Source organism: Panthera tigris, chromosome D3, assembly GCF_018350195.1.
Source record: "Panthera tigris isolate Pti1 chromosome D3, P.tigris_Pti1_mat1.1, whole genome shotgun sequence".
In the NCBI taxonomy this organism is placed as follows: domain Eukaryota; kingdom Metazoa; phylum Chordata; class Mammalia; order Carnivora; family Felidae; genus Panthera; species Panthera tigris.
In genome coordinates this window covers 44,416,330-44,666,102 of record NC_056671.1, presented here as the reverse complement: position 1 = coordinate 44,666,102, position 249,773 = coordinate 44,416,330, and the positions used below count along the sequence as shown (strand labels likewise).

Here is a 249,773-nt window from a genome sequence, read left to right as displayed (position 1 = left end):
TTGCTGAGATTATTCCCCCATTTCTGTTCATATACTCTCCTTTGTCTTTGTTTTGTTTTGTTTTGTTTTGTTTTGTTTTGTTTTGTTTTGTTTTAAGTAGGCTCCATGCCCAACATGGGGCTTGAACTCACAACCTCAGGATCAACAGTTGCATGCTCTACTGACTGAGCCAACCAGATGCCCCCATACGCACCCCTTTGCCAATCCTCCCACTGAGAGGTGAAGTGTATTTCCCTACTCCTTGAATCTGGACCAGCTTTGCAACCACTTACTTTTACCAATAGAATGTAGCAGAAATGACATAAACCTCTGGGCCTAAGCCAGGAGACATCCTACAGCTCCCACTCTTGCCCTCTTTGAATGCCACTCCTGTGAAGAAGCCCAGGCTAGCCTCTTCGAGGGTGAGAGACAATGTGGGGAGAGAGGCCCAGGAGCTAGCCAACACCAATATCAGGCATGTGAATGGGGCCATAAGACAGTCTAGTCCCAGCCTATCTACCAGCTGATATAGTCATGCCAGTGACCCCAGATGAGGCTGGCAGAAAACTGCCTAGCTGAGCCCAGCCCAAACTGCCGACCCACAGAATTGTGAGCAAAGGGATGGTTAGCACTTAAAGCCATTATATTTTGAGGTTTGTTAAGCTGCCATAAACAACTGATCTAGAAGTTGATACTAGAAGTAAGGTCTGCCATAAATAACCCCAAACTCCTAGACACATAGTGAGGAAGCTGCCAGAAGAGACTGTAGTCTCAGGAGCAAAAGGTTGCCTGCAATAACTCAGAAAGTAGAAAATGTATCCAACAAGCTGAGTAAGGAAATTCTCTCCTAGAGAAAGAAATAAGCTCAAGGAGAAACTATTCAGTGTGCAAGCAGAATTAGAGGGAATATAGGGGCACCTGGGTGGCCCAGTCGGTTAAACATCCGACTTCAGCTCAGGTCAGATCTCATGGCTCGTTGAGTTCAAGCGCCACGTAGGGCTCTATGCTGACAGCTCAGAGCCTGGAACCTGCTTCAGAATCTGTGTCTCCCTCTCTCTCTGTCCTTTCCCCACTTGCCCTCTGTCTCTTTCTCTCTCTCAAATATAAATAAACGTTTAAAAAAAAAAAAAAGAGGGAATGTAGAAGGCCTGCTACGTGCTTGGTTGAAAAACAAAATCATTTTTCACCAAGTGTCTCCATTTGGCAAAAGAGTCTCAGAGTGATAAATGCCTTCATGAAACCAAAGATGTCGCTTGAATACCTTCTATGAATACCTCAGAAAACTCAGTAGACCATCTCAACTGGACAAAAGAAATCTCCAAATATTTTTTTTTTAAGTTTATAATTTTTGAGAGAGAAAGAAAGAGAGAGTGCAGGGGGAGGGGCAGAGAGAGAAGGGGAGAGAGAGAATCCCAAGCAGGCTCCACACTGTCAGTGCACAGAGCCTGATGTGGGGCTTGAACCCATGATCTGTGAGATCATGGACTGAGCCCAAGTGGGATGCTCCACTGACTGAGCCACCCAGGTGCCCCAGGAACTCTCCAAATCTTAAAAGCATTTTTCTGCAGCTGCTTGACTCATGGCCCAAAGTGAAGAGAGGTCTATCTACTGGAGTGGACTGCAGGCTGCCGTACCAGAAATCCACACCGTTGTTAAGGGGGGCATACCGTATCACACTAAAAAGGAGAGAGTACATTCAAAACAGAAAGAGTCTTCTGGGTCCCCAACTTTCTAGGGCAGGAAGCAAGCTGAGAATGCTATTCAGCAATTCTTAGAGGAGAGGAAATAACATCTGAGAAAGTACAGCCAAGAGCCCAGAGGGGAGAACCAAGAGTCAAGAGGAACGGTGAACTAAGATACTACTCCCAGAGAGCAAAACTGGGTCCTAATGAGGAAAATTCCTGCCCTTACGGTAGAGGAGCCTGAGAATATGTGTCCAGCTGGGTCTCAGAATTGTCAAGGACTCACAACTGTCACGTGCCTCTAGTTTTCCCTTTCTGGGTGGGGGTCCACAGCATTGTCTGCATCTCTCACCATAGTATATTTAGGGGCAGAATGGTGCAGAGTCATAACTAAAAATACACATTCTCTGCACCATTCTGGCCCTCAGTGCACTGTGGTGCTTTGTGTGATGTACCAGAGGGGCCTCATCCAGATCTGGCCCTGTTTTGAAAGACTCTCAGACTTCAAGCCAATGGGATGAGCCTTTCAGGGTTTTTATGGAGAAGGGATGTGATTGATTATGGCCGGAGGTGGACTTTGGTAGATTATTTGCAAAAAAATGGACACAACAACCTCTCCCATATCTGGATGCACATCCCTTTGCAGCAGGACGTGGCTGTGGTTCCCATCAAGAGGTAGAGCCTATTTCCACGTTCTCAATCTGCAAAGGCAATTTGTGGCTCACATGCAACATTCAAGTCTAGGCTTTCAAGAGGCTTTGCAGCTTCTTGGACTGCTGCCACCTTGTGAGGAGGCCAGGCTAGCCTCCTGGAGGATGAGAGGGCACGCGAAGAGCCGCACCAATGCCATACATGTGAGTGAAGACATTTGAGACCCCCTCATCCTAGCTGACCCACCAGCGGGCCCAGGCATGACCAGCAGAACTGCCCTGCTGAGCCCAACCCAAATTGCTGACCCCCAGAGTCACGAGTAAATAAGAATGGTTGTTTGAGGCCATTTGGGTTGATCTGCTACACGGTAGTGGATAGCTGATATGAGGGTAAATGTCTATCACAACGCTGAAAGGCTTTCTCACCTTCCTTGTAGTTCCTGGCTCACTAGGAAGTGAGCAAAATCAGGAGGGGCTCTGCCCCGGGTGTGGTTTCAGTTTCTCTGACTCTCCCCCGGGGAGGGAGGAGCATGTGCCCAGGTAGCTCTCCATTAACTCCTTTTGAGACTCAAGACTTCCTCGATAGTGGGTAATAATAACAGGCTGAGCACTTATTAGTGTCAGACATGGATGCCAAACGTTTTCCTTGAATCATCTCGTTTAACAACAGGTCCTATTGTACCTATTTTTGAGGTGGCTGGTGCCGAGAGAGGTTATTTGCTGCAAGTCAAAGCTAGCCTCACCCCAGAACCTTAACTACTGTGCCAGAGCCCCTGAGTCACTGAACACGGACACCAGTGTAGAGGCAGAGAGGAAAAGGTGAGCGGTGCAGGGCTCAGAGGTGCTCCCGGTTGCATATGGAAAAAATGTTCAGATGGTCCCTAACTTCAAACAGTCTTCTCTTTCCTACAGACCCCGATACCCCCACCCTGGTTAATTTATCAGTTTTCTGCAGCTGTAATATCTTTTACAAATGACTTCTATTTTTTTACTTTTTTTAATGTTTATTTATTTTTGAGGGAGAAAGAGAGAGAACAAGCGGGGGAGGAGCAGAGAGAGAGAGAGAGAGAGAGAGGGAGCCTGAGGATCTGAAGCAGGTGCGCTGTCTGCGCAGAGCCCAATGTGGGGCTGGAACTCACAAACCGTGAGATCATGACTTGCGCCAAAGTCAGATGGTTAACTGAGGTTTGTAAATGACTTCTAAAGCTTTATTTTAAGTTCAGAAACTCTGGGGATCCCTTTTGTAACCACCAGGTAAACCGAACGCAGGTCAGCACAGACTGTGGAAGAAAGACAACAAGCAGCTCATTTATTTCTCCAGCTCAAACTCCTCACCAACTCCTTGTCACACTTTTGTTCTTTTGCTCCTAGCAACCCACCATCAACTAGAAAGACAGCCACCTCCATTTGATGCAGCAATTAAAGTCACAATGTGGATTCAGAATTCAGAACAAAGGCAGAGGCTTGTGTACATGCGCCATAGCAAACTCCATAAGGCTCTCGTGCTGGCAGGCTTTATTTTAAAGAAACTTGATATAGAGTATAACCGATGCTTCTGGCTGTGCTGTGGGTCAAGTTCAAGTTCTCTGACATACAGCTCCCAGGGAGAGGAGCAAGAGAGAAATAGGAGGAGGGAGGAAGTTTAGTAGACTTAGGAGAAATAGGGAAAAATCAAAATTAGGAAACAGAGAACAAGGGGATAGTGGGAGAAAAATTAAAGGAGGTGGGAGCAGAAAGGATTTATTTAAAGAAAACAGTGAAATAAAGAAACAAGAGAAAATATACAACAATGGAAGCTACGGGAATGGAGCAGAATGAAAAATTGGGCTTTAGTAATGTGGCAGTTAAAAATAATATTAAAAAATCAGTCACGAGAATGTAATGTCCAGCACTATGACTCTAGGTACCAACACTGTATTCTATATTTGAAAGTTGCTGAAAGAGTAGATCTGTAAATTCTCATCACAAGAAAAAAGAAATTTTTGTCATTGTGGGATGATGGATATTAGCTAGACTTACTGTGATGATCATTTTGCAATATGTACAAATATCAAATCATCATGTGGTACACATGAAACTAATATGTATCAATCATATAGCTCAATTAAAAAAATTTTTGAGCTCTGTTCTCTAAATTTCTCCCTCCCACCACAAGGCACAAATCTAACACAAAATACAGATCTCTGCAGAACCGGCATCCTCCACTCCCAACACACGCACACACGCACACACACACTCGCACACACACACACCACATACCATACGCACAAGACACATACCACATACACAGCACACATAACCATATACACAACACAACACACATACACAACACACATGCCATGCACACAACACAGACACACACCAAACACACAACACATACCACCTACGACACAAACAATACACACACATACAGCGATAGGAATGGGTCAAGGAGCCTAGATTCTGTGCAGGCACGTCTTGTGGTCAGTTCCCTGACACCCCCGTCATCTCCAAGAGACCCACAGCCTTCCAGGTCTCCTTAGCAAAGGACAGACATGCTAGTCTCTGCCGAGCCCTGTGATGTTGTCATCTCCCAAACATTTTCGTGAGATAGCAAGTTAGGGACCAGTGTGTTCAAAGGGAGGATTTAGTCTATTTACAGATTCATATCAGTGGGTGGCCAACTTAGTTTGAATCTTGATAGAGGACAGGAAAACAAGAAGGCTGGCTTGCCCCAGCAGAGGTTTTCAAGTATCCATTTGGAAAATACGTGAAGTATTTCCAGAGGAGTCTGCCTGTCCGTTCCAAGTCCTATAGGACCCATGGTTAACACGGGGTACACTTCAGATTTTACTTTTCTGAGCCTTCGAACAAATAAGAGAAGATCCTACAAAGAACCTGTTAATAAATACTTTTTGGTAGTTTAAGGAGCTATTTTTGTCTTTTCTCCTTTAAAAAATGTGTTTTCCCAGAATGAATGAAAAAGAAACACAAAGTGTTATATACCAAAGGAGGGAACTAAATACAGCGTCTTTGCCCTCCCAACGTTTAATGTCGGCAAAGTTTATACACTTTCCATATTAGATTGTGAGATACCCGATTTACCTAAATTGTTTACACTCTCCAAATGTCCAGGAAGCACAGCAAACCAAATAAGAAATGCTAACAAAAAGCAAGAAACGGTCCTGGTGCCTTTATTTCATCTGTCATACCACCATCTTCCACCCATGTCCATCCCCAACCCTGGCTTCACTGGAATAGACAAAGAGGGGTCTGGGCGTCGGATGAGATTCTGCCTTTATAACAGAGCAAATAGAGAAACACCTCCACCATCTGGGTTCTACCCAGAGACGTAATTGAGGTGCTTGTGTGATGCCCAGGTTCCCATTGGCCTCAGCAAACACTGCCTTATTCATCACCATGCTCGTGTGAGCAAAGGGAACAGAACCACTAGGATCCTCTGTTCCACGGGTGGAAAAACAAACAGAGTGGCAAGGAGCTGTGGCAAAGGTCACACCCACAGTTGGAAGCCCAAACTAGTGCCAGAGGGGCAGACTGCTATGGGCCCCAGGCGCATCCAGTATTTTCACTGTGAACATCTTTGCCACAAGCATTTTCACACCAAACATTTTTGCCACCTAACTAATTGGCTATGAGGCAGTTTTGCCGTAAAAGATAAAATCACGAAAAATAAAAGAGGGATATTCATCAAAATGGGCATAATGGAACATGAAAAATGAATAACAAAAGCAAAAAGTCTTTATTGCAAAATACAAAATATTTTAATGCACTTAAAATGTGTGTAAATTCATGGTAATACTTCTCAAATAACCGATTTTATTTTGTGGATTGTACCTAAGCACTGTCTTCAACGTCTTTCATTCATTCATAGTGTTACACATTTTTTGCTTGCTGATTTCTCTCTTAATTGGGCATCTTTCTCTCTCTCTCTTTTTTTTTTCACTAAAATTTCTTCCCTCATGGAGCATCTGGGTGGCTCAGTTGGTTGAGCATTGGACTCTTGATTTCAGCTTGTGTCGTGATCTCACAGTCGTGGAATGGAGCCCCACATCAGGCTCAGCACTGAATGTGGAGCCTGCATAACATTCTCAATTTCTCTCTCTCTCTCTCTCTCACTCTCTCTCTCTCTCTCTCCCCCTCTGCCCCTCTCCCTGGCTCGCATGTGCTCTCTCTCTCTCTCAAAATAAAAAATAAAATAAAAATAAATAAATAAATAAATAAATTTCTTCCCTCATCAAGGGAAGTATCAGTTTCCAATATGAGGATGCTTATTTGTAACTGAGCGTTGTATGGCGTTGTGAAAGCTTTCTACACTATCGTTTGTTCTTGGCATATTGTCACATGTTCATTAATGATTGCAACGTTTGATGGGAAATGTGCATTCAAAACTCTCTGCCATGGTATAGATCATGACAGTGGCTAAGATTTATATAAAAGTGGGAGTGTTGTGTCAATGGAGAGATGACACCAAACCGTCAGCCAGTTGATGAAACCAACAAACTGTCAAACCAAACGGTTAACCAGTTTTTTTTCTATCTTTTATGGCAAAGTAGCATTACAGCCAATTCGTTATATGGCGAAAACGTTTGTGGCAGAGATGCTTACGGCAAAACTCCCTAGAACCAGGTCCGGAACCCCAGGGAAGCTGGAACTGAAATGAGCGGTTGCTAGCAGCATGAACTCCTGTTACCTTACAAGTCCACACCTTGGGATTCATTGCTTGCTCCATTTCCTCAGTGATAAGGCAGCCCAGTTTCAGAGTGCCCATTAACCCAAAAGTACAGAAGGAAGAGAGGGAGGGAGAGAGGAACACTGGCATTTTTCTGCAAGCCTTTTAAATTTTCTCATGCCACAGGAAGCAAACATTTTGTGTAATTTTCCAGTGGCCTTGATTAAACACGTTTGTAATTCAATACAACTGTAGCTTGAAGAAATTAAAGGCCATGCCAGTCTTATCAAATGTTTGGTCCCAGCTAGAGATCCAGAAAGATTAAGCACTCAAGACGTGCCCAGCTTACTTCTGTGGAGTCTATTCTTTCAGAGTGTCCCCTCCTTTGTTTAGTACGCAAGACCATTTATAATCTGTCCCTGATCTACCTTTCTCACTGTCCCTGTCACTTCCTGCTTTCACATATCACTCATGCCAGCCATCCTCTGGTACAAGCCACGGACCTTCTGTGCAGCCTTCTGACCATTTCCAGCTCTCTCTCACATTCTCTGCTTATCTATATCTGGCTCCTTCTTCAGAATCTAACAGACACACTCCATCTTGAAGAAAACTTCCTTCACCATCTAGTCCTCTGAACTCCAAACATTTGTCCCAGTCCAGGTCAGGTCATTCGTGTAGGAATACGTTTGGGCAGCACCCCTTGCCAGCCAGTGACTTGGGTGTGTCCTCGGCCTCTCTGAGCCGCTTCTTCCTTAACATGAAATCACATACCCTTCTCAATGGAGTTTTGTGAAGATGAAGCAAGGCGGTCTATGAAGGTGCCCGGTGCAGTGTCTGGAACACTGGTGGGCCCCTCGTGAACGCATTTTCCCACTGCCTGCGCCAGGCACAGCACTAGGCACAGGGAGAATGTGTGCCTGACGTTGGATATGGGCAATGAGTGGACTTGTGTAAATTTGAGCACATTTTTAAATTTCTCTGTGTCTCACTGTCCTCATCTTGAAAATGGGGTGGTTGATAACATTTCCACGACAGCCTGTATTATAACCTTAAAGGAGTTAGTACCCAGAAAGGGCTTAGAATGTTGCCTGGGGAGTAGTGAATGTTCAGTAAGTCTTAGCCATAATGCAGATGCGGGCAGAGGGAGTAGCATGGTGAGCAAGACAGATGTGGATTCTGTCTTCATAGAGCAAGTAGAAGATAAGACACAAATACATTTGTGCTACAATGCAACCCATTTGGTATTTGACATATGTTATCTTGAGTTGTTAGTTATCTATTTACATGTATGTCTTGTCCCCTATCAAGATGGCAAATTTATTGAGGGAGGAGGGCCTGGATCCAATTCTGCCACATCCCCTATGCTGTCCAGAGTGTCATGTATATGGCAGGCATTCGATAATATTTATTGCTAATTACCTAAAAGATTGATCTTTCCTCTGCAATAAAAAGTTTATTATGAAGATCCTATTCATCAGTGAGGATCTATGGCTTTCTCTCTTAGTGTGTTCAAAGCAACGTGTGAAAAATTAACACATAATTACTCTCCTGTGGACCCCAGGACCTCCGAGTCTCTCCCACCTATAAATTCATCATCATGGGGTTGACACACCTAGAGCTCAGACACCATCAACCTGCAGTTAAAGCTGGTCACTGGTCCTCCAAACGGCATTTTTCCAATGAAGCAACAACAATAACAACACATTATCCCACTTAACCCTGACAATACCCTATGAGGCAGGGACTGTTACCATCCACATTTTATAGGCGGGGAAATTGAAGCTTATAGAGCCAAGGTTATTTGCTCACAGCCACGCGTGAGTGGTGGAGCTGAGATCTGAACCCAGGCAGTCTGGGGAGCATGCACCCCTATGCCAGACTGCCTGGGCTGGTGACAAAAAGACAGCTTGGCCTCTTCTAACAAGAAGGCAGCAACAGATAAGAACCAACGGCAAGCCCCCAAGGGAAGATCTTTATGGTGGAGACTTCTTTTCTCACAGCCATGGTCACAGGTGGCCATTTTCCCATGGGGCTTATGGCAGCTGGGCTGTTCCTACTGGTCTGGGAATCCTGTCCAAGTCTCTTGCTTGGGGCCCCCACACAAAGCCCTCACCAAGAGTCCCCACCCAGGGCCCTCACCAAGGTCCCCCACCCAGAGTTCCCCACCCAAGGCCTCCTATCCAGGACCCCCTTCCAAGGCCTCCCACCCACAGCCCCTCACCCAGGGCCCCCCACTCAGGGCTCTCTGGAACAGAAACAGTGATCTACCTCTTCCTTCCTTCCCTTTGTACTGTCTCTTCTTGGTATTTTTTTTTTTAATTTATGATTTTCAGCCCAGCCGGTTGTTAGCCTGCTGTGTTTGGAAATGGTAGATGATTAAACCTCCCGACCAGGTGTAAATGCAACCTTTGTCATCCTGGAGGCTGGGAGAATTACCTTGTTGGGCTGCAACCTACCTCTGGCTCCAAACTTTCTGCCCTAGCAAGACCCTCTTACAGGCCAAGGTCTATGAGGCTTAGGTCTCCCAACTGATTTCCCTGCTCTGAGCCCAGTTCAGAAGCTAGACATTTCAGATGTACCACATAGCCACAAAAACACTGAAGAGAGCCAAAATTCAGGGGAAACATCAAGCCTTCTCTCTCTCTCTCTCTCTTTCTCTCTCTCTCTTTAGGGAATTTTTGCCAGGTAAATAATAAAAATATGTAATCATTGACTAGGTCTTTATACCTGACCGAAGATACGTTTGTATTTCTGTTGCCGGTAAATATTCCCACCAGTCCCTTAGCCTCGGTAGCCACCCTGTGGCCCTCAGAGTCCTCTTGTCCACTCGTCCACTCAGATGTGGCTTCTGGCTTGAGTCCTAGGGAGCTACGGCCAGATAGAAAGGCCAGAACAAGCCCCAAAGCAGCAGCTGAGGAGGCCACTCCTAGAAATGGGCTTATGAGCTCCCCTGCTCAAGGAAGCCCCTACAGTTAGCCGCAGGCCTTGGTTGTGGCCCTTGACGGGGAAAGACCAAGCCAGGATTCCCCTGCCATGCCATTGCTAAACCCACAACAGGAGTTCCGGACCTGCGTGCGTTAAGGGCATCAGTGGCCCCGTGCTCCTGCAGAATCAGCCAGAAGCTTTGTGTTGACTTTTTCAGGCCGAGTTCTCACCAACAGACATGGGCTTCAGGAAGGTTACTGCTGAACAAATAGCATGTAGTGAGTGCGTTTTCCATGCACGTTCCCAACGTGCTGAGCTTGGCTACTGCTCAAGGTGAGCCAAAGACAGCCAAACCTGTTCCCAGGCTGCTTTACTTTGTCAAAGTCCTCTTTCAGGAGCCTGGGGGCTGTCACTGGATTTCAGTATCATTTGGGCAGAGAAGTAAAATTCTACTTGGGAGTTCTCTAAGGGCAGTAAATAAATGTTTGTCAAAGACAGAATGAATAAATCAATAAATCAATTAACATGTGTTTAGTGAGCCGTCACCTTGAGCCTGGCCCCGAGGAACTCCCTGTGGAAGATTTGCCCACCCTCCAGTGGCAGCAGACAGATTGCAGGACAAAACCAACATCCACGAGATCACTCAAAGCCGCCCTACGACACATGACTATTCCTGCACTTAGAAATTTGCTTTCACTTTATTCTAGTTCGGTCTTTGCAATTTACATTACAGGTCATGAAAGTCTTTGAATTTTGCAATGGCTTTTGGTTGAAACCAATAGCATGTTAACCAGCAGCAGGGTGGTGATGTTCTGTAGCAACGGCAGGCATGTTCAGTGTGCAAGCAAAGCAGGAGATAAGAGAATGGGTTGGAGTGGCCTGTCAGTGAGCCTGGGTCACAGATGCAGGAACAGGAGACAGGATGGTCTCAGGCAGCGCGGGGAGCAGCGAGAGGGAGGCTATCTGAGACTGCAGACAGCCCCCAACACTGCGGTGAAGGGTTTTTCTCAGGGGGGGAGAAGGAGTCAATCTTAGAGATATCTTGAAGAAGCAAAGCCAGAACAGAGACAGAATGGCGATGGGCAGGACTTCCAAGACAGCGGGCAGGGGAAGGAGGTTGGCACACTGACTCTGTCCTGAGAGATGGGGTGGGGGTATGAACACAGTCAGGAGACATGGGAAGGGGTGACGACAAGCAGGAATGGGACCTGCACCGGAGGTCTACTGAAATCTCGGCCCCTGCTGTCCTCTGAGAGGCAGAAGACTGCCACACTCCACTGCTTTTGGCCTCAGGATTTCCTTTTCTCTTTGTTCTCAAATTAGCCTCATTTTACCCCAGATTTATCTCCTACTCAGCCTTTCCTCCTCTTCTAATGACTGATTATTCATGTTTGAGGAAGAGATGATGTCGCTGAAAAAAAAGATACGCTGATGAGATTTGTTCTCAACATGGAAAAGGCAGCCTCAGACACCGTGGGGGGAGGTTGGTCTCTGAAAGTTTCAAGAATCCGTCTCCAAAAGGCCACTCCTCAGAGCACACCAGGTTTTTATACAGGTGATGTTTGAATGAAAAGATAGATAAGGGTATTCTAAAGAAGGAAAGAAGGGGAAAAGAAATCACCTGAGGTGGTATTAGGAAGGAATGTGGGGCATCCATGGCAAGTAAGGGAGTGGCCATGATATAGGGTTGGCACAGTCCCCAAGAATGACTTCTGCCTGTAAAGTCCTTGTACTGGGTAGGAAGTAGATTAGGAACAACAGATACCAGCCTTGTAGTGGCTGACTGGATGGATGGATGGATGGATGATTGATGGATGGAGTGATTTTAATATTCATATATTGATTCAGGCATATTTGTGCCAAGTACTGTGCTAGGATAGGGGCACCCTTCAAGAAAAAGAAAACACAGTCACTGTGCTTTGGGGACCCAAAGTTTATGTGAAGAAACACAAGGACAAATAATCCCAACAATGTTAACTGTCCTGTAAAAAATGGTATGGTAACAAGGGACTGATTCTTCCTGGAGAAGGTGGGAAAATTCTGTGGATGAGGAGACATTTGAACAGAATCAAGGAGAGTAATAGTATGCTTGTCTGTGTGCATACATGCACACACCCACAAACGCACACATAAACACACATATGCACATGCATAAGCATGCATACACACACAACACACACATATATACACATATAAACATACAACAAAGATTCACGCACATAAACACATGCATATGCACATAAACCCACACATGCATAAACACACATACACACACAAATGCACACACACATATACACACACACACACAGCAAAGATACATGTAGAACCCACCAAGTCAAGGGATTTTGGAAGCACAATGCAGGCCATAGTCTCGGTATGCACAAAAACAGGAGGGTATGACAGAGTCTGTGATGTTCTCAGAGAAATCAGAAAAGTTGTCAGAGGCTGGAACACGGTGTGTGAGGGGAGAGAGTCAGGGAGGAGACAGGTGGTCCTGTGATGCCATTAACTGACATCAGGTACACAGAGGAAGAAACTTGTTGGCAAAATAATGAATCCTGTTTGGGACAGGCTTTTCCGTCACCACCTGTCTCCTCATCCTCCTCCCAAAGCAGCTGGAAAGACCCTTCCAAAGCCTTATCATTTGATCTACCACATTTTCCAGAGAGCAAAATGGACAATTGAGCATGAAACAGGATTGATCTCACCAGAGAGTTTCAGATGCCAGCATTTTAATTTACAGCCATCCTTCACTTTGGGAAAGGACTGCAAAGTGGTCAGTAGTCAGTCCTGTCCTAAAAGGTAGCACTCCTAAGTCTTTTGTTTAAAATTATTAAGACACTCTGGCAAAGGGACAAGCTGACATTCTAATACATGCTATACATTTGACACGTGATGGTGGACATTAAACAAATGTTTATCAGATGAATGACTGTAATGACTTTGTGCCAGGCCCCGTGCAATATGCTACAAGGGAAGTACAGTCCCTGCCATCAAGCACTTCGCAGTCTAGTGAGGAGGACAGGTGTGTAAACAAATTGTTACAGTGAGATTGCTGTCATCTAGGAGAAAAAACAGACACAAAATAAGAGCTCTTTATTGCTGAGGTACAAGGGGCAAGAGGACGTGTGTCCCAAGCCTTCGGGCAGGGCCCAGGGTGCCAAGCTGAAGAGTCTGATCTTTATCAGGGAGGCAACACGGAGCCACAAAAGAGTTTTAAGCAGAGGAGTGACATTATCAAGACTGCATTCTGGAACGGTCACTTTGGTGGCTGTGCAGGCTATAGCTTAGCTAAAGAAGACTGGGGAGAAGATAGGCCAACAGGGAGGAGGTTATTTCATATGTACAGATGATAGACATTGACTTTCTGAACTAAGGGGACACCAGGAGGGGACAAAAAGGAAGGCACACATTTGGGAGGTGTTTGGAAGGTAGGCACAATGGAGATTTGTGATGGATCTGATACAGGAGGTAAAGGAGAGGGTGTATCAAGGGCCCCCCTGGTTTCCTGTTTGGGTAACCAGGTAGTTGGTAAAATACTACCAAGAGAGGAGATCAAGACAAAAGGCAATTTGAAGTGGGAAGGTGAGGATAGGAGGGAGAAGAAAGAATTCCAAATTGGACACGATGAGTTTGAGGAGCTGAGGGACATGTCCATGTACATGGAGGGCCAGGGAAGTACCTGGGTATTCAAGACATCAGAAACAAAACAGGGCCAGCGGGACCCACTCACTGCATGACCTTGAGCCTCAGAGTCTTCATCTGAACAATGAAAGAGCACACTTGTATGTGGCTCCAGGGAGCATGAAAAGTGCATCCCTGGGGTGCCAGCGGATGGCTACAAATGAGTGTTCTTTCACATCAGAGGGAGTGTTCCAGACCCATCAAAACTTTCTTGCACTGTGCCACATAGAAGAGTGTTTTCAACCATAACTTTCATGAGAAAGAGCCTCAAATGCCTGTTCCCAGGCCCCCAGAGTAGGCCTGAAGATAACACATCACTCAGGATGGCTCTGATGCCATCACTGGATCCCAATCTGTCCCCCAGAACCCCAAACATTGCTCACTCTCAGGTGCCATTTTTAATGAGCCCCTGAAAGGTGCCCTGTGTGGGAGTCCTCCCTCTCAGCATTCTCCAGGTAATAGCCTTCAGCAAGAGGAACGGTGGTGGGTGGGCTCAGGCTGACTTCTGTGGAGCCATAGCTTTCAGCAGCCACCTCCAGGCCTCATGCCCTCTGGACTCAGGCAGAAATAATTCACATTCTTTACTGAATTATTAAGTATCAGACATCATAAGATATCTTCATGTTTCAACAAATAAAGCTGACACAATGGAATATCCATAAACAAAACAAAAACAAACAGACAAAAACTCAACCCATATCCATCCATCCCTTGCATCATATACAAAAGTTAACTTGATGTTTTTTAAATTATTTTATTTTATTTTATTATTTTGAGAGAGATAGAGAGCACAAGTGGGGGAGAAGGGCAAAGAGGAGAGAGAGAGAGAGAGAGAGAGAGAGAGAGAGAGAGAGAACTTCAAACAGGTTTTATGCTCAGCTCGGAGCCTGATAAGGGGCTTGATCCTACAACCACAGGATTATGAGCTCAGCTGAAACCAAGAGCCATATGCTCAAACTATTGAGCCACCCAGATCCTCCCAAAAATTATTTTGAAAAGGATCATAAACCTAACTATAAAACCTTAAACTATAAAATTTCTAAAAGAAAACATAGATAAAAATCCTGATGACTTGGGGTTAGGCAAAAATTTCTTAGGCAGGACACTAAAAACACTAACGATTTTCTTTTTTTTTAGGTCATCAGTTGAAACTTATCAAAATTTAAAATGCCTTTTCTCCCAAAGATGTGACTAAGAAAATTAAAAGACAAGTCATGGACTGGGAGAAAATATTTGGAAAAGACATAGCTGATAATAAGAAAAAAAGCAACTTGATTTAAAAATGGGCAAAATATGTGAACAGTTTACCAAAGAAGATAGGTAAATAAACACATTAAAAGATGTTTAACATCAATAGTCATTAGGGAAATGCAAGTTAAAACCACAATGAGATAGCACCGCACACCTATTCAAATCGCTATACCAAAAAAAAAAAAAAAAGAGAGAGAGAGAGAAAGAAAGAAAGAGAGAAAGGAAGAAACAAGGAAAGGAGGAAGTGGGGGAGGGAGGGAGAAAGGAAGGAAGTGAAGGAAGGAAGGAAGGAAGGAAGGAAGGAAGGAAGGAAGGAAGGAAGTAACGGAGGGAGGAAGGGAAGGAGGATACACAAAATTAATGTAAAAACATGTACAGGTATTCACAACAGTAAAAAGCTAGAAATAATTTATTCAACTAGCGAATGGGTAAAAAACCTATGGCACATGAATGCTTACTTCCAGACCCCTTCCATCCCTACTGCTTAGCAGTAAAGAGGAACAAAATATGGATGCATGCAGCAAAATGATGAGTCTCAGATACATTATGCTAAGTGAAAGAAATTGGACTCAGAAGACCACACACCACAAGATTCCATCTATGAAACATCTGGAAAAGACAAAACTACAGGACAGAACACAGATCAATAGTTGACTGGGGCTGGGGGTGGGGGTTTGATGACAAAAGGGCACAAAGGAACATTTAAGACTGATAGCGATGTCCTATATCCTTGGCTGTGGCAGTGGTTACACAGCTGTGTGTATGTATCAGACTTCATGGAACCACCTCTAAAATGGATGGATTTTATTGTAATGTAAAATAGATCTCAATAAACCTGACTTAAAGGGGTTGGATATGACAAAAAGTACATTTCTGGGATTTCCTCTTTCACGTCCAAGATAATGTGTTTATGTACATTCCTCACCAAACTCCCCAACATGATGTGGAACAGAGTTTGTTGTTGTTGTTGTTGTTTTTATTATTTTTAAGTTTATTTATTTTGAGAGAGCATGAGAGCATGAGTAGGGGAGGGGTAGAGAGAGGGAGAGAGAATTCCAAGCAGGCTCCCTGCTGACACAGCACAGATCCTGACATGGGTCTGGAACCCACAAACTGTGAGATCATGACCTAAGCTGAAATCAAGAGCCAGACACTCAATCGACTAAGCCACCCAGGCGCCCCGATTTGGAACAGAGTTTTATGCTTCTCTTTCCACAACAGGATGGACAAACTGAGAATGGAAGTGTAATAGCTGAACTCCAGTAGCTTGTTTCTCCTCGGTTTGTGCTGCACTTCAGCCAAAAATTTTATGAAACTTCACATTTGTGTGTGTACGTACACACTTCCAACCACAAGGATTTGGACCCAACATCCTAGAAGGGGTCTTCCTAGCTCCACTTGTGCAGTGCTGTTGGAAATGTAAATGGATACAGGCTTTGTGGATGGCAATCTGTATTAAAAGTGCTAAAAATGCTCACTTTTTTTTCACCCTGAAGTTCCACTTTATCCTAGGGAATTAATCAGACAAGTAAGTATATAGGAAATAATAGTAATAGCTGTAAACAGTGGCAACTTACAAGGGTGATAGTTCATAATAGTTCATAGTTCATATCAAAATGCCCAGAAACACAGACTCAAGCTAAACTGGCTGGTTTGAATGCAACTTTGCCACTGTGTGACTTTGAGATAAGTTACTAAACTTCTCTGTGCCACAGTTTCATCATCTGTGAAATGAGGTTAATAATATTAGGGTTGTTAAATGAGATAACATATGTTAAGGCCCATAATAAGCTTTCTAAAATATTAGCTGCTATTATGAGCTGAATTGTGTTCCTCAAAATTCATATATTGAAATCCTAACTCCGAGAACCTCAGAATGTGAGTATATTTGTGGATAGGGTCTTTAAAGAAGTAGTTAAGTGAGGGGCACCTAGGTGGCTCAGTCAGTTAAGTGTCCGACTTTGGTTCAGGTCATGATCTCACGGTTTTTGAGTTCAAGCCCCGCATCGGGCTCTGTGCTAACAGCTTAGAGCCTGGAACCTGCTTTGGATTCTGTGTCTCCCTCTTTCTGCCTCTCCCCTGCTCACTCTCTGTCTTGCTCCAAAATAAATAAATATTTAAAAAATTTAAAAAAAAAAGAAGTAGTTAAGTGAAAATGAGGATATTAGGGTGGACCCTAATCCCATATGACTGGTGTCCTTACAAGAAGAGGAAATGTGAACACACACAGGAACAGAAGGAAGGCCACATGAAGACAGAGGAGAAGGCAGCCACTTATAAGCCAAAAAGAGAGGCCTCTGGAGAAATCAGCCTTGCAGACACCTTCATCTCAGATATCCAGCCTCCAGAACTTTCCAGAAGAAAGAAATCCCTGCTGTTTACACCACCCAGTCTGTGGCACTTTGCTACAGCAACCCTAGCAAGCAAATGCAGCTTTTAAATCACCAAATAGGGGAACTGGTTAAGTACATTTACAACATCATATGATGATCTGCTATGCAGCCACTACCCACAATGCTCTTGGTTTATATTTACTGATCTATAAAATATTATTCATGTGAGGGAAAACTGGCTATACAATAGTATGTATAGAACAACACTTTTTTTTGTTTATATATGTGTGTGAATGTATAAATAAATATGGAAAGCCTCATTATCTTTGAGAGGGAAAATCTCATGGGATTTCTTTTCTTTTTGCTTATTTGCAGTTGCTAATTTTCTATCATGAGCAAAGATTGTTTATACATTACAAGGAAAAATATAGGTACTTTTGGAGCCAATCATGCTGGAGCTGGCCCCAGCTGACATCATTCAACAGGGACCCCAGACAGGATGGAGGAATGTAGGAGTCAATGGGTCCGTGTCCAACTTCAGGTTGGAAGGGTGTGGGCAGGTCACCCCCACTGGAAAAACCCAAATCAATTCTGGAGAATTCGAGGTGCCTGGGTGGCTCAGTTGATTGAGCGTCTGACTTCGGCTCCTGGTTTGCCAGTTCTAGCCCCGTGTCGGGCTCTGTGCTGACAGCTCAGAGCCTGGAGCCTGCTTCGGATTCTGTGTCTTTCTCTCTCTCTACCCCTCCCCTGCTCATTCTCTCTCTCTCTCTCTCTCTCTCTCTCTCTCTCTCTCAAAAATAAGCATTAACATTTTTTTTTAATTCTGGAGAATTCATTTCTGACCAAAGATTCCAGCACAGATTCAAAATAGAGCTCCCCACCATTCGTTCACTGCCCAGCTCCTCCCTCCCCCATTCCTGTCTTTCTGGAAAGCCCATGAGTTATAAACACAGTGTGCCAGGCTCCAGGGGCCAGGATCAGCCTGTAAGACATTTAGATTTGCCCCTGGGATTAATGACTTCAAGAAGCCTTTGCCAGGAACTCTTCAAAGCTGAAAACAGAAGCCCTGGAGCATTAAATATAAATAAATACTTAGTCGATTGGTTTCTTCCTTGCTTTTCAAAGGGCAATTTACTTCCTGGATTATCATTACAGTAGTCTGCTCTCTCCGGAAACCAAGATTATTCAAGGGCCACAGCTCAGGGTTGGGGCAAAAGAAAAAAAAAATCTAAAGATCACCTTGTTATATAGTTCTGTTGTGTGCTGTATTTCCTTGTAGTTAGTTGGTCTGCATCTGGAAAGGCAGAAGAAAAAGCATTATTGTGGTGTGTGCCCCACCTCAGGCATATTGTTTCTGACTACAGACGTGTATTTGTCTCCCTTCAAGGTATATTAACTCCATTTGAGGGAGGTTAAAAAAAACTGCCCAGTTTCTCTATGTTAACAAGAAAGCAGGTGTCTGTCCCTGCAGCTCAGGTGGAGATTCAATTCAACAAACATTCAATGAGCTTCTAGAATGTGCCAGAAACTGTGTGGAGGCCACAGAGAGTGCTATGATTGAAGACCTGGTGCCCATTGTCAGAAAATCTGCCAACCATCAAGAAAACTTGAATGACAGTACAAGGCCAAGGAGATAGTTATCACAACAGCATGGGTTTTTAACTGAGGCCAACAGACGGCCCCCTGATCTGTGACCTGCAGACGCAGCTGGCAAAGCGTGCTTGTGTGTGCCTAGAGACCTGCCCCCAGGAAGAGGGCCAGACAGTTCTTGCTTCTCACAGGGCTGTGGGACCCACAAGATAAGAGACTTCAGGAAAAAAGGGGAGATGTACTCTGACACCTCCCCTTGCACCCTGCATCATTTTGTAGTGAGGTGGTGACCCTGAGACAGGATCGAGGGAGTGTGACTGTTCAATTCCGTTTCGGGAAGGGTTCTTCCATATTCTGAGAGACCCCCCTCACATTATCACCTCCCCACAGGCAATCTTGGAGCTGACAACATTAGGTCTTGTCCTCCTGGAAAAGCACCCATATTCATGTTGACAGACTTTGGGGTGTCTTCAAAAGTGTTCCAGACTTTGCATCACTGCTGCTGCTGTGAAAAGCCTCATTGCCTACCTAGCATCTGGTATTTCTCATGGAATTCTGACCCACGTGAAAAACCTGTTCCCAAAATCACAGAAGGATAATTCACATAATCACATAATTCTAAGGTGGTTTTTCTTACCCCAAAGAACGTTCCTGAAAACTCTAAGTAAACTTTGCAGAGTGATACCAGAATTACCCTAACCATCTCACAGCTGCACTTTCCCAGCCCTAAAGGGAGGTGCTGGTGACAGATTGGTTCTGTGATCTCATCGGCTAGAACGGGAGACAAACCACCCCAATGTTCATTTGGGGGCTTTGTACAAAGGAGAATTCTTGACCTTGAAAGTGTTGAAAAAAATGGCCTTCCCATCTCATCAATTCTGTTTTTCATTCTCCTTCCAGCAAACAAATACCTTTTATTTGGAGATTTCCCATATGCTATTTAATTTACTTAGAATGCCTTTTCTCTTTTTGATGACTATCAGCCACGTTTCCTTCAAAATCTGGTTCAGAATGTTCCCTCTTCACAAACACTCCAGTCAAACCCAGCCACCTCTGATCACTCCACTGCTTACATTCCTTGAAGGCTCGCTAGCACCAAATCCACTGTAGACAGCGATTGGCAGGCCGTTCATGGGACGCACACGTTATGTGCCACACACTGAAATGAGGAATTCCATTTAAATTCTACATCGATCCTGCAAAGTACAGTTATTTTTTTTAAGCTTATTTATTTTGAGAGGCAGGGAGGGGCAGAGAGAGAGGGAGAGACAGAGAACCCCAAGCAGAGATCAAGCCTTCTCAGAGCTTGGGCTCACCTAGCCCACTCTCAACCCCACGAGTTAGGGGATCAGCTTTTGGTGAACCATCCAGATGGAACTCATAATTTTTTTCTTTCTAGTTCATGTTAGCATATAGTAGCATTCCCTTTTTTTTTTGAGTATTGTTGACACACAGTGTTCTGTTAGTTTCAGGTGATATCCCTCTTCTGTGCATGTAACTTGCCTGCTTCCCTTGGTAAGTGATAACATCCACTTCCAAATACCCAGGCTAGACCCATCTCTAGGGCCCAGGGGTCAGTCTCATGGGGATCTGGTCCAGACTCCTCACCGTCATCACACCCAATGTCAGGTTCAGCAAGCTTGTCCTAAAATGTGCTTCCCCACCCCCAGTAATCTTTATTTTGGTAAAAGGCTTCACCCAGTCACCCCCTAGTGTTGGGGGGAGCAGCCTCCACAGCTCTACACCCCCTCCCTTCTATTCCCCACATGCCCTCTGCCCACCCCTTCCCTGCACTGTCACCTCTGCCACCTTGGCTGAGGCTCTCAGCCCCTCTCCCCTCTCAACAGTGAGCCTGCCTTCCTCCCTGGTATTGGCTCTCAGAAGTAAGTCCAGACTCCTTAGTTTGGCAAAATTTTTTAAATAAAATAAAATTAAAAAGTCTCCAGGGCACACCTGGATAGCTTAGTTGGCTAAGCAGCTGACTTCAGCTCAGATCGTGATCTCAGGATTTGTGAGTTCGAGCCCCACAGTGGGCTGTCTGCTGTCAGTGCAGAGCCCACTTTGGATCTTCTGTCTCCTTCTCTCTCTGCCCCTTCCCCACTCATGTGTATGCTCTCTCTTTCTCTCTCTCAAAAATAAACATTAAAAAAAGTTTTTTAAGTCTCCATGACCCAACAACCCTGCTCAGACTTGAGATGCAGCATTTCAACAGAGTAGAAACAGGGAATTAAACTAAACTAGGAGGCTATCAGGGAAAAAGACTCACAAGTGTGCTGTGTTAAGGATGAAAAAATATAAGCTTATGCAGAACAAAATAAGAATAACTTGACTTAATGGCTATTCCCAAAAAACAACCACCCTAGGGTTTCTGACAACTGTAAATCCAATATGTGACGACAAGATGCTGTCACCATCCACAAAAATGCCGCTCCCTGGTCCTGCTCTCTGGGTGATACATTTTTAAGTGGAATGTTGGCATCCTGGAGTTTTCCCAGAGGAGGATGGCTAAAGGCAGTGAGATTTGCAGACCTAGCCAGGTACAGAAGTGTTCATTTGTTTGACTTTCATTCAATGAAATTGAGATGTGTCCTTGACCATCATAGGCCATGCTTTAAATCACAAAAGTAAGTTATGAAACCTAATAGAGCTTCAAGATCACTCTCTTCCCCCAAGACTCTAGATCCCCCTTACCCTGTTCCACATTTCCCCATTTTCAACAGCACTTATCTCTTTCTGACATACTATGTAATTTCCTTGTTTATTATGGTTTTTTATTGTCTGTCTTCCCCTGCTAGTTCATCACCTCCAAAAAGGCAGAGATCTTGGTTGGCTTTATTCAGGGATGGCTCCCACATGCCTGCAATAGTACCTGGCACATAGCAGGCACTCAATGTGTGTGTATATATATATATATATATATGTATGTATACATATATATACATATATGTATATATGTATATATAGTATAGTATATATAGTATATATATGTGTATATATACATATATATGTGTGTGTATATATATACACTACATAAATGATAGTTTAGTGGAGGCTTACATGGAATTCTGCCCATCAATTTTGTTTCTCTCCCTTTCAGCAAAATTGGAAAGTGTGCCTTCTATGTTTTCACCCAAACTGCTAATTTAATGTGCCTTCTATATTTTCACCCAAGTTGTTGGAAAGTGTGGGACTATAGGTATGCTGATGCATATGCCCCAAGACTGTGTACAAGGATATTCATGGTCACAGGGTCAGACAGAACAAAAGATTACCTGCCCCTGTCAATCGATAGAGCTCTGATATGCTCATGTAATAGACTATCATGCAGGTTTGTTTTTTTTCCCCAAGTGATATGAAGGTACTTATTTATCAGATCTATGGGTACTGGTTTAACCTGATCTCCAAGATATATTATTAGATAAACAAAATGGATTTCTTTTTTTTTTTATGGCTGATTAAATCCTGCCTTTTGCAACAATATGGATGGATCTTGAGGGCGTTATGCTAAGTGAAAAAAGTCAGGTGGAGAAAGACAAATACCATATGATATCACTTATGTGTAGAATCTAAAAAAGTAGGGCTCCTAGAAACAGAGAATAAAATGATGGTACCAGGAGTTGGGGGATGAAGGAAACAAGAAGATGGTGGTCAAAAGTTACAAACCCAGTTACAAAGTGAATACATTCTGGAGGTCTAATGCACAGCATGCTGACTATAGTTAACAATACTTTAATACTTTAATGTTGTATTATATACTTTAAAGTTGCTAAGAGAGTAGATCTTTTTTTTTTTATGCTAAGAGAGTAGATCTTAAATACTTTCACCACACACATGTGAGCTCACACACACACAAAAAGGTAATTACGTGAGGTGATAGAGAAGTTAATTATCCTCACTGAGATAATCATTTCACAATTTATATGTGTATCAAATCATCATGTTGTACCCCATAAACCTACATGACATTATATGTCAGTTATATCTCAAGAAAGCTGGGGGAGGGTGCAAAGTGCATAACAGCATTTATTATCCTTCTGTGCCTTTTGTAATCTGAAAAAATTATTATATCAGCCTTGCCCCTGCTTTTGCTTTTTGCTTTGGTTTCTTTGCTTGGATTTTGGTGGTTGCATTAGTATTTATTTTATGGGTTTGTTTAGGAATAATTGAAGAACCAAATATTAATCAAGCCCCACAGTATGTCAAGCAGATGCTAGAACATTTAAATATGCTATTTCCTTTAATCCTAGGACATAGTGATCACTATTTCTATTTCGCAGTTGAAGAAATTGAGACTCAGTGGCTTGCCCAGGATCACATAGCTCCTGGATTCTACTGGACCTCACCCCTCCATCCCCACATCTCTGTCAGGGCACAGTCTGCCCGTGCATTTCTCTGCATCTCATCCCAGTACACAGACTATGCCACGGGCCACTCCACTGGAGCATCATGGTCTTCAAGGCACTCTGTCTTCCTGGCTTGTAGGAGCCTGGTGCAGCCTGGCAGCCTCCTCCTCCCCACTCCTAACCCTACCCCCCTTACCCACCCCCCCCCACCCCCCACCCCCCCACCCCCGCAGAGATGTGGAATGAGGAGGCATTGCCACAGCCCAGTCCAACAGCAGGAGTCTGGCGGGTTTGTCTCTCACCTGCCCAGGAAACAGAACCTTGCAGACATGCAAGTCTGCCCAACTGGGAGAACGGCCACCAGCCCTGCTATGACATGCAGGAGACCTGGTGCCTGCTCGTCCCACCAGCCTCCCTACCAGCAGTTGGGTTGCCTCGCCTACTTCAGGGCTACAGGGAGGAGAGAAGCCTCATGCCATCAGGGCAGCCTCAATATCAAGACGAGCTCTGTTATGTCTAAGGCAGAAGGCTGGAATTTAGTTAATTTTATCATTTTTAGGTAATACAACTGTTTTAATGAAAAGAGGTGACCTTGGGGTTGGTGGCGTCACAGATAAGGAGTGTGGACAGCAGCAGATGGGTGACCTTGTTCTGCTTATTAATGGCTTTCCTTCCCCTTTGCTCTTCCTTACCCCCTCCCTTGATTTCATTTTCTCGTCCAAGGTTTTAACACCAGGAGAGGAAGGAATAATTAGCACAGCCAAGCCTTGGGAAAATGCTGCTTCAGGGCAATCCACATGTGCTCCGCCAGATCCACGGCCTTCAAGCAGGGCCAGGCTCCCACAGGAGGAACGAGGCAGCCGGCCTGGCTCCCCCAGGGGCGGAGGATAAGGCCGTCTGCTGGGCCAGGCCGGCTGTCTGGGCTGAGGCACTCCGGGAAGTGTTAACCCAGGTGGCTCAGGAAGTGAGGGAGCACTGCTAATTCTCAGCTGTGCTAATTCAGTCTCATTCGACAAACATTTATTGAGCGCCTGTTAGGCTAGGATTCGTAGTTAGGAGCAGGGGATTCAGAGAGAAGCGGCATCTGTCCCACCAGCCACCAAAGAGCCAACCTGTGATTGTTTGGGTTGGTGGAGCCCAACGGGTGACCTGCCTAGGGATTGAAAGGAAATTACTGGAATAGACTAAAGCGAGAAATGATCCCAAGAACTGAAACCAGAGCTGTCACTTGGCCCCGGGAAGCCCGCTCAGAAAATGGGAAGGAGCCACACCCGGCGAGGACAAGGAGAGGCTTGGAGGGTCCAAGGAAGTTCTACGTTGTAAATATTCCATCCCATTACCCCCTTAAGGACGTCTGTACTTCTCATCTTGTAGGTGCTAATTTGTGGCTTGAAAATATGTTTTCCTGAGATAAATGTCATGTGATAGGGTGTGCGTGAGTGTGTATGTGTGTGTGCTGTTAATGTGCTTGAACAGCTACTGCCTCTAACCAGTTCTGTCTCTGACTTACACCCTGAGATGTTCATTCACCACACACTTCCATGAATTCTACACATCTAATTGGAAAACCACTGTGTAAAGTTTTGACATATTTAAAACATGAGACAACTTCACTGGCTTATGCATAAGGAGATGATATGATGTACTCTAAATATCGTTCTCCAAAAACAATCTATCCCATGTGTAAATAACTTTTCAAGTCAATGTTGGGGTAAATCCCTGGAAATTTTCAAATAGGGGAGTTTTATTTGTTTGGCATTATTAGTTTACATTCTGTTCCACATGAGCGCCTGCACAAAAACTGTTTTAGCTGAAATATGCCTTCTCGGAGCATGCTGTCTCTTCTCTGCCTTCTAAAATAGAGTGTGCTGAACATTTTCTCCATGACTCAGGGTATTATTAGTTATATAATGATAGCACTTGAACATTGTACAATACAATGCCTCCACGTGCTATTGAAGTGCATTGAGCGGTTTCCCTTTACACTGACACTGTTATTTATTATTTTTTAAACATAAGCTTGTGTTCTTAATACTTTTTTTCCTCTTTCCCTCGATGTTAGGCTGTAACTGTTAAAAATTGCTTTTAGCATTCCAAATGTATATAGCACCCACTTTGTTGCCGATACTGATACCGATGACAGCAATGCTAACGTAAATAGCTATTTACGTTACCATGTTACCATGTACCTGGCACTGTGCTAAGCACTTCGGGAATATTTCTTCATTTAATCCTTGCAAGACTCGTATGAAGTATACTATTATTATCCACCATTTACAGATGAGGACACAGGCTTAGAGAGAGAAATTAACTTACCCTTCTTCACACAGCTAGAGGCAATAGGGGAAGTTACACTGTCCAAATTCAGAGCTCATGCTGTTTACCACATTGCTATACTGACTCCTGCTGTGGCTTGGTCTATAAGCCAATTAAAATCAGTTACAAATATTTCTGGGGCGCCTGAGTGGCTCAGTCATTGGAGCATCTGACTTCAGCTTGAGTCATGATCTTGGGGTTCGTGGGTTTGAGCCCTGTCTCTGGCTCTGTGCTGACAGCTCAGAGCCTGGAGCCTGCTTTCAATTCTGTGTGTATCTCTCTCTCTGCCCCTTCCCTGCTCACACTGTCTCTGTCTCTGTCTCTGTCTCTCTCTTAAAAATAAATAGGGGCTCCTGGGTGGCTCAGTTGGTTAAGCGTCTGACTTCAGCTCAGGTCATGATCTCACAGTTCATAGGTTCAAGCCCCACATCGGGCTCTGTGCTGACAGCTCAGAGTCTGGAGCCTCCTTCAGATTCTGTGTCTTCCTCTCTGCTCCTCCTGTGCTCACACTCTGTCTCTCTCTCTCTCTTTCTCAAAAATAAACATTTTTTAAAAATTTTTTAATAAAAATAAAAACAAATAAACATTAAAACAATTTTTAATTAAAAAAAATCATTTATAAATATTTCTAAACTAAGAGTTCCTAGGCTCTAAGTGAGAATCTATGATATTCTCCAATTTGTAAAATCCCTGAGACTTCGTAGATGTCCTTTCTTTTCTGATGTCTTTGTCCTTAAGCATAGTTCAAACAGCTAAAATTGCTGACAAATTGAAGCTGGCTAACTGAGGTGTTTTGTTTTGTTTTTCTGGAATAACACCTTGTTTCTCTATTGCACAAATCCTAGAATTTGTTCAGAAACAGACATATTGAACACCTTATTTATCTTTACAACTTCTCTGAGATATATTCTTGTTAGTTGGCATTGTTATGGCAGCTTTACAACTTTCAAAATGAAGTTAGGAACACCAAACACCAAAATGAGAATCCACAAGAATAGTGAATGTACACGCTCACCCCAACATTTCCTTGACCCATTGTCCCAAACCGTAGGACCACTTGGTCCCCAGAAGCCCCAGATCTGCTCAGATACCATTAGGCAAATATTTGCTCTCCTTTTCTGTTCTTTTCCACGTTTTTCCATTGCTTCCACGTTGCTTGCTGACGTGGGAGGCCCCACTCCAGGTGCCGAAGACAGCTTTCTTCCCTTCCGTTCCTTCATGCGTGTAGCTACTATAGAATCAGAGCGGGTGCAGACTTGGTGTCTGCGATGACTTTATCTCTTCACCTTCTCAGCAAATGGCTATTCATTCTATTCTTCCAGTTTCTCAGGCCACCAGCCCTTAAAGCATTCCTGACTCCTCTCTTCCTCATATGTCACATCCAGTCCATCAGAAAATCCTGTCAACCCTACCCCTCAAAATACATCCAGAATCTGATTCCTTCTCACCCACCCCTGCTCACCACCTAGTCCCAGGCCATCCTCACCCTTCTACATTGTGGCAGTGCCCTCCCAGGTAGCTCCCTGCTCCCAGCTGTGCCCCCTGGTAGCCAGTTACGTCAGACTGTGTCACTTTTGTGCTCAAAACCTGCCAATGGCCCCAGCTAACGCAGAACAACACCCAAAGGCCCTTTGAAGGCCTGCCCCTGCCTCACCCTCGTCTCCCCCACCCACTCTGTCACCCTCCCCTCTCCTGTCACAGTGGCCTCCTTTAGGTAACAGTTGTATATGTGTCCTTCCGGAGTTCAGGTTTTTGTTTTTGTTTTTCTAATCTCAAGCTTTCGACCTGAAAATGAACGCTGTAATACTGGAAAGAGGTGCCCACTGGTCCTCAGAAGCCTTGGCGCCTGCTTGACTTTCCTCACGTGCCCAGCAAGGGGGCCTGAGCAGCCCCACCCCGGGGAACTGGACGGTGCCCCCCCCACACCCCAAGCAAGCAGGTGTGCTCCACCCGCCAGCGCCCACCCCTCCCCTGCAGGCCACAGCAAACACTGGTGGCGACAGTCAGGGCACACTTTCTTTTTCTGTTTGCTGTAGGTGGCAGACTGCCCAGGGCCGGCCCAGCACTGGCATTTCAGGGAGAAATTCCTGACTGAAGAGACACCTAGAGAACACGAGAGACGTGGAAATCCCTACAGGTTGCAACAGTTGTCCTTCAAAGCAGGCTGGAAACAGGGGAGGTTAACAGGAAGGCTTGAGGGCTAGTTCAGGCCCAAGCAAAGCCAAACCAGAGAGCTGGGCATCTGGAGGCAGGACTCCTTCATAGGCCAGCCCCTCCTAAGGGTCAACTTCTGGGTGCCCACGCAGCCAAGGCCAAGTTCTTTCTCCTGCTTCACCACTGCTCGGCGTCCAGGGTCAGGAAGGGGTCAGCCAGCCGGCAGACAGGTTCTCCTCCAGTTTTCTCTCAGCGGCATCACACGGCACCTGCACACAGTAGATGTCCCGTGCGTGCCCGGCTGGGAAAGCAGTGAGTCAAAGCCACTTCCTGCCCCCCTGTTCTGACCCCCTTTTCTTTTGATTAGGAACCCAGAGGTCCCGCCCCTGTTGTTCTTAAGACCCATTCCTCAGGCTATACAAACGACTGTAATACTTCCCCTTCTGCCTTCCCGTCCTTTTGGAGGGACAAAGGGGCCCTGCTCCCAGAAACACTGTCTCCTGGAGTCGGGAGAATTCCTGGAATGGGCAGGGACCTCGCCTGAAAAAGAGAAAGGAGAACTGTAGGTAAAGGCAGAGGGGAACAAGGGGGCAGATCAAAGAGAGCCTGGCCAGGGTCAGGAGAAGGGAGTGCTGGCAGGGAGACAAATGGGGCTCCCCGAGGGGTCAGCGGAGGGACAGGCGTGCCTACACTCAAATGCACAGTGACAGCGCAAGAGCTCTTCAGGGAAAGACAGTCATTGCAGAGACAATAGATGGAAAAGATAAGAGAAGGTGTAAATTAATGGAGAAAAGGGCCAGCCAGAGATAAGGGGATCTCCCTCTAATTAAAAACGTACAGCCTCCCCATCTCCAGGGTTGGTGGTGTCCCAGACTGTCCTGTGTCTGAGCTGGGGTGGGAGCTGAGGTAAAGGAGGGCAGAAATCGGGCCAGTTAATGATTAGCTCCTCGCTGAGGGCTTAGAAGCTGACTCAGCCTCATCCACAGACAGGAGGAGTGAACCATCCAAAATTACCAGAGATGAAGTGAGCGACTCACCCAACTCTGGAAGAGCCCAGGGGAACCTCAGACCCCGCACAGGATCTTCACTTCTGAGGCTGGCCAAGACAAGTCTTTCTCTGATACTTCAGGCTTTTGTCGTTGTTGGTTGGTTGGTTTCAATTCTGGTTCTAAGATTCTAAGCTCTGCCTCAAATACTGATTGAATTTGAACTTGATCTTGCCGGTTCCACACCCAAAAGGGGGTGCTCAGTGGCAATTTCCGGCAAGGTTCATCTGCTTATGGTCAGAGCTAATTAACTAGCAGAATGGGAGAGACGGTAGATTCTAGGGCCAGGCTGCCTGAGGTCACGTCCTGCCTTGTCCACTCACTAGCTGGATGACTTAGTACAAGATCCCTGACCTCTCAGAGGGTCCAGTGTGTGCTGGGCACCGAGTAAGTACTCAACAAACACTAGCTGCCATCATCAGCATCATTTTGATCAGTACCATCTTTCTCCCCCAATCTGGAAGCAACGCCCTGATATAACTGCAAACCCCACTTCCTGTCTGAGCAGGCCATGGCCCTCCCGCTCCCTCAGCATGGGTGCCTGTGGACATATCCTAGCATGGACAGTTCAGAGGATGAGACAAAGAAACCAGGAACTCAGATGTAAGTTGTGGGGGCAGGAGGAGGTGACTACGACACCCAGGAATACTGTCTGTAAATTCCTGCATCTTCCCTCTCTCCTCACATCCAGTCCTTCACCAATCCAGTCTAGTGTACCTGCACAATCAACCCTGACTCCATCCACTTCTCTCCACCTGCACGGCTCCCCGCTCCAGTCTAGGCCACCATCATCCTCCACCTAGACTGCTGCACTAGCCCTCTGACTGTCCCCCCGACTCTGACTCCTACCTGCACCCCCTAACCTGTTTTACACACAGCATGTACAGCGATGTTTTAAAAGCTATGACTACAGAAACCACATCACTCTCCTGCGAGAGCCCCTAGCCCATCCCCGCCCACCCTCAATGGCTTCCCACTGCACTCCAGATAAAATCTCAAATTCTTACTGGCCTAAAAGACCCTGTATGACTGGCCTCTGCCCACCTGTACAATCTCATTCAGCGCCACGCTCCTCCTTGTCTACCAGGCTCCAACTTCACTGGCTTCCTTTCAGCTCTTCAAACACCCTCTCCTCCTCTTCAAAGGCCCAACTCTTTTTCAAGTCTTAGGGTCAATGGCATTTCTTGAGAAAAGCCTTCCCTGGCTACCCTCTCTAAATACCTCCCCAACTCCTCCCTCTGACTCTCTTTCACAGCATCTTGCTCATTTTGTTCACTGTGTTTGATTCTGTAATTAGATATTTGGTTTTTCCTTTTTGTTTTGGTCATGGTGCTGTACCTATGTGAAAAAAGAGGCCTTGTGTGAACAATGAAGAAAGGAGGAACGGGAATAATTACATCTCCGGTATTAGAGATCCTGGCAGGAAGAAAGAGAAAGGAAGGAGACAGGGAAATAAAGCCATCAGTTTTCAAAACTTTTATTCCAAGATGGCAGCATAAAGACATTTCCATTTTCTTCTCTTTTCAAAATATATATTTTTTAATCCTAAAACATTGAAAACAAGAAACAAACACAAAATTAGAAATCCAATGCAAGTAAAAGATGTTTAACTTCAAACAAAAATATAAGAAGAACAAAACTGATGGACAAATGGTGAGTGACTCAGCACAAAGGAAGAAGTTCAAACACAAGTATTTTTTAGAGTGTGGTGTATGGGGTAGGCATCAGCAATCCCATTAATTTTGCAAAACCCCAGAAATGTTCAGATATTAGAGGCAGCAGTTGATATAGAGGATAAGGATAAGAGAGTATACTGAAAACAGAGGGATTGCTTGAAAGTCTGTGTCAGAAGCAGTCACTTCCTCACCTCTATACTGCGGTCAGGCAACTACTTCTGACCATCACCATTCCTTGACCCTGCATGTCCCCATAGTGAAACTAGAGAGTCAATCTCTAGAGAAGTCAAACAGAGGAGCTTCTATCTAGAAAGTTCTACTTCCAAATACAAGAAATTCCAGAAATATATTAAAAAAGAAATCAGGTGTGTTATGGGCTGACTTGTGTCCCTTCGGAATCAATATGTTGAAATCTCAACTCCCCAGTATTTCAAAATGATACCATTAGGGTGGGGCTCTAATCCAATATGACTGGTGTTCTTATAAGAAAAAGAGGAGACAGCAAGGACATACATGCACAGAGGAAAGACCATGTGAGGACACTGGGAGAAGGTAGCCATCTGCAAGTCAAAGAGAGAGGCCTCAGAAGAAACCAAATCTAACAATGCCTTGATCTCGAACTTCTAGCCCCCAGAACTATGAGAAATACATTTTTATTGTTTAAGCCATCCAGCCTGTGGTATTTTCTTATGGCAGCCCTAACACACTAATACAGGGAGGGAGGTAATTATCCAAAAGAAAAGAACATAAGAAAACTTGAGGGCACCTAGCTGGCTCAGTTGGTAGAGCATACAAATCTTGATCTTGGGGTCATGAGTTCAAGCCCACATTGGGTGTAGAGGAAGGAAAGGGTGTATTAGGTGTATTAGAAGGAAATAAGAGGAGCAGAGGGAAGGGAAGGGGAGGGAAGGGGAGGGTAGAGGTAAGGGGGAGGGGAGGGGAGTGGAAAGGAGGGGAGGGGAAACTTGAAGGACAAACTAAGTCTCTGGATCCAAGCACAAAGAATGAAGACAAAGACACAGAGTCACCAAATATCACAAATGAATAGAATATTCTAAAAGCTTCCAGAAAGGAACTATATGTCATATTTAAGGGGTCATATGTGAGAATGGAATCAATTTTTTCAACACCATCATTGGATGCTAGAAGATAATGAGATAATATCCTCAAAATTCTGAGTACAAATTATTTTCTACTTGGAATTTTATACCCAAACAGAAATCAAGTATGAAAGTAGAATAAAGACATATCTTTAGATGTTTAAAGAAATTGAAAAAAACTGTACTCCCTAAACACTTTTTCAGGGAGGTACTAGAGAATATGTTCCACAAAAATGAAGTAAGTCAAAAGAGAATAAAACCTGGATCCAGCAAGCAGGGAATCCAGCAGAAAAGAGAAGAAATGAAATTCCTAAGATGACAGCAAAGAGGAGTTACATGACATCAGCTGTATAACCACAGGCCAACCAAGCAACCATTTCAGAGAGGTTGCCCAGCGACCTGTCATTGGCACAAATGTAAGTGCCAATGAGAGGCACTTAAGTTTAAAAGTAAAGGAGCTACTGATGGGTGAAGGAAACTTCTCCATTAAAGAAAACTAAGTAGATAAAATAAATCGACCATTATTATCTCCAGGAAAAACAAAATTTAAACAGGAAAGGAAATGTGATCAGAGTACAGAATTTGGTTTGGCCATAAATAAGATTCATAAATCTGTAATAATTAAAATTTGATTATGAGTGTAATCAGTATTGGGATATAATTATATTCTCAGAATAATAGAGGGAGAGAGGAATTTAAATGAGCAATTATTCCATAAGAGAAAGCCAGTGGTTTATGTCTAGAATTGATTGGTCAAATATACCCATATTATTTTGAAATATGAATATAGGAGGCATCCTTCCATCTGACCACAATTGAATAATAAGTTTTGGACTTACTCTATAAATTTAAGCAGATATGAAACTAAACAAAATATGTGAAGCAACTCTTTTTAAGCATCATACAAGAGCACAAGGTTGTGGTCATTGAGAGACGGGAAAGCACAAAGAGAGCTCCACATCCATCCCAGTTTTCTGCTGGGAGTACCTCCCAAACCAAGGCAAAGGGAGGTAGAGCCAAATAGAAAGGAATAGTGTTCCTGAGTGAAAGAAAAAAAGTTGATTTCAGGCCTACAAAGCCAACTCAAATTTGCATGGAAGGGTAATAGAGAGGAGGCAACTATGAAAAGAAGTTTCATAAATCTGCATGGGGGTCTCCCCGAGTCTTCAGCTAAATATTGTCATACATGCAGAGGAGATTCTGTGAAGTATAGCAGACAACATTTCTGGGAATATGTGAGGTGAACAGAGAGATTCTGGAGATTGGACAATGTTGGGAGAATTGGAGTTCTAACAAGCTGGACTGGAGCAGTCTTACTGAATATCCCAAGCATTCAAGCTGAGACTCCAGAAAGACCACTCTTGGAAAAAATGCGTGCTCTAGCTTAAGGCTTGGTTAGACCTACCCTAACAGAAACTTAAAATAAGCTTTCGTATAATCCAACTGATTCCCCAGGAAAGTAACTACGTTCTAGAACAAAATTCAATGCATTTAAAAAGAAAACAACAAATCTAGACTATCATAGAGTTCACCATGTCCAGTAAACCATCATGAAACATTAGACATGTGAAGAAGCAGAAGCAGGAAAGCATGACACCTAATCTGGGAGAGTCTATAGAAACAAACTCAGAGGTGACACAGATGTTGTAATTGGCAGGCAAATGCCTTAAAACAGTTATTATAAGTATGTTTAAACATTATAAACACAAAGATGGACACAATGAGTGAACAGATCAGGGAAATCACTGCAGAAAAATTAAAAGTATGAAAAATAACCAATCAAAAATTCTAGAACTGAAATTAGTATCAATTTCAAAATGGAAACTTCACTGGAATACAGTGACAGAACAAATACAGAACAGAGAGGAGAAAAAAAGACTAAAAAAACTGAACAAATCCTCAGTGACCTGTAGGACAATATCAAGTGATCTTACGTATAGGTAATTGGAGTCTCAGCTGTAAAAGAGAGATCAAGACAGAAAAAATTTTGAATATGGAATGGCCAAAAACTTCCTAACTTTGATGAAAATATCAACCTACATATTCAAGAATCTTTACAAACCCCAACTGGGATAAAAAAAAGAAAATCACATGTAAGCACATCATGATCAACATGCTGTAAACTGAAGATAAAGAGAAAATCTTAAAGGCAGATGGGGGGTAGGATAGAATGATACATGATAAACAAGGGACCAACAATTTATCATAAGAAATAAGGTGGGGAAAAAAAGAAAAAGAAATAAGGTGAGCCAGGAGACAATGAAATGGGATAAACTGCTCTTTATGGCAAAACCTAACAACTCAGAATTTTATATCCAGTGAAAATATCCTTGGGGCACTTGGGTAGCTCATTCAGTTAAGTATCCGACTCTTAATTTCAGCCAAGTCATGAAATCACTATTTGTGAGTTCAAGCCCTGCATTGGGCCCTTCGCTGATGGTGCAGAGCCTGCTTTTTCAATTCTGTCTCTCTTTCTCTCTGCCCCTTGTGCTCTCTCTCTAAAAAAATAAATAAATAAACTTAAAAAAAAAGAAAATATCCTTTTAAAGGATTGGTAAAATGAAGATATTTTCAGACAAACAAAAGCTGAGAAAATTCATGACTAGCAGATTTATACTACAAGAAATATAAAAAGTTCTTCAGGTTGAAGGGAAATGATATCAGATGAAAACAATCTAGACTGAGGGATGAAGAGCTCTGAAAGTAGTAAATATAAAAGATTTTTATGTATATAAATATAAAATACTTTTTTATTCATTTTTAAATTTCTTTAAAAGATAATTGGCCATTTAGTGCAAAAATAATGACAATGTCATGTGAATTTACAGCATATATAGAAGTAAAATATATGCCATTATATGCAACAAATGTATGGTAAATAGCAACTGTATTATGTGGGTGTACCATGATCTATTTAACCAGATCCTTATCAATGGACATCCAGTTTTTTTGAAATTTTGCCATTTTAAATAATCCTACAAAGAATAGCCTCACACATGTGAATGTCCTTATAATTAATAGTCTACAATTCTTACATTATACATTAGGTGGTACAATATTAATTAAAGGTACACATAAGTTAATGTTGCATAACAACCCCACTTTAAAAAAATAAACAAAGATATAGCTAAAAAAATCCAATGGAGGAGACAAAATGGGATTTTAGAATATATTTTAGTATTCCAGAAGAAGTAAGGAAAGAAGGATAAGAATAACAAAGAGGGGTGCCTCAGTAGTTCAGTTGGTTAAGCATCTGACTCTTGGTTTCATCTCAAGTCATGATCCTGTAGTTTGTGGCATTGAGCCCCACATCAGGCTCTGCACTGACAGCACAGAGCCTGCTTAGGATTCTCTCCTTCCCTCTCTCTCCGTCCCTCTTCCGCCTCAAAATAAATAGATAAACTTCAAAAAAAGGAAAAGAAGAATAAAGAATAAATGGGACAATTGGAAACAACAGCAAAATGTTAGGCTTAAACCCAGCCAAATCAATAATTACATTAAATGTAAATAGGCTTAACACTCCAGTTAAAAGGCAGATATTAACAAACTGGATAGAAAAAGCAAGACTAACTGCATGCTGTTTACAAAATAGATGTAAAATATAGAAACACAATGCAATTACCAGAAGAAAGAGAATAAAAAGTATAAAGTAGTTGCCTCTGAGAAGGGAGCAAGGAAAAGAAAAACCTACTGGCTTTTAGCATAAACTCTTTTAACACTATTTGTGCACTTAAACGATTTGCTTGTAATGCCTTGAAAAATAGTTTTAGAAACTGAAGGAATTGTTCTGAAATCACTTTACAAGTTGGATCTTATCCTTTATGATTTTGGAGTGCATTTTGAAATTGCAGTGAGGTACAAAAACAGAGGAATAAAACCATTCTACCCAGAAAGGCAGATGAATCATGATTATGATGTTATTTGTTCATAATTTCTAGGCAGAGAGGTGGAAGTACACCTGAACATAATGAGTTCACCAGAAGCACATAACCCCCAAAACAGAAACCAGGAGTGTTCTTCTCCAGTTCCTCATGCCAGCTGGAATCCAATGGGGTCCAGACTGTAATCATAGGTGTTCATACTTAAGCTTAACTACTCTAGTGGTGGTCAAGTCTTACAGACATTAGAGTATAGTTTTTGAATATCCATTACATGCAAGATCCTGGTCTAGGCATTACATAAGGGACACAAAATATGAGACATAGTCCTACTCTTTTCTCTTAGTGATGGAGCACAAAAATTCCTTTGCCAGTCATTAGATGATGCAGTAGATTGTTATATTAATGGCCCCCAAAGAATCATGCATCCCTGTGTCTGTATCTTTGTATGAGCTCCTTCTACATTGACTCTATGCTTGGATATGTGGTTTGCTTTGGCCAGTGGGACATTGGCAAACATAATATAAACAGAGGACTGAAAGGTACTCGTGCATTGAGACTTACACTCTCTTTCTTGCTGCTTTTGGAACACAGTAACTTATGAAGAAGCTCAAGATAGCCTGCCGGGGATACACAATCCAATCATCAACGAGCACTAACCATCAGACATAAGACTGAGGTTATTTTAACAACCTAGCTCCAGCCAAGCTGGTGAGTCAGCCTAGGTGAGACCAGCCACCGAACTGTCCCACTGGACCTAGCAAAACTTGCTGATGCACAGAATCATGAGTAAATAAAATGGTGCCTGTGTTATATGAATAAATTTGGCAGGTTGGTGATGCCACAACAGTTAACTGATACAAGTGTGATTGATGATCTTACTGTCACAGGAACATAACAGCAAGCCTTGAAGCCCCATCTTTTCTCTTAAAAGATTCTAATTCCATATAAACTGAGCCATATGTGATTTCCGAAGGAGTTTGAAATCCAGGCTATTTTTCTTCAACACCTAACATGACCTGAATAGTAGGATTCAGTCCCAGACTTTTAAATCTCTATTTTAAAATTTAATTTAATTTTTGAATGGTAATGCATGAACATGTTGATAAATCTAGCAATTCTACTTTGAAGTTCAATCAGAGAAACAGAATCATTAGGATACACACACACACACACACACACACACACACACACACAGATTTGTTACATCTAATTGCAGGAGCTAGTTAAGTAATCTCTGTAGGCTATTGTCTTCACATCAGTTGCTACAGTTTGAAGTCCACAGGAAGATGGAGGTGAAGTGGGGAGAGCGAGGACAAGCATGAACCCACAAGGCTGTGCCAAAATCCATGAGGAGTAAGGGGTACCAGGGGTGGCTCAGGTGGTTAAGTGTCCAACTCTTGGTTTCAACTCAGGGCATGATCTCACCGTTTGTGGGTTTAAGCCCCACGTCAGGCTCTGTGCTGTCAGTGAAGAGCCTGCTTGGCATTCTCTCTCTCCCTCTCTCTCTGTCCGTTCCCTGCTCTGTGTCTCAAAATAAATAAAGATTTACAAAATAAAAAGTACTTTAAAAAATTAAAAAATAAATTAAGGAAAAAAAACAACCCATGAGGATGTACTGAAATATGTATCAATTCTCACTGCCTCTGATGTTGATGTCCTGCAGGAGAGGCCAGTGCCCTCATCATACAACTAAACACAGAATTCAGAATTGGCCCAGAAGTCAGAAATGCTGAAAAAGGATCCACAGGAAGGGGAGCCATTGTGGACCTCACTGCGGCTTCACTCTAACAAGGGCGGCCACAGAGAAGCAACAACATACTGAGATACAAAATAGCTTCTACTTCACTTCCACCTTCCAAAGTTCACACAGTAATCTCTTTCAGGGCCTCCTCATACTGGAACATACAAGAAAGAAAATTCTGGCAGATACAGTTCAGCCTAGCGGTGCTGACACATAACAAAGCCGCCACCCATACAAAAAATTCACACTGAAAAATGTCCCCCTACTCCCCTTCTCTCTCAGTTCCCCTCCCCACCAAACAACCAGTTATCAGTCTCAGTTTCTTGTGTTTCCTTCCTGAAATATTCTATGCACATGTAAATATACACATATATCTAGTACTTGGTGCATTTTACACAAAAGATCATATACTATACATATTGATCAACACCTTCCTTTTTTTTTTTTTAAACTAAATGAGATACCTTGGAAATTTTTCCATAGCAACATAGGAATATTTGCCCTTTTTTCCTTTAGCAACTGCATACTGTACTGTGAGGGTATAGCATGATCTGTTTAACTAGACCCTTATCAATGAACATCCAGATTTTGTTGAAATTTGCTATTTTAAATAATCCTACAAAGAATAACCTCACAGATGTATAAGTGTCCTTGTAATTAATGTTCCTTGTCAACCTGGTATGGTACCAACCCAAGCAGGCCAGAATGAGAGACTAATGGGGCCAAACAGCACATATGGGCTGCAGCTACAATGAAGTGCCTTTCCCATACTCAGCCCACTTTAAGGTCCATCATTTGTAAATTCACTTTACACCTTCTGTGCATTTCTGACTTTTTCTGTCTCTGTCCTTGCAAGATCCTCTGCACCTTGGGCTACTGCTGAGATCGTTGTGTGAAGATCCTATAATCTAACCAGCAACTTAATATTGATGGGGTCACCCTGTAAAATGCTCATCAGTGGGGTACCGGGGTATCTCAGTCACTTAAGTGTCTGACTCTTGATTTCTGCTTTGTCATGGTCTCACAGTTCTCGTGTTTAAGCCCCAAGTCAGGCTTGCATGAGTCTGCTTAGGATTCTCTCTCCGCCTCCTCCTTCCCTCCTCTGCTCACTCGCACTCTCTCGTGCGTGCACGCTCTCTCTGTCTCAAAAATTAAAAAATGAAGTAAAAACTTAAAAAATAAAATAAGATGCTCATCAGTGAAAATGCTCTTAATGATATAGATAAAATTATCAAAAACAAAGTAACATGGAAATCTACTGACAGATAAAACAAGTGGTTGACAAAGCTGAAAAATCATTTATTGTTCCACCATCTTAATGTTCCATTTTCCAATGGCAGAAATTGCAAGCGTCAGGTGGAAGACAAGCTGTTTGAGCAAAGAAATGTGAGACCCACAAAGAAAGAAATTGCCCAGTTTCTTTTCCTAAGAACACTTTCATTGATTTTTTTCCATTATTGAGTGTTTGCTTAAAGGCCCTTTCACCCTTCATCCCCAAGGGTTTTATAAATATCACATTTGCTTCATTCATACTTTAAAGATCTGGCTTCTCTAGAGAGGAAATATTTTTCTTTTAGGAGTCATTGTTTTAAAACATAAGCATAGACTGTCTTGACTCATAGCATAATGGAGGGGAGGGGATAAGACATGTACACAAAAGAAGAAAACTGGGCCGCTTGTAATAGTACATCTCAAAGCAGTCTGTTATGTTGTCCTAACAAAATCCCTCAAAGAGGGCACCTGGTTGGCTCAGTCAGTTACACATCTAACTTCCGCTCAAGTCATGATCTCACGGTTGGTGAGTTTGTGTCCTACATTGGGTGAGCACGAGACCCACTTTGGGTGAGCACAAGCCCCGCTTCAGGTGAGCCCTGCTTCTCTCTCTCTCTCTCTCTCTCTCTCTCTCTCCCTCTTCTCTCTCCGCCCCTCACTCACTTGTGTCCTCTCTCCCTCTCTCCTTCAAAAAAAAAAAAAAATCCCTCAAAGAGCAGTGAGAAATTGATGAGGGCAACCTATCTGTCCTGGAGCTTCCACCTGACCTCTTCCAGCCTTTTCTGATCCTCCAGATTCCTTCCATCCCCAACAGGCTGTGGCTTTAGGAGGCATTTACTGGACAGCATGGTAGAAGGTCCAGATTGTAGAGTCAAGATTTTTAGCCAGAAAGGAGAGCAGTCTCAAGAAATAGTGTGAAGTCCTTTCAGCCAGAACAAAATATAGTTGCATGAAAATAGGGAGAACTGGGTTGAAGTTGGATTGGAGAATCCCTGAAATGCCAGGTTTGCAAAAAGAATGTAGTTATCTGTGCAAACAGATAGGCCCCAAAAGTGGCTCAATGGGAAAATGCCTGATTAGGAAATATTAAGAACCATTTTATAAATGGATACACTCAAATCTGGATGAGGAATATTAGAACTGGTTCTTGAGAGTGGCGGGTTTCCAGGTCTGTGCTGAAGTGATCTAGTGAGCAGAGCTACTTAACAGAGCTCAAAAGATTTACAAACACATTTGGGGCTCAGCAGAGCCAAAAACCAGCGGTGCTCCCCAGTCCCAGGCTTGGGCTCCTTCATGGAAAGACTGCAACAAAACTGAACCCTTGGCTCCTGGCCATGTAATGAATCAACTAGAGTGAGAAAGCCTCATGAGCTGATTCCAAACAAGCTCCCCCTGGGGCCTCTAGACTGGCTCCTAATTAATAGGCTCTTGGCCCACAAGCAAGAGTAAAAATGTTTGCAACAATAAAAGGAAGACAGCACTCACAATGGGGGAGGGGCTAACAAAGAAAGCAGAGGGGAAAATTACGATGGGAAGATGGATCCAGGTCTAAAGTTAGCTGGCTGAGCGATAACTCAAACCTTTATTTATTTGTTCAAGTCAGATGTGAATAACTACATAAATTTGATTCCTAGTTTGGAAATTCAGTCTACACAGCAGAATATGAGAAAACAACAATGTTGATAGGATTCAAAAATACAGACAAATCTCCATCAATTAATATTTTGGGAGTCTCATCTTAATGCATTCCTGGTGTAGGGACTGGGAGAGTCCACACAGAGGAAGGGGACACATGGTTGAGATTGAGAAGTGAGAAGTCCTGCCCTGGAAAGATGGCTTCTGAGCCCTAGAACTCTAAGATTCCAAAGTACAGAAGTCTTCTCTTTGCTTTTAGAGATGCAAGACAACAGACCAAAGAAGGCTTGGAGCTGTTGTCCAAAGTGCTGGCAGATTAGAAGTGAGGAAGCCAAGAGCAAGGAAGACAAGAGACTAATTTAGAATAATCAGGAATAAGACTTCAGAAAGTTTAGACTCTTCCATTTGTTTTTCCATTTGATGTGTTTTCCTGTTGCCCATCTTTTAGCATAAATTTTAGCTTCTCCAGCCTGATAATGCCCCTCATGTTCCAGAAAAAGTTGTAATAAGGAACGTTAGTCTTCAGAGACAGCAGTACAGTCAGTACAGACAGCAGCTCAGACTTCTGTCAACAATTGGCTGGTGTTCTTAAAATGTTTAAGTTGGGTTTTTGGAATCTATAACACTTCTTGTAATAGAAAAAGTGTTACAAATGGAAATTAGGTCCTTGCACTAGATCATAAAGCTTATTTAATAAAGTTCCTAAATATCATGTGCTCATTTGCAGTGAAAAATATATAATATTGGAAATGACTTTTTGGCAAATGATGATGTTTTAACTATAGGTTACACTTGAAGTAAAATTACAAAGGCTACCCTGGGAAATTAACTTGTAAAAGTGTTTTTGAGGCAAAAGGTGTTCTGAATTCCATCTTACAACTTGGAACTTGGGAGAAAGTTACACACACACACACACACACACACACACATACACACACCATGTATGGCAGCAGAACATACCCACTCAGAGAATACTTCCTGTTCTGGGTGATTCCAGTAAGAAAAAAAAAAGCTGGTGGTTCTCATTTGTAGGATATTTCCATGTCAGGGTTTTTTTAAAAAAAAGCCTATTTAATTTTTTAATTGGTAACATTCATATCTTTTTTACATTTCCTCCTAAATTCTATACCATTGGCATGTCAGCTAGGCTGACCCTTCTATCAGGAAGGACGCTGGGAACCGTGCCTCTCAAGAGCTAGGTCCTGTTCCCCATTGAGTTCCTTACCAGCTGTGTGACTTTGAACGGGCACCCTCACTTCCCTGGGCCTTAATTCACTTAAATTAAAAATGAAGAGAGCAACATCTGGTATCTCGTGCCTGTAGAGCTGCAGTGAGCACCAAATGAAATAACAATACTAACTTCTTTTTGTGTAATACTTTGACTTTTTTAACATGTTCACATGTTTTATTCTCGGGCTAACTCTGGAGAAAAAATAACTCTTTAGATTTTAACATCCTCCATGAGGCCAAAATAGGAAAAAAATATGGAATAGTCCCAGGGCACTTGGTAACTCACACAGCCAACCACCACACCTCTGCCTTTTCCCACCGTTTATGCCCTAATATAAGCTGGTATCAAGAAAAACACTATTTTTTGTTTCTTCTTCACTCTTAGTGAACGTTATAAAGGTTCTCCGATTTTTTATTGTGGAGAGCATTATGTAGCATATTATTCTCATTCAAGCACCTTTACAAATAAGTTTCCCTACATCTCCAGCAACACTCACAGGTTCTAACCCAGTTATACCCATCCAGGTATTATATGTGTTTAATGCATTCCTGTCGAAGAGCCCCTCTCCCTTTTGCCTGGTGACAACATACAGGGCTGCCCTAATATCCATGATGCATTAATTTCTTGCCTGAGTTTCTTTGTGGCCACTCTCAACTCACACTTCGATGGAGACGCACCAACTGCACAAAGAAGCCATGACTCAAACAGCGGTCAGTGAGACTAAACTCAACAGTGTAGCCACTTAGTTAATCATAAATCATCTTTATTTTCTCCTACTTCTTAGAACCAGAGTTCACCCTTCCAAAGAAAGTCCACGTCCTTCCTTTGAGTAATGGGTTTGACAACCTCAACTCAAACACAAGCCTGCCCGGTGCACAGACTTATCAGAGCTGCTTGGAATGGACAAGGGAAGGTGCAGAGGGAGAGAACAATGGTGCCCTGACTGGAGAGGCAGGCGTTATCAGCCTGCCATCGGAACAGAGCCCGCACTTGTTTTTCTTTCTGTTGAGTGTGCGAGCTGGTTCCAGTGTACAGTACCAGGCAGTGTAAAAGGCTGCTGCTGGGCCTCTCTGTTTGTGAGAGCTGTTGACATAAGGTGGGGTCCAAGTGATATAGGTTAATTCCTGCCCTATTTTTCTGATAGCCATAAATGAAAGAAACCCTCTTGGGCAGGCCCCTGTGCCCAGAGCTTGGGAGTTCCGTCTCTTTGGAGATGTTGTACATCCTAAGAAGAACGGTGGAATAATGTGCAAGGCCACCGGAGAGAGCACATTACAAAGAAAAGTTGCTTTAGTGAAGCATCACATACAACTGGTATCAAGGAGAAAAGGAAATAAGAACTTAAGAATGACTACAGAACTTGAACCTATGGCTCTCTAGCCAAACCATCTTCCAGTCATGAGCCCTACCAGACAGACTAAGGAAGGGCCTGACACCCACTCTTGACCTTAGCTTTAAGGCCAGAATATGGCTTAAAATAGTCCCCATTCCCCATAGTAATTCACATGACTGGTGGATTTGTGATGGATCCTCCTAGAAGTTATTTGGATTTTTCTGCGTTTAGGAGTAATAAATAATCCAGCTCAATTAAAGATGCTTTACAGCCCACTTCACCCAATTCAGGGCCCTTTGGCATATATCTTAGTAACTAACCTTATTCCTAGCCTAAACTTCTTTTTCCTACCTCAACAATCTATTCTCTTACAGTTCAGTTGTGTATTTGTCAGCTACCTGAAATTCTGATTGGAAAGTGGTGAACCATAAGTCAAAAATATAATACTTCTAGAAAGGAGCTCTAGTGCCCTTCCAGGATGGGATTTCAGACCTTTTTTTTTTTTTTTTACCAAGTTCTTTTTTTAATGTTTACTTATTTTTGAGAGAGACAGAGCACGCGTGGGGGAGGGGCAGGGAGGGAGGGAGACACAGAATCCAAAGTAGGCTCCAGGCTCTGAGCTGTCAGCACAGAGCCCTATGTGGAGTTTGAACCCATGAACCTCCAGATCATGAACTTAGCCGAAGTAGGACTTAACCAACTGAGCCACCCAGGCACCCCCCGGATTTCAGGCAACCTTAGGGAACTTTTTTTCCAAACTGAAGACATGATGGAGGGGCTTGGAAGTGGAACTAGGTTTTAGTGACTTTGGGAGCTTGGGAGGGGTCTAATTTCCTTGAGGTACAAATACACATCCTAATTCCAGCTCTTTTCTGAGCTAGCTTGGGCTTTGGTCTCAGGCTGAAATCCCAGCTCCTTCACTTACAAACTTGTTGGACAAGCACTGAAGCTCTCTGAGCCTTAGTTGTGCCCTTGTGCACATGCAGTTCACATACACAAAGATCCATGCACATTAATGAGTTCATGCATGTGACTGCCCTGGCCCAGCACACAGTGCGTCAGCGGGTGTTCCTCTCCTGCTTCCTTTCTTCTGTCTTCAAACTACTCTCTTCCTCATCCCACAGCAATGCTTTCTTTAGATGCTTTCTTTAAAATTTGGGTATCCCCCGCTTTTGGAAAGTTCATGTTATGTCACTTTGCTTTTATGAAAGACCTACATTAGTATTGCTTCTGCTAACCAAAAGAAATGCAGAGGATTTTCACTTTTACAAAAAAAGGCAAAAGCAAAAATAGCGTTCAGAGTTTATTTTGCAGGAAGCCGTTATAAGGCAGCGTGCACCCCAAACCTTGAGCGGCAGCGAGAGCAGCCCCGCCAGGCTCCTCCCAAACCACACTCAGCATCTCAGCATCAGGCTGCCGTGGCTTTGAACTGTCTGTGACCACCCGTGTTTCATCTTTTATTTACTGCCTCCATTAGCAAGATGTGTCGTAAGGTATCAGGAAAGCCTAAGAGAGGTTATTTTTTGGTTATGGGAACACCCTCAGTTTTTCCCATGTAAATTAATGGCAATTGCTCCTTCACTTTATGCCATTTCAGCTGACAAAAGCTTTCATAGGAACATTCTACCTTCGGGGATCGGGGGAAACCAGTATATCAGAGAATCAGGCCAGAAAACAAACCTCACATATGTTGCCACCAAATGGAAAGAATAGTTCGTGCTTTGGTTTTTCAGCATGGTGGCTAATGCAGTGGTTAAGGGAACAATTTGTGAAGCCAGTAGTTTTGTGTTCAGATTTCAGCTCCATTTATAAGCTCTGGGCCTTGTGCCAATTCCTAATCTCCCTAGGCCTCAGTTTCTTTTTTTTTTTTTTTTTAATTTTTGTTATACATTTGTTTACTTTTGATAGACAGAGAGAGACAGAGCACAAGTGGGGGAAGGGTCAGAGAGAGAAGGAGACACAGAATCCAAAACAGGCTCCAGGCTCCGAGCTGGCAGCACAGAGCCCGACGCAGAGCTCGAACCCACAAACCGCGAGATCATGACCTGAGCCGAAGTCAGACGCTTAACTGACTGAGCCACCCAGGCGCCCCAGGCCTCAGTTTCTTCATCTACAAACTGGGGGTAGTGCTGTGCTCATCATATGTGTTTTAAAAAATCAATGAGATAATCCAAATGAAATAATGATTTAACATGCTTGATACATAACAAGCACCCAGTTAATGGTAGCTATGGCCATCATCATTATTGTGGTGATGATTATTGTTGATTTTATTGTCGTTATTGTTACCATTATCCAGATTGGTATCAACAAGACATTAATCAAACTTCTTGAATCTCAAACTTACAGTTTTAATATTTATTGATAGCAGCAGTATTAATAATGACCTCCCCCCTCTACCTCCTGTGGGTCATCAGCTGTGATGAAAGTATGGATTATTATTGAATTAGGATGAGGCCTGCTCTAGGCACTTTCCATGCATGAACTCACTGAATCCTCATAACAGCCTATGAACTCAAGTACTTTTATTTTCCCATTTCACAGCCAAGAAGAAAAGGTGTACTGAGATGACTTCACCTAGATCACCCTGAAGTGGCACACGTGAGAAGTCCTGAAACTAGCTGGGCTTCAGGAACAAAAAAGGCCAGAACAACGATGGCCCCTAAAATGATCCCTGCCAGCTCCAGCATCTATTTTCTAAACTGATCATAATTTTGCTTTATTACCATCTGCTGTATATGTGAATATATCCTACTGGACCAAGTCTAACTCATAAAGTTGTTGTGACTTTTATAAAAGTTTTTGCTCTAGCAAATTCTATGTACGTGGATTCATTGTCGCTTGTGTCTCTCCTCCCTTTGCTCCCAAAGCCTGCAGGAAACTGCTCCTCCACCTCAAGATCCTCACCTCTTTTCCAACAGTCCAGGACCAGCCACCCCCCACCCCCTCCCCACTCCCAGAACTGCCACATTCCACCTGCCACCAAATCCTAAAGGCTATTTCTCTGAATGTTATCAGGACCCAATTCCAACCAGCAATACCGCTCTGAGACAAAGTCATTTCAAAAAGGCTGCAAAGAACACTACAAATCAAGAACTCATGCAAATGCGGCTTTTATCCTCTCCAAATAGATCCATACACTGATTCTTCCTTGAGAACACAGACTCCTGAAAGTTAACATGCCTATGAATTATCAGGAAATCTTGTCAAATGCAGATCTGATTCGTGGCTCTGGGTTGGGGCCTGAGATTCTGCACTTCTACAAGCTCCGGGGGATGCTGCAGGTCCAAGCTGGTCCCTGACCACACACCTTATCTTGACTATGCCTCTCAACATCCCTTCAAGGAAGTCATGTGACTCACATCTTACAGATGAGAAATGGGCTGAGAGGTTAAAAGACAGACCCAAGGTCCCAGAGCAAGTGAGTAGTGAGGGAGGGATCTGAAACTAGCCAGATCTCTCTGACTCCATACAACAAAAAAGAAAAAGGAAAAATCACACACACGCACATACACACACACACACGGAACTGTGTATATATGTGTGTGTGTGTGTGTATAATGATATTGAAGATATTTAATTGTCCATCTCATTTCAATAACATGAACACTCATAAATGACAGAAGAAAACTTTCAGTCAGGCACATTGTCAGAGCTTAGTAAAAATTAAATCTGTAGGTGTGAGTAGGAATGTATGGAGACCTGTTATATGGGAAGCCTATTCCTTTCATTATGAGCAGGTCTCATGGAGGCCTTTCCAGAAGTTTTTCCTTGAGAATCCATACTTTGCTTATGTTACTGATTAAACTTATTGGCTCTAACACCTTTTTTTCCTCTAGCAATGCAATCCCATAGAGAACCTCGCAAATTAATTAATTAAGGCATTTCCTAATTAATTTGAATTATGAGAATGAGTGTGAATAATAGTGATCATTCACAGTGAGTCATTGCCATCTCATAAAGTAGGAGGAGGATGTTGTTAAGTCAGCAAAAAAGGGGATGGAGCCTTTGCTTCCCCAAGGGGGAAAACCCTGTGCAACAGCCACAAACTCATCCAAAATGGATGCCTTCAGGGGCCCTGTAATTTAGTTGGAATATGTATATAGGGTGGGAGGGAAGAATAGAGAGCTACAAATTAAACGGAAAATGCAGAGGACAAAGCAGCAAATACACAAAAGGTTAGCAGAGACCAGATGCCACAGGAGCCCAGAGGGTCAGCCCCTAGGAAGCGGACAGCAAGGCATGGTGGACAGGCCACACGTTGCCAGCCATGAAGGAAGGATGGGATTTGGGGGGGATGGCATTTCAGACAGAGGCCCAGGGAACAGGGGAGGGGATCCAGGGTATTCTCAGGAAGGAGAGGAGTTGGGGAGTGGGACCCCTGCCCAGGAGACAGAGTGGATAAATCTGAGTGGGCTCCCTACCAAGGGATGCGCTGATTACCTTGGGGTTTTTGCAAGCCAGGCCAGAGTGTGGTTGCCACAGAGGAGGGACATGACTTCGGAGAGGCAGCAGGCAGGGAAATAAGTAGTAAACAAGGCTTCTGCAGTCAGGAAAAGTGGCTATGGACCCCAGGCTTCACCATTTAACAGGTAAAAAAAAAAAAAATGGGAAGAATCACACCTATTTGAGCTTTAAGTACTTTCATCTGTAACTTGGGCATAATACTTGTTTTTTCATAGTATTCTTTCTGCAAGCTCTGGTTTAAAATAATAATAATAATAATAAATAAATAAAAGAACTAGGTGAAGGGGATGCTAATGGCACAAAGCAGTGGGTGATGGGCAGCTGGGCACCTGTCAGGCTCTGAAACACTGGTCATTTTCAACTTGGTGATTCACATCCTGGTCCCAAGGTTAGTCAAGGGCACACTAGGTCAATGGCCCATGTCCAGGATATCCCCAAGGGGTAGGGTGGGAAGAGGAGATAGAATAGTCTAGGACTTTTGTAGGGGGTCACAAGCTCTCCAGTGACAAGTTTGTCCCAGGGTGTTCCTTGGACCCTGCCCGGAATAGGAGGGGAAGGAACCAAGTGCAAACAGGCCTGAAGAGGCAGAGATGCCAGCACCTCTCCCCAGGCACCCAGCCATTGTTCTCTGTCCAGGGCCTTCCAGAAGGGGCCCGGAGAAAAACGACAGGCAGAGGGACCAGCTCCTATGGGCTGGACATTTCTTTGTGAAACATGAGTCAGGGGTCCAAGTGAAGGAAATTCAGTGTGTCTTTTTTGCTAACAGATTAGATGAACAAATAGCACAAGGTCTCCCAGAACAATGAGCCTGAAACATGGCCAGGCTAAAAAGGACGTGAGTGAGCCTGGGGCTCCTGCTCCTTTAGTACAAGGACCAAAGGCCACTTGGGTGGAAGTTCTGTGGCCTAGCTGGGAGTGACCTGAAGGGGCTCAGTCCTACTCCTTCTGGGTGGATTTCAAAAGCTGCTCCAGGTTTCCAGGCTCAGAGGACTGTGAGCCTTCAATGAGTCATTATTCAGTAAGTCAGATGCTGTTTAGAAAACAAACATTTCCTGCATATCTGTCCAAGTGGGACACGTTTGCATAATTACCCTACTTATCATCACAACAGCCCTGTCATGTAGGTATTTTTAATCCCCATTTTACAAATGAAGATATTAAGGCTCTCCATTCCAGGGTTCCATCCCCACTTTCCCTCATGCCCAGCCCACCATTTTTCCCAAGATGCTGCAATCAAAGCTTTCTTGCTTCCTTTTTTTTCATAGCCACAGGCAACATTTAGGAACTTGTACTGACGTGTCCATTCCTGCTGTGTTAGCCCATCAGGACACACCTACCATTACCTCTTTGAACTGTCGCCTGTACTATTCCCAAGGAGAAATATTACTGCTAATAGAAATACTGGCACATGACCACTACGCTAATAAAAATGGCTTTCATTTATTGAGTATCTACTGTGCTCAGCACATGAGTTTAGATATATGATCTCACTGAATTCTATAATTCTGATTATAGATACTGAAACATAGAAAGATAAGCCCACTTGCCCAATGTCACGCAGGTAGTAGTAAGTGGTGAAAGTGGGAGTGCAACCCAGGAAACTTGAATCCAGAGCATGCACTTCTTTTTATGTTTGTTTATTTTTAAGAGAGAGAGAAAAAGCACATTTGCGAGCGGGGGAGGGGCAGAGAGAGACAGAGAATCCTAACCGGCTCTGCACCCAGAGCCGAGCCCAATGTTGGGCTCAGAGTCTTGAACCATGAGATCACGACCTGAGCAGAAGTCAGAAGCTTAACCGACTGAGCCCCCCAGGTGCCCCAGAGCATGCACTTTTAAGCACACCCCAACCTGTCCTCCCCATTTCCTGTCTTGATCATTTTGGAAATGCTCATAAATGACAGAATGACATTTTGGAAATGATCAAAACAGGGAATAAACATGTGACAGATTAACTTGTCCCAGGGCCTTTCCTGGGAATGGGTTTCATCGTCTGCCCAGTTGCTCTGGACCAGGTATCCGAGTCATCTTGATTCAGTATGTTTTTACATATCAGCATTATTTTCTGATAACCATGAAACAGGCAGTGTCTCACTTACAGTAACCAGTGATTATTCCATGCAACAGAATTTGAATCTATTAAAATGGTGATTATTCTTCCTGAGCTGTAGCCATTAGTCTCCATTCAGGCTTTAGCCTTGAAACACATCATGCTAAATCTAATTCTCTGCTGACAAGCACCCGTTCTGTGAACAAGTGAACTATCCAGCCTAAATAAATAGAAACTTTTATGACTAGCCACATTGTTTTCACTTCTAAACAAACCTACAGGAAAGAATGCCCATTACCAACATATTTGTCAATTGTAAATTGCCATCATTAAAACCAACAAAGTTGAAACCTTTCAAATGTTTGGAATTTAGAATTTGGGGAGTCAAGATGGGGGTTGCGAGAGGAGGTAGCAATTTTTAAGAGTACAGAAGGAACCTCCATCTAAACTAAGAAAAAAAATTCTAACCTTTAAGGATCCATGTATACTTTAGTGAGAACAGCAGGATGCAAAATAAAATTATTCTAGGGGTGTCTGGGAGGCTCAGTCGGTTAAGCGGCCGACTTCAGCTCAGGTCACAATTTCACGGTTCGTGGGTTCCAGTCCCGCATCAGGCTCTGTGCTGACAGCTCAGAGCCTGGACCCTGCTTTGGATTCTGTGTCTCCCTCTCTCTTTGCTCTTCTCCCATTCATGCTCTGTCTCTATCTCTCAAAAAAAAATAAACATTAAAAATTTTTTATTAAATAAATAATAACATTATTATTCTAAAATTTATTGGCATGACATTTTTCACAGAAGGTGGGAGGAAAGAAATGGAAACTGACAGGCTTACTAATCACCAGCTCAGATCCCTATATGGACAGTGGGGAGCTCATTCCCACTGTCGGTGTGACTTCGGAGGCACATGGCTCAAAGCCAACAATGGTCCTCTACAGCAGCTCTCAGGGTCAGCCCCTCCTATGTCCCCAAGACTCACCCTCCACATCCTCTACAAAATGCACAGATTGATAAAAAGACACTGTCTGACCCTCCAGCACTCTCCTGCCAGCCTCACCATGTTTACTTTTATTCATATTGTAAATATTCCCTTTACTTAGCTGAGACCTTTCATTTTAAAGTGTTTGAAGCCAGGCAGCCTTCCGGTGTCAAAGACCCGAAGTGCCAGAAGAAGCTACCAGCTTCCCCTGAAACAAGCGTGGTCATGGTTTGACTTTGCAAAGTTCTTTGACTCATAGTTTAAGAAGCCCTCCAAGCCTAGGAGAATGGAGTTGCCAAATAGAATAAAAACAGTGACTGTTCTGTGCTGTGACACTGCTGTTTGCTCTGTGGTTCGTTGTGCCCATGAAATGGTTGATACCCTCCACCTACAGCAACAAAAGTCGCCGACCTTAAAGTCTGCACAAAACCAAGCTGCTCAGGACATACATAGAGCTCTTTTCTCTGAAAGCAATGTTTTAACGTATTCATCAACACACTGTCATGAATTTTTTTTAGCTTTGCAAAGCTTTTTTCATTTTATAGAGATGTCACATTAACAGTGAAAGGGCTTCGCACTCTGTAAGGTGTTGCTTCACTAAACCTCTTACAAAATAATTATAACTCCATTTTAAGGAGGTATAAGGGGCAAGCTCGAAAACCAACAGCCATCTTTAAAAAAAAAAAAAGATGACGAGGCTTTGGTCCACAAACAATCAGAAGATCAGCACATTTTACAGATATTAACATTTCCATCCTTTCCTTAATGCTTGTTTATTTAGCTGAAGGCCTATACGTGTGATGTTCGTTAGCATATCAAATGAGGGTTGTTTGTTTTTTAACTTGCATGGTGATGAATTCTATATTTTCATTCTTTGGGTGGAGGAATGGTGTTGTTTGAGGATGGTGTGGTGGAAAGAGGAAGGGTTTTGAAAACAGAAGGACTTGTCAACTTAATTCAAATTGTGGTTTGACCATTTCAGTCTTCATGGTCTGGGCAAGTTAATTTCACCCCTCTGAGCCACAGTCCATTTTTCTGCAAATTGATGCCACAGGGTTATAGTGGTGATGAAATAACATATGTTGGGGCCCACAATGCTTCTTGTGGTAAGCATCCCTAATAAGTGGTCACACCTGGTTTTGGAGTCTCCCCATCACCCGCAAGAATCTGGTTCACGTGAGAGGCCTGATCACTCAGGGTGGTGCGGCCAGGCCCAGCATTGCAGACATTCCTTCTATTATTCCCAAATTCTTCTCATTTTTTAACACTCTCTGTCCTTTTCCCCAGGTCAAAAGAAGGGGTATGATCTCTACAATAAAAAAAAGGCTTATTTTTTTCCATCAGCCTGTTGAATACTCCCTACTTGCCCCTCTGTGTCCCCCAAAAATTATGCAATAAACACCCCCAAGGAACTCCTCACCAACATTCTTATCTTTCTTGGATGAAACTGGGTTGGTCATTACAACAATTTTTGCAGGATTAAAAAAAATAGTAAGATCTGAAAACAAACAAATACCTATGTATTTGTGCTGTCCTTGGATTGTTATGGTTAAAAAGAGATTGGTAGTTTTAAGTTACATATTCCTTGTATTCTATCCACCTATCAAATGCTAGCTTTGATATTTTATAGACAATGTGGTCTGACCTATTGACCTGGGTCCTGATGTGCCCATGGTCAAGCCGGAAGGGCCACCCTTCCCACTGGCTTTGCAATCAGGAGGCTGACAACCACCCAGCCGGCCACCCGTCAAAGTCCCTGCTGGTGACTCTCTCCCCCAGCAAGCTGCCTCCCTTCCCCCACTTTCCCAAATATCTTGGGCATCTCAAACAAACCAATTACACTCAGGTTGTTTAAACAAACAGCAGCACAATTCCCTGGCCCAGAGCCCCAGCTGAGGGATTCTCTCAGGTCCACTCTCACCACCTCTACCCCCCACCCCAAACCTCTTTCAGGCAAGAGTAGCCCGAGCAGAGACAATGACTCTGCGTTAACAGTGGGCACTTTTGCGCGTCTAAATGTTTACAGACACTTGGTAAAGTGTCCCAGGCCAAGTTTCCAAAGGACAATACCTCCACACCGCGTTTGTTTAAGCAGGCAATCCCAGATAAGAGGGGGGTTGTCTCCCCTCTTCAAAAGCTAAGAATGCAAGACAGAGACTGGAGGCCATGCTGTGGGAGGTTGGGGCAAATTCCACTGGAACAGGGAATACCTGAGTCTCTCTCTCTATTTCTACTCTCCCTTCAAAAGATAGACTTACCCTACAGAGAATGGAAATCAGGGCATTGGGAGGATTTTTTAAAAGTATTTCCTAAATAAGACAACTAGGACAGGAAAGGTACAGTTTTCAATTCTGCAGCTGGGCTGACCTACAAGGTACATGGGTCCCTGCGGGACTGACTAGACCTCCCCCACTGGGCAGCCCATAACATGTGAAATCCCAGTCAATGCCCCATACCGCACACTTCCTGTTGGCCGGTAGAATAGCAAAAGAACCCATCATTCCTGTGTCCCAGGCTCTCCCGGCCATTTCTGCAAGGGCTGCCCCCAAACCTATAGGAACCAGCTTGCAGTTGGATGAGTACTGTCTACAATTCATTCCCTCACCCAACAAATATTTCTAGATTACCTACTGAGACCAAATGCATAACAGTACAGAGGTGGGGAACAAAGGTGAAGTCTAGACTCTCACGTATGATAGAAAGTGAAACCCACCTTCAGAGAGGAGCAAACAAAGCTGCTGGGAGTTCAGAGAAGAGACAACTTCTGGTTGAGAAACAATAAGCTGAGTGGAGAAAGCTTCACAAGGGAGAGGCTGCAGGAGTCCATTAGGAGCAGCTGCTGTCAGTGCAGATGGGAGTCAGCTCAGCAGTCTGGCTGTGGACAGGCTCTTCCCCACACAGTTGTACTTCTTGCTCCTTCATCCATTAAAAGAGAAGTTCTTATATTTTCTGAGTCACAGAGAATCTTAACTCCCTCCAGAAAAATGAACATGTGCCAAAATACAGCACACAATCTCCAAGGATGCCCAGATTTCTCCAGGAACCTCAGATTAAGAATCCTTACAATCGAGGGGTGCCTGGGTGGCTCAGTCGGTTAAGCGTCTGACTCTTGGTTTCAGCTCAGGTTCGTGATCTCATGGTTTGTGAATTCAAGCCCCGCTTCGGGCTCTGTGCTGACAGTGCAGAGCCTGCTTGGGATTCTCTCTGTCTCCCTCTCTCTCTCTCTACCTCCCCCATGCACGAGCACTCTCTCTCACTGAAAAAAAATAAATAAACTTTAAAAAAAAAAAGAACCCTTATAATTGAATGTTGGTATTGACAGATTCATTTTTGATAGGAGTATTGAAAGGAAAACAAAATCTCCATTTATCTATCCTTTACATTTTCGTTCTTTTTTTTTTTTTTTTCAGTTAAATAATAGATGTGGTCTATAAAACCCTAAACAAGAAAAGAAAGGGCCTCTTCCCTTTCCATATCATTTGAAAAGCCCATTGATCTGAAGACGACACCTTGGGAGAAACCAGAGAGGCACCCCAACTTGAGGCTGTCATATTTCTCATACAAAAGCCTCTCTGACCTTTCATACCTTCTTTGGGTTGCGAATCCTGAAGCAAGCTTTTCCAAAGCCCAAAAAACTGATGCTCTGAAAGTGAGTTTCACAAAGGAATCTAAATCAACCTTTAGCGTTTCTCTGCTGCAAAATCTGAGAGCCATGAATCCAGGTGAAGAGATGGTGGCTGACTTCCATTCCATCAAAATGGGGGAGCATGTGGCTCCTAGCCTTGCTCAGATCGGCACACGAAACATACTGTGTGCATGAAAAAAGTCAATAATTGGAGGAGTGAATGAGAGGTTTTATGACAGAACAAATGGGATACTTTATACTACATTTCCTTCCAGAACACACTGCATGTAACTAAAAGAGACGTTTTAAAGATTAATTTGATTTACTACTTAAAATATACATGAAAGGCAAGCCCATAATTTAAAGATATTAGATTCCAAATCCTGATAACACTGAAAAATACCTTTAACATTTTTTTATTTTTTTAAGTTTATTTATTTTGAGAGAGAGAGAGAGACAGTATGAGTGGGGGAGGGGAGAGAGACTCCCAAGCAGGCTCCACACCCTCAACACAGGTCCCAACGCGATACATGGCTCGAACTCACAAACCGTGAGAACTATGAGATCATGACCTGAGCTGAAATCAAGAGTCAGATGCTTAACCAACTGAGCCACCCAAGCACCCTTAATTTAACTTTTAAGATAATTGTACATTCACATGCAGTTGTAAGAAATTGTAGAGAGATCTTGTGGACCCTCTACCCAATTTCCCTGACTGATAACATCTTACGAAACCATGGCGCAATCTCACAACCTGAATATTGACATTACTACAGTGAAGAAACTGAACAGATCTATCACCAGGATCACTCCTGTTGTTCGTTTAACCACATGTGCTTGTCTTCTATCCCACCACCTCCTAAATGCCTGGTAATTACTAACCTGTTCTCCATGTCTATAATTTTGTCATTTCAAGCATGTTATTTAAATGGAATCATACAGTATATAACCTTTTGACTTTTTGGCTCTTTTTCAGCATAATGTCCTCCAGACCAATCCAAGTTGTTAGGTGTATCAGTCATCTGTTTCTTTTTATTATATTCCATGGTATGGATGTACCACAGTTTGTTCAATCATTCACATGTTGAAGGACATCGGGGTTGTTTCCAGGTTTGTGCTATTAGGAGTAAAGCCACTATTAGGGCATCTGGTTGGCTCAGTTGGTTAAACAACTGACTCTTGATTTCAGCTGAGGCTCAGGTCATGATCTCATGGTGGTTGATGAGTTTGAGCCCCTGTCAGGCTCCATGCTGCTCGGAGCCTGCTTGGGGTTCTCTCCTCTCTCTCTACCTCTCCCCTGCTTGTGCACCTGCTCTCTCTCCCAAAATAAATAAACATTTGTTTAAAAATAAACATTTTTGGAGGCTCCTGGGTGGCTCAGTCAGGTAAGTGTCCAACTTTGCCTCAGGTCATGATCTTGCCTTTCCTGAGTTCGAGTTCGAACGTCTCATCAGACTCTGTGCTGACAGCTCAGAGCCTGGAGCCTGCTTCAGATTCTTTTTCTCCCTCTTTCTGCCCTCCTCTACTCACACTCTGTCTCTCTCAAGAATAAATAAACATTAAAAAAATCTTTTAAAAATAAACATTTTTGTAAAAAAGGAATAAAGCCACTATAATCATCCACATATAGAGTTTTGTGTGAACATCAGGGTTGTTGTTGTTGTTGTTAACGTTTATTTATTTATTTTGAGAGAGAGAGAACATGCACACATTCATTCATGCACATGAACGAGGAGGGGGATGGGATGGGGCAGGGGGAAGGGCAGAGAGAGAGGGAGAAATAAACCCAGGCAGGGGGATTCTCCTCCCTGACAGCACAGAGCCTGACCAACCATGAGATTATGACCTGAGCTGAAATCAAGAGTCTGATGCTTAAATGGGTGAGCCACCCATTTAAACTGAATATCAGTTTTCATTTCTCTGGGATGAATGCCCGGGAATGTAATTGTCAGGTCACATCATAGTTGCATATTTAGTTCTTTAAGAAACTTACAAACTGTGGGGCACCTGGGTGGCTTACTTGGTTGACTGTCTGACTTCAGTTCAGGTCATGATTTCACGGTTCTTGAGTTTGAGTCCCACTTGGGGCTCACTGTTGTCAGCACCACAGCCCTTTTTGGAACCTATCTCCCTCTCTCTGTCCCTCCCCTGCTTGCACACACACTCTCTCTCTCAAAAATAAATAAACCTTTAAAAATGGGGGGAGGGGCACCTGGGTGGCTCAATCGTTAAGCATCTGACTTTGGCACAGGTCATGATCTCATGGTTCATGAGCTCAAGCCCCACATTGGGTGAGCACAGTCCTGCTTTGGGTGAACTTGAACCCCACTTTGGGTGAGCCCTGTCTCTCTCTCTCTCTCTCTCTCTCTCTCTCTCTCTCTCCCCTCGCTCATTTATGCCTTCTCTTTCAAAAAAAATTATTTTTAATAAATAAATAAATACAAACTGTTTCTGATTTCCAGAGCAGCTGTACCATATTACATTCCCACCACTACATTTGCTGGTCTGCATGTCTTCACCAGCAGAAATAGTGTGGACACTACTTTGCATTTATCCATTCCAATAAGTATCTAGTGACATCTTATCGAGTTTTTAATTTGCATTTCCTCAATGGCTAATGAGTGATATTAACCTCTTTGCATGTGCTTATTTGCCATCTATGTGTCCTCTTCACTGAAATGCCCATTTTCTAATTGGATTGTTTGGTGTACTTACTGTTGAGTTTTGAGGGTTCTTTATATATTCTAGATACTAGTCCTTTGTCAGATATGTGCTTTGCAAATATTTTGTCCCAAACCCTAATTTATTTCTTCATCCTCTTCATATGCTCTTTCACAGAGTGAAAGTTTTCAATTTTAATGGAGTACATCTTATCATTTTTTTAACAGATCATGTTTTTGGTGTCAAGTCTAAGAACTCTTTGCCTAGCACTAGATCTTGAAGATTTTCTTCTGTGCTTTTGCCTAAAATTTTTATTTTGTGAAATCTATGATCAATTTTGACGTAATTTTTGTATAATGTGTGAGATTTAGGTTGAGGTTCATTTTTTTGCCTATGCAGTAGGCAAACCTTCAGACTTTTTATTGGATAAGGCTATTTTCCAAAGTAAGCACCTGAATCCTGGATTTGAAAGTCTTTTTCATCTGCAGTCTTAAAAACAAACAAAAAAAAAGGCCATCAGCTCTAAACGCATTGTTTGATGTTACCTCTTCCTGTACCAGTGAGACTGTCCTCCACATGAGAGAATTGGTGGATAAAATAGCATGACCCATGGAAAGGCAGGGGTCTTTACTTCACTAAATATCAACTAAGGAGGGTTATAATGCATATCCCCATTTTCACCTATCAATCTTAAAGAGCCAAGCCCAGGAAAAAAGAAAGTTTAGGATCTTCTCTAAAATAGTTCCCAGTTGGTAAGGGTTGTAAAGCTGAGGAAATATTTTCCAGGAAACCTGGTAAGATCAAGAAGAGGGACAGGGACAGAAAGAGTTCTCCATTCCTTCAGTGGCGTTTCTAATTTTGATGACCACAATTTTGTAACAGTGATCTATTAATTCACAGTGAGCTTTGAAAATTCCTCGATTGATTCTGCAGCCCAGGTGAGCCAGCTCCACAGTGCATCCTGTGATCAGTATTTCCAAAAGAACTTGTTTGTTAACTCCAATAAAAAACAGAAGCCTGTGTCCATACCCTTTACTGGATTATTCAGAGTGGGATGGGTGCTGATTCATTTCCAAAGGCTCTGATGAGCAGGCCAGGGATGTTTTCCCAGTGGAGACCCACCCCTCAGCCCCCAGCCCCTCCTGCTCCTCCCCTCCCAGGATAAACACAAAGCAGAGACCAAGCTCCCAGCGGGATGACCTATAAGTGACCCTTGGACTGACCTAACACTCTGGTCACTCTCACCGACAGATTTGTTTATCTTGGAACCTCGGAGCCTCTGCACCCAAAAGCTTCAACTCTAGACTCCAAGTCCTCCCAAGTGAGCTGTCAGTCACAGCTTAAGTGCGTGTGGGACAGTTCACATGATAGCCTGAGTTTATTTACCAAAATCTGATGTTTATGCTGTCCAGCAACGAGTAGGGGCCATGGGCTGCTGCATTTAGTAATTGGGGAGCCAGCTAAATGTCTCCATCAGGCATTAGCTCTTACACTAAAGAATTATCAGTGGACTCTGACAGGGCATCTCCCCTTCAGAGATTAAACGTCCCAGGGTGATCCAAATTTGGCATCTCCAAGGGAGGGGTCTGTGGTTAGGCCATTCCCCTAGAGCTTATTTTGCTGAAACATGAAGGGCAGAGCCACAACTGGGATGAGGGAGGAGTTTGGGCCACTCACCCTGGTTCATCACATTGGGTTTGTCTGATGGGACGACAAGGAAAGTTTACACGTGCTAGTGATACCTTGATATTTACCTAAAAAAGATACAGATGCTGTCTCTCATTTGGGCACTGGATGGAGTGATCAACAAATTCAAAGTCAAAGACAGGTGGAAAAATTTTACTAAATTACTTTTTAATAGATCTTATTTTCGCAGATACGATCACTTAAGGAACACCAACTGACACATAGAATCTGCACTGCTGGTCATATTTCAGTGGTAATCAATCCCAAAGGGATTGAGTCTATTCAGAGGATTGCATTCACTCTTACTCAAGCCCGCCCATACACAGTTTCTCTCCGGGTGCTATTTTCCAATGGTTAATAAGGCAAACGTGGAGAAATGAGGCCTCCTCTTTTGGAGAAATGAGGCCAAACCAAGAAAGATGACAAGGGTGATTACAGAAATGGGCTTTTTCCCCTCCTAGCAGAAAATTTCATTTAGATCTGAATTGTCAAGGAATGCTTTTATTTGGAAGACCAGATGAGGAGAGGGAGAACAGTCCCTTCAGAGGGCAGTGTAGAAAGAGGGCTCTCCTCCCCTTTTATCCCATTAAGCCCTGCTGGTCAGTGACTGAGAAGGCCCCTCTATTATCAGCCTTGGCTTAAATAAACCTTCTGCCTCTGCACCCAGCCGCCCCCCTCCAAGCTGCAGGCCCATCCATCACTGTCACCTTTGCAGAGCGGCTGCCATGACAGTTCACGATCATTAACCAGCTCTGGTGTGCTTTGTGTTAAAGTTAAGACACATCAAACACAGAAACTCCGCAGTTCCTTAAAGTTACAGGAGACATAGATGCGCTAGGGCAGACATCAGCCAAACTTGACACACAGCTTTGACAAAAGGTGAAAACGAGGCCTGGGTAAAAGTGCCTCAGTATCCCTTCTCATTTCCCACCCCCCACACACTCTGGCGTGTGGGAAACTGTGAGCAAAAGACACAGCGACTTTTGAAACCATCGTTCCTGGTTGCCTTGTGAAGTGCCCCTTCTGTCAGGGTGCCTCCCCAATCCCCACAGCAGAAAGCCTGCTCCCAGAGAGAACACGCACAGGAAATTATCTCCCTGTTGTCCTTGGCACACTTATCTTCTGAGCCATTTCATAAACTTCTCACCCATGGGCTCGAATCCCTGAAGGCAATGTCGGGTAAATGGTGTCTCTCTATTTCTTAAAAGGTTGTAATATATAAGGAACAGGGTGCACGAAAGACATCTGTGTGTTTGGGTGATCCTGCTTACATTTCATGATTTCTCTCTGGGCCCACTATTTAATTAAGACATTTGCTTTTCTTATCATGACTTTTCTGCAACAAGGCCCAGCTTAGGGAAATGACCTTGAGAGGAAGTTTGAGAAGGCAAGGGAGCTGGCTCTGCCAGCCGGTATTTAAAAATTAAATAACAAAGAGAAATAAACAAGCAGCCCACAACCACCCAGCCATCAATGTGAAGGAATATGCATGTAATTCCTCTATGCCTTTCTTCATTCAAATGACATTTCTTCGGTGTCTCCTATGTGCCCCAGGGTTACAAGGAGCAAAAAAAGAGGGTTATAACTCTTAAGGAGCTTCGAGTCTATGAAGACAGACAAATATAATATCTACAGTGGAGATAGGCACTGGGGGAACTGAGAATGAAGAGGGTATCAGGACAGGATGCATCAAGAAGGACTTCCAGAGGGTGTGGCCAGCTGGCTGGGTCTTGAGGTATGAATAGAACAACAGAGAAGGGGGGTATAAAAAAAGGTACAAAATTAATGATTGGTAGCATTTATTAAGCCTGTACTAAAACCCAGGCAGTACGCCCAGCATGCTATAGATCTGCACAGCAGCCATTGGCCACAGGCGGCTATTGAGCTCTAGAAATTAGACTGGCGAACTGAGATGTGTCATAAGACTAAAATACACAGAGGATTTCCATAACAAAGTATGAGGAAAAGAATGTAGCATATCTCAGTAATAATTTCATATTGATTACATGTTGAAATGATAGTATGTTGGATAAAGTGGGTTAAATAAGATATATCATTAAAATTAACTTCACCTGTTCTTGTTTTTTTAAAGAGGCTACTGGAAAAAACAATTACGTACATGACTCACATTTGTGGTTCATCTTCTCTTTCTGTTGTTGTAGATGGACTGTCTTTAATCTTCCCAACAACCGTGTGAGTTCTGTGCCCTGATGAAGTTCACTAATGTGCCCGCAGCACACAGCTGGTGAGTAGCAGGAAAGAGGTTTTCAAGGGTTCAGCACACGGGCAGTGCTGGGGGCTGGAGCATACCATGTGGGCCTAGAAGGGGAAGCGGAGGGAGTAAGAACCAACACAGCAAAGCAATTTCATTTGATACATTTGTGTGTGTTGTTGTTTAAAAATTCAAAAATATAAAGGAACAAAGTGACATGCAAGGATCCCTCAGCCCCAACCCGTTTGCCACCATTTTCTTCGTTTCCCTGAGTGGTACTCAAGGCATAACATTGATATATATTTGTATTATAGGGGCACCCGTGTGGCTTAGTCAGTTAAGCGTCTGACTTCGGCTCATGATTCATGAGTTCGAGCCCCACATTGGGCCCTGCTCTCAGCACAGAGCCCACCTCAGATCTTCTCTCTCCCTCTCTCTCTGCCCCTCCCCTACTCATGTTCTTTCTCTCTCTCTCTCTCTCTCTCAAAAGTAAATAAGCATTAAAAAATATAAACACATAACAAGCATATTTATACATACATATTTTGTATATGCACATATATAAAATCTTCTGTCTTGTACAAATGGTATGGCTCCTCTTTTAGCTGTTTTGTGTACAGGGCTAATAAGATTTTGCTAAGGAAATTTCTTAGCTTTAAAAACACTTTCTTGGGGCGCCTGGGTGGCTCAGTCGGTTAGACATCCAACTTCGACTCAGGTCATGATCTCCATGGCTCATAGGTTCAAGCCCTGCGTTGGGCTCTCTGCTGACAGCTTGTTCAGAGCCTGGAGCCTGCTTCGGTTTCTGTGTCTCTTTCTCTCTCTGCCCTTCCCCCACTTGCACTCTGTCTCTCAAAAATAATAAATAAATGTAAAAAAAATTTTTTTAATAAGAAAAATAAAAGCTTTTTTTTTTGAATGTTTATTTATTGTTGAAGGAGAGAGAAAGCATGAGCAGGGGAGGTGCAGAGAGAAAGGGAGACACAGAATCCAAGGTGGGCTCCAGGCTCTGAGCTGTCAGCACAGAGCCTGACGCCGGGCTCGAACTCATAAAATGCGAGATCATGACCTGAGCCAACGTCAGATATTTAACCGACTGAGCCACCCAGCTGCCCCAAAATAAAAACACTTTTGAAGCGACTTATTATATAGTGTCTGAGACCCCTCTGAGCTCAAAAATCCTTTGACTCTGGAGTATAATTTTATCATTTGGTCCTGCTCTTCCACCATATTATTGGTCACCAGTCTGATTTATTTGATGTGAAATTCTCCGCCAAGAACAAGGCCCTTCATTGCAGCATTGCTCCTATGGGAAAATAGGATTTTGCTTACAATAAGTCACTCTCAAATATGGAACAGTTCCCTTGAACATAAAATGTTCAGTTGCATAGCATTTTTGCCAAGTGTATTAATGAATACAAGGGAAATTGGACATTTAAACAAAATTATTTTTTCACTTAAAGAGAAGAATTAGTCTTCCATTTTACCCTGTGTATTGGTACGTTCAAATCCCAGCCCGAGTTTTTTAAGGGTTCAGTGGCCTTAGGTGAACTGTTTAACCTCTACACTTCATTTTCTCATTGAAAACATAGACATAATAGTATATACCTCATAGGATTAGGAAGAATAAGTGAAATAGTGTGTCTAAAGGTGCTTAGTTTTGCTCCCTGAATATAATAAACACTAAATAAATCTGATTTACTATAATTATTATTACTGCATAACTTGCATCTTTTGAACTATAACCTTTAAATTACTTTTTTAATGTTTTATTTATTTTTAAGAGAGAGCGAGAGTGCAAGCGGGGAAGGGGCAGAGAGGGAGACAGAGGATCCGAAACAGGCTTTGCACTGACAGTAGTTACCGAGCTCGATGCAGGGCTCAAACCCATGAACCGTGAGGTCATGACCTGAGCCAAAGTCAGACGCTCAACCAACTGAGCCAGTCAGGTGCCCCTAACCTTTAAATTATAATAGTATGATGTTATAGTTATATACTTATAGTAATATAGTACCGTAAAATATAGTAATGTAAAAATTAATTGTATTATCAAGCTTAAATTCTTAATGTTATTCTAAATGGTCGCTACTCTATGGGAGTATTCTAGCATCATGTTTGGCTTTTATGCTCATACAGGTGATATTTAACGTTTTTTTTTTTTTTTTTTTTTTTTTTTTTTTATTTTTGGGACAGAGAGAGGCAGAGCATGAACGGGGGAGGGGCAGAGAGAGAGGGAGACACAGAATCAGAAACAGGCTCCAGGCTCCGAGCCATCAGCCCAGAGCCTGACGCGGGGCTCGAACTCACGGACCGCGAGATCGTGACCTGGCTGAAGTCGGACGCTTAACCGACTGCGCCACCCAAGCGCCCCTGGGTGATATTTAATATATCAGATCAATGCTTAATAAATATACTAAAGGGTATACACAGCTTTTCCATGCCATTCAAAGTCCTCACGCACAGCATCTCCTTAATGAAAACATCATACCTAAGACCAGATCAATTCTGGACACTGTTTTACAACTAGAGAAACCACAGCTACAGATGTATGGACATAATTTAAATCTTCAACAAGCTCCTCACCTAGACTTAGGAAAGTAGTCCTCGGATCCTGGTTCTAGTTTGTAAGTACCTCTAAAACAGCCTGCATGTGGCTCGCGGTGCTCCAGGGCAGAGACTGGAGTAATTCAGGAAGTGAGCTGTGAGCCACAGCAGGCCAATGGTCCAAGCACGCCCTGAGAAGCCACCGCACAACTCAGTGGCCTGTATGTCAACCTTGCCAAGAGTTATGTGGTGCAAAGTGGCTTACATAACTACTTCCTGACTTTGGGTATTATTATGTTTTTATTTACCAGCAGGGAAAACATTACTATATTTTCTATTCACTGTATTTCTAAAGGACAAAACTAGAGCAAAGAACCAACTGCCCCAGGTTGGAGACTCCCAAGATATAGGGGTGGGGGGTCAATGTCACCCCTGCTTTCACACCCACAAGGCTGTGCTAGGAGACTGGGTCTGGGAGGGGCTAAGACCTTGCTAAGGTCCAGGTGGGGGCTACTGGACAGCAGTTAGACGGCACTAAGGATGTTTGCCCCAAAGTATTAATAAACTACTCCCCTAAGAGAGGCGTCACTCTGTGGTAAGCAAGACAGAACAACCTTGATAAAACTGTAAAAAGTGGGGCAAGGGGAAAGATCCTTTTCTTTTCTGCCGTCACACTGCAAACACAGCCAAACAAATAAATATGAGTTTCAGGTGGAACATTGCAGGTGGCTTGAAACCAAACCCTGAGAAGTCTGTATCCGAAAGGAGAGACATCAAGTTTCTGAGTGAGTGACAAGGCTTTTATTGACACTGTGATGTTCTATTTTGAGGTCTCCCCCAGGGCCATTGTTTATGGAGTTGTACCTTCCGTGGACTTGTGTGAGTTTGCACCTTTCCTCCCAATGGGATTTTCACAAGTCCTAACAGCATCCCCCTGAGGCAGGTGAAGAGAAGTGCTCACACTGCTTCCCAGCACGAAGGCTCTGCTGGCGACCACAGGGACAGTGGGAAGGCAAAGGGGAGACACTGCTCCTAGGGTTGCCAGAGGGAATCACAAGCCTCCACCCGTTACCAGTTGGGACATGGAAGGGAAAGGTTAAAGGTCAGGATGTGAGCGTTACCTCCTCAGCGTCCCCCCACACCCAGAACCATTCCTCCCACTGGACCAGCTCAGGGAAAACAAAGGAAGCCATAAAAAACTTGGCTTTGTAACATAGCCAATCACACACACTATAACACACTTTTGGTGGACCCGGAAAATAAATATAACCATTTTGGAGGCAATTTGGCAGGGGCTACCAAAATGTGAATAGGTGTTTCTTTTGAGTCAGCAGTTCTAGAAACTCACTCTACCAGCATACTTACCAGAGTATATGAAAATATTCCCCATGGCATTTATATTTACTGTAGCTTCTTTTTGTAAAAGTAAAAACTGAAAACAATCTAAATACTTATCAATAAAAGGATATACTTAAATAAATTATGGTGCCTATAAATCTATGCAGTTGTTACATGGATTGAAATTAACCTATACAGAAAGACATGGAAAGATAGTTGAGATTGTTCTAAAAACACATTCAAGACTAATAAATCATACTCTGCCACTCCTGCGGTTATGCTATTTGCATGATAATAGAAGGCAAGGATGCCTGAAGCAAAAAGAAATGAGTCTTCTTGAGTGGAATGTGTGGATATCCCGGGGCTACAAGAGAAGCCTTAGTGGAGACAGATATTCCCATGGGAGGCAGAAGTCACCCAGTGGAGGGAGCCCATGTTCTGCTGACCCCTAAGGGAGGCTTCTTTGGTCCTTGTGGGGTAAGGGAGCAAGGGTAGCTCAGGAGAATAGTATCAGATTATGAATGAAGCCTAATCCTGTTTCATAACACTCTCTTCATTGCCTCATGCACCTGCTATTATTTGGTTAGTTTTTTTTTTTTTTTTACATGTTTCTTTATTTTTGAGAGAGAGAACCCGATGTGGGGCTCGAACTCATGAACCACGAGATCACGACCTGAACCAAAGTCGGATGCTCAACCGAGTGAGCCACCCAGGTGCCCCAGGTTAGTTATTTTTAATTTTTTTTATAAGCACCCTCCAAACCATAACCCAAAATAAATCAAGCAACTGGATGATAACTCTCATTTAACCAGATGACACGATTCTAGCCCTTTTACCTGCCCACCTGCACTCCTATCCACCATGCCCTCACTCTCCTGAAGAGTTGTATTGACTATGTATATTTTAAAGTATATACATTTATTTTAGTTTTTAATTATAAAAAAAGGAGTATTATGCTGTTTGTAATCTTTTGGAACTTATTGCTTCACTTACTATATGCTAAGATTCATTCACATTGGTATATATGGTTCATACATTTGACTGCTGTACAATATTTGTCTACTCTCCTGGTGTTTCTAGGTTTTTGCTGTTGTAAACAGTACTATTTGAGCATTCTTGTGCATTGCTGTTATTGTTATTGTTGTTTTATGTAAGAATCGCTCTTTGGTATATACCATGGAGTGGAACTGCCTAGTCATAAAGTTTGTAAATGTCCCACGTTAGGAAATAATGCCAATCAAATTTTCAAAGTGGTTGTACCAATTTACAATCCCACTGGCCATGTATTAGAGATCCTTTCTTGAGATCTGCATCTTCCCAACATTTGGTTTTGTGAGATTTTTTATTTTTGCCAATTGAAAGGATGTAAAATGTCCCATTTTACAGGTGTCACAGTGGACTTGATTTGCATTTTGCTGATTGCTGGGAATACTGGATCTCTCTCTCTCTCTCTCTTTTTATTGAGAGAGAGAGGGCACAAGTGAACAAAGGCAGAGAGAAAGAGAGAGACAAAGAATCCCACAAGGGGCAGAGAGAGAGGGGGAGAGAGTAGAGAAGTGGGGCTCGATCTCATGAACCTTGAGATGATGGTCTGAGCCGAAGTCAGATGCCTAGCTGATTGAGCCACCCAGGCGCCTTGGATGTCACTTTCATATGTACGCCGACCACATGTATTTTCATTTCTGTGAACTGCCCAGTTGTGTCTTTTGCATTCAAAGACACCAAGCGTCTTTGATTGGATTGTTTGTGGTCTAAGTAAATCTTGTTGGTGCCTGAAATGGAAATTCCAGGGGCAACATTTTTGAATGAAACTCGTTTTCCCCTTCCAAGAGACAGGGCCAGAGGGACACTCAGAATCGTAAGAAGCTGGTTTTGACAGAGTTCAGCTGAAGTCTGAGCATGAAATCCTAAACAGCCAGAGACAAAGGAGCTGAGTGGGGCTGGGAGGCTAGGCCAGCTACGTCAAATTCTTCCCCTTTCCTGCCTCACTACCTACAGCCGCTGCAACCCCCGGCACCCTGTGCCAGGGGCTTCCCTGCACTTTCCACAGCACCCTGCCAGGAGCCCTCAGCACCTACATGTCTGGTGTCGCTGCCGGTGGGAGCAGAACAGCAAGTTCAGATTTCTACCCAAGTCATTTGGCAACCAAAGCAATAGCTTCAGCGCGGCTCTCCAGCCATTAGGAAATGGATTTCCAGAGGTTTCTGAGTTGTGAGGGGAAGCACAACATACACAGACACAAATTTTCCAATCCATACACAGGAAACGGCAGATCCAGTTCTGTTAAGAAAAATAGATTGAAATTTAAGAGGAGATAAGAAAATAGGAAGCACAAAGCTCATTCCAGCTCTGCTCCAGACCAAGTCATTTTAAGCATCACAAATCACCCGTTCCTCCTATCCTGCGGCTGCAGCTTGTCCACACTGCCAGGAGCCCCGCAAAGCCGCCTGCGCAGCGGCTCTCGTTCGGATCATAAGGGGTCGACCAGCTGGCATCTTTGTTTAGTTATCAATTAATTTCCTCCTTATGACCGCCCAGGTCTGCCTCCTCATCCCAGTCCTGCAGACTCCCGTTCTCATTCCTCCCTGTTTTGCCAACACCTGACATCAGCCTGTCTTCTCTGGCCACAGGCGAGGTGAGGTCAGGGTGACCTGCCCTTGACTTAGTTCCTGTGCACTGTGTCAAAGAATTCAAATGTTTCCTCTCACACACACACACACAGTTACTATATGAGATAATGGTGGGAGTCCTTGCACAATGTGTACTTCTACGAAATCATTGTGTTGTATACTTTATTTATTTATTTCCTTTTAAAGATTTTATTTTTAAGTAATCTCTACACCCAACACGGGGCCGGAACCCACAACCCCGAGATCAAGGGTCACACTGCTCCACCGACGGAGCCAGGCAGGCGCCCAGTGTTGTATACCTTAAAAATATTACAGTTTCATTTGTTAACCATACCTCAATAAAGCTGAAAAGAAAACAAAAACCGAACAAAACAATGACAGCCTGGGAAGGACATGAGCCACCGAGAGGCAAAGGGAAGGTGAGGCTCAATCTGACGATGAAGGCTTTGGTTTCCCTGATTTTAAATAGAAATCATAAAAGAAAATGCTGTGAGGAGTAGGGGAGGGGAGAGTGTGTATGTGTGTGTGCATGCATGTTGTTTTTGTGGTAAAATATACATGACATGGAATTTACCCTATTAACAATTTTAAGGGTACAGTTCAGTGGCATTAAGTACATTCGCAGTGTTGTGCAGCCATTACCGCCATCCATCTCCAGAACTTTCTCATCATCCCAAACCTAAATTCTGTACCCATTAAACACTAACTCTCCACTCTCCCCTCCCCACAGCCCTGGGGAACCACCATTGCACTTTCTGTCTCTAGGAATCGGACTAATCTAGGTACTTCATGTCAGTGCAATCAGACAATATCTGTCATTTTGTGCCTGGCTTCTTTCACTTAGCAGAACATTTCCCAGATTCATCTATGTTGTAGCATGCACCAGAATTTCATTCCTTTTTAAGGCTGGATGATATTTCTTTGTACCTATATACCGTATCTTGTTTATCCACTCATCTGTTGATGGACCTTTGGTTTGTTTCCACCTTTGGCTAATTGTGAACAACACTGTTATGAACATGGTGTACAAGTATCTGTTTGATAAGCAGTTTTGAAACATTTAAAATCGTGTTTTCCTCCAACGCACAAACTACTGAGTACCTATCTAAGTAAAAACTGACCACCAGACTAAGTTGCCCCACTGCAATGAGATCAGTTTTAAGATAGGAACCAAAGGACTGTGCACTGCCTGGGTTCTGCACAGTTCCCATAACGCTCAGCACCAGGGGATACATCCAATCAATATGGACCACTGGGGACACAGGGTGTCACATGGGTGCCTGCTGAGTACTAGACCTCACAAGGGTCAGTGAGCCCCAGGTTATCAGTTCTTGCCACGGCCCTGCCTTATCAAAGGGTTATTTAGCCCTCATTTTGATTAGTCAAGTACTTTATAATCATTTACTGATAGATCTTTTCCATCATCAACAGCCATCACCCAATATGTGGACATAGAGTATGTAGGGAAGGAGCCAATTTCATGTGGGGTTTATATGGAAATATGGATGAAATCACAGAGACCAAACCTGCTTTGCCCTTGGGAAATAGTGTTTCCATTTAGCCAAGCATAAATATTAAATTTGCTCTTTGGTTAGCGAAGGTATAGTCTTGAGGCTGGCATGTGGTCATTGTACCTGATCATGGTATTAAGAACCCTCTATCCAAAAGGATGGCATTAAGAGCCATGAGCCTGCACTGACTTTTCCCTATGCCCTCCCCCAAACTTCTTAGTTTAGAGCTTCTATTGGTAAGAAGGCAGTAGAGTGAGGAGAACAACCCCATAAGAGCAGCTCCTCACTTGCTGAGTAACCTGCCCCAATGACATCGTACTATCATCTTCTCACTCACTAATGCCAGTTATGGGGCTTTCAAATCGCCTTCAAAACTGCAATCTTCCCAGTGTTTTACTGCTCATTGGCATATGCAATTATACAGAGTTCTGACTATTTTCTAAAATGAGCACATGTTATATTTAAAATGAAATGAATGTAATACATTTTATTTGAATCATTATGAACATATAAAAATGACTTGCATTGGTAATCATAGTAATTTTTATGCCACATATATTACATTATGCATTTTATATGTATAAGATATTTCACAAACTTAAGAATTACTTTGCAGGTACTAGCTCTACTTATATTGTTATTTTTCCATTTTTTGGCTACAATGTTCCCAATACACATTTCCATATCATACATGGAACTAGTGAATTTTCTTATGAATTCTATTTATACATTTCTGGCCTAAGGATTAGGATACCAGAAGGTAGCCAGCAGGTGCCAGAAAGTTCACTTATACAAAAATTATGACATATTTTTCCACTATCTGAAATGGAAACTGAAAAGACAATAAAAGATAGTTACTTTGTAACCAAGAATCTGCATTTTGCAGATTATGATTAGCTAAACCTTAATGACTTTATTCAATACATTCATTTGTTCATTAAGCAACTATTCAATGCCTTTTATGCATGAGGCAAGTTACCAAGATGAGTAAGAGCCCTGCCCCAAGGAAGCTCACTGTCAAGTGATTCTATACACGAGCAGTTGGCAAACTTGGGCCCATGGTTCCAAATCCACCTCACATCTTGCTTTTGTAAATAAAGTTTTATTGGAACACAGGCACACCCATTGGTTTATGTATTATCTGTGATTGCTTTCATGCTACGATGCAAGGTCAAGTAGCTGCAAAAAAGACCATATGACCCATAAACATAAAATAATTACCATTTAGCCTTTTACAGAAAAAGTTTGCTAACCCCCGCTCTTGAATGGACCAAAGTAACCTTAAATTTTGGAAAGTTCTGAGAAGACTTGGCCCCATTCCCAAATGCTCTGAAAACTCCAAGAAAATGCTCTTGCTACTCAAAGTGCTATCCACAGACCCACAGCATCAGCATCATCTAGGTACTTAGAAATGCAGAATCCCAGGTCCCACCCTGGAGCTACAGAATCAGAATCTGCTATTGAACAACATTTCCAGGGGATTCATATATACATTAGAGTTTGAGAAGCACAGTTCATGTTAGACAGGGTTCTCCAGAGAAACAGAACCAATAGGATGTGTGTGTGTATAGAGAGAGAGAGATTTATTGTAAGAAATTGGATCAAGTGATAGTGGGGGCTGGCAAGTCTAAAATCTGCAGAGCAGGAGGGCGGGCCAGAAATTCCTGCAGGAGTTGATGTTACAGTCTTGAGTGGAAGGCAGTCTGGAAACAAGATTCTTCTTTTTCTGGGGACATCAATCTTTTCTCTTTAGGGCTTCAACTGATTGGATGAGGCCCACCCCCATTATGGAGGGAAATCTACTTTACTCTAAGTCTACTGATTCAAACATTAGTCGCCCCTAAAGAATATCTTCGCAGCAATATCTGGACTGGTGTTTGACCAAATAATTCGACTCCATAGTCTAGCCAAGTTGATACATAAAATTAACCATCATGCGTTTCTAGGTAGAAAACAGAGAATTTGAACCTCACCGTGTTATAGGTGGGAAACTTAGATGTCAGGGAAGAATAGGGGTAGATCTGTGACCCATATGTAGAATTGGTGAAAGTAGGTCTTTTGTAACCATCAAATACCCTCTCTTAGAATCTACCTCAGGCATACATGTCTCCCTCTAGGCCCCTACCAGGTCCCTCATGTGTTAGAAAGAGATTAACACTGGATATACACACGCAGGGACTTAAAGAAGTAATTAGAGTTATATGAGATCATACAGATGGGACCCTGATTTGATAGGACTAGTGTCCTTATAAGAGGAAGAGACACCGGGATGTTGGCACACAGAGAAAACCCCATGTGAGGACACAGAAAGAAGACAGCTGTCTACAAGCTAAAGAGCAAGTTCTTACCAGAAACCAAACCCTGCCAACATCTTGATCTTGGACTTCCGGTCTCCAAAAACTGAGAGAAAATAAATTACTGTTATTTAAACTACCCAATCCAGGGCATGTTGTTATAGAAGCCCTAGTAGTCTAATATTCTACTTAAAGTGTGGTCCATGGACCAGCAGCATCAGGATCACCTGATAGCTTATTAGAAATACGGAATCTCAGACTCCATCCCAGACCGTTGGAACCAGACTCTGCATTTTCACAAGATCCGCAGGTGCTCTGAGGACCCCTGTTCTGGAGCACAGGATCCTTTCAGGAGGATGGGGACATTTGTAAGGGATTTCTAAGAGAAGGGAGAAGGGATATAGGAGAGGTGTGTGGTGGGGTGGAGAAGTTAGGAGGCTTTGTCTGGGGGCCTCTGTCTCCTCTGGGAGATCAAACATCAGTAGATGATGCTGGAGAGAACCCTAGAATCAAAATACCCAGCCCAGAGGGCTTGTCTCTTTCTGACCCTAATGATTAGAATCAGCTTTTCAGAGCTGGAGGTGATCCTTCAGAAACTATGCAGTTCATATCCTTGAGGGGACACTATTCTTGAAGTCCGCTTCATGGAGATAAGAATGTGGCCTCCTCACTCCTAATCGAAAGCATGTTGCTACTGTTAAATCAGCATGAAAATTCTAGCAAATAATTACAATTCTAATAGCCCATGGGCAGAGTTGGTTTTTGTTGTTGTTGTTGTTGTTGTTGTTGTTGTGTGTGTGTGTGTGTGTGGTTTTGTTGTGGTGGTGGTGGTGGTGGTTTCTAAGTGCAGAGAAGCCAGTCCTGAGTTGGTCTTAGGGAAGCAGAGAAATCAGTCTGAGTCTCACGGACCTGAGGGGTGAACACACACTCTAATATCAACCACATGTTCTTTGCATGTCTGATAGGGATCCTGCACTTCTCACTGCAAGTTTTCTACTAAAGGTTACCATATGCCATAGGAATGTATCACCACCACGAATTGGCCATATAAGCGTAGAGCTTTAAATTACTGCACAGTCAGAGTGAGTTAATCTATGCCTTGATTATCTGTGTGTCTGGCTATCTAAAGACGTCCCTGGCATGGAGCTGTAACTCATGACTGACTTGCTAATTTGAAATATAGATGCATGCCTCCCTTCCTATCCCCCTCCTTGCGTGGCGTGCACACACACACACACACACATTCACACACTTCGATGTACATTACAACGGAATTTGCAAATGGATTGAATGTATTCTCAGATCTGTCCTCCATTAATTCCTACAGATATATTGTTGCCTGGGAATTACCATGCAGCTGAAAGTCACAGAGGGGAAGCTTGTAGAAGGGAAAAGGGGGTGGAGAAGATGGTGGAGAAAGACAGATGAGAAGTAGGTGAAAATTAAGTAGCTGTTGCTTCAGTTGAAAACTTCAGCTGGACTGAAAGAAAGTTCTAGAGTGAGCGGCTCTACAGTCAAGTCTCAGCTTTACCTCTCTGTGAGTGAGAGAACCTAGGCAAGCCATTTAACCCCTGGGTCTCAGTTCACTCACCTGCGAAAATGGGAATAAGACTTTTCTTGTAGAATTCTTTCGAAAATTAAATGAGAAGATACAGAAAATGCACGTGGTAAGTTTTCAGTGTTGATTTTTTCTTTCTTTCTACCCTTCTACTGAAACTGAGATGTTTTCCACACATGATGCTGGCAAGGTGAGATTCTTTACACCTGCCCAGTGAAAGGAGCAAGTATGGACAGACACAATAAGATGTCTCAGGGACTTTGATTGCTTTGCCCTGATTGCTCTATTTAGCTGCTCAGTATTTTTCACGTTATCAGGAAACATAATTACCACAAGTAAACAAAGGAGATTTGTTAATAAAAAATAAAAGTGAAACAACAATAATATAATTGTTCCTTGTATACTGAAAATGTGCGTGATCTTTGTAGCTGAATGTTTCATATACTTTGAATTTTTTTTTAATGTTTATCCAGAATGTTTCATGTACTTTGAATGGACATCTCAAGGTCTAGCTATTTCTGTTGACATAAATTTAGAAGGTAGGGGTGCGTGGGTGGCTCAGTCGGTTGAGCATCCGACTTCAGCTCAGGTCATGATCTCACCGTCCGTGAGTTCGAGCCCCGCATTGGGCTCTGTGCTGATAGCTCAGAGCCTGGAGCCTGCTTCAGATTCTGTGTCTCCCTCTCTCTCTGCCCCTCCGCTGCTCACACTCTCTCTCTGTCTCAAAAGTAAATAGACATTAAAAAAAAATAAAAAAAAATTTAGAAGGTAGCACCTGCAGGTACCTTTAGAGTCAGTAGGAGATATTTTTTCTTAAACCCCAACAGTATATTTTTAGAATGTCCTTGGCAAATAGGGCCTCTCCAAGTAGAGCAGGTTAAAATTTCCTCCATTATTTCAAGTGTCAAAGACACTTAGATGAGAAATAAAGTCCCTCCCTGCGTGAGGGGATCATGCTGGCTCTTGGTCAGCTTTGTGGCTCTCTGAGTGGAGGATGAGTAGTCTAACTGGACCAAGAATGATGGCCAAAGCTGTCTGATTTGTCAGCTCATCCCCGGACTTCAGGACTTCAGAATCCCAGAGCCTTTCTCTCTCTGAGGAGCTGGAGTCAATAAAGACCCCAATTGAAATATACACATGCCTCTTTCCATCTACTTCTGCCAACTTGTTCCCTAAATCACCAGAAAATAGAAATAATACTATTTATTGGACCCTTAACTACATGCTGGAAATATGTGTTAACTCATTCAACCCTCAACCTTATGAGGTAGAAAATACTGTGTTTGTTACACAGGTTAAAAATTGAGACTCAGAGGGGTGCGTGGGCATGTGCGCGTTCTCTCTCTCTCTCTCTCTCTCTCTAAAAAAAAAAAAAAAAAAAAAAAAAAAAGTAAACTCAGAGAAGTTAATTAACTTGCCCAAGTGCAGCCTGCTCCCCAGATCAGAACCATTTCCTCGGCTCCTTAGAGTTTTAATTTATACCTGTTTTACAAATTCATTATATTTCCTTGGTGTCTCCTTTTCCTTCAGATAAGAAGACATCCAGGATGCTTTTCAAAATAATATCCACATCTTCACCTAAATCAGAAATGACTACCCTCTTTAAGCTAAGGAACTTTAGTGATCTGTTTTATTTTGTAAACATTCTCGGATTTTTTTGATACCTACATTTCGTCTTCTTTCTTTCACTTCCCCAATCTCACAAAGCTGCCTCTGAGGCCACCATCTGCTATGAATTCACTCATTTGTTTGAATGTCCGCTGAGGGTCTACTCCGAGTCAGGCACTGTGTTCTTCCCTGGAAAGACAAATATTAATCAGTTCCCACTCTCAAGGTGCTCCCAATCTAGTGGGGACAGCAGTCATGCAAACAGACAATTTCAATGGAGTTTTATACGCTTGCAGCCACTATCATATGCTTTTATACACTCTTACACAGTTATGGTCCAAACTGGAGAAACACAGATGATCCAGAAATGACATCAACTTGGAAGCATTAGCAAGTGGTTAACATTTCAGTTGGTTCATAATGGTTGAAAAGATGATGGCCAGCTATCAAGGTAGGGAGCAAGCATTTTAGTAGGAGGCATGATGAGAAGGCATGATAGGATCTGGAGTATGTCAGGGATCACCTGTGTGACTTTGGGACATGGAGAGGAGAAATGCATAGGTGATGGGGGAAGTGTTGTCCAGGCTGGGTATGGCAACCCTTGTGTCCCTTGCTCAGCTCTATACTGTGGGCAAGGAGGTGCCACAGAGGTTTTACAAGGGGAGTAACATGATGAGATTCTTCTCTCTTTTTTAAATTTTTTTAAATGTTTATTTCTGAGATAGAGAGATAGAGCACAGGCAGGGGAGGGGCAGAGAGAGGGAGACAAGAATTCCAAGCAGGCTCCACGCTCGCTGTCAGCACAGAGCCCCATGCAGGACTTGAACACACAAACTGTGAGATCACAACCTGAGCCAAAAATCAAGAGTCAGAGGCTTAACCAACTGAGCTACCCAGGCACCTTGAGATTCTTCTTTTAGGAAGATCCCCTGGTAGCCCTGAGAGCTATTGCCAAGAAGAGAGAAAGTGGTGAGAGGGAAATTGAAGGCATGGTGATACAGTCATCCAGATGCAGGATGGGCTTGCTGAAAGGGGATGGAGGCAGGGGACATGTTTGAAGACATTTCTGAGTTAGCATCGGCAAGATGGAGTGTAGCCTGAATATGAAGGATTCAGGAGCCAAATTCAGGCCAACTCTGACATGTCTTACTTAGGAGTCTAGTGGATGGTGACAATATTGAATGAAATAAGGCATCTATTATAGGAAGAGTAGGTTTGGAGGGTTAGGGAATGGGGTATGGAGTGTGAAATAGAAGAGAAAAAAAATAGGTACTGATGCCTGGGTCCTCCTCCCAGAGATTCTGGTGTAATTTGTCTGGGGGATAGCCTACATATTAGGATATTTTATTTCATCTTTCTAGGTGATTCTAACAAGAAACCAAGTTGAGAAGCACTGTTATGAAGACTGAAAAAGAGAAGACAATTCTCAGAAACACCACAACTTAAAAGGCAAGTAGAATAGCGCACCTGTCCATTTGTAAGGTGTTGATCAAATTCACTATGTGATTCCAAACTCAGCCCCGAGTTCCAGGTAAGATGGAGTAAGCATGCTCCACACTATCTCTCCCACTGAAAGCAGCCATAAACCCAGGGAGAATGCATGACCAGCAATTTGAGAACTCTGTGAGGTAAATAGTATCGGATGGATTGGAAGGGGAGACCAGAGGACAAAGTACCTCTGAATCCATGCTGAGTTTACCATATTGTTGGCTTTGGTGTTGCCCAGTCTAAACTTAAGATATCCTGAAACTGGAAATGGGCTCCAGAGAAACATTCTGGTTCTGGCTTAAGGAACAGGAAAGTGGTCTTCTAATGCTCAAAAGAATGGGAGAAAGTCCCTGTTTTCTTTCTGGTTTTTCTTCTACATGGAAGACTGAAAAGGGGACCCAGAAAGTACTGGGACATGGTAGAGGGCAAAGACATTGGGAAAGTGACCTTATAAAATTGTTCATAAATCCCCTAAGTGGCACATGTATGAATCTGACCCTGAAGAGTATACCAATAGCTTCCAGATGGAACTATAAACTGAGATAGACCACCATCCACATCCCACACTGGCCACCAGGTGGCACACATGCAAGACAGATCTGAATAGCACTGCAAAGATTTTAAAAGTGGAATTGACTGTGGAAACCACAGCCCACAGAAAGCTGGTTGGAACTTACAATTGCTTTAAATTGTAAATTGCTTTTAATTTCTTACCAAAGTAAATAAATCCACATTTTTCATTGGATATAAATAAGACCCAGAGACTTGTAATATTCACAATGTCCAGAATCCAGTACAGAATTACTTGACATGAAGAACCAGAAAAATCTCAACTTGCACGCTGAGATGATGCTGATGTATCGCTTCTCAGCCTTTTGGCTAAGATCAAGTGAGATGATGCTGATGTTGGAATTACCTGCAAAAGACTTTAAAGCAGCTATTACACAAGTGACCTAACAAGTAGGGTCAAATTTCCTTTAAATTAATGGAAGATAGTCCCAGCAAAGAAGAGGAAAATATCAAGACCATCAAACAGAGTTTTTAGAACTAAAAATACAATAACTGAAACTTTTTTAAAAGATTTTAGTTTTAAGTCATCTCTACACCCAACATGGCACTCGAACCTACAACCTAGATCAAGAGTCACATGCTCTACTGACTGAGCCAGCCAGGCACTACCAGTAACTAAAATTCTAAAACTCACTCATGGGCTCAATGGCAGAATGGAGATGACAGAGGAAAGAGTCAGTGAATGTGAGGACAGATCGATAGAAATTCTGCAGTCTAAACAACAAAGAATAAAGATTTGGGGCAAAAATGAACAAGCCTCAGGAATGTGTGTGACAACATCAAAAGGCCTAACATTTGTCGAAATCTCACAGCCAAATGGAGAAAAACAACATATCACTTATAAGGAGCAATGACCCAAATAACTGCAGACACCTTTTCAGAAATGGAAACCAGAAGGAAGCAAAATAGCATTTTAACAATACTGAAAGGAAGGAATTGTCAACCCACAATTCTATATCCAGCTAAATATACGTCAGGAATGCAGGTGTAACAAATAGAGTAGAATTTGTTGCCTACTAAAAGTAGGCCCTTTTCTAAAAGTACAGTCTTCAAATAGAAGAGCAATGATACCAGGTGGAAACTTGGTATTTCATCAGGAATGAAGGAAGAATAACAGATATGGTGAATGTATGGGTAAATATAAGAGAATTTCTTCTCTCGAGTTTTTAAAACTGGAACATGGTTGAAAACCAAAGGTATAACATTGTTTGACATTATATATGTAGGTGTAATATAGAAAACAACTATAAAACGAAGGCAAGAGAGGATAGGCACAATGAGGAGGCAGTTTCCACATTCCACTTGAAGTGGTAAAATACCATGAAAAGGTAAGGATGTATTTTGTAATTCCTAGAGCAACCTAGAACAAAAGATATTGTTTAAAGAGATACAGGGGCGCCTAGGTGGCTCAGTTGGTTAAGCATCCGACTTCAGCTCAGGCCATGATCTCACAGTCCATGAGTTTGAGCCCCGCATTGGGCTCTGTGCTGACAGCTCAGAGCCTGGAGCCTGCTTCAGATTCTGTGTCTCCCTCTCTCTCTGCCCCTCCCCTGCTCATGCTCTGTCTCTCTCTGTCTCAAAAATAAATAAAAACATTTAAAAAATTAAAAAAAATAAAGAGATGTAGCAGAACACACACACACACACACACACAATAAATAAAATATAATACTAAAATGATTCAAATAACCCAAAGGAAAACATGAGATGGGAAACAGAAGAACAAAAAACAGAGGGAAAAAAAACCCAGAAAATAAATGATAGTCTTAAACCCAAACATACAACTACATTAAATGCAGTCTAAACAAAGCAATTGAAAGATATTGGCAGAATGGATTTTTTAAATCTGTTTTATAATAAAGTCACTTAAAATAGTATAGGAAGATTGAAAGTAAAAGGATGTAGCATCTATCCCAGAAAAATGAAAACTCAGGTCCACAAAAAAACCTGTATGCAAATGGTTATAGCAGGGTTATTTATAATAGCCCCAAACTGGAAACAACCCAAAGGTTTTTCAACCAGTGAATGGTTACAAAACTATGGTACATCCATACCTTGGAATACTACTTAGCAATAAAAGGAATGAGCTACTGGCACAGCTTAAATAATGGAAATTTATTGTCTCCCAACTCTGAAGACTACAATGATGTAGATAAGTCTCAAGGGAATTATGTTGACTGAATAAAGCCCATCTCTAAAGGTTACATACTGTATTATTCCATTTATATAGCACTCTTGAAATGACAAAATTATAGAGTTGGAGATAGACTAGTAGTAGCCAGGGGTTAGGGAGTGGGATGGGAAGGAGGTGGCTGGGTCTAAGCGTAGCACAAAGGGTTTTTGTGGTGGTGGTCACATGCCTCTACATATGATAAAATTCCACAGAACTAAATACAAACACACACACACACACACACACACACACACACAACTGCATATAAAACTGGTAAAATCTGAAAAAGGTCAATGGATGATATTGACGTCAATTTTCCAGTTAAGTAAGATTGTAAGATGTTACCATTGGGTGAAACTGTGCTAAATTTATCAGTTTACTAGGCTGCTGTAACAAATTTCCACAGACTGGGCAGCTTAAATAATGGAAATTTATTGTCTCCTAGCTTTGAAGACTAGAAGTCCAAAATCAAGTTGAAAACAAGGTTGGTTTCTTCTGAGGGCTATGAGGGCGAATCTGTTCTAGGTCTCGCTCTGTAGCTTATAGATGGCTGTCTTCTGTCTGTGTCTTTGTATCATCTTCCCTGTATATGTATCTCTGTGTTCAGATTTTCCCCTTTTATGAGGACACCAGTCATACTGGATGAAGGACCACTCTAATGACCTCACTTTAACTTGATTACCTCTACAAAGACCCTATTTCCAAATCCTTACGTTCTAAGGTTCTGGGGGTTAGGACTTCAACATATGAATTTTGTAGGGAACACAGCTCAACTCATTATGGGTATACATACCTTTTTTTTTTTTTTTTACTATTTCTTACAACTGTATCTGAGTCTACAATTATTTCAAAATAAATAAGATAAAAACAGAGAGGGAGGAAAACCATAAGAGACTCTTAAATACAGAGAACAAACTGAGGGTTGCTGGAGGGGAGGTGCGTGAGGGGATGGGCTAAATGAGCGATGGGCATTAAGGAGGGCACTTGTTGGGATAAGCACTGGGTGTTATATGTAAGTGACAAATCACTGGGTTCTACTCCTGAAACCAATACTATACTGTATGTTAACTAACTTGAATTTAAACAAATAAATTTAAATAAATAAATAGGTATTAAAAAAAGAGAAAAGATGAAAAGAATTATAGTCCTACAAAACATTCTCTGATCATAATGGAATTAGACTAGAAATCAATGAAAGGAAAATATCTAAATACTTTGAAATTCAGCATCCTACTTCTACATAATTTTTTGGTCAAAGAGGTAGTTTCAGGGAAAAAAATATTTTGAAACGCGTGATAAGAAAAAATACAGCATGTCAAAATTTGTGGGATGCAGCTAAAGCAGTGCTTAGAGAGAAATGTGCAGCATTAAATGTTTATATGAAACATCTAAGCTGTGGGATATCACCAGATATCATCTATATGTTACATCTAAGCTGTGGGATATCACCAGATGTTAAAATATTGAAGATATAAAAAGACTCTATAGTATGTATTATTAGATGCAAAACAGTGAAAAATCATATATAGTATGCTACTTTTAATGGGAAAGAGAGAAAAGCAGAATAAGTCACATCTGCTTGTTCCTGCTTAAAGAAACACTGGTAGGATGTGCAACAAGCTAATTAAAGTAGTTACCTATGTGGGTGGAGGAAAACGGAGCACATAGGGCAGAGGTAGGAGTAAGATTTTTCTTTTTTTTTTTTAATGTTTTTTAAATGTTTATTTATTTTTGAGACAGAGAGAGACAGAGCATCAACCGGGGAGGGTCAGAGAGAGAGGGAGACACAGAATCCGAAGCAGGCTCAAGGCTCTGAGCTGTCAGCACAGAGCCCGACGCGGGGCTCGAACCCACGAACCGTGAGATCATGACCTGAGCTGAAGTCAGATGCTTAACTGACTGAGCCACCCAGGCACCCCAGATTTTTCAATGCATACCTTGTTTACTGCTTTCCACTTAAAAAAAAATGAGGTGAAATTCATATAACATGAAATAAACCACTATAAAGTGCACAACTCAGTGGCATTTAGTACATTCACAATATTGTCCAACACCACCTTTACCAAGTTCCAAAACATTTCATCACCCCCAAAAGAAAATCCTGTACCCATTCAGCAGTCATTCCCCATTCCCTCTTGTCCCCAGACCCTGGTAACCACCAAGCTGCTTCTATCCTCATGGAGTTCCCTATTCTGGGTATTTCATATAGATGGAATCATACAACATTTGTTTTGTGTGTGTGTCTAGCTTCTTTAATTTAGCATAATGTTTCCAAGCTTCATCCACATTGTGGCAAGCATCAATACTTAATTCCTGTCTGTAACTGAATAGTATTCCATTGTATGTATACACTACATTTTGTTTATTCGTTTATCTGTTGATGGATCTTTTGTATATTGTGAACAATGCTACTATGAACATTCTTGTGCAAGTTTCTGTTTGAGTCTCTGCTCTCAGTTCTTTTGGATATATAACTAGAAGAGGAATTGCTGGATCATATGGCAATTCTATGTTTAACTTTTTGAGGAAACACCAAACCACTGTTTTCCACAGTGGCTGCACCATTTTACATCCTCATGACAGTATACAAGGGTTCCAATTTCTCCACATATTTATCAAGATTGGGGCACCTGGGTGGCTCAGTTAGTTAAGCATCCAACTCTTGATTTCAGCTCAGGTCATGATCTCACAATTTGTGGGATGGAGCCCTATGTCAAACTCTGTGCTGACAGCACGGAGCCTGCTTGGGCTTCTCTCTCTCCTTCACTTCCTGCCCCTCCCTCACTCATTTTCTTTCTCTCTCTCAAATAAAAATAAACTTTAAAAAAGCCATTTATTTTAGCTGTATATTTTAGCCATCCTAGTGGTTTGTAAAGTGGTATCTCTTGGTTTTGATTTGCATTTTCCTAATAACTAATAATGTTGAGCATTTTTTTCATGTGCCCATTGGTCATCTGTATATATTTCCTTGGTATTGTTTTCTTTTTGTGAACATACTACCTATTAGAAACAAAAAGTAGGGGTGCCTGGGTGGCTCAGTCGGTTAAGCATCTGACTTCGGCTCAGGTCATGATCTCACAGTTTGTGAGTTCGAACCCCACATCAGGCTCTGTGCTGACAGCTCAGAGCCTGGAGCCTGCTTCAGATTCTGTGTCTGCCTCTCTCTCTGCCCCTCCTCCACTCACACTCTGTCTCTCTGTCTCAAAAATAAATAAACATTAAAAAAAAAAGGAAACAAAAAGTAAATCAGTTTTAAAGGTAAAAGTCAGGCAGGAGAGAAGGACAAACTAGACCACTATGGTAGACAGAATAATAGTCCCCAAAGATGTCCACATTCTAATTCCTGAAACTTGTAAATACGTCACTTTACCTGGCAAAAAGGAGCTCGCGGATGTGATTTGGTTAAGGATCTTACAATGGGGAGATTATCCTGGATTCTTGGGGTGGGATGATGTAATTACAAGGGACCTAATGAGGAGTGAGGCAGGAGGTCAGAGACAGAAAAGGAGATATGATGATGCAAGCAGAGGTCAGAAAAAGACAGAGACAGAGAGACTTGAGGATGCTACACTGGGGTCCTTGAAGATGGAGGAAGGGGGCCACAAGCCACGGAACGCAGGCAGCTTCTAGAAGTGGAAAAGGCAAGGACACCGATTCTCTTCTGGAGTCTCCAGAAGGAATGCAGCCGGCCGACACACAAATTTTAAGACTTCTAACATCCAGAATTATAAGACAATATATTTGTGTTGTTTTAAGCCACTGAGTTTATGGTAATTTACTACAGCAGCCACAGGAAACTAGTACAACCACAAACGTCCTGCTCCCTCCAGAACAAAGTATCTCCTGAGCCTCCTCAACAATGTTTCACTCTCAGGAAACACAGCTGAGTCTCATGTGTCTGCTAAATCCCCAAGGGAAAAAATGAACCACAGAGGGCAAAGTTGCATTGTCCTATGAGGTGTGAAAGATGTCCGTAACAAAGCAACCCAAGATCTGTCTCCTACACATCTCCAGAGGGAACACTGAGCCCTAAGTCTTGTTGTATAAACGTACATGACAGAAAGGACTCGAAAGTCTCATAAAAACTATAAGAGATCATTACCCTTCACGGAGATTGAGCAAGACCCTCAGAAACCAAAGCCAGTGGACTCCTTTTCTATGCCCACCGGCAGCGTTATTACCTTCAGGTGGCAGCTGCAAGGCCAGGAAGTTTAAAAGCTTCCCTCCCTTTCATTCCACCTCCCTTCCCCTTTCCCAGAGCTCAGCTGTAACTGGCAGCACCTGCCCACCCACAGGTCATTCATCAGCTGAAATGTCTGCATGTGGTTTTGCTTCGTGTCCATCCTCTTCCAAAGCCCCAAATATGCTTCATATCTAATGCATGTAATATGTTCACTTCATGGAGTTGGCCCATAGAGGGTAACTCCACGTGATAAAAGGCCAATATCAGGTTGGGTGGCTGGTCCAAATAGCTGATGGCCTATAAATTTTTTCCAGCTCTTTCTGCTTCAGATGGATGAGGATACCACCATTACTATCACCACCTTCATAGAAAAGACAGATTTGGATCTAGGCCAGCTACGACATAAAAATCCACTTAAAACTCATTGAAGAAGCACTTAAAGAATGTGCGTCTATGGCTAGGGGATGGGCCCGAATAAAACAATGTAATATTTCTTAGAAACCAAAAGGAAAGGGTTACTATTTATTGGGGGGGGGGGGGGGAGGGGGACTACTAAGTATCAGTCATAAGGAAACATTCTCCAGAATGTGGAATTTTGTTTTTTAATAAGAACAATAACAATATTTATTAGGCACCTGCTGCACTAATCCTGTGACTGTCTCCATAGCATGAATTCCACACACCACCCCCTTCCAGACAGTATGTTTGGGTGGGATTTACCCACCCCCAGCTCAAGGTGGGAGCCCTGATTGGTTAGAGCCAATTCCTTATTTCATCACCTCTGACACAGTGATTGGTTCAGGGTTAAGCACCCAATGCAGACCTTAGCCAATCAACACTTGGCATTTCACAGCCATGGGTTTAGAGTATGACAGCACATAAGGAAATGTAGCTTCATTAGAAGGAAGCCCAGGGGTGCCTGGGTGGCTCAGTCGGTTAAGCGTCTGACTTTGGCTCAGGTCATGATCTCACAGTCCGTGAGTTCGAGCCCCGCGTCGGGCTCTGTGCTGACCGCTCAGAGCCTGGAGCCTGTTTCAGATTCTGTGTCTCCCTCTCTCTCTGCCCCTCCCCTGTTCATGCTCTGTCTCTCTCTGTCTCAAAAATAAATAAACGTTAAAAAAAAAAAAATTTTTTTTTTAAAAAGAAGGAAGCCCAGAATTTCTGGTCCGCAGTTGAGGGAGAAACATTCTTTCTTTCTGTGATGAGGAAGCATGCAGTCCTGTACAGTGAGGGTAGCCATCTTGCAAGAAGGATGGAGGCAGTCTAGTGTAAAGCCAATATCTTGAAGGGCCGTGGCGATATGATTGGGTAACTAGATCAAAACGACTCTGAAGCCTGCCCTCTGAGTTTTCAATGACATGAAGCCATAAACTCTCTTTTATTTAGGCCAGTGTGTGTTAGGGTTTTCTCTGCTTCCAACTGACCTCATCTTAATTAATGCACTCACTCACTGTGTGTCAGGCACTTGAGTAAGGGGCTTTCACACATTCTGTCTCAATTCATCCTCAACATGGCCCAGTGATGGAGGTTTTATCATCCCCTTTTTCCAGATGTCAGGTGTTGTATGTAACTTCCAACTATTTTTTTTTTACTTTTAATTTAATTTTTTTTTAAATTTACATCCAAATTAGTTAGTATATAGTGCCACAATGATTTCAGGAGTAGATTCCTTAGTGTCCTTACCCATTTAGCCCATCCCCCCTCCCACAACCCCTCCAGTAACCCTCTGTTTGTTCTCCATGAGTCTGATGTTTTGTCCCCCTCCCTGTTTTTATTTTTGTTTCCCTTCCCTTATATTCATCTGTTTTGTCTCTTAAAGTCCTCATATGAGTGAAGTCATATGATATTTGTCTTTCTCTGACTAATTTCACTTAGCATAATTTCTAAGTAGTGCAATTGCTGGGTCGTAGGGTAGTTCTATTTTTAGTTTTTTGAGGAATCTCCATACTGTTTTCCAGAGTGGCTGCACCAGCTTGCATTCCCATATAACTTCAAACTATTGATGAAGGGTGAAGGCAGTCAGGTTTTTGTCTCAGTTCGTCTGTCCATTCAGACTTCTTTTTTTTTTTTTTTAGGTGTTTCTCTCTCTCTCTCTTTTTTTTTTTTTAAGTTTATTTACTTTGACAGAGAGAGAGAGAGAGTAAGCAAGGGAGAGGATCTAAAGTAGGCTCCACACTGCAGCAGAGAGCCCGATACAGGGCTCGAACTCACACACTAAGAGATCATGACTTGAGCCGAAGTCAGACACCTAACTGACTGAGCCACCCAGGATCCCCTCATCACTCAGACTTCTGCTTTCCACCATGTTCTCTTGGCTCCTACTGTAATACCTGTGGGCACCGTATTTCGAGGAGACTCCCCAGCACCACCCTCTGCAATAACTCTACAGATAAGTCCTAGGAGAGATTGTTTCTACTGTCATTTAAGCTGTTACATATCATATCTGGCATCCTGTTTTAGTAGTTGGATATTTCTTACAAGTGTTGATAATTCACTACACAAAATAGCAATTAATAAATCCCTCATTATAGAGGCACTGCAGGAAGATCTTTAACTCCAGATCCCCTTAACTTAAGCTGAACTTAACTCCAAGATCTCAAAACTAAACCTCTAATATGAATGTTTCTAGCTCTAATTTTTTTAAAGATTTATTTTTAAGTAATCTCTACACCCAATGTGGGGCCCAAACTTACAACCCAAGATCAAGAGTTGCATGTGCCACCAACTGAGCCAGCCAGGTGCCCCTCTCTAACTGTAAATATAAACCTGCTACATAAGAAGTCGCTTAAAATTGTTTTCCCGTTTGAAAATTGGGAGTTCGTGACATGAATCTACTTCCAGTTCAGAAAGGTCTGTGAGTAGGATCAGACTTGGAGACAAATAACTTGAACAGAAGCTAAGGGCTCTGTTCTTTGCAATATGGGGCTGAAATCAGACCTCAGTAATGATGAAACTAGCACTTCTTCCAATGGGGCTGATCCTGTCCTTGGATTGTTTAGCCACAGTTCCCAAAAGAAAAACAGATAAACTAAAACTTCTCACTGCAAAATGCACATACGTGCATATAATTCTCTGAACGATAGCAAAGGAGGTTTTCAGCCTGCTCAGAAAGAAAAGGCTTCAGAGGACATTGATCCAAACCTTAGGTCTACAACAAGCCCCACTCCCAGTTTCTACTTGGCCATCGCCATCGATAAGAAATGTGCCACGCTTCATGAGGCCCAACCCAATTTCAGATATTTTTATCTGATCCAAAGTGCCCTGTATGTTGAACCCAAATCTGTGTCTCCCCAGGAAGCAGTCTCTAAGTTAGACAGACTTGAGTTCAAATGATTGTTCTACAAATTCCTCCTGGGTGACCTTGGGCTGTTTCTCAATGCTTCCAAACTCCAGGCTCCCTAGCCATAAAAATGGAGATGGTAATTCCTACCTCTGACCATCAACATAAGGTTTTAAAGGGATAATACATATAAAATGCATGGCAACTATTCCTGGCCCAGTAAACCTCAACAAGTGACAGCTACTATGAGCGATCATGGAGCGCATGCCTGAGGCTGAGTAGGCATGCCAGTTGTAGTGAAAAAAAATACAGAAAACCTTGGTGCGCCTGTGTAACTCAGTCAGTTAAGCATCCGACTCGTGATTTCAGCTTGGGTCATGATCTCGCGGTTTTTGAGTTCAAGTCCCATTAGGACCCAGCCTTGACAGTTGAGGTGGAAGTGGATGACAACAGGCAGACTGAGGAGCGGGTAACAGAGGCCAGAGGCCCCTGGAGACAGGACGTATCTGTGATTTTCCCCAGGTTGTGGGTGTGGGTGTCAGATCCGAGTGTCAGGTCTCCTCTGTGGATCAGCTGGAATAATGAACGAGTTGACACCTTGGGCCAGGGTGACAGTTCTTCAGAGGAAATGGAGAAGGCAGCCTGCCTCCCGTAGGAAGGAGCCTGGGTGACAGACACCTTTCAGAATTACCAGCACCAATGTGTGCTCACAACCACCTTTCCCAGAGAAGGCATCCAGCCCCGGAATTGGAAGGCTGGAGAGAGGCTAGGAAACTGGAGGCCCCTCATGAATTATTAGCTGGAAAGGCACACCACTCCCCAGCCCTTCCCCGTCAGACACTGGCCCCATTGTTGACGAGCAATTTAGCAGTTATTCTAAAGTGGCTAAAATTTGGCACATCCTCCAAGGCCTTTCCTGGTCAGATCAGGTGACCATTTCCCTGAGCCCTGTAGAGAAAGAAAGGATTACCTGCCACCTCCCCACCCCCTCAGAGGCAGGTGAGAGAAAATCCATTTAACTGACCAGCGGCTGTCAGTTTACAAATAAAACATAAACTATAAAAGCCGCCTTTGTTCAACTGAGGCAGCCATCCTGGCGGGGAGGTTAGATTAGCAATTTGTCCTTTGTCAGAGGATTAGTAGAGCCTCATTGTTTTAATGTTTATTTATCAATTTGCATCTTCTAGCAGTTTCCGCCCAACTCAAGGCCCCAACTCCCCTGTGTCCCTGCTCATTTTACTTCAGCTGCCAAGGGGCTAACAAAGCCCTCACACCCTAACACGAAACTCCTTTACTTTACTTTTCCTTCTGCTCAGGTTCAAACTCATTGGCCTCCGGGCTGCAGAGCGGAAATTACAGCCCTGGCAAAAGGGAAAAGATGATTCATCCAGACAAAGGGATCCTTCTCGTCACCTGTAAATGTGCCATCCCCAGCACAGGACTTTGCCCTCCACCAATTCTGTGGATTACAGAGTCCCAGTTTTGATGCCAGTCGTCCTCAGGTGGTTGGACAGGTCTCACCACACCTGGGGGTTTCCTTTAGATTTGGCCAGGATTCTGGGGGATCTGGGAGGGGTGGGGATGACCTCTGTGAAGCCAACAATACGCTGCACTGAGCTATCTGCAGAAGCTGACCAATTATTATCACATTCCTCCCAAAAGAGGATTAAGTATTAAGCACCTAATGGTGCACGATTCTCTATAGGTAGAACTAGGCCATCCCAATACCTTCTCACCTAGAATATTTTGGTCTGGACTTCAGCGTGCCCCTTTGCTTTAAAAAAATAAAATAAGTTTTGGGTCACTTGGGTGGCTCAGTCAGTGAAACATCCAACTCTTGGTTTCAGCTCAGGTCATGATCTCACGGTTCATGGGGTTGAGCCCTGTGTCAGGCTCTATGCTGACAGCACAGAGCCTGCTTGAAATTCTCTCTCTCTCTCTGACCCTCCCCTGCTCTCCCTCTCTCTCTCTCTTTCTCTCAAAATAAATAAATAAACTTTAAAAAAAAGATTTGTTAAAAAAATAAAATAAGTTTTTAAGCTCTACTTTTTTTTTTCAAAGCTGCAAAATTGTTTTTCCCAATGAATTGCCCAACCTGCCATGTGTCCCACCAGATACTAACCCGTTCTATCCTCTTTCTTGCATTTCCTAAGCATCACCAGACATTCTGGAAAGATTTCTTTAACATTTTCATCATGTCACCTCTGCACCCTTGGTAAGACATTCAAAGCCCTTGACAACTTGGCCTTCATTTATATTTTAGTTTTATCCTTCGCAGACCCTTAAACAAAACCTTCAGCTCCTGCTAGTCTTAACCACTTATCCTTAAGCACAGCTTGCCAAGACCCACCTCCTTACCCTGGTGCAGGCTGATCTTCACACTGAGGACGCCAGCGTGTCCATTTGCAGCCAGACCTAGAACCACTTCAACCTTTAAAGTCCCACCCACCAAGTCTTCAAACTTTTCTGCTCTGTGGCATCTTCCACAGACACTCTGTGTGCTGGTGCATGGCATAGTGTGTGTGTGTGTGTGTGTGTGTGTGTGTGTGTGTGTGTGTTGGGGACTTGAGATTGTGAGCTCATATTCTATGGGGCTTTGCCTGTGAATCCTGTGCAGCCAGGGATGACAGTACATTTCACCACATCCATTTTGCATTTGCTTCTACCAGGTGCCCCAGGAGTAATATCACTGAAGCACTATTTTTGCATTAGTCAGTTGGCTTGGGGTGGGGGCACTCCTGGACCACATCAGTAGCATGAGTTTAAACCCCAAACCCCTGTGAGGCATCTATAGTTACAAATTCTCACAGGACACATTTTATTCCACCTATTCTAAGCCAAGCTCCTCCTTGTCTTTCTTTGCTGGTGGGTTAATTTCTCTCTTCAATTCAATCATTTCATTGAAAGTATGGCCCCCTGAGTGTCCCAGATTTATGCAGGTTCCCTCCAATCTTTGGGTAACAAAAGCCACACCTCTAGGTTAAGAAGACCACAAATCCTGTCTCAGGAGAACCCAAACATTAACTCAAATGCCAACCAGGTTGTTTTTTCAGTTTCCTCTGGTGTTTTGTTTTGTTTTGTTTTGTTTGGAACTTGGGGGTTTTCTTCACATTTTATGAGTTCATTTATGCAATTTAAAATATTGGGGTTTTTTAAATCCAGAATTTTCAAGTGTTTTGTAGTGAGAAGGGGGCAGAGTTCAGGCTATTAAGTTTGTGATATGTATGTGATTGTTTCTTCAATCACAGTGTACATTCCCACGTGTGTTTCTTTGTATTACACACATAGCCTCTAAAACTGTGCCAGGCACATAGCAAATTATCAACAAATGTTTGACAAATTAATGAATCAATGAATGGCATTTTTGCTCTTTCATGGAGAAAAGGCACTGCTTTAGAGTCATGAGGATCGATCCTGACTCTTCCACTAACCAGCTATATAACTTTGGACAGATCGCTTCTCTGAACCTGATTCTCCTGTGCAAACTCGAGACAATGCCCACCCTACACGAGAGTAGGGAAGATTATTATGTATTTCGTTCAGTGCCTGCCTAGCACTCAGTTATCATGTGGGTCTGGAGGACGCTCACTGAATGTTTTCTACTTAGTGATAAAGGGTTAGTCTGATAATAATAAAAAAAAAAAACAACCTTCTGTTATTCATTATGAAAGTCTCGTCAACACTTGCAGCTCTAGATTGGAGCCAAAGAAACAAATACTTAGGAATGTCTACCAAGAGCCATAACACATTTTCTAATTCCCTCGAAAACCTGATCAATCAAAGTGTTTTTCTTTTCAGAAAACTTCAGAGAAGTTAAAACAACTTTCTGGGTTTTCTTAGTATGGCAGAAAGAAACATTTAAGCCTAGATCTATCTGACTTGTGTCAGTTACCATAAGCTGATTAGATGGTAGAAGGATGAGTATCACATATTCTGCAACAGCTTGATTAACTGGTCATAGGAGCAATTTAGAAATAAAGACCAAAGTCTAAGCACCCAATCTCCTCTGCCATCCAAAGTCTCCACCAACCCCAGACAGCCTAACCATCACAAATGCCCACCTCCCTGAGCCATCCAGCCATCCTGAAGACCTCCAAAGCTGTGACTGAGATGTTGTCTCAGCTTCCACTTTTTTCCAAGATGTCATCAAGGTATTTTGCCACCTGTGATGGGAGAATAAAGGTCATGGAAGACGAGAAAAATAATAGGGGTCTGTATTTCCCTCTGAATCCAGACTAAAAAAGAATCACATTAGTATGAGAAGAAGTAGTAGCAAACTGGTTAAGGGCAAGGCTGCAGATGCAGTCAGCTGTGGATTTGAATTCTGTCTCTACCACCTATTAGCAATTGATCCAAGTAAATTACTGACCTTTAGTCTCCTTGCCTATAAAATGGGTATAAGGATATTCATCTCAGAAGGTCACTGTAAGGAATTAAATAAAATAACATGTGAGGGGCCCGTGGGTGGCTCCATCAGTTAAACATCCCCCTCTTGATATTGGCTGAGGTCATGATCTCATGATCATGAGATAGAGCCCTGCATGAGACTCTGCACTAAGTGTGGAGCCTGCTTGGAATTCTCTCTCTGCCCCTCCCCCGCATGGCTCTCTCTCTCTCTTTCTCTCTCTCTCTCTCAAAAAATAAACTTAAAAATAAAACCAAATAAATAAATAACATGTGAGATGCTCTTACTACTACCTGACACTTAGCAAGCACTCAATAAATGGTAGCTATACCACCAATAATAACAGAAACTTTAAGAACTTTGCATACATTACTGGGTGTTATATGTAAGTGATGAATCACTGGGTTCTACTTCTGAAACCAATGCTACAGTGTATGTTAACTAACTTGAATTTAAATTAAAATTTTTTTTTAATAAAATACTTTTATCAGCCAAATGGCATCTTTAAAAAAAGAGTTTTGCATGCATTAACTTATAATTCTCCTATGAAATAGAAACCCTTATTCTGGTTTTACAAATGAAAAACTGAGACAGAGTGGTCAGACTACTTGCCTAAGTTCACACAACTAGGAAGCAACACAGACAGAATGTAAACAGACTAGGTAGTCTGCCCACAGAATCCATACTACACTATTCTGCCTACAGAACCTAGTATGCTTCTTGCCATTATCATTATCAATATCAATGTCAATACCATTAAATGGTGGTGACACGGGGGAATGCAGAGACCAATATAGGCAGGCAAAGAAAACAAGAGCTCTAAGTTCATCTGCTAGGGGGTCCTCAGACTAAGCCAGGAGATCATCGTAGTGGGGGTGAAAATCTGGGCACACCCAACCAAGCTTACCCAGAGAGTTCAAAGCCTCTGAAGCTAGGAGGACACCTACTTGCCCACAAATGAGATCCATGCTCCAAAAGAAAATGAAACAGTTCCCCGCTTTGGGGAGACTGCTGAATAGTCCCCAAGTCCTTGTGAACAAGTGTATGTTAGGTGTTACGTTAAGCACCGTGTGAGGTTTCCAAACATGTATCGCCAGGAGCTTAAACCTTAGAAGGAAACATGCCAACACCCATTAAAGTCAGTGCTTGGAGAAAATCTCTTGGTGAACATTGGATTTGGCTGACCTTGAGATTGAAGCAGTCGTGGACAAGTAAGAATGTTCAGGTCAAGGGGCATCTGGGTGGCTCAGTTGGTTAAGCATCGGACTTCAGCTCAGGTCATGATCTCCCATGTAGAGCTCTGTGCTGATAGCTCAGAGCCTGGAGCCTGCTTCCGATTCTGTGTCTCCCTCTCTCTCTGCCACTCCCACTCTTATGCACACTCTCTGTTTCTCAAAAATACATAAACATTTTTTTTTAATGTTCAAAAGGGCCCCTTTTGAACAGCCATCTCACTGGCTTCATTAAAAAAAAACTGGTTCACAGAGTGGTCTACTCAAGGCGGCTGTGGCAAGAGAATTACTGCAAGCCATTCTGGGTCAGCCGAGTCACCTGGTCTGAAACAAACCAAATTTCTCACTTCCTTAAGAACATCACTGGGAAACACCAGGGTGAAAGGTTGATTTGGAAATAGCTGAGTTTCTGGCCCTGGAATTTTTCTGACAAGATGGATTCAGGAAAAATAAATTAATCTGTGCAGCAGGGTCAGCTGTGGAATTGTGAAAGAATGCTGGCCTTCACTGCAGGAAGGGAAAGTGCTCGCAAGCCCTTCAATGAGGGTGCAGGGTTCCAGGAAACGCTGTGTCCTGGCCTCTGCCCCACCCCCTCCACCGTGGGTAATTAAACTGGGATGGGGCGGGAAGGAGGCCCTTCAGCTTTCTCTTCTGTGCTGCTCTGGACAGTGAATACTCTTGTTTACTCTCACAGAGAAATCTTGGTCTTATCTTAATGTAGAAAGAATTAAGGTCGGAGAGATTTTGTTTCAATGGAACTGAACCCAGATGCATCTTGGGAAACTCTAAATTCAACTTGGAGAAAATAGATTAAAATTATACTTGACTAAAGCAAGAACGTTAGACACTTTGAGAACAACTGCTCCAGTAGTCATTTGGTTTTTAAGTACATAATCATTTTATATTTCCTATAAACATCTATGTGTAATCAATATTTTTACTTTCCCTGCAAAATGTAAAGAATCTTAGCACTCTCCCTAATCCTTTCTCCCGTACGTTGGTAACAGTAAAGATTTTACTGATAGACTGTTTAATATATTATGCAACACAACAAAACCTTTCTGGAATTAATTAAAAGTTTTACTTCTTTGCTCACCAGCATTTTCTGTATCATAAGATATAATAATACAGAATATCAAAGATACACTACTACATGAGTGGTTTTCTTTTTTAGATTCACTTCTAATTTAACAAAATTACTTCCTTGAATTTTTTTTTTCTCAAAATGGGCTCATGGGTAGGACACAGGTATTTGCATTGTCTTAGTCCCTCTGTTAAGTTTTGATTATTTTAAAAATAAACTTTACTTTTTAGAACAGTCTTAGGTTTACAAAAATCATGAAGATATTACAGTTTCCATATATCCTGCACCCAGTTTCCCCTATTATTAACATCTTACATTAATATGATAATGTTTGTTGGGAGCCTGGTTGGCTCAGCATCCAACTTCAGCTCAGGTCGTGATGTCACAGTTTATGGGTTCAACCCCCACATCAGGCTCTGAGCTATCAGCACAGAGCCTGGAGCCTGCTTCCGATTGTCTCCCTCTCACTCTGTACCTCCCCCGCTTGCGCTCTGTCTCCTCTCAAAAATAAATAAACATTAAAAATAATTTTTTAATATAACATTTGTTATAATTAGTCAGCTAATATTGATACATTATTAATAACTAAACTCCATACGTATTCAGATTTCCTTAGTTTTTTTTTTTTTTAATGTTTATTATTTTGAGAGAGAGTGTGTGTGCATGTGGGGGAGGAGCAGAGAGAGAGGGAGAATCCCATGCAGGCTCCACAGTCAGTGCAGAGCCCAACCTGGGGCTCAATCTTATGACTGTGAGATCATGACGTGAGCTGAAATCAAGAGTCCCATACTTAACTGACTGAGCCACCCAAGCAACCTCAGGTTTCCTTAGTTTTAACTGATGTCATTTCCTCCCCCACCCCAAAAAACGCAAGAAAATTAAAACAAAGTAGTAATTTAGAGTCTAAGAACTAACCTCCTTTCCCTTTCATTTTAATTGAGAAAGAACCTAGGAAATGTGGAAAATGTTCATGCTTAACCAAAGTATTTCTCTATGTTAGAATTATATTTTTGTTTATTTAGTACTGGGTTCTTAATATGTGGTTTATCCAAACCCAACAGCAAGAAACAGACAGCATGTTCAGGGAAAATGAAAATCAGCTGCTTGCTCTGGAGTTAAGATGTCCTTGGAACCATTTACTAAGCCTTTCAGCCAGGCTGCTGTGAGCAGGATGATCACAATTCCTGAAGCGAAACCCAGGACCATCATCTGGAAGGGGGACGGAAGAATGGAACAATAAGTAATTTTCCTACCAGTTACATCTACATTTTCCCCTGGAATCTTCAGTAGAAACCAGAAACCCCAGAGAAAAGAAAGGAAACCCAGAAAGAACAATGAAGGACGTTCTAAGCTAAGAGTTGAGAGAGGCTAACTCATTTCCTTTGGAAAAGTCGTTAGTTTGCAAGACAGAAAATAATCCCTAAAATGCATCTGAATGGCTAATTTAATGGGATTAAAGAAAAAAGATGGCCTATTGATTTATCTTTCAAATTTAATAAATTACCCGGGTCAGATTATTCAACATGCTCCTGAACTGAAGAGTCAGGGTTGAGTGGATACAAAGTTGGATATGAATATGCGGACTCCTTTTGAAAGGTTCTCTCAGCTCGCTAAATGTTCTGCTCCCCCAGGGAAGAAAGGACTGGACACCACACACCCACGACCCAAGATTTTCCCTAATGTACAGCACAACTCAATGCGAATGCCAGAATGGAACTGACAAAATGTTGAAATTGGACAGACACACCTCGTTGTTTCATATATATACATTAAAAAATTTTTTTGTAACATTTATTTATTTTTGAGAGACAGAGCATGGGGCGGGGGGTGTGGGCAGAGAGAGAGGGAGACACAGAACCTGCCTGCTCCCAGCTGTCCGCACAGAGTTCGATGCGGGGCTTGAACCTACCAATCGTGAGATCATGACCTGAGCTGAAGTGGAATGCTTAACCAACTGAGCCACCCAGGCACCTTCACTGGTTCTTTTATTTAAACAAGGATCATTATTTTCATTGAGAGAAAATTTGCATGCATTAAAATTGACCCTTCTTAGTGCACAGTTCTGTAACTTTCGTCAAATGTATCATGTAATCATATTACTTCTTCCACAATCAAAATATAGAACAGTTCCATCAGTCCAAAATACTTCCGCAGACCCTTTTGTACACAAACACTGCCTGTCCTCAGCCCTCACAGCCATTGAGCTGTTTCCTGTTCATACAATTTTACCTTTCCCAGAAAGTCATAAAAATGAAATCATATGGTACATAACTTTTAAGCCCTGGCTTTTTATACTCAGAATAATGCACTTGAGATTCATCTATAGTAGTGTGTATATCAGGAGTTCATTTCTTTTTCTTGCTGAGTAGTTTTCCATGGGATGGATAATCCTTCGCTAGTTGAAGTACATTTGGGATTTTTTTTCCAGTTGGGGGCAAACATTTACATAAAAGTTTTTGTGTGAACATAAGTTTTCACTCCATCTGTTAAATACCTGGAAGTGTGGTCGCTGAGTTGTACAGTAAACCTAAGTGTCACTTGATGAGAACTATGAAACCATTTTTCCAAAGTGGCTGCACCAGTTTGCGTTCCCCCCAACATTGAATGAAAGTTCCAGTTGCTTCCCATCCTCGCCAGCAGTTGGTACTGTCAGGGCTTTGGTTTGGTTTTCTAATTTTAGCCATTCTAATAGCTGTGATACTTCTTTGTGGCATTAATTTGCTAATGATGATGAACATCTTTTCATGTGCTCATTTGCCATCATAGATCTTTGGTAAAGAGTCCAAATCTTTTGCCTATTTTTTAAATTGGTTTGTTCATTTTCTTATCATTGAGTTTTGAGACTCTTTACATATTCTGGATACAAATCTTTTATCAGACATGTGATTTGCAAAGATTTTTTCCCAGTCTGCGGCTTGTCTTTTCACTCTCGTAACTGTGTTAAACAAGGATCTTTTTACTTCAAATTACATTAGGTTACGAAACAGCGTGAGCAATCAGTCATAAAAGGGTGTGTGGTTTGTGTTTGCTTTACTACATTCATGATAGAAACTAGAAGACTCAGTTGTCTTGCTCCTGTCACATCCTAGGAATATGCCCTGCTACATAGTGGACACTCAGTAGAGCTGTACTGAGTGAACGATGAATGAAGTGTGGCGTAACCGGGGAGCACAATGGCAGATGCAGGTGGAGGGGAAGGCAGGGACCAGAACTTACTTAACTACCAGGCTCAGAATTTTATTTTTTTTTTTCATTTTTATTTTTTAAAATTTGTTCCAATGTTTATTTATTTTTGAGAGAGAGAGAGAGACACAGAGTGAGAGTGGGAGAGGGTCCGAGAGAGAGATATAGGCACAGAATCTGAAGCAGGCTCCAGGCTCTGAGCTGTCAGCACAGAGCCTGAAGTGAGGCTCCAACCCACAGACTGCGAGATCATGACCTGAGCCGAAGTCGGAGGCTAAACCCTAAACCGACTGAGCCACCCAGGCGCCCCCAGGCTAAGAATTTTGAACCTTAGCCTGTGGGCAGTTGGCAAGCACCAAAGGATTCCAAACAAGGACGGAATGGAATGGAATTTGCATTTTTGGAAATCTCATACTGGAGGCAGCATAGAAAATGGATAGTAAGAGGAGTGACACCAACAGGGAGACTAATGAGAAGACCTTTGAAATTTTCCAGGCAGGAGAGGATGAATACCTAAGATACAGACTTAGCAGAAGGGACAGAAGGCAAGGGGCAGATACATGAGATATTAAATCGACAGGATATAATTTTGTCCCAACAGCATGTGAATTTGAAAAGCTCTGACCTATACTGTTATGAGAAAGAATGCAGCAATTTGTGGGGGACCCAATGTGCATCATATAATTTTTCCTCCTCGAGCCCATGCAAACTTATACACACCTCCTCCTAATTAGCTCCCCAGCCAAGTCTCTTTTCTAAACAACAACAACAAAAAAGTGTCCACTTGCTTTTTCTACTTCCTCACCTCCGTTTTATGCCTTTTGAACTTGATGTGTGAATGAATCACAATTTACTTTGAATCAGAAACCCAAGTACATTCTACTAGGATAACTATATTATTGAAATTAAGTAGGTCATTTCAACACGAATGTATGAAACAAGTAATCCCCTCTTTGTGTGCTGCCTAATCAAATCTGTATGTCACTTCTCTCTGATCTGTTCAGTCAACAATTGCCCAAATGCACACAAACATTGACATTTGAAGTGTCAGGACTCAGGGCATATAGAGTCGGGATGTTGCCTTGCAGACATCTAGTTTCAGTAGACTCTCCAAGAAAGCAACAGAAGATGTCAGGAGGTGGGTATTGCCCATAAATTATCATCTGGTATGACAGTAGGAAATCTTTAGGGAGACAATGATTATATTCCTAATTTAAGGGCTTTTGAGACAATGCCTTTGGCACTAGTCTTTCCTGCCAGCTATTGTTGATGGCCTGGTTCACTGTCAAGATAACAACACCTGGAGGTTCGACTGCTGGCACTGCTACTCATAACTCGGAAAGGTTACTTAATCCCCTGGTCCCAGCGTCACCATCTACAGATGAGATTGGACTAGAGCTAGATCATCTTTAAGGTTCCTGATTAGACAAGATTTTGGTTATAAACCTAACTTTAGGAGGAAACATCCTCATTTATAACCATTGACCTTAGTGAATTAGGGCAATAAATGTCTTTCTGAAGATTTAAAAGAGTGAATGCTCCTTTATTGTATCAATGGGGCAAATCAATACTTTTGTTGCTCCACTTACTACAGTTAATCATCTGGAACAAAGAGGAAAAAATCTGGTGTCTGTTAACAAAGTCCCCGTTTTAAAAGAAATATCCAAATGTATATTTGCATGTCAGCCACAACTAAATATTTTGCTACCTAAAAGTCAAACAAAAGAACCCTAATTACTCTTAAATTCTCTTCAGCCATCATTCCACCCCATTACTTATTGAATGAAATTTCTAAAATCCCCTCTAAAGGAAACTTCAACACATACACACACAAACACACACACACAAACACACACACACACAGAACTCAGAGTAGTATGAACTATGCAACTTTTTTCCTCATGATACTCTCCAATTAAGAATTGCTTATAGGGTCTGTTCAATTTCCAGACTATAGAAATGTGATTTCAAGAGACATAATCTTTAGACCAAAATCCCATTATAACTATATCCACAGTTATGTAGATGTAGATAGTTAGGTATAGTGATATACAGATATAGTTATGTAGACTTTGTAATAATAAGATTTCACCAGTACTCAACAGACAAAATCCAGGACCTGAACATTTCTTTGACCTTAAGATGACATGCAGAAAAAAATTTTAGAGTTATCTGTGTCATATGGAGATACAAAGCTTTAAACATTTTTATAGATTTGTATCTGTTCACTTCTTCTCCCCTTTATTATTTTCAGGTTTCCAACATTTCTTTAAAAATTTTTCCCAGTTCCAAAATTATACAAGTATTCTAAATTTTCTCATTATATTTTTATTTGTTTACATTTAAGTATTGTATCTGGAGCTTGTTTCTGTATGCAACGTAACAAAGGAATAATACTTTTTGTCTCATATCGAAACTGCTACTTATGCCAGTATTATTTATGAAATAAATCATCTTGGGGCACCTGGCTGGCTCAGTCGGTGGAGCATGCAACTCTCTCTCTCTCTTTCTTTTTTATTTGAGAAAGAGAGAGAGCATGCACAAGTGGGGGACTGAGGCAGAGGGAGAGAGAAAGCATCTTAAGCAGACTCCATCCTCAACGTGGAGCCCAACACCGGGCTCAGTCTCATGATCCTGGGATCACAACCTGAGCTGAAATCAAGAGTCAAACACTCAACCAACTGAGCCACCCAGGTGCCCCAAGCATATGACTCTTGATCTTGGGGTTGTCATTTCGGACTCCCACATTGGATGTAGAGATTACTTAAAAATAAAATCATAAAGAAAGAAATAAATCATCTTTTCCTCACTGAATTTAAATATTACTTCTATGATATGTCAGATTGCTATATTTGTTGGACTATTTCTGGACTCCATCTATTGCATCTAACAGATCCAAGGATATTTGTTGCAGCATTGTTTATATTTATAAAACCTGGGGAAAAATAGCATGTCTGTCAGCAGAAGAATTGACTAATAAGTGATGGAATATCCATATCACAGAATAGTATTTACCTAGGAAAAAGTAAATTAATTTATAAATATCTGGACAGATTGCTATGAATACTATGCTTTCTTTTAAAACAACAGGTTGAGAATAATTATTTGATAGATAGAAACTTCTATAACAATATATTTGGGAAAAAAAAGTGTTTCTATCAATTATTTCAGAGACTGATGATGAATAAAGGAAGAATATGAAGTTTAGAGGTGTCTGAACTACTTAATTTGTTGAAATAAGCAGGCGTACACTTTAAGTATATACATATATACCATAAACAAAATGTTACATGTTTTGTTTTAAGTAAAACGTTAAAATAAAACTTCATATTTCATTCATCTCCAAAGAGGTTAGCGGCAATAGCGCACACTGCCCCACGTTAGAATAGCAATATTCTCTGTGAACAATATTCTCTGTGAGGTAGCACAGATGTCCTACTGGAGTGAGGTGCCGATAAAAACAGATCTGGACTGACCCCATGGCTAAGATACTACCAACTAAGGAAATTGGCTTTACCCAGTGCTGCTTATTTCTAAGAATAAAGAATTCCTGAAGCAGAGTTGCCTGGTAGAGATCATTCCTGAAAAAGGAACAATCAACAGTGGTTTTATGGTGCTCTATGCCATGGAGTTTACTATTCCCCTCTCCCTAATTCTTACAAAGAGGGACTTGTCCCATGGTCTGGTCTTCATACTTTACACCAAACACATTACCAGAAACAGCAGCTATTTTCAGGTGTACACAAACTCACAGGCACAAATAGATACCTGAGAAGAACTTCTTTAATTGACAAATAGTAAGCTAAATAATATATACCAGGTAAAGCGGAATTGAAAAGAAAAACAGATGAAGAATTTAAAATGTGCATTATACCTATACATAAGGAAATAGTGGATTATATTAGAGCCATAAAATAAGAATTTAGTATCATAACATGAAGATGGCAGAAAAGTTAAATATAAAATACATAAAAATTGAAATAAGGAGCACAGTAGATAGAAAAAAATAACAGAAGAAAGAATTAGCAAAATTAAGTAGAGGAACTTTCCCAGTAGGCAACAGGAAAAGATAAAGACACATTTCAAGAAAGGTTAAGAAATTTTTCTTATTATTATTTGAGAGAGAGAGAGAGAGTGCACATGAGTGGGGGAGAGGGACAGAGGGGGAGAGGGAGAGAATCCCAAGCAGGCTCCCCACTCAGCACAGAGCACGATGTGGGGCTCAATCCCACAACCCTGGGATCATGACCTGGGCCAAAATCAAGAGTGGGATGCTCAACCGACTAGGCTACCCAGGTGCCCCAAGAAAAGTTAAAAGAGATTTAAAAGATAAAATATATGTCAATGTCTAATAAGAGGCCCAGAAGGAGAGAAGTTGTTTTAATGAAAAACAGGAAATATGTGAAGAAATAATGAAGATAAATACAGTAGAACTTAAAAAAAAATTAACTCACCAATTAAAAGAGTCTAGGAGTAGATTTTTAAAATCAGGTTTAAAAATATGTTGGCTACAAGAGAGCTACTTAAAACAAAAAGACCCAGATATGTTGAAAAATAAAAAAAAAATAGATAAACACATGCTAAGAAAGTATGAACCAAGAAAAAAATGATGTAACCATCTTATGCAAATAAGAAAAAAATGATGTAACCGTCTCATGCAAATATTGCATGACTCCACTTATATGAGGTATCTAAAATAGTCAAACTCATTGAAACAGAGTAAAATGGTGCTGACCAGGGGCTAGTGGGGAGAGAGATATCAGAAGCTATTGATAAATGGGCATAGAGTTTCAGATTTGCAAAATGAGAAATTCTGGAAATTGGTTGCACCACAGTCTGATATACTTAATATTACTGAGCTGTATACTTAAAAATGGTTAAGATAGTAAATATTATGGTATGTGTATTTTACCACAATTTAAAATAAAAATTTTAAAAAGCAACGGCACTTTTTTTTAATTAAAAAATTTTTTTTCAATGTTTATGTTTGAGAGAGAGGGGGACAGAGCGCCAGCAGGAGAGGGGCAGAGAGAAAGGGAGACACAGAATCTGAAACAGGCCCCAGGCTCTCAGCTGGCAGTACAGAGCCCAATGTGGGTGTCGAACCCACGAACCTGAGATCATGAACTGAGCCAAAGTCTGACACCCAACCAACTAAGCCACCCAGGTGACCCTGGCACTTTTTGAATAGAGAGCAGAGAAGGGGGGGCGGGGCCTGAAGAGTTAAATCACTTCTTATCCTCGATTCTGCAATTCTGCCTTAGTGTTAATAAATAGAAAGTATATTGAATGAGCCACGGAGACAGTCCACATGCAAGGTGGGGGTCAACATCTGGCTCAGCATAGAGCAGTAACAAACCCACACAGTACAAAAGCTCTTCTAAGCAGGGACTAGTTCTTATGCTTGTTTTATGCTCCCTGCGGCTCTGATTATGGATACACAATTATGGGTGAATAAAGGTAATATGGGCAAGTTTGATTTTTTTTTTTTTAACAGAAGGAAAAAACTCATAGAAAGGGGGACTATGTCAAACATATTTGGTTAGAAATCTCTTATTAAAAAAAAAAAAAAACACTAAAGCAAATATCTTTCTTGTTATAATGATCCAGGAATACAAAAGGACACAAAATTAAAAGCACACAATGGCTTATTGGTGCACCTGAACCAAAGGTAGTGACGTTTATTGAATTATTAAAGAAGCACTTATGATAACCTACGGTATCAGAGACGGTGTTGTGTCTGTGAAGCCTCATGTGTTGTTCGCAGGGGAACTGCCCTCCTTGCTGGCAAAAATGGATTTGACTACACAGATGAGCTTGTTCTCAAGTGCTACATTTAACAAAAGAACATGTATTTATTCCCAAAATTTTGTTAAAACAAAAACAAAAACAAACACCTTCGCATTTCCATTCCCGCCAGGGAATAGAGTTTTAATGAACACACGAAGCAACTAGGTGACATCTTTATCAGCCCTCATAAACCTTGATTGAACACACAGCGATAAGGCCTTGTTTAAACTATCCTCCTGATAACAGGCCTGGAGTCGGCACCGGCCTTAGCAACAGCCTGGAAAAGAGGCCTCCCCCAAACCCAGAGTTCAGGCCACTAGACCTAGGGAAGCTGCAAAAGTCCAAAGCTCCAGGCAGCTGGCTTATTTGGGGGTGACAGTAGGGTGGTGAGTAGGTGGGTGCAGGCTGGTCCCCCTGGTTTTCTTGGAAGGTGATTCTCCCAAACCAGCTTTGGCACCTGGGGGTGAAGAGGAGTCTGGAGAGAAAAGGGTGCTTTAAGCCCTTAGTGACCTTTAGCATTTACATCTGCAAAACCAGAGGATTCCAGAGGGGCGGTTTGAAAGGTTTTAGGAACGGCCAGCTCTGGTTTTCTTTCCACCGGCGCCATAAATGAGTGAAAGGTACAGACATCTGAAAAGAGCTGGGAGCCACGGGACTTTTCTAATAAGCTGTAAGTCTGATTCCTACAGCCCTTTTCTTTTATGCTCTAGCACCTCTGATCACTCACTAGCTACTTGGAATCCCATCCGCTGGCCCTCCAGCCTTCCCAGGCCAGAGTCCACCGTGACCCCGACAGGCTGCGGCAGCCAGCGCTATTGATGGGAGAAGCGGTGTTCTATGAAGCGGAAGGCCTGCCCAGCAGCCTCACCCACAGGACCTTCAGCACCCCGCCCCCCAAGCAGGCTGAAGGCCCCCTTCAAAGGCATCAGCGGAAAACACTCTGGATCTCAGGATCCAGGGCACCTGGCTCTAGCCCCAGCCCTCTCCGACTAACTGGAAGTCCTTGGGTACAGCTTATAATTTCTGGAGTCAGTTGGACTGAAAAGTCTTTCAAACCTCAGGCCTATAATTAAATGATTCCATTTAAAAGCATTTTCCATATTTCCCTAAGCTCCCTCTCCCCCACTTTTTTGATAATATTTAATCACCACAATGGATTATCTTACAGGTCAGGACGAAGTATACGGTAGCTCATTTCCTACAACACTAAGATACCAATTTTCACAATAGGCTCCAATACATGGATACTAGTAAAATTTCCCCTCTTCTCCCTCCCACTCCCCGCCATTAGACTTGTCGCCAATGAGGGCAGAGTCAGACCCTGAAGATGCCTTCCTGAAGGTCAGTAACTAGAGCTTTGGCAGAACAGTAGTGGAAGGAAGTTGTACCAGCTGGTAAATTCCACTGTCCTATGGAAAACACCTGGCCTGTATGTGTTCGGGGACTTGTATCTTCAGATGGGTTTGCAAAGGAACTCAAGCTCTACTGACCCAGGAGGTCAATAGGAAGAAACTGGTTTAATACAGGAAACTGGTTTAACACATTATCTTTGGAGCTATACCTGCACATGTTCCTTGGCAGCAATTTCTCTTGAACATTTACATGGAATTTTATATTTGTGAAGTGGTTTCCTGTTACTTTGTCATAAATCTACATTCCCCACAACAAACAGTATGGTTAATATTATTTGTGATTTTTTTTTTCTATGAAGAAGGGATTTTATGCACAGAGAGAGAGAACAAGCAAACAACGTGACAAAACTAGTAAATACTAAGGAAAATATTTTGGTTTTATGTGTGATAATCTTACACACATCAGTACACTGCATATATTTTCCAAACTCAAAAGTAGCTCATGAGATGTGATGACCACGGATGTGCTTCTGAGGGAATGAGACAGAGGAGCTGAAACCCCAACTGTCTGAGGAAGTCTCAGGTAGTCACCAAACCTGCAGGAGATCCTGGGATGAGTCCCACAGAGCAGACACAGGGGCAGTCAGCACACACATGTACTGAACCATCATGATATTCATGCATCACAAGGGGGGAAAAAGTAGATGGTAACAGAGTATCAATTAATCTAATATTATTTCCTTATACACCTCCTTGCATTCAGAGAGCCGGCCTTTTTTTTTTTTAATGTTTTATTTTTTGAGAGAGAGAGAGCATGAGTGGAGGTGCAGAGAGAGGGGGACAGAGGATCTGAAGCAGGCTCTGTGCTGACAGGCTGACAGCAGCCAGCCTGACGTGGGGCTCAGACTCACAAACTGCAAGATCATGACCTGAGCCAAAGTCAGACACTCAACCAACAGAGCTACCGAGGTGCCCCTGCCTGCCTTAAAAAAAAAAAAAAAAAGTTTATTTATTTTGAGAGAGAGAGAGCATGAGTGGGTGAGGGGTAGAGGGAGAGGAAGAGAGAGAGAATCTCAAGCAAGCCCATGTTCTGCATGGAGCTCAACACCAGGCTCGATCTCGCAACTGTGAGATTATAATCTGAGCCGAAATCAAGAGCCAGACACTTGACTAACTGAGCCACCCACGTGCCCTGTGAGCCTGCCTTTTCTTTTCTTTTCTTTTCTTTTTTTGACACAATTTCTAGATTCAGGGTGTTGATATAATTTTTCATCTAAACCAGGAATTTGAAAAGGGGACCATATTAATAATTACAAGTGGAATCAGCTAGGACAGGCCAAGGCAAGCAGGACATCTAGTCATCCTGTGTACACACCCGCGACACCAGTCCTATCCCTTAGAAGCCATGCCACCCACAGCTCAACTGAGATTTTTTCATATTTTCCTCTTCTCTGTGAAAATGTAATATGTCAAGGTCAGGACTATTGTAGTTTTTATTTACTCCTTCCTTCAGCATATATTACTGATCTCCTACTATGTGGGAGGCAATGTGGTATCTGCTGGTCCCCTCAAGGAACTGATAGCACAGTGATGCATAGGTCAAGGTTAGAGCCCTGGCTTCACCTTATATACAGCACCTAGCATCTCTGAGTTTCAAGTGTCCTACTCCATCCGTTGGTGATAATGAAGTGACTACCACATAAGATTGTCATGAGGGTTAAATGAGTCCATGCATGTTAAGTGCCGGGCACAGAGGAAGTAGTATGTAAGGTTACCGTAATCAACAAAACCACCTATTTCTGACTTAACCACTTCATTTATAATGAGTTTTCTCACCATAGATGTAGCTCAGTCCACAAAATACTCATTCATTCAGCTCGCTAAATGGCCACCAGACGCAGGACACCAGGGAAGATGCAATAAAGCATAAACAATGTAAAGCTCTGCGTCTTGGGAATTTTCCAGTGAATGGAGAAGAGAAGACGTTCACAACTGGAAATGAAAAGAACCACAGGAGTATATTTTTAAAAATCTGTGCTTTGTAATTCTGACTACACATTAGACTCATATGAAAAGCTCTTGAGAAAAAGCAGGGACTCAACCACTTTACTAAATGAGATGCTCGAGGGGTGAAGCAAACAATGCTGAATCTTAATAAAAGAAGTGTTTCACCTGCCAGTGGCTGGTGCGTGAGTAAGCTGTGAAGCCTTTGCAATATTCAGTAATAGACTATCAGTTAAGATCTCCCGAGTGTTTACTGTGTGCCAGGCATTGTACCAAGAGTTCCCTGGGTTGATTTGGGCCAAGATGGCCTTGTGGAGGAAGAGCTCAGTCTGGAACTGTGAAAGATAGTGGCATTCAGACAGAGAGAAAGAAGCACAGCTTTTTGTGATGCAAAGGAGAGAGTTTTGGTACTGCAGGTGGAGTGTGCATTTTTGCATTGGGGACAAACAGAAGAATAAACAAATTTAAAAGTAAAACAAGCGATTTTTATTTTATCTGTACACATGTCCTCTGTAGGTATTACTGTAGGTGTTACTGAAAGAGAACATTCATCCAAAAATCTTTTTTTTTTTTAATGTTTATTTATCTTTGAGACAGAGAGAGACAGAGCATGAATGGGGGAGGGGCAGAGAGAGAGGGAGACACAGAATCCGAAGCAGGCTCCAGGCTCTGAGCCATCAGCCCAGAGCCTGACGCGGGGCTCGAACTCACGAACCGTGAGATCGTGACCTGAGCTGAAGTCGGACGCTCAACCGACTGAGCCACCCAGGCGCCCCCATCCAAAAATCTTAAACCGCAAAAAGTATGGCTTACAGAGGCATAAACCAGAGGCCAACCTATATTCTGTCTTCACGGGGCTTTGTGTAACTGACTGTATGTATTCATAACACAGCTACAGGGAGACTCCATGAAAACAAAACAAGAGTAAATCTGAGTAAATTCCTTCCACTTTGCCCTTCCTATCTCCTGACCTCTGCTCTGTTCCCTACAAAACCAGCGGTGAGTTCTCAGGGATCAGCCTGGAAGCAGCACTTTGAAATCTTAAATTTGACTTTTGGATAAACAAAAATAAAAGAATCAGCAATCAGAGAGAGAGACAGAGACAGAGACAGAGAGACAGAGGGAGAGAGATTATTAGATTTTAAGTTATAAAAGTAAAATAAAGGCATGGCCTCGTGCAATGCAGACTCTCTCTCTAAGAGGAGTTGTATGAACTGGGGTGTTAGTTAGAAATGGAACAACTGTGAGAAAGCCAAGATTACACAGGCAGGAAATAAACCCATCATGTCACACCATACGATTTTCAAGATAAAAATTCCTTATTGAGCCTTATTCCAGAAAAACCCAAATCCCCCTCCGCACCCTGAACACAAGGCTAGATTACACAGGTAGGCCTTTCTTGATTTGTGAGACAACAACTTTCCAGGCTCCTACAATGTGTAAGACCCTATTCAAGGCAAGGGGCGGAGGGGAGGAGGGGAGCACAGGCCTCCCTGTGAGACAGTCTTAATTAAGGATTGGCATTTCTTCTACCACCGTCTGCGGCAGTCTGCTTTTTGTTTTCTATCATCTCACTTCGATTAAAGTATTTGGGGTAATCCTCAGGCAGTACAAGCCTTCGTTTTTTGCAAAAAGTCTATACTAATTCATAGATCGGCCTGAAGCCTCTACTAATAACCTGACACTGGAATTTTGTATCGTGGACTACAATGTCTCTACGTGATCCTCCTGTAAGCAGCCTTATGAATTAACCATTACCAGCATCACCGTTTTACCTTAGGAAGACTGAGGGTCGGAGCTTAAGTGGATAACTGAAGGCTATCAGTAAGTGTGGCACCAAGTTTCCATTGTAAATCCCATTTCTTATTCTACCCATTTGGGGGAGTATTCAATTTTCTCATGTGCCTTGGAGTGAGCAAGATGGAGAGAGAAGCCACGTTTCAGAAAGTTCCTTTTGTTACCATTTGTTGACTTCTACTGACATCTGTAACACCAGCACCCGCAACTCAGGGGCATCTGAAAACTCTATCTGTGTGTTCATGCTTTCATGCTGTCCCTTCCTAGTGTGGGGGATTGTGTTGGCCCTGCTAGCTAATACCTAATAACTCAAGCCGCCCAGGGTGGACCCTGCAGAAGTGATCCCTCACCTCTCTCCACACAACGATGAATTGTCCCAGAAGTGCAGTAGACCAACTTCAGGAGCCAAAAGAACAAAACACAGCAAATTTAGTAATCCTGCAACAGTCACAAAAAAAGCAAACTTCAAGTATTATCAAGGGCCTGGCCCAAGCGTGGAGACACTCCAGACTCTTTGGTGTGTTGGGATTCCCATTGAGACCTTCAGCCGTCCTCGCTGGCTTTTCAGTCTGTAATGTCTTACAGATTTCAGGGCTGGCCTCTGACAGCTCTGACATATCTGAACTAAGGCTAACCTCAGCCAGTTACTTGAAAGCCTGATAAGTTATACTGTACCTGTCAAAGCCTTTCTCCTCCGAGACTGTCTCTCCTTCTCCAATGGGACAACCAAAAAAGAAAAAAAAAGGAGGAGGAAGAAGAAAATGTATCCTCCTCATTTGACTAGAATAAGGTCCTCAGCATAAATTGCTGTTATATTTTCCAAATCCTAATTCATAACCAAAAGAAAACATAGACCACTTTGTTGAAGGGAAAACATATCAACTCAATCTCCTCTGACTTTATAAGACTCGTTGGCCTCTCTTGGAATACAATTCTAGATTTAAGCTGGGTAGGAGAGAGCTGAAGTAATGTCCACATTGTCAAGAAATAGAGACATATCAATTTGGCCCTTCAAAACTTCAACAAGTCTCTTTCTACCATTCCCCAGAGTGGAAGTCATTCCTGCATATTGTCACTCTCTGTCACCCACGAGAGATAACCTGGAACGCTCACCCCAGGCCCCAACACCATTTTCGCGCTCATGCCCATTGTTAGCCCCTGAGTCAGGGTCTCATAAGGAATGCAGAAAGTATCATGGCAAATCTTTCTGGGAGGGCCCTGGAAGAAAGATCCCACATCTCCATCCATCTGTCCGCAGTTCTGACTAGTGAGGAGGTTTTACTTTAGGTTATAGAACAATTGAGGATCTAAGGACTTAACCCTTACAACAAGCATTCATTAGTCAGATCAGCAAAGACTTGGAAAAGGAATACGTCACCAAAAAACTGAACTCATGAACGATTTCTCCTCTTTGCTAACTATTTGCTGTCATAAAGGCCTTCAAAAGATACTTTCTTTTTGTCACAATTCCTCACCTATAAAAAGAAGGGAAGTGTATACGTTTCTTTCAAGAGTACTGAAACAGGAAGCAATTTTAAAGCTACCACAATATAAGAATTGCATAAATGTCAAATAACAAATGATACTGTAAATGATTTATTTCTCAGCAAATAAAATTACTCCAGACAGGCAAATACATACAAAAAGAAACTTGCAAAGAGGGCTTTCAGGTTAGGTCAGCACAAATATACTGACATGCCAGGGACATGGCGCTGTGGAAGACTTCCCTGCCCTCTAGAAGCTTTAACTCAAAGTCCCTCATTTTCATAATAATTTCTTATGTTTCTTATATGAATATAGTCTTATTTTAAAACTTCAACAGAAAAGTTTTTTAAAGCATCCCCTTTTGTCTCCTCCTACCCCTGTTCCTGCTCCCATGCCCTGCCCCCCAGCCCTATCTTTCTTCCAGAATGTAACTCCTGTTAGCTATTTGCTGTGTGACCTGCTGGGCCGCGTTCAGGGCGTTTGCATGCATGTGTGTATATAGTACCAGGCTTTTAAATACACAGTTTATTACTCAAGGATTAAGGTATTGACCCGAGGCACTTAAATATTAATGTGAACCTCTGGATAACAATTTAATCTCTGCAGCTGGCGTGTGCCCTTTTTTTTACACAGAAGCTAACTCCAGGGTAATTACAAAAGAAATCAGCATTATAGTTAACTCTCAATTATCCGGGGACTCGTTTTCTGCCCTGGGAACTCTTGAGGCCTCACTGCTTTTGCAAGCCTATTCGAGGGTCCACATCTTGACTATTTTATCTCTCATCAGCATCTCACCCAGAAAGCAAACGGGCTAGATTCAAGACTCCAGGTATAACAGTCGTTCCTTGTTACCCCTTTCATCGGTGCATTCAAAAGCAGAGAATTTGGGAATTATTTTTTCTCTGATTGTCTAAAATAAGATTTAGGTTTATCTGCAAATTCTACTTACTCACACCCCACAGCGTCTTTCTCTGCTGCCCACAGACACCACAGATAATCAAGGTTTGGCTTTGGCTGAGATTTATAGGGGAACATAGCTGGATTTCCCTCTCTGCCCTGGTCTGCTAATGTCCAGTTGGCTGACGTTCAGGGCAAGATGCCAGGCCTATATTTTGGGGAAGGATCATCCACAGAGATAGGGACGGATGTGATTTGGCAGCTGTGTGAGATCTGGCATGTGATTTTACGTGCTGTGGTGTTATGTTTCTTAAACTCAGTACATGCACTTAGAAGGCTGTTCATCATCATCATCACAGAATATCCAGGCAGCACCTACTTGGCACCAGAGGCCTCCGAATGTCTTTTTAAAATAATATTTTCGTGAGAGGCCCAGGAAATGCATAATGGAGTGGCACTGCTTGGTACTAACATGTTATGCTGATACTGGCATTTTATGGGAAATTAGGATATTTTCCCGTCTCTGCAATCAGAAAGAATTCTGGGGAAAAAACACATAAGATGCATTTTTATAATCGTTTTAAATGTATTCAGTGAAGACAATGGTAGGCACATATTTTGAAATAAAACAATATTGGGGCTCCTGGGTGGCTCAGTCGGTTGAGCATCCGACTTCGGCTCAGGTCATGAGCTCATGGTCCGTGAGTTCGAGCCCCGCGTCAGGCTCTGTGCTGACAGCTCAGAGCCTGGAGTCTGTTTCAGATTCTGTGTCTCCCTCTCTCTGACCCTCCCCCGTTCATGCGCTCTGTCTTTCCCTGTTTCAAAAATAAATAAACGTTAAAAAAATTTTTTTAAAGAAATAAAACAGTATTTCTAATAAAAATGAAGACAAAAAAGAAACTACTATTAGAACGTAGTCTTCAGTCTTTGCCTTTCTCACTTTCTTGTATAACTCACAGATGAGGAAGAACAGTTTTTACCTTCTCTTCTGAGCCAAGCTATCTTGCCTGCTGCTTGCAAAGCCTTCCAGGAATATTTTCCACTCGAGATCGGGATTTCTGATTTGTGATGATAGCTTCTGGCAGCAGGTTTTGGGAAGAGGCATCTCCATACTGTATACTGAAACCCCAGTGCTTCACGCAGCCAAATATGTTATTATCTTGCTGTCATCAGAACAGATGCCCGTGTATCACTCAAGAGAATAACGGGGTCCCTTATATTTTTAAAAGGATCCAACTGGGTTCAGTTTTGCAGGAAGAAGTCAACAAAAATAGAGCAAATGTGGCCCCTTGTCCCTGAAGATCATCAAGTAGCTCAACACATCAAGATACATCGACAGAGTATCTTCTGATTTTGGACAAGATGTTTGGTTAAGAAAAGTCAAAAGGAACATGGTTCTATCAGGAAATTGCCTTGCAGGGGGCTGAATTTCCTCCTGTGTCAAAAGAAGAGGTCAGGCACATGACCTCGAGGCCAGTTCTCAGGCTGCCAGCGGGGTTTTCCCTCGTTGGCCTTTTTCCCAGCAATAAAGTTATTAGAAGATTAGGAGGGGAGAAGTGAGTGAAATGAGAGGTCAGTGTGTTTTCGAGAAGATAGTTCGCTTTACCCAGTATCTTGTCCTCACGCAGAGAGCAGCCCCGGTCACGGGGCCACTTTGAGGAAAGAAACAAGGCTGGCACAATCACTCGAGGTGTGGGTTTGTAGCATTTTAACCAGCTCGTAACTATTTTCCCTCTTCTCCATCAATATCTAAGTTACTAAGAAAATAATTTCTTTAACTAAAAAAATAAATAATGAGAGGTATTTCTCACACTGTTGTAAGGATGAAATGAGACACTAATCTTTGCTAAATATGGTGATTGGCTATAGGGAATGATCAATAAATGTTACTTAGCTATCAGTTGCATTGGTGACAGCTCCTTTTTGTATATTCCCTTTAATTTATGAAGCAATTTCAAAGGCTATTTCACTTAACCAAATCTTTCAACACATATTTAATGAATGCCTACTATGATGTGCCAGATACTTTTCTGAACACTAAGAATCCAAAAGTGACCAGGAGAGTCAAAGGCCCTGCCCTCAGAATTTATGTTCTGGATTGGGGAGAAAAACAGGAAACAAGAAAATATGATAGGGTGAGGGAACCAGGTAGGGATAGGGATCTGTTATACGACGACGTAGAGTCAGCTAGAAAGGCTTCTCTAGTAAGGAGACATTTGAGAAGATGCCTAAAAGAGGTGGGGGTGGAAGTGGGGGTGAGCCCTGTAGATATCCATGAGAAGGGCATTCTAGAGGGAGGGAGCAGCGAATGCAAAGGCCCCAGCGGTAGAAAGGCGTTTGGAACATTCAGTAAAGAGAAAGGAGTCCCAAGTGGTGTAGCCAGCGGATGGGGGTGGGGTTAGTGATGAGAGGGAGGATGCAGTGGGGCTGTTAGCATGGAATAATTCTGTTGTTGTTTTTTATCTGAGTGAGATGCAAAGCTTTGGGAGGGCCCAAAGCACTAAAGACATTTAATCTGATTAAAAAGATCACTCTAGCAGTATTGTGAAGAACCGACTGAAATGGAGCAGCAGCAGAGGTCAGACAGATAAGACTATTGTCATAATCCCAACAAGACGAGGTGGCTTTGTCCAGGTTAGCAGTAGGAGCAGGAAGGAGCAGTCAGATTCAATCATCAGGATTTGCTGACAGGTCAGAATTAAGGAAGGAGAAACAGAAAGAAATGAATCAAGGATAACCGACACTGAGCTTTTGGATCTGGCAGTGGGAAGGTAGAGTTGCGTTTTATCAAGATGGTAAAGACATTTACTCAAAATTGTCAGACAGATATCAATATGCCCATTATATACTAGATAGATAGATAGATAGATAGATAGATAGATAGATAGTGTGTGTGTGTGTGTGTGTGTGTGTGTGTGTGTGTATCACTCTTCTTTATCCATTCACCCATCAGTGGACACTTGGGTCGCTTCCATATCTTGGCTATTGTAAATAATGCTGCAATGAACCTGGGGGTGAGTACTTTTTGAATTAGTGTTTTCATTTTCTTCAGATAAATATCCCAAGGGGAATTGCTGGATCCTGTAGTAGATCTATTTTCAATTTTTAGAGGAATCTCCATCCGGTTTTCCATAGTGGATGCATCAATTGACAGGGACAGGATTTGGGAGACAGAGAAGAGAAACTGCACACAGAAAACTGAACTCCAACAGTCACCCAGAATCCTTGCATATATAAATTCCACAGCACCCGCCCACCCCGCAGACATCGTGCATTCTGTTAATGTCCTCAATTTCCAGAGGAGGAGAGCAAGGCCGCAGGGAGGCAAGGGGACTCAGCCAAGGCCTCCCACAGCCTGTGAGGGCAGAAGCAGCACTGAAACCAGGTCAGAATAAGATTCGAGTCTGCGTTTCCTACATTGCCTCTCAGGACAAGTGAAGGTCGGAGGTGCCAGCATGTAGCATGACTGCCTGCATTATGGGTTCTGGTGTGGATCCGGGTTCCAGTGCCCTTGAACCTGGATACCTCACAAAGTAAGACGTTGGGGGTACGAGTAGGGGGTCGGTAGCTAGATTTGGACTACCATCTTGTCAAAAGTCAAAATTTCTAACCAGTTTACTGGAGAAAAAAGGTTCCTTCAAATATGAGCTGCAGAGTATCTGAGAGCCCATTAGCAAAGTTGGGGGGAACTCTGTCTGAATTTCTTCAGGAGATAACTCTACCTTCTCCATCCAGTTAGGGAGTCTCCAGTCCAGCTCGGAGGCAGCTGCCAAGAGGTTTGGTCCTCAGAGAGGAGACAGAACTCCATCAATCAAATAAGTATTTATTCAGTGCTGACATACCCAGAGCTGTGATAGGCCAGGAAGGAACCCTGGTCCCTGTCACCATTTTGTTTATAATCTGGCTAAACAGAGATGGACTTTCGTAAAATGCTTTGTAAGCAATCCACTAAGATTTAACTGAAGGCTAGCCCAGAATGGGTACTTAACAAATATTTGTTGCAGGAATTGTTTGTTAAAACGTGTAGGAGATCAGATGGAGGAGAGGTCCGGGGGGCCTCAGAACTGCTGGGAAGGCTTCGTGACTCAGGGCCGGAATGTGGGATGTGTGCTGGAGAGAGAAGGTTTTAAGCCAAGGGAAAATTATGAGCAAAGCTTTTATCACCACTGAGTCTTGGGAAAAGTGGATGATTGACACAGGAGGCTGTATAATCTTCGGTCTCAGTGTACACTCACTTCTGTTGTGCTGTGGATGTCCCCTGATCATTCTTACTGATACAAAGACCCAGGCCCTCCCCCCGCAAATGCACTTTGTCCAAAGCAGAGACTGCAATACTAGGGGGTATGGAGAAATCCTGTGACTTGCCTGTCTACCACTGGAGAAGTCCTGTCACTAAATGAAGGTATTCTTGTCAGTACGGGGCTGTAATCATTTCTTTGCTGCGTGCTTTGAGCAGTCTCTGAGACTGGGGCGTGGCTGAGTTTTCTAAGGATGTATACAGGGGGATATACCCTAAAGTCAGAGAAGCTGACGCTGCAGGGCTCTCACTTAAGCAGGCCCCTTCCAACGACTGGGAAGCGTCCAACGGTGTGTTCGTTGGGTCACGTTGTTTGTAAAATAGGCAAAAATAATACATATTCACTGCAATCAGCTTAAGACCACTTTCTGTTTCCATTTCTACCTTTATTTTGTCTCTCTGCTTTGGGTGGCCATGGGGTTTTTGAGATGAGGGAGATGAGGATACATTAAAGACACATTTATTTAGGGCGTGTGGGTAGCTCAGTCGGTTAAGTGTCCAACTTTGGCTCAAGTCATGATCTCACGGCTGGCGAGTTCAAACCCCGTGCCGGGCTCTGTGCTGACAGCTCAGAGCCTGGAGCCTGCTTCAGATTCTGTGTCTCCCTCTCTCTCTCTCTGCCCTTCCCCCACTTGTGCTCTGTCTCTCTCTCTCAACTATAAATAAACATTAAAAATAATTTTTTTAAGATGTTTATTTGGCATTTAGTTGGATACGTTGATGTGACTTGCAGTTACCTCTGTGTGTACTTAAGTTCTTGCAAAGTTGTCCTGGAATAGACATGGCTTCTAGGAGCATTCCCATCTCTCTAGCTGCCTCATATGAGCTGTGATGCACAGGGGCAGGACCAAAGGGGGTATCACAATATGCTTGTGTCCTGCGGTGCCTGGCACCTGAAGTACATGGGGTGTGCAAGAGAAAATAGTTTGAAACGAATACAGCCAGAAGCTGGCTTGTGACAAATTCTTCCAGTCATCACACACATAAATGGAAAGGCAAAGAACACCTAGTCAAAATGGACGTTCTCTCCTGTCAAGACATGAGGGGAGAGCTTTAGATATGTCAGGCAGTTCCTTCATGAAAATATGCCTTTTCCCCTAGATTTGGAGATGTTTGTAGTCTTCTTTCTAATTGATTTGTTGTGATTTATTTTCTCATTCTAAATAAAAATTTACTTTCATGTTTACATTTTTATTTATTTATTTACTTTATTTCTTTATTTACTTTATTTCTTTATTTACTTTCATGTTTACATTTTTATTTATTTACTTTATTTATTTATTTACTTTATTTTTCTAAAGAGGGTGCCCTAAATTATGGAAGTTCCACAGCTCCACAAGATCTTGAGCCATCTCTTCAATGTCCATATTGGCTTATACACCTGAAAATTACTCTTGCAGAACCATCAAAAACACTGATTTCTGTTTCTCTGGCAGAGAGGCAGGACATCACAATGATCATAGGCAAGGACTCAGGCCAGACTGCCAGGGTTCAAATGTAACATAAAGCATAAACCAGAATGCCTTAGAAGGCACTTCCTAAGTGTTAAGGATATTGTTACTGCTTTACACCAGTCATCTCTTGTTGTAAATAGTTATTCAGATACCAGAATTACAAGACATAACATTTTAAGAAATAATTTGTACTCATATTTTATAATTAGTTATATAATCATATTTTAGCAAGTTTCAACAAAAACATCACTTTAAACTAAAAGTAGAGAATGAATGGAGTCCCTTTGTGCTCATTGCATTTGTTTCACACCACATGGTAGCGTGAGGATAGAGTTCAGGTGTCAGATGACTCAGCTTGGAAAAAGCAGCATGATACGGAAGAGAATATATGAAGGTCAGAGGTCTCTTCAATAAAGGGATGATCCTTACTGCTCCACTGCTGAGCCACGGAGTGGTTAGTGGCAGCAACAGGTCTTCAATTCACTAAGAGGATTTTACTGACCTCTTGTGGGAAAGAGAGGTTGCTGCACCCAGTGGTGATCCCAGTTTAGGGACCTTGTTTTAGTAGAATTCTTCAGGGAAAAATTCAAGGAGCAGGTAGGTGAGGTATGCTACTAACTGCCCAGGTTCTTCCCATTCAACTTGAAATTCTCCTTTCTAGTTACTTCTCATATCAATTTTTTTCTGACACACTTCAGAGCTCTCATCAGAGGCAGGAGGTGTTGCTGTCAGAAACATGGCCTTTGGTTGTTTAAAAAAAGGAAGAAAGGAAGGAAGGAAGGGAGGGAGGGACACAGAGAGGGAGGAAGGGAGAAAAGAAAAGAAAAAGAAAAACAATTTTGGGTTTTTTTGTGAGTTTTTTAGGTTTATTTATTTATTTTGAAAGAGAGAGACAGTGTGAGTGGGGAGGGGCAGAGAGAGAGGGAGAGAGAGAGGATCCCAAGCAGGCTCTGTGCTGCCAGCACAGAACCCCACCTGGGGCTTGAACTCACGAAACTGTGAGATCATGACCTGAGCTGAAACTAAGAGTCTGATGCTTAACCAACTGAGCCACCAAGGTGCCCCAGAGAAAACCAATTTTGGATCCTAACACAGCTACAAACTAAATGAAAGACTGTGAGAAATTTGTTTAATCTCTCTGAGCTCCCCATCCTCAGAGGTAAAATGAAACTAAAAGTGTTAGTGGTTAAATCAGACGATGTATATAAAGTGCCCGTGCATGGCACACATAGGTACTAAATGAATGCTTATGTTGCTATCATTAAACGTAATGATGTCATATTTACTCATTATCCTGGACTTGTAGACAGTTCCTTCACACTACTTTACAGAAGATCTTTTAAAAAGAGAGAGAGAGCGAATAGAATTTTCTCTTCAATGAGCAATTCTCTTAGTTGAAGCCAGGTTTGACACAGTCTCTGACCGTACACACAGATAAAAAAGACATTTTGTCCAGGATGCTTTCTTTCCCTTGTGCAAGCAAAATTCCACAGGAGGGAGGGGTTTGGAGGGGCACAGAGAACACAACTTCTCCTCCCCAGTGGAGCCAGCAGGACAGTTCTGGGCTCTGGTGTGTGTCTTCATTTATCTTCCCATAGGAAATGCCTAAGATCCCACTCAGAAGTAAATGCTCTTTGCTACGACTGGAAGGAAACAATCCTTATTTTCCCAACCTGCAGTTTTAGGTTCCTAATGTTTGGAGTAAAAAGCCCTCAGCATTCTTCAGAGGATGGGTTCTCCCAAGCAGGGAAGTAATAAGATGGAAAGAAGGAACTTTGGATAAGCACTTAAGCTGACTTGCTTTTGCCCCACAGAGGGTACCTAGAGTCGGGCAACACCTCCTCACTCTTCTTTCCCTTTCTTTCCAGAGGAGGGGAGATGGGGGCTGAAGGATCACAGACACAAACTGGAGAGACTGGGTTAGAGGGAACCAATCAGTCTGGCTTGGAATAACTTGGCCAAGACCCTGGAAGGATTCTCACAACTTTCCAGACAACCTGGACCTTCCAACTCATCAAGCAGGGTAGCCCAGAATCGTGACTTTATAGACCACTCTCCCAAGGTGCCTAAGCTCTGGAATGATAAGCTCCTCTTCTTTTCTTTGTGTCTCTACAGAGGAATAGGGAAAAAAAGGTGTATAAAGTATTAAAAGTCATTATTAAAATATGAGGTTAGGTGGAGACTTCATACACAGTATGCATATTTGTGTTTTAAAAAAGAAACAGGGCATCAATATATTCTATGTGTGTATTTCCTAATATTAAGATAAAAACAATGGAGAATAAACCATATTATTTACATGGGGAATGGAGGTTGGAAGGGACAGAGATGGAAGGCAGACTTCTTTGAATATATAATGTTTTGTTGAGCTCACTTTGGAATAGTGTACATATTTTACATAATTTAAAATAAAATTCAATAAAGGAATGAATAAAGCAATTCCTAATATCCAAAAGTAAAAGTAAACCTGTGTACCCAGTTGGCAGCATAACTACACAGAATGAGCTATTCCAGCAGGCTTAAAAAACACAGTAATTTGAGGGGCGCCTGGGTGGCTCAGTTGGTTAAATGTTCGACTTCAGCTCAGATCATGATCTCACAGTCCTTGAGTTCAAGCCCCGTGTCAGGCTCTGTGCTGACAGCTCAGAGCCTGGAGCCTGTTTCCGATTCTGTGTCTCCCTCTCTCTCTGCCCCTCCCCTGCTCATGCTCTGTCTCTCTCTGTCTCAAAAATAAATAAAAACACTTTTTAAAATTAGCTTTAAAAAAACACAGTAATTTGAGTAAATATCCCTAGTGAGATACACACTAATAACAATTGCAGAAAAAATTTTAACTGTTTTCAGAAGCCATATTGTTGGTGATAACATTGTTTTTGTGCAATAAAAAAATACATTTTTTAATGGTTGAAAAGAGATGTAGATATAAGATCAGTGAGGATAAATAGCCGGGAGTCCCAAATTGGAAGTTTGTTTGAACTCATGGTATATTTTTTTTCTTAAAAATGTTTCTAGCTCTTCCCATTGAAAAGGCCAAGAAACAAAGCTTTTGCCAGTATCACACTTGTCTTGATAACTTTAGCTTTATTATAAGCCTTGTAACCAAGTAGTGTTTGTTCTATGACTTTGTTCTTCCTCAATATAGTGTTGGCTATTCTGGGTCTTTTGTCTTTCCATATAAAAGCTTCAGGATCAGTTTATAGCAAGGTTACAAGATACAAATATACAAAAATTAACTGCTTTTTTATATATCAACAATGAAAACTCGTAATTTGAAATTAAAAACAATATTATTTACATAACCAAAGCCTCTGAAATCCTTGGGTATGTATTATATAACAAAATATGTACAAGAACCATATGAGGAAAACTACAAAACCCTCATCAAAGAAATAAAAAATCTAAATAAATGGAGAGATATTCTATCTTAATAAAGACTCAATATTGTTAAGATGTCCGTTCTTCCCAATTGATCTATAGATTCAATGAAGTTTCAATCAAAATTCCAGCAAGTTATTTTATGGACATCAACATTTGCTTCTTAGTTCCACAAGTTTTCTTGCCAATTCTTTGGCAATTTCTACATAAACAATCATATCATCTGCAAATACAGTTTTGCTTTTTCCTTTCCTACATGTATACCTTTTATTTTCTTTACTTGTCTTGCTGTATTCACTGGGACTTTAGTATAATGCTAAATATGAGTGGTAAAGAGGCGATATCCTTTCCTCATTCCCAACTTTACAGGGAAAGCATCTAGTTTCTCACCATTAAGTGTGATGTTAGCTGTAGCATTTTTATAGGAGCTCTTTTATCATATTGAGTTTCTTCTCTAAATCTATTTTACTGAAATTTTTCATCATACGTTTTCTTTTACATCACAAATTGGGATTTTGTCCAATGCTTTTTCTCATTCTACTGTTAGGGTGACTTTTTCCTCTAGCATATTGATGTGATGGATTTCATCAATTTTTGAATGTTAAATGAGACTTGTATACCTGGAATAAATTCCAATTGGTAGCAATGTGTAATTCTTTTTATATTTTATTGGATTCAATTTGCTAACATTGTGTTGCAAATTTTTAAATCTTATGTTCATGAGAGATATTGGGCTATGGTGTTCCTTTCTTGTAATGTCTTTGGTAATTAATTAAGGTAATGTTGGCTCTGCTTCTATTTTCTGGAAGAGATTGTAGAGTTGGTATAATTTCTCTTTTAAATGCTTGGTAGAACTCACCAGTGAATCCATCTGGGCCTGCTGCTTTTTGTTTTGAAAGGTAATTAATGCTTCAATTTCTTTAACAGAAACAGGTATATGCAGATTATTTCTCCTTGTGTGAGTTTTGGTATATTTTGTCTTAAGGAATTGTTCCATTTCATTTATCAAGTTTGTGGGCATTGAGTTATTATCCTTTTAATGTCCATGGGATTTGTAGTGATGGCACATCTTTCCTTCCTAATATTAGTAATTTGTGGGGCGCCTGGGTGGCTCCGTCAGCTGAGTGTCCAACTCTTGGTTTTGGCCCAGGTCACAATCTCCCATTTTGTGGGTTCGGGCCCTGAGTTGGGCTCTGTACTGACAGCGCTGACCCTGTTTGGGATTCTCTCACTCTCCTCTCTCTGTGCCTCCCCAGCTTGTGCTCTCTCAAAATAAATAAGCTTAAAAAAATACCCCTAATATTAGTAATTTGTATCTTCTCTTTTTCTTAGATAATCTGGCGAGAGGTTTATTAATTTTATTGATTGATATTTGCAAAGAGTTAGCTTTTGGTTTTGATTTTTCTCTGTTGATTTTCTATTTCCAATTTCACTGATTTTTGTTTTCTTATTTCTTCTGGTTACTTTGGATTTAATTTGCTTTTCTTTTTCTAGTTTCCTAAAGTGGAAACTTAGATGAACAATTTTATATCTTTTTCTAATGTATACAGTCAATTTTACAAGTTGCTTTGTAAGAGCTCCCACAAATTCTGACAAGTTGTATTTTCAAAACATTTTTATAATTTCTCTTGAGACTTCTTTGACCCATGTCATTTAGAAGTGTATTGTTTAATCTCCAAAAACTTTGGGATTTTCTGACTAGTATTCTGTCCAATCTCTGGCTTCCAGAACTGTAAGATCATAAGTTTCTGTTGTTTTAAGCCACTACACTCATGGTCATTTTTTTCCGGCAGCAATAGGAAACCACTATGATACTCTTGTACTATACTTGTATACTGACAGCATATAAACTTTTTGAATCTCAAGTCTTTTTTTCAGTACGGGTTGGCCATGGTCAGAGCTCTCTTATTTGGTTGCTTCCCTATTTCCCAATTAAATCAGGGTTAGCATCCCCTGTGAAAGCTTTTTCCAATCTGTATGTCAATGTTCCACTCAAGATGTTAACTGGTGTTCTGTAGGAAGGAAGAAAAGAACAGGAAAGGAGGGTAATACTCTTAAATATAAGAAAAGTAAAGAATGTTTATTTGACTTGAAAATTGGCCTTTCAGAAAGCTGCCATATTTGAGAATGCAAGGACCTGATATAAATAAGGTACCTAAAGCATGAATACACACATTTGATTAGAGCATTAATGCAGAGGCAGCATTACCTAACAGTCTCATTGATATGTCACCGACTCAGTGATCAATGGCCTCTGTTCTGGATCTTGTCTTATCCTCTCATATTATGCTTATAAGGGATGTGTGTGTGTGTGTGTGTGTGTGTGTGTGTGTGTGTGTGTGTATTTAACAAAATGAGTTTATCAACTAGTTTTGTTTAAAAGAAAAAAAACCTATTTGCCAAATGATCGCTCTTCAGCAATTAACTTATCTGAAATAACTTCTGGTGTTCTACTTTAATCCATGCATTCATTCTATCTTACAAACTATCACTACTCTGTAATGCACCATTTAAAAGTTTTCACTGTCAGTAAGTTTGGGAAATGCTACACTGTAAAACTAACAAATAATTTGAATTTCTGTGAAAGATGAATGACTATCAATGATAAAAAATATAAATCAGATTTTCTAAAATGTCTTTATTTTAAAAACCTATACAGTTTCAATTTAATAAAAAATATTGCCATGAAATATCTAATTATACAGCAACAGAAATACAGTTAGAGGTTATCCAAAAATAAATTCACAATTTTAGAGTTGGAATACAGATTTTTTTTTCAAATAAACAGTTAAAAGATTTTGTTTCAGATGGTTTTCCTCTTGAACATTCCAGATACACATACTGAATTTTTGAACTAGAACCAGACAACCTCTCAATGACAAATAACTGCTTCTATTAACTTGAAAAATAAAATAACTCCAAACCATTCAAATTACTGATTTAGTCACAAAACACTAAGAAAGCCAAATAAATCATTGCTTTAAAATGTATATCTTTAGAACATGAAATCTACATCTGAATTTTGAAAAGGAATAAACTCTGTATAGAAAAAGTTGAGTCTTCCTGACTGGCTGACTTATTTTCTATCAAATTTATCCTATTCAGACTACTTTCACAATATCCTGAAAGAGTGTGAGGTGTTAAAATATGAAAAGCTTCTTTGGCCCTGTAGATAGAGGTACCTTAAATGTAAACAACTGCAATGAGAGCCTTCCAGATGTGGGCACCTATGTCTTATATTGAGTTGGAGATGTATGTCCTTGTTTCTCAAAGACATGATAATTTCCTTTCCAATAACAGATTTGATACATTGAGATAGGTCTTCAAATACCTTAAAAATTAAAATTCATATATACTTCTATAAAGAATACTTCAAAAGATCAGAGAAAAGCATTATAGAATGATATTACATCATAAGTTTTATTAATGGTAAATGTTTGCATTAATTTTTAAAAGCTTAGTTCTTGCTAAGCATTTTTTTTTAACAAAAGCTAATAATAAGCAAGAATCATTTGCCATACAGAAACTCTATTCACGAGCAAGACTTTAATCAAGTGGGAGCTAAAAAACACTGGGAAAAACACAAAGCAAAAACACTGCTACGCGTCGATTAAATTGCTTTCTATCACACTGAATATATGGTATTTAGAATGACAAGCATACTGAAATTAACAGAAAAACAACTTTGTGGATTCAGGCTAAATAAGACTAGCATTAAGAAGAACATGCAATCCATTATTTCCCTTAAAAAAGTTTTTTTTTAAACCGAATCACGTGAACAAAAGTTCTTTTTTTCATTTGAGGGGAAGACAATCTGTGTTTACCAAACAGATCCTCTTTTCATTTTAAAACAGCAAACTGTATGAACCCTTGCTCTTCTTCCCAGATGCTACTTATACATGACTTTGCATAATGACTTACAGAATTATTTTTCTGGTAACAGTGTCATGGCCATAAATAATCAGTTTTTTAAAAAACAAATATCAAGTGCAAATCTAGAAAACTCCTTTAAAGAATTACCCAAAGCCAGCACACATGCAGTATTGCTATCACACAAGCTAAGCAATACGCCGTATAAATGTGTGTGATGATACACGCACGCTAAAGACAGCCTTCTATAAAGTTTTAGTAGTGTTGCCAAGTTAATAATTCTTTCAAGGCACTGAAGAATTATGTAGATGGATTTTCCAAAATATAATTAACAATTGCTTAAACTTGTTACAAAGCCCTGAGTCAGAACTTTCAATAGCTTCCTGAAATTATAGATTTCAGACAAAATGGCATATTTGTTTCTTTTATAGAAAATTACAAGACCATTTTGCATTGTGTAGGAAAGAAGTCATGTTTATGAAACAAAGTCATGTAGACCACACAGGAGAAGTAAAACAGCCAGTAATATTATCTTTCTCACACATTTTGTACACGTCAATTACAACCTGTAATTATGGATTTTACGCACCAAAGTGACGTGGCCGGTCACCCTTCCTGTACCTACTTGCTTCAATCCTCAACAAAATAATAATCTCAATTTGAACCTCGGGTTCCCCTCTCCGCCTTAGTCACAAATAAGAATAAGAGCTGGAAAAGCAATACTCTGACAGAAAAGGAGGTAGAAAATGCTGATGTAGCAACTTACAATTTTAATTCATCAGCTCCCCTAACTCGTTCATATTTTTATGTTCTAGTTTCATCCACTACTAACCATTTACCAGTACACTGAGTCTCAATCTAAAGGCTTTCCCCTCATTGTAGCAAAGCAATGTACAAATGAGACATCATTAAATAGTTTTTCCTCAAATTTAATGTTTTAAAGAAGTACAACTATGATTATTAATACTGCTATAGATATATATATATATATGTTAAAGTTCCAAGGCTATTATATGATTATCAAGTAGTATCAGTATGCATTCCTATCATTAATATTCAAGCAAATAAAATTAGGTTGAGTTTTTGAGAGAAAAAAAAAAATTTTGAGACCGTTACAAGGAGACTTAAAGACAACTGACATTTTCGACAAGGCACACATAGTCTGTGAAAATCTATTACCTTCCCAAATTCAGAGCTAACCTAATTCTAATGTTTCAAATGTGTTTCTCCCCTCCAGCTCCAAATGAAGTAACAAATCCTTCCAATTAACAGACATTTAAAATCAACTCAATTATGATTTATAACAGTTGGGAGGAAGGGAAGAAATTCTGTCATCCCTCAAATTTTAAGGAACTTAGTATTAACCGTGACTTTAAATCTTGCAAACACAAACAATTAAGATAATTAAGGTTGTTCCTTGATTTCTATTTAACCATAATGCTATTCCACTGGGGGGGGGGTGAAGAGAAAAGGGAATTATTGTTCAATGGGTATAGAGTTTCAATCCTGCAAGTGAGAAAGTTCTCCCAGATAGCCGTTTAACAACAATGTGAATATAGTTAACACTACTGACCTGTACACTTAAAAGATGGTGCAGACGGTAAATTTCATGTTATGTGTTTTTACCACAATTAAAAAAAATGTAAAAAAAATTCTATTCCAAATATTCAATTTTTACACAAATTATTACTACAACATTTTAGACACTCTGAGAGGATAGGCGCTTTTCCTTTGGCCTTTTTTTAAAGCCAGATGTATTAAACTGTATAGTTTACAAAGCAATTGTAAATTAAATAACACTAAAAACTGATTAAGAGACCTTTTTCATATTGTTCAATCAAATACACTCTCTCTGCTTACCGCTTTGATGAAATCTACACGACTTTCTTAAACCCTTTTTCTCTAACCTCAGATACTGACTTTTCTTGCTTGCTTGCTTGCTTGCAACTCCTTACTGTCTTCCTATCCTACCCCATCACTAAGGGTCCAAAATTCATAATAAACAAAGGACAGCAACTGGGCAATACATAACAAGATTGTGTATTTCTACTATGTAAAAATGACCCAGCAAGTTTATACATTTGAGTTGGACTAGTCTTAAGCAGCATGCATTTCAACATGCTAAAATTTAGTTCCTACAGGCTAAAGCCATCAAAGATACAAATTTAAGAATGCTATTTTCAATATTATCAATTAATGTTATGTCTCAGTAACTAGCTGGCCAATTTGCAATGTTTAAAATTACAAACACTTTGTCCAAACATGATTTGGTCAGCTAAACACTGTCTAATATCATACCCTACACTAATACAAAGTGATCTTCACTTGAAAAACCTTCTTGCTCCCAGAAAAATTCAATACGTTAGTAATATAAGCAGTAAGAATGTTAAATTATGTGAACAAAAATGACTAGAATAGCACCATCTGGTAAGTTGTGTGTGTGTTTTGGGCAACAAGGCTGACAATCTTAGAGTAAAGGAGAAAATGTGGTAGGAGTAAGGGAATACAGAGAGGGAATCCAAATGCTACTTTATGACAACTCTTCTGAAACATTAGGAAGAAATGTTACCAGTACCTTTGGATCCCTTCTTGACTACAGAGTTCTTCAAATGTACAACTGCTGCATGATAGACTCAGTGTGTGCTAAATGCTGACCATTTTTCAATGTTGTATATCTAGCCCCTGAGGCCCAATAAATACATTTTTGAATGAATGTCTGCTGTGTTTTTTTAAATGATTCTAGGAAAAGTAAAAGCTCTTCTGAGGCACAAGATGACGAGCTGATGAGAAGGAAACATACCTAATTGGGAAAGTACTGCTGAGAGACACATAAGAGGTAGCAATTTCAGAGTTAGAAGATAGTCACTTAAACAACTCTATTCTTAACCTTATTCTTGCTCACAAGCACGAAACAAATTTAAAATAATTTTTCAGGTGCTTGAAAACATGAAGAGAGAAACGTTTTCTATTCATTAAACAAATTTCAGAGTGGTACAAATATAGAAAATGCACAAACACACAACACTATAATCACAGTGACCTTATATGACTTTTGTAATAGTTTATGTTATTGTATTTTTAATTTAGAAGAAATAAACTAGTCTGGAAAATGAAATTGCCCTTTAGGGATGTAAGTTTAAGAACAGCAAGCTCAAAAGACAAAAAAGATGTAAGTAGAGCTCTGGACAGAATTCACTGGCTGGCCAAACTGTGCATGAGTCAGCCAGGTGTTCCCTCCTCTCCAGCTGACCTAGTGGAAAAGAGATGGGCAGCCTATGGCATGGAAGGAAAAAATCCTGACTGTTGCTATTTTCAAATCTGAAAGAAAATAAATCTGTTTCTTTATGTGACATCATGTCAGATGCTCTTTTTATAACTTTGAAATATGGCTTAAAAAAATAGCCTCAGTGGCCCTTTATTAGATAACTGAATCCATACAAATTTTCAAATTCAAAACTTATAAAAATTTTACTATTCTAAATGCTAAATTATTTAGCTAAACACAGATACAGAATCACCAAAACTACAAAATCAGCCAGCAAAGCTCACCACTGTTTTCACCAGGACTTGCAAAAGCAGCAGCCATTAAATTGCCAGGAATATTCTTAAATTTAGTTGCCGAAATGAAAGAAAAAGAAAGAAAGAGAAGAAAGGAGGGAGGGAAGGCAGGCAGGCAGGCAAGAAGGAAGGAAGGAAGGAATAACCAGAATCAAAAGAAAAAAAGAAAAGAAAAAGCTACAAGATAACTATCCTTAGGAGTAAGCTTATACACAGTATATAGTAGACACCATTGTAAACAGGTGATATTTTTATAATCTAGCAGCAATGACCTCAAAACACTTATTTATATGTATATTCATCCTAGACAGAGTAACATTACTCATTCAAAGGGCAGAAAATTATTAGATGCTCTAGAATCAAAAGTTTGAGTTAAAGGAAAAACTGCAGATAATCAGACATATTTCTGTAAATGTCCTGGTCACTCTTTCTAAAGTATTTATTATTAGGTTACTTACTATGTCTTGGATACTGTTGGCAATTTAAATAATATCCTCATTTGTAGATATAGAGTGTTTTCTTTATAACAAGTCTTAGCAACTGAAAGAAAATGGAAGGAGGGCTTACGATGTAGGTAGAACCAGTAACACTGTCAGAATCAACAGGGACAAAAAAAAGACTGTTGCCTTGAGACAATGCACTACCCTTCTCAGATCACTGGGGTACTACTCAGTACATGAGAAAAGCAACATGCAACCTCAGAGCCCAAATAGGGCAGTATCATTTCACCGGTCAGGTCAAGCCTGGATAAGTGACCACAGGGAAAACTGAGGTACACTTTTCATAGACTTTTTTTTTAAAGGCTGGTTAAACAGAACAGTGTAAAAATTAATACAGGAAAGGCAACTGTTAATGGTCAGTTAAAAGGTACTCTTTCATTGGCCACTTTCCCCCACCTCAGTTCCCCACTGTGACTGCTTATTCTTCCTTTTCATGTCAATCATTCTGAAACTGGCAATTTGATTCAAGTTTAACAATTTTCTTTTTAAGTCTATAAATTAAGCTAAATGCAAAGTCACTACTCTCTCATTCCATGCTTCCATTTACTCTAAGAATTCAGAAACAATCATTTGCATAACTTTTTATCTTAAAAAGATAATCCTCTCTTCAGATTATCTTATCTTCAATATTAACTATGTAAAACTCGTATTATAATTTTGTCGTTTAATATATGCGGCATAATGGTTTGACTTGCCCTGTTCACTTGATGCATGACTTTTCTGAGTACCTGTGTCAACTGTGTAAAATCACAATAAACTGAAGGACAGCTGATCATAAGGAGCTACATTTCTTGAGGTCTAACAAATTTACAAACTATAAGAAAAATGCAATAAAAACAAAAATAACAGGACATTCTTAAAGGACTTTCCCCTTAGAAGTGACAAGTAAATTACCTATGAATTATATGGATTTGATGTTTCAAATTAAAAGAAACAAAAACAAAAACCACAACTTCAAACACTGTCGTATAAAGGTTTTTTTTTTTTTCTTCTGTTCTGATACATTTACAGTCTAATTACACTCTAGGAAAGAAACTATGATATTAAAAATTAGTTCATTAGAATGTCCAACTAGCTTAACAGCTTCACTAAGAGCTCATGACCAAATACTTTAGCTGACAAAACACACTGAGTTTCTTAATTAATACAAAAGAATCCTTCGCTCAATAGCCTTGCGACAAATAGGACATTCACTCATTCGGTCTCCACAGAGCTGGCACGTTCCATGGCCACAGAGGAAAATCATATTCTTCAGACGATCCAAACATACAGGGCACATGGTCTGGAATGGGAGATAACAAGGTAATAAATGCTAAGACATTTTATATTTTGACATTGTAACATATAACAACTTTGTAACATTTTCTTTTGTTGTTTTAATCTTTTGTTGCTTTAAAATGTTCAAGAAATTTTTTTTAACTTAAAAATTTTTAAATAGTTAAAGTTATCCCTTTATATAAAATAGAAATATCAGTTGTACTGTCATGTATAAAAGACACTTCATTAAATAAATACTATATAAAACAAAAAATGCAAATGTCAAAATCTAACAGGAAATGAATGAAAAATAGCCCCATTCAGTCTCATTCAGATTCCCCAACTCTGTGTACTATGCTGTTCTTGTATGAAAGTAACACAATACATCAGGCCTATGGGGGAGGGGGAGCAGTGTACAGATGTCCCTAAAGACACATGCCACACACTATGATAGTATCTCAGCCCTATTATCACTATCACTTTAAAAACAAGCAAACTGGGGCTTTGTGGGGCTAAACACCTCCCCACCACAGGCCATAATGTAAACTGGATCATGTGGCCCCAGAGCTCTTGCTTTGAAATATCCTTCACTGGATTACTATTAATGTAGATCCCCTTCAATTAAAAACAATTAGCCTTACTTACACATTAACAAATGTAACTTCATGAACTCAGAAAAATTTAGAAGTACGTTAGGTATACTTTGGTGAAAACACTCTAGGAAATCACATAATTTTTCACAAAAACACATTTTACATTTTATTTTCAGAAAAACATTTTTTACCTCACTATACCACAATACTTCATGTTATGAAGTCATTTCTATGTTATTTGGGAAAAGTATCCATGGAAAAGTATCCTAAATAACATAGAAATGACATAATCAAGAAGAATTTCTAGATTAATAAACTAGGCCTAAGGCCTATACGAAAATGTAATGATCAACTTTGACAATGATCACTGTGGCAGGGAGGGGGAAGGAACTACAAATCTAATTGTTAGCCCCACCCTTCCAAAGTAAATTTTCACATGTATCTACCTTAAAGCTTGAGAGACAAAGCTGTAGAAAATTGTATATACTTTTTTATTTTAAAAAGCCAAACCAGGGGCGCCTGGGTGGCTCAGTCGGTTAAGCTTCCGACTTCGGCTCAAGTCATGATCTCACAGTCTGTGAGTTCAAGCCCCGCATTGGGCTCTGTGCTGACAGCTCAGAGCCTGGAGCCTGCTTCAGATTCTGTCTCCCTCTCTCTCTGTCCCTCCCCTGCTCATGCTCTGTCTCTGTCTCAAAAATAAATAGAAACATAAAAAAAAAAAAAAAAAATTAAAAAGCCAAACCAGCCTTTTAGTACCATTAAAATGGTTTCTTTCCCATTAAATTTTCAAGAGTTCTATGCAGTCAATTAGTAACTTCGGTTACTTTGAGATTAATATATTCTTAATAGCACGTGAAATTACACCGGGGTAAGAGAAAGATTGGAGATTTAAATTTTAAAAAGAGTTATTCAGATGCTTTGTCTTGGTTACCTTAACAAAAGTCAAGGACCAAGGTCCCTGCAAGAAATCCCATCAGTCCTCAGAATGAATTTTGTTATAACTGTTTAAATATATTTTTGTGATGAAATGTGGTCATGAGTATTATTTAAGGGGGAAGAAACTTCTTTGGAGTGCTGAACTTGGGATAAAAGTAGAGCTGGATTATTTATTTATTTATTTTGAGTTTATTTGAGAGAGACAGAGGCAGAATGAGTGGGGGAGGAGCAGAGAGAGAGGGAGAATCCCAAGTGGGCCCCATGCTGCCAGCACAGAGCCCCACTTGGGGCTCGTACTCACGAAACTGTGAGATCATGACCTGAGCCAAAACCAAGAGTGGAATGCTTAACTGACTGAGCCATCCAGGCGCCCTAAGCTGAATTATTTTTTCAGGACCCATAATAGGGTTCAAAATTATCATTATTCACAATTAATTTTAATTCACAAATAGGAGATGAAATGCTTTTCAGAGAAGACTTGTTCAAAAATCAGTTTTACCTTTCTATAAGGGTCTTATGGGAAAGAAAATGAGATGCTAAGGAGCTTTAAGATTTAAAAAAATTTTTTTTTAATGTTTATTTTTGAGAGACAGAGAGTGAGCAGGGAAGGGGCAGAGAGAGAGGGAGACACAGAACCCGAAGCAGCTCCAGGCTCTGAGCTGTCAGCACAGAGCCTAACATGGGGCTCGAACTCACAAACCGTGAGGTCATGACCTGTGAAGTCAGACACTTAAGCGACTGAGCCTCCCAGGTGCCCCGGAGCTTTAAAAGATTTTTGAAACATTCTATTTTATATTAGAATGAGCTAAATATGTTCCTATTTTTATGTTGCTACATAAGAACTGGTAAATCCATGTTTATCTTTACTTAGTCACCATATAACAAGTATTACTAGGTACTAGATTTCGAAACAAAAACTAGCCAAGTCATAGAGTTTTAATCTTTTCAGATGGGTGCTTAAATTCCTAATAAATACATATGCTTAATTCTTTAATAACTATCTACTATATTACTCTATCACAAGGGTCATTAGTTATCCTATTTATTGACTATATTACTTATAAACTCAGGTAGAAAAGACAAGTGATGACTAACAACTGCATGGCAACACTGATGTGATACCCAAACTAAAGAAATAACACCCTATGCTTCTCAATCTTTTGAATCAGATTTAATTGCTGGGTCAAATGATAAGGTGGGAAGGGAAAAAAGCAGACTTTCTTACTTACCATATATGTAACAAGTTTTAACTAGCTTCTTTATTTTACTGTTGCTGCTATGAAATACTGAGTAGATAAGAGAGGACCTCTGTTGGTATGTATAAGATATAAAGAACAATATAAACCACCACCCAGCTTAAAGCATGGAGTGCTACCCTTTCTTTTGAAGCCCCTCCATATATCTTCCCAAATCCTTTCCATCTACCCATCACTGAAACCCACTATTCTAAATACTGCATTTATCTTTCCCTTGCTTTCCGTTATGGTGTGCGTGACAGAGTGAGAATGAAAGAGAACATATATATTTTTCCTTTCTACTGAAGTATCAGTCACACTTATATAGAAATGTGCACAGATCATAAATGTACCATTTGATAAAAGTTCACAAATTGATCAAATGCACGTAATGGGCACTTTATATCTCTCTATACAGAAACTTCCCTTGTGCCCCACCTTGCAGCCATCCCAGCCAAGAAAACCACTACCCTTGGTTTTAAACACCATCTGTACAATTTTTTCCAAATTTGCACTTCAAAATAATATCCTGCTTAGTTAATATTACAGTGACAAACTTTTCCAAAGGGTTTTTACTAATTTGTACTCCCGTATTCTAATACTGTGTACTGATCATTTCTTTCTTTTTCTTTTTTTTTAAGTAGGCTTCACTCCCAGTGTGAAATCCAACACAGGGCTTTAACTTACAACTGTGAGCTCGAGGCCAGAGCTGAGATCAAGAGTCATTCGCTTAACTGACTGAGACTCCCAGGTGCCCCTATACTGACAATTTCTAACACAGAGTTTTCTACTCAGTCTGGTAGGGAGACAGGGACCTCACTGTAGTTTTCTTTTCTGTAATTTTCCTTTCTTCTACTTCCTCCTCTTCTTTTTTTAATGTAAGCTCTATGCCCAAAGTGGGGCCTGAACTCACAACCCCAAGATCAAGAGTCACATGCTCTACTGACTAAGCCAGCCAGGCACCCCAATTTTCATTTCTTGATTACTAGTCTGGTTGAGCATTACTGGTCATCTGTTTGTTTCTTATTTTGGAAAAGGCCTGATTAAATCTTTTAATCATACTACCTTTTACAAACTATTCAAATACTATACATGATACGCTAATGTGAATCCTACTTACTATGTAAAACACCAACAGCTTTATAGAAGAATATTAAATGCCATCCTTAGAATCATCATTTACCATGAAGAGATCATCATTACCTGCTCCTTAATGTCCTGTAACTGCTGTTGCAACTTTTGCACATCTGCATTGACATTGGTATTATCCTTGTCCTTTTGTAACACAGGAATATTTCCACTTGCTATAATACAAATAAAATATTTTAATGTTATGACTGTTTTGACATAGCAATGATTTTTTTTATTTCTAAAATTATTACTACTTTATTAAAAACCAGACTATTACTAGAATCCCCTTAAAATTTTTTTTCACTCATGGACAACCAATACAGTAGTGACATTCACGTTATACTCCTTCATTTATAATCTTTAAAAAGAAACAGGTTTGCACATTATTCTCTAATTCTATTTAACTCAGCTAGACAACAAACTACACACAGACTTTTGAGTTCTCCGAGGCTCTTCTACCTGCTTCCTTTGGCAAGCTCACAAACACATTCTATGCTTCTTTTCTCTGTTCCTGCATTTTACAAAGCCAAGATGGGAGGCAGCACAGCACTTTAGCCAGTTTGGGCAGCAATAATTATAAAGTCTCTTAGATGATGTTTAGGAGAACACACAAAAACCTAACCTCCTTCCTTTCTTCCCAGCCCTCCTTGTTACTGATTGGAGATGAGGAATTCCATGAAAGAAAAGATGTGATCAGTGGGTCTACTAAACGGAGGGAGTTTGTTTTTTGTTTTTTTTTTTTTTTTTTTTGAGAGAGGGAGAGAGAGGGAGAGAACAAGCGGAGGAGGGGCAGAGGGAGAGAGAAAATTCAAGTAGGCTGCACGCCCAGTGTGGAGCCTGATGTGGGGCTCAGTCTCACAACCCTGAGATCATGACCTGAGCCGAAATCAAGAGTTAAACCTTTAACTGAATGAGGCACCCAGGCGCCCCTGGAGGGAAATTTTTTATTGCACTTTTCCTACTCTTTAGACTTTTACTCTTTTACTCCAGTTAACTTGTTTCTGGGATTTTAATTCTGCTCTATCAGTGATAAAGACAAAGAGCCCTGAGCAGAATTGGCTACACTAATGTTCTTCCTCGTGCATACACAGAACAAAGAAATCAAAGGTACCATTCCAAGCTTCTATCTAGTGCAAAATGAAAAATATTTTTATACAGCTATAGTACTGAAAAGGTTGAAAGTAGGGGGCACCTGGGTGGCTCAGTCAGTTGAGGTTCTGACTCTTGGTTTCAGCTCAGGTAATGATCTCGATGTTTCGTGGGTTTGAGCCCCCACATTGGGCTCTATGCTGGCAGTGTGGAGCCCGCTTGGAATTCTCTCTCTTTCCCTCTCTCTTCCCCTCCCCCACTCACACTGTCTCTGTCTGTCTCATAATAAATAAATAAACTTTAAAAAAAAAAAAAAAAAGAAAAGTGCTGGAGAGGATGCGGAGAAATGGGAACCCTCTTGCACTGTTGGTGGGAATGCAAACTGGTGCAGCCACTCTGGAAAACAGTGTGGAGGCTCCTCAAAAAAATTAAAAATAGATCTACCCTATGACCAAGCAATAGCACTGCTAGGAACTTACCCAAGGGATACAGGAGTGCTGATGCATAGGGGCACTTGTACCCCAATGTTTATAGCAGCACTCTCAACAACAGTCAAATTATGCAAAGAGCCCAAATGTCCATCAACTGATGAATGGATAAAGAAGATGTGGTTTATATATACAATGGAATACTACTTGGCAATGAGAAAGAATGAAATATGGCCTTTTGTAGCAACGTGGATGGAACTGGAGAGTGTTATGCTAAGTGAAATAAGTCATAGAGAGAAAGATACTGTATGTTCACTCTTATGTGGATCCTGAGAAACTTAACAGAAGACCATTGGGGAGGGGAAGGGGAAAAAAATAGTTACAGAGAGGGAAGGAGGCAAACCATAAGAGACTCTTAAAAACTGAGAATAAACTGAGGGTTGATGGGGTGTGGGGGAGAGGGGAAAGTGGGTGATGGGCACTGAAGAGGGCACCTGTTGGGATGAGCACTGGGTGTTGTATGGAAACCAATTTGACAATAAATTATATATAAAAAAATAAATTAAAAAAAAATTTTAAAAGGTTGAAAGTAAATAATTTTTCATCTTTCCACTTCTTTACTGAGTTACATTTCAGTTTATCTACAGTTACTCTGTCCCGAATAAATGCTATTCTATAAAATACTGACATGCACTAGGTGAAATCTGCTACACCCAAGAATGAGATGTTAACACTTATATAACTGAAAAAATAATTTGTAATATGCTAATTCACCAAGATACTCTAAATTTAATGTTAAAAAAAAGCAAATTTTCTCTAAGCAAGAACACAATTTTCTTTATATTACACATGGAGGTTTCTTAAAAAACAAATGCTCAAAGTTCTATAATCATACTGCAAGCTAGAAAAATACAATCTCAAGTTTCCTGTAATAAGAACAAAACCCCATCTGTTCCTCTGTAGACTGAGGTCACGTACCTTGTGCTTCACAAGCCGACACTCTACTACACATGAGAAGAGATGTTCATGAAAGTCCCAACAAGACAGCAAAGTAAGAAAAATACACTTACAGATGTCATCAGTGGCATCTTCTGAACTTTTCCCTCCACAACACATAATGAAAGGCACTCTTCGTTCAACTACTGCTCGGCACTGCACACACTTCTTCATCAGGCTAGCACAGTCTGGAAAACAGCAATAGGATACTTCTTACAAGAGACAACATGATAAGAGGGTTGGCCTTTTTTGTTCATTTTTAAATTTCACACTAAGATGGGGCACCTGGGTGGCTCAGTCAGTTAAGCTTCTGATGTCGGCTCAGGTCATGATCTTGCGGTTTGTGGGTTCGAGCCCCACGTAGGGCTCTGTGCTGACAGCTCAGAGCCTGGAGCCTGCTTCGATTCTGCGTCTCCCTCTCTCTGCCCCTCCCCTGCTCACGTACATTCTCTCCCTCTCTCAAAAATAAATAAACTTTAAAAAAATTTAAATTTCACATTAAGAGAAACATTAAACAAGTTCTATGAATACACAATTCTATCTTCTTAAAATGTTACCATCTTACAAATGTATATTCTCTAAAGGCAGCCTCTAGAAGAGAGCGCCCCTTGTCATGAAAATAATGACATTTTCTAGTAATATATTAGAATAAATTGTCAAAGTTGTTTTTCTGGGTTTTTAACTGTTTTGTTTTTTTTTTTTTTTGAGAGAGAGAGAGAGAGAGAGGGCATGTGTGAGCAGGGGCAGGGCAGAGAGAGAGAGAGAAAGAGAGAGAAAATCCTAAGCAGGCTCTCTGCACTGTCAGAATCCCAAAGTGGGGCTTAATCTCACGACTGTGAGATCATGACCAGAGCTGAAATCAAGAGTCAGACAGACGTTCAACAGACTGAACCACCCAGTCACCCCCCCCCTTTTTTTTTCCACCTGCAAATAAGCACAATTTTATTTATCCCTTTTCAATATGTATACCTTTTATTTTTTTTTCATTTTTTATTTTTTTCATGCCTTGTGCCCTAGCTAGTTTTTTTTTTTTCAACATAATACTTAATTTTATTTTTTTTTAATTTACATCCAAGTTAGTTAGCATATAGTGAAACAATGATTTCAGGAGTAGATTCCTTAGTACCCCTTACCCATTTAGCCCATCCTCCCTCCCACAACCCCTCCAGTAATCCCTAGTTTGTTCTCCATATTTATGAGTCTCTTCTGTTTTATCCCCCTCCCTGTTTTTATATTGTTTCCCTTCCCTTATGTTCATCTGTTTTGTCTCTTAAAGTCCTCATATCAGTAAAGTCATATGATATTTGTCTTTCTCTAATTTCACTTAGCATAATATCCTCCAGTTCCATCCACGTAGTTGCAAATGGCAAGATTTCATTCTTTTTGATTGCCGAGTAATACTCCATTGAATATATATACCACATCTTCTTTATCCATTCATCCATCGATGGACATTTGGGCTCTTTCCATACTTTGGCTATTGTTGATAGTGCCCCTATAAACATGGGGGTGCATGTGTCCCTTCGAAACAGCACACCTGTATTTCTTGGATAAATACCTAGTAGTGCAATTGCTGGGTTGTAGGGTAGTTCTACTTTTAGTTTTTTGAGGAACCTCCATACTGTTTTCCAGAGTGGCTGCACCAGCTTGCAGTCCCATCAACAAAGCAAAAGTGTCCCTCTTTCTCCGCATCTTTGCCAACATCTGTTGTTGCCTGAGTTGTTAATGTTAGCCATTCTGACAGGTGTGAGGTGGTATCTCATTGTGGCTTTGATTTGTATTTCCCTGATGATGAGTGATATGGAGCATTTTTTCATCTGTCAGTTGGCCATCTGGATGTCTTCTTTGGAGAAGTGTGTATTCATGTCTTCTGCCCATTTCTTCACTGGATTATTTGTTTTTTGGGTGTTCAGTTTGATAAGTTCTTTATAGATTTTCAATACTAACCCTTTATCTGATATGTTGTTTGCAAATATCTTCTCCCATTCTATCGGTTGCCTTTTAGTTTTGCTGACTGTTTCCTTCACTGTGCAAAAGCTTTTTATTTTGATGAGGTCCCAGTAGTTCATTTTTGCTTTTGTTTCCCTTGCCTCCGGAGATGTGTTGAGTAAGAAGTTGCTGCGGCCAAGATCAAAGAGGTTTTTGCCTGCTTTCTCCTCGAGGATTTCGATGGCTTCCTGTCTTACATTGAGGTCTTTCATCCATTTTATTTTTGTGTTTGGTATAAGAAAGTGGTCCAGGTTGCTGTCCAGGTTGCTTCTGCATGTTGCTGTCCAGTTTTCCCAGCACCAGTTGCTGAAGAGACTGTCTTTATTTCCATTGGATATTCTTTCCTGCTTTGTCAAAGATTAGTTGGCCATACGTTTGTGGGTCCATTTCTGGGTTCTCTATTCTGTTCCATTGATCTGAGTGTCTCTTCTTGTGTCAGTACCATACTGTCTTGGTGATTATAGCTTTGTAATACAGATTGAAGTCTGGGATTGTGATGCCTCCTGCTTTGGTTTTCTTTTTCAAGATCACTTTGGCTATTCGGGGTCTTTTCTGGTTCCATACAAATGTTAGGATTATTTGTTCTAGCTCTGTGAAGAATGATGGTGTCATGTTGATAGGGATTGCACTGAATATGTAGATTGCTTTGGGTAGTATCGACATTTTAACAATATTTGTTCTTACTATTCAAGAGCATGGAATCTTTTTCCATTTTTTTTGTGTCTTCTTCAATTCCTTTTGTAAGCTTTCTATAGTTTTCAGTGTATAGATTTTTCACCTCTTTGGTTAGATTTATTCCTAGGTATCTTATGGTTTTTGGTGCAACTGTAAATGGGATCAATTCCTTGATTTCTCTTCCTGTCGCTCCATTGTTGGGTGTATAGGAATGCAACCAATTTCTGTGCATTGATTTTATAACCTGCAACTATGCTGAATTCATGAATCAGTTCTAGCAGTGTTCTGGTGGAATCTTTTGGGTTTTCCATATAGAGTATCACGTCATCTGCAAAGAGTGAAAGTTTGACCTCCTCCTGGCTGATCTGGATGCCTTTTCTTTGTGTTGTGTGATTGCAGAGGCTAAGACTTCCAATCCTATGTTGAACAAAAGTGGCGAGAGTGGACATCCCTGTCTTGTTCCTGACCTTAGGGGGAAAGCTCTCAGTTTTTCCCAGTTGAGGATGATATTAGCGTTGGGTCATTCATATATGGCTTTTATGATCTCGAGGTATGATCCTTCTATCCCTACTTTCTTGAGGGTTTTTATCAAGAAAGGATTCTGTATTTTGTCAAATGCTTTCTCTGCATCTGTTGACAGGGTCATATGGTTCTTGTCCTTTCTTTTATTGATGTGATGAATCATGTTAATTGTTTTGCAGATATTGAACCAGCCCTGCATCCCAGGTATAAGTCGCACTTGGTCGTGATGAATAATTTTTTTAATGTATTGTTGGATCCGGTTGGCTAATACCTTGTTGAGGATTTTTGCATCCATGTTCATCATGGAAATTGGTCTATAGTTCTCCTTTTTAGTAGGGCCCCCTTTTTTTTTAAAATAAAAAATACTTCAAGATCTTAAGGCTTGAGAATAAAGAAGGAAGATACTTTTTATAAGTTTTAACTAATATAGAATTATAAGGTTGCTCACATAATTTTCTAAATGTACTTTCTATTGTAAACAGTTTGTCTCTAAAATTCCTAAAATATGTTGAACAATTCTCTTCCTTCTCTATCAAATTGATGTCATTTATTATGGAATTGTTTAGTAACTACTTGTTTAATGTAGTAGCCATGAAAATATCAAAAATATATCATAATGGACTTTCTAATGTTATGTATCAGAGAAATGCTCTCCCATCCCAAGAGGAAATACCTAGGCAAAATTACAGGTTGTGGATTGTTAATTCTACATCTAAAGTTATTAACTAATTACAAAATAACATCCTGCAATATATCCTTTCTCATTAGCATGTATTATGAACGTATACTCCATATCTTAGTCTATGTACCAAGTGTCTTTATCGTCTCAAAAACAGGGGGGACAAAAAAAACCCAGGAAAATTGTGAAAGGTATCCAGGGATAATTTATGTAGACAAGATGGGGCATACGCTCCTAATGGTGCTTGCACTGGTGGACAGAGAAGGATTATCAAGACCAATCTCATGTCAAGGCCCAGACAGAGCTGGGTCTGATGCTGGCCTATGCACGATGCACTAGGTAGGAGCAAATGCTAATAGAAATCTGGTTTGGGATTTGTCTTCAATCTGAGAGCACATTTTTTCCTTAAATTTAGTGGATTAAACTAATTAATTAATTTGATATGTAACAATTATTTGAAATTCTTTTAAGTTAGACTGTTACACTGTTTCTACAAAATCTTTCTTACTCCCCCCCAAAATGGATACAGTCTCTCCTTCCTCTGGTCTGTCAAGGCATTTACACTCTTCAAGGCTTCAATACTCTGTTTAACATTACTGGGATATGGACTGCTCCACCATTCCTTGAAAGAGGGGCATTTTCCACCTCAATTTCATCTTCCCTAGCAAATAAATGTTTAACAATTTGTCTGTAAAATGGAGAAAACAATCTACTTCTTAGGGTTGTTGTGAAGATAAGTGAGGAAGTATTCTAAAAGAAATTAAAATGTCTGGTACCAGTCAAGAACTTAATAAAAGTTAGCTATTCCTCTTGTTATAAAAGTTAGCTGTTACACTTGTTACATCTGAATACAAAGACAATGTAAGAACGTTGGGAAACTCCTGGGGAAAACACCACAATAAGGCCTGAGAATCTGTATTATCAACTACTCATTATAACCAGCTTTCAAAATCTCTTCTGTAGGTATCACTTTGTTCTATCACATGGGTCAGTAAACTACAGCCTACAGGCCAAACCCAACCAGGTCCCTGTTTTTATAAATAAAATTTTAAGGAATAACAATCCCGCCTATTTATTTACATGCTGTCTATGGTTGTTTTTGCACTACAATGGCAGAGTTGAGCAATAGGAAAGAGTTAAGTACTTACTACAGAAACCATGTGGCCTATAGAGTCAAAAATATGATTTGACCCTTTACAGAAAAAGTTTGCTAGCCCCTAGACTATGAAAACTTAAGTAACCTGAGCTCTTTTTACTTAAGACAGAAATCTCTTTCCACAAGCCCTCTGACAGTTGATAACAGCCATTATACTAGTCTTTGGAAAACAAAACCAATTACTTGAGGCAGAATGTTATAGGAGGAAACCTTGATCCTTTATTTAGTTAATGAGCTGCCTATCAGAATGAAAAAAACCACCAAGGTTTAAAACAAATCTATGTCAATGAAATTAATCTATCATATAATCTGTGTATTACTTAAACATTACACTGAAAATCAATACCTATTGACTATAAACTATTTTATAATAGAAAACACCATGCTTTACTTTGAGCTCATTTAAGTAAAGTGTAAGTTGTTAAACTTGTTTAAAATCCTTCACTGACAAATGAAACCAGCAAAGGGAAGAGGAGAATGTTGAACAGTGCATGAATTTGAAAAGAACAAGAGGGGGATATAAAAAGGAAGGGACTCTGAGATAGTATGTTTAAAAGATATTTTAAAACATCATGAACTTTCAATATATCCTCCAAAACAGCTCTTTTAACATAACGACTAAGAAAGGTTAAGAAGGCCAGACAGTATAGCCCCAAATAGTTGCTGTGGGTGATTCAGTAGTGGGGGAAAAAAGTATGCAGGAGAGACAATATTAAGGTGAAGACAAATGAAGATGTGCCAATTTTATATGTGAAAAGCCCTAGACTAAATGTTTCAAAATTCATTTTTGGAAATAAATTTCTATTGTGTGTGATAAGAGATCATTTTGTGCTGATACAAATGAAATCAAAATGTGAGCTGGTAGAACATAGCTTGTTCTGCCTTCTCTAACCTCAGAGCAAGGAGGGACATAGGTGACATTGTACATAGTACCGAGGAAGAGATGGAAGGTACTAGAAAGGCTGACCAATGTTTTTGCTCATGGGTTATATATCTAAAAAAAAAAAAAGCAAAACAAAACAAAACCTCAAAGCTATACTTTGTTTCATTTTCTAGTTCTATAAAGACACCAAGGAAGTTCTGTACAGGCTACTTACTCTCACAAGCACACATGTGTCCACAAGGTTGAAAAAGAACAGCTGCTTTCTTGTCAGAGCATACCACACATTCTTCAATCTACAAAAAAAGAGGTTACAGCATAAGTGTGAACATGTACAGATAAATCCTGTAACTCTAACAGTTTCTTTTGTATCCAAGTGTATTTCCTCTATAAGGAAACACTCTTAGCACAGTGAAACTTCACACACTCTACTTCTCTGTCCTTGACTCTCTGGGTTGCTCATTTTTTCACCTTTATAAACTCTGGCCCTTCATAGGTTCTATTTCCATGTTAGTCTTCCTACCTATCCTAAAGAATGATAAAGAAAACTCCATTTCCTCTGTGGTCAGAAAGACCAGAATAGACTTTAATTTTCTTTTATTCAAAAATTACTTTGAAAGAAAAATAAAAAGAACAAATAAAGGAGTATAAAAATAAATCTAAGATAAGCTAGATTTCTAATATTAATAAAAAACCAGCCAGATTAGCAGACTGCTAGGGCCCAAGGGGAATTTTTCTATTTATCCACATCCAAGGAACTCTACCCAACATATCCCTTTCTGGGACCTAGTCAGTTCTCCCATGCTGGTGGGAGTCCATGGCTTTGCCCTGTTCTTTCTCTATAATCTCTAAAGGCACAAGTCTTCCACTATCTATTCATAATATTCCTTAATTTTATCTCCTCTTCATCTCCACTTCATCTGAGTTTTGAGTGTGTAACTATTTCTCTTGGTTTTTTTCAACCCCATCCCACCCCACTGCCCTTGCATTTTTCACTTGTTCTCCCCCCTTCTGACACACATTCACATTTACCCATATCTTGTGACATTAATATTACTGCCCCAAAATGATGATCACCACTCATCTATAATTTCACCTAACCAAATTTTGCATGTGCTCTCTCTATGGACTTTCCCAATGTGTACCTTGCTATGTACATATAATTTCTATAGTTGAATAACAGGAGAAAGCAGTAAGATATGATTGGTTGGGACCTTTATATTTCTGGATTCAAATTCCAGTCCCAATAAGAACAAATTACCTAACACTGTTGAGCCAAAGTTTTTTTTTTAAATCTAAATGATAAAGAACAAACCCTTCTTCACAGGGTGGTTAAACCAGATATTATGTATGGAGTGTTTAGTTAAAAAAATCTTTGTAGCCTTAACATTTTCCCCCCTTTGGATTTTTTTCCTCAGGTTACATTCCCAGGAATGAAATTACTAAATCAAAGCATGTTTTTTGCAAAGGTTCACAAATACTGTCAGTATGGTCTCTCAAAAACATGAACCCATTTATTCAGCCTCCAGCAGTGTTTAAAAGAGTGTGCATTTTCCACTGTCCAGGATAGCATTTTTTAGATTTTATTTATGCTTATTTGATAGGAATGATTAATGGTAATTCATAATTTTTTATTTATATTTCCTTAACTGCTAAGGAGATAAAGCTTATTTACTCCCCCTTCCTCCAAATATTAGTTTTATAATTTGTTTGATCTTTAATGAAGATGTTCATTACTCTTTAACCACTTGGGGTCACTATTTCTTTATATTCAAAGCTCTGTAGCTAACCTGGCAAATCTGTTTGGTGGGTATGTTACTTTCTGTACTTTTCTGCAAGTTTGAAAATTTTATAACTTGAAAGTCAAACTGAAAGCCTACTGATTCTTGGAATTCAGAAATGGTCTAGAAAGGTATGACAGCACATTCCTCCCTCTCTACCTGCTCCATCAATTTTCCCTTTGTAGACACTCTTGTCTGTATCATCACACAGGGGAAAGAACAGGGACTTAAGAATCATGAGACCTGCATTTGATTCTTTGAGTACACTTCTTTGAGCTTCAATTTTTCCAACTGTGAATCCTAGAGTCAGACAACCAGTAAGGGTTATTCAGTATCTGGGACTCCGCTTCTGGCAACCTGGGGCTCTGAACTCTGAACTTTACATCTCTCTCAAAGCACCTACAACATCCTATATGGCAAAGTAGATTTTAATCTAAGTTTACCAGCACATTACCAGTTTTTGGCAGCTAATTATCATATTCATCTCTGTCCTGACTACAAAACATGTGCTCAATAAAGATTTGTTAAAATAAGGCTTAATCCAACACAAAAAGTTTCAGGCCCAACAACAGAATGCATAGATCAATCTAAAAAATAAGAGAATGGCTTGAATTTTTACCCTTTCAGATTCTTTCCCAAACTGTTGCTTAGTGAGCAGGTAACTAAAGCAAATTATAAATACCAAGTAGAATGATCTGCATTAATCTATTAAGCAGGGATGACCTAGATAGAATGCATATAAAATGCCAACACAGCACCTGCAGTTAACAGACTGTCTGCACTTGACAGTTAAGTGTTGTTAGTTCATCCTTCCCACCTTTACAAAGAGACTAAGCAGCTATACACACCTTACTACTCCAAAATCCTCTATCCAAAAATAACTTCCTTGTAATTTTCCTGTGCCAAAAATTTTACCAAAGATTTGTTCATTTGGATTACAGAAAACATCTAGTTTTAGAAGGCTCCCTATGAAAATGTACAAAGCACCGGCAAGGTAACACCTTTTAAGTCATTGCCAGCTAATTCATTATAAGAATTAGTGCCAGCTCCTTTCTAATTAATGAAGGTTAATGAACAGCTTAAGAAACATCAAGGGAATAATGAAGAGAATAAAAAGAGAACAAAAAAAAGAGTATAAGCTTTATAAATGAAACCAAAGAAAACCAAGAGATCTTTTGGTTTAAGCTACTCACCTTAAGAGAAATCATTTGTAAAAAACTTAAATCTCATTTTAACACACACACGGAAAAACTAACAAGGAAAATCAATTATTTCAGTACAACCAAAATGGGTAAGACAATATAGTTATAGAGCACTAAGTTACACAGAAAAAGAATGAAACCAGAAACCTAGAAACGAATAATACTTCTCAAAAAGTAGAGTCAGACAAGATAAAAAGTTCAGAGTGGATACAGAATTTGGCCCTCGCTAACAGCAAGATGACAGACAGACTTTATTTGCCTCTTGGTGGGACACAATACAAAGTGAGTACCACCATCTGTGAGAATTTCTTGCCAAAAATGTTTAAGCTGACCCTAATCAAGCTGTTAGATCTAACTTCCAGTTTACAGGAAACACAGAGGATAAAGAAACAAATTACACAACACTCTGATAAAACAATCAAATCCAGAATGTGTGACATTCTACAAAAAACAAACAAACAAACAAACAACTGGTGTTTTATGAAGATGAATGCAAGAGAGTCCGTGTACTCAAAAAAGGTGCAATATATAATAACTACAATGAAAAATGGGATTAAGTACAGCTTTAGGTTATAAAAGCAAAATAGATTGATTTTTAACTTCTATAGTTTCTATATACAAAGAAGGAAACTCAAAATTGTTTTCTTGATAAATACATAAATTATACATTCTTAAATTTAAATCATCCTTTTTTTTTTTTTTTTAATGTTTATTTTTGAGACACAGAAGGAGCATGAACAGAGGAGGGGCAGAGAGAGAGGGAGACACAGAATCCAAAGCAGGCTCCAGACTCTGAGCTGTCAGCACAGAGCCTGATGCAGCGCTCAAACCCACGAACCGTGAAATCATAACCTGAGCCAAAGTCAGACACTTAACCTACTGAGCCACCCAGGCACCTCAAATTTAAATCATTCTTAGAACAAAGTTTAACACACATATGGCATCATATAATCTTATTTATCATTATTTATAATCTCAAAGAACTTCATAAAATGATAAAATACTGTATTAAAAATATATTACCTTTGTCCTTGACTGAACTTGTTCTTTACAGATGAGGCATTTCTTGACTCGTGGAGAACACAAAGAACAGGTAGCAATATGTCCACATGGGCCAAAAAGAGTATCTCTCTTCATATCTGAGCACACCATGCACTCTTCTAAGGTTTCAGAATCATTACTAATCATGGAAGGACTTCGAGAACCCACCTGACCACTAACAAAAGAAAATACTTCTCATCAATCCTATCAGAATATTTATATTACAACTTCATTAAAATATTTTAAAAACATCTAGAGCATCATTCGCATACATAACAACAGCTTTAGTTATATTAAAAAATTAAGCTTTAACATGTGTATACGAAACACTGCATACCATATTTTTCCATTTGTATACATCTCTGCATCTTTACAGGCTTCTGATACTATTTAAATTTCAAATTGAACAAATAGCTCACCCAATGGAAAAGGGTGAATCTTCTTCTAACAAAGAAACCAAAAACACTAGTTACAAAAAATTTAACATAAACAGTTTCACTCAGAATCTGTTACCTATAAAGAACCAGCAGAGAAGGGCATAGGAATAAAACACAAATTCTAGCTAGAGCCCACATTAGTTATCCTAACTACAGACAGAATGAAGCATCATTAGAGTCCACAACTGACAGGGCACTGTGGAAAATACGTCACTGCAGCTGCTGTTTTGACATTTCTTTAAATGTATTCTTAAGGGGCATAAAATTCTACTATGGAAAGACAGAACACATCTATAAATATATAGATACAAGACACAGAAATACATATATATGACCAACTACAGCTATACAAAAGGGATACTCTGTTTCTACCATAATCTTCAGAAACTCATGAACATCCATACACACACACACACTGGTTCCATCTTAGACCCCAGCATTAAAGTTACTACTGCAGGAATTATAGTGCTTTAAATCTATATTTTTAGATATGCTCTGTCCTGCTGTAATAGAATTTTATGTTCCTCAAGGACACACTTAAAGAAATGTATATACCTCATATGAATTTCTCCATTAACAGCTCAATGTATAGATTCCAAAGAGATGTCATTTCATCTCCACACCCAAATTAAAAGAGAGGCAAGAGAACACAAAGATTAAGGGAAAACTACCAAAATGTTGAATGGCCAGAACCAGGTATAAACAGCAGTAATAGCTGCACAGCATTGTTGCATTGGGATAAAAAAAAGGAACAAAATATACATACCTCTTTATATGTCTACAATATTTCATAATAAGAAAAGCAATTGTGTTATAAATAATTAAAATTACTGACATATTTTACTTTTAGAAAAAAAAAGACAGGTGTGAAATCATTTTTAGAGAAAACCCCATCAGGAATCGGTTCCTTCATGTGTTCATTCTTTCAATCCTTCAGTGATAGTGAGTGAGTGTCTGTCAGGCACTGTACAAGGTGCCAGAATTATTACAGACTTTGTGTGACATACACCCTACTGGTGAGCATGTACACTGCCTCTCTTATAAAAGTCTACCGAGCACCTGGGTGGCTCAGCTGGTTAAGTGTCTGACTCTTGATTTCGGCTCAGGTCATGATCTCATGGTTTTTGAGATCAAGCCCTGCATCGGGCTCTCCACTGACAGTGCAGAACCTGCTTAGGATTCTCTCACTCTCTCTCTATCTCTGCCCCTTCCCCATTCGCATTTGCGCTCTTTCTCTCTCCCTCTCTCTCTCTGTCTCTCTCTCTCAGAATACATAAACATTTTTTTTTTAAGTCTATTAAAAATTTCAGGGCACTTGGGTGGCTGAGTCAGTTAAGTGTCCAACTCTTGATTTCCGCTCAGGTCGTGATCTCATGGTTTGTGGGTTCAAGCCCCACACTGGGCTTTGCACTGACAGCATGAAGCCTGCTTGGGATTCTGTCTCCCTCTCTCTCTGCCCCTCCCTTGCTTGCTCTCTCTCTCTCTCTCAAAATAAATAAACATTTAAAAAAATAAAAGTCTATTACAATTTTGAATACATCTAACATTAATCACAGCAATTTCACTAGTACTTCTTCCTATAGATGAATTCCTCTAATGTATAGGAGTACTAGAAGATCAGGCTGGTTTAGAAAAGTTTCTTAGCACTTATTATGCATAAAGCATCGTATTTAGTAATGCAGAGATTAGGACACTAAGTAAGAGACACAGTGTCTGGAGAAAAATTTTTAAGGAAGAAAGCATCAACACAAGGAAGATGAGCAAAGACCAAGACATCCTCAAGTAATCAAGTCCTCCGTTATGAAACCACATGGTGCTTTACAAAGAACAGTAAGTTTTATGACAAGAAATAATACAAACCTGACTTTTTCCTTATGACACTTTGCCAGTGCTTTGCAGAGGCTTGGATCAGGACAGAGATCAAGCGGCGATTGACCTTTCTTATTTCGAATGCTAAGGTCAGCACCATTGGCAGCCAAAAAACAGGCAATAGATGCTGCACTCTTCTTCTCCGCCCCCTGGGTACCAAGTCCCATTATTAACTGAAATCAAATGAAAAGAGTCATTATTTTCCCCTTAAGAATCTGTTATCAGTTCTCACCCCTAAATGTGTGTGTGCACGTCTGAGTGTATATTATATAAAAATTATATAAAAATGTCTGGAAAGAACTCACAGCCTACACAAGTATGGTGGGCATTTATGAGCTGCAGTCCTAACATCCATTCCCCTTCACTCCAGTTTTCTCAGGAATATAGTATGAGGAATGATCCACTCTTTAGTTTTACAGGTGGACCAAAGAAGGCTGAGACCAGTCAGATATCCACTTCATCTAGGTGATTAGTTCAGGGATGACAAATCAGATCAATTAAGGTCAATAAAACTCAAGACCAGGACTTCTGATTTAAGATATTGAGGAAACAGTACTCTCATTTCTTTTTTTTTTTTTTAATTTTTTTCTTATGTTTTGTATTTGAGAGAGAGGCAGAGAGCAAGTAGGGGAGGGGCAGAGAGACAGAGACAGAATCCAAAGCAGGCTCCAGGCTCTGAGCTGTCAGCACAGAGCCCTACATGGGGCTCGAACTCACAAACCGTGAGATGGTGACCTGAGCCGAAGTCAGACACTTAACCAACTGAGCCACCCAGGTGCTCCAACAGTACTCTCCTTTCTACTCAATTTAGCTCTGGAGCTGTTAGCAACTGACATGAAATAGTAAGAGGAGAGACAACAGAAAAAAGAACCAGCACCAAGGAAGTGAGCCAAGAAAAGGAGAAGGCAATTAATCAGGTTCTGATTTCATCTGAGCTACTGACTCAAACATGTTATCAAACATCTGTAGAGCATCTGTAACAGACCAAGTACTATTTTTAGCACTTTCCATGAATTAACTCATTTAATCTTTGTAACAACCTTATTATGGAGTTAATTATTCCACTCCCTCCTTTTTACAATGAGAAAAAGGAGGTACACAAAGGTTAGAGAATTTAGTTATGGACATAGAGAAAGGTGGCAATTCTACAACACTTTGGTCTCAGACCCCCTCTGCAGTCTTAAAAATGATTCTAAAGTTTATATGGAACGGTCAAAGACTTAGAATAAGTCAAACAACTTTGAAAAAGAAGAAAAAAGTTGGGAAGACTTATACTACCTGAGTTGAATGTTTACTATAAAGCTACAGTAATTAAGACAATAGGGTTGGCATTACATACCTAAAGACACAGATCAACAGAACAGAATACAGGATCTAGAAAGACTTCACATAATATGGTTTATCGATTTGGGACAAACGCACAGCAGGCAATTCAGTAGAAAAAGACAGTCTTTTCAACAAATGGTGGTGGAATAACTGGAACATCCACAAGGAAAAAAAATGAACTTTGATCCATACCTAATACTATATATAAAAATTAACTCAAAATGAATGGTAGTGCTAAATGTAACAGCTGAAACGTTATAAACTTCTAGTACAAAAGGGGAGAAAACCTTAGTGTCCTTGGGTTTGGCAAAGATTTTTCAGATAGGATACTACACAAAAAGCACAAACAATGACAGAAAAATTTATAAATTAGATCTCATCAAAATTAAGAACTTCTGCTCTTGCAAAAACACTATTAAAAGATGAAAAGACAAGTCACAGACCGGGAAGAAATATGTGCAAATCCCATAACTGATAGGGAACTTGAATTCAGACTCTCAAAACTCAATAGTAACAAAACAGCTCAACAAAAGAATGCACAAAAGATGGGAACAGACACTTCATCAAATATATGTAAGTACAAGCAAATGAAAAGATGTTCAATATCAGGCAGTGGTCATTAGGGAAATGCAAATCAAAATCCCACCACAGCATTACACACTCAACATGGATGGCTAAAGTTAAAAAAGAACAACCAAACAACTTTCAACTTTCACTAAGAATTTGAAGCAATGTAGCTCGAATTAACTATTGCTTAGTTCATACACTATATTTCTACATATGCAGTTCTGAAAAAATATTTCATCAGATTAAATTAGCCATAAATTTAAGATCTTGCATTAAAAGATACTTCCAAAAAAAAAAAAAAAAGATTCTTCCAGTAGTACTGAATTAAAGATTAATTTACTCACTGTGTTTTTGGATGGCTCCCATGCAGCATCAACCTTCCCCACATCCTGCATATCTTGGAGTTGACGTAGCTGAGACAAGGTATGGTGCCTCAGAGCTTCGTGCAAAGGAGTATCCCCATCTTTATCCTGAATATCTAATTTGGCACCTGCACGGACCAAAAGCTAAAAGAGAAAGACATCTCATTTGCTAAGGTCTCTCTGGCCCACAAGAAATTACAACATATCTAAAGTAACAGTGACAAAGCCCTGGACCTACCTGAAGGGATTTGCCACTAAAGCCAATTATTTTTATGTTTTCGCTTGCTACTCTCAAAACTCCTGTGGCTCCTTTACAAATAGTGATGAGCTCTAGTTACTCAAATATATCGAATCCGAGAAAACAGAAGGAAATGAGAACCAATTCACAGACTCCAAGATCAAGATAACTGGGAGAAATTGAAGACTTTTTTTCTCTTTTTCTTTCCTTCCTTCCTTCCTTCTCCTTTCTTCCTTTCTGCCTTCTCCTTCTTTCTCCTTCCTTCTTCCTTCCAGATTTTATTTTTTAAAGTAATCATTAAAGTAATCTTCACAATAAATGTGAAGTGTTCACTAAACTACAACCTCTGATATAAAATGCATAATTGATAAACTTTAATAGATGTTTTAAGTAGCAAATATAACTTTGTAGTTAAGGCTTTGCTTATGGTACTTTTTAACGATTTTCCTAATTCTTCCTACAAATGCTGTCAGAGTTTTAGAAAAACACCATAATCAATCTCAAGCATATGGTCTTACCTATCTTGGCAAATGGCCATTTTTTGGTGGTGTTTTGTTTTTTGGGTTTTTTTTAATTTGTCCCCAGAAGTTTACATGAGATGTCACTCTCTGACAGTGTTTCTCAAATTTGAACATGCATGAGAATTACCTGGTGGGCTTGTTAAAGCACAGAATGCTAGTTCCCACCCCTGCAGTTTCTGATTTACTCGGTCTGAGGAGCCCAAGAATTTTCTACCAAGGTCCCAGGTGATGCCGATGCTGCTGGCTCAGCTTCTAAGCTTTAAGAATCACTGCTCTACAAAAAAATTTTAAACTGATAATCTTTCAAATATTTTGTCTGGAATATCAGGTTAGTCAAATATGTATATATTTGTGGCAAACGTCCAGCCTAAGTTTTTCATTATAGTTCACTCTCAATTATACAACCCTGGGATCAGGACCCTAGCCAAAATCAAGAGTCAGACACTCAAACAACTGAGCTATCCAGGAGCCCCAGGAATGTACTTTTTAAAAAACTAATTTATATATTACTTTGAAATTCTCTGATTTAATATTTTGGCAACAAAATAGTCTGGCAACAAAATTACATAACAGACTTTGAATATCAGTTTTAAGATTTTCCCCATTATAAATTAAAACTCTCTGCCCAGTATTAGCCAAAACTCATAATTTGTTCATCTAACTATGCCTTCTGAAAAATCTATGTATCATTTTCAAGACCTTCTAGAAATCTATCTGGTAAAACACACTTGTAAGATTCTTGTTAGTAAATACTTTACCCTCACAATCTGGGTGTGCTGTCGTTCAACAGCAAGGTGAAGGGCAGTTTGCTGGTTCACATTCTGGATATCAAGGTTCGCATTACCCTGAACAAGAAGAACAACGTTTATATACTCAACATTTGACAATCGTAAGCAACACTAAAACTGTAACTCTTCATGAGAAATAAATAACACAAACACTGCTGACCACTTTCCTCTCTTCTAGCTACTGCAACACTGTTCTCATAACAGTTGCTGGTAATACAGGAAGAACCAGATGGCGCAGCATCTTTCAGAGGCAGAAAAGCAAGCTTACAATAATTATTTTTACTATAGTGACTCCATCCAGGAACAGTTAAATGACAAAGTTCAATACAGAGCTCAAACACAGCTCCTTCTCAAGCTCCATTATACAGCAATAGAGACAATTAGCTCCTTTTAACTGTAAATAGTATTTCCTAAAACGTTCTATTAATGAATCGTCATATTGGATTTAGATTTACTCTAATGACCTAATAAGGTCATGTACCCTTGCTGCATAACTGAGCTCTTATTCAGTGAAAAGGAACTTCACTTGAGGATGAGAAGACAATGTTTAATTAGTATATAAAAATACTTACTCAAGGGAAAGCAGAAAGCCCTACCAGGGTCCTGGGGTAGTCAAAGCCCTATATGAGAACAGCTGATGCCAAGGACAGAGGAAAGGAGCAAAAGTCCAGAACTTACTGGCACCAGGAGACCTAGAGCTTCAGGAACTTAAGCAAGCATTCCACCATCTCACACTCATTTCCTTGCTTCTAACATGGTGACAGTACAACCTACTACACACAGGGTCAATGGGATTATGGGGTTCAGGGTGGGCTGCCCCTAAATAATGCCACTTTGGCATACTAATTATTTTGAATTAAAGTTACTTAAACAGCTAGCACAAGGACACTCAGACCTTCCTTTGTCTCCTGAAAGCAAGAAATAAATTCCCCATGTGAAGGCTATCTTCCTTGACCCTGGAGGGTAGAAGGCATCCTTATTGTCAGAGATGGGGAATTAAGGGCCAAGAATGGACTACATAAATAAACTTTGTTACTTCATTTATTTATTTGCTACCCCAAGCCCAAACCCCTTTGTGAATTCTCCACAACTGTTTGTGTAAAAGGTACAAAGGCTGCCTGCTTTGGTCACTTAGGAAGAGTCTCATATCTGAGCTCCCATGTATGCAATATTGAACATGTTTTTCTCCTGTGGTTATGTCTCATGTCAGTTTAATTATTAGACCGGCCAAAGAAACGGGAAAGGAAAATTTTCTTTCCGTCTGTAAGGATTAAGAAAAATAACATGTAAATTGCCTAACACAATGTCTTATATATTAATAATTTTAAAAATGGAACTAAGCAAAGGGCTACAGATTCAAAAGATAAACTTTATCATTCTGTTTAGCCCTCTGATTACAACTCTGAAACCCACCTGTGCCCTTGCTTGGGTAGAGCTCACTCTACTAATACTATGACATTCTAGAAGATGGGAGTTTCTGATTTGTTTTTATTAGTTATGTTTCTCTGAGTGTAATTACAAGGAACTTGATCTTAGCTTGTTTTCTTATCATGCCTTGTTCTCATATAAATGCAGAAAGTGAGGGATTTTCTTTTTAAGTTTCCTAAACTTTCCATCATTAGATTTTCCTAGTATTGAACCATATTCATTGTATGAATGTACCATAATTCATTTATCTAGACACTAGCTGATGAACATTTGACTTGGTTCCAGTTGGAGGTTATTACAAATAAAGCTGCTACAAATGTTTAGTACAAGTATTTGCATGGAAATATGTCCTGAGTTCTCTTGGGTACATACCCAAAAGGGGGATTGCTGGGTTGTATAGTGAATACATGTTTAACTTTATTAAGAACTGCCAAATTGTTTTCAAAGTGGCTGCTTTGAAAAACACCAGCAATGTATGTGAATTCTAACTGTTCCACATCCTAACCAACATTCTGTTTTGTTAGCATTTTTAGTTTTAGTCATTTTCATTGGTGATCAGTATTTCATTGTGGTCACAATTTCTAATCCCCTCGTGATCTACAGTAATTTAAGCTAAATTGCAGGATATATGGTCCACATACAGAAAATACTTGTATTTCTGTATATTTGCAATATACAATTAGAGACTGAAATTTTAAACAACTTACAATAGCATGAAAAAATTACTTGAAGATAAATCTAAAAAAAAAAGATAATTCTAAAATGTGCAGAACCAAATTGCCATGACTTTCTAATAGAAATAATCCAATTCTAAAATTTATATGGAAATTCAAAAGATCTTAAAGTAATTCTAAGAAAGAAGAACAAAGTTAGAGGGTTAACTAACTGATTTTAAGACTTACTAAAAAACAACAATTACCAAGACAGTGTAATATGGTCAGTTATCTGTATCTTGAATTAAAAAGGAAATTATCCCAATTAACAATACTTTTATGGGCAGTAACTTCAATATTTAATAACCAAGGCTTACTAGTCAATGGTTCTGTAATAGTACCGTACGGTGACAGATGGTAGCTACGTTTGCGGTAAGCACAGCACAACAAGCAGCATTCAAGTTGTCAAACCACGGCGTTGTACGCCTGAAGCAGATGCAACACCGAGTGCCAACTACACTTCAAGAAAGAATAAAGGCTTAAAATGGCAACTATTTCTTTATCTTAACTTCCATAGTTCATGGAGTGTCTATCTTCTGATGTGGTACTTAATTATACACAATGAACTATTCGCTAAATTTGTCTGCTATTTCATCTTCTTCAGTAGCCTGTAAGCCCCTTGAAATCAGAGATCGTAAGTAATTCTTTGGTAACTTCAACGCTTCCATATGACATATGCTTGACTGAGATATTTAAAAGTTTTGCTGGAAAACCTAAAACATCATAAAACTACACGAACTAAGTTCCCCAAAAATCCAATACCATAAGAATGTAGCATTATCTTATCTCAGAGATGAATGAAATGACTGAAGTGAACCCGTACTGCTATCCAGTCAGATTCCAGGAATCCAGCAGGAGTCATGAACTGAACCGCCAGTTCCTGGCTGCAGTCTTGTTACTAGATGGCAACTGGCCACACTAGCTTTGATAACAACATGATGGTTCTTGGTCCTTGTACAACAGTGGTAGTGATTCTGGGAAATCTCTGTTCGTTGATACCTATTTCACTGGACTAATCCAGAACACTGTGGGAGGGAATACAAGGGGCTAAGGGAACCCCCCCAACCCTTACACACATATACACACCACCTCCCTCCATTTAAGAACCCATGTTAGGCAGAAGAATGAAAACGCACCATATCTGAATTTGCATCATCATGGGGTTTTACTGTAACCTACCAAGAGGTAGCTGATGAAGTAGTAAGTACATAAATGGTAATGGTCCAAATTGTTAAAAATTATTGCACAGCTTTTCCTACCTGATGTACCAACAGTTCAGCCACTTCTACATGATTGTTAAGGGCAGCCAGATGCAAGGCAGTATAACCATCATCTTTCTTCTCATCCACAATCCAAGGTCTTGGTAATTTAGACAGTAAAACACGCATTGCACTGAAAGTCAAATATACATGATTTTGGTATTTATACAATTTGATATTTAAATTATTTTCTTTAAAAAATTACTCAAAAGAAACTTGAAGTCAAATAAAACTATTCTTCTTTAAAGAAAATTATGCCCTCAAAGACAAATGAAGTATATTTTTTTTTCTAAGTCTCAAATACACAGCTTTTTCATGCTTTAAGAGGTAAAGAAACTATCACCATTTGGGGGACAGAATCAAAACAGAATGGGAGTGTTACAAGGGGAAAATATTATGAGAGGGAAGAAAAAAAAAACCAAAGGGTTTTTTTTTAAAAAGACAAACTTCATGTAACTGGAAGATTATCATGAATTGCAGCTAAAAATCTGATATATGGCATTTAGCAGTGATAAATCTAGTTATATCAAAACACACAAAATAAATGGTAATTATAATTTAATATTTAAAGTTTAAGTACCAATAACAAAATATTTCTAGAGGAAAAAAGTTATCCTAAAGACCATCAAAGAGTAAAGTATTAAAGAGCAGGAGAAGTAATTATCAAGAAGGGATGCTTCTTCATAAAATAACCTAATGAGAGAGGCACCTGGGTGGCTCAGTCAGTTAAGCGTCTGACTCCTGATTTTGGCTCAGGTCATGATCTCCTGGTTCGTAACTTCAAGCCCCACATCAGGCTCCACACTGACAGCACGGAGCCTGCTTGGGATTCTCTCTCTCTGCCCCTCCCCCACTCACATGCATGCTCGCACATGCACTCTCTCTCAAAAACAAATAAACTTTTAAAAAGTGTATAAAAAATTAAACTATTTTGACTACATTAAAATAACGAGCTTTTGCACATCAAAGAGAACCATCAACAAAACAAAAAGGCCACTGACTCAATGGGAGAAGACACTTGCAAATGATATATCTGATGAAGGGTTAATATCCAAAATACGCAAAGAATTTACACAACTAAACGCCAAAAAAAAAAAAAAAAAAAAAAAAAACCCCAAACAATCTGATTAAAAAATGGGTAGAGGAACTGAATACACATTTTTCCAAAGAAGACACAGAGATAGCCAACAGACACATGAAAAGATACTCAATATCATTAATCATCAGGGATATGTAAATCAAAACCACAATGAGATATCACTTTACACTTGTTAGAATGGCTAAAATAAGAGACAAGAAATAACGTGTTAGCGAGGAGGTGGAGAAAAAGGAACCCTACTATACTGCTGGTGGAACTATAAATTGGTATAGCCACTGTAGAAAACAGTATGGAGGTTCCTCAAAAAACTAAAACTAAAAATATCATATGATCCAATAATTCTACTACCAGGTATTTACCCAAAGAAAAGATATATGCACTCCTGTTTACTGCATCATTATTCACAATAGCCAAGATATGGAAGCAATCCAGGTGTCCACTGATAAACAGATAGAGAAGATGTGGTACATATATACAATGGAATATTACCCAGCATAAAAAGGATGAGCTCTTGCCATTTGTGACATCAGGAATGAACCTAGAGGATGTTACACTAAGTTAAATACATTAGAGAATGTGATTTAACTTACATGTGGAATCTAAAAAGCAAATGAATAAACAAACAAACAGCAGAATCAGACCTACGAATACAGAGAACAAACTGATGGTTGCCAGAAGAGAAGGGGACATGGGGTTGGGAAGTGGGAGATCTGGGCTTACAGTTATGGGATGAATGAGTCATAGAATGAAAGGTACATTATAGACAATAGAGTCAATAATTAACAGCACCGTATGGGGACAGATGGTATCTTCACTTGTGGTGAACACAGCATAATGTATAGAGATGCTAAATCACCTGACAGTCATGTAACACTGTGTTTCATCTACACTCAAAAAAAAAAAAAAAAAAAATTTAAAGAAATGATGTGTCTTAAAGAAAAACCTAGCCCACTCTCAAAAAAGAAAAGTAAAATTAGAAGTAACTTTTCTTGGGGCACCACGGGCTCAGTCGGTTCAGTGTCCAACTCCCGATTTCAGCTCCAGTCATGATCCCAGGGTTGTGGGATCAAGTCCCCTGCTGGGCTCTGTGCTGAGCATAGAGCCTGCTTAAGATTCTCTCTCTGCCCCTCTGCCCCACTCGCACATGTGCACACACACTCTCTCTCAAAATTAAAAAAAAAAAGGAATGTGATTTACTATATGGTAGTAACTTTTTTTTTTAATGTTTATTTTGAGAGAGACAGAGAGTACACTTGCTTGTAAGTGAGAGAGGGGCAGAGAAAGAGAGACAGAGAGACTCTCAAGCGGGCTCTGTGCTGCCAATCCCACTAACCTTGAGATCACTGCCTGAGTTGAAATCAAAAATGGGATGCTTAAACAACTGAGCTACCCAGGTGCCTGCCAGTAATTTTTCTTAACAAAAAGATTTTATGTAGAAAACTCATAATTTGGAAAAACCCTCCCCTAATATATTTAGCCACTATTTTGTTTAAGACTGAGAAAATAACTGCTGCTATACAGTGCTGGACTTGGCATGGACACCACTGACACACACATTAGACTACAGATCTTTCCCCCCTCCTAACAAAGAAAGTAAAAACAGAAACACTTTTAAAATTGCGCCAACAGAATATTAAAGGGCAAGAGATGATAGTAAGATACATATCGGGATAGTTCTTCCTAAGATGATATACATTAAAGATAAAAATCTGAAATACAGAAATGTTACAAACATATAGAAAAACAGGCTGAAGATACAGAATAAGAGTGTGTATAAAGGAAACTATATAAGTCTCTAAAATAATGAGAATAAACCCTAACATGACCCAGGATATGTTTCCTTAATAGTAGCCATCTTTAGGGGTTCCTGGGGGGCTCAGTCGGTAAAGTGTCCTATTTCGGTTCAGGTCATGATCTCACGGCTTGTGAGTTCGAGTCCTGTGTTGGGCTCCGTGCTGACAGCTCAGAGCCTGGAGCCTGCTTTAGATTTTGTGTCTCCTTCTTTCTCTGCTCCTCCCCAACTCATGCACGCACACGCTCTCTCTCTCTCTCTTTCTCAAGAATAAATGAAACATTAAAAAAAAAATTTTTTTTTTTTAAAAGGTAGCCGTCTTTGAATCCCATGTAGGAAGCCCAAGAAATCTCAGGACAGGCTGACAGGCTCTGGAGGATCCAAGATCTTCTAAAATTGTATTTAAATTTGGAAGTTTATAGCTCTTATCAGATTTTAAAACAGGTTTATAACCCAAAGTACATTGAGAATCATAGCTTAAAGACAGCTTTCAGTGGTTGTTACTGAAGTTGTATCATTGCTAAGGGGTGACAGAATTCTTTGGAAATCTATGGAAAACTATGGACTTCCTTCCAGAGAAATGCACATATATATATCTATCTACCTACAATTTTGAGAGAGTCTACAAACCCCTAAATCCCACTCACAAACCTCATACAAAGCTAAGGTTTCCTGCTGTCATTTCTTTACAGTAATTGTAAGGATTACAGGGGTGCCTGGGTGGCTCAGTTGGTTAAGCATCCAGCTCTTGATTTCGGTTCAAGTCATGATCCCACAATTCATGAATTCGAGCCCTGCATCGGGGCTTTGTGCAGACAGCTCAGAGCCTTCTTGGGATTCTGCTTCCCTCTCTCTCTGCCCCTCCCCTGCTTGTGCTTTCTCTAAATAAATAAATAAACATTAAACATAAATAAATAAATAAATAAATAAATAAATAAATAAATAAATAAATAAATGAATAATCAATCCAACCTTCCTGATTTGGTGGATTAAAATAAGATACTACAACTCTCAACAATAGCCAAATTATGGAAAGAGCCTAAATGTCCATCAACTGATGAATGGATAAAGAAATTGTGGTTTATATACACAATGGAGTATTACGTGGCAATGAGAAAGAATGAAATACGGCCCTTTGCAGCAACGTGGATGGAACTGGAGAGTGTTATGCTAAGTGAAATAAGCCATACAGAGAAAGACAGATACCATATGTTTTCACTCTTATGTGGATCCTGAGAAACTTGGCGGAAACCCATGGGGGAGGGGAAGGAAAAAAAAAAAAAAAAGAGGTTAGAGTGGGAGAGAGCCAAAGCATAAGGGACTCTTAAAAACTGAGAACAAACTGAGGGTTGATGGGGGGTGGGAGGGAGGGGAGGGTGGGTGATGGGTATTGAGGAGGGCACCTTTTGGGATGAGCACTGGGTGTTGTATGGAAACCAATTTGACAATAAATTTCATATATTGAAATAAATAAATAAATAAATAAACCAGAAAAAAATAAAATAAAATAAAATAAAATAAAATAAAATAAAATAAAATAAAATAAAATACTACATACTGGGGCACCTGGCTGGCTCAATTGGTAGAGTATGTGACTCTTGATCTCAGGGTTGTGAGTTCGAGCCCCACATTGGGTATAGAAATTACTTAAAAACAAACTCTTAAAAAAAAAACAACCAGATATTATGTAACTTTGACTCAGATTCTTAACTGGGAAAAGTACTGGTACCACATTATACTACTGAATGTTTAGATCTGGCATAATCATGATGCTAATGTGACCATGTGAGAAATGGAATTTAAAAGGTTTTAGGATTCTTTTAGAGTTGAGAAGATACAAGTATAACATATGGGGGGAAAAATTTTTATTAAAAACAATACGTAATCATAAGATAATGTAAACACTTACTGATTTAAACAAAAGTTGTGATAGGACTATGTTGAGAGACATGGGGATAATAGACAATGTCAAGAGTTTTAAATCTTCTTTTTCCATGACATGAAATCAGCAGACAATGTCTACAATTGATAATTTAAGAAAACTGCAGGATAGGGGCGTCTGGGTGGCTCAGCTGGTTGAGCGTCCGACTTCGGCTCAGGTCATGATCTCACGGTTTGTGGGTTTGAGCCCAGCGTCGGACTCTGCGCTGGCAGCTCAGAGCCTGGAGCCTGCTTCCGATTCTGTGTCTCCCTCTCTCTGCCCCTCCCCCATTCACGCTCTGTCTCTCTCAAAATTAAACATTAAAAAAAAGAAGAAAAGAAAAAAAAAGAAAACTGCAGGATAAGCTAGAAGTTATTGGGTGGGGGGTAGACAAAGGCATGAAGAAGGATAAAGCAGAACACAGTTCCCTTTCATTATAAGCTTTGTAGTAGTATTTGACTTAACTACACATATACATTAGTTTGATTTTAAAAGTAAGTCAAAACACTAAAATAATATTTAGGCTTACTATATTAAAATCTTTTGTATTTTCTACCTTAGTTCTTATAGTCAATATATATAAATACGACAGTTAAGTTTTGCATTCCAAGGTGTGGTTTATGCTAATCTCATCAAGGTTTTTTTGGTTTGTTTGTTTGTTTTTAATGTTTATTTTTAAGAGAGAGACAGAGTGCAAGCAAGGGAGGGACAGAGAGAGAGGGAGACACAGAATTCCAAGCAGGCTCCAGGCTTTGAACTGTCAGCACAGAGCCCGAAGTGGGCTCAAACTCACAAACTGTGAGATCATGACCTGAGCCAAAGCCAGACGCTTAACTAACTGAGCTACCCAGGTGCCCCTAATGAGGTTTATTTTTTTTTCAAGTCACATTATTGACTAGATCTCCTTGAGAAGATGGTTCTTATGACACCATGTTTCCCACTGACTTGTATTCCTGTTTCAGAAGTACCTTCCCATATTATACTGCCAATAACTCAAAGGAGAGAAAGGGAAAGAGGAGCAGTTCCTTCTCTGGGCATAAGCTATCCACTGAGATGGAACCATCACTAACTTGTTCTCCCAGGCTTGCATCTCCTCAGTGAAAGAACCGGAGAAAGCTGAAGTCTCTAAGAAATAAGAGCCAATGGCTCAGAAGAGTAGCGTGGTACTCAAACAGAAAGAGATACGTATTCTTGAAAGCCCACTGCCTCTCTCTCCTCCCTCACTCCCTTGTGTCTTTTTGCTTTTTCCTCTCAGTACAAAATGTATAACTGAACTGTGAGAACAAAAGAAGTTAGAAGTGCCAAAAAAGATCCCAGTCCCTTCTAGATCACATTCTACAAAGTAAATTAAATCCTAGTATTAAAATGCAAAATTTAGACTTTCAGAGAACAGTTTTCACTTCAGAACAAACCCATTCTCTGTTAATTAGTCCCACTTAAGTGGGGTGGACAATCTGAGGAGCCTACAATACAGCCAGGAAGGCCACTGCAGGTGTCCCCTGCAGCACTGTAGTTAATGAAGAGGAGACTTACACTACAATCACTGAGGTCCACAGAGCGGCAGAGATAAGGGTGTTACCAGTTCAATCCATCAGTAATTTTATTGGGGCACCTGGGTGGTTCAGTCAGTTAAGCATCCAGACTCTTGGTTTCGGCTCAGGTCATGATCTCATGGTTGGGGAGTTCGAGCCCCATGTCAGGCTCCGTGCTGATTCTCTCTCTCCTTCTCTCTCTGCCACCGCCCGCAGATAAATAAACAAACTTAAAAAAATAATTTTATTGAGTCAACAGACTCTCACCTGTGAAGCACAGTATATGAGATTTGGAGGTATTTTTCCTAATGCCCAAACACTCTTCTTTACTTCTCAATCTGGTTGTTTTCCAAGAGGTTAAGGACATGGATGGTTTAAAGATAAGATCTTACGACCAGTTAAGCAGGCATTTGTGAATAGTGCCAAAGAAGCATTAAGTTCCGGAACAACTAATAGTGGTGCCTAGCATAATCCCTGGCACATGGTAATACTCAAACGTTTGCTGAATGATGAACAAATGAGTTCTAAGAAGTAGAGGGGACAAGCAGCTGTCCACATTGGTATGTAGCAGTCAAATGGCACTGGGTCCATTTTTAGGGCCTGCCATGCCTTACAATCTTTCTTCAGAGATAGGCGAACATTTTTCCAAACAAACAAAAGTAGCTAACCTATGGAGGCTTTACATGTTAATATTATTTAATGTAAAAAGACATTAGAATAGCACTATAGCACATACTAGGTGTTCAATAAATGCTAAGGTAATGAACAACTCCTCAAATAATAAAACCAGTTGGTCCAGAATTCATAAAAGGAACCTACTAAAAAAGTTGATTGATCCCCAGCAGAAGTTCTTCAGGGCGAACTAAAAGCAGATTAGTACGTGACATTCTAAACATATTTTTGTTCATTAGCCATCCCTATCTGAATGGATGCAGACAAGAAGCCTAGGAGGATATATACCAAAATGCTACCCATGGGAATCATTTTAAAAAATTAATATCGCTGGTTTTTATTTTCTTTTATCTAGCTATAAGTAGAGGAAAGAACTACAGTGAATAAACATTACTTAGATGTTTTCAATTATTTTGGGGGGGGGTGGGCTTTTATTTTTTCCCCACAAACTCTTATTTTATGTATGCCACAATTAAAAGCTTCATTAATTTAACTTAATTTCATTAAGCAGGAATTTGGTACTGTAGTAAAATTTAGCTCAAAATGAGAAAGAGATATGTAACAATGCAGGCCGCATAAGAGTTGTATAGCTGAGTACTCAATCATTAAACACAACCAAAATTATCTCTTAAATGACCAGTCAGTTATTTCTCCTTCTATGTTTTAAGCCAGGGAAACCCGTTTTACTTAGCTTTTTATCTCTTTTGTATGCCTAATGTAAGGAGCTCAAAGTTTTGTTGAACGGAACCGAAGAAACAATCAAATGAATAATCATTTTCTGAATGTAACAGAGACAAGGATATTAGTAGCCTATTAAATTTTGGGTATACTCTCAAGTCCCCAAAAGTGGTAATTCATTAGGAATTATTTCATGATTACAAATCAGAGCAACAGCATGGCACGGTGGTAAAGAGCTCAAAGTTTGAAGCCAAACTATCTGGGTTCAAATTCTGGCACTAGCAAGCTGAATGGATGATGACTTAAGTAGGTTACTTAACTTCTATGCCTCAGTTTCCTCATGTATAAAGTGTGAGAAAAATCACAAATCCTGTCTCAAAGAAGTTGTTATGAAAATTTGAAAGGGGTTAGAAGAGTTCCCAGCACTACAGGTGTTTGCTTTAAAAAAAAAAAAAAAAAAAAAAAAAAAAAGCTTTCACTACTACAAAATGGTTAGAAAAAAATGAGGCAATTTAGAAACCTGAAAATTAACCTATCTTAAACTGAGACACGTATATCATCTTCTCTCAAGATGTGTAAAAGTATTCCAATATCTACAAAAACTGACTCTTTAAAATTACCAAATGTCTACAGAAGCATTCTTAATGTCACTATTTTATTTTTATTTTTTTAATATGAAATTTATTGTCAAATTGGTTTCCATACAACACCCAGTGCTCATCCCAACAGGTGCCCTCCTCCATGCCCATCACCCACTTTCCCCTCCCTCCCACCCCCCATCAACCCTCTGTTTATTCTCAGTTTTTAAGAGTCTCTTATGGTTTGCCTCCTTCCCTCTCTGTAACTTTTAACAGAATACCATGCGGGAGGGGAAGTGGGAAAAAAATGTCACTATTTTAAAATAGCCATCCAAAATAATTCACCTGCTAAGGTATTAAATGCTAAAGACAAAAAGAATGTCAAGAACAAAATTTCCTTGTAGGAGGACGAGCTTAAAAAACTGGTAATAGTTTTTCTTGATTCTTAACTGAATAAATACTTAACAGAATATTATTTGAATTAGGAATAAGATATAGGTTTTGTTTAGGGAAGAACAAGGTTTCTCTTGGGCATTTTTAGGTTTGTAAAATCTCAAATTATATCTCTACAAGTTCATTAGATTTGATGTATAATATTTTTTCCCTCCTTGGTTAAAAAAATAAATTTCAACATTATAATTTATTGTGAATATGCCATTAAAATTTAGAGCAAAAGTACTTTTGAAGCATACACTGTGCAGCAATATATTACAGATTAGGTTAATGACTATTTTATAATCTCTGATATGTAGAAATGATCATGCCTAAATGTTATTTCAGGAAATTTTAGAGAAATGGCAACGTCGACAGGAGGGGGGAAAAAAACCACTTCACATTTGAAAATGAGATAGAATGAATAAAATGCATTTTAATAGTTCTATAGGTAAATATAATTTCAATATAAAAGTACACAATAACTCAAAAACATTCCAGAGCATTTCTCATCTAAGCACTACAAAAAATTAACTAAAATTGACACTGAATTAAAAGTTTAAGTAGCATTTTTCCAAGATTTCTTTTACACACTACTCTTTTCTTCCTTAATAATCTCTCTCCACCTTTAATATGTAAGTTCTACTTACCATTTCTACATATTTTCCATTCAAATATTATTCATTAAATGTAAAAAGCATGTGTAGCAACAATTAGCTCTAAAGATAACCCTGCAAAATCTCTTTAGGCCTTTAGTTATGTAAAATATCATCTTCCACAATATTTTTTACCAACAAAAAATTAGGTTATGAAATATATTTTGGCAGCAGAGGGATTTTACTTGTTCCAGATCTGTCTAAAGACTGTCTTGCAACTAGCCAGAGTAATATTTTTCCTCTTTCCTTTTTTCTCTTCAGTGCTTCTAAGTATAGTGACAGCCGCATCAGGCTTTCCTAGACTCAGCGCAAGCTCAGTGAAAATCTGGGAAATGTAAGTAGAAACATGAGAGACCACTTTATTTGGCAGTGCTTTAAAAAAAAAAAAAAAAAAAAAAAAAAAGGGCAGAACAAATGGCAAAGCAGTGTTTGGACCGCAGGATGAACAATCAATAGGCAGAAAGCAAGATAGAGGCTTCCTCAGCTTTTGGATCGACAATCGACAGCTGAGAGACTATTTTTTGCTATGGTTGACTAAATATGGTCAGGGAAGAGAGAGGCACAAGAGAGCCTGTTTGCCTGGGAGTGCATGTTTCAAATGCTTAGCTGCCTATAAAGCTGTAACAGTTTAGCCCGTGGCCACTGAGGGAAGAATATAAGTTAACCTCTGTAGTGACCATGTGGAAGTCCTGACCTTGCTTGCAGACTTGACCTCTGGATATGACAAGGTGGCTTCAATACAGATCTACCAATTAATCTTGGAAACTAAAAACCAAAAAAAAAAAAAAACAAAAAACAAAAAACAAACAAACAAACAAAAAACTTCACAGCAAGAAAGATACAGAATATTTCCTGCGAAGTCAGAAGAACCCAATGTATTCTGGTGGGCAAAGGAAAATAGGGTGAATGTTTAGTTACTTGGGGGGAGTGAGGTGTGTTTTGGTTTTTGGTTTTTTGTCTTTTTTAGATTATAAAATTAACTTCTTCTGCAACTTTCTCCCCTCTTCTGAAGCATTTCATCTGAAAAATAAGCGAGGTTCATTTTCTTGGCCGTTACAGCAACCTTCCTTGGTTGCTTAACTTTCTGTACAGCAGATACAAGGTACTCCTATCTGTGCAATACTGGTAATATGACATTGCAAATCAAATGGCCAACTGTGATTCAATTTTATTGCAGTTTTTTTTTTTTCTTTAAGGTAAAGGCAAGGGAGAGGAAAAAGCTTATTTTTTTGTTTGTTCGTTCATTTGTTTTTCAAATGTATCTTAAAAGGTGAGGTTCTGCATTCACTGATACAGCCCCCTTACTTCTCTCGGCTCATGAAAAGAAGTGCTGAATCAGCGAACAGAGTGAAGGAACAATCAAGATGAAATGGCTGCTGCTGATGTGACTCTTTAGGTCACCATCTCTCTTCCTCCTGCAAATGCTGCATGGCACTAAGCTTACCAGGTAACAGAGCATGATGAGGTCTGCACTTTTAAGGATGCTTATGACTTTCTGCATGCTTACCTATTATTGGCTCAATACATGTTTCTATTGTTAAATTCTATCTGGGCATTGCCTAACTTCACAGTTCAAGTAGATAGTTTATGTAGTATAAAAAGAAATGTTGTTCAAATATGTTGACAGATAATTCTTGATCTCAAAAATGTACAAATCCATTACTATCACCTACATTACTAAAGATTGGGTCTTTCTTGTTTCAGATTAAACGATGATTTTGCATCCTTAATAAATCCTGCTTGCAAAGTAGGCTACCCTTTAAAAACTACTAACTATTTCAAGGTTTAGTGAACCAAGAGTCTTGGTAGATCACAAAATAGTTTTTAATGCTCACTTTGGGTTGGTCACAAAAATAAATCAGACCGTGCATGGTAAATTCTACTGCTGCGTTGCTGAAACTGCTATGGAGCAGGGCCATTTACTGCTGTGCTCTGACGTGCTCTCCAGGAGCTGCACTCGCTCTTTATCACAGGCTGCAGAAATTCTGTTTTCCCTGCATTCCCCAAATATGAACATTTCTTATGGTGTTCTTTTAAATTAACCTTTTAATACCACAATAATTAAAAGCAACTTACCAACCATAATGTCTTTTTAAGCTAAATGATGAAGCTCAAACCCAAGTGCTCACAGGCTAAGCACTAAGAACCTTTCAGTTCTTTTAAAAGTCAGACTTTAGAAAAGTTGACTGTTCCGGTAGTTTTCCTTTATATTAAAAAAATTGAAGAATCAAAAGAACCAAACTCATCAAAATTAGCTATTTATATATCTATTCGAATGGGTATTCAACTCAAAGCACCAAAACGCAAAATTCAGGGAAGTAACTAATAAAGGAATGACAAAGAAGTTTTCAAATAATCAAGAATTCTTATCTGTGACCTTTAAAAAAAAAACTAACAAAAAATTCATCACCTTTAAAAATTCAGTTCATTCACACTCTAAAAAGTTCTAGTTTTCTCCCTATTCTTTCAACTTTAGAGTCAATCAGAAGAAGTACTAATTGGTTAACTGGTTAAGTTTCAATAGTATCTAGTTTGTAATATCCAGTTTATAAAAGAATTTGCACTGAATTCATTACTATCTACTTGTAGGATCTAGAAGCAAACTACAAAATAAGAAGAAATTCTCTCTGAAGACTATGAAGAAACATTAGGCTGATCTTCCCAATTTCTGAAGTATACTCTGTAAAAACTCCACTGATTCTATGAATCTCTGGCAAAAACAACCAGACCAGGATAAAGTTCAACAGATAACTGGTTAGTGTTTAGACATGTCTATGTCTACCAAGAACAAGGAACCATAAAAGGCACTAATGCTATGATTCAGGTAAATCTGTTATAGTTTAGTCTTTGATAGTCTCTGCAAATGATCTATTATTGCTCTGTATCAGTAAGCTCAATGTTTTACTAACAAATGGGAAAATAAAACATTTCATGTTTTTACAGCTAACAACTTAGTGAAACCTACTCAGAGTACATACTTCTTTATGTACCCATATGAACATACAATGCTATGGAATGTAAAGAAGTATGTATTTTTGGTAGGCAATAAACTGCCAAGAGGGAACTAAACTGCAGCTAAAAGAAGCCTTTGCTTCTCTTTCTATGTGAATGACCTTCATACAGTAAATTAACCTAGTATCAAAGAGATGACCTTTGGCAATACTAACACCATAAAAATGTACCTACTACTTTTAGATGGAAACAAAATGCTGCTAAGATTTCTATTTTGTGAAGAAAAAAGAGTTTGAAGGAGATTTTAAATTATCATAAAACTCCTTTTAAATCTTTTAAGTTTAAAATATACTACCTTTTACATTTTTAAATTAAGTATGCACATGATTAAAATTTGATCATGAAAAGAAACCAGTATTACTAGCAAAATGAGTGAGGGATACATACACATGACCCAGTTTCTGTCTCCACAATTCGACCTTAACTGAAGTATATGATACACGTTAGTAGGATCAACTGATTTGTTAAGAAAAATAAGATATGACAAAAGCTTAACTCCATTACATTTCAACAACTGCTCTTCATATTTTGATTAATTTATAGTCTGCTAATATTAGAGGACTTTCTGAAGCAAGTTTTGTAATTTTAGGCTTTCTTTTTTGAAAACTACATAGTCATAATTCTAAAAGACTATCTTTTAAGTAACACATTCTACTCTCAAAAAAAAAAAAAAAAAGTGGTGGTGTTAATCACCAAGTTAATCAGGTCCTTAACCCAGTCTTCATTTTAAATGCTAAATTATTACTTAGAATAAATTAAAATATAAAATTTATGCAGGAAAAATGACACATTCTGGGCCACAGTTGTAAGTTAACAGGGCAAATTGGTAATAGATTGCCAAATATTTAAAAGAAATTAATTTATTATCTATACTATCCTTGATCTTGCTTTCCCCAAAGCAAATGAAAACACTATAGTTACGAAATCAATTTACACAGAATAATCATCTTTTACTGGTACTATGCAATCGCAATTCAATTTTTACCAACATGATAGGCCCACTATTTATACTATGTTGGAGATATCAAAACACTTTTTTTGTATTTTACACAAAATTTATTTTATACAGCTATTAATAAAAATCATAAAGCTGCTGGCAATACTTTATAAGCAGTACCTGTTTCAAGCTACTATGATAGACTTAGAAAAAAAAACTAATATTTATATTCATGTATTCTAATCATTTCTTACTAAAAGTTATAATTTCAGACATATATGAAAAGCAAAATGATGTTTAAAATTTTTACATGTCACAAGCTGAACAGAAATGGCTATGAGGTTTTAACTACAGTTAACTACAGTTAACTACTGAAAATATGTATGTCAAAAATACAGGTTCCTCTATAAAACTATTCAAAGGGTATTACTATACTCATGCTTTATAATGAACGATAATATTCATTATTCTATAGGTATACAAGTTTTTAATAATTATTTTGAAACAGCCCAGTGACTAAGACTCTCATTGCTATAATATTGAGTACATAATCCTTAGGAAAAAAATGACAGCACCTATTATTCACTTTAAAAAGTATGATTATATACTGACTCTAGTGCTTACAAGTTTAACTTAACATATCTAAGAGTATTTTCAATCACTCTAAAATGTCACATCCATCACTTAGATCAGCTGTTCATTTTTAACTGAGTACATAGTAAACTCTGGGCATCTGCTGACACTGGTGTAACTCAAACATTTCAACTGTCTCTCTGACAGGGATAACAGATGCTGACATTATCAAATGCCATGGCCTCTCCTTGCCCCGATATGGCCAGTATATGAAACTGTACTGCCATCCAAAAGCACACTTGAGCAACTGGATCTGCTAACCAGCTCCCATATAACCAGTAAAAATAGAAGTCAGTTTTATTGCTATCTTCAGCACTTAAGTCTACGCAATTTAACACCTGTTTCATTTCTATTAGAATAAATGGAAAGAATCGTAGTTACATTAATTTCACCAGCAGCACGATACTTAACAACCAACAGATGCAGAATATACATAATATGAGAATTGTTTAAATATTGCCTGAATTAGTGTTGACCTTCTCCCAGTTTAGTTCAAAACATTAACTGTTTCTTTACTCTGCATTTCACTGAAAGTACTTAATTCATTACTTTATAGGCCAACTTTCTCAAACTTTTATTTTTGCAAGTATATTTCAGAGGATATCCCCTCCCTGATTCTGAAATGCAAAACTGAAATCACATTATAGCAAAAATCTGCTCTACTGACTTTTAAAGTATTACTTACCTGATTTTAATATTCAAGTTCACTGATTATAGCTGTACACCAAAAGTCAATGTATTATTCAGCTGATAATGGAAGTAACTAGGCAATCTGTATGCAAAATGATAGAGAATTCCGCAGGGGAAACAGACTTGAAAAGGGTTACATTACTAACCTAGGATTAGTAACACTACATAAGCAAAAACAAAGAAAAAAGCTGGCATGCATGGTAGTGCCTTTCAACACAAGTCCAAGCAATACAGTGAATACACATGTGATCTATTTATAAACCAAAGGGCAGAGGTACTTTCTTAAGGCCACTCATATTCCTCCATCCCTTCCCTGTCAGCAACTTGCTATCAGTCCTCAAGTATAATACTGAAGGAGCCACAGTAGAAAGGTATGACTTTAGTGCTCTTCCCTATTAGCTTATTCACTTGGTTCAGTGCCTACAGACAAACAGAAAATAGTACTCTGAAATACATCAAGGTCTATTTGTTCCTTTAAATGCTGTTGGTTTTAAAAACAGGTTATTGTCCACACTTAAGAATTACACAAAGGTGTACACTGATAATCCCTTAATACATCAACAAAACATGAAAGGGCAAAGACTCTGTTCCATTCGAGTAGGAAGGAGGAAAAGTGCCTTCAAAATAGAAAAGTTTACATGTAATGACTGAACTACTACTGATAGGAGAATCTCTAACATTTGTAGAACGTCCATAACCATAATTATACAAATAAAAAACAGCTCTGCTGTTTTGTATCCCAAACTAGCAACACTGCAATGCTTTGCTAGAGCTGGTAAAATGGAACCAAATCGCCTCTTCAATGGATTTGGTCCCCTTCAACCAGCTGTAGCTATGCATTGATTACTACAGGACAGCCAACGTTTCACTGATAAATATCAATCACATGTAAATGAATTTCAGCTTATTTACATTATTTGGATTGTGGTTTCAATCAAATAATTTGTTACTGTTAATTCCCCTTGGAAGAACCACAGTGGTTAACAATGTTTATAAAATGTTTTATGAAAAATGTGTGGACAACTTAAGGATTGCAAATAAAATAATTTTACTTATTTATCCTCTCTTGGTGTCAAATTTCTTATCCTTCAGAAAAGAAACGGTAATGAAATGTAGCCTATGCTTCATGATAAAAGAAATGAAACTTCCTTCAAAGGAAGAAAAGAATTGGGAAGGTCACTCAAAACCTAACTGAAACTATAATGGGACACTACAGTGTGGTTCTCATGGACACGCACACATTCTAAATTAAAGAAAAATATAACATTAAATATAATAATACTCTAGAAATGTTGGGTCACTATCTTCCATAGGATTAGCATTTAATTTTACTGCTATTTACCTGAATATTGTTCAGTTAGGTGAAAAAGGAGATGATACTGCAGAATATCTTGTGCAGAGACTGAAACAATATCTAGCTCTTCCAACCCCAAAACAAAAGTTTTTAACCCTCAGAAAAGAAAGAAAATGCCAAGTATCATGTCTTTTTACTGTGTAGATATTCCAACTCTACATACTGGTTTCCTTAGTTGTAAAATGAGGATCTCTTCTAATAATAACATCTTATGACTCTCCTCACTCTTCTTCTTTGTCCTTCACAAAAAAATACACATACAAGCCTCCCTCTCTCAGTGGAGAGAAAATGAAGGAAGAGAAAAATGACAAGTTATCCAACATCTCTTTGTTTTTCTTACTGACCACAATACAACCATAGATAATGTCATGTTCCTTAATACATGGAAACAAACATTTCAGGAGTTAATCAAGGGTTACTGATGTCCAAGTAGTAGTTTAAAACTCTACATGTTCACACAATCCTCAAGAGACTACTCCTCTATTTCAAAGTGAAGACCATCCCTTAAAAGAATGGAGGCAAAGTGTGTGTGTGTGTGTGTGTGTCTGTAAACATATATATAAATATAAATTTTATCACTTCATTCAAGTTATTAGGCCTTCCTGCTCATATCAATCACATTTCAATTAGTCCATTAAATATATTTATGTATTACAAGGCACACAGTGTTTGAGACTGGATGCATAGCACATATAAGAGAAAATGGACACACTATAAGTATAGTCTCATTTAATAATACTCTCAGCTACATTTTATATAGCACCCAGAATATTCAAATTTTATTAAAAAAGAAAAATATTCAACACAAAGATATGGATTGGACTATCAAATCTTTATATATTCAACACAATATCATTCATTTATCAGACCTGATTTCAGAATTTAAAAAGTTAAATGAAGGCATCATAATATTCTAGAGGGAAAATTACGAGTTGTTCACATATTCAGTAAGCTTTAGTATGTGCCTTTGTTGGAATAAGCAGTAAGAAATGCCTGTGAAATTATCTTAGCACTAACCTGAAAACACAAGATTATTACATCATGTGGTCCATTTATATTTTACTGTTATTTCTCACACTCAATTTATATTAAAGAAAAATGTGTAAATAACACTATGTAAGGTAACTTCATAATACTATTAACAGTGCCTCCAAAATATCAATCTGGTATCAGTATCTCCAAAACACTTGGCTGGTTTTTGGCCAGCTCTGCCGAGAATATTGCTAATTTATTCTCATGCCTGAGAAGGAGCTCTAAAAACTTAAAGGAAGCTAAAAATGCAACACCTTCACAGAAAGTACCTAAGTAACGTGTTGATTAATACTAATTCAAAGAAATTTAGTTTTCATTTTCAACAACAGAAATGATCTCTGCTCTTCATTTAAATCTGAAATTTCGCCTGTATATAAGAAAAGATAATATGGCTAAACTCTATGGAAACTATCTCTATAATAATCAAAAATAAAAACGCAGCATTGTTTTCAGTTAAGATTCCTGAAATTAAAAAAATACTGTATTAAGACACATTGGAACTGCTATTCTACACTGCTCCTAATTTTATAAACCATGATACTATAATATTCAGTGTCTCAGAGTAAAAACTTATATGGTCTCCCACAATTCTAAAAGAAAAGAAATGGCTTTATAACTCTCTCTTAATGTCTTTATTTCAGTTACTGTTACATCATGAGGAAACATCAAGATTAGCTTTGAAATCTAGAATCCACATTGATCTCAAACTTTGAAATCCAGATTTTGTATTCTCCAAAATATATGACATCTAGACATATTTTTGATAACCAGAAATATCACACTTTCTTTTTAAAAAGCACTACCAATAATTAACTCTATTATATTATTAGCTAATTGCTGAAAAATTATTACTGCTTACTAAAAGGCAAAGCTAAGGAATAGAATGCTACTTAAATCCCACATGTATATACATGCACATATAAATTTTGGAAACTTTTCCATATTATTAACCATAATAAATTGAAATAATTATTTGTGCTGGTATTAGGCTATATTCACAATGATGTAAATATTTTACTGTAGAACTAACATATACTAGTAAAAGAAAAACCTCAATTAGCTAAGAATTATACTAACTAAAGTACCATCCATTGCAGTTAAAATTGACTATACATGAAATCCAACAATTAAGCCAAGTATACAAAGAAGTATAACTATAATATAAAACAAAGATCACAAAGAAAAAAATGTTATAATTCAAAGTAAGAGATTCATCAAGTTATATAAATTATAAAACACGAGAAAGGGGGAAATGTTGACACATGCTAATCACATCTAATATTTTATTCAAAAATGTTAATTTCATCAGGTTCTGGAAATAATAATTTACTATAATCTGGTTTCCTCAAATAAATGTAAAGGCCAAAGACTTTTAAGATTTCTTTTTTAATGTTTGTTTTGAGACAGAAAGAGGGAGACACAGAATCTGAAGCAGGCTCCAGGCTTTGAGCTGTCAGCATAGAGCCTGATGCGGGGCTCAAACTCACAAATCGTGAGATCTTGACCTAAGCCAAAGTCAGATGCTTAACTGACTGAAACACCCAGGCACCTCAAGGCCAAAGACTTTAGATAAAAATTCTAAGTACACCAGAAATGACTCATCTGTCTTCTGATATCACTGACCAGTGCAAGGAAGAAAAGCAAATTTTAAGAATAAAAAATTTGATATGAAAAGCCTCAAAACAACCTCAGTTGTTTTTGCAATTTCAATTTGCAATTTCAAATGATATATAAGTTGTGTCATCTTCTGATACTCTTCAGTGTCCAATTAAAATCACACTCTTTTGGGGGGGCGCGTGGGTGGCTCCGTCAGTTAAATGTCTGACTCTTAATTTCAGCTTAGGTCACAATTTCACAGTCCTGAGATGGAGCCCCATGTGGGGTTCTGTGTTAGGCATGGAGCCTGCTTAAGATTCTCTCTCTCCATCTCCCACTCCCTGCGACCCCTCCTTAAAAAAAAAAGGAATCATACTCTTTATCTGGCAATCTAGAGTCACAACTGCATGAAATATCTTGAAGAAATAAGAATTTAAAAAGTCACGTAGTTTTAACTAAAGCATCACTTTACTGCAGAATAACAATGGCTTTTTTCCCTTTTTTTAAATGTCACCTGACACCAATCATTTGGTTGGAAGAGTCACTATACAAATTTTCAGGGAACTCTCAAAATTTATACAAGAATTGAAGAAATGTTAAGTAGGATACTCTCTCTTTCTTGTATAGGCTTATTAGCACTATTAAATATACTACCCTACCCCCAGTAGAGTGAAATAATTCAAAATACTTAAAAGTCCCTCATTTCCTAAACACTTCAATTTTCAGTTTATCTTAAACTTTATGATTTAACCTATTGGGATGAGCACTGGGTGTTGTATGGAAACCAATTTGACAATAAGTTATATATATAAAAAAACTTTATGATTTAATATAACCTAAATATCCTCAATAAAATCTCTTTTCAACCATTTTAATCTGAAATAATTGCTCTGTTTGACCTCTAACAGTTTCTCTACAGAATCTGTAACTAATCATATTAACATCTTGTGATATCTAGCGCTGTCATGATTGTCAAATTAAGACTGACATTTATTAAGTCCCTATCATAGTCAAAGCACTGTGGGAGATACACAGATGAAGAGGGGCGCTCACAATTTTAACAGAAACACAGAAATGCCACACTAATAGACATAAAGTGAAATAAAATAAGAACAAAGAACAAGTTAATGTAGGGCAAATAGAAAATAATTTCAATGATGTGATCTAGGAGCTCTGAAGGAAAAGATGCTTAAGATCAAGACAAAGGATAAGGGCACTCTCACTAAGGGAAACGCTTAAATAAATGAGGAAAGTAGACAAAATATTTTAGAAAAAGGACATAGCATAATGTAGCAGAAGGGCAAGGTGGAAAGGGGGATTTAGTGGGAGATGAAGTTAGAAAGACAGGCTTAGGACACATCACAAATGAGTGTGAAGGCAAAGTTCAAGGTGTATAAATTTTATTCTATGTACAATAGGAAACAAATGAAGATTTGGGAACAGGGAAGGGGAGCCATTATGTCTTTAGAATGGTAAGTTGGCAATTAGATAAAAGTTCAATCAGAGATAAGACTGAAATCAGAGAAAACAATTAGAAAGATATTGTAATAGTTTAAGTAAAAGTGGTGAGTACTTAATTAGATCAGCAAAAATGGGAATAGGAAGAATGGAATAGATTGGAAAGCTGGGTACAATAAATGGAATTTGAGAACTGAAGCTGAGAATTAGTGACAGTATAGTCAATGACAACCCTAAGCAAAGAGGCAGGAAGGGGGGTGATGTATTAATACATTCTTAGTTAAATCATTCTCTGTCCATGTGTTTCAGTCTTGCCTCATATACAGACCATAATACAGAAAAAGTAACATAAGGTGGGTAAGACCTGATTCTTAAGTCAGATTCTTGCTCAACTTCTACCTACTCCACTAGTCACTATATCTTGAATAAATAATTTCATCTCTTTATAAGCTTCATATTCTTTATCTACAAAGAGAAGATATTAACACCTGCCTCAAAAAGCTGTTGAAAGGATTAAAGGAGATAATGCATGTAAACCACTTAGTGGAGGCCTTGCCTATGGTAAGTACTATCATCATCATCTTCTATTTAAAAGGCAGGGAACATACCATTTTGTCTCCTTCACAATGCCAAAGTACAAAGTGTTCAAATATTCGTAATTTGAAAAATCAAAACATAATATAAAATATGGTCATTTGCTTCATCCTACATTATATACCCCTCGTTAAGAGAACCAACAGGCAATAGCAATAAAATCCTCTTGTTCTCTGTGCTCACCCTCTAGTGGTGATTCTAAGAAGCCAAAAAATAACAAAAACTAGAAGGAAACATAATATAAAAACACCATATGGAACCAAAGGATAAGAATTCATGGGGATGTAATATAGTTAGTAATACTGTATTGTGTATTTCAAAGTTGCTAAGTGAGTAAATCTTAAAAGTTCTTATCACAGGAAAAAACATTTGTAACCACATGTGGTGAAGGATCTTAACCAGACTTATCGTGAAAACCATTTCATAATATATACAGATTTCAAACTATTATGTTGTACAACTGAAACTAAAAATGTTATATGTCCATTATATCTCAATTTTAAAAAAGAATTTAGGATGGATTAAAGTGTCAAAATGAACTTGAAAGTGAACAGCTCCCTCAGTCAAGAAATGCAGGCTTAATTCAACTATAAACAGAAGACCTCCAATACCAAATTTTCTAAAATGCTTCTCGTGGTTAAGATGTTCCCCAAACTTTATTCATAGAAAGCTCTAGATTAAGCAAAACTAAGCTTTTTCCTATTCTGTGAGACAGTGCAGATCCTTCATGAGTTCTGTGACTTCCCAGAAGTTTTTTTTCAAACTATAACCAGCAAATACTTTTTTTTGGCAGACTGCCCATCACTATTGTTACAACAGCTGGGAATATCCTCACCAGAAGCATATATATTTATGTTATTAATATGGAGTTAGGTACTTAACAGTTATCTAGCCACATGTTAAAAATAATCATGCAAATGGATAAAAGGAGATGAGAGGACACATTGAGAACGATCTTAAAGAGACATAACTCTCAAGATGGAATGCATTTTTATTAAATCTTTAGATATAAGTATTCTTGGTACTTTATATCCATACTTAATATATATTTCAGTAATCATTTCATAATATTTGTATTAATTTCTGTTTGTTTGTTTTTAGAAGGGGGGTGCAAGTGAGCAAGGGGCAGAGAGAAAGAGAGAGAGAGAGAGAATCCCCCAAGGGGTGGAAGGGAGGGGGGGAGGAAGAGGAAGGAAGGGAGGGGAAGAGAGGGAGAGCGAGCGAGAGCGAGAGCGAGAGCGAGAGCGAGAGAGAGAGAGAGAGAGAAGCAGGACTCAACCAGGCCTCCTGTTTTTACCTGAAGCAGGGCTCGAGCTCACCCGATATGGGACTCAAACTCACCAACTGTGAGATCATGATCTGAGCCAAAGTCAGATGCTTAATGCTTGAGCCACCCAGGCAGTCCTTGCATTAGTTTAACAACCAAAATATAATATAAAATTAACAGTGAAGACATAATTTCTACAGACCTTAAAACGATTTATAAAATACTAAAATAAGTCATTATTTCCTCATCAGCATCAGAAAAAGAGAACTAGCACTAGGAAAATATTTTTAAACTGCTAGAGTAAAAAGTGAGATCTTTTACCTGGGATTTCCTCTTAGTGCTGCATGGTGCAGAGCATTAAATCCATTATTGTTTGTAATGGTAACATCTGCTCCAGCTTCTAGAAGAACTGCCAGGATGTCATCACGTTTCTTACTTATTGCATCATGAAGAGGGGTATCACCTTCAGAATCCTTTTTTTAATTTAAAGAGACTTTCATCAGTTCTTGAACCAAACATCATATGTAATACTAATATATATACTGAACTACTAAACAGAAGCCATATCCAAAAACCATCAACAAAACATCCTATGTTAAATTTTAAGATGCAGGCAAGAGATATTAGCCTCATTATATTAAATAAATTCATACTCAATCTAAACACAAGGAACAGGTAGCCTACCAAAGAAAAGGAAAAATAATCACGTTCAAGTATGATTCAGCTAATTATAAAAAGTAATGAGGTGAAAAAGCTGCCCTCAAAATTCATTAGTTTAAAACAGCCGGCTATACCCATTCCTACCAGTAATTGTTATGCCTGAAATTTCAAAACAAACTTACACCAGTCTTGGGGCCCTATAGAAATGAATTAAAAATCAGTAGTTCTCGACCTTGGCTGCATATTTAGAATCTATAGGGGAGCTCTTAAAAAGATACCAGGCTGTTCTCCAGACCAACTAAACCAGAATTTCTGGGAGTGAGACCCAAGCATTAGTAGTTTTTCAGAGCTGCCCAGCTGTATATATTGTGTAGTCATGGGTGAAAATCATTAATCTAAATGTTTGCAAGGGGCAGAAAAGCAGTTAGTTAATCAAAATAGAAACAAATGTAAAAGAAAATTTAGCAGTCTCAGTCTTCCTCTTTTTTTCAAGCTGACTACTTTTTTCATTAATCAACTTACTTAGCAGTAAGTTATTATTCATTTTCAGTTATCTGCATAAATGGGTAATTTAGACCGCATTCATCTCATAGTTCCATAAATGTTAAGTCATACCTATGGCATGTACCACAGTTGCTACATCCAGCCTGCCACCTGTTTTTCTCAATAGTTTTATTGGAACACAGCCACACACAGTCATTTATGTATTATCAATGGCTGCTTTCACGCTATAATTGGAGCACTGGATAGTCATTATAGAAACTATATGAAAGCCTAAATTATCATCTGGCCCTTTATAGAAAAAGTTGGCCAATCCCAGACATATACTCATGTACCCTCATAACAGATTCCTAACCCAAGTTCAATCCAACCGTCTACTTTCTGTCCTCCTATGCAGTGGCACTAAAAATTCATAGTCTTCAACTTCAGCTAGGCTCTTCACATGGTTGGAATAAGCTTCTACAGGCCCTGCTATGTCATACCTTCTGGTCCCCACAGTAGCTATTCCAAATATTCTATCACTCTTCTCAATTACCTTTTCTATACCTACTACTGGCCATTCACTCTCAACAGATGACTTTGCCTCCCATTTCAGACCAAATAAAATCAATAGGTATAAATTATCTCTCCTTCAACAGATTAACACTCTCTACTTCCTCCATCCTCCAATTCTGCCATCCACTTAGAGGGTCTAAGTTCCAAACCCTGTCAGTTCCAAAATGCTGTGCCTCAGATATATCAGTCTCTGATAACCATCTAGCTGAACAAAATCTCCAATTCTTTCAGTTCTCAAACTTCCAGTCCCATTACTCCTGTTTTTCCTCTTCATTACTTCTCTGACACTTATCCAATCTAATCCATCTGGTTGCTAAAACTGTGGAAGGAATCATCTCTTAGGTGATTCTTGCCTCAAAAATTAGGTCCTACTGTAAATTAACCCTAAACCTGTATATTTTCCAAAACAGAAAATCTTCCTGAACTAATGACTAGACTAAGACTCTAACATAAATTGAGCTACAATTAAAATAATTCAGATAGTTATAAAGCATCATGAAATGTAGCCTATTACACTTCCTTAAGCTGCAGAAGCTCATCGTTATGATCAATAAAATTAAATCAATTCATAAGCTGATATATTTGCAAGCAGTCCCCATCCTCACCTTCCAATATAAAATTAATCTACTGACACTTTCTTTAAAAAGGCTTTTCTAAGAAGGAATAGCTGCCAATTTTATCATATTCTATGCCTTTGGGATCATTTCCTATGACCGAACATGCACAATGAACTGGTAACAAAGGAATGCTTACCAGAGAACTTAGTACTTCGCTTTAACAGAATCCTAGCAATGCCTGCAGAATATTCTTCATGAAAGACTTTACCTGGAGACTAGGATGACAGCCGAAGTCCAATAAAGTCTTCACAACCTGAAGATGGCCCTTATTAACAGCAATATGAAGCGGTGTCTGTCGGCGCTTGTTGCGAGCATTCAAATCAGCACTGCCCCGGTGCAGTACTTCTATAACAGCACCTTCATCTCCAAAAGCTGCGTGGTGAACAGCTCGATCTCCATCTTTATCCTGAACATCATCATTGAAATCTGAATTAGTGAGTGAATTATTTTAGAAATAAAAATAATACCTGAAGCTATAATAATTCATCAAGAACCAGATTAATGTGAGAAAAGGTTACAAAGAACAGAGCCAACAAAATAACTAGAAAGTCATTTGAACAGTGATTAACTCCAAACAGAAATGATGAACCTGGATCAATACACTATTTCACATATATAGTGGACCAATACTTTTATCAGAAGTTAACAGTGATGATGGTAAGCCAACATTAGGAAAATGTTAAATTATGAGACAACCATTTACAAACGTTTTTTCTATCCAAAAATTTTACAAAGGCTTTTTAATGACATAAAAATTATGTAAATATTAGTTGAGCAATTTAAAAAAGATAGGATGCCAAACTGAGATATCAATTAACTTTGAGAGAAATATATCAATATATTAACATTGGTTATCTCTGGCTAGTGAGGATACATTCTTCCTGTATATTCAAGAACAGAAAAAATTTAAGTACTACCTGAAAAGATAAAAAAATGACACACAAATCAGCATACCTTGATATATCCAAAACCCAAAATTATTTCAGAAAAATCCAGGAGGTATGCCTTACCTTTTTTTAAGTTCATTTATTTATTTGGCAGGGGTGGGGTGGGGAGGTATGCACAAGCAGGGTAGGGGCAAAGAGAGAAGGAGAGAGAGAACTCCAAGCAAGCTCTGCTAAATCAGCAGAGTCCCACGTGGGGCCCAATCTCATGAATGGCGAGATCATGACCTGAGCCAAAATCAAGAGTTGATGCTTAACTGACTGAGCCACCCAGGTACCCCTAAAGTCTTACCTTTTATAACAGGCATATTTCTGGAGATGAGAGGCAGAGAAAGACCCAATTACTTAATTTTTTTTCAAATATAAGAAACAACTTTTTAAAGAGGAAAAAAATGCCCATACTGTACCATGAAGATAATATACATAGTCTACACTAAAAAAGAAGTCCCATCACTTTGCTCGATCCAGATGGAGATATGTATTATAAGGATACTATCTTTACTTCAGACATCTCAAATTCTGACACTCAGAAGTAAGCACGCTCTGAGACTTTCTCCAGAGCAATGATTCCCAACCCACAGTCCTTCCCTCTCATGGAGTCCAGTTTTAGCAAGTGGTTTGAAAATCCATATGGTACTCAGCATTAGGTGAACTACTTTTCACAGATTTAAATTAAAAACAAAACAACAGTTCAAAACAGTTGCTGAATTCAAAATAGTTTTTAGCCTTAGAATATTCTCAGGAGGATATTAAAAGTAAAACCGCTAATATAGGGGTTCACAACAATTTGACAGCCTCCCTTGCAAAGGTAGGAAACTATAACTCAGCAGTACTTCTACCTTACTAATATGCCAACTAAGCCAAACTAGTTTTTGTTACCTGTCAACCTTGAGCATAAAGGAACTAGCATGCTACCATGTGAAAGATTTGATTCAACTCATGTGTCTCTGAGCATTATATTTAAACAACCCAGAGAAATCAGCTTTTACAAAAGAAAATTCTAGATTTGTGTGTGTGTGTGAGACAGAGAGACAAAGAGATGAAACCTCTCTAGTAGCATTATGTTTCAGAATCTTAGATTTAAGCTCTTCCTTCCCTGTAATTTGTTTAGATTTATTTTTTGTTATAATTTTTAAGGCAATCTAAGTGGTTCTCTTTCTGTTAAAAATAACATCAATCCACTAACACTCGCCAAATAAAAACAGGAACTATTTATGAAATGTACCATATGTTTATGATTGTTAGAAAGCTGTTACTGAAACACTGTTATGCAGGTCCTGTCAACAATTTATTTACACGAAAAAAAAAAACCACTAAAAAATTAAAAACCCTTATATGTCAAAAGGATATATACATAAGAGAAACTTCAAGATTTTGGAAAATATATACAGTAGAAACCAATTACTTTGTTTTTCTTCAAAATAAAAAACCTCAGCTGCATAAAAACTTGAATAGGTTTTGTTGCTTTCTTCTGAATCCATTTGTAGTATCCAAATACACCTAATAGAAGCTCATTATTATGTCTCCATCCTGGCACCAAATGAGATGTTGAGGGACAGGATCACAGCTGATCTCAATAAGGCTACCTGAAAGGATTTGTGCAGGGGCCTCAAATTAAACCTGATCTTGGGTCTTTCTACCCTCTTATCCCCCTCTTTCCTCTGAACTTTGCAAAATCTGCTCTCATTCCCTAGGTTAGCTGACAGAACCACAAACCATATGGTCAACAAAATCAGTATGTGTAAGTTATGCTCACCTACTTCCTCTCCCTGAGACACAAAATATACAAGCACAAAATTCTATGCTTGTTACTCTTCAATTTACATTCAGATCTCTTCTCGCTTCTCCAGTCCTACCACAAATTAATTTAGGTCTTGATTCTCAGTCACCTAACTTATTGCCACAGCTTACCCTGCCTCCACTTTATTTTACCCCAATCTATTCTGCGCGCTCTCTCGCTCCCTCTCTCTCGCTCGCTCTCTCTCTCTCTCTCTCTCTCACACACAAATTCCCTCTGTAAAGTATAACATCTATGTTTAAAACTCTAATGTAACCCTACTATATAAATAACAAACCTCTTTTAAAACCTATCTGTGGACCATATCATATTCATCTGCTGCCATCATTGCCTCACATATAAAACTCTATAACTTACCAACTTATTTGACCCCCTATGTTCATATACTTCACCCCAGATATCAATGCATTGATTCCTCACCTTGTTGGCTTGAGAACAGATACCCTTTACAATTCAGCTCAGACAACCTCTCCCTCCCCTATGAAACATCCCCTCTCACAAAATCTTATTATCACTCTGTAGTATAATTATTTGTTTTCAAGTACATCATTTTTAAAATGTTTATTTTTATTTTTGAGAGAGAGTGAGAGTGCAAGCAGGGGAGGAACAGAGAGAGAGAGAGAGAGAGAGAGAGAGAGAGAGAGAGAATCCCAAGAGGGCTCTGTGCTGCCAGCGTAGAGCCTGATGCAGGGCTTGAACCATGAGATCATGATCTGAGCAGAAACCAAGAGTTGGTGCTTAACCAACTGAACCCCTTAGGAACTCCTCCAAGTACATTATTCTTATTTGACTGTTTCTTTTGGGCTACAACTGTATCTTTGTCATCTTTATCCCCAGGATGCACCACAGTACCTACTAGCTAGTAAGAACCAAAATGGGTACAGAGTTGAATCTTTAATATGCCTTAATTACAATCATGGGTTTTTTGGTTTTATTTTTTTCAAGAGACAGAGCATGTGCACACGTGAGGGGTAGGGGCAGAGCGAGAGTGGCAGTGGTAGGGGAGAAGGGGAGAGGGCGTAAGAGAGAGATCCTAAGCAGGCTCCAAGCTCAGCATGGAGCCTGATGCAGGGCTTAATCTCACAAACACGAGATCATGACCTGAGCCAAAATCAAGAGCTGGACACTTAATTGACTGACCCACCAAGGTATCCCTACAATCATGGTTTGTTTGTTTTTTTAAGTTCATTTATTCATTTTGAGAGAGAGCAAGCATGAGCAGGGGGTGGGCAGAGAGAAAGAATCCTAAGCAGGCTTTGTACTGTCAGTGCAAAGCCCAATGTGGGGCTTGAACCCACAAACCGTGAGAGCACGACCTAAACTGAAACCAAGAGTCAGATGCTTAACCAACTGAGCCACACAGGTGCCCCTACAATCATGTTTTTTAAATGATTTTTTTTTACTGTAAAATACAAGTAACATAAAATTTATCATCTTAACCATCTCTAAGTGTAAAATTCAGTGATATTAAACATATTCATATTGTTATGCACCCATCACCGCCATCCATCTCCAGAACTCATCTTGTAAAACTAAAACTATACCTTTTACACAATAATTCTCCATCGTCCCTCTTCCCAACCGCTGGAAACCATTATTCTACTTTCTGTCTCTATGATTTTTGACTAGTCCAGGTACTTCACATAAATGGAAGCATACAGTATTTGTATTTTGCAATTGTCTTATTTCATTTAGCATCATGTCCTCAAGGTTCATCCACGTTGTAGCATGAGGCAAAATTACCTTTCTTTTTAAGTAAATAATACTCCTTTGTATGTATATACCACATTTTGTTTAGCCATTCATAAATCAAGAATACTTAGGTTGCTTCCAATTTTTAGCTACTTTGAATAATGATATGAACACTGTTCTTTCAATTCTTGTAGGTATATACCCAGAGATGGAATTGTTGGATCATATGGTAATTCTATTTTTAACGAATCACCATACTGTTTCCACAGCAGCCATACAATTTTACATCCTTACCAACCTCCCCAAAGGGTTCCAATTTCTCCACATCCTCACATATTTTCTGTTTGGCTTTTTTTCTTTTTTTTCTTTTTTTTTTTTTATAGTAGCCATCTGACTAGCTACCTGTAAGGTGGTATCTCATTACGGTTTTGATTTACATTTCCCTAATGATTTGTGATGTTTACCATCTTTTCAGGTGCTTATGAGCCATCCATATATATTATTTGGAAAATGTCTATTCAAGTCCTTTGCCCAGTTTTGAATCAGGTTTTGTTATTGTTGTTAAGTTGTAAGTATTCTCCATATCCTGGACATCGACCCATTATCAGACATACAATTTGCCAGTATTGTCCCATATTCTGTAGGTTGCCTTTTCATGGTTGATAGTGTCCTTTGGTGCACAGAATTTTTCAATTTTCATGGAAGTCCAATTTGCCTATTTCTTCTTTTCCTGCATGTGCCAACAAATCACTGCCAAATCCAATGTTGTGAGCTTTGCCCAATGTTTTCTTCTAAGAGTTTTATACTTTTAGCTTTTGCATTTAGGTCTTTGACCTACTGAGTTAATTTCTGTAGATGATTTGAGGTAAGGGTCCACCTTCATTCTTTTGTACATAGATATCCTGTTTTCCCAGCACCATCTATTGAAAAGACTGTCCTTTCCTCACTGAATACTCTTGGCGCCCTTGTCAAAAATTATTTGACCATGTATGCAAGGATCAATGGACTCTTTATTCTGTTCCACTGAGTTATAGATCTGTCTTTATGCTAGTACCAAACTGTTTTGAGTATTGTACCTTTGCAGTAAATTTTGAAATCAGGAAGAATGAGTCTCCCAGATTTTTTATTCCTTTTCAAGATGGTTTTGGCTATCTCAGGGTATCTTGAGATGACATACTGAACTATAGAATGGATTTTTCCATTTCTGGAAAAAAAAATCACTAATATTTTGACAAGGTTTGCATTGAACATGTGGATTAGTTTGGACAGTACTGACATCATTATATAAATTCTTCCAATCCATGAACATGAAATAGGTTTCTATTTGCTTATGTCTTCTATAATTTCTTTCAGCAGTATTTTGTAGTTTTCATTGTACAAGTCTTTCACTTCTTTGGTTACATTAATTCCTAATTATTTTTGTTGCTATTGTAAATGGAGTTGTTTTCTTAATATCCCCTACTGATTGTTGATGGTTAGTGTACAGAAATGCAACTAGCTTTTGTACATTGACTTTGTATCCTGACACTTTACTGAATATCTTAATTAGTTCTAAAAATTTTTTGTGTGGAACTTTAGGGTTTTCTAGATAAAAGGATCACATAATCTGCAGAGATAATTTTACTTCTTCCTTTCCAAGGTCGATGCCTTTTATTTCTTTTTCATGCCTAATTACTCTGGCTAGGACTTCCAGTACCATGTTGAATGTGAGTGGAAAAGTGAGTATCCTTACCTTTTTCCTGATCCCAGAGGACAAATTTTCAGTTTTTCATATATGATTTTTATTATGTCAAGGTTGTTTCCTTCCATTCCTAGTTTGCTGGGGGTTTTTTAATCATAAAAGGGTAATGAATTTAATCAAATGCTTCTACATCAATGGAGATGGTCACATGGTTTTCTCCCTTCATTCTGTTAATGTGATGCTATCACATTGATCGATTTTTGTATGCTAAACCTTCCTTTAGTCCAAGAATAAATCCCCACTTGGTCATGCTGTATAATCCTTTTAATATGCTGAATTTGGTTAGTATTTTGTTGAGGAACTTTATATCATTCTTCACAAGGGATATTGGTTTGTAGTTTTCTTATAGTAACTTTGTCTGGCTATGACATCAGGGTAAAGCAGGCTTCATAGAATGAGTTAGGAAGTGTTCTCTCCTCTGACATTTTTGAAAAATCTGAGAACAACTGGTGTTAGCTCTTTAAATGTTTGGTAGAGTTCATCAGTGAATCAATCAGTTCCAGGGCTTTTCTTTGTCAGGGTATTTTTTTAAATTACTGATTCAATCTTCTTATTAGCTATAGGTCTATTCAGATTTCCTATATCTTCATGATTCACTCTTAGGTTTTGTGTTTCTAGGTATTTGTCCAGTTCATCTAGGTTATCCCATTTGTTGGCATACAACTCTTTAAAGTACTCACTTATACACCTTTCCATTTCTGTAGAAATGGTAATGTCCCCACTTTCATTTCTGATTTTAGTACTCAGAGTCTTTTTTTAATGTTTATTTATTTTTGTTTACTATTTTGTTATTATTGTTTATTTATTAATGTTTATTTTAACAGTGCATACACAAGCAGGGGAGGAGCATAGAGAGAGAGGCAGAAAGAGTATCCCAAGCAGGCTCCACACTGTGGAGCTCAATCTCACAGCCCTGAGATCATGACCTGAGCTGAAATCAAGAGTCGGACACTTAACAGACTGAACTACCCAGGCTCCCTGATTTTTTTTTTTTTAACTGTTTATTTATTTTTGAGAGAGAGACAAAGCCTTAGTTGGGAAGGAGCAGAGAAAGAGGGAGACACAGAATCTGAAGCAGGCTCCAGGCTCTGAGCTGTCAGCATAGAGCCCAACGTGGGGCTCAAACCCACAAACTGCAAGATCATGACCTGAGCCAAAGTCAGACACTTAAATGACTGAGCCACCCAGGCACCCCTATCTGATCTATTTTTTAAATGTACCCATGTATAGCTATAAACTTCTCTTTCATACTGCTTTCACTACATCTCACAGGTTTTAGTTATGTTATGCTTTTGTTTTCATTCATGTCTAAGTATTGTCTTATTTCCCTTGCAATTTCTTTGATCCATTCATTGCTTAATTTTAATTTCCACAAATTTGTGAATTTTCCAGTTTTTCCTCTGTTATTGATTTGAAACTTCATCACATTGTGGTCAGAGAAGATACTCTGTAAGACATCTACCTTTTTAAATCTACTGAGCCTTAATATGCGACTTAACGTATGGTCTGTCTTGAAGAACATACAAGGTGCACTTGAAAAGAATGTGCATGCTGTTGTTAAGTGGAGTGTTCCATAGATGTCTATTAGCTCTATTTGGCTTTATTGTGTTGTTCTATCCATTACTGAGAGTAGGATACTGAAGTCTCAAGCTACTATTGTAAAAATGTTTATTTCTCCCATCACTTCTGTCAATTTTTTTCATCTATTTGTTTGGTCTATTATTAAGTATATAAATATTTATAATTGTCATATCTTCTTGCTGTATTGAACTTTTTAAAAATAATGCCCATCTCTGTCTTTTATAACCTTCATGACTTAAATTCTATTCTGTCTAAAATTAGTGGAGCTACTCCTGCTCTCTTTTGGTTACTATTTGCATTAATATCTTTCTCCATCCTTTCACTTTAAACTTATGTATCTATGCACCTAAACTGAGTCTCTTATACAGAGAATATATTACATCATTTTTAATCTATTCTGCCAGTCTCTGTCTTTTATACTTTAATCCACCTACATTTAAAGTAATTGTTGATAAGGAATAACTTACTGTTGTCATCTTCCTATATATTTTCTAGATACCATACAGCTTTTGTTGCCTCATTTTCCAAATTAATGTCCTCTTTTATATTTAATTGTTATTTTGAAGTGAAACATTTTAATTCCCTTCTCATTTCCTTTCATGTATATTCTATATCTATTTTCTTCAGTCACCATGGGGGTTATATTTAACTTCCTAAAGTTATAATACTAATTTCAAATTTATACCAGCTTAACTTCAATAACCTACAAAAACTCATTAACAGCTCCATTCACAACACTTTCAGTTATTGTCACCACAAAATTACAACTTTGTACATTGTGTGCCCAAAAATATAATTTTTTTAAATCCATCAGTTCTTAAATTATGCAGAAAACAAAATGTAGATTTACAAACCAAAATTGCAATAATACTAGATTTTAGACTAATAATTTTTTTATGTATTAGTCTCTTAAACCATGTGGGAAACAAAAGAAAGAATTATAGACAATATATTGTTAAAATAATGCTATCTTTTATAAATGCCTACATATTTTACCTTTACAGTGATTTTATTTCTTCTTATGGCTTCAAGTTACTACCTAAAACAACTCATTTCACCCTGCAGGACTCCTTTTGGGATTTCTTGCAAGGCAGGCATAGTGGTAACAAACTCCCTCAGTTTTAGGGAATGTCTTCATTTCTCTGCCATTTTTGAAGGAGAGTTTTACCAGACACAGGATTTTTGGTTGACTGTGTGTGTGTGTGTGTGTGTGTGTGTGTGTGTGTGTGTGTTCTTTTTAGTACCTTGAATACATCAGTCCACTATCTTCTGGACTCCAAAGTTTCTGATGAGAAATCTGAAAATCTTACGAGGATTCCTTATAAGTGACAAGTCACCTCTGTTTCTGCTTTCAAGATTCTTTGGCCTTGGCTCTTGAAGTTTGATGATTATTGTGTGTGTCTCAGCATAGGTCTCTTTGAGTTCATCCTACTTGAAATTCACTGTGCTTCTTGGATGTTTGTAATCAGGTCTTTCATCAAATTTGGGAAGTTTGGGGCCACAGTTTCTTCAAATAATCTCTCTGCTCCTCTCCCCCCCCCCCCCCCGGCAACCTCTTCTCCTCAAACTCCCACAGTACATATCATGGTCCACCTGATAGTGTCCCACAGGTCCCTAAGGCTCTGTTCATTTTTTCTTCAATTTTTTTTCCTTCTATTCCTCAGACTCCATAATTTTCATTGTCTTATCTTCCAGTTCACTGGGTCTTTCTTCTGTCTGGTTAAACCTGTCTTTGTATATCTCCATGAATTTTTCACTTCAGTTATCGTACTTTTCAACTTTAGAATTTCTTCTTGATTTCTTTTTAGGTTATCTTTGTGTTCACTGTTATTTCCATTTTGTTCATACATCATTTTCTTGACTTTCTTCTCATCTTCAGTTAGTTCTTGGAGCATCTTTAAGATAACTGTTTTTAGAGTCTTTGTCTAGTAAGCCTATATCTGGTTTTATCACAAGCAGTTTCTGTTGCCTTATTTTTCTTCCTTTAAATGGACCATACTTTCCTATTTCTTTGTATGCCTTGTGATTTTTTTTGTTGAAATCTGGACATTTGATTCTAATAACACAGTAACTCTTAAAATCAGATGCTTCCCCTTTTGCAGGGTTTTCTGGGGTTTTTTTTTCCTGTTTTGTTTTTAATTGTTTTAGGCTTTCTTTGTGCTTATAGCCTAAGGTGTAAAAAGGTCTTTTCTGAACCTGCACTTTTCCTTGGGGCATGTGCAGTGACCTTCTAGTTTCTCACAGTAGTTGCTTTTGGATGTCCTAGTCTTTAATGCCAGGCTCCCAGAAGGAGAAAAAGAAAAAAAAAGGGGGGGGGGGGGAGAGGGGGAGGGTGTACCAATCTTCAAATCTTCTGGAAGTCACTTCAGCCAAGGGGGAATGGCTTACAACAATGGGAGGGTACAACAATGGCGGCCCACCTCTGTGTCTCCACCTCCATGATCAGAAGCAGCAATCAGTGATCAGAACACAGATCCTGATGTTTATAGAAAAGAGTCCTTGTTGCCCACCCTGGCTCCTGCAACATAAACACGGCTGCCTGCCACTGGGCTAAAGGTTGGCATATAGGTAGTTCCTGCTGAATTAAGAGCTAAAATTGACAACATTGACCACAACTAACCTCCAACCCTTCCCCTGGAAGTAGCAAGATTTCAACAGAATCCAGAGTTCTAAAATAGTTACATCAGAAAGAATTCTACAAGTACTGTTGTTATCTAGGTGGGGTGATGAATTTCTACTACTTCCTACATCACTATATTCCCAGAATCCTCTCAGTAACTACCATGATTTTTAACATCAATGGAATTAAACATTTCCTGAATATACTGACACTTTCAGTAAATTAGTTCAACTATTTTATTATCCCCAGATATAATTAGTAGTATTTTACTTCATCTTTTTTTCCCTAAAACTCATTCAATTCCTTAAGATACTGGTATTCTGATCATGCTAAAACTTCAACACAATTGTTTGGAAGTGGTGTATTCTGGTTGATTCATTCAGTGAGTATTTAATGGGTTCCTACTACAAGCTCAGTATTGTTCTGGACAGTGGTGATACAACAATGGACAAAATAAAGTTCCTACCCTCATAGAGTTTACATTCTAGTGGGGGAGATAGAATATTATCAACAAAATACGTAAATAAAATGTAAATTTTAGGTAGTAAAAGGGCCATAGGGAAAATACTGGAGGGAAGAAGGATTAGATGACAGCCAAGGGATGGCCTCCCAGCCAAAGAATAGCTGAAGAAGTGAGAGAGAGAAAGCTATGAGGATATTTGGGGGAAGAAGTGTGAAGACTAGGATGGTAACAGCAGAAAGGATAAAAATATGTTCAAATTCTGGATATATTTTGAAGAGCCAACAGGATTTAGTGATGGTAATTACTCATTACCAGATAAGTAATATGAAAAAACAAAAGAGAAATCAGCGATGATTCTTAAAACTCAACCTGAGCAACTAAAAGAATTTACAGATAAGGGAAGGCTAAAACTCTAGTGTGTCCCCTTGTAAAGCTTGACCTTTTTGTTTGGGCAATCTCAGATTTTAGCCTGCGTTCCTGTAAAAGCCAACTTAAAGACTGTTTTCTAAGTCTTACAAATCTAATCTTTTGTTGACATGCCACATTTTTAATAGTACCAGTTTTGGAGGCGTAGTGTGGAATAAGGAGGTAGGGAAGCCTCCATTCATAATCTAAATCAACATGGATCCTTCAGGAACTATGTATACCAATTCCTAGAGCCACTTTGAAGATTATTATCCTGAGCCCTGACTTGTTTTTAAGAAAAGAATTTCCTTAAACTGCCCAGTCTTGAAGCCCACTTGCCCTTTCCTTCTCAGTTTTACATTTACATAAACTGTTACTACAGTTTTGGGTTTTTTTAACTTATTTACTTATTTTGAGAGAGAGAAAGGGCATGCACGTGCGTGGGGGAGGAGCAGAAAGACAGGGAGAGAGAGAATCCCAAGCAGGATCCACAGTGTCAGCGCTAAGCCCAAGGCAGGGCTTGATCCCACAAACCATGAGATCATGGTTCAAAATGATCTGAAACTGAGCCAAAATCAAGAGTCGGACACTTAACTGACTGAGCCACCCAGGTGCCCCTACAGTTTTGTTTTCATTACTAGATAAGCAGAATCAGACAGAATTAGTATCTACTTCTTGAGAAACTATACTGTCTACCTTCTGCCAGTTGGAAAGAAACAGTCAAACAAAGGCAATAATAACATCATAAATTCCTTTGGTGGTGTTGTATACTATAAATAGTATCTTAATTATTTCCCTTACTCCACACCCCAACCCTTTAAGTTATTATCATAGATAAGGAAACTGAAGCTTATACCAGTTAAAGTTTTTGCCCAATATCTCTTTAGACAGCAACAATACCATTAAAACTTGGGTTTCCTGATAAAATTTAGTATTGTTCTTCTTCAGAATAGTTTTCATTAATCTTAAATGATAAAACCACCCCCAAGTTTCCTGACAACTGCAGTATATATTTGTACTGGATTTGAAAACTAATTGTAAATGACACACTTTTTAGAACTGGTCATCCTTTCAATCCTTCACCCCTTTAATATTATACTTCATCAGTGGAAAAAAAATACTTAGTCCCTGCAGGATCCAAAATTAGCTCACTTATAAAAACATACCTAAGATTTCACAGTCCTCAGTGCCTTTACCTATACATTAAGGAGGTAACAGAATGTAATCCTACTGTACTTAGTAGGTTATGACCTACATGGAGACAACTTTTCAAAATAGCTGAGTTTTCCCTAAGAAAAGAAATAGGAAAAAAATATAATCTTATCATATATCAGAAAGGTACAATATATATGAAATAATTAAGTGGTTACTTTTTCAATTTTTATTTAAATTCTGGTTTGTTAACATATGGTGTAACATTGGCTTCAGGAGTATAATTTAGTGTGATGATAGCTTAAATCAACTGAAAAACAAAAATGCAACAGTCATCTATATTAGGGACTAGCAAACTTTTCTGTGAAGGCCCAGAAAGTTAAGTATTTTAGATTTTACAAACCACATAGTATCTTGTCACAACTATTCAACTCTGCAGTTGTAATATGAAAGCAGCCATGCACAATAAATAAATGAATGAATGGATGTGCTGTGTTCCAGTAATACTTAACAACATAAATGGAGGGCTGGATTTGGCCTGCAGGCTATAGTTTGCAACCCACTCACTTCCTAATACACATGAAAAAAATGAAAGGTTACAGAATGAGATGACTAAAGAACAAAATATATTACTCTCTTTATTCTTCAGCTAACCTCAAAAGTTTTAATAAAATTAGTTTTTTAAAAACATTGTGGGCTCAGTCGATTAAGCATCCAACTTCGGCTCAGGTCATGATCTCATGGTTCATGAGTTTGAGCCCCGTATCGGGCTCTGTGCTGACAGCTCAGAGCCTACAGCCTGCTTCGGATTCTGTGTCTGCCTCTCTCTCTCTGCCCTCCCCCACTCACACTCTCTCAAAAATAAAATGAACATTGAAAAAATAAAAATAAAAAATACTGTTAATTATTATTGCTTTTACACTTGGTAAAGGTATAATGAAGTTTAAAGCACTTATCTTTTAGGATACATACCAAAATATTCACAGATAAAATAATATATCTAGATCTGCTTCAGTATAATTCAGTAGAGGGAGCAGAGCGGGAACAGGGTACAGATAAATCAAAACTGGCCGTGAAAAATAACTGAAGTGGGGTAATGGGAACACAGGATTCATTATACTATTCTTTTATAAATATCTAAAATTTCCAATAAAAAAAAGTTAATAATGACAAATGATGAACCACAAATTTAAGTGCATTTGTAAAATTAACTATTTTCTCCATCTTTTAAACCAGGGTTTCTCAATTTTGGACCTATTTACCTTTTGGGCCAGATAGTTCTTTGTTATGGGAGCTGTCCTATGTGCTATGGGATATTCAGTAGCATCCTTAGTTTCTACCCACTAGATGCCAGTAGTACCCAAACCACCACACCTCCTACCAGTTATGACAATCAAAAATGGTCCCAGACATTTCCAAATGTCCCCCATAGGACAAAAATGCCCCCACTTGAAAACCACTGTTCTAAAAAAAAAAAAAAAAAAAAAAAAAATTACACTGCTGCTTCTAATAGAGTCTTAAATTCTAGAAAAATGAGACTTTGAGGATGTTTTGTTTTAGTCTTAGGCGATGAATTGGCATTTATATTTTAACCCAATTTTTAAATTTGGTTTTTGTTTGCAATTGGTAAACTGTTATTAATTCACCTTTATCACACTATTTTATAGAAATACATATAGAAATAATTTATAGAATTACATCTGCCTGCAATGGTTTTTAAAACAGAAAATGCACAAAATGGAAATCCAAATGAGGACGTATGGTTGAAGTCCAGATGTATCCCACTGATCTGGTGACACAGTTTTCAAACTCTCAAAGAAATTATTTGTAAACACTTAGCTTACTGAGCCACACTCCAATCTCATCAGGTTTACAGTATCAACTAACCATTTGTTGTATATTTGAGTTCAATAGAGGAACAGTGCCAACTTTGTTCCCAGTCCCATAACTGCACTCCCATTGTACACAACACCTAATGTGAACAAGAAGTCTTTAGAAACACAAATGGCTAGATAGTCCCACGTTGTCAGGTGTATTAATTAAATTCTGAATCAGAAAGCACACTTTATAAAAAACGAGGCAAAAAAATTTGGTTTTGGGCCTCTTGCCTTATTAGCTATAATCAGAAAGGCCTTGGTTTCTTAGTAGTTGTTGCTACTCTAGTTTCTGGATTCATTAAATTAAAAAATGGGATACTTAACTCAGAGAATTTCATTCTATCTCTCCAAGCCATGACACAATAAAGTAACTGTCTCCCATTTACAAAACATTAAATTTAAACTGTCTTTCTTTCATTACCAAAAAAAAAAAAACCCTGTGATACTGTGTTCCCAAATTCACAACTAAGAAAGAAGTGACTTAAAAACTGCTACTGTAAAAGCAAAATCAAATCATATAATCTCATTCATAAAAACATGACAATAATGAAACTATCATATAGTTCATAAACATCTACATGCTAATTTAAAATTCAAGGGGCACCTGGGTGGCTCAGTCGGTTGAGCGAACGACTCATGATCTCGCGGTCCGTGAGTTCGAGCCCCACGTCAGGCTCTGTGCTGACAGCTCAGAGCCTGGAGCCTGTTTCAGATTCTGTGGCTCCCTCTCTCTGACCCTCCCCCATTCATGCTCTCTCTCTGTCTCAAAAATAAATAAACGTTAAAAAAAAATTTTTTTAATAAATAAATAAATAAAATAAAATTCAAGTTCTTTTTAGACAACAGAAAATTACAGTATCAAAAATCACTTATTTACAACTACAACACCAATGATTCTTCATAGTTAGCTGTCAACTGTAAAAAAAATAGTAGCTGTCAAAATACACTCAATCTGAGAAAAATGAAAAAATAACTTAAGACTTCTCTTTTGAAATATGTGTCTTTAAAATGTTTTAATTAGTAAAAATAGGCTCGTCTACTAATTTAGCCCTCAGAAATCCAAGTCCTTATTAAACTTCCTCAAATGGGAGTATCATTTGGACAAAATTACAACATTCTACCTAGTCTAAATTTGATAGAATTTTACGTATTCGTAAATAATCTTCCACTAGACTAAAACAGATGTGATTTTAACATTTTTTCAATAATGAGGTTATAGTTAACTATAACAAAGGAAGCCATCCTTCACACCATACATAGATTCTCAACTAAAATTCCAATGATAGTAAAAAATATTCATTTCCCTTTTAAAAGAATATACTCTAAATTAATTTAAGCATACATACACACACACACACACACACACACACAGTGATAAACACGCCGTGAAAAATTTTCAAAGATCCACATTAAAATCAAGAAACAATAAGACTAAACAAGTTCTAAATTACTGATTCCCTTATGAAAGGGAAAACAAAAAGCAAAGAAAGGCCTCTGAGTGTCACAGATCAGTAAAAATCTTGACCTACATGATCTATACATTCCCCTTCCCTCAACTTCCTCACTATGATTTTTGGATGAATCCAATTCAGCCCCCAGCAGCATGGTGGTCCTACCATAGTAAAGGAAAACTCAATTCCTATCTTCACTTATGGTTATGGCTACAATATTGAAGAATCAAAAGAAAAACAAGAAATGCTTCATGTTATCTCTTGTCAAATTTTTCTTTTCAATCAGAAGAGCCTTAGGTGAAGATTAAACTTTAGGAATGAAAGCAATCCATCTTATAATATAGAAGTATAATTTCTAGCACATTAATTTTTACTTATGTTTCAAACAGTTTAATTACCTCTGCTTCTACATCCACATTTTGCTTCAAAAGTAACTTCAAAATGTCAACATGTCCATTCTGACTAGCAGCTTGCATAGCTGTGTGACCAGCACATTGTCCATTTACCTATATAAAAAAGAAAGGATGAAGGAATGTCACCAAGAGCCAATATATAATGTAGGTTTAAATCTAACACATTGTAGGATTCTTTGAAAATAATTTAGGTTGGTTTTCCATATATCCTAGCATAGACCACCAGAAACTCTTCTGTAATTTAGAAGTGAGGCAGGCATTTTTTTGTTTGTTTGTTTTAAAGGTTAAAGTTCCACTGTTCAAAGAGCTATGAAAGAACTATTTTAGCCAATCTGAAAAGTTAAAAAAAGAAAGTAAGGGAGGGAGAAATGTCGTTTTAGTTTTGTATATTCACTTCTATTTGAATTAAAAAGCTCAGAGTATGTTTCAATGAAAAAAAAAAACAATGAGGTGAATAAAAACTTTCAGAAAAGATGGCCTACTATATAAATAAATTCAATTTGACAAAGATACTGAATACTAACTGTAAGCAAACTATCATGAGGAATACATAAATGAATTAGCAAGGTAGCCATATACAACTATTATACTATAAAGCAATAATTTCCAATCTTTTCTTCACTTCAGATGTTGAATAAATGCATAATTTCCCAATGACATACCCAAGGCTAAGTACAATTCCTTAATCCCACCCCATCCGCTCCCATCCATAAAACCATAAAAGATGGTTAAAAATGGTAGCCTGGTCACACGTTTATATCATATTTCTCCTCAGACTACACTAAAAAGACAGTAAAATAATTAAAAACACAAAAAGACATAAAGACAAAGAGAAAGGAAGAGCTAACATCAGAAAACAATAAAAAGCAACACATTTTTGAAAGAGAGAAAGCAGACAGAAGTTCTGACTTTACAGACAAAAGAAACACAAAACCTAGGAACTTCAGACAAAGTCAAAGCCTGCAAAAACAAGCACATCACAGGCAGATGTCTGATGTGCAATGGCCACACTCCAGACCCTCTCCTCAAACTCAATGACAGAGCGTTAGTTGCCATGCAAATAGACCCTAGACAGAAAAATGGTTTCTTCCCTTAAACAACTGAATAGCCATGAAGAACAGACCTCTACATGATAGCATTTAGAGACCCCAAAAGCTCCACATGCATAATCACCATAAGGCAAAGTCAGTCACTAAGTTCTATCCAAGCAAAGAGAGCACCAAGTAGCTTAATGTCTTATTCAGAGATGAATGGACAAGCAAAGATCAGAGATTTGAGGAAGACCTCAAATTAAAAAAATAACTTAAAAAAACACATCTTTCTCCTATGTTGTCATCTCTCAGAAGATGAAATGAATACATACCTGACATAACTAAGTGTCTTGGAAGATTAGTCAATTAGAAGTTTGGAAAAGAATTAACTATAACAATATAGATTACAAACAAATGAAAAAAACTTTATGTATGAAGTTAAGAGGGACTGACTGGGAAAAACTACAAGTGAACTTTCTGGAGTAAAGGAAAAGTCCTAGATCTTATTAGGGGTGTGAATTACATGGATGTTTGCATTTGTCAAAACTTTTCCATGTATTTCACTATATGTAAATTACACCTCAATTTTTTAAATAAAAAAAAATTATGAACATCAAGGAAAGCAAACAATTGTATAGGAAAATACAATCTAGAATCAGTCACAGCTCAGATATGAATGTCATTTAAATAATAACATGCACAGTCGATTTTAATCTTAACAAAGTTACAATACAACCTAACCACATAAAGAAACTGGGAGGAGCCTGTATGTGTGTGAAGGGAATGGGCTGGAAAGAAAGCTGAAACCTCATTTTCACAGTGAAGTATTGAAAGATAACTCCCCAAACATAAAAATCAAGAAAAAACAATAGATGTTACTGGAAGATATGGAGGCAAAATATATGAAGAAAATCAGCTGAAAGACGTGAAAACAGCTGCCCCTAAAGGATGGGAAAACAGAGTTGAGAAGGAAATGATTTTTGTAACAAACCCTGTAGAACTATTTTTTCCCTTTAAATTTTTAGAATGTATATTGTTGTTTTTTTTTAGAAAAACTAAATTAGTAATTAAATGAAGAAAAAATTAAGTATAATAAAATATAAATCTGCTTGGCTGAATATAAAAAAATCTATCAAACACAAAAATCATTTGATACTTTAAACTTTGATAATTTACATAATTTTGATAATTTAAATAAATTATTTGTGATTTATCTGACAATAAAGAAATCACTGTGCTGGGGCGCCTGGGTGGCTCAATCAGTTGAGCATCCAACTTCGGCTCAGGTCATCATTTCGCAGTTCCTGAGTTCAAGCCCTGCATCAGGCTCTGTGCTGGTGGTGTGGAACCTGCTTGGGATTCTCTCTTTCCCCCTCTCTGCCCCTTCCCCACTTGCGCATGCACACACATGCGCTCTCTCTAGCTCTCTCTCTTTCTTTCTCTAAATAAACTTAAAAAAAAAAGGAATCACTGTGTTGTGCTGCTGCAATTGACATCTCCCTAATAAACATGAAATGCCACATGAGCTCCTGGGAATATGATGTTTATATCTTACAATTATAGATCAGATCTTCAAACTGTCTAGCATACTTAAATACAAAGGCAACAAACAGTGTCACAGAACAGTGACAATGACTCAAAGTGCCACTCCAACCACAATCTCTGGGCCAGCATTGAATACTGTACTGGTGCTGACATGGGAGCAATGGCAAAGCCAATGAATGACTAAACTAGAGCCAGAATGGCCCACTTAAAATGTGGTTTATGTGAATGGTAAAATACAATAAACTACTAAGATTTACAAAATGTATGACCTCTACTTCATCTGCATTCTAAACTGTAAGTTAATTCTCACAGGAAAAAAGTTTAGATTAAATGTTTTGAAAAGAGGGATAGAAAACTGCTTATAAAATTTACTACAATATATTTTAAAAACATGGTAAGATGACATCTCCATGAGAAGAATTCACTGAATTTCCCAAAAGGACACTAACCACTTAAAAACCTAAATGTAAAAATTATCAATTATAGGGGCGCCTGGATGGCTCAGTCGTTTAAGGTTCCGACTTCAGCTCAGGTCATGATCTCATGGTTTGCTGAGTTCAAGCCCCACATCAGGCTCTGTGCTGACAGCTCAGAGCCTGGAGCCTGTTTCAGATTCTGTGTCTCCCTCTCTCTCTGCCCGTCCCCTGCTCCTGCTCTGCCTTTCTCTGTCTCTCAAAAATAAATAAATGTTAAAAAAAAATTTTTTTTTAATTATCAATCATAAATTTAGGAGGTTACAATGTTAAAATAAGAAAATGTCAAGATCTTTTAGAAAAGTACACTGAAGAATGATGTCCAGTGTCTTTAAAATACCTCAGAAAAAAAAGGAAGAAGGAACAGATGAAGCGCAGTTGGAAATTAATTGAACTTAAATGATATTACTGAACTCTAATGTTCATTATACTATTCTATTTTTGTGTATGCTTCAAATAATTTTTAAAATGCTCACATCCACATCTGGTCTTTTTAGCAAATCTTCCACTTTAGCAACATCTCCATTGGCAGCAGCCTTAACTAATTCTTCATTGAGGTCACCAGATTCTTGGGTTTCAAATAATTTCTTCAAGAGTTGGGAGAGTCTTTCTGTAAAGCATCAAATAAAGCTGCTAACATAGGAGGATCTCAAACCTTAACTACTAACAGAGAAGCATTACCCATACATCTAGAACACATACTTTTCCTTTTTTAATATTTCTATCATCAGTGTTATTTTTGTACGCTACTACAGATATTACCCAGGCAAGTTATAATTACTACCATAGAAAGCTGCATTAAATTCCGAACCATAAGTATTCCCAGCTTTCTCCAATTCATGTATTTCAAGTTATAACTTCAGAAAAAGTAGAGAGTTAGAGACAAGTAACAATTCAAGATTTAGAAGCCATACCAAAGATAATCACAAATAAAAACACTACAATGGGAGTATTATAACAATACAAACTTTCTTTCAGGTTTTAAGCATATCACATCAATTCTCAGATCTCAATGCTACAGACCTTAGAATAAATCAACAAATGAATGATTATGATTCAGAAGCAATGTACTCTCTATAATATTTGGGGAAACGTTTTAGGGACAAACCAATTTTCAGTTGAAAATGGTCATCTAAGTGCCAACAACATACTTCAACAGGTGCCAACTGATTGGTATTGACTAACAAAAAAGAACTAGGGGCATATTTATATAGGCTCATTGTCATAAGATATTTTTTCTAAATAGCATTAATCAGTAGAGACATTACCCAGTACCATCCCTTAATTCTTAGATCTACTTAGTAGAAAGCAAAGAAATCACCAAGTGGACCACCACCAAGTACACATTATTTGAGTAGGATATTAACCATCCCTCGCTCTTTCAATTTGTAGTAGCCAGTTGGCTGTAATGCCACCTAACCAAAAGGTAAAAATAACACCACCTAATTTAAACTTTAAGTACACTAGCAAATTACAACAGGAAAGAAAAGACAGCAGTAGAGGAAGTAGAAAGCAGTACAAAATAAAACTGGAGGTCGCCCAATGTTTTCCTTTACTTTCTTATAATTTATAGTTATGGTTCTACCTTCTTTTCTGAATGCTAATACACAGTAATTTGTTTTAAAATGAATTGAGGTATGTATATAAAGCTGGAGCACAGGAAGGAAAGACTTTGGGCATGAGTCTACCCAAGCATCCAGCTTATTCACATTTCAAAATGGTTTTCTACTTATTGTGGCATGTATAATAACTCTTATTAAACAGTAAGAAAGAAATATGGCCGATATGTAAAAATGTCCAGGAAGAAAGCCATCTGCTAGCAATAACACTGAAAATAAAAAGAGAATAAAACAGTCTAAGAAAGTGATAAGTTCTGACTAAAGGGTACAATATTGAATTAACCCTTGATATAATATCCAAGAAAAAGTACCTACTTATGGAACTTTTCCAGGGGATACCTCAGCCAGAACAAAAACTGTTCATCATATGAAAAAAAGAAAAACAAAACAAAAAACACCTGTAGTGAAAATGCAGAAGTTAGTGGACATTCAAGTGAGATTATCTATGACATTATCTGTACATGAGAACTGAGGAATTAGCAAAGGTTCTAATGTAAACCATATTACTTTTAAAGAAACATGATACAAACATACCACCAGATGCATTGCTAATGGCTGATCCAGCAGATGCCACCTTGGAAACTGCTGCTGGATTGTATGTCCAAGATGTTCCACAAACTTCCACCTTTAAATCACTGTCTGAATAAATCTGCTGTACTCGGCCAACTTTACCTAAAGTCTTAAAAAAAAAAAAATTTTAGCTCATGTTGTCAAGTCTAAAGTATGTACCATAAAAATAGATCACCAGTTCTTACACGTTTAAAGTATTAATTTTTCTTTTTTACTAAAGAAAAAACATTTAAAGGACAATCATTTTCAAATGGGTTATTTACAAACTTTAAAGAGCATCCCTAAAAAACATTTTAATAAACAGGGCATCTGGGTGGCTCAGTCAGTTGAGTGTCCGACTTTGGCTCAGGTCATGATCTCATGGTTAGTGAGTTGGAGCCCTGCATGGGGATCACTGTTACCTGTGCCGAGCCTGCTTCGGATCCTCTGTCCCCCTCTCACTCTGCCCCTCCCCTCCTCACACTCACTCTGTCTCTCACTCTCAAAAATAAACATTAAAAAAAATTTTTAATAAACAAAACTACTATACTTCCACAAGAATATAAAAACAAGGGGGTTTGAGTGGCTGACTCAGTTGAGCATCCAACGCTTGATTTCAGCTCACATCATGATCTCATGGTCATGGGATCAAGCCCAGCACTGGGCTCCATGCTGACAGTTCAGAGCCTGTTTGGGATTCTCTCCCTCTTCTCTGCCCCTCCACCGCTCGTGCATGCACACGCGCTCTCTCTCTCTCTCTCTCAAAATAAACTTAAAAAAAAAAAGAATATAAAATCAAAAATATCATGACAGTCTATCATTTATAAAAGTTCACAAAATTTTGCTTTTTGATATTCAACCTTTTAATCCCATAATCTTATGTTACATCTTGAGAATTTGTAAATTAAATACTCTAAAATCCATCATTAATGTAGCCTAAAAAAATAAAACCTGATTTCTAAAACAAATTACTTAAACCAAAATGGGAATCAGTACTGATTCCAAGACAGAAGTAGGTAGAAATAACATGCTTATTAAATATACAGGGAAAGGGGCATTTGGTTTCAGAACACAATCAGCGGCAACTCTTACCATGTGGCAGATAGTATTCTAAGAGCTTTATACATATTGACTTACCTAATACATAAAATCCTGAAAATTAAGTACTATTAGCTCCATTTCAAACTCCAGTCCAAAACCCATTCTCTTCAGCACAAGAGAATAGCAAATTACAATACTAGAAAATTAGTTTAGAATATTGACAACATCTGACTACTTCCTAACACAGAGTAAACTGCCCTTGATTGAGTGCTTTATTTTTTGATCTCTCCACAGCATTGGACCCTAGCTTCTTGAAACTATTCCTTTGATTTCTGAATGACAGTCTAACCTTTCTGCCTATTCCTTCTCTTTCTTCACTCACTGGCTCCTTGTCCATTTTCAGATCCCTAAATCTATTCATTCTTCCCCAAATTTTATTCCTTAGTTTTTTACTCTTCCTCCTTAAAAATGTAATCTACTCTGACAACTATCACCTTATTTCCAAAGACTCCAAAATATAATTCTATAGCCCCATTTATTCCTCTCTCTGCCCTCCAACACACACCAATTTTAACTTCTCATTACACATTTCCTCTTGGAATTTTCCATCCTCTCAAACTCTATGAGGCTGCATTCCTTGTTTTCCCCCTTAACTGCTTATTATAGAAAGTCTCAAACATACATAAGAAGACAATAGTATATTGAATCCCTGTATACCCATCAACTCTTAACAATTTTCAGCTCATGGCCAATCTTATTCTCCCCTACCTATTTGTTACTCCCTGTACTATTCATCACATAAACTTTAAAAAAAAACAAACCTGATACTACTACCAACCCTCCCAAAATTATCAACTCTGTAATATCATAAAATACCAGTGTTCAAATTTCCAATTGCTTCATAAATGATAAAATTCTTCAGTATGCTTAAATCAAGTTCCAATAAAGTCTATACATATATTTTTCTTTGCCAATTATTTGTTGAAGAAACAGGGTCAACTGTCCTATAAAGTTTCCTACAATCTGAATTTTGCTAATTCAGACCTAGAAATTTGCTAATTTGCTAATTAAAGACCTAGAAATCTTTGATAGCTTCCTTGCTACCTGGTATGAGACTCATCCTGTTCACTTCCAAAGACCTAGAATTAGCCATTTCTCCAAAGACTGGTTTCTATACAGACGGAAAGGCTATTTCAAGACTGTAATCTGGGGGCACCTGGGTGGCTCAGTCGGTTAAGCGTCCGACGTCAGCTCAGGTCACGATCTCGCGGTCCGTGAGTTCGAGCCCCGCATCAGGCTCTGGGCTGATGGCTCAGAGCCTGCAGCCTGCTTCTGATTCTGTGTCTCCCTCTCTCTCTGTCCCTCCCCCATTCATGCTCTGTCTCTCTCTGTCTCAAAAATAAATAAACGTTAAAAAAAAAAATTAAAAAAAAAAAGACTGTAATCTGGGCACTAAGGTTGGTATTGTTATTAGAATGGTTACTGTTTCTAGGTCTTTTCATGGACAAAGCTAGGAAATAGTGGGGGGGAAGGGGAGGAGATGTTTTATTTTGTTTTAAAGATAAAATAAATCATAAGTTCAAACATTCTTCCAATTCAAATTCAAGACTACAGGGTTTTTACTTAGCCTCTTCTATGTTACATTCATATCTCCTTTTCCCACTCTGATCATTCTGGTTCTCAAAGTCACTGGGGATAACAGAATTAAAATTATCATATAACTACTCATTTGTTTTGTTTTTTTGTCACATCACACATAAAACAATCTCAGGATAATAATATTAGCACTACCACAGACAACAAGATCAATGAAAATTGTTAAAAATCCCTTTTTATAGGCAGTTCTTTAGTGTATATTCTTCCTAAAAAGATATAAAGACAAACAACTGTGTTAAAAATCACCTGTACTTTTCTCTGTACAGTTATGCCAACAGGAAACACATTTAGGTTCATTTATTTCATTTTATTTTCTACTTTTAGGAACTTCCTTTTTGAATTTAATTTTGCTTAATAATTGTATAAAAGATATATGTAGTTTTAAATCAAATCTATAAAACAAGATATATTCAAAGATGTCTCCTATCTACCTTTCTCCCTATACCATATTCCTTTTTTTAGATATGAAATATGTTTTTTTAACTTCACGGTTAATCCCTCCATTGTTTGCTTTTTTTCACATGAACTCTGCATTGTCCTAATTAGTTATACTTACAATAATACTAGTATTTTATACATATATATATATATATAAAACCTTATTCCCTCTTAAAAAAAAAAAAAAAATAGAGACAGAGTGAGTCAATTGGTTCCCTAGTATGTACAACATTGAAATTAATCATTCATGTTCTTACCCTTACCTTCTTTCTCCCTAATATTTTGGTTTAGAAAGACAAATATATGATTTCATTCATATATGTAATTTAAGAAACACAACAGATGAACAGAGGGAAAAGGAAGGAAAAATAAGATAAAAACACAGAGGGAGGCAAACCATAATAGATTCTAAAATACAGAGAACTGAGGGGTACCAGAGGGGAGATGGGGGAAGGGGGATGGGCTAAATGGGTGATGGGCATTAAGGAGGGCACTTGTTGGGAGGCGCCTGGGTGGCTCAATCAGTTAGGCGTCTGACTTCAGCTCAGGTCATGATCTCATGGTTTGTGAGTTCTAGCCCCACATCGGGCTCTGTGCTAACAGCTCAAAGCCTGGAGTCTGCTTCAAATTCTGTCTCCCTCTCTCTCTGCCCCTCCCCCACTCATTCTCTCTCTCTCTCTCTCTCTCTCTCTCAAAAATAAAAACATTAAAAAAAAAATTTAAAGGGGCATTAAGGAATCTACTCCTGAAATCATTGCTTCACTATATACTAATTTGGATGTGAATTATAAAAAATAAAAAATAAAGTTAAATTATTAAAAAAAAAAAAAAAAAAGGAAGGCACTTGTTGGGATGAGCACTGGGTGTTATATGCAAGTGATGAATCACTGGGTTCTATTCCTGAAACCAAGATTATACGGTATGTTAACTAACTTAAACTTAAATTAAAAAAAAAAAATATATATATATATAGGTTTAAAATAATAGTATTTAGTTCCACATAATAACTAAAAGGCAATCGAACAGCTTGCTAAACTTTCCATATATGCTCTCTCCATTCCCACTCCATTTTTTGAGTTATACTCTATAAAGTTACATTTTATCTGTGTTGTTAGAGCATAAAACCATTATACAGACTCTACCTCTTCCTTTAACCATCATTTAATCTTAGTTCAACAAATAAATACATATTTAATGATCACTATCAGCTTTCAGTTGATATCTCTCATGTCGGTTGTTTGAAACATTTTTTAGGAGATTAATCAGAAAAAGCTAATGGGAACAAGATTCTATAAATTCTTACATGTTCATAGCAACTTGTAGCCTTTATACTTGAAAGTCAGTTGGTTATATATAAAACTCTTAGCTTACATTTTTGTTCCTTGAGTACGTTAAATAAATGTTATTTCGCTGAGATCACAAAGCACAGAGATCAGTTTTTTTCCTTAACAATAATCTGATTTTCTTTTCTTTGTAAGTAAAACTTGACCTTTTTCCCCAGATACCCAAAGAGTTGTTTTCTTTTCTTGAAGATTCAATTATTTACCAGAAAATGGCTCAGTGTTTGGTGTTCTCAGTTTTCCCAACTATACAATGTATCCTTTTAATATTTAGCTTTAAAGTTTTTAATTCAGGGGCATTCTTTCTGGAATTACAAATTTTAGTAGCTTTACAGTCCATTGCTTTGGCTTTTGTTTTTCCTTTTTTGCAAGGACTCCTAATACACATATATTAGGTAATCTATATTTGTCACTTTCCCTGAAATACTTTTTACCTTTTTTATTTAAAAAATTTTCTTCCTTTTTACCTTGTTTCTCTTAAAGGCATTATCTGTTATATTTATTTGATGTGTTGCATCATGCTTACTCCTCATTTCTGAAATTATCTTTCCTTTTCAATTCTTCCCTAAGTTCTATCACCTCATTTCTAATTATGATCCATTTCAGAGTGCCTGGGTGGCTCAGTCAGTTCAGTGTCTGACTCCTGATTTCAGCTCAGGTCATGATCTTTGGTTCATGGGATCTAGCCCCGCCTGGGGCTCCATGCTTACAGCTCACAGAGCCTACTTGGGATTCTCTCTCTCTCCTCTCTCTCTCTCTCTGCACCTCCTCTCCACTCATACCCTTTCTCTCTCTCTCTCTCAAAATAAATCAATAAACATTAAAAAAGTATGTAAGTTCTTTAAAAATAAATAAAAATTAAAAAATAATTATGATCCATTTCACTCATCTTTTATCATTTTAATTTGTTAGCTCATTTTGAATCATTAGATTTTAGTTTTCTGTGATATCTTCTACTATACTTTCGTTTGTCTATAGAGAAGTTATGCTATTCCTTATTGTCTTTTTTCAACAATAATTATGTATGGGGATTTGATTATGATCGCTTCAAACTTTTATCCTTCCTCTGTCCCTACTGTCTCTATCCTACTCAATTTAGTTTCTATTCCCAGCACCTTCTCCTTAATGGAGGGCTCTGCCCAGAAAGGGAGCTATGGCTGATTCATTCTGAGAGTTTACAGATTCAGGCTGCTCAAGCCCCTTCAAACTTTGGCATGGACCTATTACCCTCACCCCAAAATGAGGTCTGCAAAAGCCCTCCCAGGTTTAGCTGTTGTTTCCACATTCATCTACTATACTAGCCAATGAATACTTGTTAGCTATATTGGAGCTCCCTTGTTCTTGAGTCTATCTGATCCCCATTAATTCTCTCTGCTGCCAGACAAACAGATATAGACCCAGTAGCTGTCAGTGTTTTCTCACTACTCATTCATATTTTAGGGTTCAATTGGCTACTCTGTCACCTGGTTTTAATATAGATGCTTGTGCCGTGTTTTTTTTTTTTTTTTTGGTTATGCTAATCTAGTTGTTGACTATTTTTATCAAGACAATTTAGAAAAATTAAAATTCTACACCATCACCAGTGGAACCCAAGAATTCCCCTCTAGCTATAAGCTACAGGTTTTGCTTATATAAAAGCTTACTATGGGAGATAGAGCACTTAGGCTTTGAAGTAAAACAGATTTGAGTTCAAACTTCAGTTCAGAAACTTAGCTCTGATTCCTCATCTTTAAAATAAAGATGCCATACAACCATCTGCTTATAATGCTCCTATGACAAAGTCTGTGTATGTGTTTGTGTGTGTACACATATTTGTCTGTGCACATATGTGTATGTGTGTATATATATATATATATATATATATATATATATATCATTTAGCACAGTGCTTAGAATAACTGGGCACACAAAAGACATACACTGCTATATATAAGCTGTCACTGCTAAGGGGAAAAACAAAAACATTTTGACTATAAAAAAATCTTAAATAATATATGTATCTCATATAAAACATGTCAAAAGATTCCATTTAACTAACATAGGCTTAAAGTACATCAATACATTTTTTAACCAATGTTACTATCAAAAGCAAACAAAAGGCACATGGGTGGGTCAGTCAGTTGGGCAGCTGACTACTGATTTCAGCTCAGGTCATGATCTCACGGTTTTGAGATCCAGACCTGCACTGGGCTCCTCACTGAGCATACAGCCTGCTTGAGATTCTCTGTTTCCCTCTCTCTCTCTGCCCGCCCCCCACTAGTGCACATGCATGTACACTCTCTCTAAAAATAAACTTTAAAAAAAGCAAACAAAAGATCATATGGAACTTAATTTTTTTGACACCAGAATTCTAAAATACAGCTCCTGCAACACAGACAACTATCACTTAGTCACTACCTACCTAAAACAATAAAAAAATGATGTTGGCAGCACCTGCAAACTATGAAATGTCTTGGAATGAAAACACCATAACAATAGATTTCTTTGTGTTTTGTTCACTACTAAATCTTTGAAGCCTAATAGGTACATTGTTTGTGCTAAAATATCTGCCAAGGGAGCAAGGCAGAAAGGAAGGATGGACTGATGGAAGGGCAGCACAACATGAAGGACAGGGAGGGGGTAATGGACAGGATGGGAGGGGGCAGAGGGCTAGACGAAATAGGAGATGGTGCTGGCCAGGACAGAGCACTAGACAATACAGGATAGGGGGATGAGACATGAAGAGAGATGGGAGGGGAGGTACACAGTAAAGGAAGGAAGCACTGAATGGGATGGGACTGGGGTGGGGGGTGGGGTGGCCAGAACAGGACAAATTTTGTGACTGGATGAGAAAGGAGTAGGGGTAGCAAAGTGGAGGGCTAAACACGAGGACACAGCAAAGTGGAAGGAAATGGGATATAGGGCAAGAAAGTATGGGGCAGCAGAACAGAACGGGTAGTAGTACAGAAGGAAGGGACAGAAGGTAAGAGCGAGGGACAGATGGAGAAAGAGGATGGATGCAAAAAGGGCAGAACAAACAAATTTTTCTGTTATTCCTGAACATTTGGTGAAAAATGTGTCGAATGAATAAATTAAAAATTACACCATAACTCTTTGGGAGCAAAGGCAGCTCAGAAGGCACACATTCAGAGTTGCTCTTTCATACTCTAAGTTTTAGAGAGGCAGGCCCCCAACTAAGGCAAGCAGTGGTGGTCCAGCACTGCTAGTAACTGGATGAGCATCTCTCTCTCATTCTGGGATTAAGTATCAGGGAAGTCCCTGTTACCTTCCACCTACATTACATTCTCCAGTAACAGCTCTTTAAAACACTACTAACCGTAGCCCTACATGGACCTTCCTGGGCTAATTTAAGTGGAACAAATTAGACAATAAAAGACGTAAGTATGCCTAGCAGCCAATGAAGACAGAGAGAGGCACAGAGTGCAACTGAGGGAGGGACAGAGAGAGGGAGACACAGAATCTGAAGCAGGCTCCAGGCTCTGAGCTGTCAGCACAAAGCCCAATTTGGGGCTCAAACCCATGAACCGCAAGATCATGACCTCAGCTAAAGTTGGACGCTTAAACTGACTGAGCCACCCAGGTGCCCCCAAGTACAATTCTTGAAGAATTATGCTAATTTAGTTTCCAAACTTCAAATATTTTTTAAATCTACACACGTATAATGTAATTCCTAGTCTAAAACTGTTTTATTATTCCTAGTCTGAAACTATTTTAGATATACTTACTGGGAGCATAGCTTCAGCCCATTCTCCATGTCCTCTCTGTAGAAGTTTGATTCTTTCCAGATCATAACAAACTTGTACAAGATCACCCACTTGAAACTGTGAGGTACCTCCTTCTGCACCTTGAGCAGCATCCCCACTTCGGACAATATTTGCTTTAGTGAGAACGGCAGGATTGAAGGTCCACCTAAAAATCAAAGCCAAAACTCAAAATAGGTAACTTTACTTAATTTTAACACAACATTCTTAAACATTGCAGGGCAAAAAAAATTTCTAACACATGAGCACAGTAAAGCAATCCTTTGCAATTATGTCCTGAACAATTTGTTTTCCCTTTTATAATTACACATATTTAAGGAAAGACTTACCTGTAATCTCACACCCTAATACGATCCTTCTGTCTAGTTTCCCCTTACATGTTTTAAAAATTGTTATAAAATACATTACTGTTAAATATTAAAACCTTTCAGAAACATATAAAGTGAAAGTGAAATTTCCATTTCACACAAACACACCTGGATCCCCATCAGGTGTAAATACTCACTGTGGTGTCAACTATACTTCAATTAAAAAAATCTAATGAAACTGGGACACAAACACTCCATTGTGTATCCCTGTGATCTTCTATTAGTGCACTGATACTTCTAACATACAGAGTTGCTTCCTTTTTCATAGACAGATTTTATATATTTTATATTTATATGTATGTATATATACATATATACACATATATACATACATATAAATAAAATTCTGGGACTTCTTTTTTCTCAGAGAATGTACCTTGGAAGATTTGTTTTCAATGTCACAGAAATAGACCTACTTATTTCAATTCAGTGGCTACAGCAGTCCATTACATGGTTATACATTAATGCATTTAACCATTCTCCTACTATCTTTTAAAGTATTTCCAAATTTTCACTATTACAAACAATACTATAAAGAACATCATCGTATGTACATCTTTGTGCAAACAGGGTCAGTATCTCATTAGTGATTCTTAAAAAGCCACCTAATCACCATATGTATTTGTTTACAATTCCGACAGAGCCAAATTGGCTCTAGAGAGTGTACTATTTCTCCATACCATTAATAATCTCATGGATAAAAACAATATCTAGTTTTAATTTGTCATACATGGGTATTTCACATGACTGCAATCACTGCTACACATTCTTCTCTGCTACACATAAGCATTTTTCTTTTTTTTTTAAGTTTATTTTGTTTTGAGAGAGAGACAGAGTGCGATCGGGAGAGGGGCAGAGAGAGGAGATGACACAGAATCCAAAGTAAGCTCCAGGTTCTGAGCTGTCAGCACAGAGCCCAACGTGGGGCTCGAACTCACAAACCATGAGTTCATGACCTGTGTCAACGTTGGACACTTTAACCAACTGAGCCACCCAGGCGCCCCCACATAAGCATTTTTCAATGCTGTTACCATTTCTGTTCCCCCAGTCCTATATATCACTCCAAAGAAAAAAGGTTCCCTGAATAAGCTTTTACAATATGGCACTATTATATCTTCCTCTATTTAATTTAAATGAGAGGTCTTAACATATAAAAACCTGTTACTAAGTTCCTGTAACCATGGAAATAAATTCTTCTTTCTAAAGCAACCACAAAGAGAAAGAAGTGTCTCTGACCAGTTAAGAATAAAAATCAGATATGCAAAGATTTCTTTCTAGGGGTGCCTGGGTGGCTCAGTCAGTTAAGCATCCGACTTCGGCTCAGGTCATGATCTTGCAGTGAGTTCGAGCCCCATGTCAGGCTCTGCACTGACAGCTCAGAGCATGGAGTCTGCTTCGGATTCTGTATCTCCTTGTCTCTCTCTGCCCTTCCCCTACTCACATTCTATCTCTCACTCAAGAATAAAGATTTTTTTTAAAATATTTTTTTAAGATTTCTTTCTAGCCTTACAATCAGTGCTTTTTTACCTTGCTCCCAATATTCCAAAATTTATTTGACCTATTACAGTGCTTGAAACACGGCAGTACTTACTCGAGTTGTTCCCTCTGCCTACAGTGCCTCCCTCCCTGGTGAAAACTGAGTCCATCTTTTAAGTTTACTCCAAAGGTAATTTTTTCTCTGAAGTTTTCTCTGATTTGCCTACCTGAAATGACCACTCTTCTTTTGTACCTTCAGAATACCCTGAATACTCACCTATCGCAATTACATTTTAATGCAGTTATTTCTGGTTTTATCCATCCAAACTAAAAAGGAAACCCATGCAAAGCAAGGGACCATGTCTTAATTGTCTTTGAAATCCCAGTGCTAATCACAGGGCTAATACAGGATACGTACTTAATAAATCCTTGTTAAAAAAACAGAACAGAGAAAAAGGTTATTTTCTAGAATTCATATTATGTTACTGTTAACACTACTGCCCAAGTTCTGACCAAGAAAGAATTTGGCAAGTAATAATGCCAATTTAGCTTAACATTTCCAAACAACAAACAAGATAACACAAAATGTTAGTAAAAAGTAACACTAAATGTCAGTATGTACTAAACTGAACTTAAGATTTTCTCCTCTTTTTATTAAGAGCTTTGAGATAAAACTCACATTCCATATAGTTCCCTCATTTCAAGTGTTTAATTGGGTGGCTTTAGTACATTTACAGCCTTGTACCACCAAGCACTATCTAATTTCATTTTCATCACCACAGAAAAATACTCCATGACAAGTAGCAGTCAATCCATGTTCACCCCTCTCCCTGGCCCTCAATAATTAGTAAGATACTACATATTTGGTTATTCTGCATATTTTACAGAAATCACATAATACGTGACCTTTTGTGACTGGCTTCTTTCCAGCATAACATTTTCAAGATTTATCTATTTGCAGCATACATATGTCAGTATTCTGTTCTCCATTCCTTTTTATGGCTGAATAAGATTCCACTGTATGGATACATCATATCTTGTTTATCCATTCATCAGATGATAGACATTTGGGATGTTTCAAATTTTGGCTGTTATTAAGAATGCATCCACAAACATTCATGTACAGGTTTTCGTGTGGACACACTTTCAATTCTCTTTTTTTTTTTTTTTAATTTTTTTAACGTTTATTCATTTTTGAGAGACAGAGAGACACACAGCATGAGTGGGGAAGGGGCAGAGAGAGAGGGAGACACAGAATCCGAAACAGGCTCAAGGCTCCGAGCTGTCAGCACAGAGCCCGACGCAGGGCTCAAGCCCATGAACTACAAGATCATGACCTGAGCCGAAGTCAGATGCTCAACCGACTGAGCCACCCAGGCGCCCCCCAATTCTCTTGAGTATAAACCTAAGAGTGGACCAGCTGAGTCATATGCTAACTATATTTTCAAAGCATCAAGACCAGTTCACATTCCTATTATCAGTGTACGAGGCTTTGGTTCTAATTTCTCCACACCCTCACCAACACTTGTAATTATATACTATTTTATTCTAGTATGTGATTTTGAATTACATTTCCCTGCATTTACATTCCTCATTGTGATTCTGAATTACATTTCCCTACTAACTAATTGCTAATAATGTTGAGCATCTTTCCGTAGGTATTAACTCCTAACTTCTACTGTGACTGTATTTGGAGACAGAGCCTTTAAGGAAATAACTAAAACTAAATGAGGTCAGAAAGGTGGGATGCTAATCCACCAAGACTGATGTCTTCATAAGAAAAGGAACAGATTTAGGAGATGTCATTCTCTGAGCATGCACAGAGAAAAGGCCATGGGAGAACATAGTGAGAAGGCAACCAACTATAAAAGCCAGGAAGTGGTCTCAACAGAAACCAACCCTAATGGAAACTTGAACTTGGACTTCCAGCCTCCAGAGCTGTAAGAAAATGAATTTCTGTTGTTTAAAAATCCTTTGTCCATATTTTAAATGGGTTAGTTGTCTTTTGTTGTTGAATTATAAGAGTTCTTTACATATTCGAGATACAAGTCCCAAGTCTGGCATATGATTTGCAAATATTTTCTCCCACTCAAAGTTTCCTTCAAAACACAATTTTTTAATTTTGATGATGTCCAATTTATTCACTTTTTCTTTGGTCCTTCTGCCTTGGGGGTCGTATGTAAGAAACCACTATCTAATCCAAGGTCACACAGTCTTATATTTTAGGATTTAAAAGTACATTTCATCGGGGCACCTGGGTGGCTCAATGGTTAAGCACCCAACCTTGGCTCAGGTCATGATCTCGAAGTTCTTGAGTTCAAGCCCTGCCGCGGGCTCTGGGCTGACAGCGCAGAGCCTGGAGCCTGCTTTCGATTCTGTGTCTCCCTCTCTCTCTGCCCCTCCCCCACTTGTGCACGCTCACTCTTGCTCTCTCTCAAAAATAAATAAACATTAAAAATACATTTCATCGGAGCGCCTGGGTGGCTCAGTCGGTTAAGCGTCCGACATCAGCTCAGGTCGTGATCTGACGGTCCGTGAGTTTGAGCCCCGCATCGAGCTCTGTGCTGACAGCTCAGAGCCTGGAGCCTGTTTCAGATTCTGTGTCTCCCTCTCTCTGACCCTCCCCCGTCCATGCTCTGTCTCTGTCTCAAAAATAAATAAATGTTAAAAAAAAAAAAAATACATTTCATTGGGGCAGCTGGTTGGCTCAGTCAGTTAAGCATCCAACTCTTAATTTTGGCTCAGGTCATGATCTCATAATCGTGAGACCAAGCCCCACACTGGGTTCCACACTGGGTGTGGAGCCTGCTTAAGATTTTCCCTCCCTCCCTCTCTCTCTCATTCCTGCCCCTCACCACTCACACTCTCTCTCAAAAAATTAAAAGGAAATAAAAAGTATATTTTCATAGGGTTATATCTACTATAGATAATGATTCCGCCAATGAACTTGGAAAAGTAAACTGAAAACCTTTGGGAATGGATTCACCATTCCAGATGTCAATGAGAACATTTGTGATTCATGGGAAAAGGTCAAAATATCAACAGTAACAGGAGTTTGGACGAAGTTGATTCGAATGTTTATGGATGACCCTGAGGGGTTCAAGACTTCAGTGGAGGAAGTAACTGCAGATTACTAGAATTAGGAGTGGACTAGAATTAAGAGTGGAGACTGAAGATATAACTCAATTACCATAACCCCATACTAAAACTTTTGAACAGATGAGGAGTTGCTTCTTACAGATGAGCAAAGAAAGTGGTTTCTTGAGAAGGAATTAATTCCAGACAAAGATAGGGTGAAGACTGTTGAAATGAAAACAAGGATTTAGAATATTACATAAACTTGGTTGATAGAGCAGAGGTAGGTTGTCAGAAGACTGACTCCAGTTCTGTAAGAAGTTCTATTGTGAGTAAAATGCTATCCAACAGCACTGCATGCCACAGAGAAATCATTCATGAAAGGAAGAGTCAATCAATGCAGCAAACATCACTGTTGTCACCAGAAATTGCCACAGCCACCCAACCACCACTCTGATCAGGCAGCAGCCATCAACATTAATGTTGGCAGTAAAAAGTTTTCAACTCGCAAAGAGCTCAGATTATAGTTAGCATTTTTGGACAATATTTATGGTATAACTGCACATTTAATAGACTACAGTATTGTGTAAACATAATTTTTATACACAATGGGAAACAAAAACTTCATTTGACTCTCCTTATTAGAGAGGTCTGGACCGAACCTGCAATATCTCCAAGGTATGCCTATATATATTGTCAGCATCATTTACTGAAAAGACTATTCTTTCCCCATTGAACTATATTGAACCCTTGTCAAAAATTAAATGACTTTAAATGCAAGGGCTTATTCTCAGACTCTCAGTTCTGTTCCATTGATCTATACATCCATCTTATGTCAATAATAGTCTTGATTATGTCTTGATTACTACACCTTTATCATAAATTTTGAAATTAGGCAGTGTGAGTCCTCCCATTTTGTTTTTCTTTTTAAAATTGTTTTGGCTATTCTGGGTTACTTGAATTTCCATATGAACTATAGAAATAGATTGTCAATTTGTATAAAAAAGGTACTAGGGTTTTGATACATATTGCATTAAATTTGTTGATTAGTTTGGGGAAAAACTGGCATCTGTTATAGGCTGAATTATGTCATCCAAAAAATATGTTGAACTCCTAATCCCCAATACCTCTGAATGGGACCATATTTAGAAACAGGGTCATTGGAGATTTAATCGAGTTAAAATGAAGTCATACTAGATTAGGGTGGGCCCTAAATTCAATGATTAGTGTCCTTATAAGAAGGTCATGTGAAATCAGCTTTGGTCATTTTCTCTGTAAAAGATTTTAGAATTATCATGAGCTCAATTAACTTACTTCTATGTTTTCTCAGGGTTCTTTCCTCATGGATGGTTAAGCTGCACCAAAATAAAATATTGGGCTGGAGGACTGATCATATGGCTCTCAGTCTCAAACAGTCGATTTGAATGCATTTAAAATAAAATGTGTACCCCCCCAAAAAAGGAGGCCACGTGAAGACACAGGGACACACAGACTCACAGAGGAGAAGGCCATGTGAAGACAGAGGCAGAGAAATGAATGATGCATCTACAAGCCAAGGAACACCAAGGATTGCCAACAACCACCAGAAGTTAAGAGAAGCATAGAACAGATTCTCCCTCAGAGCCTACACAAGGAACCAATCTCCCTAACACCTTGATTTTGGACTTCTAGCTTTCCAAAACTGTGAAAGAATAAAGTGCCATGGTTTGAGTCACCCAGTTTGTGGTAATTTGTTATGGCAACCCTAGGAAACTAATGTACAATCTGAACAATATCAGATCTTCTGGGCCATAAATATGAGATGTCTTTCCATTTATTTAGGTCTTCCTTAATTTCCTTCAACAATGTTTTGTAGTCTTCAGTGTACAAGTCTTGCAATTCTTTTTTTTTTTTTTTAAGTAATCTATACATCCAACACAGGGCTCAAACTCATGACCCTGAGATCAAGAGCTGCATGCTCTACACTGAGCCAGCAAGGCTCCCCAAGTCTTGCACTTCTTGGGCTGAACTGATTCTTAGGTATTTTATTCTTTGTGATGCTACTGTAAATGAAACTTTTCTTAATTTCATTTCCAAATTGCTCATTGCTAGTATAAAAAAATACAATTGACTTTTCTACATTGATCTTGTATCTCTCAACTTTGCAGAACTCACTTATTAGTCCTAACAGTTTTCTGTGGATTCCTTAGGTTTTTCTATTCACAAGATCATGTCACCTATGAACACAGATGGTTTAGCTCCTTTTCTCTTACTTCTTCCTTTTATTTCTTTTTCTTGCCTAATTGCCCTGGCTAGACCCTCTAGAACAATGCTGAATAAAAGTGGGGAGGGCAGACATTTTTATTTTGTTCCTGATCTTAGGGGAAAAGCATTCAGTCTCTCACCAGTTGGGTATGATGTTAGCTGTGGGTTTATTTTATTCATTGTGTGTGTGTGTGTGTGTGTGTGTGTGTGTATGAGAGGGAGAGAGAGAGAAAGAAAGAGAAGAGAAAGAGAGAGAGAGAGAGAGAGAGAGAGAGAGAGAGAGAACGCACAGGGAAGGAGGAGAAAGAGAAGGAGAGAGACAGAATCCTAAGCAGGCTCTGCACCGTTGGTGTGGACCCCAATGCAGGGCTTGAACTCACCAAGAGTTCAAGTGAACTCACACAAGATCATGACCTGAGCCAAAATCAAGAGCTGGATGCTTAGGGGCGCCTGGGTGGCTCAGTCGGTTAAGCGTCCTACTTCGGCTCAGGTCATGATCTCACGGTCCCTGAGTTCGAGCCCCACGTTGGGTTCTGTGCTGACAGCTCAGAGCCTGGAGCCTGCTTCAGATTCTGTGTCTCCTCTCTCTCTGACCCTCCCCCGTTCATGCTCTGTCTCTCACTGTCTCAAAAATAAATAAACATTAAAAAAAAATTGTAAAATAAAAAAATAAAAAAAAGAAAGAGCTGGATGCTTAAATGACTGAGCCACCCAGGCACCCTAGGCTGTGGGTTTTCATAGATGTCCTTTACCAGCAAAGAAGTTCCCTTCCGTTACTACTTTATTTAGTGTTTTTATCATGAAAGGGACTTGGATTTTGTCAAACGCTATTTCTGTACCTCCTGGTATGACCACGTGTATCCTTAAGATTTGAACACAATTAGAGCTAATTCTATACACTGGGAAACAACTTAATGTTAATTTTCTTCATCCTATATATAACCCCTCCCCTAAGGAACCTCAACAAGTTTGTTTCTTTATGCATATATCAGTAACAAAGCTTTGACAATTGTTCAATTTGACTACTGCTTTTTCTTTAAAATACTATAAACGGGTGCATGGGTGATTCAGTGGGTGGGTTGAGCATCCAACTCTTGATTTCAGCTCAGGCCATGATCCCAGGGTCATGGGAATGAGCCCCGTGTTGGGGTTCTTGGGATTCTCTCTCTCTCTCTCTCTCTCTCTCTCTCTCTCTCTCCGCCCCTCCCCTGCTCTGTCTTTCTCTCTCCCTCTGCCCTCTCCCCTCCTCATGCACATTCTCTCTCTGTAAAATAAAAAATAAATAATTTTTTTAAAAAATAAAATAAAATACTATAAACATGCCAGTAAATTGAATATACTTTAGCCCCTAAGAGCAAATAAATCAAAGGCTCCAAGAAACTCACAACCTAGATGTAAAATAAATAACTATTTTCATATATAACAGGAGACCTACACAGATGAATAGCATGTACATATACCAGGGATTGTGGAATAAGAGAGGAGGTTCCCAAAACACATAAGCTCAGTATTTACAGGATGCAGGAGTTAATCCAGGCAAAGAGGCAGAAAAGGAGAAAAGGGTATTCTGCATGGAAGAAGTAGTATGTGCAAAGGTAGACAGTGAAGAAATGCATGTAATTCTATGTTGCTAATAAGGACTGGTGTATTCACACGTCTGTGGCAAGAAAAAGCTATGGTACCAAGAGATGACTGGAGATATGGGCCAGAGTTCTAATTTTATTCTCATTCAGGGCAAACTGATATGGTCTATTATGAACAGAGAACTTTTTAGCTGTATTTGAACTAATACCAATACAATGTATTCTCCTCCTCCAGAAAAAAAAAAAAGTGCACAGAACATTGTATAAGCATATTCATATAAATTCACATACATACCACACACACATTTATCATTTGTTCCGCTCCACTTTACCAACATATTCTGGATTTTTAGCTACTATTTTAAGAGCTAGCTTAAAGGAGTCTTTGATTATAGCACATTATTTGCTTTCTCTAAGGTTCTTTCTTCTATATACTAACTTTATTTGCCATTACTAAAAATCAAGAAATATCACCAACCTATTGCCACTTGGATACTGTACTACAATGTCATGATCTTCATCAATGCCACAAACAGTTCCAGTTGTAGTTAAAGTCTCAAACATGCCATCAGTCCATCCTCCATGACCGTGCTGCAAAGACTGTACAATTTCTAGGTCAAGATCTATATTCACCAGGTCACCAATCTGCAATCCACCAGGATTCCTGTTGCCATTCTGCTCACCTGTAATTGCAGAGGGAGTTGACAAAGGTAAAGGGAAACCACTGCAATAGCATGCAACTGTATTATTTGTAAACAAGAGCAAGCTCTAGATATTTTAGTTTTAGTTACCCTCCAATTTTAAAATGTTTTGAGAATATATTGTAAGTATCAAATTCTGGAGCTAGAGAGCTTCAAAAATAAAAAGAAAAAAACCAATCAGACTCACAAATTGAAATAATGTGATGATTCATAACAACAACCGAACAATAACCCTATATCAAAGTACAAAGTTCTGGGTTTTTAAAATGTTCACTTTTCTGCCTGGATGACTTGTTGACTATTCCTGCAATAACTACAATTAGACAGTTATTGAGGTTCAGTAACAAACTACAGCCACCATAACCAGCTAGAGAATATGAAAGAGAATCTTAAAATTATTTTCTTCTCTGAAGTGCTTAGTACTATTTTTTACCAAATGGCCCTTTTGATTTTTTTTCCTAAAGAGCATCTTTAGATATTTAAAAGCCCATCCCCTATATTATTCTCAAAGCTAGGTCTGGGATAGGGGCACCTGGGTGGCTCAGTCAATTAAGTGTCTGACTCTTGATTTTGGCTCAGGTCATGATCTCACAATTCATGGGTTCCCACCCCGCATTGGGCTCCAAGCACTGACAGTGTGGAGCCTGCCTGGGAATCTGTCTCTCTCCCTCTCTCTGCCCCTCCCCTGCTCGCTCACTCGCAAAATAAATAAATTTTAAAATTAAAGAAAAAAAAAACCTAGCTCTGGGATAAAGGATTCATGATCATAAAACACTATGATGAGGGATCCAAAAAATATGTTGATGCTATACTTCTCTTGTGAAAGCAAGATCCAAAAGAAGGAAATTTCTGAAACATGGAAAAGGAATGATCTTGTCAAAATATAAGTACTTCTTCTACATTCCTTAAAAAAAAAAAAGAAAAAGAAAATCAGGGTATGCTGCAAAAAAATAACACTTTTTGGCCAGAAGGGAAATCAAATGATTTTAAAAAAGGAACACAGAGCTCACATGAAAAGGCAAACATTCACAGACTAAAACCTTAATCTGAATAATGTGGTAAATGCTTACTGTGGCCACAATAAAGAATCTATAAAATGAAGACAGTTTTGGTTTCCTTATCCCTTACTTTAATGGCACATGAAAAATTATATTTATTATATAACCTTAATCTTCAAACAATTTTTGTATTAAGAAGGCAATTTTAGGGGTGCCTGGGTGGCTCAGTCTGTTGAGCATCAGACTCTTGGTTTCAGCTTAGGTCATGATCTCATGGTTCGCGGATTAGAGGCCCAAGTCTGACTCCATGCTGACAGCTTGGAGCCTGCTTGGGATTCTCTCTTTCTCTCTTTCTCTCTTTCTCTCTCTCTCTCTCTCTATTTCTCTCACTCTCCCCCCTCCCGCCCTCAAATAAATAAAACCTTTTTTTTAAGGCAATTTTATAAAACTTCTAAGGAATTTATAAACACTAAATTGTCAGATTCTATTCTCAATATGTAAGACATACTGATAACCTAACAAAAAATTTTTCAACACTACGTTTATAACTAAAAGACAAAGTTTCAAATATGACATAAATGGTATACCAATTTTTAAGACATGACAACCTTTTCAGTCTAAATAAATTGATAAAAAATAACAAATGCTTTAAAAAACAAAATAAAACCCAAAAAGTATCCCTTAAATAACTTTTTTTTAAAGTCCCATTTAAAGATTTCTGATTCCAAGAACCCTGACCTGCTAGTTAGTAATTTTCTCTAGTCTGCTGACTTACCTAGCACAGGGCAGTGATCTCTGTAGAAAGAACCTCCTTTGGCATCCTGGACACACTTGAGATCAGACTAAGAAGAAGAAAAGAAACCAGAAAAATCATGCTTGAAAACTTCAAGTATAGCTCAGTACCTAAAATAGGCAAAAATGTTCATTCAGAACATACCCTCAGCAAAAGTTAAGAGTAGCTCTAGGTTAACAGTAACACTAAACACTGCTTTCAAAAGCACTCATCAAAAATTAAAAGCCTGATCTCCAGATAGGCCATACTTTATTTACTTTTAGCTTTCCTTTAAAGTTCAAAATGAAAATGCCTAGATCTTCACCACTAAAATATTTTCAACACCACATACAGGCCCTCAACAAATACCTAGTATTTAAAATGTAACTAACACATTCTATTTTAAAAATACTTTTACAAAAAAGAACTCAATTCATTTACCCTTTTCAACCAATTTTACGACATATACAAGCCAGGTATTAACTCATTTAGTAAAGAAAAGTATCCAAAACTAAACAACCAGAAAAAAGAAAAGATAGGACCAAATTTAGTCTTTTGGTTCCCGGCCAGGTAATTTTCCATTTACATAAACTTTAGTCCTTACTTCATAAATTGATTAACTCAAGTTCCTTCCCACTTAGTTTTTATAAGAAAACATACTATTATTTAAATATCTGAATGGGGAGGCAGTGATACAATCAAAAGTACAGAAAACATGAACTTAGAAGAACCTTGAAAGTTACTAGGAAAATTTAGATTTAAAAGTATCTAATAGTTCCTAACACACACACACACACACACACACACACACACACACACACACACACAGACTCTCTTTTACAGCCTCCTTTCCCACCAGAGCATCACATTTAGCTCAGTCTCAGCCAAAGAGACATGGGTCAAATTATTTTAATGTGATACTTTAACCCAGCAATCCCATTTCTAGGAATCTATCCTAAAGAAATATATCCATAAATGTGCAAAGATATGTCTAAGGATGTTTACTGAAACAATGCTTACAACAATTTAAAAAAAAAAAATCTTGCAATAATTTTAAAAAATGGAGGTACCACCAACAGAAACCTTATTAAATAATGGCATAATCATACAGAGAAGTACTACTCAGCTATCAAAAAGGATCAATCTACATATATACTACTCATTAAATACCTCTGCACATACATCCTGTAAGGCTTCATCTGAAGCAAGTTAATAATCAGTCAGAATTCCCAGAAAAATCCACAATTTAAAAACAGGAGAAGGCATAAAAATACTAATAATACTAATACTAATGAAAAACTGATAACTAATACAATATACAAGTATTAAAATTGGTAAATGAAGTATTTGCTTAGAGTCCACATTGCTGGCTTTTAAAAATAAATGGAATAGGGGCGCCTGGGTGGCGCAGTCGGTTAAGCATCCGACTTCAGCCAGGTCACGATCTCGCGGTCCGTGAGTTCGAGCCCCGCGTCAGGCTCTGGGCTGATGGCTCGGAGCCTGGAGCCTGTTTCCGATTCTGTGTCTCCCTCTCTCTCTGCCCCTCCCCCGTTCATGCTCTGTCTCTCTCTGTCCCAAAAAAAATAAATAAAAAACGTTGAAAAAAAAATTTACAAAAAATAAATAAATAAATAAATGGAATAAATTAAAGGCAAACAGACAGTGGGATATTTTTCCCCTCCTACCAAGGGCATATAAGAGTTGGGAAAAAATCCAATTTAAATTCTTTGAGGAGGAATGTATTCAAGATGGAAAAGATATGATAGGCATTAATGTTTTGGCATTAATATATTTAGTTGTACTTCATAAATTAAATAGCCGAGGTCAACATTTAAACAGTTTTCCAGGAAATGCAGAAATATAGGGCAATCCATTGAATAAACCACTATTATTCTCCTAAACACTTAAGTAATTCTAAATTTTTTTTTTTTTTAACATTTATTTATTTTTGAGACAGAGAGAGACAGAGCATGAACAGGGGAGGAGCAGAGAGAGAGGGAGACACAGAATCTGAAACAGGCTCCAGGCTCCGAGCCGTTAGCACAGAGCCCGACGCGGGGCTCAAACCCACGGACCGTGAGATCATGACCTGAGCCGAAGTCGGATGCTTAACCGACCAAGCCACCCAGGCGCCCCAACACTTAAGTAATTTAAAGTGCTTCTAAGTCAATCATTTTCAATTACCAATACTACTCTTTAAAAAAGGAGGGGTGCCTGGGTGGCTCAGTCGGTTAAGTGCCTGACTTGATTTCAGCTCAAGTCTTGATCTCAGGGTCATGAGTTCAAGCCCTGCATTAGGCCCCACGCTGGACTTGGAGCCTACTTAAAAATAAATAAATAAATAAATAAATAAATAAATAACCAGAATAAAAATTTTAAAAATAAAAATAGAGGGGGAAAATCTCTTTAAAAACAACTTTAACATCTACTGTAATTTATACTTTTATTAGCTACTAGAGCCAGAATACAAACATCCCATTAAAACCTCATTATAATACTACACTCTGTGTCCATGCCAAGGAGCAGCCTTACAGATGATTCTAAATTTTTTTGAGATCGATTTTAATAAATAAGTCCCTAACTTGGATTCATAAGGGATCAGCTCTACACAATCAATATATAGTAAGTTACCCAAATATTCACTGAGGGCAAAATCGTATTTACTATTTTTTTCTTTCCTTTTTTTTTTTAATTTAAATTTTAGTTAACAAACAGTGCAAAATTGGTGTCTGGAGTAGAATTCAGTGATTTATCACTTTCATACAATACCTAGTGCTCATCACAAGTGCCCTCCTTAATGACCATCACCCATTTATCCCATCCCCCTACTCATCTTCCTCTATCAACCCTCGGTTTGCTCTCTATTGTTAAGAGTCTCTTATGGTTTGTTTCCCTCTCTTCTCTTTCCACTTCCCGCCCCCCACTTTATGCTCTTCTGTTTCATTTCTTAAATCCACATATGAGTTACATCACATGGTATCTGCCTTTCTCTGATTGACTTGTTTCTCTGAGCATTAAACATTCTAGCTGTATCCACTTTTTTGCAAATGGCAAGATTTTATTCTTTTTGATGGCTGAGTGATATTCCATTGTGTATATATGTGTGTGTGTGTATACACACCACATCTTTATCCATTCATTAGTCGATGGACGAGTGGGCATATTTACTATTACATAGTTTAAGCAAGTGTACTAAAAATGTAGTTTTATTAAATCCTCACTTTACAGATTTTTCTCCTGTTGCATATTCATAATTCAGATGGCTATATTCTGACAAAAGCATATGACAAAAAAAAAATACAATAAGGGCTATTTTTATTTTCCTTCTTTCATCTATCCAATATTTTTATCTTTTGTGATTCTTACTACTCACCATGCCCTCAAAGCCAACTCTGTAAAGGTTCTTAGCACCATTATCCCAGAGAACATATGCCGCACTATGTGGGCTTGATGCGCTCCAGTCCTGGATTTCCGTTACCTAAGGGAATTGTTGCAGAAAACAATTTTTAAAAGGGGAGGGGAGAAGTTAGTTCAGTTAATTATATTTAAAATCTTAAATACCATTTCAGCTATCATCCTCTATAACAGGATCATGAAAAATACTATTTTGTCAACTAGGTCAATTCTAACATATAACTGAATTATAATTAGAGACATTTTTCCAGGAATTATAAGGTAATTCCAAAAATCATTGTAGAAATACTGAATTGGGAGGCTTGGTGATTATAGTAACAGATCATCAGAAAATACACAATTCAATATAAAATGTTAGATTTATATTCTTAAAGGGTTCCTTTTAAGAACAGTGTATTATTTTAAATCCATTATTCCTTACAAAATTTAAAATCTTTGGCCAGATCCTCAGAATGATTCAAGATAAACCGGCTCTCTAGGGGCACCTGGGTGGCTCAATTGGTTAAGCATCTGACTTCGGCTCAGGTCATGATCTCGTGGTTTGTGAGTTCAAGCCCTGCATCAGGCTCTGTGCTGACAGCTCGGAGCCTGAATCCTGCTTCAGATTCTGTGTCTCCCTCTCTCTCTGCCCGTCCCCCACTCATGCTTGCTCCTGCTCGCTCTCTCTCTCTCTCTCTCTTTCTCAAAACTAAACATTAAAAAAAATTTTTTTAAAGGGAGTTTTCAGGGGCACCTGGGTGGCTCAGTCGGTTGAGCGTCCGACTTCGGCTCAGGTCATGATCTCACAGTCCGTGAGTTCGAGCCCCGCGTCGGGCTCTGTGCTGACAGCTCAGAGCCTGGAGCCTGTTTCAGATTCTGTGTCTCCCTCTCTCTCTCTGACCCTCCCCCGTTCATGCTCTCTCTCTGTCTCAAAAATAAATAAATGTTAAAAAAAAATTAAAAAAAAAAAAAAAGAGAGAGAATTTTCAGATGACCAAGACTTTTAAGTTTATTTATTTATTTATTTATTTTGAGAGAGAGCGAGCATCTCTCTCTCACACACACACACACACACACACACGAGCAAGGGAAGGGCAGAGAGAGAGAGAGGGGGACAGAGAATCTCAAGCAGGATCCACACTGTCAGTGCAGAGCCTCTTGCCGGGCTCAAGCCCACAAACCGTGAAATCATGACATGAGCCAAAATCAAGAGTTCCGACGCTCTTAAGAACAGAGCCATCCAGGTGCTCCAATGACAAAGACTTTAAAATCATCATTCACCAATGCTAAAAACAATTTTTTCAAGAAGGTAACAGTAGAATGAACAGATAGTGACTGACATCTAAGTCTCATACGTGAAATGTTACTCATTTCAGTACATCTAGCATCTAGCATAACACCAAACGATACATGTTCAAGATTAGTTGACTGACTGAATCAATGAATGAATAATCAGCAAAAGCAACATAAAATCCAAAATAAATGAAACCAACAACCCACTTACCCCAATATCTCTGGCTATCCCACCCCAATTAAACAGGCTATACAAAATTCTGCTCAGAATAACTGCTATAATTTGATTCCTGGACGATTTACCTGAGAATGGCAACAGAGTTAAGTATACTGGATAACAAAAGTAGCTGCCTAGAAACAGGCCTTCAAGGGAATGAAATATAAAACAAGTAAATTCAAGTGAAATGTTAGTAACAAGAATGTCAAAAGCATGACATACTGTTTAAGAAGGACTGGCCCAAATAGGATCCTCAGAAAAGCATTCTGGGCAACAAAATGGCAATATGAAGCCTAAAAGTGGAAAGGTAAAATCTACCCAACAACCTTCTCCATGAATGTCAATATTTACAACCGAGCAGGAACAATCTTTTTTCTTCCGGGAAAAAAAAGAAATGAGGATTTTAAAAAACTGTTAGTGACACAGGAAAAAATGGGCCAAGAAATTCAATTATAATAATAAAAATCTTCTGAACATACAATATTCTAGAATAACATGATGAATTAATAAAAAAGTTTCACCTTTCCCCTACGTCCATTTCCTCCATCCTGATCTTCCCACTGCCAGTCCACTCCTCGTACCACTCTGGCACCTGCAAAGATCCCTCTGGCTGTAATCTTCTTAGATTTTCTACGAGACTCTAACAGAACCCTAAAAATAAAATTATTTTTAAGTTATACAGAAATAGGTTTTAAAAAAATAGAAATAGGTTAACAGCAATTTATTTTTAAAAATAAAATTATAAAAAAAGGTTACTTTAAAAATATAAAAGATTTTTCTCTGTTCTAGTTAATACTTAATAGCATGATACATAAATACCTTTACATTCCACAGGTCATGATGATGATGACAGTAGTTAGAATAGTAATAATATCTAATATTTACTGAGCTTTTACCATAAGTGTAAAAGTCTGTTACACTCCTTAAGAGAAAGGTATTGTTATTTTATCCATTTCACAAATGAGGAAATAGAGTCTCAAAGAGGTAAGTGATTTACCCAAGGTCACAAAAGCTAAATAGTAATGGAATCAACATATGAATCCAGTCCAACCACTTCAGAGTATCACTATTTCCTTCACCACTTAAGAAGAGACAAATTCAAATCTCTAAATCCATCAGGAAAGTAACCTAAATTAAGGCCAAAGAAAGACAACAAACACCACAACAATGACAAATGCCAACTGGCACTTGACCCCATGCTCAGAAAGACAACAGGGAGTGGCAGGGACTTCGGTGAACTGAAGACCATGATTTGTCTAAAGGGTGCAGATGGTACTCTGCTTCAGCCAACTGTTGCTGACCAGAGTTAAATGAATAAATGCAGGTCCACTGCTGACATTAGGGATTAGGGGTTAGGGGTTAGGGGTTAGGGGTTAGGGGTTAGGGATTTGAGTGTGTGTGTGTGTGTGTGTGTGTGTGTGTGTGTGTGTGTTCAAAAATTTAGAGCACAGTATGGACCAAGTAAAATACATCTGTGGCCTGGATTTGACCTGACACTAACTTGCCTCCAAAGTATTGAATCCTTACAGCGGACTACAGGCCTTGAAAAAATTCTATACTCAAACAATCTGGACCAGCTTGGCTCTCCAAGACCATCTATCCCTTATTCTTCTATATCCTTCTTATTCATAAAATCAAAAAGGTTTGGGGTTTCTCTTTTGTTTTTCTACTTTTATCTCATTATTCTACTTATTTTTACAATGCCTTTATTGTACCCTAACTTTAAAAATTATAAACAAAAGTCAAAAATAAACAACTTGTTCAAAACCACTCAGTTAATAAATAGCAGGCCCAGGATTTGAACTGGGACAGGCTAATACCCAAATCCATTTTTCTACTACTGCTGCCTCCCTATGACTGGCTAGATTCTTGCCCCTATACACTATTCACATCTATGTAAGAAGACTCAATCACCTGAAATTCTGTACCACTTCGTGATATTCCTCTCTCTCTTTGCTAAAACACTTTAATGCTAATAATCTCTACATACAGTCCACAACATCACATGATAATCATGTTGGTCAAATAATCCCTTAGTTTATGAACTCCTTAAGAATACTGTGTCTTCGTTTTCTTCAAATTCACACAAGCACAGTAGCTGCCACAAGTCTTAATAAATGCCTGTTGACTCAATCAATGGGCCCTAGTGTTCTTTTGGTAGCGATTAACAGAATAGAACGCACAGTGAGAAGAAAATAATCAGCCTTCTGGGCTGCCCTTGCATTTCCAAATATTGAGGGGTGCCAAGCCTCCACGCTAGAGATGAACAGCCCAGATTACCTTGGAAAAACATGTACAGCTCCATCTTCACAGAGCTCTTTTCTCACTATATGGCAGGCCTGCTCCACAACTAGCCTGTTATCTCCTACCTCTGGTACTAAACCAGCTGTCAGACACTATTTTTAAATCCTACTTTTGGGGCGCCTGGGTGGCGCAGTCGGTTAAGCGTCCGACTTCAGCCAGGTCACGATCTCGCGGTCCGTGAGTTCGAGCCCCGCGTCAGGCTCTGGGCTGATGGCTCGGAGCCTGGAGCCTGTTTCCGATTCTGTGTCTCCCTCTCTCTCTGACCCTCCCCCGTTCATGCTCTGTCTCTCTCTGTCCCAAAAATAAATTAAAAAAAAAAATCCTACTTTTAAGGCTCAATAGTATAAAAAGTTGAATACAAACAAGGAATTGCAACTGAAGAAAAAACTGTTTACCCTACCGCTCACTTCCTGGTGTAGTAATTCTATAAAAGCGATGTCTTAAATGATGTTTATCTCCATGATAACAAACAGTGCACAAATCATAATTTGTACATTCTGCACATTTCCATCGAATGCCAATGATTGGTTGCTGGCGGCAGGTATCACACATGGTTCCATCATGCTTGATGCCTATTAAAACACGGATACATGGTTACATTAACTGCAAGTATTATTCACTTGAATACTGCTCCCTGGGGGAAAAATAAGAACGGAGCATTTTACAAAGTTTCTCAATAAAGTAGGAAATAATATTTTAAATATACCACATATGTTTTCAAGACAACATATTTCAAGTATTTTAATCAGTACAAATTATAGACTACACATTTTCTATCACTTCTTTCTTCATTAGTAAGAGCACTTCTCAGTAGCACATTCTATGCTGTCAAACTGAAACTTAGGTTCAATCTAGTGATAGAAAGAAGAATCATTTACCACCAAGATGTTTCAGACTTCAAACATTCAGATTCTTTTCAGGAATTTCAACCTACTCTCCACGCAAACAATTACTCCAAAAGAAGGAACAAGTCTATCCCCATGATTCACAGAGACAAACTATCAATTAACTTAAGCATTTATCCCTAGGCATTGACAAGCTCCCCACCCCAAACAAACTTCAGAAAACCATTACCAAGTAAATTTCCCAGTTTAAAAGGAAACAACATACTATAATTGAGTTTGCTGTTTGTTTTCCTTACAGAACAAGAAGTAATAAACCCTAGAAAAAGGAAATAAGCACTTGGCAATATGACCTCTACTAAAAATGTTCACATGAATGACACAGACGTTAGAACTATGAAAGGTACCACTATAAAGTAGTGAAAATAACTAACATTTGAGAGTAACAAGACTGGGGATAATGTTCCTTTACTATTCTGTTATTCTTAGATCACTTGATAAGTAAGTTAAAACTAGAAGCTTTTTAAACAATGTGTGGCCTGTGAACATCAGTGTCACTACTTTACAGTAGGAATGGTCAGGCCCAACACTGAACAGCAAGGGCTGTATTGTCCATTGAACGCGGACACTCTTCAAGATTCGAGTTCTGGCTTTCACTAGCTATCTTTGTGCCCTTGAAAAAGTCATTTCAACTGAAGTATTTACATATAAAATTATAGTATTTATTTCAAAATAATGGGGGGTAGGGAAGTAATGTGGGGTTTAGATGAAACAAGAGCACTCATGTTGAAATTGGGTAACAGGAGGAGGTTCATTATCTAATTCTCTATTTTGTGAAGTTTAGAAATTTCCCAAAATTAAATAAAAGGAGTCACTTTAGTTCTCAGAACTTCAGTTCCCTTTGGAGGAGGCATTATGTTTTTTAATGGTTAAGGATGTTCTAAGAATCAAATAAGAATGTGCTGTAGATGCAAGAATTAGAGCACAAAAGTAGTAAAGTTAAAACTAAACTCCAGAAGAACATACTATTGCTGCTTCCTGATAAGGGGGGGAAAACCCGTATAATTCATTTTCTATATTCACGTTTAAAGTCCCATAAGGTAACCAGATTCTAAATAAAGAGCCAAACCTGAAGATAAACCTGTGCCTGAGGTGAGATGGTTAATAAAGAACGGGTGGGAGGAAGAACAGAAGGAAGCTGGGATGCCTCATGAACTACAAAAGAACATGACACCCAATACCAAGTATGTTTGGTGTGCAATCCTTCCACAATCTCCTGCTACCCAAATGCTTGACTGCAGGGACAGGCAAGACAGCAGACATCAGTACCTTTTGATTCATTCAGTAACTATTTTACTGCTACTGCGGACAGGCCCCTCTGCTGCTTTCAAATAGCACTCTAGGTGTAGTACGGAGAAGAGAATGGAAGAAAATTAAAGTGGCTAAAGAAAAGGAGTCAAATTATAAGAAGTTTCCACAACAGTTGAGAAGAAAGTAATAGTTTAAGTAGGGATAAAGCTAGTAGAATTGGAGAGAAAATGGAAGCCAGAAGAGGTTTAGGACTTGGTGGCTGCAGGTTAGAAAGCAAAAGATGTAAAAAGTAACTGAAAAAAGTATAAATGAGATCATTCAAAAGAAAACAAATAGGTAAGAGATATTTAGGAACAAACAGTGCAATAAACTGAAATTTAGAACTGTTCTACTTAAAAAAGAGAGAGAGAGAACCATGAACAAAAAAATAAATAAGCACATACTAATCTAAAATTGTAAGTCCAGGGGCGCCTGGGTGGCTCAGTCGGTTAAGCGGCTGACTTCGGCTCAGGTCATGATCTCGCGGTCCGTGAGTTCGAGCCCCGCGTCAGGCTCTGGGCTGATGGCTCAGAGCCTGGAGCCTGTTTCAGATTCTGTGTCTCCCTCTCTCTCTCTCTCTGACCCTCCCGCGTTCATGCTCTATCTCTCTCTGTCTCAAAAATAAATAAACGTTAAAAAAAAAAAAAATTTAAAATTGTAAGTCCAGGCCTCCATTGATAGACACTCATCTAAGAAACAAAATGAAAAAAGAATCAGGACAAGTTTCCTGAAAGTGGTGGATAATGGACCTTTCAAAGGAAGAAAGAAGAAAATCTCAGAAGAGCACAATGTGTGTTCAACAAACCAGGAGCAATTTCATTTTTTTGGCAGGAATCTGAAATACTGTCAGAGACAGAGAAAAATTATAGTCAGGCTGGGAAATAACCACATAAGACATGATTTCTGATTTGCAGACTTAAATTGTTGCATTAATGGTAAAAACAAGGGTATGTGATTTAAGAAACTAGTTCTCTAACTTATTAGCTAGGTAATGTTCAGAATTAATTTAAACTACTCTGGGATCAATATTCTCATCTATAAGTTGAGAAAATACTTCCTTTCATAGGTGTTATGAGCTGAATGTGTTCTCCACCCCCAAAAATTCATGTATTGAAGCCCTAACCCTCAAGATGCTGATATTTGGAGATAAAGTCTATAGGAGATAAGTAGGTTTAGAAGAGGAAATGAGGGTGGGGTCTCCACAATGAGATCAGTGTCCTTAAAAGAAGAGAAAAGAGGCTAAGAGGTCTCCTTCTGCTGTATTAGGACACAGCCAGAAGGCAGCAAGCCAGGAAGACAGTCCCCAACGGGTACTGAAATTAGCCAGCACCTGGATCTTGGACTGCCCAACCAATAAATAAATTCCTGTTGTTAAACAACCTACTCTGTGGTAGTTTGCTATTGCAGCCCAAGCAGACAAAAACAATAATGGAAAGGGTCCTTGTGAAGCTAAAGTGATAAACAGAGGTAAAAACACTGAAAGATTTTAAAGCAAATTGCAAATAAAAAGAATTATACTGCAGTTAATTTTTTTTTAATTTTTTTTTTTTTAACGTTTATTCATTTTTGAGACAGAGAGAGCATGAACGGGGGAGGGTCAGAGAGAGGGAGACACAGAATCTGAAACAGGCTCCAGGCTCTGAGCTGTCAGCACAGAGCCCAACACGGGGCTCGAACTCACGGACCGTGAGCTCATGACCTGAGCTGAAGTCGGCCACTTAAGCGACTGAGCCACCCAGGCGCCCCTACACTGCACTTAATTTAATCTTAATATAGATTTGTTAAATGTACTATTTATCTATTTAAATAATTTGGTGATCAAAATCATCATATATCCCAAGCAAATTTGTCAACTTATGCAGAAAATCAAAGAACTTTTAGGGGCACCTGGGCAGCTCAGTCGGCTGAGCGTCTGACTCTTAATTTCGGCTCAGGTCATGATCCCAGTATGTTGTGAGATCCCAGTATGTTGTCAGGCTCTGGGCTGAGTATGGAGCCTGCTTAAGACTGTGTCTCTGGGGGCGCCTCCCCTGTTCATGCTCTGTCTCTCTCTGTCTCAAAAATAAATAAACATTAAAAAAAAAAAAATTAAAAAAAAAAAAGACTGTGTCTCTGTATCTCTCTCTCTCTCAAAAAACAAAACAAAACAAAAAACTTTTAAATTCTCAATTTCCCAGAGACTACACATACGAAACATTCAATTATTCACACATGGAGCCTGCTTAAGATTCTCTCTCTCTCCTGCCCTTCCCCTGCTCATGCAAGTGAATGCTCTCTCAAAAAAAAGTTACATCCAAAGATACTAAGTTGTTTGTAAATACAAACAAAACTTAACCTATGTCAAAAACAGGGACTATGTATAAACTATGATAATCTATAAAGTGAAATTCTATGCAGTTATTAAACCATGTTGTAGAAGAAATATTACTGATATGGGAAAATACATTTTTTTAAAAACCCATTATTATTTTATAAAACAGTTTGCAAAGAACTGCAATATACCATCACAAAATACATAAAATACACACGTACAGAAAAACTAGAAAGATAGTCCCCAAAATGTACTGGTGGATTTACCCTTTGTGGGTTTCCAAATTTTCTATGCTGAGTGTGTATTAATTCTTTTAGCTAAGTGAATAGGGGCATTTAATATGAGAATATCACCAGAGATGTTGATGTATGTCACCTATAATTAAAAACTAAAAATAAAAACATGTTATTTATAGCAAATATTTACAGAAACCAACTTTCATATAGTTACTAGAGTAATAGAGTATGTAACTGCTACTTAGAAGTTTTTATTTCTCATAACCCTTATACTGAGCTATTTTATGCTTATGTAAAGAAAACATACTTCATATGTACACTCCTCACTGGCACATGCCCACAGTCACAGTCTAATCTGTCTTACCACAGGAAAGCACCGTGCCAAAACAACATAATCAATATCAAATGTCATACTTGCCTGCTCAATGGTGAAGCTTCTGAACAGGTCTAATATAGGTGTCCTATGTCATCACAGAAAGTAAAATGCATTAAACTAATCAGAATCCACTATGCATTTAGAGGTTTATCCTTAACTATACAGCTCTTCAAATGAGAGTTGATGAAAGAAAGGCATAGGGAAAACGTATCCCAACTTCCCCATCTGATCAAAAAAAGAAAAGTCCAGTTTTTAGCTATTCTCCTACTGATATATTTTTCATCTCTAAGTTCATTTTCCACAAAGCACAATGATAACATTCATGAGCTCATAATCTAAGTATAGGCTTTCTTTAAAAGGACCCATTTAAACACACAATGATAACTGGTAAAAAAAAAAAAAAAAAAAAAAACCTACAATTCATGGTTTTAAAGAATACTTCAGGAAAACCATTAATGCACAAAAGCACATCCAAATCCTTTTTGGTTCCCACAGTTCAAATGCCAACAAAGCTACTGAACAGCTGTGAAACAGACTAAGCCTGAGAATTGGAGAAAGTAAACAAAGCAGCCCACTCCACCATCAAAATGCACACTACAGAATTTTTAATGAGAATACAATTAATTAACCTTAGAACAAAAGCTGATATTTAGAGAAAACACAAAACAGGAGACCAACATTTTACTGATCTCTTACTTCAGCAGCTTTTTGTTTCCCCTTACTTTATCCACCCAATTCATTCCCATCTAAAACATTCCCTTCCAGTACAAACCTTCTTAGCCTTGGCAAGTGTTATTCCTTAAAATGTTCATTTCATAAAACTTAATTCCCTAACTAAACCTATTAGTCGTTTTTCTCCTTCCTATACAATATCATATTACCCTAGAGACTTAATGCTCTTTTCCTTTGCTACGCTTTATGAAGACATCTGCCACCGTTAAATGAACCACCTGATGATAGCTTTTGACTCATTCTACCAATACTCAAATGACCATCTGCTCTACATTTTAATGGCAGCTCGCCTAAATTCAAAAACTTAGAGAATTTACATAGCCTTAAGCTTTTTGTTAGAAAATTTTATGAGAGCAATAAAACATGCTAGTCAAGATCAATGACCACAGTTCTTAAGAGAGCCAATGAAAACAGCTCAAAATCACAAAGCACTGATTTGTTTAAATAAAATGTTAAATTTCTAGTTAGAAAAAAGTGACCAAGAGAACTAGAATTCTCACTACAAACAATTCACTCTACAAAACACTTCAACATGGAAGAATATCTAAATTATCATTTTGTATAATAGCAAAGGAAAAAAGTAAACAATGTAACTATTCATTAACAAGAGAATAGAAACATATATTAAGTATACAATGGAATACCTAAAATTAATGTTCCTCATACGATTCAATATGAATTAATCCTTCAACCATAATGCTGAATTTTTTAATTATACAATACAAAATGTTACAAATAAAGTACTATATTTGCTTACATAAAAACACAGCACAAATGTTAAGAAAAAGAACATGGAAATGATAACAAATTTCTAGATAATGGTTACCTTAGAAAAGGAGGGAAGGGAATGAAAATTGGACAGAAGTATACAGGATGTTTCAAATATATTAGTAATGTTTTGTTTCTAGATAGGTTCACAAGTATTTATTACTCATTAATCTACCTGGATATCTTATATATTAAGTGATAAATTTTAAAACAATTTTAAAATTAAAAAAATCCTAATAAGACTAAAATGGTACCTAGTTAACCCTCTAAATTTGTTCCCTAATTGAAAGATTTCACCTAACATAAAAAAGTATTTACAAATCATTAACCATTATTTAAATGTAATTACTTATTGTGGCATAACTGTTTGTTGATGTCATTTAACCAGTCAAGAAATCCTATTTCTGAGTTAAGGATTCATTCAACTTTAACCCCAAATCAATGTGACAAAAACATTACAGAGATTAAAGAGGGCTAGCCACTTACAGTATGCATCCTATTCTCCCTGAAACTTTAAACTACTTAGTGGTTTAGAAATTGTCTCAACAATAATTAAAATTCCTAATGAGGGTAAGGCCTTTGTGACCTGCCAGCTGGTTGCTGTATTCTACATTCCTTTCTCTTGAGAAATACTAAATTAATGAAAATAAGATTGTTATTATTAATAATACTAGCCACTGTTTATTACCACATCAAGCTAATGAGACTTACACACATTTTAGTTTAACCTTCCCAACCATACTAAAAGGCAGGCATCATGATCCCCATTTATAAACGAAGATATTTAGGCTCAGAAGTAACCTATGTGAAGTCACACATTAGCAAGTGCCAGGCTCAAATTCAAACCTAGGTGGGTGTGAGTACAAAGCTTGGCCCTCTTAAGCTCTTCACTCCACCAGGGTTTTTTCTCCATCTGATCTTATTTAAATAATTACATATCTAGAGCATCATGTTCCCCATTTAACCCACTAGATTCAAAATACTATAAGTTATCAAAAACCTATTCTAATATTCAAATAAATCTTAAAGAGATACACTTTAAAAATTGAGATTACTTTTTAATTTCACCAATGTAGTAGAGTGAAACATCACTACTTCCAACCAACTCTTGGTACACACTAAGAAAATGTCCTTGAAGGCATTTCACCCAAAATCTCCCACTTCTTCGTCGTATCTTTCTGTTGGACAAGTTCTTCTCTCATCTATTTTTGCATCCTCTACTACTCTACTGTATTACAAGTTTGCATAATAAAATTACAATCATGCCCCAGACAGTCCAAAGAAAAGAAACAAGTTATCAAATTAGGCATACAATTGGGAATTTTAGTAGTATGTTTGTTATTTTTAAGCACTTGTTGCATAGAGGTAGAATGTGAATGAAGTCAAACAAAATTAAGAATTTTATCACTTTTTCTCCTGCTAACTGGTAAAAATTCACTATTTCATTTTAGAAGCAAAACATCTCTGCCTGTGTACCTTGACCTACTCCAACTTCATTTTACAAGTGAAGAACTAAGGCTCAAAAAGACTAATGTTATAAAGTTGAAAAAAATAAAGAGGTAAGACTGACAAACCCAGATTTGAATCTCCACCATGAACTTATTACTTGTGAAATCCTGGGCAAGTTAGTTCATTTCTCATAGCCTATTTTCTCATCAGTAAAATAAAGGCTATCAAATAATATTTTTTCAGGATTAAATGAAATAAAGTTTATAAAACACTTAGCACAGTGCCTGACACATGACTGGAGCTCATGAAATGTTAGTCCACTCCCTAGTTAACAGTCTCACTTGATAAAATATAGAATGAACAAATACCTTAATTCCCCTACTAAGCTAGAGCATTTTCCACTACTGTATGAAAAGAGACTGGAAAAGGGGGTGAACAAAACACCATAATGTTAGCTATGGCAATTCTAAGCTGTTATGATTATCATTAGCCCTGCAAAACCTTTAAATATCAAATAATGACCTTTTTTTTAAAATATAAAAACATTTCTATCCCATTGTTTGTCTTTTTAGAAACAAAATTATCATCAAGAAGATAAATATAGGGATGCCTGGGTGGCTCAGTCAGTTAAGTGTCCAACTTCAGCTCCGGTCATGATCTCACAGTTTGTCAGTTTGACCCCACATCAGGCTCTGTGCTGACAGCTCAGACAGAGCCTGGAGCCTGCTTCGGATTCTGTGCCTCCCTCTCTCTCTCTGTCCCTTCCCTGCTTGCATACTCTCTGTCTCCCTCTCAAAAATGAACATTAAAAAAAGAAGAAGAAGATAAATCTACCCTGGAAAAAAATCAAATACTCATATCATGAGTATGTTTACAGAATATAAACTAATTCTAACCAAAGCAACTATCTACAAAGGGAAATACGCTTAAAAAAAAAATACTCCGAAGCAACAAATGAATGTCTGGTCTATCTGCTGTGTTCCCCTACCTCCTGAACTAATTTAAATCCCCAAGATCTTAGTTGTGTTCTATAAATTCACTTATAAGCAAGCTGTATAGAATTCAGAACCCATTTTCTTTCCCAAACAAAGTTTTAAATGTACCAGACTATTTCACAAGAACCTGTTTACACAGAACTATGGGCATACAAAGGTAAAAAACTGTTAATTAAAATTGATAAAAACTCTCAACAAAGTGGGTTTAGAGGGAATACATCTCAACACAATAAAGGCCACATATGATAAACCCATAGCTAACATCATACTCAATGGTGAAAAGCTGAATGCTTTTCCTCTAAGATCAGGAACAAGACAAAAATCTACTCTTTCCAGTTTTATTCAACACAGTACTGAAAGTCATAGCTGCAGCAATCAGACAAGAAAAAGACATAAAAGGCACCAACACTGGTAATGAAGAAGTACAACAGTCATTATTTGCAGATGTCATACCATTTATAGAAAACCTTAATGATACCACCAAAAAACTATTAGGATAATAAATGAATTCAGTAAAATTGCAGGATGCAAAATTAATATACAGAAACCTATTATACTAATAATACTAATAATGAAGTAGTAGAAAGATAAATTAAGAAAGCAATCCCATTTACAATTGTATCAAAAGGAATGAAATACCTGCAAATAAATTTAATCAAGGAGGTGAAAGACCTCTACTGTGAAAACTGTAAGATATTGATGAAAGAAACTGAAAATGATAGAAACAAATGGAAAGAAATACCATGCTCATAGACTGGAAGAATGAATATTGTTAAAATGTCTATACTACCCAAAGTAATCGACAGATTTAATGTAATCCTTAACCAAAATACCAACAGCATTTTTCAGAGGTAGAACAAATAATCCTAAAATCTGTATGGAACCACAGAAGATCCCAGATAGCCAGAGCAATCTTGAGAAAGAAGAAACAAAACTACGAGTATCACAATCCCAGACTTCAAGCCACACTACAAAGTTATAGTAATCAAAACAATATAGTACTGGTATGAAAACAGACAAGATCGATGGAACATAATAGAAAATCAAGAAATAAACCCCCACTTATATGGTCAATTCATCTACTACAAAAGACACCAAGAATATACAACAGAGAAAAGAAAAAGTCTCTTGAATAAATGGTGCTAGGAAAACTGAACAGCTACATGCAAAAGAATGAAACTGGACAACTTTCTTACACCATACATGAAAATAAATTCAAACTAGATTAAAAATCTAAATATAAGACCCCAAACCATTAGAATTTGTGGAAGAAAACGCAACATTTTTCTGTATTTGTCTCCTCAGGCAAAGGAAACATAAGCAAAAATAAACCATTGGTACAACATCACACTAAATAAAAGGCTTTTACAGCAAAGAAAACCATCAACAAAATGAAAAGGCAACCTATGAATGAGAGAAGATATTTGCAAATGATACATTCAGTAAAGGGTTAATATCCAAACTATATAAAAAATACATCAAACTTAACATCAAAACAATACAATAAAAAAGTAGGCAGAGGACCTAAATAGACATTTTTCAAAAGAAGGCATACAGATGGCCAACAGACACATGAAAAGATGCTCAGCATCACTAATCATCCAGAAATGCAAATCAAAACAACAATCACACCAGTCAGAACGGCTAGTACCGAAAAGATAGGAAATAACAAGTGCTGGCAAGGATGTGATGAAAAGGGACTCTCATGCACTGTTGGTGGGAATGTAAGCTGGTGCAACCAGAATGGAAAACAGTATGGACGTTCCTCAAAAAATTAAAACCAGATTTACCATATGATCCAGTAATTCCACTGTTGGGTATTACCCAAAGATGGCTCCTGGATGGCTCAGTAGGTTAAGCATCCAATTCTTGGTTTCAGCTCAATCACGATCTCATGTTTTGTGGGTTTGAGACCTGCATCAGGTTCTCCACTGGCAGCATGCAGCCAGCCTCGGATTCTCTCTCTCTCTCCCTCTCTGTCCCTCCCTGACTCGCGCTGTGTCTCTCTCAAAATGAATAAACTTAAAAAAAAATTATTTGGGGCACCTGGGTGGCTCAGTCAGTTAAGCATCTGACTTCGGCTCAGGTCATGATCTTGTGGTTTGTGAGTTCAAGCCCCCTGTCCGGCTTTGCGCTGACAGCTCAAAGCCTTGAACCCAGTTCAGATTCTGTGCCTCCCTCTCCCTCTGCCCCTCACCCGCTCATGCTCTGTCTCTCTCTCTCCTGCAAAAATAATCATTAAAAAACTAAATAAAGTTATTTTAAAAAGAAAAATGAAAACACTTACTAATACAAAAAGATACATGCACCCTTATTTTTACTGCAGCACTATTTACAATAGCTAATATATAGAAGCAACCTACATGTCTAATGATAGATGAATGGATAAACGTGATGTGGTAGACATGTACAATGGAAAACTACTAGGCCATAAAAAAAAATAAAGTCGCCATTCACAACAACATGGATGGATCTAGAGGGTATTATGCCGAGTAAAATAAGTCAGACCAAAAAAAGACAAATATCGTATGATCTCATTTATATATGAAACCTAAAAAAAAAAAAAAAAAAAGAATAAAAAACAACAACATAAAAGGGATACACACTCATACAGAACTAGTGGTTGCCAGAGGGAGAGGGGTAGGGGGATAGGCAAAATAGGTGAAGGGGTTTAAAGAGGTACAAATTTCCAGTTATAAAATAAATAACTCAGAGATGAAAAGTACAGTATAGGGAATATAGTCAATAATGCAGTAATAACTTCGTATGATAACAGACGATAACTACACTCACCATGGTGAGCATGAGTAACTACAGAATTGCTGAATCACTGTTGTACACCTGAAACTGATATAACACTATGTCAACTATATTTCAATTTAAAAAAAATAAAAATAAAGGAGCACCTGGGTGGCTCAGTTGGTTAAGCATCTGACTTTGACTCAGGTCATGATCTCGAAGTTCGTGGGTTTGAGCTCCACATCAGGCTCTGTGATGACAGCTCAGAGCCTGGAATCTGCTTCGGATTCTATGTCTCCCTCTGTCTCTGACCCTCCCCCACTCACACTCTCTCACTCTCAAAGTAAAACATTAAAAAATAAATAAAAATCGTTGCTATGTTCCTAGTTCCAATGGAGGCAATGTTCTATCACTGTAATCCAGATAAAATGGTAGAAGAGGCAAGCTAAATGATGTAGGGACATACGAAAATGTGTGAGTAAAGAAATGAGTTTTAAGAAGGAGAAATGTTCTTGGAGCTCCTGGGTAGCTCGGTCAGTTAAGCCTCTGACTTTGGCTCAGGTCATGATCTTGCAGTTTGTGGGTTCGAGCCCCACATCTGGCTCTGTGCAGACAGCTCAGAGCCTGGAGCCTGCTTCGGATTCTGTGTCTCCCTCTCTCTCTGACCCTCCCCTGCTCACACTCTGTCTCTGTCTCTCTCTGAAAAGTAAATAAACATAAAAAATTAAAAAAAAAAAAAGGAGAACTGTTCTTAAAAACAAAAAAACAAAAAAAAAAAGGCCATTTTCCCATAGATACTTAAAATGCATAAGCTCTTGCTAGGTGACTTAGAGCAATGGTTTCCACAGTGAGGTACATGCTCAGGGTATATAGAACAAGATTCTGTGAAATGCAAGAGAAAATCAAAGTCCACAATGTCTTATCTATAATGCCAAACTCCAAGTGTTTTTGTAAGTTAGCAGCAAACTCCAGTTAGTCATAAACCCTGATCTGAACAAACAAGAGGCTATATATAGTATGTAGTCTTTATCATCCCGGTAGTATAATTATTCATATGCTTCCCTGAAGAAATGTTAATTTACTTGATTACATGGTACTGCTGTGGACCTCAAAGTGGATGTTATGTACTATGTTGCACACATACCATATTATAGTTCTAAAATCCAGAAGTATACACTTGGTCCCAAGCATTTGGAAAAAAAAGGGGGAGGTTTGGATTTCCACTGAAACTTTTATATTTATTTTTTCTCTAAAAATATTAAGATTGAGATTAAGTTTCACTAATTGTAAATCACTGAGCTGACACCAGCACCCTCAGGGAGTCCACACAAAAACTCACCCCTCACACAGAGAACACAGGTGTCCTGGAGGTGAGGGGGTTTGAGAGCAACGGGTCCTAACAATGTTGCTCACCTCTGGTACATTAAGACATGCTGCAACTTTTTTGTGCCTACTTAAGCAGATTTGTGGAATGTATGCTAGTAACATAAAACAGCATGCTGTTGATTATCTTGAGACAAAGGGCTTAAAAGGCAAAATTAAGAATGAGTTCCATATTTTTCATTTACAAAATAAATGAAAAATAAATGGTTCAAAATTGCACACCTTTTCTGTGATGAAAAGTAGGTGTTAGTGGTATGCCCCTTATAAGCCTTTTTTTTAACTACATCTATTTAATGTGTCCCAGGTAAAGATGACATGAGAAAATAAATGCTGTCCAAAAGAAACTAGAATAAGCAAAGTGAAAACTGGTGTTTAGAGAGGTTTCAAAACATCATTATATGGTCTTTAATACCAATGATGCATATCATGAATAAATTTTTATACCCACATCCTTAAAATAATATTTCACTTCATTTTAAATTCAGTAAATTCAGAATTCACTGATTCAAAATATAAAACTAACACACCTTCTAATTCATATGTAAGAAATGACTAGCATCAGAAAAAACAAAATTACTAGCTAAATTTCAATAAAAAATTTTACTTAACTGGTAAATGGAATAGAAAAATAAGATTGAGATTTAATGAAGATACTGTATTAGTTACAGTCCAGTAAGGAGACATAAACTACACCAATCCACCACTTCTAGAAATAGGGAAACAATGAAAAAAAAAAATGGGATTACTAAAGGAGGGATTCTATAGGGGTAGGATCCAGACCTTTATAAAGGCGTTGTGACTGGCTGGTGCTGGTGTCACTGAGTGGGGACACACTGATGATGTTTCTGGTTATATTGGAAGTAACCTGGAATCAAATACTGATACTGAAATTCTGCTAGATGAGATGATGCCAAAAGAAAGCAAGAAAAACAGAAAACAGCAAGTTCCTTCTCCCACTCTAGCCTTCCAGTCTCCTTTGAGCGCTCCCTATTGGCAGAGCCAGCAAGGATCCAGCTGGCAAAAAAACACATGCAGAAGCCATCCCAGCCTCACAGGGTAGAATACAGAGAGTGGGTTTGAAGCCAAGACATAAAAGCTTAAAAACCAGTATAATATACTCAGAAATGCACTTCATCGCTTTGGATTATCTATCTTTATGAGGTCTCCTAAAAGCTAAAGCATCTAGCAAAATCAAGAATGGGATCAAACTGAATTTAGAATCAGACCTGATTTACTAATATATTAAACTAAGATTTTCTAAAACAATGAAGAAAAACCATACTGCTCTCCTTTTTAAAAACATTTTTTTTAATTTTTTTTAACGTTTTATTTATTTTTGAGACAGAGAGAGACAGAGCATGAACGGGGGAGGGGCAGAGAGAGAGGGAGACACAGAATCCGAAGCAGGATCCAGGCTCTGAGCCATCGGCCCAGAGCCGGATGCGGGGCTCAAACTCACGGACCGCGAGATCCTGACCTGAGCTGAAGTCGGACGCTTAACCGACTGAGCCACCCAGGCACCCCTAAAAACATTTTTTAAGTTTATTTTTATTTATTTTGAGAGAAAGATAGAGAGCAAGCAGGGAAGGGTCAGAAAGCAGGGGAGACAGAATCCGAAACAGGCTCTGCACTATCAACACAGAGCCTGATGCAGGGCTCGAACCCACAAACCGTGAGATCATGACCTGAGCCCAAGTCAAGAGTCAGACGCTTAACAGACTGAGCCACCCAGGTGCCCCTTGCTCTCATTTAAAAAACAAAACAAAACAAAACAAAAAATTCTGAATATAAGCAAAATACCAAAATACCATGCTGAAGGCTGGATCCTTTCAGCCTAAGTGTTTATTTACCCTTTTTCCACATATATTTCTTCCATAATTTTCAGTATTTAAATTTTACATAAGAAGCACAGTGTTATCTACAGTAATTCTTTGTGGTTTTTGGTTTTTTATATGTAATTTTGAGTCTGGTGTCTTTTTTTAAAGTTTTTTTTTTTTTTTAATTTGTTGAGAGTGTACATGCACACACAAGCAGGTGAGAGGCAGAGAGAGAAAGGGAGAGGGAGAGAGAGAAAGGGAGAGGGAGAGAGAGAAAGGGAGAGAGAGAAAGGGAGAGAGAGAAAGGGAGGGGGAGGGAGAGAGAGAGAAAGGGAGGGGGAGGGAGAGAGAGAGAAAGGGAGGGGGAGGGAGAGTGAAAGGGAGGGGGAGAGAGAGAAAGGGAGGGGGAGAGAGAGAAAGGGAGAGGGAGAAAGAGGGAAAGGGAGGGAGAAAGGGAGGGAGAGCGAATCCCAAACTGACAGCACAGAGCCCCACTCCAGCTCAATCTCACGAACAGTGAGATCAAGACATGAGCTGAAATAAGGGTCAGACACTTATCCAACTGAGCCACCCAGGCACCCCTATGGTAATTCTTTGAAACCTACTTTTTTTCACTCAACATATAATTGGTAAATATACACTAATTTTTTCATTTTAACTAATATTTTACTGTATGAGACTCATGTAACATTATATACAAATTACATATAAACTTTTAGTAGTTACCAAATTATTGGTTTTATAAATACTACAATGAATTTCTCTATACATAACCTCTTTACAGATTTGTGCCTGAGGATCTCATGGACATACACTTAAAAGATTTTCTCAGTTGCAGGATATGTGCGTTTGTAAAGTTTACAAGACTGCCAAATTGCTTCTCAAAGTGGTTGTATCAATTTTCTGTCCCACCAATAACCTGAGAGTTCTGATTTCCCCATATTCTTTATCAATACATACTACTTTTAGACTTTAAATTTTTGTCAGTCTGACTGGGGTGAGGTAAAAGATATCTTTTCTTAATTTATATTTCCAGGTTAGTTGAGTCAGCTATATAAATAGTTATTAGTTCTTTACTATTTACATCAAATCAAACTTTTAAAGCTAGAAGAAAATTTTTATTTAAATTGATCTAATCCATATATCTCATACATAAAGAAAAAAGTCAGCTAGCTGTCTTCTAACTTCTAACTGAAAATTTTCTCCCACACCTGGTAATACAATTATCTATGTTGCCCCTAACCAATAAAACAAAAGAAGCTTGACATATATGAGGTAAGTTTTCAGTAATTTGAATTTTGGGTAAGATCTGATAGTTTAGATATGACAATGTCATATCTCTGTCAACGGCAAAGCTTGGCTTCAACAGTATAGAATGACTGGAACTTTGAGCTACTGTTTGGAACAAAGAAAACTCAAAACATTAAGAACCTTGATAAAGTGAAAAAATAGAAGAATAAAGACCGACAAGCTGGAGAATTTGACAGTTCATATGCAGCTCAATTACTATATGCAATGAGTGATCCTGGATTGGATCCTGGACCAGAAAAAAGACATTAGTAGGACAACTGATGAAATCTTAATAAGGTCTGTACATTAGTTAATAGTATAATATTAATGTTATTTTTCTGGTTTCAGTAATTGTACTTTGTAAGCTGTTAACATCTGAAGAAGATGAGCAAGGGCAAAAAGGAACTCTTTTTACTAATTTTATAATTTTTGTAAACCTGAAATTATTTCAAAAAGGTTAAATTTATTTTTAACTATTATGTAAATAAATATCAAGTACAATATAAATGTAATATTTAATAAATCTCAAGAATATAATAAAGTACCAACAGATATTAATTGTTAAATATTTTGAAGAAAAAAGAGAAAAAAAATTGAAAGTAGTATTATAGTCCTGGGGCAAAATTAGATCTAAGAACTTGTGATCTGTTCAATCCTTTAAGGAAAACAAAAGTGAAGAAATTAAATCATAGAAATTAAAATATTTCAACAGCACTGCATAAGAAGGCTAGCTATCCTGTATCTAGAAATGCTTTTTTTTAATTTTTTTTTCTTAATGTTTTTATTTTTGAGACAGAGAGAAACAGAGCATGATCAGGGAAGGGGCAGAGAGAGAGGGAGACACAGAATCGGAAGCAGGCTCCAGGCTCTGAGCCATCAGCATAGAGCCCGATGTGGGGCTCGAGCCCACAGACTGTGAGATCATGACCTGAGCTGAAGTCGGACGCTCAACTGACTGAGCCACCCAGGCGTCCCTAGAAATGCTTTTAAAACATCTGCTAAAATAATCAGATGAACAAGATGAATTGTTACATATAACAAATTAAATGTATAAAGTCATGTAAATTAAACTGAGATTTTAAAAAAATTACCTCTAAAAACACCTGCTTTTACAAAAGATAATGAAACTATTTATGACAGATATACTCCATACCACAAAACACACAGACAACATTAACATCCCTTCAAAAACTGCTGTAGTATAGGATTTGTTACACTTTACCCTGGAAAGATATTTAAATTTCCCCATAAACCTGCAATTACTGATACCAAGATGCCTCCAAATTATTTAGTTGTGGTCAAACTTTAGCTTGAACTAGCATGATAAAATTTTAAGAGTGTGCAGAAACAGGTATATGCCTCATACAGTGTTGTTGAGAGTGTAAAGTGGTAAAATGTCTTTAGACAGCAGTTAACCAACATCTATCAAAATGTTAAGTATGTGTACCCGTTGATCTAGCAATTCCACATTAGAAGTAGTCAGCACTGGGGTGCCTGGGTGGCTTAGCCAGTTGAGTGTCCAATTTCGGCTCAGGTCATGATCTCTCAGTTGGCTGAGTTCAAGCCCTGCATCGTGCTCTATCGCTGACAGCTCAGAGCCTGGAGCCTGCTTCAGGTTCTGTGTCTCCCTCTCTCTCTTCCCCTCCCCCACTCCCTCCCTCCCTCCCTCTCTCTCTCTCTCAAAAGTAAATAAACATTAAAAAAATGTTTTTTAAATTAAAAAAAGTACTCAGTACATATGCATAGGATTTATTCACTGCATCATTGTAAATAAGACCTGAATCAATATAAATGCCCATCAATAAAACACATTAAATAAATTATTACATCCAGTCAACTGGTATACTATGCAGTTATGAAAGAATAAGGTAGACCTATATGTGCTAATAACATGGAACAATTCCCAATATGTACTATTAAGTGAAAGAAACAAAAGTGCAGAAGAGAATATAGTGTACTACCATTTGTACCTTTAAAAGGCAGTAGATTTACAGTATGTTAATAAATATGCTTCCAATAAATAGAGTATTATGTAAGAATACACAAGAAGGTGATATCAATAGCTATCCCTTTTTGTACTGTTGAATCTTTTCTTTGGGGCATGCATATTCATTCTTCTCAATGTTTAAAAAGCCAGCTAAGAAACACAATTTTATGAATTATCTGTTCAAAAAAACCGAGTTGGCCTGTGTTAGTTTCCTTTCTGTTGCTGCTAATAATAAATGTAAACCCATTTCAGATTTGTTAAGCTTTGTCAAACTCAATCAAGCCGTAGAAGTAGCTTACTTATAAATTAACTCAAAATGTATTAAAGACTTTAGCATTAAGACATGAAACCATAAAACTCCTAGAAGAACACATAGGAAGTAAGCTCTTTAACAATGATTTTGGCAATGAATTTGTTGGACTTGATGCCAAAAGCAACGAAAGCAAAAATGAACAAGTGAGAATACATCAAACTAAAAAGCCACTAAACAGCAAAGGAAACAGTCAACGAAAGGAAAGAGCAACTTACTGAATGGGAGAAAATACTTGCAAGTAATACATATAAGGGATTAATATCTAAAATACATAAAGAACCCGCACAATTCAACAGCAAAAAAAAAAAAAAAAAAAAAAAATCTGATTAAAACATAGAGAGGGTGCCTGGCTGGCTCAGTCGGTTAAGTGTCTAACTTCAGCTCAGGTCATGATCTCACAGTTTGTGAGAACGAGCCCGGGTTGGGCTCTGCACTGATAGCATTGATAGCGCATAGCCTACTTGGGATTCTCTCTCTCTCTCCCTCTCTCTCTCTCTCTCTCTCTCTCTGCCCCTCCCCTGCTCACACTCTCTTACTCAAAATAAATAAACTTAAAAAAAAAAATGGACAGAGGATCTAAAGAGGCATTTTTTCAAAGACATACAGATGGCCAACAAGACACATGAAAAAATGCTCAACATCACTATCACAAAAATGCATATCAAAACCACAAATGAGGTATCACCTCACATTTGTTAGAACAGCTACTATCAAAAAGACAAGAAATAACAAGCATTGGCAAGGATATGGACAAAAACAAGGATGTTCTCTGTTAGTGGGAACATAAATGTGTGTAGCCAATGTGGAAAAGTGCCTCAAAAGATTAAAAATAGAACTACTATAGGATCCAGCAATACTTCTGGGTAACTAATCGAAGAAAATGAAAACACTAATTCAAAATGATATATGCATTCCCATGTTCACTGCAACATTATTTACAATAGCCAAGACAAGTAAACAACCTAAATGTCCATCAATGGATGAAAGGATAAAGAAAATGTGCCATATATATATATATGGCATATAAATATATGGCCATAAAAATAATGGATGAAAGGATAAAGAAAATGTGCCATATATATATATATATATATATATATATGGCACATTTTCTTTATCCTTTCCTTTCTTACATTTCTTTCCATTTTATATATATATGTGTGTGTATATATATACACACACACACACACACACACACATATATATATATAATGAAATGTTACTCAGCCATAAAAAAGAATTAAATCGTGCCATTTGCAACAACATGGATGGACCCTGAGAGCACTGTGCTAAGTGAAATAAAATAAAACACAGTGAGAGACAGATACTGTATGATCTCATTTATACATGGAATCTAAAAACAAAACAAAACAAAACAACAAGCTCATAGATACAAAGAACAGATTGGTAGTTACCAGAGGTGAGTGAGAGTGGGTGAAACGGGTGATGGGTGTCAAAAGGTACAAACTTTCAGTCATAAAATAAATAAGTCATGGGATGTAAAGTGTACATGATGACTACAATTAATAACACTGTAGTGAATATTTGAAACTTGCTAAGAGAGTAAATCTTACAAGTTCCCATTACAAAGGAAAAAAAATTTTACAACTACGGATGGTGATAGAGGTTAACTAAACTTACTGGGATGATCGTTTTGCAATATATACAAATATCGAATCGTTATGTATACATGTAAAACTAGTATGTCAATGATACCTCAATTTTTTTAAAGTAGCTTCTTTATGCATTCTGAAAAGTAACAAATTTTAAATTTGAATTATTTTCAACTAAATAGATATCATGGACAAATCTATAAATATAGCCTTGATTAAAATAATCCAATAAAATAAAGTTCAGTTTACCCCATTACATAAAAATTCTAGAGTCAATAACAGATCCCCGAAATTTTGTGAATCAAACTGACTCCTGTGAATGGGTAAGTCTCTGACATAACCTTACACACAAAAAAATCTGGCGTCTAATCCACTTGGAAAAAGTATTTAACACAAAGAAATGGTTCAGCAGCTTAGACTGTTTTTCCCTCTACTGATAATGAACCAATTGAGGTGAAAAATCATTCTACAAAGTCCCAATTAACATTCGGCTACTTCCAAGTCTGTCTTTCTATGTGTTACAGGAGGCCATACATACAAATGTACGTACGTTACGTACATACATACATACATACATACATACATATATAATTGGCATTTCAACAATCCGAGGTACCAGAAGCCCCTCGGCAATTGTAACCCGTCAACTAAAGACCATATGGCTAGGCAAGCCTCTCTTCAGACAGTTATCACTCGGTGGCTGATTAATTTCAATGGCTTATTAGACAGGCCTCTCCAGACCCTTTCCCTAGAGAAGGAGGAGGAGGGGAACGGTCTGTTGTTTTCCCGGTGCTTTGTGCCCTCCAGGCTTGAAAGCATCCTGGTGACGGTGCAGCCATCATTTCCCGTGGGGGTAGCGGTGTCTTTTCGGCAAGTTTTTGTTTACGAGGTACTGAACCCAAAATCCCTTTGGCTCTCTCCCTTTCCATCTCGGGCTTCTCCCAGGCGTCCCGACGCCCACCGGGCCTCGCCCGTTCCCCGCACACGCGCAGACCCTGGGCCAGGGGCCAAGACTTACCCGTGGGCGCGCTATCCAGGATGCGCAGGTCGTAGGCCCCAGAGCAGCGGTAGTTGGCGGCGGTGCCGTTGTCCCACACCACCACCACCTCCTCGGGGCTCTCGAAGCTCCGGACCGTGCCCACATGGCCCTCGCCGCCGTCCTGCTTCCCCCACTTCCAGTCCGGGCCGCGCACCACCCGGGCCCCGACCCCTTCCACCATCACCCGGTTATTCCGGGAGTTACTCATCGGGGCCCGGGCGGTGGGCTCTGCCGCCGCCGCCGCCGCCGCCGCCGCCGCCGGTGGGCCCGTGAGGGAGTTGGGCCCGGGCCGGACTCTCGGCGCCGGCGGGAGCGGCAGCGAGCCCCGGGGGACGTGGGAATAACTCACGGGGGCGGCGGCGCGGTCCCCGACAAGCCCACAGCCGCTCTCCAGCCGTCGCCGCCGCCGCCGCGCCCCCCGCTCGGACTGGAGGCCGGACCGCAGCGGCTCAGAGGCGGCGGCGGCGGGCGGGCAGAGGGGAGGGGGCCGTGGGCGGGGACTCCCCCGCTTCCTCCGGGCTCCCCGGCCGGGCTACAGCGACGGCCGCCAGGAAACCACGCTCTCCCCCGGCCGGGAGCGCGGGGAGCGCAGGGGGCCGGGGGAGGCTAGCCCGGGGGGGACGGCGAGGGCAGCGGGGAGCAAGCTTAACTGTCGGCCTTTTTTCTCCCCCAGCCCCTCGATCCGGGGTGGGCGCCCGAGTGCCGGCGCCGTCTCCTCCCCCGTGGGCAGCAGTGGTACCTCCCAGCGTCCGGCGAGCGCCCGGGCCCACGGGCCCCCTTCTCTGTGCCCCCACGCACGCCGCCGCGCTCCGCCCCGCCACAGAGTCCCCGCCGGGCGAGAGCGGCTCCACATCCGGATACTGACGCACTCAAGACTAGAGCAACCCCTTCTCTCACTAGGAGGGGAATCCTCAGCAACAGTAGGGCGGAAAGGGTTTTGGAGAGTCGCGCGACTGGGGAAAGAAAGGAGAAGAAAATCGATCCCTAAGCGTCTCTCCAGGGCCCGATGAGAGTGCGCATGCGCCTGGCCCAAAAAAAAAAAAAAAAAAAGAGGAGGGGGGCTACACGGCCAGCCCAGCCAGAGGCGCTGGGAGGGGCGGTAAATGGGGTTGTGGCCTACGGGTGGTGAGGCGCGCCCCATTGGTTGTGAGAAAAGGGGCGGAGCAAGAAATCTGTCCCACTGACCTGGAGGTGGGGCTGGAGGAAATCAACCGAGATTGGGATCCGACCGGGGCGCTGAAACTGGGTAGCTATGAAGAGGTCAGTCTTAATCTTTAAATTCTAGTGTACCTCGGTGTAGAGTATGTGTTTGGGATTCCGTGTTGTTTTGGTCTTTTTTTAACGGGGTCGGAAATAGAATAGATTATAGCACAGGTTAAGGGCGACCTGTATTTTTGTATGTGTAAATTTCAAACCAGAGTGGGTGATTAAGGATGTACTTTTTGGGGGAAGAGGGGGGAGCGGGGCAGAGGAAGAGAGAGACTCTTGCGAGGGGTGGGGCTCGATTCCTGAACCCTGGGATGAAATCAAAAGTCAGATGCTCAACAGGCTGAGTCACCCCAGCAACCCTAGGGATGTATTTTAACCATTCGGTAGAATGGTACGGAATGTGAGCAATGTACAAAGTCCTTTGGAAGGTGTGTCTTGTCTTCAAGTGGAGTCAGGGTGCTAAGTAGGCTCCAAACAGTACAAGCTCCTGGGAGAGTTTACCTGCACCTTGCCCATTGATAACTCCCGTCATTCAGTCCCTGAATGCAAAAGACAACCTTGAAAGGAAAATAAGAGGACTGTAAGAGTGGTTTCGGGCTATTACTTAAATGACATTATGGTGTGTAGGATTTTTGGGGCCCCTGGATGGCTCAGTTGATTGAACATCCGACTTTGTCTCAGGTCATGATCTCCCGGTCTGTGAGTTCCAACCCGGGTCGGGCTCTGTGCTGACAGCTCAGAGCCTGGAGCCTGCTGCTTCAATTCTGTGTCTCCCTCTCTCTCTGCCCCTCACCCGTTAATGCTCTGTCTCTCTCTCTCTCTCAAAAATAAATAAACATTAAAAATAATTAAAAAAATAAAACCCTTGTTTTTCAGCCCAGCATAGAGGCATTGTTAGCGTAAACTATTGCTTTTCCTGAGAGTCATGGGAGCGGGAATACTGCCGCAGAATCAAATAATCAAAATCAAGTGGGCAGAAAGGGAGTGTAAAATGTGACCAATTAATTATCATGTAATCAAATAAAATATTCTTAATTTTTCACGTAAATAAAACTGAGGAAAATACAAATATGGAGTCCCAAAGGTCAAATAGAGCTAATTTGAGAGACTAAACAAAAGTTAAAATATTTGTTCAGAATAGGCCAACCAAATTTCTAGTCCATTTCAAAATATTTTGACCCCAGAAATTTTATTTTTTAATGCTTATTTATTTTTAAGAGAGAGAGAGAGAGAAAGAGTATGAGTGGGGGAGAAGCAGAGAGAGAGGGAGACACAGAATCCAAAGCAGGCTCCAGGCTCTGAGCTGTCAGCACAGAGCCCAACAAGGGGCTCAATTTCAAGGACCACAGAGCCACCCAGGAGCCCAACCCCAGAAATTTTAAACATGGTATTGTCAGAGCTACTTAACTGCAGCTGTTCAATTAAGGGCACTATTAATTATTCCTGCCTACCAACTCTTCCTTCTCTCTCTGGGATCTTTTCTGGTTTCATTCTTTTCATGATGACCAGTTAGATTAATCATTTAAATTAATAAATTGATAAAACAACTTTGGAAAAAATATAGCTACGATACAAGTTATACTTATAGTTGACTTTGTAAAGTAAGTTGATTAAAGGCCAATTTGTAATAGTGCAACCTTACATTTTACATCAAGCACAGTATATTAATAATGGCTTTCCACATATTTAATTGTATTTACCTCACTGTGGAGTTTTATACTTATTAAGACATAATAATCTAATATTTAGAAAGACTTTTGTTCTTGATATCAAAGATTATAACTTAGAATTTTATTTGCCCTTAAAATGAAAAAGATCTTAAGGAATGATCTAGCCTAGTGGTTTTCTTTTCTCTTCTCCCTAACTACTCCACAGACCCTATGTTCCTATCCTGTGCATTTGATCTATAAAGGGAGCTAGGTAGTGATACAATATAGCAAGGCTAGAGCTCACCTGTAGTTTTCCCTTCCTCTTACCTTTGCAGGCCTCTACAGGAATTCATCAAAACCTCTGCAGTATAAGTAAGCATAAGTATGAAACCTCAAATTAGCCCACTCCCCATATTTGATAAGAAGAAAATGAGGCCAGTGGAGTGCCTGGGTGGCTCAGCAGACTTTGGCTCTGGTCGTCATCTCACCGCTCATGGCTCTCAGCTGTCAGTGCCGAGGCTGCTTCAGTTCCTGTCCCCCTCTCTCTCTACCCCTCCCCAGCTGGTGCTTCCTCTCTGTCTCAAAAATAAATAAAAACATCAAAAAACGTTTTTCTAATTAAAAATAATTTTTAAAAAAAGAAGAAGAAAATGAAGCCAGGACTGATTAAG

The 249,773-nt window shown here is 39.2% G+C and overlaps 1 protein-coding gene across 1 annotated transcript; it reads right to left on the bottom strand.

The window, feature by feature from the left end:
* Nucleotides 1-121,096: 121,096 nt before the first annotated feature.
* MIB1 (MIB E3 ubiquitin protein ligase 1) lies at nt 121,097-246,670 on the bottom strand. Its single transcript, XM_007075984.3, has 21 exons — nt 246,224-246,670; nt 225,405-225,576; nt 223,222-223,351; nt 221,171-221,275; nt 217,801-217,867; nt 215,805-216,009; nt 206,545-206,728; nt 198,330-198,474; nt 196,653-196,786; nt 193,113-193,220; nt 177,199-177,396; nt 174,979-175,130; nt 152,725-152,857; nt 149,295-149,381; nt 147,760-147,921; nt 145,514-145,695; nt 143,199-143,391; nt 139,410-139,488; nt 133,366-133,479; nt 130,851-130,951; nt 121,097-126,908 (listed from the first exon to the last, which is right to left on the bottom strand). Exons 1-21 carry the CDS (start codon nt 246,450-246,452, stop codon nt 126,768-126,770), a joined length of 3,021 nt encoding a protein of 1,006 aa, XP_007076046.1. The 5' UTR covers nt 246,453-246,670; the 3' UTR covers nt 121,097-126,767.
* Nucleotides 246,671-249,773: the final 3,103 nt, after the last annotated feature.

Excerpts from the sequence above, each read along its gene's own strand:
- MIB1 (XM_007075984.3), bottom strand. The coding sequence starts at position 246,452 with ATGAGTAACTCCCGGAATAACCGGGTGATGGTGGAAGGGGTCGGGGCC. Across the intron at positions 198,475-206,544 it reads GGGCTGAAGCTATGCTCCCA|ACTTTAGGTAAAGTTGGCCG; the intron begins GTAAGTATATCT and ends TTTTTTTTTAAG. Across the intron at positions 152,858-174,978 it reads GCACTAAGAGGAAATCCCAG|TGCAATGCGTGTTTTACTGT; the intron begins GTAAAAGATCTC and ends TTTGACTTTCAG.